This window comes from Mustelus asterias, chromosome 10 (assembly GCF_964213995.1).
Source record: "Mustelus asterias chromosome 10, sMusAst1.hap1.1, whole genome shotgun sequence".
Lineage (NCBI taxonomy): Eukaryota > Metazoa > Chordata > Chondrichthyes > Carcharhiniformes > Triakidae > Mustelus > Mustelus asterias.
Window position 1 is genome coordinate 73,704,302 of NC_135810.1, and position 243,542 is coordinate 73,947,843.

At 42.1% G+C, this 243,542-nt stretch overlaps 3 protein-coding genes across 3 annotated transcripts; 2 read left to right on the forward strand and 1 right to left on the reverse strand.

Annotated features, from left to right (window-relative positions):
• Positions 1–11,209: 11,209 nt before the first annotated feature.
• On the forward strand, positions 11,210–114,777 carry LOC144499675 (neuronal PAS domain-containing protein 2-like). Its single transcript, XM_078221943.1, is given in 23 exon segments — positions 11,210–11,610; positions 47,658–47,711; positions 51,488–51,636; positions 56,090–56,181; positions 58,982–59,071; positions 61,727–61,757; positions 61,760–61,828; positions 61,831–61,845; positions 66,122–66,235; positions 74,636–74,754; positions 78,294–78,376; positions 79,868–79,974; positions 83,935–84,082; positions 85,059–85,143; positions 85,341–85,470; positions 91,099–91,205; positions 92,949–93,041; positions 95,003–95,149; positions 99,263–99,388; positions 101,776–101,957; positions 104,708–104,800; positions 109,028–109,211; positions 113,211–114,777. Coding segments are annotated over 23 exon segments (2,526 nt in total). The 5' UTR covers positions 11,210–11,446; the 3' UTR covers positions 113,355–114,777.
• A 5,408-nt stretch (positions 114,778–120,185) lies between these two features.
• rpl31 (ribosomal protein L31) lies at positions 120,186–132,874 on the forward strand. Its single transcript, XM_078221942.1, has 5 exons — positions 120,186–120,261; positions 120,732–120,838; positions 124,427–124,552; positions 127,765–127,877; positions 132,805–132,874. The coding sequence occupies exons 2-5, from the start codon at positions 120,732–120,734 to the stop codon at positions 132,834–132,836; spliced, it is 378 nt and encodes a 125-aa protein (XP_078078068.1). The 5' UTR covers positions 120,186–120,261; the 3' UTR covers positions 132,837–132,874.
• A 42-nt stretch (positions 132,875–132,916) lies between these two features.
• LOC144499672 (TBC1 domain family member 8-like) lies at positions 132,917–219,667 on the reverse strand. The gene is made up of 20 exons (XM_078221939.1): positions 219,360–219,667; positions 188,995–189,105; positions 187,647–187,765; positions 185,996–186,224; positions 179,777–180,017; positions 173,272–173,479; positions 172,246–172,440; positions 163,852–164,022; positions 161,886–162,036; positions 154,054–154,268; positions 153,326–153,443; positions 151,375–151,660; positions 151,124–151,250; positions 147,895–147,993; positions 143,924–143,992; positions 142,976–143,216; positions 142,719–142,784; positions 137,549–137,636; positions 136,682–136,775; positions 132,917–133,479 (listed from the first exon to the last, which is right to left on the reverse strand). The coding sequence occupies exons 1-20, from the start codon at positions 219,484–219,486 to the stop codon at positions 133,063–133,065; spliced, it is 3,372 nt and encodes a 1,123-aa protein (XP_078078065.1). The 5' UTR covers positions 219,487–219,667; the 3' UTR covers positions 132,917–133,062.
• Positions 219,668–243,542: the final 23,875 nt, after the last annotated feature.

The following is a 243,542-nucleotide window of genomic DNA, read 5'->3' on the forward strand; positions in this document are numbered from 1 at the left end:
CTCCACCAGAGATGGCAATTAGTTTCTGTATGCTTTAGTAGTATCCTTGTCTGGAAACAGGGTGTGGTTCCATTGTCTCTCTGAGTCTCACCCACCTGCAATTCAGTCAGTGACAGAACTTACATCTTCAGCTATCTTTGGCTTGTATGTCCATTTCTAAAAAAACTCACAGGTCTTATTTAATATTCAATACTTCCAGATGTAATTTTTCCTTCATTATAATGACAGTAGGGATACAGTGGCAGACGTTTAAAGAGATATTTTAAATACTCAAAAAAGATACATTCCACTGAGAAAGAAACACACCAAAGGAAGAATCCACCATATGTAGCTAATTAAATAAGTTATAAATAGTACCAAATTGAAATCAAGGTGTAAAATTCTGGAGGATAAGTGGCATGTCAAAAGCTTGGACAGAATATAAGGAACAGCAAAGAATGACTAAAACATTAATAAGGAGGGAGAAATGAGAGTCATATTATAGGACATACTCTCTTCCGTCGGGAAAAAAATACAAACGTCTGAGATCACGTACCAAACGACTCAAAAACAGCTTCTTCCCTGCTGCCATCAGACTTTTGAATGGACCTATCTCGCATTAAGTTGATCTTTCTCCACACCCTAGCTATGACTGTAACATTCTGCACTCTCTCCTTTCCTTCTCTATGTACAGTATGCTTTGTCTACATAGTGCACAAGAAACAATACTTTTCACTGTATACTAATACATGTGACAATAAATCAAATCAAATCAAATCAATAGAGTACAAGAATAATCCAGCAAAAAATGTATAAACAAATGGTAATAGTTTCTACAGGTATTTTAAAAAGAGAAGAGTAAGTAAAGTGAGCATTGATCCTCTAGAGAGTGAGAATTTGGAATTCATTGTGGAAAATAAGGAAATGATGGGTGAATTGAACAGATATTTGAGAGAATACAAATTACATCCCAGAAATAATTTTGAATCAGGAGGTGAAATAGAGGGAGGAATTTAAATCAATTACTAAGAAAATTATTAGAACTAAAAGCTGACAAGTCCGCAGACACTGATTGACTTCATCCTCGGTCTTACACTAAGTGTTTGCTGATAAGAGAGTAGTTTATTGGTTTTAATTTTTCAAAGTTCCTGAGATTCTGGAAATGTTCCATCAGATTGGAAGATAGGGAGTGTGACGCCCCTATTCAAGAAAGGAGGGAGAAAACAGAAAACTACAGGCCAGTTAACTGAACATCTGTCATAAGAAAATTGCCAGAATCTATTATTAAGAAAGTTATTGCAGGGATTTTAGAAAATTGCAATGGAAGCAGGCAGAGTCGACATGGTTTTGTGAAAAGGACATCATGTTTGACTAATTATTGGAGTTATTTGAGGAAGTAACAAGCAATGTAGATAAAGGGGAACCTGTGGATGTGCTATATTTAGATTTCTAGAAGGCATTTGACAAAGTGCCATGTCAAAAATCACTATGCAAAACAAGAGCTCATGGTGTAGATGTTAGCAATTTTAGCATGGACAGAGGATTGGTTAATTAAAAGAGAGTAAGCATAAATGGGTCATTTTTGAGGTGGCAAGATGGTACTAGTGGAGTGCCATAAATATCAATGCAGGGGCCTCAACTGTTTACAATTTATATTGACAAATTGAATGAAAGGACTGAATGTATGGTTGTTAAATTTGGTGACACAAAGGTCAGAAACTAAGTTATGAATACAACGTAATGAGTCTGCAAAGGAACATAAGATTAAGCGAGTGAGCAAAAATATGGCAGGTGGGGCATAAGGTCCTTGTCCACTTTGGAAGGAAGAATTGAAAAGCAGTACATTATTTAAATTGAAAGAGACTGAAGAACTCCATAATACAGAAGGATCTAAGTGTCCTGATGCATAAGTCAGGAAATGTTAGTATGCAGGTATAGCAAGGATTAAAAAGAAAAATGGAACATTGTCATTAATTGCAGAAAAGGGAATAAAATATAAAAGTAGGGATAATTTGCTGCAGTTTTACAGGACATTGGTGAGATCACATCAATAGCATTATGTACAGCCTTGATCTCCTTATTTAAGAAAGGATATAAATGCAGATGAGCAGGTAAGAGGAGGATCACTTGATAGCTAGAATAGGGGTGTAATCTTACGAGGAAAGGTTGGACATGCTGAACCTGAACTCAAGTTTAGAAAATTAAGGGGTGATCTTACTCAAATATATAAGATCCTGAGCAGACTTGACAGGATGGATGTTGAACAGATGTTTCCCCATATGGGAGGGACAAGAACTAGGGAACACAGTGTAAAAATCAGGGATCTCCCTGAGATAAGAAAATTATTTTTCTCTCAGAGGGTTATGAACCTTTGGAGTTCTCGTCCTCAGTAAGCAGGAGAGGCATGATGTTTGAATATTTTAAAGGCAGAGGTAGATAGATTCTTGACTAACAAGGAAGTCAAAGGTTATTGGAGTAGGCAAAATGTGGAATTGAGATCACAATCTGATCAGCCATGATCTTATTGAATGGTGGAGAAGACTAATGGCCTAATTCAGTTCCTAATTCATATGTTCATATGTAATTAATTTTCAGTCTGGTGATGCATTAAACTGCTGGTTGAAGCTTTATTTTTTGTGTTATATAAGTATGTCATTCTAAATTGTTAGTGTTGTTTGAAGTACTTTCATCACTTCCCCATTGCAAAGAAGGCACCAGAACAAAAGGGAGCAGTACTTTTACCAGACAGCAATCTTTCTAAAAGCGCTAAACCTCAATGATAGCACGTATGTGACCATCAGTTACCATGGCAATGACCTCATGGCATATATAAAAAGGAAAAGGTTCTCATTTCATTATTGCATTGATAGAATTGGAATAAGGAAGCAGAATAATGCAAGTTAATGTGCAATTGCCTGGCAGCAACCACAATAACAACATCAACAATTTACATTTATGTAGCACTGTTAATGCAAAAGAATGTCCCAAGGCACTTCAATGGGCCACTTTAAAGCAAAATTAAATACTGAGCTTGGTCAAAGTCTTTGAATATGTTATCCCCTCCCAAATCCATGCCCACCTTGCCCTGAACTGTTTGAATCTCTCTTATTTGGTACTGCCACTGCCACTGTACTGAAACAGCTGTTATCAACGTCACAGCGACATATGTGTCTGTGAGAAAGGTAGACTTTCCCTCCTCATTCGTATCAACCATCCGCATCCTCTGACATGGTTGACCACACCATCCTCTGCACTGTCCTCCAGCTGGGAGGGGCAGCTCTCATCTGGTTCCATTCTTATCTATCTAATTGAATTCAGAGTATCATTTGCAATGGCTCCTCTCCTGGTCCTGCACCTTTCCCTCTGGTATTCCCCAAGGATCTTGGCCTCCCTCCTACTTCTCATCTGTACATTGTCCCACAGCCACATCATTCAAAAGCAAAGCATACGCTGACCCACAATTTTACCTCAGTGCTATTGCTAAATTATCAGACTGCTCATCCAACATTCAGTAATGGACAGGCAGGAACTTCCGCCAATTAAAAATTGGGAAGACTGAAGTCACTGTTTTCCCTTGTTACCAATTCCATCCCTATCACTGGTATAACAGTCTTGACGGGGGAACCGTAAACAAAAATATCCAAATTTATTGAATGACCCTCAAATGAAATTATCAACAAGATTACACTTTTTGCAGATTTTGATTTAACATGAATCAAAACCAATGCAAATTAAACATGAATCAAGTGGACTGTTTTGTTTTGGATGGTCTTATTGGTGCCGCACTCATCCAGGCAAGTGGGAGTATTGCATCATAGTCCTGACTAGTGCCTTATAGATAATTGAAAGGTTAGGAGCTGCATTACTCAGATAGATTTCCCAATCTCAGAGCTGCTCTTGTAGGCACAGCATTTATATGGCTAGTATAGCATGCTGGTAGTTGAATTTTCATTACATTTCCTGCCCCGATTAACTCATTAAACCACTTCTAGCAGTCCTCCTGCTCACCAACTCCATGTATTTTTGTTCTCAGTGGCAGGCTCCTTCCTCCCATCGACAGGGGAATGTATCTCCCTGCATGCTCTTACAGTCAGCAACATCAGAGGGAGGCATCCATGAAGTGAGTCACAGTCTTGCCATGTGGGATTCCATAATGCCAGTTCATAGAAACCCTACAGTACAGAAAGAGGCCATTCGGCCCATCGAGTCTGCACCGACCACAATCCCACCAGGCCCTACCCCCATATCCCTACATATCTTACCCACTAGTCCCTCTAACCTACGCATCTCAGGACACTAAGGGGCAATTTTTTTTTTGCATAGCCAATCAACCTAACTCGCACATCTTTGGACTGTGGGAGGAAACCGGAGCATCCGGATAAAACCCACGCAGACACAAGGAGAATGTGCAAACTTCACACAGACAGTGACCCAAGCCGGGAATCGAACCCAGGTCTCTGGAGCTGTGAAGCAGCAGTGCTAATCACTGTGCTACCGTGCCGCCAGTTGCTTCCTCTTTTTCTCCAGATCGAACTGTCATCCTTGCAGTGATTCTTGAAACAATTCAGTTAAAATTGACTCAAGCGAATCATCGTCACATTCGCTCTTTCAAATTGGTCAGAAAACCAAGAGTTCAGTATGAATGCAGTTTTTGGCTTAAAACTGCCATTGGCAGGCATGTTGCACTCTCTTCTGCGGCTCATTGTGTACTCCTGGGCACCCACCCCCCACAGTGTTGTCATAGTAAAATTTGCCCCAGCATGTGAAGTTGGTCCATTGTTAATTCAAATCTTATTCTAAATAACAATTAATGAGGAAGTTTGAGTTTTCCATAGCTTCCCACCCCACACATGCTGTGTTGTAATCATGTTCATTTCAAATGGATGTTAGATTCTAAGTTGGGAACAGATCCCTTTAAAACAACACTGTTTATCTGTTTTTGCTGCCAAGCGCTTGCAAGAAATGATCCCCTCTCACTACAGTTGACAAAAAAGACAAATAAAGAGATGTCTAGGATATCTGCAGGTTCCATTTAAGCAGATGCGCTATTTGTTGCCTAATTTCATTTCCAACCTGTATTATTATACTTCTGATTCCTTTCAAGTTAACAGTCAATAGCTGCCTGAATGAGTAAAAAGTAAAATTTATTTATTAGTCACAAGTAAGGCTTACATTAACATTGCAATGAAGTTACTGTGAAATGCCCCTAGTTGCCACACTCCGGCACCTGTTTGGGTCAATCCACCTAACCAGCACGTCTTTCAGACTGTGGGAGGAAACCGGAGCACCTGGAGAAAACCCACGCAGACACGGGGAGAACGTGCAAGCTCCACACAGACAGTGAGCCAAGCCGGGAATCGAACCTGGGTCCCTGGAACTGTGATGCAGCAGTGCTAACTACTGTGCCACTGCGTGCCGCCCAAACAGACTAATGTATTGTCCAGCAGGGTCAGGATAAGCATAAATAGGGCTGGACTATCCCTTCATTCTTTCATTGGATGTGGCATTGCTGGTATTTGCTGCACATCCTGCATGGCCATTTCAGAGTCAGCCACATTGCTGTGTGTCTGGAGTCACATGTAGGCCAGACCAGGTAAGGATGGCAGATTTCCTTCCCTAATGTGGTACTGGTGAAGCAGATATGTTTTCACAACAACCCATGATTGTTGTCATGTCACCATTACTGAGACTAGCTTCATATTCCAGATTTATTAGTTGAATTTAAATTCCACCAACTGCTGAGGTGTGATTTGAATCCATGTCCCCAGAGCTTTAGCCTGGGCTTCGGGATTATTAGCAACATTACCACTACATCACTGTCTCTTTTAGTGTGTCTTCAAATACAAAGTATTGGGCCATGAAATTGTGCTTACAGATCCAGATTGTTCATGAACTCCATTAGTGTGCAGCTTATTGGTGACCACCAACATTGTATCACCATTCATCATCTCCAGCACTGCAATTTCTGACCATAAAATTCCTACAGTGCAGAAGGCCATTCAGCCCATCAAGACTGCATCAACTCTCTGAAAGAGCATCTTACCAATGCCCACACACCCACCCTTGCTGTCCTATCCCTGTAACTCTGCGTATTTACCATGGGTTATCCACAAAACCTACACATCTTGAAACACTATGGGGCAATTTAGCTCAGCCAGTTCACCTATCCTGCACATCTTTGGACCTGTGGAAGGAAACCGGAGCATCTGGAGGAAACCCTCACAGACACGGGGAGAACGTGCAAACTCCACACAGTCACTCAAGGCCGAAATCGAACCTAGCTCCCTGGTGCTGTGAGGCAGCAGTACTAACCACTGTGCCCCCATGCCAACGACAGAAGGAAAATCCAACCTTTGACCTCCTTCATTGGTAGAAGGAATTTCATGCACAGTAGTTTGATACACTAAAGCATGGGAAAGCAAATCCCATTTTACAGATCTCACTTCAGCTTTTCTCTTCATTCTTGTCATCACAGAAAGAATTCTGGGGTCAAATTATGCTGTGGATGTTTGTTTTAAAACAAGATAAATTTGCAAATATTTAAAAAGAATACAGACTGCTGGCATTGAAGGACATGTACTAAAGCCATGATAATAACCGGGGGGAAAAAAATTAATCTCAAGTTAAATATTCACACTCACTGTGGTGAGGAAGTCTCTGTTCGTTTGAATGCATCCTCGGGTTTCGGTGGGGCTGTTTGTCAACATTGGACCTTAAATCACGTTCAGTGAGAGTTCTTCGGAATCTGATCTCAACAATCACCAAAAAGACTGGCCGAGCGCTTCAATTTTTATTATTACCAATTCTGACAGGCGAGTTGGTAAAGGCTTTGAGGACAGTGCCCCCTCTGCTTGTTTGGGAAGAATTAACAGAGCTAAAGGGTGGGCAGTTGGGTTTTGAATGGAAGGCATGACCCTGGCCTGGAGCTGAAGGTTGCTGGGTTTTTCTTTATTTATTCGTGGGACATAGGCATCGCTGACTGGCCAGCATTTATCGCCCATTCCTAGTCAACCAGATTGCTGTGGCTCTGGAGTCACATGTAGGCCAGACCAGGTATGGATGGTAGATTTCCTTCCTAAGAGACATCAATGAACCAGATGGGTTTTTCCAACAATCGACAATGGCTTCATAGTCATCAGTAGATTCTTAATTCCAGATTTTTTTATTGAATTCAAATTCCGCCATCTGTCATGGCAGGATTCAAACCTGGGTCCCCAGAACATTTCACAAAATGCTGGTAAACCTCAGCAGGTCTGACAGCATCCGTGGAGAGAGAATGGAGCCAATGTTTTGAATCTGGATGACCCTTCGCCAGGGCTAGATCATCCAGACTCGAAACATTGGCTCTATTCTCTCTCCACAGATGCTGTCAGAACTGCTGAGATTTTTGTTTCAGATTCCAGCATCCGCAGTATTTTGCTTTATCCCCAGAACATTAGCTGAGTTTTTGGATTACAGGGTAGTTGTCATGGGGGACTTTAACTTTCCAAATATTGATTGGAACCTTTGTAGGTCAAATAGTTTGGATGGGGCAGTTTTTGTGCAGTGTGTGCGGGAGGGTTTCCTGACACAATATGTGGATGGGCCGACTAGAGGTGAGGCCACATTGGATTTGGTACTGGGAAATGAACCGGGCCAAGTGTTAGATTTGGTTGTGGGAGAGCAATTTGGAGATAGTGACCACAATTCGGTGTCTTTTGTTATTGCAATGGAGAGGGATAGGGCCGTACGGCAGGGCAAGGTTTACAATTGGGGGAGGGGTAATTATGATGCGATTAGGCAAGAATTAGGGGGCATAAGTTGGGAACAGAAACTGTCAGAGAAAGGAACTAATGAAAAGTGGAATTTTTTCAAGGAACAAATGCTGGATGTCCTTGATAGGTATGTTCCTGTCAGGCAGGGAGGAAATGGCCGAGTGAGGGAACCATGGTTCACAAAAGAGGTGGAATGTCTTGTGAAAAGGAAGAGGGAAGCTTATGTGGGGATGAGGAAACAAGGTTCAGATGGCTCGATTGAGGGTTACAAGTTAGCAAGGAATGAGCTGAAAAAGGGGCTTAGGAGAGCTAGGAGGGGACATGAGAAGTCCTTGGCGGGTCGGATCAAGGAAAACCCCAAGGCTTTTTACTCTTATGTGAGGAATAAAAGAATGACCAGGGTGAGGTTAGGGCCGGTCAAGGACAGTAGTGGGAACTTGTGTATGGAGTCAGTACAGATAGGCGAGGTGATGAATGAATACTTTTCTTCAGTGTTCACCAAGGAGAGGGGCCATGTTTTTGAGGAAGAGAAGGTGTTACAGGCTAATAGGCTGGAGGAAATAGATGTTCGGAGGGAGGATGTCTTGGCAGTTTTGAATAAACTGAAGGTCGATAAGTCCCCTGGGCCTGATGAAATGTATCCTAGGATTCTTTGGGAGGCAAGGGATGAGATTGCAGAGCCTTTGGCTTTGATCTTTGGGTCCTCGCTGTCCACGGGGATGGTGCCAGAGGACTGGAGAATGGCGAATGTTGTTCCTCTGTTTAAGAAAGGGAATAGAAATGACCCTGGTAATTATAGACCGGTTAGTCTTACTTCGGTGGTTGGTAAATTGATGGAAAGGGTCCTTAGGGATGGGATTTACGACCATTTAGAAAGATGCGGATTAATCCGAGATAGTCAGCACGGATTCGTGAAGGGCAAGTCGTGCCTCACAAATTTGATAGAATTTTTTGAGGAGGTAACTAAGTGTGTTGATGAAGGTAGGGCAGTTGATGTCATATACATGGATTTTAGTAAGGCGTTTGATAAGGTCCCCCATGGTCGGCTTATGATGAAAGTGAGGAGGTGTGGGATAGAGGGAAAGTTGGCCGATTGGATAGGTAACTGGCTGTCTGACCGAAGACAGAGGGTGGTGGTCGATGGAAAATTTTCGGATTGGAGGCAGGTTGCTAGCGGTGTGCCGCAGGGATCAGTGCTTGGTCCTCTGCTCTTTGTGATTTTTATTAATGACTTAGAGGAGGGGGCTGAAGGGTGGATCAGTAAATTTGCTGATGACACCAAGATTGGTGGAGTAGTGGATGAGGTGGAGGGCTGTTGTAGGCTGCAAAGAGACATAGATAGGATGCAAAGCTGGGCTGAAAAATGGCAAATGGAGTTTAACCCTGATAAATGTGAGGTGATTCATTTTGGTAGGACAAATTTAAATGTGGATTACAGGGTCAAAGGTAGGGTTCTGAAGACTGTGGAGGAACAGAGAGATCTTGGGGTCCATATCCACAGATCTCTAAAGGTTGCCAGTCAAGTGGATAGAGCTGTGAAGAAGGCCTATAGTGTGTTAGCTTTTATTAACAGGGGGTTGGAGTTTAAGAGCCGTGGGGTTATGCTGCAACTGTACAGGACCTTGGTGAGACCACATTTGGAATATTGTGTGCAGTTCTGGTCACCTCACTATAGGAAGGATGTGGAAGCGCTGGAAGGAGTGCAGAGGAGATTTACCAGGATGCTGCCTGGTTTGGAGGGTAGGTCATATGAGGAAAGGTTGAGGGAGCTAGGGCTGTTCTCTCTGGAGCGGAGGAGGCTGAGGGGAGACTTAATAGAGGTGTATAAAATGATGAAGGGGATAGATAGAGTGAACGTTCAAAGACTATTTCCTCGGGTGGATGGAGCTATTACAAGGGGGCATAACTATAGGGTTCGTGGTGGGAGATACAGGACGGATATCAGAGGTAGGTTCTTTACGCAGAGAGTGGTTGGGGTGTGGAATGGACTGCCTGCAGTGATAGTGGAGTCAGACACTTTAGAAACATTTAAGCGGTTATTGGATAGGCACATGGAGCACACCAGGATGATAGGGAGTGGGATAGCTTGATCTTGGTTTCAGATAAAGCTCGGCACAACATCGTGGGCCGAAGGGCCTGTTCTGTGCTGTACTGTTCTATGTTCTATATGTTCTAATCTGCCAATAATACCACTGGGCCATCACCTCCCTTTAGTTTTGTAATTAAAAGAAAGGCAATGCCAAACATTACTGATCAGCCTGGGAGAGGGCTCGATAGAATGTTATGTTTTTCCCATGGTTTTAACAAGATAGGAAGTGGAATGTCTGTCCATTAGCTATGAAATAAATCAGGTTCACGATTTCTCAGAACTCCGAAAGATCCCCGAACTGAAACAATAACCAATGTTTCCACAGATGTTGTTTGTCAACATTTGACCTTAAACCATTGATCAGATCACATTCAGTGAGAGTTCTTCAGAATCGGATCCCAAACATCACCAAAAAGACTGGCTGAAAGCTTCATTTTTTATTATTAACAATTCAATTCCAGCCTCAAGTCTCTCTCCCCCTGGCTAATAGCAAAAGAGGATGGGGCAAAGCTTGCGGCTTGTGCTGCCAAATAAACCTGTTGGACTTTAACCTGGTGTTGTGAGACTTTTTACTGTAATGGCAAAAGCACCGCTATACAGGAGCCATTCAAATGTGTTGGATAGTGTTGACTCAGTGTAACTGTTTCTGACTTTTTCCCCCACTGCAGAGTTCTAAAAGTCTCTCTCTCTGCGGTTTAACTGCTTTTCAAGCGCAGCCCATCTCAAAACAAAACCTCAATGTCAGAAACACTGGAGATGTGAGCTTGAATATTAGCCGATCCACGACCGTATTTTGAAACGTCGCAACATCTTACATAAGGAGTGGCTAATTTGGGCGCAGTGACGGAAGGAGATTGAACATTGAAGTTACTGACCTACTTTCCAAAATAAAAAAAAATCCCCGCACTTCCATCGTGCAAGCCAGCGTCAATACGCTGTCATCTCGGAGTGAACCAAGAGCGGGGTGCGCCCCTTTGTGCCCGGAATCTGGCCCTGACTCCGGGCACTTTTTCTCAATGAGGTTCCGCCGCCAGCCCCCCCAGTTCAGCAATGAAGCTCTCTCCACGGTGAGTCCGCCGCTGCCTCCCTGCGGGGCAAAGCGTGCCCAGAATGGGCAAATGGATCTCCCACCCTCCCCTCCATCCTCAGCCACAGGAAGCACACCTCCCTGCCGCACATTTCTCTTGGCTCACGTTCCCTTGGACCCGCGCCTGTCTCCTCCCCCAGGAGGCAGAAAAAGGTCACAGATGTTTGGAAAAATATTTAGGTCAGTGGATCATTTCCTCCTGTTCCAGTCAGAGAGGGGACTGCATCCAGCCCCACCGGGGGAGGGGAGGGGGAGCAAACACATTTTTTACAATCCGGAGAGAGAGGGAGGAGAGAGAAAAAAAACAAAACCTCTGACCTACTTAATGTTTATTTATCCCAATCTTTGTGTCAGTTTGCCTTCATCATCACTTAATGCGAAGAGTGACAGAATTGGATTGATTATATAATCAGTTTTTTTAAAAAAACTAAATGCGTTTCTGCCATTTACTAGTTTCTATGGTGATTGGGAAGTCTGCGGATTTCACTCTTTCCCCTGCCCCAGGTTCAGTCGCCCGCCTTGAGATGCGTTTGCAACATGAGATACACCGAGAAGGCAGCATGTAGGAGGCCGGCTTCGCTGGTGAGCCGCAGCCACCCGGCGCTGCCCACTGACCGCGCACCCATCGCTCCAGCTGACAGCAGCAGCAGCGGCGGCTCGGCCGTGTGGAGACACCCGGCAGGTGTCAGCAGCGGCAGAAGGTAAACCTCAGCCACTCACTCACTCACTCACTATCAACCCCCCCCCCCCCCTCCTGTATAAACAGGCTCGGCTTCCCAAATACCCAGGAGGAGCTGGGGAGGGGAAAACAACTTTCAGACCCACCGTGTAGATTTCAGCGGAACTTTGAAAACTCCTAAGCTTTAATGTGATGTCTCTGCTCTTATGCGCTGCTTTCGTGTGTCAAACCTTTTCATTAATTTCACAACAGCGTGGGCGGTGTGGAGAACATTCATTATTGGTTTTCTTTGATTATTGAATGTCTCTTTGAATGTTGATCGTGGTTATAAAATCACAGAACTTTTCCTTTTGGTTTTCGTGTTCTTTTCTTTAAAAAAAACGCAAAACTTACTATATTTGGTACAGTTGAGATTGCCTGCCCCTTTTTTTAAATTCATGTTTGCATAAATGCATGAATGGATGCGTATCTGAAGCCTGTAGTCAATAGTAAATCTGGCTGTCAAGATACGTGCTGTGTAATGACAGCTACGTTCCATTTTTAAAATGGCTTTTTTAAGCTTGTCTCAAAAAAATCGTACTTGTGACCATATAACTTCAAAGCCAATTGAGCCTCCTTTACAAGTCTATGCATAAATATCAAATGCATATATCATTGAACTGCCTTCTTATTCTTTCATTTTAATTGTCATTTATTTCATTATAAAATTGAATCTGTTTAAATTTGAAAATATCTAAGTTTTATTTTGAACCTCACAGTTTTATTATCATCTCTGATTATGATTTATCCTGTTCACTACAAACTGATTGCCCTAACTGTTGAGAACCGGCTGTTAAGTCTCAAAAATGAATGTCTGGCTCCCTCACTGGCTAGTAGGCAGAGGTACTGTGTCTTGTCTCCCTAAGGCATAGAGAAAAAGATGCTCCCAGTCTCTATTTCATGCTTGCTGAAGACCAGCTCATCTCAGCTAGGCAACATCGGATTGCAACAATTAGTTTCAGTACCAGTAAGCTAGAGAAGAGGAAAATGAGCCAAGATTCCCATGACATGCTATTTAATGACATGTATTAGAAAGTGAGTTAAGATGTTGGATGAGGACATGATCATGCTGAATTGTAATGATGTTCATAGTCAAGTAGCCGAAAATACCAGTCAAGGTTCACCTAAGAACCTGGGCAAGGCACTGTGGGATTCAGGGGAAGAGGAAATAAGGAGAGGACGAGCCCTATAAAGTAAATATTTTGCTGATATTTGCAGAATTTCACCTTTAGTTTTTGGAAGCTGAGAGATAATGGGGTAGATATTGATTGAGCAGGTGTCACTGATGGAGCAGGTTGCCTCTTCTGGAGCCTGAATGCTTTTCATTTGCATTGTCTGCAAGTTTAATTTTGTCTTGAATTTCGCTATAATGAGTTAACATGCCACATAAATTTTTTGGCCTCCCTCCTCCACCTTGTGAATTGTTTATTAAGTTATGTCCTTAGTTCTGGCAGTTCCATATACCATTCCGTGATAGAGGAGGCATTCAGGCAACTCGCATAAAGATATACTGTTTTTAGTTCAGATTTCCATTATCTGCTTTTTTTTGGTTTTGGACACATGTGTATGCTTCCTCACTTGTTTCTAATCTAGTGCTTAGCAGCAACATGTGGAAAATGGACTTTATTACACTATGTGTAGTTTTAAATCACAATGCCTCATGTACAGATAAAGTCACATTAAAGAGGATTCAAGACCTAAATCTAGCCATTATATATTTGGGTTTTACTGCATTGTTTTTCTCCAGAATGCACTGAAGGTGTATTCCCAAGGACATACACTGCAAAGTAACAGGGTGGCCAGATCATTGCTAAATTGTTTAACAGATTCTTAATCTTGTGCATAGAGATTTGTGTTAAGTGCAAACTAGATATCTGTGGCAGGTTTTCCAGCCACGCTCGCCCTAAGACCGGAAAATCCCACCCAACGTCAACGGACCTTTGCATGGTAATTCCTCCCCCCCCCCCCCCCCCCTCCCTATGATTCCGTGGTGAGCAGGATGGGAAAATTCCGCCCATCAAATCTGTTCAGCATTGTGTCTGTTCTGACTCTCTGAGAGCTGCCCAATTAGTCCCATTCTCCTGCCCTTCTCCACACCCCTGCAAATTTTCCCCTTTCAAATAGATATTCAAATTCTCTTTGTAAGTTATTATTGAATCTGCTTCCAGCACTCTTTCAGGAAATGCACTCCAGCTCACTGTGTAAAAAAAACAAACTCCTCTCTCACCTCTGCCTCCTCAACTCGGAAGTTATTTCACTTATCAAAACTGATCGTAATTTTGAACACCTCTATTAAATCTCTCTTTACCCTTCCCTGCTCGGAGGAGAACAATTCCAGCTTCTCTAGTGTGTCTGTATAATTGAAGTTTCATGTCTCTGATATCATTCTTGTAAGTCTCCTTTGTACCTATCTGAAGGCTTGACATCCTTCATAACGTGCGGTGCCCAGAATTGCTCACAATACTCCAGCTGGGGCCTAACCAGTGATTTAGATGTAAATATACTTTATAAATTGTGGTCCTTGTGCTTCCAAATGATTTTCGGTATAAGATTGTTTACCAGTTAGAACAACATTGTGTGTAGTTTCCTCAAATCAGTTAATTTAAATTTGAAGACTCTAGAATAGGTTGTAAATACAATGTAGCTCACTTAAAAAACAGCATTTACAAATTCAAACTGCCAGCAATTTGGTCCCAGAAAATATGTTTTGTTTTAACACTTTAACCATAAATGGATAATACTACACTTGATTTCATCTGATTATTGATTTTCCTGTTCCTCCTCCTCCTGACAGCTGCTGCTGCTAAGCAGTTGTGATTATTAACACTTAATCTTCTCAACCCAGTTTCTAGTGGGTGTGGGAACCAACACAAATTTGCCCTTAATTTGACACCAAATTAACTGCCTCGCTCACGATGTATCTATCAAACAGTTCCGTTATCAGCAGTAGCATTGATTTTTGACAATATTTGTTAACATAACTGAGATATGATTAGTGTGTGGGGTGCAGAGACCCAAATGAAAAGATATGCAGCTTCAGTTCACACTCCCAGAGGCACGAGAGCCAGAGCAGCTCGGTAAAATGTGACCAAGCAATGGGATTACCATCCATCAGTTTTTCTGTCCGGGACAGGCTGTTGTCCGTCCAACCCATCAAGATCTATGAAGGCCAGAGATGCAGTTTGTTAATCACTGGTGAGTGCAACCTTTTCCCAACCAACAGGGAAATATTCAGCACTAGAAAAAAATGGCGTATTCACTATTGTCTTATGTCATTGGTGCTGCGGCATTCCAGCATTCCTCCAATGGCCCAAATGATTTGTGGTAACTAAGCCATGTAGCCATATAAACGAGAAAGCTCCCATGTGTGATTCACTCACCTTGCTGATCCAGGCCTGAGCAATGGTAAGGATGCTCCATCGGGAAGTGGTTCTGTAATAGAGAGTGAACGTTCAAATGTAATAAGAATGTGTGACATTGGAACTATTTCCAGCCATACACTGATGAGGGTTTTTTTTTAATGAGAATATTGTTAACAGTTTTTGCAGCTGAGGGAACTTTGCTTTTTTTTTGTTCTGGCCTTGCTATCCCTGAAGTGTGGGTGATCGATTCTGATGTTGCCAAACAGAAGTGTTCCAGGTGCAGCCCCGCTATCCCTTTCATCAATGATCACTCAAAAATAGGAGAGGGGTACTCTTTGCTGAAGAACACCTTAGAACATAGAACATAGAACATTACAGCGCAGAACAGGCCCTTCGGCCCACGATGTTGCACCGACCAGTTAAAAAAAAACTGGAAAAGAAACCTTTTCATGTTTCCTTTTTTAAAGAAATCTTCCTCATATATTTTTATTATGCATCATGACTGGATAGGGTGAAAAGGGCTGCATCGCACAAAATTCACCCTTACATTTGAAAATTATTGTCACATGGCCTGTCAACTGTTTTTAACTGTTGATCTGTGCTTTCTGAACTTTTGCTTAAAACATTCAAACTTCATGTAAAACATTGAATCAGCAACAACTTGTATTTGTATTACACCTGGTCTTCATAAGAGAATATTCAGCTAAAAATTGCCAAATTCACTTAAAAAAAATAATATTCCAATACGAATATAGAATTTGCTGCAGTGAAAATAAACATTTTTACACAGTCCTAGATAAGGATATCTTTATTTGAATCCTGACTACCAAGTTCTCTAGCAGGCTGCGGAAGCTTAAGTCCAATTTAATTCAATAAACTGTAGTTTTGGTGTATGATGGCACCAACAGATTTCCCATCCAGAATGCAGTCTAATTGACTGGCTTGACCACAAGTTGAGTGGGAAGCAATCCAGAGCCAGGTGGTTCTGCATCACAGGTGGGGGCTGTGGATCCTTCGGAGGAAGTGACTGGGATCCTGGAGAGGAGTGGCGAGAATTGATTGGAGGCCTGGTGGAAGATTGGAGGCTTTGGAAGAAGGCAAAAGCCTGAGGTGGTCAGAGGTCTTGGGTTGGAAGGACTGGAGGCCTCCAGGTGTGGATGGGGAAGCTGAGAAGTGCAAAGGATTGTGCGATTAGGTTGTCATGGTCGGGTGTTTTTTCTAAGCAAACATGCTGAATCCAGCAGGAGTGGAAAGGCACTTACTTTCAGGATCCAATAGCACTCTCCTGGGTTTAATTTCTGGGGGATGGTATTTAATGGTGGAGACAGGAGTCTTGCCTGCTGGCTGGAGAACCGGTGAGAGCTCTATGTTACCCAGTTTAGGAAATTCCCATCACATTAAGTGTCTCTCAGGCATTTAACTGGACAGTGACTGGCTTTCCCTGGGATCAAGGATCTGGGGGTGAAAGTCCCTCCTGCCCAAGTTGCAGGCCAATTGAAGGCAGACAGATCTAATGAGTGATAGCACCCCCAGGGAAGTGGTGGCTGCTGCCAGTTTGACACCCACCTGAGGCTTAGTATTGTAATTGGAGCCCAGACAAAAGATGAGTGATAGCAGGGATCAGGGTGTGGGATAGTGGTCATTGGGAAGGGTTGGCAGCAAGGGCAATGGGGGTGGCTCTCAGTAGTCCAGCCCTTGCTGATCCCAGATGCTATCAGGCACTTAAACCACCACCCCATGGAGCCCACGGGCAAACCCAAAAGGCTTGCTTGTTGAGCTACTTGCATGGGGTGGCAAAGTGGCACAATGGTTAGCACTGCTGCCTCACTGTGCCAGGGACCCAGGTTCGATTCCAACCTTGGGTGGCTGTGTAGAGTTTGCACATTTTCCCCGTGTCTGCGTGAGAGTCCTCTGGGTGCTGTGGGTTTCCTGTGCAGGTTAGGTGGATTGGCCATGCTAAATTGCCCCTTAGTGTCAGGGGGATTAGCAGGGTAAATATGTGGGGTTATGGGGATAGGGCCTGGGTGGGATTGTTGTCAGTGCAGGCTCGATGGGCTGCATGCCCCCCCCCGACACTTACCCACCCATCACAGGGTTGATATCAGTGGTGGAGCAATGAGGTCCTCATTTGCCCACTTCAAGTCCTCAATTGGCAGTGGCATGGGAAGGATGTCCATGGGCTTTCCAGCAAGGACTTAATCAGATTGGCGGTGAGAAGGCAGCGTGGACCCCACCCACCATTCTCCTGCCTGATTAAATGCCCCTTGCCACCAAACTCACCAAAGAGAAGAGTAGTAAATTCTGCTGCGGATTTCCTGATGATCGGGAAACTCAAACACTCAAGAGTTAAATTCAAACAATGCATAAGCTCGCAGCCTCAAAGTGCCAACCTGTGATTTGGCTGCCTATATCCTGCCCTGCTGCCATTAAAACCATAGGAAGGTGGGATGAGTTCGGGATTGAGATTTTTTAATATTTTAACCTGCCACTCAACCTAAATCCACCTGTCCTTTGGGTGAAAACTCCCTTTCATAGTGTTCTTACAGTGCTTCAATGAAGTAGGAACTTAGTTTCCTAATAAATAAAGTGATACATCCTTTTTGACATTGCTTTAGCTTTGAACTGTATATTTGAAATTCATATCAGTGTAGGCACCCATTGCACAGGCTTAAGTGCTGTTATGAATTCAAAGATCCTGAAATGGAAACAAGATGTGAATCACAAGTTGACTTCTATATTATTATATGTAATGGGTGTAATCTATTTTCAGAACTTTCAGCAAATTTGGAGGTTAGTTTTAAAACTCTGTCTTCCTCTCTGATCTGCCTCTTCTCAGCTGTCCAGATACAAATGCTATAATTGCCTTCATTTGGGAAGGGAAGGGAAATTCATCCAAAGTTCCCAAGCTGGACCTGTATCCAGTGACTTCTAGTAGGAGATTGATGTGTGTGAACATCAGGTCAGGGCAGGTTTAGGATTTACAATGATCCATCTGGTGTTAAGTAACTTGCGAATATAATAGTCACGCATGAATTGAAAAACAATCAGTTCCCATGGAATCATACAGCAGCATTGAGCTAACTTCACAAGAGAACTCAGAAGCAAAGAAAATTGGTAAGAAAATTGCTACATAAAAGTTACCAATACTGAGGGCTAAATACAGTAAAGAGTTAGGATGAAATTATAGAGAAGTTTAAGCAGTTTATGAACAGTGTTAGAACTGAATACTTAACTAACTTTGAGATACTTATTGCTAAAAATATATTTCCTCCAAAATATGCCATCATACACTGAGACTGCTAAGTATAGTTGTGATGTTAAGGTAGTTTGACATGTGGCAAAAGTTACTTAATGTTTTACTTCAAGAAATACCACTATGTTATGGATACTAAAGGATCTTTAATAATGAACATGAAATTACTAATCACTGATGTTATTCAGGGGAGGAAATCTGCCACCTTACCTGGTCTGGCCACGTGTAACTCTAGGCCCACAGCAATGTGGTTGACTCTGATGAACCCTTTGAAATCATCAAACATACCACTCAGTCGCATCAAACTAAAACAAAAAATTTGAATAAGGATAAAACTAGATAGACCACCTGTCATCAATCTAAGTAAGCACCGGAAACAATGAAGACACGCCCTGCCTAGCCAACCCAGCAAAGTCCTCCTTACTAACATCTGGGGACAATGGTAAAATTGGGAAAGTTATCCCTGAGAACCTGACATTCTCATACACACTGAAACATACTTTACAGTCAATGGGTCGATGCCTCCATTATCAGCCCTGGGTATGTTCTGTCCAACCTAGCAGAGGCAGTGGCACAGTAGTGTACAGTCGGGTGTGAGTGTCACGGGAGTTTTCAACATTGCTTTCATACCCCATGATGTTACATGGCATCAGGTCAAACATGGGTAAGGAAATCTGCTGATTATTACCATCGCCCTCCTCAGCTGATGAATCAGTGGTACCTACATGTTGAATACCAATTAAAGAAGCATTGAGGGTGACAAGGGCACAGAATGTACTCAGCGTGGGCGACCTCCATGTCCCCTACTCAGCCAGCTTGGCTGAGTCCTGAAGGACATATCTGCCAGATTGGGCATATAGTTGTTGCTGAGAGAACCATTAAGCGAAAAACTTCCTTGTTCTCACCCTTACCAATTTATCTGTCACAGTTGAATCTGTCCATGACGGTATTCATAGGTGTGGCCAATGCAGAATTCATAGAAGCATAGAATCCCTACAGTGCAAAAGGAAGCCATTCGGCCCATCAAGTCTGCACCGACAACAATCCCATCCAGGCCCTATTACCGTAACCCCACATATTTATCCTGCCAATCCCCCTGACACTAAGGGGCAACTTAGCATGGACAGTCAACCTAACCCGCACATCTTTGGTCTGTGGGAGGAAACCGGTGCACCTGGAGAAAACCCACTCAGACACAGGGAGAATGTGCAAACTCCACACAGTCACCCAAGGCCAGAATCGAATCTGGATCCCTGGCGCTGTGAGGCAACAGTGCTAACCACTGTGCCACCATGCCGCCCTAGCACTGCTGTCTCACAGTGCCAGGGACTTGGTTCAATTCCTGGCTTGGGTCACTGTCGGTACGGAGTCTGCACGTTCTCCCTGTGTCTGCGTGGGTTTCCTCTGGGTTCTTCAGTTTCCTCCCACAGTCCGAAAGATGTGCTGGTTAGGTGCATTGGCCATGCTAAATTCTCCCTCAGTGTACCCAAACAGGCACCGGAGTGTGGCGACTAGGGGATTTTGACAGTAACTTCATTGCAGTGTTAATGTAAGTCTATTTGTGACAAAAAATAAATAAATTATAAACTTTAATCACTGTGCCACCATGCCATCCTCATGTGGAGACAAAGTTCCATCTTCAAAATGAGGATATCTTCCATTGTGTTGTGTAGCACTACCGCCATGCTATAAGAGATAGACTCAGAACAGATCTCATTTAGCAGGTCAGAGGCTGAGAATTCTCTGGCAAATAACTCATATCCTGACTTCCTAAAGCCTGTCCACCATCTACAAGGCACAAGTCAGGAATGTGATAGAATACTCTCCGCTTGACTGGATGAGTGCAGTTCCACAATATTCAAATTTGACACGTTCCAGGAAAAAGCAGCCCACTTGATTGGCACCCCATCCACCACCGTAAATATCCACTCCCTCCACCACTAATGCACAGTGGCAGCGGTGTATACCACCTACAAGATGCAGTGCAATTTGCTAAGGATCCTTCCACATTATCTTCCAAACCCATGATCTCTACCACCTCGAAGGACAAGGTCAGCAGACACATGGGAACACACATCATTCTGACTTGGAACTATATCATCATTACTTCACTGTCGATGGGAAAACAATACTTGAACTCCCCCTGCAATATCACTGAGGTGATGTGATCAATGCAAAACAGATATTTAAATTCATAAAATAATCATCAAATAAATGGATGAATATCTGAATTGTTGAAAGTAGTGATTAGCTAGCCACACAAACCAGGACACCAGAGGTTTGATTAGCAGTGTTTGCTGAGTTAACTGATCTTAACTGGAATATTAGAACGACCCACTGGTGGGTGGGAAAGAAGATCAGATGATCTTGGGTGGCACGGTGGTCAGCACTGTTACCTCACAGCACCAGGGACCCGGGTTCAATTCCTGGCTTGGGTCACTGTCTTTGTGGAGTCTGCACGTTTTCCCTGTGTTGTGTGGGTTTCCTCCGGGCGCTCCAGTTTCCTTCCACAGTCCAAAGGTATGCAGATTAGGCGGATTGGCCACGCTAAATTTCCACTTGGTGTCCGGGGGACTAGCTAGGGTAAATGCATGGGGTTATGGCGATAGGGCCTGGGTGGGATTGTGGTTGGTGCAGACTTGATGGGCCAAATGGCCAACAGTGCTAACCACCGTGCCACCCAAGATCATCTGATCTTCTTTCCCACCCACCAGTGGGTCGTTCTAATATTCCAGTTAAGATCAGTTAACGCAGCAAACACTGCTAATCAAACCTCTGGTGTCCTGGTTTGTGTGGATGATTATATGTATCTATGATTCCCTGGCTCCCTGCCCAACTGTATCGAGGCAGGGAGGATGTTATGGGAGGATCTTGCATTTGAAGAGGAGAGGCGGGGCAGAGAATTGTTTTCTTCTGAAAAGAATCTCACTACTTCTGGAAAATGTTATACATGCTGAAAAAGCATTATAATCCAGTCAATAATTACATATACTGAGTGTATATTATATAGCACCTGCACTGGTTTTACGCCAGACATTAGCGAGAGACATCTCCAAGGAAAGACTGAAGTCCCAAAAGCATAAAGATTTTGCAGTCTTAATATGAAATTTGATATATAGCAGGTTTTTGTCTGCTAACTTTCACAACCCCATCCATATCCACGTTTGAAAGCATAGGACCTAATTTCTAATACTTACGTGTAATTTGATTACTGCACAATAATTGAAAATCATTTGATATTAATTTAACTTGATTTGAAGTGATGCCTTTTGCTGTTCTCTATAATTTAGGATTTGTATATCTGTATCCTTCCCAGGTAACCTCACAATCTTCCTGCACTCAAATCAACATTACATGAAATTAAATGACGGTTAAATTACAGACATTAAGGAATAACAGAGACTTAAGGAAGACATTTTGAGCAGTGAGGTAATGGAGATAGTTGGTAAGTTAGTGATGAAGCCTGGGCAATTATTTTCTGTTTTTTACTATCATTGCAATATACATTGTAAAGCAAAATTCACATGTATTTCACAGATTAATTTTTTTATACTACAAGCATTTAATTTGTTGCATTACATGAGCTAATGAATGGCTCCTATTCTGATCAACTGTCAAAGTGTTTAATCAAACCAACAAATAGTTTATTGCTGGAAATCATCCTGAAAGAAAGGATGTTATGGATAAACTATAAAATTTAAAGATTTTGATTTGAAGTGCTTGAAAATTGATTATGTTTAATTATTTTAAAATGTTATTGATTATTCTGATGTCATCATACAATGATGTTGGATGTTTTCATTCAAAAAAATGACACAGTTTGCACTTTGGATTATACGCTAGCTATTTTTTACTGGCCACGTGTATCACACAATTAACATCGCTTGCATGACCCAGACTCTCCATTGTGTCTACTCTTCAGCTATATCCATAATGTACATGTGAATGGAGGAAATCTGTTAACATATAATGATAATATTTGGAATGATTTTGTGACCAATTATTTGTAGTGTTTTATTAATCACAATCTGTGAGTTGTCATAGTAGTAAGAATGACTAACAGACTTGGCCAATAACTTCACTTCATTAAAGACAAGCACACGGAGAACTGGCAACAGTTGGTGAAAATGCAAGATTGCAAATATTTGATATCAGTACATCTTGACTTTAAATATTAAGGTTACCAGAGTAATTTTGTATTTCCCATTTGAAACAGATCTGATCCAACCCTGGAATGAGAATCCATTTATATGTGTGAATGTGTTGCAATTAAGTGATTACAAAATTACAGTCATAAAAGCTGCATGGAAGACAGTTCCCTTCAGTATATCATTATTTTGTTGCAGCCACCAGGAATTTGCAATAAACTTACATACATTTGATATGAAGTTATGACGACTATAAAAACAAACATAATGGGAATTATATTGGAGAGTCCCCGAAAATAGGCATGGGATTGCAATGTGCAATCAATTCCCTCCTATTTATTGAAATGCAAGCAGCATGCCAACTTCATCCAACCTGATCATTAGGATGATTGATGCGTGCAGCCAGCACTACCACCATTGTTCACTGACTACACGCATCAACACATGTTCCAATATAGTCACATCCAGTTCAAGCTAGCCTCTGCCTCTTAAAAAGAAAGGGCACTGTGGCTGGAGTAGGTGTTGGCAGTCAATTTTTGAAATTCATTCTTGGTTGTGAGCATTACTGGCAAGGCCAACATTTATTGCCTATCTCTTATTGTCCTTAAGAAGGTGGTGGTGAGTACCCTCTTGAACTGCTGCCACTCATGTGGTGTAGGTACACACACAATGCTATTAGGAAGGGAGTTCCAAATTTTGACCCAGTAACAGGGAAGGATAGGCAATATAATTCCAAGTCAGGCTGCTGTGTGACTCAGGGGAATTTGTATGTAGTGATGTTCCCATGCATCTGATGCCTTTGTTATTCTAGGTGGTAGAAGTCGTGTGTTTGGGAGATACTGTCAAAGGAGCCTTGGCGAGTTGCTGATGGGCCACACTGTTGCCACTGTGTGGTAGTGGTAGAGGGAATTAATATTTAAGATGGTGAGTGGGTGTTAGTCAAGGAGTCTGGATGGTGTCAGCATCCTTGACTGTCTTTGGAGCCAGATTCAAAGTTAAAGTTAATTTATTAGTCACAAGTAAGGCTTACATTAAGACTGCAATTAAGTTACTGTGAAATTCCTCTTGTCGCCACAGTCCGGTACTTATTCGGGTCAATGCACGTAACCAGCACGTCTTTCAGAATGTGGGAGGAAACCGAAGCACCCGGAGGAAACCCACGCAGACACGGGGAGAACGTGCAAACTCCACACAGACAGTGACCCAAGCCGGGAATTGAACTGGGTCCCTAGCGCTGTGAAGCAACAGTGCTAACCACTGTGCCTCCGTGCCACCCCTTCATTCATCTCAGCAAGTGAGCAGTATTCCATCATATTCCTAATTTACATCTTGTAGATGGTGGACAGGTTTTGAGGAGTTGTGATGAATTACCTGTCACAGATTTGTTAGCCTCTGTTCTAGCCTTGGAGCCACAGTATCTATATGGCTGGGTCAATTATGTTTCTGGTCAACAGTGACCTGTAGGATGGTGATGGTGGAGGATTCAGTGATGGTAATGTCATTCAATGTCAAGGGGAGTCATGCAAGATGTGAATCTGATCTGGGAAACAGGGAAGAGTAGAACAACAAAGCAGAGTACAGGCTCCAAGATTTTGATATGTGGCTCTGAGTCCTTGATGGGCGATGTGGAAAGTAAAAGAGTTCTCCTGTATCTACAGAGGACAAGAAGCTCTTCAGATAAACACTCAAAAAGCATGTTCAGCAAATAGTCATATTGAGATTCATTCTAGGAGCTCCAAGCTCAAAGATCTCACGAGTGCTCATATGAGTACACTTTCAAGTGCCATATCCTCCCAACTAAACCATTAGACACTCCTCAATTCACCACAAGCCCATCACCCACCTATCAATAATCTCTATCAGTCAAGGCTCCTATTTAACACAGGTATGCTCCAGACATAGCACTGCCTCACGTCCACATCTCACAGTTTGTATAGGTAGCTAACTGTTTAACCATGACATCCAGGCCACCAAACAGATTGTACACATCCCTCTGTTTTGCAAGGGAAAGTGGTACAGAACCAAATACAGCAGGAAATTACTGTAGGGGAACAGATGGACCAGCACCCCAACCACTCTCTGAGTAAAGAACCTACCTCGGACACCCCTCCTATATTTCCCACCATGAACCTTATAGTTATGCCCCCTAGTAACAGCTACATCCACCCAAGGAAATAGTCTCTGAACGTCCACTCTATCTATCCCACTCATCATCTTATAAACCTCTATTAAGTCGCCTCTCATCCTCCTCCGCTCTAAAGAGAAAAGCCCTAGCTCCCTCAACCTTTCCTCATAAGACCTACCCTCCAAACCAGGTAGCATCCCGGTAAACCTCCTCTGCACTCTCTCCAATGCTTCCACATCCTTCTTATAGTGAGGTGACCAGAACTGCACACAATATTCTAAATGTCATCTCACCAAGGTCCTGTACAGTTGCAGCATAACCCCACGGCTCTTAAACTCAAACCCCCTGTTAATAAACGCTAACACACTATAGGCCTTCTTCACAGCTCTATCCACTTGAGTGGCAACCTTTAGAGATCTGTGGATATGAATCCCAAGATCTCTCTGTTCCTCCACATTCCTCAGAACCCTGCCGTTGACCTTGTACTCCGCATTCAAATTTGTCCTACCAAAATGAATCATCTCGCACTTATCAGGGTCAAACTCCATCTGCCATTTTTCGGCCCAGCTCTGCATCCTATCAATGTCTCTTTGCAGTCTACAACAGCCCTCCACCTCATCCACGACTCCACCAAAATGGAATTAATGGAACAGTTGAATACAAACAAAAGAACATATGAATGCTTGGAAGGAAACTATAAGACAGATGTTGAAGAAAACACTGTTGACTTTCTTTCCTGTTGTTGGTTCAGTACAGATTGCTCTCTTTGTGACCAAGCCTCATTATGTATACATTATTTAATATCGCTAAGTAACAGACTATGACTGGAATCTTCCCAGAAATTCACAGAGTGTTGGCTCAGGCATATAAACCTGTATGAAGCTTGCAGGCTGTACAGCCATTTTTTTTCTCACCGCATTGTACAGCACTCTGTCTCAAAGAGGAAGTGAGAGTCACACAGTCAGCTTGAGGGCCGGGCCTAAATGAACCAGCAATGATGGGAATCGAGGCATCAAGACCCTTCCAAGGATAAGGGGAACCCCCCCTCCCCCCCACACATGCAAACAGGCAACCACCGCCCCCCCCCCCCCCCCCCCCACTCCCGTGGATAAGGGGAACCCCTGCAATGGAGCTCCCCAGATGGCACCTTGGCAGTGCCCTTTGGGCGTCACTGCCAGGGATACTTCCAGAATGGCAAGGGGCAATGCCTGGGCTGTCCCTCACCAGGTGGGGGCAATACACATCTGTGGGTCTCCAGCGTGGTCACTTTGATTGGTTTTCATTTTTGAAAACTAGTAGCGATTCGCACTGGCTTGACATCATGCCAGTTGGATGGGTAGTTAGGATGAGGTTGGAAGTAATGCTAATGTAATGTTAATTTATGCAAATCAGGCTCACGCCCTTCCTGGGCATGAACTTGACCACATCATCAGAGGAGGCTGGGAAGATTACAAACCGAAATCTCACCAGCACAAATCCAGAGATTCTCATGGCTGGCCCTCAACGTGGACTTAATGAGCAAAACTATGACCATAAAAAAAACTATAACTCTTATTAGACAAAAGCTTGTGAATTGGCGGTTTTCCATCCCTACTTGGGAAGTGTGGCTTTTTAAAAATGACTGTGTCAGAATGGTATTGTTTGAACTTCTAAAAATAACCACTAGTTTACATGTAACATAATTCATGTACAGTTTATGGTCATTTATTCCTCCTAATGCTAAATGTTGTAAATCATAAGAATCCATTAAGATAAGGTAACACATAGAACAAGGCTTAAATGGTTAATTGACACCAACTGTATCTCAATGTCTGCTGTTGTCTTAAAATGCACATTAGTCCATAATTTGTGATAGCAAGAGCAGTGTCTCCTTAGAAACTGACAGCAAGTCCTGGAGTCCCAATATGTGCAGTTAAACATGAAACCCAGTGATTCTATGCTTCTTCATGGGGTGCACTGTTGAAGTCCTTGCAGGCTACATTGAACTAGAAATCACTGACCTGTTGAGAACCTCACGTTTTACACTTTAATATTGCTCTTAAAACTCCTTAAGAATTAAATTATGGCAAGCAGCATCGCTTCTACTGACTGCAAAATCCAGTCATTGTTTCTCTGCAAAAATGCTTACTGTTTTATGATTGTTCTGTGGTCAGGTAGCAAGTTCTGAGTTTTCAGGCTGTCACTACACAATTCATATGGCATTGATTCAGATTTATTTTACTGGTAATAAACTATTAATACCCAGATTTGGGGTGGCACAGTGGTTAGCACTGCTGCCTCACAGCTCCAGGGACCTGAGTTCGATTCCTGGCTTGGGTCACTGTGTAGAGTTTGCACATTCTCCGTGTCTGCATGGGTTTCCTACGGGTGCTCTGGTTTCCTCCCACAGTCCAAAGATGTGCAAGTTAGGTTGATTGGCCATGCTGAATTGCCCCTTAGTGTCCTTGGATGTGTAGGTTAGAGGGATTAGCGGGGTAAATATGTGGGATTATGGGGATAGGGCCTGGGTGGGATTGTTGTCAGTGCAGACTCAATGGGCTGAATAGCCTCCTTCTGCACTGTAGGGTTTCTATGATTTTTGTGATTGTAGTGTTGTAGTCTCTACCTGCTAGAGATTTTCATTTTGTGCACTGAGATTTATTTTGTTCATCATTTTGGGTAATGGGAGAGATTGTTTCTTTCTTGTACATTTTTGATGTACCTACAATCAGTGAGAGAAATGATACAGGATACGTTTTCTGTGGCAGATGATGACATTTACATAGCACCTTGTGATGCAACAAAATTGAACCATGGTGCCCTGCAGAGGGGTAAGAAAAAAAGACGGTAAAATGTAATTTAAGAGTCAAGCCGGACATGTATATGTTAGGAAGAATGATTTTTTTAAAAGGATAAGTCTTAAGGATGGTTTTAAAGGGGCTGGGGGTTGAAGTGGTTAATGAAGAAGGAATTTCAGAGAATGCAATCGAGACAGGTGAAAACATGCCAGCTGATTGTGGAGCAATATGGTGGTGCTGGGGGAGTGGGGGGGAGCTGGGGGAAGGTGGGTATTGTGGATGGTGGGATGGTTACATGCGCAAAGGTCAGGGTCAGTGAAATGGAGAGTATGGGGAAGTTGTGGGACCATAGGATGTTATGAAGTTGGGAAAGACAAGGCCAAGGATGAGAATTTTAAATTTAATATGTTAGGGTATAGTGGAAATAAGAAACAGAGTCAGGATAAATGGGTCATCTTTAGGATGGCAAATTAAAACTATTGTAGTTCTGTGTGTTTTGTCTTTATTTGTTCACGGGATGTGGGCATTGCTAGCTAAGCCAGTATTTGTTGCCCATCCTTAATGGTTCTCGAGATCGTGGTGGTGAGCTGCCTTCTTGAACCGCGGCAATCTGTATGATGTAGGTATGCCCATTGTGCTGTAAGGGAGGGAGTTCTAGGATTTGACCCAGCAGCATTGTAGGAATAGTGATATATTTCCAAGTCAGGATAGTGAGTGTCTTGGAGGGGAACTTCCAGGTGGCAGTGTTCCCACGTGTCTGCTGTCATAGCCCTTCTAGATGGTAGTGGTCTTGTGTTTGGAAGTTGCTGTGTAAGAAGCCTTGGTAAATTTCTGTAGTGCATCTTGTAGCCACAGTTTTATATGGCTAATCCAGTTCAGTTTCTGGTCAGTGGTAACCCCTAGAATGTTGATAGTGGGGAATGCAATGATGGTAATGCCACTGACTGTTAAGAGGTGATGGTTAGATTCTCTTTGTTGGAGATGTTCATTGCCTGGCACTTGTGTAGCATGAATGTTACCTGCCACTTATCAGCCCCAAGACTGGATATTGTCCAGGTCTTGCTGCATTTGAACATGGAGTGCTTCGGTATCTGAGTTGTAAATGATGCTAAACATTGTGCAAACATCCCCACTTCATACCTTATGATAGAAGGAAGTAGCTGAAGATGTTTGGGCCTAGGACACGACTCTGAGGTATTCCTGCAGTGATGTCCTGGAACTGAGGTGATTGTCCTTCAACAACCATAACTATCTTCCTTTGTGCTAGGTATGACTCCAATGCATGTGGTGGGGCCTCAACTATCCATGATCTATATTAATGTCTAGGATGAAGAGCTCATCTCCATTGTAGCCTAATTTACTGACAATATGACGATAGGTAGGAAAGCAAGTTTTGAAGGGGATACATGGAATAATTAAGAAGGCAAATGGAATGTTGACCTTAATTCCCCCACTATTAACATCCTGGGGATTACCATTGACCAGAAACTGAACTGGACTAACCATATAAATGCTCTGGCTACAGGAGCAGGTCAGAGACAAGGAACCCTGTGGAAAGTAACTCACGTCCTGACTCCCCAAAGCCTGTTCACCATCTACAAAGCAGAAGTCAGGAATGTGATAGAAAACGCACCACATGCCTAGATGAGTATGGCTCCAACAACACTCAAGAAGCTTGACACCATCCAAGACAAAACATTCTGCTTGATTGGCACCCCATCCACAAACAGTCTAAACACTATTATCACAAAGGTATATACACAGTAACACTTTTAAAATGTTTTTGTGAAATTTGGACAGTTTTAAATGTGCTCAATCTCTGGGATTGGGAGAGAATTTCTAAGCTTGAGTCAACATGTATTTCCAGGAAAAAGTTAATATTTTGGAATATGTCTTAGGCGATGATATATGTGGTTGTGGAGAGGGAAGAAATGGAACAAACAGGTGAAACCAAATATTTGAGCCTAAAATACTTTTATGAATCAATTTATTACAGTCTTCAGAATGTCACCAATTTGTTCAAAGAATCGGGTTTATCAGCCTAGCAGTAAACATTCTTAACATTTCTTGCGTGACTAGCAGAAGTTCAATGAGCCAAGTTTCATAAGAGTACACTACAGACATATTTGATAACAATACAAATACTTTGTGCTTCCTGGAATAAAGCTTTTTAAAATGCATTGAGGATTAAAATGTTGGATGATATAGGATACAGAGTTCACAAACACAAAGCAATTAGAACAATTATAGGTAATGGTAATACAGGTTCTACTAAATCAATTATTCAACAAAAATGAACTCTGAACCTGAATCATCAGTAAGTACAATGTAAATAGGATTTAGGTAAAGTGAATGTTCTGTAATGCGAAACGCTTCATTTTGTCATATTGTTGTAACTACGGGCTGAATTTTCCTGCAGGCTTTGGGATCCCGACAGGACCAAATGGGGAGTCCAGTGCCTGCATTGGCTGGGAGCGATTCACCCAATCTTCCTGAAGACGGTCTCCGAAATAACTGACAATATGCTCGGTATCCCAGTAAGGACGATAGGTGGGCTTCCCAATGCTGTCAGTCTAGAGGATCAGCAGCTCCAGTAGGAGAGTTGGACGCTGCTGAGGCGGGTTGTGACTGTGAAGCATAAATTTCATTGAGAAAGCCAAAGGGGTAAAGCTAGTAAGCCCTCCTGAGCAGACAGGAAATCCATAAAGTTGACAGCCTATTCACAGGGCAGGCGTGGGGTTAGAGTTGTGGGGGCGCAGACGGTGCTGCAAGATCACCCCTAATTGGTGCCTTAAGTCTGTAAATTGGCTGCTCACCACTGTGCAGAGCAGACAACCGATCCGCTTCCTGAGCCATCCTAGGAAATGTCCGTGGCAATGGGGTTGGGTGGTTAGATAATCCCGGCGTGTCTTCACCCTATTTCCCTGGCAGCCCAACAACTTTTTCCCCCTCCACAACCCAGTCCAAGCCCACCACCACAAGGCCCAAAAAAAGTCTTCTAATGAGTGTGACTTGTACTGATTACAGCTGTAAGCATACAACAGCAATAATAGAAATGGGTGGAGTGATTAATGATATAAATTTATTAAACCAGGTTTATCTAGATCTTCAAACCTCCTCCACAGAAGCACGGATAGCACTCTCAAATGAATAAGATTACAGAGAATACTACATTCCAGCTTTCAGAGGGCAGAATACAGGCCACACTCAACTTGTCATCCTGTTAATTGTGGGCACCCAGATTTGGGGGAGGGGCATTACTTATCCATCTACCATCCTGTTAATGGTAAAAGCTGCAGTAATAAGTAGATGCAAGTTTTATTTTAACTTCCTCTCCTGTCTACTGGTCACCCAAGGCCCTTCAGACTCATTTTTTGTACTGGCCTCAAAATGGATGGCCAATTCTCAGGAAAGAGCCTTATGAAAATATTTAGACAGGAGTCCTGTGCCAATTGTAGAACCCTAATGCAATCTTCATGCATCAATGGTTGGAATATATGTTTTGTCCATTCATACCTAGAAGGAAAAAACAGTTCAAACCAGTATTCTTATTTCCTTGTTTTATTGTTTTTTCCTTCTGGGCAGAGAGAGTGGCCTAACTACCAGCTGTTAAAGGAACCACTGAAGGCCATTCTCAAATGCACAAAAAAAAATTACCAATGTTCTACCTGAATCTTCCCATCAGCTGTCGACCATTTTATGGGATTGCCTTGCTTACTATTCTTTAAATATTTACCCTAACCTGATTAGCAACCTACGTGTGAATCCAAGTTCAAATATTATCCTAAGTAGTTTCCTGGGGTTTCAGGCATCCACAGCTGATACTGTAATAGCTACAGTGTAATATACATTGGGTGAAGTGGATTAAATTCACAAAATTTCAGCGGAAGAAATGGAGGCACAAGCAAATGGAAGGTAATGCAGCCGGACAATTTGTGAAATTGCACCATCTCTCAATTCTTAGAACACACAATCAGGATTTATTTTTGAAAGCAAAGTCCAAATGTGCACAATTGCCTGCATTGGGCTTATGTCAGAATCTTCATGTTTACTTCTAGTCAACTGTTTTCTCAGATAAATTACTTAAAAATACACTGTATTGATCAGCACAATGAAAGGAAGATTTCATCAGAAAATGATACGTTGACTGCAGAAAAGTAAGAGAAAACAAATAAGGTGAAGGCACAACAGAGAATTATTATTGAACACAAGGCACCCAGAAATGACCCCATGCTTACAAATCTGTGTGGAAAACTTTGTCTAAAATGTTAAAATCTGGGCAAATTTCACAAAAGTGTACTAGAACTTTCAGTCAAGGATGTCATGGCCAAATGAACTGTAGAACTTCAAAGCATTATCAGTGGCAGAGCATTAGTCCTGGATCTCTTTCTTTCAGACATTTTGCACAGCAAGAGAGCTAGAAAAAAAACAGTACTTCCAGAGATTCAGGCAAGTTTATATTCTTAACTGAACATTTGACATTTGGGTGTTGGATTTTCCCATTCTGACCCAGGGCCAAATTTGATCGGGTGGGATTTATGAATGTTGGGTGAGACCAGATTCTGAGATGCATTAGTCTGGATAAAGGGATGGGTTGCAAGCCTACACCCAGCTAACACAACGCTGCTAGTTCCATTCTAGTGAGTGTGGAACGACAGACATTTGTACGCAGAAACCCATTCTATGCAAACAAAAGAACTATGTTCAAGCCTTGAACCTAGTTTGGAATACCCAGGAGCTTGGGGCGCCTATTATTCCCTGTTACTTTCTCCATGGCAACACCTGGCCAATCAGTCAACCCGCCAACCAATAAGCCACCCTTTCCTCCTGTAGTATAAATTGTGATCATTTGAAATTTGGCATTCTTATATTTGTCCTGATGAGTGCAAGATGAGAAGCAAAATTTGGTTTCTCTTTACAGCAATATTCAAAAATAATTGCATATCACTGCAAGTTTCCTGCTAATGATAAACATTGTAAACAGAGCGTTAAATCGCATTGTCATCCTGTAACACACACTTTTTAAACTGACCTACTTTTCATATTTGCCAGCAGCAGGATAATCGTGTTTAGAACTACCAGAGGGGGATGGGAACACCAAGTGGTTTTGGAAATGTTCAGATAACAATCTTGACTGATGAATGTTGTCGCAGTCTGCTGGTCTGTGAAAGATGTTTGCTTTAATAAGACAGTCGTTGTTCAAAATTTGATGATCTAATCAGTAAAATATTATTTGGATATGGATTTTATTTTCAATGGAAATACCAAATACAGCACTAGAAGATAAGTATTCTAGTAACCATAGCAACCTAATCTATCCATGCTGCTTTTAGCATTTTTCAATTGTGTTTCTTTGTAATTGTGCATTAGATCCAACAGCGAGTTTGTAAAAAAATAATACTAGAAGTGGTATTCTATAATTCTACAGTACTAAAGGAAAAGAGAAGCTCTATTCTCATATTGGTGCCTGGATAATCAATGTTTTTGTATGCTTATTGTACATTCCCCTTATGATATCAATTAGAATTTTATGAAGAAGCTCTCCTGATTACCCTGAGTGAATTAGGTCTGGAATTTTCTGGATTGTCGTAAATCTGCGATACGCACAACTATATGTCAAAATGAATGCTAATTCAGCTGACTGTTATTTTTGTAAAATTTCCTCCCAATCTCATTGACCTACGCTGAAACACACATCCACCAAATTAATGGAAGTCAGCGTAAACAATTTTGTTCCGAGGAAAGCACAAAATGTATCCTACATTCCTCCTTTAGTTCTTTCTCTACAAGGATTGAAATGCTGAAGGAACAGCCTGATATTTGCACATCAACCACAGCAAATTTAAGAAAATGCAATGGTGGAAGCACCTCAATTATTGTGTAACACCCTTTGAAGTCATGAAATAACATTCAAGGATATAGGGCAGGATTTTCGTGCTGTTCCTTCAGGTGGGATCTTCCGGTCCTGCCGGAGTCGACCCCCATCACAAGGGTTCCTGATAGCAGGATGGGTGAGCAACTTGCCATTGACTCTGGCAAGACAGGAAAAGCAGCCAATGGTGAACCATCTCCATCGCAGAAAAATCTGCCGCAGTCGGACTGGAAAATTCTGGCCATATAAAATATTCATAGAAATCATAGAATTACTATCGTGCAGAAGCAGGCCATTCGGCCCATCAAGTCTGCACTGACTACAATCCCATCCAGGCCCTATTCCCGTAACCCCACATATTTCTCCTGCTATTCCCCCTGACACCAAGGTCAATTTAGCATGGCCAATCAACCTAACCCGCATCATCCTTTGGATTGTGGGAGGAAAGTGGAGCACCCGGAGGAAACCTACGCAGACACAGGGAGAATATGCAAGCTCCACACAGACAGTGACCTGTGGCCGGAATTGAACCGGGGTGCCTGGTGCTGTGAGGCAGCAGTGTTAACCACTGTGCCACCATACTGTGCAGGTCTTAGTAAGAATTCCTTTTAAGAACTCAAAATATTCTTTTAAACTCCAAAAATTGTGACTTTGGTTCCTCCTGTTCCTAAATGTTGCAGCTTAAGTCTACATCCGCAGGTAGAGGAAATTTGCATGAGGTGCTTATTTGCACAGGATTGGGCTATGCTAAAGAATGGCAGAGGACTTTGGCTTAGGTTTCATAGAATCATTGCAGAAAATTGAGGGAACCCAAACATGTGCCGGGACTTTCTGCTCTCATCCGAGCCAGATGTAATGGTGGGCAGGAGGGGAAAATATCGCTGGAGCCTAACAGTCAGTTGCCCATTGGCGAGAAGACAAGTTACGGTCATCTTCTCCAGCCTTCAATGGTAGGTCCCATTTCCCACTAAGTTATGTTGGGAAGGCTATTTGAATATATTAGAATATTGTGAATGTTCATTATTAAGGCAAATTGCCGGAACCATACTCTGACTCTGGATCAAAAGGCCGCATTGGAGTCTAATTAGATTGACGTGCTTCATGATCAGGTATAAGCGACATGCACCTGGCGAACTGCACTTCACTCATGACTTTGAGGTAAGTTTGTCTACCTTGTATTGTGCTGCACTCACACCTCTGCAAGCTCTGTGTCAGGCTTCAGCACATCAATTTCAGGGGGCTATCTTGAGCAACGTTTTACATACCAGACCAGCAGGAAGACTCAATTTTAGTGTAACACCCTCTGAAGCCATGAAACGACATTCAAAGACATAGGGCAGGATTTTCTGGCTGTTCTGGGTGGGTGGATTCTAATGTGCTATGGGTTAAAGGTTTGACTAGTTGGGGGGAGAGGGAACAGTGACAAGGGAAAGGGCTAGAGGGCAGGTTATCCAACAGAGAGGACAATATGATGAAAATGGAGGCTGCATTTAATGTTGCATGCATCATCGCAAGGCAGATAGGAGTGTGCATGACCTCTGAGCATGGCCTTTTAGATTGCAGAGCCTCAAGGACAACAGACAGTACATGAAGATAAAGAGGTTACCCTTCTCCATGCACATCTAATCTCACATTATACACTATATCTTCATCTTCCTATAATTTGGTTATCATGGGGACAGAGGGCACAGCAGCACAGTGGATAGCACTGCTGCCTCACAGCGCCAGAGACCCAGGTTCGATTCCCAGCTTGGGTGACTGCGTGGAGTCTGCACGTTCTCCCCGTGTCTGCATGGTTTCCTCCGGCTGCTCCGGTTTCCTCCCACAATCCAAAAGAAATGCTGATTAGGTGCATTGGCCTGCTAAATTCTCCCTCAGTGGACCGGAGTGTGGTGACAAGAGGATTTTCACAGTAACTTCATTGCAGTGTTAACGTAAACCTACCTGTGACACTAATAATAAATAAACTTTAAATAATAAGCAAGGTCAAAACCCATAGAAACTCTAGTGCCAATCTTTACACCTTTAGACAAAAGAGGGGTAGCTGGTCTTGTTGGACACAGACTCTCATTCTCAGTCAGACAGGGAGTCTTAGAAAGGAAGACCAAAAACAGCCACTTGCCACGATGCCAAGCAGGTTTGCGTGTTAATCACAAAAAGAATGTTGCTGAGAATGGATTTCCTGTTTGAAGAGATGGAACTTGTATAGATTTAAAGAACCGGAACCAGAGGGTGCCCTGCTACTTGAAGTCAATTTATTTGTATTCAGGAGCTTCAGTGAATGGATTTTCATGGAACTTGCCTTGGTGGAACGGGGAGAGGATAGCCTATTGGATCACCAGGACAAATTTAGGACTTTGACTCCAAGGCTGCATACCTTGCTGAGAATCTTAGAGAACATATAAACATTGGGTTTTTGGCTATGTTAATTAGTTAATGGGGAAGTGTATTTTCTGTAGTTTAGTGTAGTAGTTGCCTATTAGATAATATTTTGTCAATGTTGACTCCAATTTGTTACAGTAAAAACCTCAAACTGAAATCATGTTGCATGTTTTTTTTCTTGTCCGTTGTTGGAAAATTCAGAACTCTTTTAGAAGTTATCAATCATTACTGGGATTGTAAAACGTTAAGAGGCAACTTTTCCAAAGAGGACCATTGAGTATGCATTGTAGCCCAATGCCTGCAGGGCTACAGTAGCAGTGTGAAAATTCCAGAGAGATGCTATTATGGGCTATGCTGATGATGGCTCTGGAAGTGCAATTATTCCAAAACTCCCTGCATGCCATTGATACTTGAATGAATTCTCCATAATGTGGCTTGTGGAACCATCCACACTTCCCACCAGTTGTTGAAAGCTGCCAAGCGCATCCTTCAATGACTCCAACAATCTCCCATCTCAGACAGCATTGTAATGTTAAAAGCTGTACCTCAAAGATCATGTCCTCACCAGCTGTAGAAGGCGATGACATCAGTCTCAAGAGAAGTGCTTCTTGTTTTCCTCCACCTTCTCCTGGACATTTGTCTGCGAATTATGTCCACTGAAATCATCTTGAAACATGCAGAGTGAATATTCATCCTAATGGATCACATGTAGCCAAGGAGAAATGTAGCATAGGTCTGCTTTGGAGAAACACAACTTTCCTTCACAGCCAGGTTACATCTACAAGATGTGTTGTGAATATGGTTTGAGTGTAAAATAACTGGGAGCGTAATTAGATAAATGCAAAGGCCAAATAAATAAAATTAGGGAAAATCTACTGCTGTTCAACACATTACAGAAAATGGCAACACCATGATTAGTATAGTACTCTAATCATTTCCTGCATAATTACACTAAGAAAGCATAATTAGAGACTAATAAAATAAAGGGTAAAGAGAAAATATTGGCAGGGGACTTACTGGCATTTGGAGTTCCATTATAAAGATCTATGTAATGGCAAATAAGACATTTAGTATCTCCTTTAACTGAATTTGTGTCATTTTGTATTATTTTCCTTTTAAGCCATTAATCTATTAACCCACAGATGTGCAGCGAGAAGAACAAGCTCTTTGTAGTTCAGGTACAGGTACAAATGGGTTGCTTAGAAGGGAAGCCAACCAATTTACTATGCTCCCAGAATCAACAGAGCGGCTTGGTGCCAGCAGTTCACTGGTGGCGTACTCATGAAACCTGGGCCTGAAAATGAGTTGGCCCTCTTGCCATAATAAACAGGCAAGCATGGCTGCTGCACTGATTTTGTGTCCAGTTTGGGCACACTTGAAACCCACTTTCCAGCAAACAGGTGAGCGTGGCAAGAAAATTGATGTGGAGATGCCGGCGTTGGACTGGGGTAAACACAGTAAGAGTTTTAACAACACCAGGTTGAAGTCCAACAGGTTTATTTGGTAGCAAATGCCATTAGCTTTCGGAGCGCCGCTCCTTCGTCAGATGGAGTTGAAATCTGCTCTCAAACAGGGCACACAAGCTGTGCACAGCTTGCCTCCTGGACTTGCAGAATCTCACTGGCTGTCCTGTCTGGAGACAATACACATCTCTTTAACCTATGCTTATTGCTCCCTCCACTCACATTGTCTGTGTCTTTAAGACCTGGTTGGCTGTAGAGATTAGCATTTTAATCAGTATTCTGTAGCTTGGTTTTGTGTCTCTGTGCCCTGTTTGAGAGCAGATTTCCACTCCATCTGACGAAGGAGCAGCGCTCCGAAAGCTAATGGCATTTGCTACCAAATAAACCTGTTGGACTTCAACCTGGTGTTAAGAAAATTGATATCAGAGCCAAGTTCGCTGCAGAGTGAATTTCTATCTATGCCACCCAAACAATTAATGTTCTCAGCTGAACAAAATGTATCCTACTGCAAATGTGTAACATTTCCTTTTCCCATTGTCATTGGGTAGTTTTTTCTTGATCATTTTTTTACCAGAAGGATTTATTAAAAGAGATTTATATTTAAATGTTGCATTTTAAAAGCAAAGTATTCAAACTTTTCATATTGAACCAGCACCAATACAATTAATTATTTTAAATGGAAATAAGCCAGCCATTAAAGTTTCTCTTTGCTCAAAGACTATAAACAATTAATTAGCCCGTCCCAATAACAGATAGCACTTAATTCTGTTGAGAGATTCCTGTTCCAGGGCATTCAACAGGGGTTGTTTGGTCCTGAACATAGCCTTGGGTTGTATCCCAGGGAGATAAGGAACAGGAACAAAAACACTTACTGTTAGGATAAAAGCAACTTACTGCGGATGCTGGAATCCGAAACCAAAAGAGAAAATGCTGGAAAATCTCAGCAGGTCTGGTAGCATCTGTAAGCAGCGAAAAGAGCTGACGTTTCAAGTCCAGATGACCCTTTGTCAAAGCTGACTTACTGTTAAGATTGTTCTTAAGCTAAATGCTGCAAGCTCAGGTTTGCACCATATTTAAAGTCAGAATGCAGGAAAGTAATTAACAGTTATTTTGTTTAAGTCAAGTGAAGGAACGCACTGATGTGGGAAGCGCTGTGTTTTTATTTTGTATTATTATGTAAAGACAAATAGTGCTGATTGAGTTACACAACTTGAATTAGAACTATCGCTCTGTATGTTCCCATGCTCAGGGAACTAAAGTTGTTTAATGATTGGTCCCTAGCTACATCTTCTCTATATACCTTGCGAGAAAATGGAGCAAAGTACATGAGGACCTGTGTAAAAGACACACATTTCCACATCATTTCTCCAAAGCTATTATTGTTGCTGAGCGGTATGGGCACACCCCTAATCACAAGCTGCTTAAGTCATTTATGGGAGTGACCAGCATCACCATAACCAAACAAAATGTCCAAATACAAGTCACAAATTTGTAAAACTCGCAGAAGTCACATATGCATCTTTTTGATTTTTGCTCTGTGTTAAATTATGGGCAGTCTTGTGCTTTGAAACTCTATGCATAAGAGTGGTTGCTCTATTTTGGGCTCTACCTGAATCTCAGCTTCCATAGAAACAAAGAGGCCTTGGGAGGTGATATGCTATTCTACCACAGAATGAAACTACCCTAACTTCTTTCATTTAAGCCTCAGAGAAAATAAACATTATTCCAGCTTTCATTCAGCTTGGAGTTCGTTTAAATTATAGGTCCCAGAGATGAACAGCATAATTTTAGCTTAGCAAAACTACCGAAAACTTGCAGTAGACCAAGACTTAGCAGAAAAGCCATTGTGCCATCTTAATTTCCTTTTCACTGTTGGTTGAGGAATGCCTTTGGTCATGGTTGTGGCTACTGACCATCCATGTACAGTTTATTGAAAATTAACACCTTGCAAAAGAAAATTTGCAAAATGGATTATGATCAGGATGAGAGCCAAAGGAATCCAATCTCTTAATTTTGTGTTGTTGTTGTTTCGCTCAGCAGAGAGGAAATGAAAGTGTCAGTACATTATAGTTATGGATCATATAAAGCACCATTTAGCTTTCTGCATGAATCTATGTATTTATATTTGTTTAATGTTTTTGTAAGAAGTTGGCTGCAGTTTACCCTAGTTTTAGTCGTAAGTGTGAGATGATTTTCTTTTGTCTGTTGTTCAGGCTGACTGCAAGGGAAGTTTGGTTTGTGGTAAATCTAGTTTTGTTCATCCCTCTAACGAACATAAATAAGTAAAAGCCTCAAAGAAAACCTTTGAAAATGAAACTCAAATGTAGTGCCACAAAAAATGATAAAATATCAGTTGTCCAAAATACAGGTAAGCTTGCTGTGACTTCTCTCAGCTTGCCTCAATTGCACACAATAACGACAAATATAAGATGCTAATACATGAGTTTCCTTTAGTTGCTGCAAATTATAATATGGATAGTTGTGATGACTTCCAAATACGATACACCTGAGTGCAATGCCATGTGTGATTGACTTCACACACCTGAAAAAGAAGTTATTATAGACAGAAACATTGAGGGGTAAAACTACACTGCTACAGTGTGCTAATATGGAGTTCAATGTGCAGTAGCAACACTGTCAATCATGATGTATATTCTCTTTCTACTGGCTATTCAGGGATTGATTGTGCTGGCAAGTATCTCCTTGAGAACAACATACCCACTTTTAAGAGAACAGCACCTTTGTCACAGGAGTGAAAAGAAACACAAAATCTGTAATTTGTTTAGATTACACTTTGGCAATCAGTGATGTAGATGCAATAAAAAAGGTGCCTTGTGGCACAAATTGTGACATTGCACATCTTTCTTTTGTTTCCGAAATATTTTCGAGTGGTGGCAGTATGCCTTTAAGATGTCCCTCTCTTGTTGCAAAGTCAAATCCTTATTGACATGATAGCAGACCACTTGTTTATATTGAGAATAGAGACTGGTAATCTGCCAAAGTCTTAAAATAAGTAACCATTTTAATCACCAATCAGGGTCTGCAAGCAGTGAAAAAATAGCCCTCAAAGTATGTCTAATGAATGTCCATTGGAATTCACCAGCTCGAAAACTTCAACAGTCCAGTGCTGTGGGCTGAATTACAGGAGGCAAATCCCAGCCCCCAAAGCCCCTGGCTAAAAAGTTGGAAGTAAGAACAGCTGCCCCCTAGCCATTCAGCCCCACTAGTGGGGGCCAATACCTGAGAGGCCATGGGGGTGGGCGGGGCTGTGAAAAAGCTGAGGAAGTAACATCTTGGAGATGGCCCAGGGGTCCAGTTAATGTAGTCCCCACCCCTCTCCCACCACCAGCCTGCCCAGGGCAAGTTGCTGGGCTGGCCACAGTGTGTGAGCCTCCTCTGCTGCCGGTTTAATCCTGGCAGCGGTGAATTGTGGTCCTACAGTAGGCATTGCCCACTTTAAGGCTTTAATTGGCCAATGGAAAAGGTGGGACAGAGGTGGGGACAGAGGTGTAGGCACTGGGCAGGCTGGATGTTGGATTTAACTTGCTCCCCTTGTCTTCAAACCCACCGGGGGGAGGGGGGAGAGAGTTAAATCTAGCCCCATAAATCAATGGATCAAACTAAATGTAATAGTGCTCTGTTTTTATAATGCAGAAACTGTAACCACCCTCACCAGGGCTAAAAAAACTTAATGGCCTGAATGGTGTGGTCAATGGAGAAATGAAGGTGCTTGCCACTGACATTAATGAACACTGCCCACAAAGATTGCAATCTTTTTGTTGTGGTTTTCCCATTTCCTGACAACAGTTTAAATGTGCCGCCAACACAAGGGGATGTCTTGGTCTGCAGCAGCAGTGACACCAGCAAGGAGATAAGGAACCAATTGCATTGAAGTAGTTTCACACAGCAAACCAAGAAATTAAAAGCACTTAACATCAATTCCTTTTCATTTTAATTTTCAGATAGTGAAATAAATTATGATGATTGGATTAAGATAGAAATTAATATAATCAAATTTTAAAAGAAGAAAAACAAATATATGGATTTATTTATCATTATGGGCAATTTTAATATTCTACAAACATAAAATTAGTTTTTTAGGGCCATTCAGGGTGTTGAGCAGTAATTATGAAGTGATTATACCATCAAAAGCCCAGTTACACCTCATTCAACAGTGAAGTGAACAGCATCAGAATGGAAGGTCAAATTCCAAAGGATCAATTAAATTGATTTCCATTGAATGTAGTGGGTGGGAAGGCTGTGTCTTAACAGCACACCTTCGGGAGAAACATGGGTGGGATTTACCACACAACACTCTGTGTTTCGCGGTGGCAGGATGTGGCTTGCCACTAGCTGGCGGTGGGATTTTCTGATCCTGTCATTGTCAACTGGATTTCCCATTGAATGCACAATGCACCCCTCTCCGCCGTGAAACCCATGACAGGTGGGACCGTAAGATCCCGCCAGCGTGAATGGTTGGAACGTTCCGGCCATAGGGTGGGATTTTCTGCCACCCCAACAGCGTGTTTTGTGGTGATGGAGGTGGTCTGCCATTGGCCAGCAGCAGGATCTCCTGGTCCCAGCGCAACAACGATGTTTTTCCGCTGTTCATGCCCTTTGCCACTGGGAAACCTGCGGCGGCGGGGAGGGGGGGGGGGGGGGGATTGTCGCTGTTGGCTGGATCGGAAGATCGTGCTGATGGTAGCAGCGGAAAATTTCAGCCATAGAATGACTGACAGCAACCTCAGGATTTCAGCATTATTCGATGCGGCATGTGCATCGTGGACTTCTGAAGTTACTGTCAGTTTCAGCGGAATAATGATGGCTAATGCTGACTAAAATCCAGGCCAATCTCACTGCTTAAATGTTCCATTTACAGCTACTTTCGTCTTAGATTACAGTTGTTTCAGATTTTTAAAAAATTCATTTGCAGGATGTGGGCATCCTTGACTCGGCCAGCATTTATTGTCCTTCCCTAATTGCCCTTGAGAAGGTGGTGGTGAGCTGCCTTCTTGAACAGCTGTAACCTGTGGTGTAGGTATACCCACAATGCTATTAGGGAGCAAGTTCCAGGATTTGGATCAAGCGACAATGAAGGAACAACAATATATTTCCAAGTCAGGACGGTGAGTGACTTGGAGAACTTCAGATGGTGCTCCCATGCATCTGCTGCCCTTGTCCTTTAATCTAGATGGTAGTAGACATGGGTTTAGAAGGTGCTGTCTAAGGAGCCTTGGTGAGTTTCTGCAGTTCTTCTTGTAGAAGGTACACACTGCTGCCACTGTGAATTGGTGGTAGAGGAAGTGAAGTTTGGCACCAAGTGGCTTTGTCCTGGATGTCCTTGCATGTTATTGGAGCTGCACTCATTCAGGCAAGTGGAGAGTATTCCATTACACTCTTGACTTGTGCCTTGTCAATGGTAGACAGGCTTTGCGGAACCTGAAGGTGAGTCACTCACTGTAGGATTCCTAACCTCTGACCTGCTCTGTGGCCGTAATATTTATATGGCTCATCCAGTTAAGTTTCTGGTAAATGGTAACCCTCAGAATGTTGATAGTGGGGGATTCAGCGATGGTAATGGCATTAAATATCCAGGGGCGATGGATATTGTCCAGGCCTTATTGCATTCGGACACGGGCTGCTTCAGTATGAGGAGTCACGAATGATGCGGAACATTGTGCAATCATCAGCGAACATCCCTGCTTCTGACCTTAGGATGGTCATTGATGAAGCAGCTTAAATATACATTGATGCAACCTACATTTTTCAACATAGAACGCTAGGTTAATGTTAGAAGCTTTTTGTTCAAGCGTATACAGTTCTGGAAATCCTTGCAATTCTGAACTTTTTCAGGCCCAAGTGCAGTAGGTAATTGAAAAATTGTGGGTCTTTTTCATTTGATTTTGTCTCCATTGACATTAATGGAGGGAAAGTCATGGGCAAAACACATTGGCTGGAATTCTCCGGCCATTCACCGTTAGTTACTCAACCAAATCTCCGTACACTGCAGTTGGACCAGAGAAACCCATTGGCATGAACAGCCGGAGAATCCTGCCCCATATTTTTCTGATAAATGATGTGCAGTGTGCAAGGGCTTGTCGATGATTCAGGGTCTTGGACATTTATACTACCTGTGCTGAATGCAAACTGAGTTCTTGCAAGGAAATCTTGATAAGATATACTTTGAAATCTTTGACCTTGGTTGTTGGAAATTCTGTTTTTTTTCTGTTAAACATTTTCATGCTTAATTTTCTGCTCATTATTCAGTGTTTTGTAACTTCTTTCTATTAAGCGATGAAACCAAACATGAAAGAGGCATTTTTGTTTTAATGAGTATTAGGTAGCGAAGTTTTGGAAATGGTTGTTTGCTAATCCTGAAGCCTTTATTCTCCTTTATTATACTCACTTATTCCAAATTAAGAAAAATATCCAGTCACTAATGTTCATTTTTCTAAGGTGCCAAATCATTTACTTTGCATTTTTGTTATATAATTTGGTAGGTTTTAAATTTTCTGTTGGTTCCAAGAATATAGTTGCAAAGTAGATGATTTTCCTCTGCATATCGCTTGCATATTTGTTAGTGGTTGTCCTTATCATGAGAGCTGCACCTTGTTTGCATTTGGTATATATTTCTTAGAGTTAACTAGGTGGAGCTACAGATTCACCACCCGACAGAGCAAGATCATTGAAATATCATTCATTAGATGCCAGAGTAACACCAGGGTGGCAGAGTGGTTAGCACTGCTGCCTCACAGAGCCAGGGACCCGGGTTCAATTCCGGCCTTGAGTGACTGTCTGTGTGGAGTTTGCACGTTCTACCCATGTCTGCGTGGGTTTCCTCCAGATCTATGGTATCCTCCCACAGTCCAAAGATGTGCAGGTGAAGTTGATTGGCCATGCTACATCACACCTTGGGGCACTAAGGGGCATAGGTGGGGCAATTAATGGGGTAAATATGTGGGGTTACGGGATAGGGTCTGGGTGGGATGCTGTGTCAGAGAGTCGGTGCAGACTCGATGGGCCAAATAGCCTCCATCTGCACTGTAGGGATTCTATGATAATATCCTCTGCATCATTTTCCAGAAATTCTGCTGAGTACAATCAAGCTGAAGTTGCCCTTGCCCCACTATGCACTTGCCCCATTAGATTGGAGGATCTATAAAAGGACAACAACTTCTTCCAAACTTGAAGAAGTACGTTTGCAAATATTCTTCAGTGCAGTAAGAATGCAGTGTCGGGACACACAGCAACAAAACAACTGAATTTTGCATTTCTGCAGCCTTACGAGTTCCGGCAGCACACATCTCCTTCCCCTGATTTGCAGCAAGCAAGGCAGGTAGTCCTGCCAGGTACTCACCCAATAAGTACTAATTACCGAAACCTGTCAACTCAACTGGCCAATTGCCAAATCTAATCTAGGGGTGAGGAGTGGAGGAAGATCCACTGTAAATTGTGGTGCCAGGAGTGATGTACGGTTGCAATATTTGCAATTTAATGACAGTCTGCAAGGTTATTGCTGATTTTTGATCCTGAGAATGTACACAGTGAAAAGCTATCAGTACATGAATCTACTCCTTTCACAGACCGCAAACAATTCACACCTAATGGATTCTATTTATGATGCTAAGAAAAGTTTGTTTAATTTGTATAATTTATGCTCTAGTCCAAAGATACTTGAATAAAATTCCAAAATATCTATCCATTTTGGTTTGAAAGTGGAATAATCCTTCTGCTGTCCTGCCAAGGCTGCCAAATATGAGCTCGCTGAGAGAACTGTGCATTCCATCCACTTGTAATCTGGGCGTTTTGAGAAACACAGGATATCAAACCAGTGCAGTAAATATCATTGTTTCTAATCTTTAACTTACCTACAATGGTAAAACCAACTCATTTGATCTCCCCGTAAACTTTAAAATGAAAATAATGTGTTCAAAGAGAATTAGACTAACAAATACTAAGGGCCAGGAATTGGGCTCATTGGTGACTGTTTTTGGAGCTCTACGAGTGCCCTTGGAGGTCCAAAATGGTGCACGCTGTGTACACGTTCACTTTTGGGACGAATCACTGAACATTATATTGTTGAGAACATTATTGTGTACAAGTGCAAAAAACAAGCAGTCGAAGTACATAGAGCTGATAGACCATGATCTCAATCTGGGTGCAATGCTGATTTAATGCCAGCAGCACCATTTTGGAGATCAATGTTCCAGCTAATGCCCGTTCTGAACATGACACAGCTGAACCTGCTTTAGGCAGCAGGAAGGATCCACATAGTGCTGTTTAAAGTGAACATCAATGACTTAGGAAACATACGAACAGGAGTAGGCCATTCAATCATCAAGCTTATTTCATCATTCAGTTAGATCACGGCTGATCACCTAACCCTGCACCACTTTCCTGCACTATCCCCATATCTCTTGTTATTTTTGGTAACCAGAAATCTATCGATTTCTATCTTGAACATGTTCAATGATTGAGCTTTCATAGCTCTTTGGAGTAGAGAATTCCAAAACTTCACCACCCTCTAAGTGAAGAAATCCCTCCTCATTTCAGTCTTTAAAGGCATGCCCCTTATTCTGGGTTTGAATCCCTTGGTTTTAGATTCACCAGCCAAGGAAAACATCTCATCCATATCTACCCTGTCACGCCCCGTGAGAATTTCCTGAGGTTCAATGAGATCACCTCTCGTTCTACTAAACTCGGGAGAATACAGGGGGTTCAGTTTCCTCAATTTCTCCACAGACAACAATCCCACCATCCTAGGGATTAATCTGGTGAACCTCTGTTGCACTCCCTCTATGAAAAATATATCCTTCCTTAGATAGGGAGACCAATACTATACACAATAGTCAGATATGATCTCACCAGCTCTGGAGGAAGAGGAGAAGAAGTAGGAGGCAGCTGAGATGGCCCCTTTCCTGCCCATGAAGAATTCATTTGAATGTGATAGCAGTAACCACAACCTTAATTCCCTATTCACCAACAGTCCCGGCTTGGGTCACTGTCTGTGCGGTGTTTGCATGTTCTCCCTGTGTCTGCATGGGTTTCCTCCAGGTGCTCCGGTTTCATCCTACAATCCGAAAGACGTGCTGCTTAGGTGCATTGGCTATGCTAAATTCTCCCTCAATGACCCGAACAGGCGACTGAGTGTGGTGACTGGGGGATTTTCATAGTAACTTCATTGCAGTGTAAATTTAAGCTTATTTGTGACACTAATAAATAAATTTAACAGTCCCACATCCCTTACCTTTTCTCTGTCACTGACCACATCACAGCATCCATTTGTCCACAATGCAAAAATAAGTCATGTTTGTGCTACAATGGAATCCGTGTCATTGGCCATCAGACGCTGCATTGAGATTGGATCCATGAGCGTGCAAATTAATTTGGTCACCGCTTTCATACTGGAGAGGATGGGCTCCAAATTTGCACAAGGACCTGTGCCAAGTTGATCCTAGACTCCTCCTGATTCCTGACATTGAACACAGCCTTTCTGACAGGTTTTCTACTGCTGCAGAACTCCAGTGCAAGCTCACCTTCCAGCCAGCAAACTGGCATCGGTGTTATCCTTTCCCTTTGCTCTGGCCGTAGCTGCTTCCAATTGTTTCCATCTTTTCCAGTAAGAGGGAGGAAAATGGGTTAATGAGTGTAGTGTGTTTAGCAACAGTGTGCTGTTGGGATATAGATGTGAGGCTTGAAGCAGTAGTAATTGTCAGAGGATGAGGTAAAGCAAATAACTCTCTGGCTGATAGAGACAGTTAGTAAGCGAGGCATGAGAGTCTGGTGAATTGAGCAGTCCCGAATGCTAATAGTGCAATAGGTAGGTTATAGTATTTGAAGACGCACTAACTGACCTTGACCACTCGTGTGAGGCTATTGAACTTCTTAGCTCATTGATCCAGGTCCTTGATGTTTAATTTGTGGCATCAAGCTCCATGATTCTGAGTTCCTCCTGCCTTTTGACCATCTGTTTGGAGGGCCTCCTAGCCCCTGAGGATATAGGACATCTTCTCTCCATCTCCTCCACCAGTATAGCTTGGAGCTTGCTCAGTCTGAGGTTTTCCAGGTCAGATTCACTTCTGACACTTCTGCCAGCACCTGTTCATGGACCATGCATCCCTCTCCCTACTCCTTTAAGCAATGCAAGTTAACTTTAAGTGATGCTAGCCATTCACATTTTGCTCTCCTCCAGACAATCAGAGGTGGCTATCGCTGACTAGACTTTGATATAATTCAGATGAGCAGACTGTATAAAGCTGCCACGCTTACCTGCATTGCAGGCCTGAGATCATTCCACATTGCAATCCCTGCATTCATTTTTGGTAGCTATCCAAGATAGCACCCCTTTTTTCATTGTTTAACATGAGCAAAGAACAATCAGCACACAAAATATTTGATAAATTACTTTCTAGACTAAACTTTACATTATTGGTGAGCGTGTGCGAACGATAAAAAAAACTATAGGTAGGAGATGACCAAGTTCTTGTTTTGGTCAATGTGTTGGCAGAATCATTGGAGCCAACAGTTTTGGAAAGCAGTTAATGAACTCAAGTGGTAACAGTGTTAAAATAAATAGTTTGAGTAGAAATTTGGTGATGTGATTTTGCATTGATGGAAAACTATATTAAAGATTATTTTCATTTTATAGACACCATTTTGTAGAAGAACTAATGGATGAAGATGACAAGGACAAGGCAAAGAGGTGAGAATTTGCATGGCCTTGAAAAGAATGTAGTGAAAATAAACATTGCATTCCAAACTGTTTTGCTTCAGATTTGAATTGTGGCGTGTTTTGTGTGAACGTTTTTCTTTTCTCCTGTTTTTCCTGGTCAAGTGAAGTTATTTTAGAAAATCTATTTGAATAGGTGACTAAGTGAGAGAATTATCAGGAAAGGATCATGACCATTTATTAATTATTGCAGCCTTTCCAAACAAGAATATTATTTAGTAATAAATAGTAAAAGAAATTAACGACTTATATTTACTTAGTTCCTTTCATGGCTTCAGGATGTTCCAACACACTTTACAGCTGCTGAAGAACTTTTGATGCGTCTTCACTGTTGTAACATAGGAAACACAGCAATCATCCCATAAACGGTTATGTCATAAAGACCAGATAAGCTATTTTGTTGATGTTTATTGAGAGATAAATATTGATGAGGACATTAGGGTTAAGTTCCATGCTCTGTCAGAATACTGCCAAGGGATAGAATTTTTTACATCTATCTCGAGAGAGTTCTGGTTTAACCATCATCTGAAAGATGATGGCTGGAATTCTCCCGAGCTTGCCCACAGCTGGGATTATTCAGACCCTCTGCTGAGCGTCAAATTCTCCGTTCTCGCTTCAAGCAGTAGCCAGGCATGAAAGACCAGAGAATTTTGGCCGACATCTCCGACAGGGCAGTCTGTGCGCCATCCTAGATTGTTATGTTCAAGTCTCTGTAGTAGGACTTGAACCCACAATATTCTGACCCAAGAACAAGAGTGCTATAAGCTAACCAGGGCTGGTATATAACCTGGCCTGCTATCTTCAACATTGAAAGCTCCAAGCCTTGAAAGACAAATTTCTTGAAAGAGATGATTGATTTTGTGCTATTATACAGTAGTGAAAGATCAAGAAAATCTGATTTAAGTAAATGGCTCAGATGTGAAGCATGCACAAGTGCAGGCACAATGAGTCAAATGTTTCTATGATTCTTTGTTCCTCACCTACTTCTACTATATAAGAATATCACATTCTCTTCAGGTAAGAAGCTGCCTTCAGTGTACATCATTTCAACTTCTTCATTTGATGATGCTCTATAGGGAAAGCAGCTCATGAAGATAGACAATAAACTGAAGTCTTCGGCAACTTGTTATTGCTGGCAAATAAAAGTATTTTGCAAAGTACATATCTGTCCAGTGATAAAATATTGCAACTGTGCTTGATAAGTTACTAAGACAATCTAAGTTCTGCTGAGCGTCTTATCTCTTTCTAAAATGCAGGGAAGTTTACAATATCTTGAAAAGGACAACATCACAATATAATGCATGTTCTTAAGCTACACTTCCATGGTTATGTCAGGAACGCAGCTGCACCTTTGCACTGAGAACGCACAAATGAATGCCAGAAGTGAAGCTTAACGTTCACTTTTCCAGTAAATGGAACTTCCTCCATGTCAATGCTATTCCTTGTAGGCAAAGGCACTTGTGTCCCCTGATTAGTGAACAAAATTTGTCAAAGTTTACCTGAAGAGAAGTCACTAACTTGCCAGTTTGCAGAGTAGAAGCTTCAAAACCTTATCTTACACATGTTATAGATACATTTAGCAAAGTAAGGTGCAAGAAGAACCACAAAGTAGGCCTCGTAACTTAAACATTGGGGAACTCTATTATAGGTGTACATTGTCCCATAGTCAGAGCCTAGATTGCTAAACGGGATCCCACATTGGGAGGAGCCAGCTCCCTCAGGGGTCACATGACCCACACTCTTAAAGGGACAGTATGGTCCCCAAACCCCCAACATACATATATCACAACACACAACCACCTGAGTGAAATTAGTGAGACATTTGCCCTAATTGAAATCATCAAGTCTGCACTGACCACAATCCCATCCCGACCCTATCACCATAACTCCATGTCCTCCTGACACTAAGGGGCAATTTAGCATGGCCAATCCACCTATCCGTACATATTTGGAATGTGGGAGGAAACCAGAACACTCGAAGGAAACCCACGCAGACACGGGGAGAATGTGCAAACTCCACACAGACAGTGACCCAGGCTGGGAATCGAACCCGGGTTCCTGATGCTGTGAGGCACCAGTGCTAACCATTGTGCCACCGTCTTCTCTCTGTTATGCTGTCCAATAACAAAAAATAGTTTTGTCATAAGTAGCTGCTTGCCCATTTACCATTAGGTCGCACTGTTCAGAACCAGGAGCTGAGCAGTTCATAAGTATGTACAGGACACTTTGAATGTTAGGCTTTGCAAGTTTACCGATTTCTCAGCCACACATGCAACATTGTACAAATGTGCGGTGTGTCAGGAATGTAGGTAAAGCCTCTATAAATGTTCAGAATCATTCATATTTTCCTTTGGAAACAAATGTTGGAAAGTAAATTTGGTGTTTGCACTCAGTCAGTGGGTACCTGCACTCAGTGGAAGAATGCAGGTCAAAGATAGGGCTACATCACTGGAGCATTGTCCCTCCAGCCCAAACTGCTGTGAGCACAGCTTTCCGATGGCAGCGTGCAAAAAGTAAATTTACCTGAAATAGTTTGATCACCTTTGAATAGCAAATTTTATATAAATTTATATCTAAGATCTTTGACATTAATGGGAGAAAGTAATGATATTCCCATAACTAGGTATTACCACTGTAGAATATTGTCTATATATATTTTTTGTACTGAAGTGTCATTTTAGCAGGCTCAGCATGCCATCTACGCTAATACAGTATTGCTTGTTAGTTGAAAAATTACTTAAGTATTCCAATAAGATTGTTACATTGATGGTGTAATTTCAGTAATACACCAGAACAAACAAAAGAGGACCACAGTTCTTTAGGCATGTTTACACAGCTCATTTAGAGGGGCAGCTTCTTGCACTCAAACAACATTGGAAACACAAGGCTATTTCAATCTTGATGCTGTTCAGGCATCCCTGAAGGCCACATAAAATAGGCATCAGATACATTCAAGTATGTCAATAAGGGGCCTAACTCTTTGTTTTAGAATTCAAGCTGAAAATTGATCAATCTTGAACACAGTATATGTGGGCTGTTGTTTACAGGACAAACACACCTACATGCGGCATGACTAGTCGTTATTAAATTAGTGCATTTTGGGAATCTGTTTCCAAAATGGATGGTGTAATAGATCAAGGGTGACTTGATGTGGCTTGAATCAACAAATGCTTTATTGCCAACAATAAAAATAATATATACAACAAGGTCAGACTGAATTACAAAGTGACTTGGTCTTTGGCTCCAACTATGAGACCTTCCTTGACCCGTGCATGGTATGCATCCTCCTTCCAATTGCTTCAGATTGCCACCATGACAATCCATAGGATCCGGCCCGATCATGTGGCCATCGGGAAACATCCCGCCCCCGCCTCCCTCTTAAATAGCCATGCTACTACAGATCAGGTGTTCACCTCCTTTGTAAGGAGCACATTTCTGATTTTGCCACAGTTAGCACACAAAATATGTCATTCTCTATGGAGGAAGCAATGCATGATCATTGTACTGATGGTACACGAGGCTGAAGAATTGACAGTTCCTTTGTTCAGGGTTCAAGCTGAACCCTGAAAACTATTGTAAGCAATTTAATTGACATTCTATCATACACTGGAAGATATCCTTCAGTCAAGGGTGACACCAACATTTTAAAGTACTTCTGAAAGCAGAAGCTCTTTACATATTTACCTTTTTCTTCATTTGTCCTGTGTTCTGGTTGAAGTCAGATTGTATTTTGTTATATTTTAATTTAGGGCTTCACGTAACAAGTCTGAGAAAAAGAGACGTGATCAGTTCAATGTCCTCATCAAAGAACTCAGTGTCATGCTTCCAGGCAGTATCCGGAAGCTGGATAAGTCTACCGTGTTGCAGAAGACAATTGACTTTTTACAAAAACACAATGGTAAGATAAAACTGATGTTAGGTCACCCCCTCCTCCCATCTTTTCTTTGTTAATTGGGTTAAAGCAGCATGTGCAAGATACACAATTATGCAGCCTAGAAGTGATGGAATTTTGATTCCTGTTCTGAACTGAATTAACTGATCTCAACAATACACGAGCTTGTGCAGCCAAAGCTAGCTTTCATCATCATCTAGAAAGGAAGAAATCAGCATAATGCTGTCGATTATATCTTGTTTGGACTTAGCATGCTGCGGTAATTTATTGGTACAAGGATTTTGAAGCTATAGGATGAAAGTTCATAGCTACAATTTCTCACGCCAACCGTTGTGGTCAGCCCAAAAAGATGAAACTTCTGAACAAAGTGAAACCCAACAGGGATTGAATATCTACTTTCAATCCTGTGATTGCTGTGTATTGTCAATGAAAAACCATTTGTAAAGACTGTGCAGCAGGTTCTTTGAGACTGGGCATCGTGAAGCCTAATGAGGAAAGCCTAAACCAAAAGGAAAAAATATAATTTTAAAATGCAATTGAAGGAAAGGAAAATATTGTGCTGGAGTTTCTGTTCAACTGTTGCTTTTTTTTTGGTGCAATTCCCCTGATGCTGGCAAAGCCAGCACAGAAAATTGCAGAATTTCTAAGCGCAACTTGCGCTCTGCACAAATTGAGTTTCTGCAATTTTCTGGGCTGATCTCAAAACACCTTAAGATGAATGAATCACCATTGGGAATTTCTGCTGGGTTGAAGGCACAAGGGACATTAAAGTTTTAAGTTTATTTATTAGTGTCACAAGTAGGCTTACATTAACACTGCAATGAAGTTACTGTGAAAATCCCCAAGTCACCACACTCCAGTGCCTGTTTGGGTGCACTGAGGGAGAATTTAGCATGGCCAATGCACTTAACCAGCATGTCTTTTGGACTGTGGGAGGAAACCAGAGCACCCGGAGGAAACCCATGCAGACACGGGGAGATTGTGCAAACTCCACACAGACAGTGACCCAAGCCGGAATTGAACCCGGGTCCCCGGCGCTGTGAGGCAGTAGTGCTAACCACTGTGCAACCTTATTAATAGGTACATTTTAAAGGTTTTGAATGTTTTTAATTAAGAAACTGACTACCAAAGAACAAAGAGAACAAAGAACAATACAGCACTGGAACAGGCCCTTCGGCCCTCCAAGCCCATGCCGCTCCCTGGTCCAAACTAGACCATTCTTTTGTATCCCTCCATTCCCACTCCGTTCATATGGCTGTCTAGATAAATCTTAAACGTTCCCAGTGTGTCCGCCTCCACCACCTTGCCTGGCAGCGCATTCCAGGCCCCCACCACCCTCTGTGTAAAATATGTCCTTCTGATATCTGTGTTAAACCTCCCCCCCTTCACCTTGAATCTATGACCCCTTGTGAACGTCACCAATGACCTGGGGAAAAGCTTCCCACCGTTCACCCAATCTATGCCTTTCATAATTTTATACAGCTCTATTAAATCTCCCCTCATCCTCCATCTTTCCAGGGAGAACAACCCCAGTTTACCCAATCTCTCCTCATAACTAAGCCCCTCCATACCAGGCAACATCCTGGTAAACCTCCTCTGTACTCTCTCCAAAGCCGCCACGTCCTTCTGGTAGTGTGGCGACCAGAACTGGACGCAGTATTCCAAATGCGGTCGAACCAACGTTCTATACATTTGCAACATCAGACCCCAACTTTTATACTTTATGCCCCGTCCTATAAAGGCAAGCATGCATATGCCTTCTTCACCACCTTCTCCACCTGTGACGTCACCTTCAAGGATCTGTGTACTTGCACACCCAGGTCCCTCTGCGTATCTACACCCTTTATGGTTCTGCCATTTATCGTATAGCTCCTCCCTACATTATTTCTACCAAAATGCATCACTTTGCATTTATCAGGATTGAACTCCATCTGCCATTTCTTTGCCCAAATTTCCAGCCTATCTATATCCTTCTGTAGCTTCTGACAATGCTCCTCACTATCTGCAAGTCCTGCCAATTTTGAAGCTATAGGATCACCTACTTACTGATCACCCCAGTTACACCTTCTTCCAGATCGTTTATATAAATCACAAACAGCAGAGGTCCCAATACAGAGCCCTGCGGAACACCACTAGTCACAGGCCTCCAGCCGGAAAAAGACCCTTCCACTATCACCCTCTGTCTTCTGTGACCAAGCCAGTTCTCCACCCATCTAGCCACCTCCCCCTTTATCCCATGAGATCCAACCTTTTTCACCAGCCTACCATGAGGGACTTTGTCAAACGCTTTACTAAAGTCCATATAGATGCCATCCACGGCCCTTCCCTCGTCAACCATTCTGGTCACTTCTTCAAAAAACTCCACCAGGTTAGTGAGGCATGACCTCCCTCTCACAAAACCATGCTGACTATCGTTAATGAGTTTATTCCTTTCTAATGCGCATACATCCTATCTCTAAGAATCTTCTCCCACAACTTCCCCACCACGGACGTCAAGCTCACCGGCCTATAATTACCCGGGTTATCCTTCCTACCCTTCTTAAATAACGGGACCACATTAGCTATCCTCCAATCCTCTGGGACCTCACCTGCGTCCAGTGACGAGACAAAGATTTGCGTCAGAGGCCCAGCGATTTCATCTCTCGTCTCCCTGAGTAGCCTTGGATAGATTCCATCAGGCCCTGGGGATTTGTCAGTCTTTATATTCTCTAACAAACCTAACACTTCCTCCCTTGTAATGGAGATTTTCTCCAACGGTTCAACACTCCCCTCCGAGACACTCCCAGTCAACACATCCCTCTCCTTTGTGAATACCGACGCAAAGTATTCATTTAGGATCTCCCCTACTTCTTTGGGCTCCAAGCATAATTCCCCACTTTTGTCCCTGAGAGGTCTGATTTTTTTCCCTGACAACCCTTTTGTTCCTAACATATGAATAAAATGCCTTGGGATTCTCCTTAACCCTGTCTGCCAAGGACATTTCGTGACCCCTTTTGCCCTTCTAATTCCCCGTTTGAGTTCTTTCCTACTTTCTTTGTACTCCTCCAGAGCTCCCTCTGTTTTTAGCTGCCTGGACCTAACATACGCCTCTCTTTTCTTTTTGACCAGTCCCTCAATTTCCCTGGTTATCCACGGTTCTCGAATCCTACCCTTCCTATCCTTTTTTACAGGCACATGCCTGTCCTGTAGCCCTAACAACTGTTCCTTAAAAGACTCCCACATGCCAGATGTGGATTTACCCTCAAACAGCCTCTCCCAATCAAGAGCTGCCAATTTCTGCCTAATCCCACTAAAGTTAGCCTTCCCCCAATCCAACACCTTACCCTTGGGACACCACTCATCCTTTTCCATCGCCCAATCTAACATTAAAATGGTTATATTTCAAAGGTTTTTTTAATAATGTAAAATCAGGTTACCCCCTGGGAGTGGATTGTGATTTTAAATGCTGATTTTTGTTGATTAATGCAGTTAAAATTGGATTTATCACCATGTGTACAAATTCCCCACTTTTAAATATATCAAGGAATATTATAAAGCATTTTTAAAAATTACTTTTTAAGGCTCTGCCCAATTTCACTAGCTCATGGTGCATTTTGCGAATGAGTTGGGGAATAATAACTTTTCAAAATGGCAACAATGTGTACCAGGATTGCTGACTAGCCCATTGTGGAAACTCTGCCACATTGTGTTTATCAATATAAATATAGTCATTCTGCTTTTACAATCATTTAAAAATATTCACAAACTGCTTCTGCATCTAAATTGAGCAGGTTGGTTAACTCTTAAAATTACTATGATTTTTATGAATGCAAGTTTAGATGGGAAGGGCATCATGAGACATTCTTAGATTTCAATTATAACTGGTGAGCGTACTGCACACAAATATCATTCATACTGTGACTTATAGACCAACAAGAAATGGTCAACTGGTAACTAACTGAATGTGAAGAACCATGAACTAGTAGCACTTTACTCCTGTGTAGGAACAATTATCTAAAGAAACTTCATATTATTGTTGACATGCATATCAGACTTTTGATCTCTGAGGGAATTGGGGATCATGGGGTGAAGGTGGGAAAGTGGAATTGAAGCCCAAGATCAACAGTGATCATATTGAATGGCGGAGCAGGCTCAACAAGCCATATGGTCGTCCCCAGCTCCTGTTTCTTATGTTTTGTGTGGGGCAATAATAAAGTAGATGTTTGCTTTCTAAAAAAGGGAGAGTCTAGAGAGATATTTAAATAAATGTTTGTTCTCTTGTTATATCTCATTGACTTTTAACGCTTGAGTTCATGCTTATTAAGAGGATATGGTGCAATTTTTTAAAAATCCATATTGTGTATGCTATATGATACCTTATTATAATATGTTTAAAATTTTAATATGCAAAGAATACAATGGAACTGTATTAGTGTAACTGTCACAGTAAAATACTAAAGCTGAACATATTACTTTTTAGAAACTTCAGCACAGAAGGAGACAAGTATAATCCAGCATAATTGGAAGCCTTCATTCCTGAGTAATGAGGAATTTACACAGCTGATGTTAGAGGTGAATAATGAAAATGTACTGCAAGAATATTATCCTGATGGCGTGCTCCGTGCGTTTTAATTGAACATTTGATTGAAGTATTTTAACGATGCATTTAATTACAAATATATCATTGGTGTGAAAGCTTCTCAGTTTTGCATGGATGCACAGTGTAAGTAAGGTGACTAGACCACAGCTGATTCCTAAGATTCCCCATCTGCTTTGTTCTGGTGTCAGGTCAGGCCCAACACTGGACTGAAGCTACATTCACATGATAACTACAATATTCCCCTACTCAATGAAACATATATAAAAACATATAGAAACTAGAAGCAGGAGTAGGCCAATCTGCCCTTCCAATCTGCTCCGCCATTCATTTTGATCATGGCTGATCATCAAAATCAACATCCTGATCTTGCCTTCCCCCCCCATACCCCTTGATTCCTTTAACCCCAAGAGCTATATCTAATTTCTTCTTGAAATCAGACAATGTTTTGTCCTCAACTACTTTCTGTGGCAGTGAATTCCACACATTCACCAGTCTCTGGGTGAAGAAATTTCTCCTCACCTCAGTCCTAAAAGGTTTACCCCATATCCTCAAACTATGATCCTAGTTCTGGACTCCCCTACCATTGGGAACATTCATTCTGAATCTACCCTGTCTAATCCTGTTAGAATTTTATGAGTTTCTATGAGATATCAATGAGTTGACTCATGTTTGTTTTACAATGTACTGTGCCATCATAAAAGATAATCTGTCAAAAATAGAATCCATTGTGCATTTGATTTGGAGTAAGGCAATCAGTTTACAACATCTCAAATTGTACAACAATGTATAATATAAATTATAAATGCAATATCATTGTGGTGAATGTGCATTGTTTGAAAGGGTGTTGTCTAATAAGCAATTTATTCATCATTTATAAACTCTCTAATGTCACTGTAGTTCTCAAATTATTTAGAGCTGGATTTTTTGGGGGGCTTTGGGACCCCTGATGCCAGGACCAAAAAAGGATCCTGACCCCACAATTGCCAGCAGCGTGCCTACCAGTGCAATCGTCCCAGACACAGCCGCCTAATTGACTACCTCCACATTTGCTGTCCTATTAAGGATGGTGAGTTGGATTTCCATGACGCAGGCCCAATTAGAGGAGCAGCTCTGGAACCTTGGCAACCTCACTGGGAGGAGTGGACACTCCTGAGGCAAATCGGGCCCGCAAGGGTGCCTCATCATGGAGGTGCCCTTGGAGGCATTCATGAAATTCAAAACTGGTGAGGGCCAAAGTCGGTGGGCTCACTGAAGCCAAGGGGAAACCCCTCTAGATTAATCATTTGGGCCGCGTGTGCACCTGCCTTTCCTGGTCGTGACTCTGTAATTGACACATGTTGTCAAGGTTAAGTCTAATCAAGGAATCAAAGGTTATAGAACATAGAACATAGAACATAGAACAGTACAGCACAGAACAGGCCCTTCGGCCCACGATGTTGTGCCGAGCTTTATCTGAAACCAAGATCAAGCTATCCCACTCCCTATCATCCTGGTGTGCTCCATGTGCCTATCCAATAACCGCTTAAATGTTCCTAAAGTGTCTGACTCCACTATCACTGCAGGCAGTCCATTCCACACCCCAACCAGTTGCGAGGTTTTCTTTTCCCAAAAATCGAGAAGGCCCAACAGGAATTGGGAATGTGTGCATTATTGGGGGTAGATGGAAATATGGAACTCGAAACACAAACAGATCAACCATTATCTTATTGGATGACAGAGCATGCCCGATCCCCCCCCCCCCCCCCCCCCCCCCCCCCCCCCACCCCACCAGGAGTGCTTCCCACCAGTGGGATTTACAACTGCTCTCCACTAAGGGAGGGGGTGATTGGGGCTGGTCATCAGGGAGGGGGTCGGTGCTGGCCATCGGGAGGCAGGGGTGGATCGGGGCTGGCCTGGAGGGGGTGGATGGGGGGTGGGGGCTGTCGGCAGGCCAGCAATTGGGAGGAGGAGGCCGGCAAATGGGGAGAGGGCTGAAAACGTTGAGGAGGCCAGCAATTGGGAGGCCGGCAATGGAGGGGGGGGGGGGGGGGGGGGGGGGGGAGGTCAGTGCACATGGGCCGTTCTCTCCACTGGCAGATCACTACATGCGCAGTGGCCTGCTCAGCACTATGGTGCAGGCCACACTTTTCAGCATGAATCCCTCTATGGCACTCTGTATTGCACAGAGTGTCGGAGATTTGTTCAGGTAAGTACGCCCAAAAAATGGGTGGGAAATATTCTTGTTTTCCCGCCCATGGGCACTTAGTTTTGTTTTGGGAGTATCCCGGCCCATATGTTCGAATGAGTCTCTGGCTCTGATACTCCTCTTCATCTGCCACCGGGATGCTGCCTTGATTAAGCTGCTGCACCTTGTACAATGTAATAAAATCCTGGCAACAAAGCAAAACAATGCCTCGTTACAGCCTTAATCACTTTAAATGGCTTCCCTAGGGAGGGGGTAGCCAGTCCAACTCCCTGTCCGCTCCTGGCAAAGTTCCCCTGACAGGGGAGATGCATCAGGGAGCTGTCCCAACACGGTTTCTGTCTATTTTCCCAGCTCCGCATCTGCCTTTGGCTCTTCCCTATTTTCACAGTGCCCAACCACCCACCAACAACACCCCGCATCCACCGCCCCAACCAGCTCCAATTCCACTTCCGCAGGGCCACATACCCTCCCCGACAACAGCCATAACCCTATTTTCACAGGGCTATAAAATCCAGCCTTAGGTTTCTACTCAATGTGATTTGTTGGAAAACACTGACTGCTAATGTTTTTTTTTTCACTCTGTGCAGGCATTAGATGGCTTCATCATAGCTGTAACAACGGATGGAAATATAATTTATGTTTCCGATAGTATCACGCCTCTACTTGGGCATTTACCTGTGAGTAAAGCATTATAAAGTTATCATTTTCTCTTGAACATAAGCAAGTTTGTTACTTATCTTGGTGATCTTATTGAGCATAAGATTTTGAGGGGTCTTGACAGGGTAGATGTTGAGGGGACATTTCCCCTCCTGGGGGAATCTAGAACTGGGGGCAGAGCTTCAAAATAAAAAGTTTCCCATTTAAAATAGAGATGAAAAGGAATTACTTCATCTGGGGGATCATTAGAGTTTGGAATTCTCATCTCCAGCGTGCTTGGAGGCTTGGCCATCAAGTATATTAAAGACTGTTAGACAGATTTTTGATTGACAAGGAAGGATATCAAGGGTTATTTATTTATTAGTATCACAAATAGGCTCACATTAACCCTGCAATAAAGTTACTGTGGAAATTCCCAAGTCACCACACTCCGGCGCCTGTTCGGGTACACTGAGGGAGAATTTAACATAGCCAATGCACCTAACCAGCACGTCTTTCAGACTGTGGGAGGAAACCGGAGCACCTGGAGGAAACCCACGCAGACACGGGGAGAACGTGCAGACTCTGCACAGACAGTGATCCAATCTGGGAATCGAACCCAGGTCCGTGGCGCTGTGAGGAAGTAGTGCTAACCATTTTGCCACCATACCGTCCATGGAAGCCATTTTGGGGTGGTGTTGGGCAGGAAAGTGGAATTAAGACCAAAATTAGATCTACCACGACTTATTGAATGGTGGAGCAGGCTCGAGAGGCCGAATAGCCTACTCCAGCTCCTATTTTTTATGTTCTAATGTGACTACTGAAAGTGTCTCTGCCACTAATGCAAAACTCAAAAGAATAGTTTAATAGTTGTGGTGTTCCTTTTTGAAAATACACCAGATTGACAGTGTCAGGGAAGAAAGCTGAGAATATCTCATTTTTACTTTGATTTCAAATGCAGAAATATACACAGCAAAATGTGTTTTTCAGTTTATCAAGAGTACCTGCTCAGGGTTCAGAACATGCAAATCCTATCACTTAGCATTTAACAATATGATTGTTGGCAAGTATCACAAAATCAACCAAATTCCCAGTGTTCTTAACAAATTCACATTCACAATGTGCCTTTTTAGAAAAGACTTAGGCCAGAAATGCTGCTATTTTCCTTTTGCTTCTGTAAATTAAATTCGAATTTGTGTGCTGCTTTTACAATTGAACATATCCGTGACTGTTGCTTATCAAATTCCACACACAGGAACACAGGAACATATGTAACAGGAGCAGACCATTCATCTCCTTGAGTCTGCGCCATCATTCAGTGAGACAATGGCTAATCTGCAACTCAACTCCATTTACACACCTTTGCTACATATCACTCAACACCCTTATTTAACACAAATCTACCATACTCCACTAAAAGCTCAAATTATTCTAGCATTCACAGGGCAGGATTTTGTGGTTCTTTTCACCGGCGAGATCTTCAGGTCCCACCAAAGGCAAGCCCCGCCCACCCGCCACCTTGGCAGGTTCCTCGGTGGTGCAGCCAGCAGCTAGTGAGCAACACAAATGGCCATTGACTTCAGTGGGCAGGAAGATCCTGCCAGGGTCCTCCACCATTGGAATGCCTGCTGCGGGAGAAGGAGAAGGGGATTGGATGGAAAATGTTGGCCACAGGACGGGATTTTCCAGCCGCGCGCTCGCCCCAAGACTGGAAAATCCGCTCGAGGTCAACGTGTCCGTGTCCCACCCGCTACGATTCCCGTGTTGGACAGGACAGGAAAATTCTGCCCACAGTCTTTTTGAGATAGAATTCCAGAATTCTATTATTTTTTGTGTGAGAAAGAACTTCTGAATTTCGCTCCTGAATGGCCTAGCTCTAGTTTTAATATTGTGTGCCCTCATTCTTGATTTCCTACTAGAGGAAATAGCTTCTCTCCATCTACCCTGTCAAATGTTTTTAACATTTTAAATGCTTCTATTAGGTGGTGCCCCAAAGCAAGACAGGTTGCATAGTTTGCAACCTCATAGTTTGACTCTCTAACCCCTGAATCTGCACTCCAGCCCCTCCAAGACCAATGTATCCTTCCTGAGGTGCAGTATCTGAAAATGATTGCAGCACTCCACATTTCAATACAACTGAGGCTTCCTCGTTTTGTATTCCAACATCCTCCAACACAGTGCTGGAAAATGGGATTTGCGTGACTTTAGTGGTAATTATTGTCGGTGCAGACTCGATGGGCCAAAGGGTCTTTCCTGCGTTGTACAACTTAGGACTCTGTGACATTGTACCCGCCTATTGATTTTTCAATTTCTCACAATAGAATTTTAACATTCTGATCCAAAGACAACCGTAATATATGTCAATGTAGTCTCGCCGTTTATTTTGTCAAAACAATTGTATAACTTATCAAAACTATTCAATGTTCCCTTTGATCACTGAACACTTACAAGGTTGTCATTGTTTTTTCCTTTATAGCTTTGCTGTCAATTGCTTGACTAATAAAGTTATATAATTATAAAATATTTTAAAATTTCACTTGTCCTTGATTCAGCTTTTTAAAACATTGATATTTATTGCTATATCACATTCAATAAAAAAGGTCAAGCAACCATCATAGTGTTTTCAGAGTGATTTTCAACTAGTAGTATTATTGTAACAAAATTGACTGTGTCTTTTCTTCTCTTTTTTTTTCTAGTCTGATGTTATTGATCAGAATTTATTAAACTTCCTCCAGAACAGGAGCACGGAGAAATATTTAAATTGCTGTCCTCTCATACGTTAGTGACAGACTCTGTTTTGCAGACTATTTAAACTGTGAGTTTCCTTTTGCATAAAAGATTATGTAACCTATTATTCTAGTATTTAATCTATTCAACAATGGCTTAAATTTGTAAAGCATTCCCTGAATTAAACCCAAGCTGAAGACGAGTGCAGCAAGTAGAACAAGGAGTTGAGAGGGAGAATAAAGAAAGACCCTGTTGTAAAGATGAGTAATTAGGTGGCTTAGAAAGCATAAAAGGTGACATGGATTTTTTTTGGTGGGGCGGGAGAGGTTGGGGCAAATTCCAGAAAGCACTGGAGTGGTGACTGAATAACTAAAAGATCATCCAGATAGTCAAGTGGGAAAAAAACAAAATGAATAATAATGCAGAGACAGAGGCGTGAAAGGTAAAGATTGGGACATTCATCTGAAGGATGTCACTGAAATAGATGAGGAAGATGTGACTAGATTTGAAGATGAGGATATTGAAATCCATTTATTGTGGCAAAGGAATCTCATGCAGTTTGCTCAAGATTAGGGTGGAAGACTTTGCAATAGAGGACAGCGTCATTCCAGATTATATGGGGGTTTATAAAAACTGCAAGTGAGAATAGCCTCTTTATGGTACAAAGATATCAAATAAGATTACAACCACAGAGGAGGAGCAAGGGGAATTTAAGGAAATAGAATCATAGAAACCCTACAGTGCAGAAGGAGGCCATTCGGCCCATCGAGTCTGCACCGACCACAATCCCACAAATTTACCCACTAATCCCTCTAACCTACGCATCTCAGGACTCTAAGGGGCAATTTTTAACCTGGCCAATCAACCTAACCCGCACATCTTTGGACTGTGGGAGGAAACCGGAGCACCCGGAGGAAACCCACGCAGACACGAGGAGAATGTGCAAACTCCACACAGACAGTGACCCGAGCCAGGAATCAAACCCGGGACCCTGGAGCTGTGAAGCAGCAGTGCTAACCACTGTGCTACCGTGCCGCCCATATAGTGTCGAGGAGAGGAAAGAAAATGTTTTGACAATAACTGAGTGAGAAATAAAATTCTCAGCTCAGGGTCAAACAAGGTGCCAAAGTGGCATTCCATTCATTCACAGTGAGCTGATAGCAAAATACATTCAGGGGGAGGACGGGGGGCGGGGGGGGGGGGGTGCGATGGAATTGGGGATAGGGTCATACTGCAGATGTGAGGAGTCAAAGTTTATGGATAAAGGTTTTCCTAAAAATAGGCAGAGTGGTGCAGCGGGCAGGAAAAAAAGCGAGGAAGCCACCAACCCCAAAGGTATCTATTTCTGCAATATCGTTCAGCTCGTAGTTGAAAGAAATGAAGCGGTGGGTCCCACGATGTCACGCTGGCAGGGCTCTGATTGAGGCTGCTTTGCCAGCAACTTCAGTTTTAAAAGACTGAGGTGCATAGAAACTCCGTCGAACATAACGCTCCCATGGAACAACCCTCAAAGAATAACACCCCCCAGAGACATACCAATGCCATGGGCAGTGGCCGGGCATGACCCTCTCCCCCCTGAGCGAAGCTCTCACCTGAACTCCTTCTGTGGGCTCTGCTCGCCAGGTGCATGCCCTGGGAGACCTGTTGTGATTCATGTCGTCATGCCCTCATGCCAACGTGAATGGACAATCTAATTGGGGGGGGGAGGGAAGACAATGACATTTAATTGTATTCAAATGGGAATCCTAATGTTTAATGTCAGGATTTCCATTATGTCATTGGTGGAGGGCGGAGACAATCACAAAGGAAAATTCTGCCAGCATAAACCATGTTTTTGGACTCCCATGGGAATTCCTGCTCCTACCTTCGATCCTGGCTCCCGAAAGCGGGAGCGGAAAATTACCCCCAATGGTTTCGGCTTTATTGACGTTGAACTGGAGGAAATTTCAATTCAGCCAGTGCCTGATTTTTTTTTACTGGATCAATTAGCAATAGCATTGGAGTTGATGGTGACCACAAAGAGGTAGAATTGAGAGTGACAGGTGAACATGTGGAAAATAATCTGTGTGCTTGTCAATTAGGACATCAGCAGATAAGGCATATATGAAGATGAGGGTTAAACTATGTTAAGGGAGCACTGAAGGTGACTAAGGACATAGGATGAGATGCAGAAGACCTTAGGGCCTGACATTCCTCGTCCTGGTGTCCAGGGAACACTCATCTCCCATCGGTTGGATAGAGGAAAACTGAAGCCCATTATCTTCATCCCCATGGATTTCAGGAGCTGCCACCAAGAAGTAAACTTGGTCTGTAGCTAAAATAATATCAAGACAGGATGGGGCCTTCAGCCTCAATTCATGGTGCTTCAATACCCAGGGCTTCCTGTCTATAATGGCACCCAGAGAAGCTGGCAGTGGCACTCACTCCTGGATCCTCCTCAGGAGGCAACTGTTGAAGGGGATAGGCAGCAAGGCAAAGAAGGACACACCAGATGAGTAACCAAGCGTTTCTTAACAAACCCGTTTGATTTTCAGGCTGGGAGGTCTGCTGATTGATGTTCCTCGATATTTGATTTACCAACTTAATAGCAGCACCTTCATCACTGCGTCAGAGACTACGGGTTCAAGTTCCACTCCAGAAACTTGAATCGAGGTTAACATTTCAGTGTGATACGAAAGGAGTGCTGCCAAGCCAATGCTTGATGATAGATTTGCAGTATACTCTCATCCTGTGTTTTTCAAATATCCTCCTTCCCTGCAGAATCATAGAATGGTTACAACACAGAATGAGGCTATTCAGCCCATCAGGTCTGTGCTGGCTATCTGAAGAAGCAATTCCCCTCGTGCCACACCCGAGTCTTCTCCATATAGCTCTGCACATTCTTCCTTTTCAGATATAATCTAATTCCTTCGTGAGTGCCTAGATTGAGTCTGTCTCCACCACACTCACAAGCAGTGTATTCCAGATCCCAACCACTTGCTGGTTTTTCCTTGAATGTTTTTGCTCGCTATTGCTTCTTTTCCTAATGACCTTAAATCTTTGCCCTCTGGTACTTGATCCTTCCATCAAAGGAAATATTTTCTCCCTTTCTACTCTGTCCAGACCATCATGATTTTGAATACCTCTTTCAGATCCCTCAATCCTCTCCTCCAGAGAGAACAGTCCCAACTTCTCCCATCTATTATGTAAGTAAAGTCCCTCATTCCTGGAACCATTCTTACAAATCTGCACCCTTTCTAATGTCTTTACAACCTTCCTAAAATGCGGTGCCCAGTACTAGACACAAATGGCAGCATGTTATTTCCGGTGAGAAATCTGCCATGTTTCTCTCCAGCGAAACAGGTCAGTTTTGTCTCCAGATCATACAAACTCTGTCAAAAAAAAAATCAAGGGGGTGTGTTTCATGCCATCATACAGGGAAGCAGGGTCTAAACACGCCGGCAAAACCAGACCGCACAGAGATCAGGGAGCCATCTTTAAAGAGCACCCCAATCATAACTTTATAAACCATCACCCAAAGCCCACCATGGAGGTGTCAGGGGTTCCCCTCCCCACCCCTAATTGGAGTCAGCCCTTTCTATTCCCCCCCCGCTCCACCAACCCCCCCCCCTCCCCCTCCACCCCAGCCAGCCCCCACCAACATCACATCAGCACGGTGTAAATATACGACGGGGGGGGGGGTCAATATCTAGCGGAGGGGCAAGTTAATAATATTTAAATATATTCAAATAAATGTAAAGCAGGTTCACACCCATAACGCCGGCAAGAACTGTGACTTCCAGATCTTGAGGCCCTACCAGCATTGGCACGGACAGTGAATGCAGGCTCAAGATCGCCCCTAAATATTCCATTTGAGGCTAAACCGGTGTTTTACACAGATTTAGCTAGGCTTTTAGAAATTTCCTAACATTTTACGTCCATGTCTCCAAGTTTTCTAATGTGGCACTAAAATTAGTTTTTCAACAAATCGTGAATGGAAGCTGATATTCTGGCTGTTAAATGTGTTTCCTGAAATGCTAGTTTGCCATTGTGTGGCACATCCCCAAGTGGCACAAGCTTATCTTGTCAGCTACAGCGACTGCATAATACCACTGAGAGTGAGACGCCAAGGTGCGTTAGTGGAGGTCATGGACCCTGACTAAAATCATGAGGAAGGATTTATTTGAGGATGGAAACCTGGTGAATCCACACTCTGTCAAAGCGTGCAGCCCTCCACCACCCCCATGGTTGACCTGCCCAACAATATTGTGCCCTGGCTTGTCAACAGTAATTTCAGGACCTGTGTATGTATACATATATGGAAAGAAAGTACATGCACTTGTGTAACTTTGATTTAATCAAGAATATAACATTTTTGTTTAAAGCCGAGAACTCCTTTGTGTTTTCTTGTCATCTGCTGCGAGGGACATTGGACCCCAAGGAGCCTCCTACCTATGAATATCTAAAATTTGTGGGAAATTTCCAGTCTTGTGATGGTGGTGAGTGTTGGGATTTAGTTACGATCCATTATATGAGAATAAAAACATTTAAAGACTAATTTGCGAAACACGCATTGTACTTTGCATAAGAACACAAACAAGTCAAAAAGTAAATGGTTTAAAAGGTGGGGCTGAAGAGGAAAGGAATAACTAAAGCACTAAGCAAATTTATTTATTTTACAAATGCCTCCATTCAAGGAATTATTGGAATGAGCATAATTAACTTTAACTCAAAGGCAAAGCCAAAGTCTGAAATCAAAATAGAAAATGCTGGAAACATCCAAAAGGTGAAGAATCATCTGTAGAGAGAGAGAAACGGAGTTAATGGCCCCAACTTTAAATTCACTCAAAGCCCATTCACTTACACAGAGTTCAAACTGAGCCCAATCTTTTAAGTCAATGGACCTTTTGTCAGAATTGGATCAAGTTAGAGATGTAATAGGATTTGAGCACATACACAGGTCAGGAAAGAGGAAAGGCAGAAGAACAAAAGGGAAGATCACTAATCGGGGGAAGGAAGGAGAGACTAAAGGACAAAACAGTTGATGGTGAAAGACAAAAGATGATGATAATGGGGCAAGTAAAGAAACAAAAGGTGGGTCGAGATGAGAGGTAAATAGCAAAAGCAGATCAGCACCAACTGGTGTCTGAACAAGTGGAGACAGAGATTGTTGAATTCAGTGTTGGGTTTTTTAAAAATTTGATTTGATTTATTATTGTCATGAGTATTGGGATACAATGAAATGTATTATTTCTTGCGTGCTATACACACAAAATATATTATTCATAAAATACATAGGGGAGAAGGAAAGGAGAGGGTGCAGAATACAGTGTTACAGTCACAGATAGAGTGTAGAGAAAAATCAGCTTAATATATGGTAGGTCCATTCCAAAGTCTGATGGCAGCAGGAAAGAAGCTGTTCTTGAGTCGGTTGGTATGTGACCTCAGACTTTTATATCTTTTTCCTGATGGAAGAAGGTGGAAGAGAGTATGTCCAGAGTGTGAGGAGTCATTGATTATAGAACATAGAACATTACAGCGCAGTACAGGCCCTTCGGCCCTCGATGTTGCGCTGACCAGTGAAACCAATCTAAAGCCCATCTAACCTACACTATTCCAATATCATCCATATGTTTATCCAATAACCATTTGAATGCTCTTAATGTTGACGAGTCTACTACTGCTGCTGGCTGCTTTTCTGAGATGGTGGGAAGTGTAGACAGAATCAATGAATGAGAGGCTGGTTTGCGTGATGGACTGGGCTACGTTCACAACCCTTTGTAGTTTCTTGCGGTCTTGGTCAGAGCAGGAGTCATACCAAGCTGTGACACATCCGGAAAGAATGTTTTCTGTGGTGCATCTGTAAACATTGGTGAGAGTCATGGATATGCCAAATTTCCTTAGCCTCCTGAGAAAGTAGAGGCATCATTGAGCTTTCTTAACCATAGCGTCAGTATGGAGGGACCAGGACAGGTTGTTGGTGATCTGGACACCTAGAAACTTGAAGCTCTTGAACATTTCCACTTCGTCACCATTGATACTGACAGGGGCATATCCTCCACTCTGCTCCCTGAAGTCGATGGCTATCTCCTTCGTTTTACTGACACTGAGGGAGAGATTATTGTTGTCGCACCATTTCACCAGATTTCACCAGGTCGCGAAATCTTTGAGATGACAAATTGAAAGAAAAGGTGGTGTTCCTTGAGCTTATGTTGGTTTAATTGAAATAGTATAAGAGGCTGAAGACAAATAGGTCAGAGGCAGGGAATGGGATAGAGAATGAATACAGTATGTCAAATAACTGGAAGCTCAAGGTCACACTCGGACTGACTGGAAAATACAAAGCAATCGCCTCAAAGCAGAGAAGGTGATATCATGAGTGGCAAGTATAATATATTTAAAATTTTTTAAAAAACACATAAATCACGTTTCACTTGGAAGAAATGTTTGGGGTCTTGGATGGTTAGAAGGGAAGAGGTAAAAGAACAGATATTATATCTCCAGCACTTGCACAGGAAGTTGCCAAGGGACAGGGAGGGGGTGTTGGATGAGGACCAGGGGAACACTATTATGTTTCTGGGAGGGGAAGGAGTGAGAACAGAGCAGCAGGAAATAGAACCGGCATGGCCAAGGGTGCTGTCAACACACTGTAGGGGAATCTTTGGTTGAGCAAAAGGGAATATTTGAAACACTTACGTGGAAGGTGGCATCGTCAATATGGATGAGGCTGAGCTGGAAAAATTGGGAGAATGGAATGTAGTCCTTATAGGAAACATTGGCGATTCTCCCAAAAGTGCTGAATTGGCGGGAAAACTGTTCTAAATCCCGATTGTTATGTCAGTTCAGCTTCTCACCTGACTCTCCGCACTCTGTGCACTGCAGAGGTCCCAGTCGTGGATATCATTAAAAATCCAGGGGGCGGGGCCTATTCATTCTGGAACTCTGCACATGCGCAGTGGTCCCAATCTGTCAGACTCCCCATTTGCTGGCCAGCTCGATTGCTGGCCAACCCGGGACCACCACAGTGCTGCCCCTCCAGCCCACCCACAACGGCCCGATTGCGGCCCCCACAGCAATTCCCGGGCCAACCCTGCCCCCCCACTCCCGGAGCGCTCCGATGCACAGCCCACATCCCCAGCAGTGGCGATCCCCCCATCCCCTCACCCCGGCAGACCCCCCCCCCCTCCCCCCCCTCCCCCCGGGACACAGGCCCGCCCCAATCGCTGCCCTCCCTCCGTCCCATACTGATCCCCATGCAGAGTGGCAGCGGGACCCCCCACTCCCACCGATTGCCCCAGGCTCTGCCCACAATGGGCCCCGCCCCCTTAGCACTGCCTGATGGGCAGTGCCAAGGTGCCCCTGGGCATGAGCATGTTTCCCCTTGGGCAGTGCTGAGGTAGAGGCTGGCACTGCCAGGGTGCCCATGCCCAGGGAGCACCACCCCCCCCCCCACCGTCTGACCCCCTGGGGGGCCCCGATTGTCCCCCCCTTCATTCCAGCGGGGTCTCCTGCTAGTTCCCTGAACGTGGGGAGCTAGTCTGAATCCCGCCGGAATGAAGTACTCCTGATGGGGTGGGAGATTCGATCAGGACCTGAGAGTTCACGATAATAACCTGCTAAACATATTTAAAATACATTTTAAAAAGATTCAATTGACTTGCCTGCCTTCCCGCCGGTTTCCAGTGTAGTCTGGCCGGCGACTGTTCGCCGGCTCTGGGAGGTGCGCATGCGTTCCCGGCACATGCGCAAATCCCGGTACAAGGCCGGTGACGCGCATCTCCCACCTCGACCCGACAGAAAAGTTACGGGTCGCGATGGGAGAATTGCGGCCATTGTGTGAGTCGGTGGTTGTGGGAGTCGGTGGGCTTGTAATGGACATTGATAAATTGCCAACCTGCAGCAATAAAGACAAAGAACTTGAGGATGGGATGGGAAGACTGGAAATTGACCATTTGAAGGCAAGGGAAGGGTCGAAATAGAAAGCAAAGTTGATGAAATTATGCAGTTTGAGGCAATAGTGGGTAATGTCACTCATGCAGTCATCAATGTACAGAGGGAGAAGGTGAGGGAGGGAATATGAGAAGGATTATAGTAAAGAAATTCCACAGATCCCACGAAAAGAAAGCATAGCTAGGACTCATTTGGATTCCCATAGCAACACCAGTTATTTGGAGGAAGTGAGTAGGCTGAAGGAAGAAGTTGTTCAGTGTGAAAACAAGTTCAGGCAGGCATTGTGTAGCAGTAGATAGTAACTGGCCTTTCGAGGCTCTTGAGCCATTCTCCATGGGGATGGAAGTATGGAGGATTGACCTGATTCCACTACAAACACATCCTCCTCTTCCTGTCCCCTTTGTTCATTTATCTCTCTGCCACTTTGTATGTGCTTGAAACCTATTACATCTCTAACTTTTTCCAGCTCTGATGAAGTGTAATCAACCTGAAATGTTAACCTGTCGCTCCACAGTTGCTGCCTTGACCAGCATTTCCATCATTTTCTGTTCATATTTGCATCTTTTAGACAAAATCTGTGACAAAACTAGTGTTTTATTCTAAGCACATTCTTTTGGTATCAAGTCATGACTTTGTGCCTCCTTCCATTCAGTCCACTCTCCACATATGAATGATTTAAATGGCTTGTTCGTCAGAATGTCTGTGTGCTGGAGTTGGCTTGTTCTTGTTCATCCTTAGAAGTGAAGATGGCCATGTTCATCATCTGTGGTTTTTGTTTAGGTTCCAGTGCATATGTAGGTGATTGCCGAGGCTGATCTGTGCCCAGATGTTCTGCTGCAAAAATAACAGGATATCACAGCTGTGACTGTTTTGCAGCATGCTAATGCAAAGAGTGTGTGCTCTTTCCTATTTTCACTGGTTTATTCCTCTTGCTTCTTCCACTCACAATCACTTTCTTGGTTGGAGAGGGAGCAAAACTTCTTTCGGCTGCTCTGTTTCCATGTTCTTTGGTACCACTTCCAGTTTGAATCCTAACATATAAGAAAACCTTTTTTGCCTCGTACCCATAGATTTGCACCAACTGCTGTTACATGTGTGTAACTCCGAAACACATGCTATGACAGCATGACATTCGGACCATAAACAGCAATTTTCAGTCAAAAGCAAATTACTGTACTTGCTGGAAATCTGAAATACAAACTGGAAATGTTGGATTACGTCAGCAGGTCTGGCAGCATGTTTTGAGAGAGAAACACTGTTAATGTTTCAAGTCCATATGACCCTTCTGCAGAGCTTTAATTGTAGGACAAACGCAGGCAAATGGGGCTAGTTCAGTTGAGGAAACCTGGTCGGTATGGACCAGTTGGGCCTAGGGACCAGTTTCCATGCTGTATATCTCTATGACTCTATGAGCAGGATTTTCCGGCCGCGCTCGCCCTAAGACCAGAAAATACCACCCGAGGCCAACGGATCTTTGCATGGTCCAGTCCCACACGCTATGATTCCCGTGGAGGATGGGACAGGACATTTCCGCCCTATGACTCAATGAGTTCAATTTTGCTAGGGGTCCTTGTTGTCACACATAGTCTAATGCTGCCTTGATGCCGAGGACAGTCACTCTCACTTCATCTCTTGAGTTCGGCTCTTTTCTCCATGTTTGACCCAAGGCTGTAATGAGGTCAAGAGCTGAGTGGCCCTGGCAGAACCCAAATTGAGCATCAGTGAGCAGGTTATTGCTGAGTAAGTGCCACTGGATAGCGCTATCAACGACACCGTTCATCACTTCAGTGATGATCAAGAGTAGACTGATAGGGCAGTAATTGACTGGATTGGATTTGTCCTGACCTTTTGAGGACAAGGCATGCCTGGGCAATCTTCCACATTGTTGGGTAGATGCCAGTGTTGTAGCTGTACTGGAACAGCTTGGCTAGGGCCGTGGCTAGTTCTGGAGCACAAGCCTTCAGTACTACTACTGAGGTATTGTCAGGGCCCCCAGCCTTTGCAGTATCCAGTGCCTTCAGTCACTTCTTGATACCACTGGAGTGAATGAAATTGGCATCTTTGATCTTGGGGACTTCAGGTGGCTGAGGTGGATCATCCACTCAGCATTTCTGGCTGAAGATTCTTGCAAATGCTTCTGCCTTATATTTTGCACTGTTGTGCTGGGCCACTCCATCATTTGAAGATGGGAATATTTGGGAGCCTCCTCCTCTGGTTAGTTGTTTAATTGTCCACCAACATTCACAGCTGGATCTAACAGGAGAGCAGAGCTTAGATCTGACCCGTTGATTGTTAAATCGTATGTTGTAGTTTCACAGGATTGACATCTGGTCTTTGGGGTTGCCTGATGTTGCCTCTGGCATGCCTTTCTCCACTCTTCATTGAATCAGGTTTGATCTCCTGGCCCGGTAGAGTGGGGGATATGTCTGGCCATGAAGTTACAGATTATGATTGAGTACAGTTCTGCTGCTGCTAATAGCCCATTGTGCCTTTACAGCTGCTCAGTTTTAAGATGTTAGAAATGTTTCAAATCTATCTCATTTAGCACTGTGGTAATGTTACACAACACAATGGAAGCATTTTCCGATCAGGGCCAGTGTGATCTCCTGGACTCGTTTCGATTGCCTCAGGGGGTCGGAGAGGAATTTCCCAGATTTTTTTTTCCCCATATTGGCCCTGGGGTTTTCACTCTGGGTTTTCGCCTCTCCCTGGAGATCACATGGTCTGGAATGGGCGGGTAGGGGTGAGTTAATAGGTTGTGATGAACAAAGCATCATAGCTGTGAGGGACAGCTCGGGGATAGGATATTAGTATGTAGATAGGCTGGAAAATTGGGCGGGGATCCTGGATTCAGGATTCAATCCTGGACCGGGGAGCGGCGCGGGCTTGGAGGGCCGAAGGGCCTGTTCCTGTGCTGTATTGTTCTTTGTTGTTCTATATCCTCTGTGTGAAAATAGGACTTCATCTCCAGAAGGACTTTGCAGTGATTATTTCTACCAATGCTTTTATGGACAGACACATCTGCTACAGGTGGATTGATGAGGGAGAGATCAAGTAAGATTTTTCCTTCTTGTTGGTTCCCTCACCCTCTACAGCAGACCCAGTTTAGCAGATATGTCATTCACGACTTGGCCAGCACGGTCAGTATTGGTACTACCAAGTCAAGCTTGGTGTTGACCATTGAAGTCCCCCAAAAAGACTACATTCTGTGCCCTTGCTACCCTCATGTGTTTCTTCCAAATGAAGTTCAGCATGGAGGAATACCCATTCCTCAGCTGGGCTGGAAATCATTAGAAGATTTCCCTGTCCCTGTCTCATCTGATGCCATGAGATTTCAGGGGCTACAAAGTCAATGTTGAAGGCTCCTAGGGCATGTCCCACCAAACTGTATACAACTGTGCCGCTACCTCTGTTGAGTCTGGTCTGCCAGTGGGGTAGGACATACCCAGGTGTAGAGATGGAGATATCTGATGTTATTTGGTGAGCATGACAATGTCACCTGTTACTTGACTTATCTGTGGAACAGCTCACCCCACCTTGGCACAACCCCCCAGATGTAAGGAGGTCTTTGTAGAATCAATAGGCCATCATGTGCTATAGCTGTTTCCAGTGCCTCGACCATGCTAGGTCTGTCCAGCTTTATTCCTTTTTGATTTTTCTGTAAAATTGGTGTGCATGTGAGTAATATGAAATTATGACTGATTGCAACATGTCTAATATTAATACTTACCTACAAGTGACTTTTGACATAGAAATATGCAATGTCGATGTACTTTGAGTAAATAATTGTTTATGTAGATAGACTTCATTAGGAAAATTTATTAACTTGATCTGGTGAAAGCAAGTTTGGCAATGCAGTGTTGTGCCAAATTTGTTTTACTGGACTGTACAGAAAACTGTTTGTCATAGATGATTGCTGAGAACAGATTTTCCAAAACATTTGGCCATGTTCCAAGTAGGTCAGCATCAGTGGCAGAGTTTTGAAATATTGTTTTGAAATCTAAGCACACAGAGGGAATACTGGCATTAGAAGTATTTTTTTTAAAGAGTGAATTAATTCTTCAGGCTAGCTTTTTCTTCCACATTTCCTTTAAAGTATACAAATGCATCTTTATTGCTTCAGGAAGAACTGTGGCTAGAATTCTCCGACCTTGCCCATGGCTGGGATTCTCCAGTCCCGCTGCTGTGAATGGAGATTTGGCTGAGCGCCAAATTCTCCATTCTCGCAGGCAGCGGCAGTGAGGCGTACGAGACCAGAGAATTTATTTGATCACATTAGCTTAGATACATATAAATCACAATGTGATTTCTTTCAACTTGTATAAGCTGAAGTACATATTATTAATTAAAGAGGATGTGCCAGTGAATACTATAATGCAGAAAAACTTTGCATGTGAATATAATAGGATATGTGAACACTCGTTCTGATCATTTTTGTGTAGTAAAAATCATACAACCTCAAAATAAAAATAAATTCTGCTTTACAGAATTCACACATTTAAAGAGATTTTAAAAATCTAAGTGGTATAAAGAAGGAGATTAAATAACAAAATCCATTTGGTATTAGGGAGGTAATGACCAATGCTTTGCAAAGCACTTTTAATTAAGGATCATTGCTGATATATATTCTGGATAACATGGTCAGGTGCAAGTCAGACTGATGTGGCTTGAATTATCGTGTGTGCATGCGCATGTGCATGCCTCTATTGTTACTTAACAATTAACTGCTCAGTTATTTTTACCCCATTTGTAAGCTTCATTGGCCACTTTTAAAATATCGGAATCCCAAACTCCCCAGTCTGAGTGCTGCAGGGTTGCATATATTTAGATCTACATAAACCATTTACTGATTCAGAGTTGAGCCCTGAATAGGTTATGTTAATAAACTATTTATTACATGCTGATGTAAACATAGTTGGAAATGTTATTTATCTTCTTTCTAATTTTAGTGCCTAGCTCCTCTTGTAATGGTTTTGAAGGTTCTGTTCAAAGGACATTTCAAACAACAGTAGACGAACAGATGTGTTTTGTAGCAACCGTCCGTCTAGCAACACCTCAGTTCATAAAGGTTAGTACATATGGGCAATGAAAATAGATAACACCAGATTCCCAGAGATTAGTCCCTGAACTGCAATTGATAGGTCAGAGACACTTTAGATATTAGCTTTTGGGTCTGATTTAAATTACACTGGCGAGTTGTGGATGCCTGCTACACATCCTTGGGCAGCTCACTGGCAAAGTGGATTTATATTTCGGGAAAAGAATATAGGCAATTGAGGATGGCAATGGTCTTAAGGACTGTCCTGGTCACCAGTGCTTCAACCTTTACCAGTATGACAGCTGGTCACAGTGGACATTTAGGTGCCTGTTTTACCAGCGGTGTCAATAAATTTCGAGGAGAAGATGTTTGAATTTGTATATTGATTAAATTTAATACCAGTACTTTTGTCAGTATTCTCTATTTTTATTGTTTTTGATGTTTTTTTGCTGAACTTGTGACGTGTCAGTACGGGGAACAAGTTCTGAATTTGAGCCTGAACCGTGAACCAAATAATGGCCAATAGGAATTATTGGTGCTTATTAATATCAATTAATGAGGAGGTGGTGGTGTTGTGGACTAGCAATCTAGAGACCCAGGTTAATGCTGTGGGGACTGGGGTTTGAATACCACCATAGCAGATGGTGAAATTTGAGTTTCATTAAAATCTGAAATTAAAGGTCATTGATGACGATGAAATCATTGTCGATTGTCGTAAAAAGAGCCATCTTGTTCACTAATGCCCTTTAGGGAAGGAAATCCGCCATCCTTCGCTGGCCTACATTTGGTTCCAGATCCACAGCAATGAAATGACCAAGCAAGCCACTTGGTTCAATGGAAGACCTTCAAAAATATGACTGGGTTCAGAATAGGCCCCTTCCCATGACAAGGAAAAGAAAATCATCCAATGCTGGAGCTCCCTAGCTGACCAAAGATAGAGAGGTTAAAATGAGATTGGAAAAGGAGGAATATGACAATTGGAAGGTTTCTTAACAATAGAAATAATAGGGAGAGAGAGTGTGAGAATAGATTAGTGGGTGACATAAAAGTAAAATCAAAAGTATTTACTGAACATATAAATAGTAAAATGGAAGTCAAAGGAAGATTGATCCCATTTAGAAACCTTCTTGTGGAGACAGAGGGCATGTCTGAGATACTAAATGAGTACTTTGTGTCTGTCTTCACTGTTGGAAAAGAGGATCTTTCTGATGTAGAAGTAAGGGAGGTGGCAGTAGTGATTTTGGATAGTATAAAAATAGTTGACAGGTTGGCAGTCCCCACAGATAAGGCACCCTGTTCAGCTGGCATTCATCCTAGATTACTGAGGGAAGGATGGAAATTGCAGAGGCTTTGGACATCATCTTCTAATCCTGGCGGATTTGAGGATTTGAGTACTGGCAGAATGATTTGTTTAAAAAGGAGGAAAGAGGAAAACTAACATTGGTGGTCGGAAGATTTTCTAGTCCCACCAGTGGAACCTCTCTCCAGATATTCCCGTCATGCCCACGACGATGGTCCCCACTGGCACACTGGAAAATGCCACTGTAAGGGAGGATTCCTAATAGGTTAGTAAATATTTTTAAATCATTAGACATCAAGGCACTAACAGAACTGCCAGCATTGAGTTAATGACTTTAAAATAGATTTATAAGCTAACAAGAAAGCACTATGAGACATATGAAATGCAGTAAGAGATTTAAACAAGTGGTTATGATTTAAAAACACATATGCTGATATTTTGAATGTATTAATGTATTTTTGAGAATCATTGTTTACTTTAGCCAAACACAAATTACTGCAAAGTATAATGGTAAAGGGCATTAGGACAGGGCCATGTTCTAAGAGAATATTAAAGCCTTGAGAATATGCAAGGTTTTATCAACAGAGTTTCAATGGTTAGAACATTTAGAACACTTGATCAGACTTCATGAATAGGGTTTATTCACCATCCAGATAAGACGGATGCATGTCCAGACGTGCAGTCATGTGTTAATCTGGTTTGGCAGTAACCTTTCAGGGAACTCATAGGAACGTTCATTTGAACTTTGGGTTAGCGTCTCTGGTTGCTAAGGGATATAGGAAGTGGGGTCAGCCAGGATAGGAGTTAGCTTCCGGATTCTACGGACTAATAAAATGTCATTATGCCAGAGTGTAAGATGCGATTAGCTGAGATATATGACCGGTTTTATTGTTAATTTATGTATATTGAAGATGATTGACTTAAAGCTAATGAAAGGCAGGAGTAATTGATAAGAAATCTATAATTGATCTGTTTTGAAATGTATACGGCCAAGCTCATTGGAGAGGTCTAGCTGCTCCATCTCAGGAGTTGCCCTGACCCTTTGGTCTAAATAAAAGTCATATCTTTAAACTGAGACACTGGCTTGTATTGTCTGAACTTTTGGCAGTACCGGCCATTTCGGAAACCCCACCAACAACTGCCAAGAGTAAACAATCAGGACGATATTAACAAACTTCAGGAGGACATAGACAGACTGGTAAAATGGGCAGAGACATGGCAAATAAAATTTAATGCAGTGAAGTGTGGAATGATGCATTGTGGCAGCGAAAATAAGGTGAGGCTATATGAACCTAATGTTACAATTTGAAAGGAATTACAGGAACAGAGAGATCTGGGGGCATCTATCTGCACACAATTTTTTGAAGGTGCTGACAAGTTGAGAAGGCTGGTGAAAAAGCAAATGGGATCTTTCACTTCATTAATAGAGGAATAGAGTATAAAAGCAAAGGAGTTTCACTAAACTCTACTGGTTAGGCCTCAGCTAGATATTATGTTCAGTTCTGGGCACCACACTTTAGGGTGATGTCAAGAGCTTGAAGAGGGTACAGAGATGATTTATTAGAGTAATACCATGGACAAGGGACTTCAGTTTTGTGGCAAAACTGGAGTTGTTCTCCTTAGAGCAGTGTTACAGTTTGATAGAAACACTGAAATCATGAATGATTTTGAAGAATAAATAAGGAGATACTGTTTTCAGTGGCAGGAAAGTCAGTAACTAGAAGACATATATTTAAAGTGATTTATGAAAGAACCAAAGGTGACTTGAGGAAACATTTTTTAGACAGTGAGTTGTTGTGATCTAGAATACATTACCTGAAAGGCTGGTAGAAACAAATTCAGTAGTAATTTCAAAATTAATTGAATGAGGAATTGAAGGGAAAGAACCTATAGGGAGGGGTATGAGCAATGAGCAGGGGAGTGAGTTTAATTGAATATATCTACTAGGGACCCAGCACAAGCATGATGGGTCAAATGGCCTCCTTTTATGCTGATTTATGCTATGATTCTACATAAAGAAACCCTAAAGAGTGACTTTTAGCTCTGAATGTCCTGGTGAGAATCTGCCATTATTCAATAATGAAAGCATTATAGTTACATCTCTTAAGCGAGAACAATACATACTATTCATGAATTATTGACTTTCTAGATTTGTTTTGAAAATTTTAAAATGGATAGATTGAATATAGATGAAATACAGAATTAAAATCTGTTCTATATAAAATTCTGCTACTTTTAACTATGTTTACAACACTTTATTTCAACACAGGAAATGTGCATCATTGAGGAGCCTTTGGAAGAATTTACTTCCAGACATAGCTTGGAGTGGAAGTTTTTATTTCTAGATCACAGGTTAGTGAGAATTTTTTTGGTGTTGTTTGTAGAATTTACCAGTTTCATAATTACCACCTGGTACAGGCACAAGAAGTAGTTCTGGAAGTAATTTGTGTTGTATTTCTGGAAGGTAAAGCAACACTGTAAATTTCCTTTCACAACATGTTTTATTTCCATCTCAAGTTTACATTTTGCTGAATACCTACACCAAATATTCATTTCAATATTGTTAAAATGTTGTACAATTTTAAAGGGGATGCAGGAACTTGAGGGTTTAAATACATAAATATCTGAAGGTAATAGGGCAAATTGACGAGACTATTTAAAAAGCACACACATTCCATGCATTTATAAATAGAAACATAGAGTACAAAATGAAGAAGGATATGCTAAATCTTTATAAATCAACGGAAAGGCATCAGTAGATGTATTATTTCCAGTGCTGGCTACCACACTTCAGGAAGCAAGTCAAGGCTTTAGAAAGGATGCAAGGAAATTTAAAATCTTACCATAGCTGAAGGACTTCAGTTATTGTGTAAAAATGGGGAAAGCTGCAATTTTTTTTTAAGCAAAGAAGGTTAAGGGGAGATTTAATGCAGGTGTTCAAATTGTGAGGGATTTTAATAGAGTAAATAGGGAGAAACTGTTTCCACTGGTAGGAGAGATTTATTCAGAAGAAAGAGGAGTTTCACTGAGCTAATATGTTTAGGACTGATCTTCGATCACGCGCTGCTGGCAGCAAATCTCACCCATTAGCGGCACATATTAGAAAGCATGGTTAGAGCAATGTATATGTTGGCAGACAAGATGGAACTCTTGTGGGAATAAAGCTGCAATGTTAAGGCTTTCTGTGCCAATTTTAAAAGTCTACATCAATCCTAGTAGTAGAATGTAACCACCAATTCGGCATATGAAATATTGTCCGGTCAATAGGCTTTTGGCTGGGCCGTCGAGTCTCTCCTACCACAGTGGGGCCGGAAAATCCCAGCCAATGTTGACTTCAAGTGCCCTGTTCAGTGCACACAGCACCATACACAAAAAGCTATAAGATGTATTTATTTCATTCATTGTGATCCAAGTACATTTTCTTCAAGTTTTTATGTACCTTCAAAAACCATCAACATTAAATTCAGAAAAATTATTGCAGATAATTCCAGCCACATGTCATGTAATATAGAAAAATGGCAATTTCAGTTGAATGTCTTGAGTAGATGGAGACTTGAATAACCTCTTTGTGTACTGTGCACAGTTTGTCAAACACTTTTAACGTTAGCTAGTCTACCTATATGCAATTCTCATTCAAATTCCTAATGGTTGTCCTGATGTAATGGGATTTCCTACAATGTCTCTAGTTCAATTTGTTAAATGATTAGATGCATCGTGTACAAGTCTAATAAAGAAATGACGTTTGTTTGTTTCATTTTTAGGCACTTCTGTTTTCTGTGCATACAGTTTGGTAGTTGCAAGAGCTGCTTACATTTTCTAATCAAACACTCTTTCTAACCACAGGGCTCCACCAATCATAGGTTATTTGCCTTTTGAAGTCCTCGGTACATCGGGTTATGATTATTATCACGTAGATGATCTGGAGCAGTTAGCAAAGTGCCATCAACAATGTATGTACCATACAGGGAAAAAAATGATAAGAATTTTCTGAAATGTTTGGGATTAATCTGCTGGTGCTGGACTTAGAATCTGGAGCAGAAAATAATGTGGTTCTTTCACATCTGAAAAAAGATCAAGAGAATTTTAAGAAGGTTACAAAAATGCTTCACATATAGATCCTTATCTGAGGAAGGATGTCCTTGCTATGGAGGAAGTACAGCGAAGGTTTACCAGGCTGATTCCTGGGATGGCAGGTCTGTCATATGAGGAGAGATTAAGTCCGTTAAGATTATATTCACTGAAGTTTAGAAGAGTGAGAGGGGATCTTATTAATACTTATAAAATTCTAACAGGGTTAGACAGGGTAGATTCAGAAAGAATGTCCCCAATGGCGGGGGAGTCCAGAACTAGGGGTCATAGTTTGAGGAAAAGGGGTAAACCTTTTGGAACTGAGGTGAGGAGAAATTTCTTCACCCAGAGGGTGGGGAATATGTGGAATTCACTACCACAGAATGTAGTTGAGATCAAAACACTGTGATTTCAAGAAGAAATTAGATATAGCTCTTGGGGCTAAAGGGACCAAGGGGGAAGGGGGGATCAGGATATTGAATTCGATAATCAGCCATGATCAAATGAATGGCGGAGTAGGCTGGAAGGGCCGAATGTCCTACTCCTGATTCGAGTTTCTATGTTTCTAGGTTAAAGTAAAATAAATAGAACAATTTAATTTTTCCTGAGTCAGAATGTATCATGTACTCTTAATTGCAAATAATCAATGTAGCTTGAACTCCAGTCAAAGCTGCCTACAATTACAATTGCCCCAATGAGTAAGCAGCATTGGTGATATTTCTCTGCTGCGTTTATTGTAAACAATATTTGAGCAAGTTAAGCCCTACAATGTGAAAGCATTCCACTCTGACTTTATCTCTGGAAGAGTTAATTGTAATGTGGAGATGCCGGCGTTGGACTGGGGTAAGCACAGTAAGAAGTCTCACAACACCAGGTTAAAGTCCAACAGGTTTATTTGGTAGCAAATACCATAAGCTTTCGGAGCGTGCTGCTCCTTCGTCAGATGGAGTGGTTATCTGTTCTCCAACAGTGCACAGACACAGAAATCAAGTTACAGAATACTAATTAGAATGCAAATCTCAACAGCCAGCCAGGTCTTAAAAGGTACAGATAATGTGGTTGGAGGGAACATTAAACACAGGTTAAAGAGATGTGTATTGTCTCCAGACAGAACAGCTGGTGAGATTATGCAAGACCAGGGGCAAGCTGTGGGGGTTACTGATAATGTGACATAAATCCAACATCCAAAATCCAACATGAGGACGGCCTAAACCGGGATGATTAGCATTATGTACATCAAACATCATCTTAGTTAAAAGAAAATTGTGGGAAAAACACTTCCAGGATCTCTATTGAAATAAAATATGGGCAATAAATAGAAATGCTTTAACTGGCAATTTTTTTTCACCGCAACAAGAAAGTTGGGTCTCCTTTGCTGCTGTGTTACTCATCAGTTGCCTCAGTTGAAAACAATAATGGCCCCACTTTAGAACATAGAACATAGAATATTACAGCGCAGTACAGGTCCTTCGGCCCTCGATGTTGCGCCGACCTGTGAAACCAATCTAAAGCCCATCTAACCTACACTATTCCATATCATCCATATGTTTATCCAATGACCATTTAAATGCCCTTAATGTTGGCGAGTCCACTAGTGTTGCAGGCAGGGCATTCCACACCCTTACTACTCTCTGAGTAAAGAACATATCTCTGACATCTGTCCTACATCTATCACCCCTCAGTTTAAAGTTATGTCCCCTCGTGCTAGCCATCACCATCCGAGGAAAAAGGCTCTCACTGTCCACCCTATCTAATCCTCTGATCATCTTATATGCCTCTATTAAGTCACCTCTTAACCTTCTCTCTAACGAAAACAGCCTCAAGTCCCTCAGCCTTTCCTCATAAGACCTTCCCACCATACCAGGCAACATCCTGGTAAATCTCCTCTGCACCCTTTCCAATGCTTCCACATCCTTCCTATAATGCAGCGACCAGAACTGTACGCAATACTCCAAGTGCGGCCGCACCAGAGTTTTGTACAGCTGCAACATGACCTCATGGCTCCGAAACTCAATCCCTTTACCAATAAAAGCTAACACACCGTACACCTTCTTAACAACCCTATCAACCTGGGTGCCAACTTTCAGAGATCTATGCACATGGACACCGAGATCTCTCTGCTCATCCACACTACCAAGCATCTTACCATTAGCCCAGTACTCTGTATTCCTGTTACTCCTTCCAAGGTTACTTCTTTAAGTAGCTCAAGAGTCAATGCAGAGCTAATATACACTGGTTTCTGAGAAAGTAAACCACTCACTGGCAATGCAGAATACTTTCTTGCTGCAATGTTTTCACAGTTGGGAACTACTTAGCTACTCCAAAATTATAGCTTCTGTTACCTTTAGTGATTCAATTCTGAATCATTCCTGTTTTAATGGTACAGTAGCATACTAACAATGCTACTGGAGTAAGAATTTAACAACAAATCCCAAATTATCAGTTTCAGAACTGAATTCAGTTAAAAGCTTACTAGAAATAAAGAACTGGTACAATGTTAAAAAGTGACAGTGTAATTTCTGGATTACTATAAAATCTAACTGGTTTACCAATATCCTTTGGTAAATGAAACTTACAATCATAAAAAAAGTTTTATTGAGAGAGGCCCAAATTGTGCAGGTGAGAAGTTAATTTGCCCAGGCGTTGGGCACTGAGGTCAAGATCCATCCCCATTCAGATGGAAGTGGATAAAGCACAACATTTGTCAATCCACCTCAGGATGTTTTCAGCACAAGTTCCTACACCTCCAGCACTGGTTTCCTCTTCTGAAAGCTGGTCTTCTGAAAGCTGGACCAGCTTGGTCCACAGCAGGACCTATCAGCAATGTGGTACAAGCATAGAAATCATTGAAACCCTACAGTACAGAAAGAGGCCATTCGGCCCATCGAGTCTGCACCGACCACAATCCCACCCAGGCCCTACTCCCATATATTTTCCCCACTAATCCCTCTAATCTATGCATCCCAGGACACTAAGGGGCAATTTTAGCACAGCCAATCAACCTAACCCACACATCTTTGGATTGTGGGAGGAAACCGGAGCTCCCGGAGGAAACCCACGCAGACACGAGGAGAATGTGCAAACTCCACACAGACAGTGACCCAACCTGGGAATCGAACCCAGGTCCCTGGAGCTGTGAAGCAGCAGTGCTACCCACTGTGCTACCGTGTCGCCCAAGCAGTCTGCTTTTTCTTAAAGCAGATGTCTCTTCAAAGGAAGGCAGAAAAAAGAGATTGCTGCAATGGATATTCTGACAATTGAACACCAAGGCACACTGAAGAATCAAAATTGCCAGATATGGCACAGGGTGCTTTGGTGATACAGGTGGGCAGAAGGAGAGATACCAAGGCTTGACAAGGGCCTGAGGCCCTCTAAGACCATCCTCAGAAGGCATGGGAGCAGGTGACTAGGAAGGTCAATTCCTGCAGTCTGGACCCAAGGACTTGGCGACAGTGCCACATGAAGTCTAATGATCCCATGCAGTGATCAGGGTCAGTGATTGTATCTTCACTTGACATCTGCTAACGACAGCACCAATCGCCCATGCTGCTCAGCGTGCCACACCCACATCATTCATCCAGCAGCATTCCCTGACAGTCAGTATTCGAACCTAATACTCCTCAGTCTTACCCTCTCACACCTACAAATGCTGCCACACTCGCACTCACCTCTCACTGTCATCACATATCTCCAGCTATTCAGCCATGGCTGGCACATCACCCAACACATTAGCAATTCCAGTTAAATTGTAAAAACACATCTTTTCTAAAGGAAAGCTGATTTTGCTCCAAAAAATAATATGGTTGGAAATAATTTACAGACATTCTCTTTGTTTTCTACAGTGATGCAGTTTGGTAAAGGAAAATCTTGCTGTTATCGGTTCCTAACTAAAGGACAGCAATGGATCTGGCTCCAAACCCGGTACTACATTACCTATCATCAGTGGAACTCCAAACCGGAGTTTATTGTATGCACGCACACATTAGTGAGGTAGGAACAAAATAATTGATTGGAAGGTGTAATAACAAGTAGGAAGATTTCCTCTGGCTGTTATGTCTTAGAAATGTTATAAACAAAGTGGACATTTTTACAGATTAGATATTTCCAGTGAAATCACAAAGAAATTATTGTAGAATACTTTTTTGAATTTGTTAGAAATACTGAACGCAGGAAATCTTCTCATTATGCTCACAATATCACTAACACAGAGTCCAAAACAAATTCCCAAACCTAGTGAATCATTATAAACTAACTAATATTGAAATTATGAATAAGATGGGGTCAAAATATCCAAAAGTCTGTATTTACAGTTGAAATAAGCAACATTGTATACTAGGAGAGTCTTTGTAAAGTGTGTAACAACAAAACTATTCTGTCATTTGCAATACAGCAAATATCTGTACACAAAGGTACATAACATAGTTATTTGCACAACAGTATGCGTCTTGTCCTTTAGTGTTCAAGGACACCCAATTAATGGCACATTGTTTCTTCAAGGTTGCCTATCAGTAAAAGTGGCCTGGAGAAATTGGTCAAACTAGCCAGAGTACCAGAAGAAATTAGTCATGTTAAATTCATTTTAGTAACTTGTTAATTAGAATATTTTCTGAATTTTTTTCTTCTTTTCTCACACACTACGTGCAAGGTGCAGAGAGTAGCATGGTCTTCCCCGTGGAATGCAGTTCACATGGAGTTAACGGACTTCATTAAAAATAAAGATGTGTTCGTTCCACTTTACCTTCCACATCTTGCCTGCTCATGAACTGCTGGCCATTGTCCAAATGAGACAATCAGTGATAGGTAACCCTCGGAAAAAAACACACTAACAATGAATACTGAAGTTGATCGAATATGTTTGACGTTCAGTTACAAATTTTATGGTGTATTTATATTTCAGGTACGTTCTGTTTTATTTTCATTGTGTTTCTTTTTCCTACTGATTTCTTTCCTTCTAAAATCACTCCAGCTATGCAGAGGTTCGAGCACAGCGTCGAAGTAACATCACTTTGGAAGATAGTTCTACAGAAGTGGTTGGTGCTTCAATGCTTAAGGTAATCACAATTCTGGTCATCTGTATTTAAATACTTGTTATTGCGAAAGAATCTGAAGATATTTATTAGTGCTAATAATGCCTTAATATTAGTTGTGAATTTGTTGAAAACAATTGCTGCTAAGATTGCAGGCAACATAATGGAAACAATGATTTGCTCACACCTACTGTATATTTTCCTGTTGTTGTTCTGTACAGGGGCGTGACTCAAGACTTGACACTCAGCAGCACATTAAAACAATTGAAGTGCTCAATGGCAGCCCATCGCCTTCTTCTTCATCTCGGAGTTCACACAAATCATCTCATACCTCAGTGTCAGAATCTGCATGTAGGTGTCTTTTTCCCACTGTTATTTTGGGAAATTTATGGGGTAATTTTTTTCAATTTGCTACTTTCTACTCCTGTAGAAATCTAGATAGTAAAATTTGCAAAAGGCTTCAAATAGGTGATTATAATATTTTTCTGATATTGATTTTTCCATTAATTATTTAATGGCCCAGATCTTCCAGTCTTTGAATCGTCAGACATCACACATATGACCCAGGATGCACATCTGGACCCTGTAAATTTTCTGGCATGCATACCTCTGTACAAATCGGAAGTTTCAACTTCTAATGGGCAATTCCCCTGTTCCTCTGGACCCCCTCCCCTCAAAGGCATCTGACTCTGAGTTAGAGTCAGTTCTGTGGAACTTAACCTGGTTAGTTATACAAGAAATCTTAGGCAGAAAAATCCTAGTCAAACTCCAGGGTAACTACAAAACTGCGCTCCCCACCTCCCCCCCAACTGCCACCACCCTAACCAACCATTACATCCTGACCATCCTAAGATCCCGGACTACCATCACCACCCTCCCAACTACCCCCAACCCCCTGATGCCCCTTCCCAACCTGAGTTGACCAGCGACCATCTCACCCACCTACTGCCTCACCCACCTGCCAGATTCACCACGTGCCACCCTACCCACCTGCCGTGACACCCTACCCATACGCTCATTCATCCACTCACCCATCCATTAATATTCACACTGGACATTTAAGCTTATCGTATGACAGCTGGTGCTCTAAAAAGGGGACGTGTCTTGTCTTCCCCCAATGCTACAGCACTGCGATGGAGTTCTCCAAGGGACGCTGTGCTCCGCATTTCTGGAAAAGCTGGGCTTGGAAGACCTGGCAAGAAATGTAGAGCAGCGTCGAGGCATGAAAATGTTCGAGCAGAGCGGAAATCCAACCATGATTGCCGCTCTGCTGAAGATCGGGGTCAATACACGAGTGGAATTGAACATAAAAGTAAGGATGTTATGCTTCAGTTATACAGTGTCTTGATGAAACCATATCTCAAAGAACGTGTGCAGTTTTGGTCTCTTTATTTAAAGAAGGATGTAAATACATTTGAGGCCGTTCAGAGGAGGTTTACTAGATTGATACCTGGAATGAACAGGTTGTCTTCTGAGGATAGGTTGGAAAGGCTGGCAGAGACAGACTCACTCTGTGACCTCCTCAGCCCAGGCCTGGGGGTCGAGTCACCCCTGCTGAAGCTACTCCCCTTGACAACCTAAGATCACAGGCGTGCTAAAGGTTCAGTGGCTGCTGCTGCTGGCCTGGCCTCTGCTCCCACCCTCGCCAGTCCAGTTGCCGCCCAGCTCTCTCACTCTCAGCCCTGGCCTTTGGTCGAGTCACCCCGCGGCTCCCCGAAAACCTCTCCGGCATCTGCTTGGCTCTGACACCTCCCAGTCACAACAGCTCACCTCTCCAGGAGATCCATCAAAGATGTCAAATACAATACTGGACCAAGCTAGGACCAAGCTAGAATCCCAGGCTAGCCACACGGAATCCCGCCGACTATGGCAAGGTCTGCAAGACATAATAGGCTCCAAGATGAAGGCAGGTAAAATCGCCAGCTCCAATGCACCTCTCTCTGATGAACTCAATGCATTCTATGCCTGTTTTGAGCAAGAGGTCAGCAAAAGCACGCCCTCCATCCCGGAAGCCTCAGACGAACCTGTATCTGAGGTCACCATTGCAGACATCAGAGCAGCCTTCTCAAAAGCCAACCCACGGAAAGCAACTGGCCCAGATGGGTACCTGGATGAGCAGTCAGGTCCTGCATGGACCAGCTGGCGGGGGTATTCGCAGACATCTTCAAACTCTCTTTATGCCAATCTGAGGTCCCTACCTGCTTCAAGAAGACAACCATCATCTCAGTACCAAAGAAAAGCCAAGTAGCATGCTGCCTTAATGACTATCATCCGGTGGCTCTGACATCCATCATTATGAAGTACTTCGAAAGGTTCGTCATGGCACAAATCAATTCCTGCCTCCCGGACTGCCTGGATCCACTAGATTTCGCCTATTGCCGCAACAGGTCCACAGCAGATGCCATCTCCCTGGCCCTGCACTCAACCTTCGTACTCCTAGATAACAAAGACACCTATGTCAGACTCCTATTCATAGACTACTCTGCCTTCAACACTATTATTCCTACAGGATTTATCTCCAAACCCCATGGCCTGGGGCTCAGCTCCTCCCTCTGCAAATGGATCCTAGCCTTCCTAACCCACAGACCGCAGTAAGTAAGGATAGGCAACAAAATAAATAAACACTTCCTCCACGATCATCCTCAACACTGGTGCTCCGTATGGCTGTGTTTTCAGCCCCTTATTATACTCCTTATATACCTCTGACTGTGTGGCCAAATTCTCCTCCAACTTGATTTTCAAGTTTGCTGATGACATCACTGTTGTGGGTCGGATCTCAAACAATGACGAGTCCAAGTACAAGAAAGAGATAGAAAACCCGAATTTACCATCGTGTTGTGCCCATTTTCGGGCGCAAAAACTTGGTAAAGTTGGGCATGAGACGAGTAGTGCGATCCGCGCCCGCCTCCGCACCGGTTCCCCCTTTACCAAGGCCCACAAATGGTCCGAAACAGGCACGACAATCATTTAAATGCATTTGCGTGCATTTAAATTGACTTAATGGGCTGCACGCCCAACTTTACTGACACTTCCCCCTTTACTACCGTGTTCGCCCATCCAGAATCGGCCTGAAACAGACATGCTCCATAGAAGTCCAATTTGGGCGCTCCAGTTAGTGAGGAGGTAGGTGCCTAGCGTCCAACAGCTCTCTGCTTGAGATCGGTGGGGGGTGGGGGGAGATGTGTCCACTGTCAATCTGCTTGAGATCAGTGGAGGTAAAGGGGGGTCCACTGCCTCTCTGCCTGAGATCAATGGAGGGAAAGGGGGGGTCCGCTGCCACTCTGCCTGAGATCGTTGGGGAGGGGAAGGGGGGGAGGGGCCCGCGATCAGTCTGGGTGGCGGGAGGGTGAGGGGGATAATGGGGTCAATAATGTTGTGGAGGTGGGGCAATGGCTGTGGGGGCCAGGGGGAGGCATTATCCGGCCTGAGGGGGATGTGACAGGGAAGGGCATTCTATCATTTTGTTCTGCTCATGCGCAGTTGGAAGGGCCGATCGGAGCTGCAGGGTTTTGGGCAGGTTAAGCCCCGCCCACAGGCTTCTGCAGCACGATTCTGAATCACTGATATTTTTGTAGGTAGAGTGCGTATGGGGGCGCCTGAGAACGGGCTTGAAATTTGGATCTGAAACACTCCCAGTTTCAAGTCTGCCCAGCTCTTAGAATCAAAATGGTAAAATAGGGCCCAGAGAATCTGGTGAACTGGTGCGATGATAATAGTCTCTCCCCCAATGTCAACAAAACAAAGGAGATTGTCATCGACTTCAAGAAGCATAGTGGAGAACATGCCCCTGTCTACATCAATGGGAACGAAGTAGAAATGGTCGTGAGCTTCAAATTTTTAGATGTCCAGATCACCAACAACCTGTCCTGGTCCCCCCATGCCGACACTATAGTTAAGAAAGCCCACCAATGCCTCTACTTTCTCAGGAGACTAAGGAAATTTGGTGTGTCAACTACGACTCTCACCAACTTCATTAGATGCACCATAGAAAGTATTCTTTCAGGTTGTATCACAGCTTGGTATGGCTCCTGCTCTGCCTAAGACCACAAGAAACTACAAAGGGTTGTGAATGAAGCCTAGTCCATCACGCAAACCAGCCTCCCATCCATTGACTCTGTCTACACTTCCCACTGCCTCGGCAAAGCAGCCAGCATAATTAAGGACCCCATGCACACCGGACATTCTCTCTTCCACCTTCTTCCATCAGGAAAAAGATACAAAACTCTGAGATCACGCACCAATCGACTCAAAAAACAGCTTCTTCCCTGCTGCCGTCATACTTTTGAATGGACCTACTTTGCATTAAGTTGATCTTTCTCTACACCCTAGCTATGACTGTAACACAGCATTCTCCATTCTCACCTTTCCTTCTCTATGTACGTCATGCTTTGTCTGTATAGCGTGCAAGAAACAATACTTTTCACTGTATACTAACACATTTGACAATAAATCAAATCAAAATCTCGCCCGGTCCTCGAGTCTCAAATAGCGTGTGTGCTCCTGGCTGGCTGTCTGGCTGCTGCTGACTCTGGCGTTATCTTGCCTTTCTGGCCTCCGTTCTTTCACTGGTTGCCCATCCGCCCTCCTCAGCACTGGAGGTCGAGAGTCGCTCCACTGCTCCCCACAATGGCTGTTGGCCAGCGCCTCCTCCTCCTCAGTCCTCGCTGAAAGCCTCACTGGTCCACACTCCGATCATGTGGAAACATCATTTCCACATCCACCTTGTCAAGCTCATTCAGGATCTTATACACTTCAATTAAATCCCTTCTTACTCTTCTAAACTTCAGTAGCCTCACTGTTACCTTAGGCTGCCTGCCTGAATGTTGGAAAAAAGTTGAGCAACTTCAGACCAGACAATCGAGGTCCATCTGAACTGCTCTCGAGTCGTCACCACCTCTCAACTGGGACAGACAGAGTTTTCCCACTCTGTAAGCAGACTCCACCAATCAGATCCTGGTGTTGTTTCTCCATTGCCTGCTGATAGGCTCACCAATCAGCAAATTCAGAGCTACCAGGTTCTGATTGGAGCTCCCACAGCCGTCTCTCAGTTTGCCCCCCTTGACTGGGGCCCCGCGCTGCAGCGCTGTGCGTTTCATTGTAATTCCACCTCTGCAGGCTGGGCTTGTTCCCACTGGAATTTAGTCCACTGGAACAAAAACAGAAAAATGCTGGAAAATCTCAGCAGGTCTCTGTGGAGAGAGTATAGAGTCAATGTTTCAAGTCTAGATGACCCTTCATCAGAACCCGTGTGCACTGGAGTTAAGAAGAGTAAGAAGAGATTTAATTGAAGTGTGTAAGATCCTGAATGATCTTGACAAGGTGGATGTGGAAATGCTGTTTCCTGTTGTGGGTGAGTCCTGAACTAGGGAGCAATGTTTTATTAGCGGTCGCCCTTTTAGGATAGAGATGAGGAAAAAACAAATTCTCTCAGGGGGTTGTCTGACTTTGGAACTCTGCCTCAGAAGGTGATGGAGGTGGGGCCATTGAATATTTTTAAGGCAAAGGTAGATAGGTTCTTGTCAGACAAGGGAATCAAAGGATATCGGGGTTAGATGGGAATGTGGAATTTGAAACACAAACCGATCAGCCATGATCTTACACATATATAGCAGGTTCAAGGGTCCAATGGCCTACTTCTGCTCTTTTTTCATATCTTCATATGTATGATCAACATATTATTCTGGATAAAAGCGAAGTATTGTGGATACTAGAAATCTGAAGTAAAATAGAAAATACTGGATAAACTCAGCAGATCTGGCAGTATCTGTAGAGAAAGAAACACAGTTAATGTTTTGAGTTCTGTAGAAGGATCATGTGGACTCGAAACATTGTGTTTCTCTCTCCACAGATGCTACCAGACTTGCTGGGTTTATCCAGCATTTTCTGTTTTATTAATCTGGTTATACTTATTTCGAAATTCGAGGTGTGTTTTGTGACCATAATCTGTAATTTAAACCTGTTGTCTAATTTCTTCCACAGCAACACAAAGTAAACGACTCTCAGAGACTAATGCTCCATCCTTGCAGACAAAATCAACAATACAACAAGATGCTGGAACACAACAACACCCGCCCGCCAGCAACCAGGTGGGGATTTTCCATAGGTTAGCCACAGGAGAAGCTAACGAATTGCTATTAGAAAATCTTTTTGCTGAATTTGTGGCCAAAATAGTGTGGGTGCTATCAAAGACCCATAATACTTGTATTGAACATTAGAGAGTTGCCTAAACTGCCATGAATTTTAGGGGACTTTGGATTAAACATTTTTCAGTCTGGTCTAACTTTATCCTGATGCGCCTTTGTAGATTATAGCCTGCTAAGAAACTCTCTCTCTCTCTCACTCTTTCTGTTTCCCCCACATCTTCATCCCCCTCTGTCTGTCTCTCTTGCTGCCTCTCTGTCCGTCTTGCTCCTTTTCCACCATGCCGCCACCCCCTCTGTCTGCCTGTCTGTCTCTGTCTCTATCCTTCTCTCTTTCTATCTCCCTCTCTCCCCCTCTCTTCCCCTCTCCCCCTCTCTTTCTCTCTCTCTCTCTGCACCTTTTTCCACCACGCCTCCACCCCTCTCTTTATGTTTCTCCCTCACCAATGAGCACAATAGTACAGGTGCATGTTTAAGAACATAGATTGTGACTTACAGATCCATAGAGCTCTGCAGCCTGATTGCTAACTCCATTCCATGGCTATCTGCCATGTTCGTTTCTTATTTGACAACAAGCAGCATTTCGAATCATGTTGGAGTAGATTTTCATCTTCACTGCCTGGGCAGTGATCTAGTGGAACAGATTGCTCACCTTTTATAGAAACCACCTCGTTTTCATTCCACGATGTCAGTTTGCCACCCAGGCAGTGAAAATGAAAATCCCATATCTTCTTTAATGCAAGGGGGTTAGTTCAGTTGACTAGATGCCTAGCAGGTGGATCAGATTAATGCCAACATCACAGGACTTGAACCCTGTTCCAGCTGACATGAGGAGGAAAGTGCAAGGGACCCAGGTTCAATTTTGGCCATGGGTGACTGTGTGGAGTTTGCACGTTCTCCCTGTGTCTCCCTGTGCATGGGTTTCCTCTGAGTGCTCTGGATTCCTCCCACAGTCGAAAGAGTTGCAGGTTCGGTGGATTGCCCATGGTAAATGCGTAGGGTTATGGGAATAGAGGGGAGGGGAGGGCCTGGGCAGCGGAAAGTTGGTGCAGACTCAATGGACTGAATGGCCTCTTTCTGCACTGTAAAGATTCTATGCTTCTAAAAATTCACATTTTTCCTCAGTAATTGGACCTGAGTTGTGAAGGTTTTGTTTCCTGATTTCACACTCCTGCTTTTATGACTGTTGACATTTACATGATCAATGGCACCATGATGTGAAATAAAAACGGTAGCAGTTTCAGAGTAATGAGATTATAAATTGAAACAGTTAATTGTTTGAAAACTATTAATCTTTTATTGCCTATACTTTATTCACCTCCATAAAGGAAATCTTATATTTATTTGTCAATTCACGAATAATTACTTCAGATTCACTACCTGCCAATTTACATTTCCCCATACCTCCTCTAAACTACTCACTGCCCTTGACACAAATTACCCCCACTGGAAATCTTTTCCCGTATTGGATGAATTAGGGAGATTCAAGAAGTGGTTCAAGAAGATGGCTTATCATCACTTTCTTGAGGATGATTAGAGATGGGCAGTAGATGCTGGCCTATAGCCAGCAATGTCTAAATTAAAATCAAATGTTGTTGGAGTGGTTCGCTCTGGGCCCTTTCAGTCATTTCTTGGTTAATAGTGAAGACAAAATTATTTTACAGCCTTGGCTGTTCTCTTTCCTTGTAGTCTTCTTTAATATCGGAGCCACCTATTGATCTGCTTTCGCAGGAGCTGTTACCTCAAGCTGCCATGGTCAGTCAGCCTGCACCAATGACACAGGTTAGAAAATAAATACTTTTTATTTTAAATTGCATGAATATATTCTCTTCAGTTTCCATAAAATGTTGTTTATAATCTTCAATTTGTGACTCTGGAGGCCCTGTACCTATGCCCAGCTGTGCAGGGCTGTGTCTGTCCTCCAACTTCCAGTGAAAACTGTTCTCACCTGCTTCTGCCTCTCTTAACTGCTCATGTTGTCACCACCTAGTGCCAGCCATCCTATCTATCTTCATGCGGGTACCCTCCAAGATGACCATATCTGAGCTGGGACAGGGCTCACTTGTAGCTTATGACAGTGCTTGGTCTGCGGATTCTTCTGGCAGCACTTGCCCCAGTTCAAACACAGAAACTTGTCATTCCCCCTCCCATGTCAGAACCTGTAGGAGACTCGAGAAGAAATCACGAGAACTAGCCTTGGAAAATAGGGGATTTTCACAGTAACTTCATTGCAGTGTGAATGTAAGCCTACTTGTGATTAATAAATAAACTTTACTTTTAAAAGCCTCTACAGTTCAGAGGCCTACCAAAGCAGCTGAGTCTTTGGCATGTTGTCAGACAGGGTGGAATGAACTGGACCCCCTTTCATCTGTGCATTGCATTATCTCTTCACCAGGGATGCCTATCTCATCTTCTCCGAATGGCTGGTGGTTAGCTACTCTGGCAATCGCCATGACACAAAGTGTAGGTTGAGCACTTCTGCTCAGGCCTTTGTCCTTTCTCAAGCATTATGTGTCTCTTTCTCCTGAAAAGGCAAAAGAAAAGAGTTAAGGTGTTGCTGATCTCCATGACAAACGCTATTAGCTCATTGACACAAGAAGCTGCATGTTTCACTGCTGACCGGTCCTCAACAGCACTATGGCCTGAGCATTGCTGAAGGATCAGTAAGTAGACTGGACACACACTCCTGCCATGTTCAGGAGCAACATTCAGCCTCAGGCTCCTCAGCTGGTGTGTCTTCTGGAGGTTGAATACCGAGAGGCCTGTCATGAGTGTCTTGCACTGCAGTCACTTTGTCTGAGGGAAGAAGATCATTGAACCTTTTCCTGCACTGGCCGCAATTTATCGTTTCCATTGCTGTGCATGTTCTAAAGATATAAAGGCACCAGTCATTCAAGGGATTGGGTAAACACGTTGTGGATTTGTTTATTTAGACCAGGCAGATGGAAATATTTATACAGAGGTTATAAAGCTTGAAGACGCATCAGCAGCAGAATTGTGCCTGTGAGTTTCTATTCAAAAGCAAAAGTGAAACTAAAACTGGGTAGTGTGACACATTTCCTTTCTAGTGATGTCATGCTGCAATCCCGTGAAAACATATTACAACAACTATATTTCATCTGCTCACCTTCTCAGAAAACTCCATTCATGTCTGTTTGGTTTGGGAGGGTGGCCTTCTCCTCTGAAAAAAGGACTTCCTTCCTCTCCCTTACTGTGTCTGCAAAGCACAGCTATGAATGCCAGCCATCTACCTCTCTTCTAGAATCTCTGGTGCCCTTGTGCTTGTGTCTTTGGAATTAAATGGCAGTCAGATAATGACATAAATGGGACCTGCATTTGCTCAGTCCAACCTCCATTCCCAGCTTCATAGCTACTCACTGGCCACCCAAACCAACTTCTAACCAACAGTCACCTCTGTCAAATCAGGGACTGTGATTATATCCCGCCTCCACCGCACCTCCTGAAGTGTCAGATCAGGACTCAGAAATGGCCCTGAAGTTGGTTTCTTGACTCTGAAAGGAAAGTCCAGCCCCATTTCTTGTTGTTGTCTTTAAATAACTCTCCAGTGGTAGAAAATGGTAGTTAAGTATGAATATTTCCAAACCAAAGTTCTGGTTTAAATAGACGGCCGACCCATTACTATATTTAGATTGAGAATTACACTTAGACATGACTGTCCACATGAAATGTATCTAATTTAAAGTTGAACATCTTTAAAAAATTGATATTTTTCTACATACCAGTTCCCAGCACAGTTGGACATGATTCAATCTCTCAAGGACCAGCTTGAGCAACGCACACGCATTCTTCAAGCAAACATCACATGGCAGCAAGAAGAACTACACAAAATCCAGGAGCAACTGTGCATGGTGGATGACTCAAATTTACAGGTGAGAAGGTACAACGAGTGCCTGCAACATATTGGCAAATGAAGATGGGATGGATCAGTGTTTAATTTTATGTCCCAAAATATATTCGGCCCATTCCTACTTCAAGATCCATTTTGTGTCCACATCTGGAAAACAAAGTAAACTAATATTAACAGCTACTTGAACAACAGAACAGAATTGTTTCCCTACAAAGTGTGTAGGAACTTTCCCAGGTGCCTCGCCATCCTGTTTCTGTTGAAAATATAGAAGACTGAAAAAACTACTGACAAGAACTCCAAACAAAATATCGGAATGTATTTCCCTGAATTTCTGAGAGTTGGTCCTTGAAACATCTTACTGCAGGAATACAGGTTTATTGCTGTGACCTCAGATAAACAGGTGTTGTTGTAAAGATCAGACACCATAAAATGTGGTGTATTGAAAGCAATCCAGAAGTCACACTCAGGCTTTTACAATAAATCACCAGCAAACACCAGCCAGGCCTTACGTTTTAAGGATTATAAAACCATGTTTGAAGGTGAAAACTGTGATGTACTGTTCCTGGGAACAAAATTGGCAAGTCATTGACCGATCAGATGAGATAACTGTAACTCATCTTGTCACGGTGTAGGAAAAATTAGACAGTAAGGTTGAAACACACTCAAAACATTTATACCATTGGGATTGCTACCTTTGAGGCCAATAAGTTTTAGACCTGGTTCAGTGTTGGCTCTCCTGCCTCTGATAAAGAAAGTGTTAGGTTCAAGCCCCACCTCAGGACTTGAGCACATGATCAAGGTTGTGTCATAATCATCTCATTCATGGTTCATACCAATATTTTAGAGGTAATTTTTAATTTTGGGAAGGTTAAATTTGTAATGGTAAGGTAATTAAAATGCCGGATTTTAGAAAATGCCAGAACAGCTCGAATAATGGCAGTTTAAATGGTACCGTGTGTACTTATGAGGTCAGAGGGTATGCAGGTGGCCTTCTTTTAATGGGGGGATTGCAGTTTGTGAAGAGTTGTGCGGACTTTATTAGGAATTTAAATTATTCATGCAGACTTCAGGGTCAAAAGTTTTGATTTTGAAGCTACATGTTAATTAATCTAAAAATCTATTGGAATCTCAACTAACTTTTGCTGCCATACAGATAATTAAGGGTGGAGACTTGGTTGGAAGATTTTGCAAAGGGTATTTGGGATTGGAGCTAAAAACACCCACATTGGTGTGAACCCTGAGTTCAATGTGCAGAGAAAGAAAGAGCTTGCTAAGGGCTGAAAAACAACTGGAGATCATAAGCAAAAAGGCTTCTCAGAAATCGCAAGTAGGCAATAGTATAAACTGTGCTACTTAATGTGTATAAGCTTGTCTCCGAAGCATATTAATTAACCTTTTGGACTCTAGACAAAAAAACAGCATTGAACATTTGTAGAACTTTCTAGGGCTAAAGAACTTCTGTTTGATCAATAGTTTTGATCAATGAAATTAAAGGAGACGTCTGGAAATGTGAAGAAAATAATAGTATTGGAAGAGCTTAAAAACGGTATTCAAATAGCTATTACGTTACACCTGGATGACCATGTGATTTCTAAAATAAGGGAAGCTGTTGTTTTGCTGATGGGTGTGATATATCACACAGGCACCTAGATGGCAGTAGATCATCTTTTTCAAATCCACACAAGGTTGGAGAAATAAAGATAAACTGAATGGTGGTCAGCTAAACCCTAATCATAGTAGAGAAGATAGTGATAATTAAAAGGCAGATGCTCCTCAAAGTAGCCATAAAAACAGTGTAGAGGATAAGGATGAGTTGAAAAGACCAACATGTCTTCATTGTCATAAAATTGGGCAGTAGAAAGCCAACTGTTGGAAGTTTAAAACTAAACCAGTGGGTACCAACAGCATAGATTGCACAAGTGAAGAGGTTGTGCTCAAAGAATCTTAGCCAGCCAGCAACAGTGATGCACGAGGCACCAAATCAAGCCTTACCAGCACAAGGAGATGGCAAGTGAGGCAGGAGGCTACCTTGAAGACCCCAGGTAAGTGAAGTTAGTGAGAATGTGAGGGAACTGCGAGGGGGTGGGAGGTGAGGGGAAGAGTATGAGGGTGCGGGGAGGCTGGGGGGAGGGGACTGTGCGAAGGGGTTTAGCCAGGGTTGCAGACTTGCAGGGAGGGAGAGTGTGTAAGGTCCGGGTTGCATTTTGGAGGGAAGGAGAGTTCATGAGTTTGTGAGGGGGGAATGGGCAGGAGAAGAGTAGAGTCAGTGTTGTTTGAAATTCAGAATCACAGCTTTATAGTTAAAAGACGAATCCAATTTTTGCACAGCTTGAATTAATGTGGGATTGACTGCGCAAATGCCTGCTCATTAAGAAAATTCATTAAAATCAAGATCAGTTTCTTTAGCAATATGAAGCAAAACTATCAATGTGACTGTTAAGAATGCAGAAAATTGAAGGCAAAGCAAGAGGATGAAACTACGCAAAAAGACAGTTTGTCATTTTGCATTAAAAAGTTTAAAGTATTGAACAATGCACAAACTGCACATTCATCCTCATCCACCAAAAGTGTGAGTGAATTATCTGATGACTTAGACTTGCTGATTCCTGGAGATCCACATTGCCTGAAAAAGCTGAACAAGAAGTGGCAATGGAACTACAAGATATTGCTGATCCTTCTGTGGAAGTGAAGGAAGAAACCTATCCTGAAGATATTGCCTTATGGCCAAAATCTGTTCCACTGCGAATGCTAGAATATTTTGTACTAAGTAAACCAGAAAATATAGTAATGTGGAAAATCTGAGAAAAGAGTTTGATGTTGGAGGCTGAAAGCAGGTTAGAAGTTTTTGTAAATCCCATTTTCTGAGGGTAAAGAGAAATGGGATGATGGAAATTAGAAATTGGTTGATTTTGTTCGGAAACCTCTGAGGCAGACTACTGTTATGTTTGCAAATTATTCCCTGACCCTAGTAAAGGGAACCAAGTATTCGTGGATGGATACTCTAATGGAGGGGCATAAATGAAGGTGAGCGTGAGACCCCACAAAGTGTAAATACACCTCTGTTGCCTATCCCTATTGCCCTTGAGAGGGTGGTGGTGAGCTGCCTGCTTAAACCTCTGCAGTCCATATGGTGTAGGTACACCCTCAATGCTGTTAGGGAGGGTATTCCAATATTTTAATTCAGTGGCTGTGAAGGAATGGCGATGTGGTCCCAAATCAAGATGGTGTGGAGGGGAACTTGGTGGTGGTGTTCCTATGCATCTGCTGCCCTTATCCTAGGTGGTAGAGGACGCAGATTTGGAAGATGCTGTCAAAGGAGCCTTAGTGAATTGCTAAAACAAAAGCAAAATACTGCGGATGTTGGAATCTGAAACAAACACAGAAAATGCTGGAAAATCTCAGCAGGTCTGATAGCTTCTCTGGGGAAAGAATAGAGCCAATGTTTCGAGTCTAGATGACCTTTCGTTAGAGCTGTGACGAAGCTGAGCTCTGACAAAAGGTCGTCTAGATTTGAAACATTGGCTTTATTCTCTCCCTACAAATGCTGTCGGACCTGCTGAGATTTTCCAGCATTTTCTCTTAGTGAATTGCTGCAGTGCATCTTGCAGATGCTGCACACTTCTGCTACTGTGTCGGTGGTGGAGGGAATGAATGTTTAAGGTGATGGATGGGGTGCCAATCAAGCGGGCTGCTTTGTCCCAAATGGTGTTGAGTTTCTGGAGTGTTGTTGGAACTGCACTCGTGCAAGTGGAGAGTATTCCATCATACCCCTTACTTTGTCAAGTGATAATATTAGATTCATGTAATATATGGTGCTTTTCACCGGGTGGCACTGTGTCTAATTTAATGTTATGTTACTGCAGTTCCTGATTCTAATCATTAGATGGTAGCACACACGAACCCAGCAGGTTTCATTTGCCGAGTGAGGGGATTTCTCTGTTCACTGTTTTATGAAATTATAAACCAGTTTGAAAATAAAACAGGTTTCTAATTCTGTTACACATGGTACAACAAGGGAGAAATGTTCAACTCGAGAGGCTAGAATTTTATCCAACAAACAGAATTGAATTGAAAGATTTAAATGTCACCAACATGATTGAAAATCTTTTTTAAAGCTTGCTTTTCTCCCTTTCAGTTATTGCTGCAACAGCCAACGCCTATCAGCCTGAGTCCATTACAGTATCAGGAATCACAACAGCAAAAGCAGCAACAAATGGACCTTGTGGTGCAAGACCAGGATCTTCCCAGTAAACAGTTCCAGGTACCAACAGGAGCAACATAATAGAACCAAGTATATTCACTAAATCATTGGCTTTTTAACACAAAAACTTAACATGCTGGAAATACAAAGCAGATGCATCATCGTGGAAGACTCTTCCTTAGGAATGGGAAAGTGGAAGTGATAAATTAAGGCTGAACAGTAAACTAAAACTGTAAACCCCAAATGCATTTATGATTGTAATACATATGGGCCATGTCATATAGGGACTTCATATGAGGAGAAAAGCTAAAGGCAAAGATGTTTGGAACGATGACTATGTGTATTATAAGATATCATTGGGTGGAATTTAAGGAGGGTGGCAGGGGGCCTGATGTCCCCCAACAAAATCTCCAGGCAGTCCACAGGAATGAAGTTTCTTGCCACTAGTGTTCCCAGCTCCATGGGGGACATTTAAATCCAGGGCTTCCCTGAGAAGCCCTACCCCTGACACAGTGACAATGAAGGAACGGCAATATCGTTCCAAGTCAGGACTGTGTGTGGCCTGGAAGGGAACTTGCAGGTGGGGTTCCCATGCATCTGCTGCACTTGTCTTACCAGATAGTAGAGGCTGCAGGTTTGGAATGTGCTGTTGAAGAAGACTTGGTGAGTTGCTGCACTGTAGCTTGTATATGGTACACACTGCTGCTATTGTGCGTCGGTGGTGGAGTAAGTAAATGTTTAAGTGGTAGATGGGCTGTTGATCAGCACATTGCTTTGTCCAGGATGGGGTAAATCTGTTCTCAGAGAGGGGACACTGATGAGATGTGGCAGAGGGTGTGGAGAAAAAGGCTGGAATGCGCTGCCTGGGAGCATGGTAGAGGCGGGTTGCCTCACATTCTTTAAAAAGCATCTGGATGAGCACTTGGCATTCAGGCCTATGGGCCAAATGCTGGCAGATGGGATTAGGTGGGAGTTCAGATGTTTCTAATGTGCAGACTCGATGGGCCGAAGGACCTTTTCTGCACTGTATAATTCTATGTTTCTTAGCGGACCTGCTCCTCTTCTTGATACTGGGTCCCTCGATCAGGTACTGAGTGCCTTTGAACGGGTGAATCACCCTCTTCCCCACTAGGCTACCAGCAATCAGGTTTGCTTGTCTGTCTCCCTGCATGGCGAGTCCCCCCTCCCGCAACAGCGAGATGAGACCCTTCAGTGGACGTGAATTTCTTCAAGCCTTCCCACTCCAGAATTTATCAGGGAAGAAGCGGCAGGTGCCCCACCCAGCACCCTCATGCCCGATCAAACAGCACCCCCGCTTCCAAAATCATCCACAGGGGATGCCCTTGGCCTCCCTTTAAACAGAATATATCATGAAGGGTTCATTGTACAGCTTCTAAGTTTTCCACATGCTCAGGCAAAGGGTAACCCGCATAAGAAAAAAGGAGAGTATTCAGTGTGTTACCCTATCTGTGCTGGTCAGGTCATTGAACTTCCTGTGGCGGTGATTCATAGTTATGGGGATGAAAGAGTTGCGATTCGGAGCTCTTGCCTCCTCTCTCCATGTGGAATGATTGAGTCATCCTCCCAATGCAGACCCAGAGATCTCTCTCCTCTGGTTGATTAACTCGAGGAGAGTTTGACAGTCTCGTTGAAATTTACTCCTCCTTGGAGTGCCCTTAACCCTTTTGTTTCTGTAGTCTATGCCAAACCTTTCATTGGAAAACATTCTTAAAAAGTTGGGCAAGATGTCAGGAGCCATCCTGTGGAGTTAGCTTATAGTGAATTTCTCAATTGACCTGTTTGTCACTCAGCTAGCCTGCTGCTGCAATCTCTGGCCAGACTCTGCCTTTTAACTTTTCACACCCACTGAACGTTACTACCAAATTATGTGGGGCTTGAGCAGGAGTTCCTCCAGTGGAATTTGCTGCCACATGGGCTGGTTGAGGTGAATAGCATTGATGGATTTATGGGAAGGCTAGATAAGTGCATGAGGGAGAAACAAACAGAGTGATGTACAAATGAAGAAAGCTGAGAGGAGATTTGCCTGGAATATGAACACTAGACTTGCTGGGCCAAATAGCCTGTTTCTATGCTATAAGATAAGATGTTGGGTGGGATTCTTTGGCAGCACTCACCCCAAAACCAGAGAATCCTGCCCAAGGTCAATGGATCTTTGCACGGTTCATCCCCCATCATGGGTGGGATGGGAGAATCCCCCCCTGTTATTCTATATAATGCAAACACAATCTTCTGGTAGATTCAGTTTTCTTGGCATTTCCAGGTGCAAACATGGCACAATGCACCTGATGGAATTTTGAGAGATGCATGTTTAAGTCCACAGTAGTGATATATTTCCCATTAAACACAAGAGTTTTATGTGCTAAACAGAATATTTGACTTTGGTTTTCTTGCTCAGCAAGACTGTTATTTTTTTAATGTTTTTATAGAATGCTAAAATGATACGTGCTGGACAGGTTGTACAGACTTCCCTGCCCAATCTATCCTCTGGAGGCCTGGCACTACATTTCAGCAGTCCGATGATGTTCTCCCAAGCCCCAACCATGACCCTCCAGAGTGATGGCACCATCGGTCATTCAGGTTCTAACTTCAGTCATGACAGGCAACTAAGGTAATAGTAACATTATTTCATAAATTGCAATCGATGCATGTAGTTAATAATAAACTTTTGGAAGTGACTTATTATGCATATGTGTCACCTATCAGAAAATCATTCTTTTAATGAGTGTCTTTCTGGGATTTGGATGACAGCGAATTGGCACACTTCCCTCTTATTTCTGGAACTAAAGTTCCAATCATAAACCTCTCTGGTTTCAAATTGATTTCCAGTGGTCAAGGTTTTTGTGCACAAAACAGACCAAAATTCCAGAGCAAGTTGCCAAGCTCAGTGAATATAAGGCCGACTTTGAAAATAAAAAAAACTTTCACTCATGCATCAGAAGTGAATTTTTTGATAGCATGGTGCTAGGGGAGAGAAGAGGGTGTTTTACTTTGTATCTAGTTGCTCTATATCTCATCTGGTAATTTTTTTTGTTTATTTATTAGTGTCACAAGTAGGCCTGCATTAACACTGCAATGAAGTTACTGTGAAAGTCCCCTAGTCGCCACACTCCAGTGCCTGCTCAGGTACACTGAGGGCGAATTTAGCATGGCCAATATACCTAACATGCACATCTTTTAGACTGTGGGAGGAAACCAGAGCACCCGGAGGAAACCCATGCAGACCCGGGGAGAATGTGCAGACTCCGCACAGACAGTGACCCAAGCCGGGAATCGAACCACTGTGTCACCATGCCGCCCTAAAATGAAAATGTCAGGAGTGGGATGATTGATGCTGATATGTTTGCTGGCTAAAAATAAAGAACCATATATTCCCTTGTATTTTAACAATTATCACATACTTAAAAAGGGAAAATTTGAATTGAGTTTAATATTTGGGAATAAAAGAGCAGTGGGACAGGACTTCTGTTCACCCCCCGACCACCATTGAAACCTGGTGGTTTCCAGGCATGATCTCTGTAGCCCAAAAGGGAGCCCACCAGTGAAAGGGAGAGAAATCCCTTACATCAAGGGTTCTGCCACAGCTTCCAGTTGAAGGAACTTAAACAGGAAGAAGAACCCTAAAGAAGGAAGCTGCTTCAACCATTGCAAGTCTTGGCACAAAGACCCCTTGTGTCCAACAGAAGAAATCAAGGCATTTATCACCACTACCCTGTGTCTGGCGAGGTTTTCTTGAAACAGTTCTTGGGGGAACAATGATAACAGAGGTAGAGAGTAGGTCTTTTGCTTACATGCTTTTGCTGGCATACATGGAGAGGGCAAGGAAGGGGCAATCAGTCCTAGCACTGGCAAGAAACCTGCACTATTGCCCTGGGTGCAAGATATAGACTGTAGACATGCGATCATCAAGGCTCCCACAGGCCAGCTGGTGGCCTTCATTAACTGGAAAGGATTCCATTCCATCAAAATGTGTCCACTGACAGCGGATCCAGCAAGTGCGTGTTCATTATCCTTGGGTCAGCCACACCACCTACATATTCAGAAACTCCTAGTTAATTCCAAAAATGATTGAAGGTAGTTAGCTCAAATTTTATTCTGCAATCCTTGGTACAGGTTAACTTCTTTATTGCAGGTTCAGTTTTCAGCATGCACATTTATCTGTTTTAAAGAAAAAGTTTTAAGGAGAATTCTCATTAAGGAAAAACTACAAGAAAAATCCCAGGGAGCAGCTTATTGTCATTTGAATGCCACGATAAGATTTTTGTTGTAATATCTACCACCTGTCCATTATCGCTATGAAATATGGAACAAGTTATTTTTAGCAATGGAAATTAAATCTGATTTGTTGCCATATGCTGTGGTGTACAGGAGATGTTACTGTTTTCAGTGGCAGTTGTCATAGCAGAATTCAGCAGGCCACTTCTCTTGCAGGGTGATCATTAGTTCTGCTGATTTTCATCAATGAAAGCATTGACTGCAGCTAACAATGCTGAACTCAAACATGTTCACAATGCATAAATCTTTTATCTTAACCTCTTGACTCAAAGGCAAAAGTGCTACCGCTGAAGCTAGTTTCCACAAGTATAGAGAGATTCAGAGATTCCTATCGAAACATTCACTGCCCCAATTAGCAGATTGGTAGCAGTAAAATTGGAAAGCTAAAACACCTGCCACAAGCACCCTTCACTAGAAAAAAGCATGCAAAAATAAGCTGAAAGCAAGATTTGGAAAGCTGCCATTACAGTTGCAAGCTAAATGCGTTCATAATCAAAAGCTAGGCCCTGGATGCCTACGTTATGTGAACAGTTACAAATCAGGCTATTTCTGGATTAAAATCCAAGAACAAGAACCTACATTGTTCTGTTGTTACCTCAGCTGCATTAATATATTGATATGAAAGACCCTAAGAGCTTTTTGATCAAGATTTGCAAATGTCGGGAGATGTAGATTGTGTATGCAATTTCCATCCATACACCTGGTAGGTATTTTATGGGGCATAACCAATGTGAAAATCCCCGCTATGGCCTACAGTACTGCAACATAGTGCTTTATGATCCTTAAAAATGTAACTGCTGTCCAAATGGGTCTTAACTCCAGCCTCGGACATATCACAGTTAGCTTCGGTAGGCCAATCTCATAAAACGAATCAACAGATGTCTCTATACCCAAAGGAAATACCTTACAATAGGATGCATTGATGGATGGGTACTCAGGACATATTGTAAGGTTTTTAATCACCACTCAACTGATCCAATGGAATTGAGATAGGCACCTTATTCAAACTAGAAAGAAAGCACATTCTTAGAAAGTACATTGTGCAAATGTAAGATATTTACTCATTATTTTCACTTTCCTTTTAAGGATGCTACTTAGTCAACCCATTCAACCAATGATGCCTATTACATGCCATGCTAGACAACCCACAGAATTCGGTGCTATTGGACAACAAGCTAAGTATGTCAAAACTACATAAATGATTCAAATGCCGTAGCTCTCATCATTGTAAAATTGTCTGCATTATAGCTCTCAACGTTCATATGTGACTATGTGATTTGGATTCAAGATCATTTTCTAACCCATAAAGCATAGCAGGGGTGAACTCTGATTTTTATAGCAATTTCTAATTTCATTTTGAATGAAAACATACAACATTTTAAATATGAGCAGAAGTAGACTGTTCAGCCCCTCGAGCCTACTCTGCCATTCAATAAGATCGTGGCTGATCTGTTTGAGTTTCAAGTTCCACATTCCCATCTACCCCCAATAACATTTGATTCTCTTGCCTAATAAGAATCTATCTACCCATTCCTTAAAAATATTCAATGACCCCGTTTCCATCACCTTCCTGAGGCAGAGAGTTGCAAAGCTGTGCAACCCTCAGGGAAAAAAATTCTCCTCATCTCTGTCCTAAAAGGACAACCCCTAATGGTGCCCTCTAGTTTTGAACTTGCCCACAAGAGGAAGCATCTTTTCCAAGTCCACCTTGTCAACACCATTCAGAATCTTATATACTTCAATCAGGTCACCCCTCACTCTTCTAAACTCCAGTGGAAACAAACCCAGCCCTAACAACCCACTCATTTCAGGTATCAATCTAATAAACCTCTTCTGAACCACCTCCAACACATTTACATCCTTCCTTAAATAAGGAGACCAAAACTGCACGATGTATTCGAGATGTGGTCTCAACAATGCACTGTATAAGCGAAGCATTGTATCCTTACTTTTATGTTCAATTCCTCTCATAATAAAGGATAGCATTCCATTAGTCTTCTAATATATTTGCAGTTCATGCATGCTAACTTTTTGTGACACACGCATTCTGCTTTTGTTCCCTGTTTAAGTAATACGCTTTTTATTCTTCCTGCCAAAGTGAACAATTTCACATTTTCCCACATTATACTCCATATGCCAGATTTTTGCCCACTCATTCTATCTATATCCATCTGCAAACTCTTCATGTCTTTTTCATAACATACTTTCCTATATATCTTTGTGTCATCTGCAAATTTAGCTACCATTCTCCTCTCATCTAAGCTATTGATGTAAATTGTGAAAAGTTGTGGCCCAAGCAGTCAAAGACTCATTTATGCATACTCTGTTTTCTGCCAGCCTGCCAATCTTTTAACCATGCTAATATGTTACCCCCTACACCTTGATCTTTAATTTTCCACAATATCGATGTGGTATCTTATCAAATGCCTTCTGGAAATTCAAGTACAGGATATCTACAGGCTCCCCCGAACGGTGGCACAGTGGTTAGCACTGTTGTCTCACAGCGTCAGGGACTTGGGTTCGATTCCCAGCTTGGGTCACTGTCTGTGTGGAGTCTGCACATCCTCTAGGTTTCCTCCAGGTGCTCTGGTTTCCTCCCACAGTCCGAAATACGTGCTGGTTAAGTGCATTGGCCATGCTAAATTCTCCCTCTAAACAAGTGCTGGTGTGTGGCGACTTGGGGATTTTCACAGTATCTTCATTGCAGTATCAATGTAAGCCTACTTGTGACATTAATAAATAAACGTTTTTTTAAACTTTATCCACAGCACATGTTACTCCCTCAAAGAACTTTTATAAATTAATTAAACATGATTTCCCCTTCATAAATCCATATGGATTCTTCCCAATTGCCTTACATTTTTCTGAGTGTCCAGCTATAACCTCTTTAATGATCAATTCTAACACTTTCTCTATGACAGACATCAAGCTAACTGGTATATAGTTTCCTGTTTTTTGCTTCCCTTTTTGGACAGAGAAGTTATATTTGCTACTTTTCAGTCATAGGATCATAGAATCCCTACAGTGCAGAAGGAGGCCATTCAGCCCATTGAGCCTGCGCCAACAACAATCCCACCCAGGCCCTATCCTAGTAACCCTACGTATTTAGCTTGCTAATCCCCCTAACACTAAGGGCCAATTTAGCATGGCCAATCCACCTACCCTGCACATGTTTGGACTGTGGGAAGAAACCAGAGCACCCAGGGGAAACCCACGCAGACAAGGGGGGAATGTGCAAACTCCTCACAGTCGCCTGAAGCCAGAATTGAACCTGGGTGCTTGACACTGTGAGGCAGCAGTGCTAACCACTGTGCCGCCCTTCTAGCCATCTTCTTCTCATACTTTAATCTCTTGCTGCTGATTAACCTTGTAGTCATTCTTTGCCCTTCTTTATACTCTGACTAATCATCTGACCTGCCACTCATCTTTGCACAGTCATATGTTTTTCTTTTATAAGTTTGATTAAGGCAGGGCGGCACGGTGACACAGTGGTTAGTTATACAATAGCAGGACCTGCAGGTGTAACTGAATATCGTGATTCTTGCATAGCCTCTCAAGTACACTTCTCTAGCCTTCTCAAAGTCAGACTGACTAAAGCTTACATGAAATTGGGGTAGATACAAATTATTGAATTACTTTGTTTAACAATTAGCATGATGTGGAGATGCCGGCGTTGGACTGGGGTAAACACAGTAAGAAGTTTAACAACACCAGGTTAAAGTCCAACAGGTTTATTTGGTAGCAAAAGCCACACAAGCTTTCGAGGCTCTAAGCCCCTTCTTCAGGTGAGTGGGAATTCTGTTCACAAACAGAACTTATAAAGTCACAGACTCAATTTACATGAATAATGGTTGGAATGCGAATACTTACAACTAATCCAGTCTTTAAGAAACAAAACAATGGGAGTGGAGAGAGCATCAAGACAGGCTATCTGTAACCCCCACAGTTGCGTGGACCTGCAGAGTTTCACTGGCTGTCTTGTCTGGAGACAATACACATCTTTTTAGCCTGTCTTGATGCTCTCTCCACTCCCATTGTTTTGTTTCTTAAAGACTGGATTAGTTGTAAGTATTCGCATTCCAACCATTATTCATGTAAATTGAGTCTGTGTCTTTATAAGTTCTGTTTGTGAACAGAATTCCCACTCACCTGAAGAAGGGGCTTAGAGCCTCGAAAGCTTGTGTGGCTTTTGCTACCAAATAAACCTGTTGGACTTTAACCTGGTGTTGTTAAACTTCTTACTAACAATTAGCAAGCAGACATGCAAGGTATCCACCTGGAAAATATGTCCTTTTTAAAAGGCATAATTTCCATCTATCCTTACAACAGCAAAAAACTGTATGACTGGGCTAACTCACATAAAATGTACTGCAGATACTGTAAATCTGAAATAGGAAGAGAAAATACTGCAATTACTCAACAAATCAGGTAGCGTGAGGAGAGAAACAGTTAACATTGAAAAAGCTTTGACAAAGGACCATCTGGACTTGAAACGTCAGGTCTTTCCTCTCCTTATAGATGCTGCCAGACCTGCTGAGATTTTCCAGCATTTTCTCTTTTGGTTTCAGATTCCAGGATCCGCTGTAATTTGCTTTTATCCAGTTAATATTGAAGGTGTGTGACCTTTTGTGAGAACTGGAAATTGTTATAGAGGCAGGAAAAGAGGGGAAGGGGAGGAGAAAAGAACAAATTGGAAGGTGTGTGATAGAATGGAAAACAGGAGTGATTTAAATGACAAAAGGGATGAGAGTGCAAGAACAAAAGGGATTGATAATGGGACAAGAGGCAAAAGATGAGTCGAGAGGAGCTGTAAATGATAATAGAATAATTACCAAAATCAGTTGACTGAAAACCCAGAGGCAGTGGGTGTTATCTCATGGCTAAGTAACACTATTGTTTGGTCGAGCTGTTCATTGATCTTGAAACTAAGTTTAGATTGTGGTCAGCAACTTTTGCCTTGAGAGTAAGACTGACCTGGACCTCTGACTGCCTTTGTTGGCAGATCTGACTAACTTTGGACATAGGTTTCTGCTTGCTTTTATTCTGCAGTTAGACAGGAAATTGGAAAGTTGAATTCTGACCCTGTGGCTGACCAGTAGAGTTGTCTATTACCTTGCTTGTTCCCCCTCCCCCATTCCCAGCCAAGATAGCCAATTGTAGAAATTAACTCCTGCTGTTTTCTAAATTAATAAAGCTACACTAACACGATAGTGTATATTTAACTTTGATCTCCACTGCAAAGCTAGTGACAGTAAATTAACCATCTACTTTAAACCCTTTCCTTTGAAATTGAATGGCATTTAGTTATGTAGTTATTAACTGCTAACAAATATGTTTAAAGTGGGTTATTTGGGCAATTTTGATGATATTGACACAATATTTAATTGCATAAATGTTTCTCAACAGGTACTTACAAGGACAACAACTGTCCCAAAATTTGGCACCAGAGCCAGTTAGAAATAGCGTACCAATGTTATCCAATGCAGTGCTTATGGGTCAAATAATAACAACGCCAGGATTTCCTATATCGCATCCATCTCTGTCCCAGCAAACTATGCAACTTCAGCAGCAGCCACAACACTACTTGCAGGTAACTTCTTACTGATGGACATAGCAGTTATAACCAACCAAAATGTGTTGGTGTTTAAATGGCTGATGACTATTTGGTGTGATTTTATCATATTGTCGTCTTGCTTGTGGTAAGTGTGCATGGCTCTTTTTGCTGGACACATATTATTGCTCAAATCAGAAAACAATGAATTCATGTCTCATTCCAGGATTTCAGCATTCAGCTTAGGTTGTTGCTTCAGTGCGCTGCTGTGTCGGAGCCATCTTTCAGATAAGATGTCAAACAAGGCTCCATTCTCCCGTTCAGATAGCTGTAAAAAAAATCTTATGTTACACCCTGGATGATTTTCCTTTCCATTGACTAGAACATAATTGGTTTTCATTCTCTTCCCTATACTTTTGTAAAGATTATTAAGTTGTGATTTGGTATTGTTTTATGAAGTGATTGCGTGTGGGGGTTTTAAAGTGTGGTCAGGGTAAAGTGTGGTTAAGGGGAGCAGGAGTAGGCTATCGCCCCTTGAGTCTGTTCCACCGTTCAGTGATCATCAGCTTCAACTTCATTTTCCCACCATATTCCTTGTTTGTTATCTTCACACTTTTTTTTCCTTTGGAAATTGTTATTCCGCTTTCTTCTTTCATCTGATGTGGGCATCTCTGGCAGAACCTGCACTTGTTGCCCATCCCTAATTTCCGTTGAGCTGAGTGGCTTGCTGGGACATTTTAGAAGGCAGTTCAGAGTCAACCATGTCGCTGTTGCTATGTAGCCTGACGGGGCAAGGACAGTTTCCTTCCCTATAGAAACATTAATGATCCAAGATGGGTGTTTCCAATAATCTGTACCAGGTGGGTGTTTACAATAATCAATGACAGTAGGATTTGAACCCATGTCCCCAGAGAATTAGCCTGGGCCTCTGGATTACTAGTCCAGTGACATGACCACTGTACTACCATCTCCTCCTCCTCCACCCCACATGCTGCCCACCTCTCCAGTGGGTGTAGTGAGTAAATTGGAAGGATTAGCAGGATGATTATCGATTATTGGCCTGTTGTGTTGACCACATCTGGAACGCAGATTGAGGTAGAGCCCCCAGGTGGTGTGGGACATGACCAGGGCACTGCCCCATGGCACTCTGGCATGGCATCATGGCAACCTGGCAATGCCAAGGGTGGGCCCCCTGGAGAGCCCATTGGTGGGGGGGAGGGGGGTCCCCTTGGGTTCCCCTTATGTGTCGGGGTGGGGGGAGGTGGGGCTGATGTTTCATTGAATATAATCCCAACATTGCTGAAGGAGGCCATTCAACCTATTGAGTCTGCACCGACTCTCCGATAGAGCATCTTACCTAGGCCCACCCCATCCCTGTAACTCCATGCATTTACCCTGCTAATTCCCCTAATTTACACATCTTGGGGAACTAAAGGGCAATTTACCGTGGCTAATCCACCTAACCTGCACATCTTTGGACTGTGAAAAGAAACCGGTGCACCCGGAGGAAATCCATGCAGACATGGGGAGAATGTGCAAACTCCACACAGACAATCACCCAAGGCCAAAATCAAACCCGGGTCTCAGGCGCTGTGACGCAGCAGTGGTAACCACTGTGCCACCATGCCATCCTTTGTTAGTGGTGATGGAGGGTTGCACCAGCACAATGGTGAGGGGGACCTGGAGCCTGTGGAGGGAAGTTGGGCCAGAGTCAGTGATGGGGAAGGGGCAGCAGTGCCAGTGATGGGAAGGGGGCAGCAGTGCTAATGATGAAGAGGGGGGATGGTGTCAGTGATGAGGAGGGGGTTGGTGCCAGTGATGGGGGGAATGTTGCCAGTGATTAGCTGGGGGGGGGTGCATGTTTAGGCTCTGCTCCTCCAGCCGGCTGTGTGATCCTCGCCAGAATTTTGAAATTGCGCAGAATGCTGTTAAATCGGGCATGAAAAGGCATCTGTGAAGTCTCACACAGATTTTCTCACCTGATCCAGCACTCTGTACAATTTTGGGAAACGGTATCACCCGGTAGCCCACCGTGAGAGGAAGGCAGGCAGGTGAACACAAGGGCACCCCAAAATGGAGGCACTCCTGGCCACATTCTAAAAATCAAATCCGGGCCAAGGTGAGGGAAACCCTCCACATGGTGGCTTGTGGCCATGGCTATGGCCTTCCCATCCCAATAGCTCCATACCGGGATACTTCAAGGGAAGTACCAGTCGTTACCTGAACTGTCACCAGGAGGCTGCCTCCATTTACCTGCTGAGCTCCAGCCCCATCGACAGGCCTGTGCATCATCAGGAGATGTGACAGAGGTGAAGATAGGTAGTCTTAGTGTTGGAGCCATTACATGGTCAAAACCTCACCTTGGTCATATCTGACACCATGTAGACAATCGGTTTCAGCCTCAGCTTTGCCAGGGAGAGGAATAGACTCAATAACTGCAAAATAGAGTTTGTTGGTAGAACTGAAGACAATGGGCAGAATTTCATAGTTGAAGCATTGGAACGATCCACGGCGTGGCCATTTTCATTAATGAACTTAGTCTATGGCCAGGATTTTCCCCAATATTGGCAAAGGCTGATGTCGGGCAGGAGGCGCCACTGACAGCAATGGCGGTGCTTTCCACCAGATAGTGCAGCACTTTGGAAAAAAATACTTCGTCATGGGTTCCACAACATATCACGGGCGGGGTGGCCTCTGATTTGCCTGGGCAGTACCCGGGCATGACTCATTCCTCCCGAACTCCCCTGGGAAATCTGCTGACCAGCTGCATGCCTTCGGAGACCAGTCATGATTCACACCGTTCTGCCATCACGCTGTTATGGATAGTTTTTCTGACGGGGGTGGGTGCGGGCATGCTTTTAGTGTAGGGGCCTGATAATCATATGTTAATTTATTATACTGATGTTCCTGATGCTGAACATTGGGGAAGGCACCCTGCCACTGAGAGGGAAAGGGGTCAATGAAGTAATGCGTTTACGTCAATATAAAACATAACTTTACAGTTCTCATTATATTTTCTGCTCCCGCCACCGAACCCACCTGACAAGAATGAGAACAGAAAATCCTGCCTGGAGTTTTTAGTCTTTGAACTAATTAACTCCTGCAGTTTGTTATAGGTAGACTAAATTTAATATTTACCTCGGCCTTTTGGCTAAGATCAAGTGTAGTATGGATAGGATGCTGCGCTTGGTTGAGGTCATTAGGTTACATTTAAGCTTCATTTGAAGCAATTTTTAAAAGCGGCATCTCGGCCTTTTGGCTAAGATGCAAATGAGATCAAGCCTTGGAGGAGGAGGACCTGCACCTACTCCAATCAGCTTGGCTCATGTAGATCAGGCCCAAGACAGAAGTGGAGGCCCTGTCTTGTCAGCTTGGATCGGAAATGTCTCAACTTGTTGAGACTCCGAATTGGACTTGATTTGATTGAATTGGAATTTAAAAAAATTTTTTTTAAATAAATAAAAAATTTACCTGTAACACCAGTTTAAGTTTATTTATTAGTATCACAAGTAGGCTTACATTAACACTGCAATGAAGTTACTGTGAAAATCCCCTAGTTGCCACACTCTGGCGCCTGTTCAGTTACATTGAGGGAGAATTTATCACAGTCAATGCACCTAACCAGCACGTCTTTCAGACTGAGAGGGGAAACCGGAGCACCCGGAGGAAACCCACGCAATCATGGGGAGAACGTGCAGACTCTGCACAGACAGTGATCCAAGCAGGGAATTGAACCCAGGTCCCTGGCGCTGTGAGGCTGCAGTGCCACCATGCCGCTCCACACATATTGAAGACAAAAGTATTATCTTGTTCCCTTTCTGCACCAAATTTCCACTCTCACCAAATTCCCTACATTTATACTTTGTGATGCACTGAATTTATGAGTAAGAATCCCAGTCCAACGCCGGCATCTCCACATCCTGAATTTATGACCCAGTGATTTTATACTGATCACAAGACTTTTGTATATAGTTATAAAATGTGTCAACTCCATATTCAGTAAATGCAATCAGTTCAAGAATGTTTTCATTTTTCCAGCAGGCACAAGCATCTAGTTCTTTGCAAGCTGAACAACCAGAGCTGCTCCTCCTCCCTCCTTCGTATCCACAGCAACAGGACATTCTGGGATACCACCAACAATCTCAGCAGAGATCACATGTACAGCGCCTCTCTGAATCATAAATGTTTACCTCACCCGGTAGCCTTTCAGTGATGAAGAAAGATAGACTATAAAACCTTTTGTAAAAGCAATATTCACCATTTTGGTTTAATGATTGGCAATTAATGTGCTACACTTTTACTATTTCCGTAGCATGGTACGAATGAGATGTATTAAAATATAAAGCTTCACAAAATTTATTGTAAAATATTTTAATTATATGTATGTTTATTGGAAATGGAAAAAGAATAGCACATTGAAAGCTTCAATTTGGCATTATGAACATAATGGTTTTTTGACTATTCTCATCTCATTTTTAAATTTTGATTTTGAATATGAGAAGGCCACATCTACTGCTACTTATTTGATTGAAACAGCAGCAACATTATGAATGTTTTAAAATGATTTATTGAGTTTGTTATCTAACTCATTAGCATGATCTGAGTATAAATAGTTCAAAGGTTTTTTTTCATACATAATGGCAGTAATTTTCTAACATTATACAGCTGGAGATTTGCCCGTCAGCACCATATTTCTACAATTCTGGTACCCTTTATGTGATTTTCCAGCCATTAATTAAAATGGTCGGAAAGCCATGGGCATTGTGTTGCAGGACTTTGTGTGTGCACTTTTCCCCATCAAAAGTATAAAGTCAGGAAATTGCCCCTTATATGTACAGATATAACTAGCTGGCCTCTGATTCCTTTTACCCTTTCTGAATTTGCTGTTATCAATCTACAGCAGGCAAATAAACTTGCATGACTACAGAAATAGGGACTGACTGAATTGCTCTACTGGGAGACGACATGAGCTCAATGGGATGAATGGCCTCCTACTGTGCCGTTACGACTCTATAAGACAGCATAAGAGGATTCAAGCCTGATGAGTAACTCAGAAAGATGCACTTGGCTTTTTGCACAAACATCCCTTTAATGTTTGCAATGTAACCTTGTTCCTATTCAGTACTCAACATATCTTTTACGATTCCCTGTGCTAAATTGCAAAATTGGCACATTTCTGACAACCTAACAGCTGGTGTGCTATTAGGCCCCTTCAAGGACACACACTTTCACCAAATGTTTCCAGCCCCTTTGAAAGTTCTTCATTTCACCTTTAATAGAACAATCATTAATGGAAAAGGATCAGTTCTGCAACACTGGACATTTAAAAGAAATCTGTTTACTTTGTTGTATGATTTTCAGAGACATGCACTTTTTCTGATTTGTACGTTTTATTAAGGTTGCATTTATTACATAAAAATCTCAAAATAAAAAGAGAGGGAGGAACTGTCTATCATACAGATACTGTAATATATGAGTTATTTCTGTATAAATAATTCTTTGCAACAAAAGTGGATTTTAGTCTAATTTTGTATAAAATGCATCAATCCATTTCATATTTGTTTTTTGTCAGTGACCATTTTGTAATAAATAGTAGAAATCATTGAAATACATCCAACAGTGTAAGTTGTATACCTTCATGCTTCTGTTTTTCACAGCGTCCTGCAATTTCCAGCGTGTTTGGGCTCAAGGTTCACAGGCAGTCGGGGCTCAAAGCAGAAATGCAGCCCAAACTATTGTGGAATTCTGGGAGTGAGTTATGCATACAATTACAATGGCCCTGAATTTGTGGTTGTAACAATGACGGAAATGTCATTGTTCACCATCATTACCGTATAAAACTGATTGCAACTTAAGTGTTCTGATGTGCATGGTTAAACGTGCAAATCCTGAAGTTGCTGTCAGTGATATCTTGTTTCAATTCCAGTCTCTTTAGGTGCAATCAGCACACGAGTGTCTTTTGATGTGAACTGCAGCATTCTTGCTGTAAAAACCATTAAGAATTAAGCCTTGTTGACTGAGAGAGGTGTAACTGAGTTTTTAATGGTGTTACTAAATCATAATTACTATTGAACAACCACTGGGTCTGAAAAGCTAATTTTATAAGTCTGGAGTGGCATTTCCCTATTTCGTAATAAAAATTACACAGATGTTAAAATAATAAAAACGTTATTTTATGTTTTAAAGGTCTGTTTATGAGATTTCAGCTATCATGCAAACTCGTGTATGTCCTGATCTTTAATTTGCTTTTTGTAAAATCATTGAAAGCAAATGATAATCAGTGCTTTTTACTTCCTGGTTTGCAGTCTGTGAGAATTTCTCAATCTGATTGATTACCCAGGCTGCTTGAAGACTTCATTGTACCTGACACCACAGATCCCCTATACTATAGGGCCTATAGGTCTTATTAAAATTAAATCCATGTAAATAGAGCAAAATTACAGTACCGAGTCTGCTTGTGGGCTTTGAGGTCAATCTTCAGAATTGCATAATCTGGGCCACAGGATCAAATATCATCTTTTAAAGAGCATCTGTCATTCCCTACCATTGTTCATTTATGCCCGTTCCTGATCTTTGAAAGAGCTTTCCAGCAAATCTTTCCTTTTGAAGTATTTACCCAATTCTTCTTTGAAAGTTATTATTGAGCCTTAGCCAATCAGAGTTGATGTGCTGACCAATCAACACCCTTTTGTCCTCCAGTATAAATTGTTGTGATGGTCTGAAATTTGGCATTCCTGCATTTGTCCTGGTGAGTTCAAGAAAAAAAAGTTCAGCAACATGTCTCTCTTTTCAGCAATATTCAAGGTGAGAAATAAGCCCAAACTATAAATCTAAAGCTGAAGCTTGATACTGAAGCACAGAGTAACATCATCCCACTTAGATTACACCAGAAGATATTTCCTGAAGATTTGAAAGAAAATTATAATCCAAAGAAAGATGCTCTGAAACCAAGCAACACAATGCTGACAGCATATGCTGGAACTGAGATTCAACAGCTAAGGATGATCTAAATCAGAGGCATATATAGAGGAAAAGACTTTAACTGCATATTCTATGATATCACGTCTGCACTGGCAGAGGAAACATTTTAAGCAAGCTTGATGCAAAAGTGTTTATTGGAAAGTGTCTACTGGCACATGACAAGGAATTTTCACTGTTGACAACATTCAAAACACTCTGGATGGAATAAATTCCTTCTCCTATCTTTTGGCCTTAATGAACCAGTATGTGTTGCAGCAGGAAGTAAATGAGACATAAAGGCACTGTTGGCATAGCTAATGATATTCAGATCCACAATGTAGATGAAAAAGATCGTGACTATTATCTATTTGAAGCTATGACGAGAACCAGGAAGGCTGGGACAAGCTATACACAAATGCATTGGGAGAATGATAGAATGCCAGTTGTTCGAATGGTGTACACACCAGATGGAGCCAAGTTGAGTCCTAAAGAATACACAGCTATCTCTGAGAGAGAGGTGAATTTTATCGTCCTGCCCGCCACAGGAATTGGAGCAGGTGGGGGGCGGACCATGGAAAGGTCCATGGACCTCAAGTGGGATTTTCCAGTTTCGGGGTAAGCGAGGCTAGAAAGTATCACCCAATATCTCCAAGACACTAAAAGGGCTAAGAGGTTTACTTGGCTTGATCCATTGTATTAGTTCTTTAATAACTCACATGTCAGAACACACAGAAAATCAACGAGAACTGATGAGAAAGGACATTGAGTATTTGTGGTCAGAGTCAAATGAGAGGAGTTTCAGCAAACTTAAAGGAGTAGTATGCAAGGAGAAATGTCATACTGCAACAGAAAGAAACCTGTCACTAAGCAAGTAGATACTTCTACAAAATGTCTGGGAGTTACCCTGGTACAACACGGAAAGGTGATCACAGAAATATCTAGTGCCTTAACATCAGCTGAGACCTCATATGTCAATGTAGAGAGTGTTTTTGGCATTTGTATATGGATGTGAGGAATTCCATACGTTCATAGTGGAGAGGGATCATCATCCATTAGAGACCTAGAAGAGAAAACTGCGTAAAGAACCAGCAAGACTGCAGACATTACTCTTGAGACTTCAGAGTTAATATTTCATTCCATAATATGAAGCAAGAGAAATGGTGCTAGAATCATGGAATCCCTACAGTGCAGAAAGAGGCCACTTGGCCCATCGAGCCTGCACTGACAACAATCCCACCCACGCCTCATCCCTGCAACCCCACGTATTTACTGTGCTAATCCCCCTAACTCTAATTAGCATGGCCAATCCACCTAACCTGCACATCTTTGGACTGTGGGAGGAAACAGGAGGAAACCCACGCAGACATGGGGAGAAGGTGCAAACTCCACATAGACAGTCACCTGAGGCTGGAATTGAACCCAGGTCCCTGGCGCTGTGAAGCAGCAGTGATAACCATTGTGCCACCGTGCTACACCAAAAAAATGCCTCATCTTGTTTGTGAGTGGGTGAGGAAGAGGACGAGAGTGGGCTTGGGTGAGGGAGTGTGTATGAGTAGGTGCTCCCATTAAAAATTACAAAAAGCTAAGATTTGGAATTATTTGTTGAATAACAGAACTCTATTATAATAAATGCACATATACAAGACATCTTTTAAGTTTGTTTTTGTATGTACCTATTGCAAAAAATAATCATTTTTTGTGGTTCAATTCTTCAATATAATAAGAATGTTTCTCAGGGGTTGCTTCAGTTTTCTTGGGAGGTCAAAAGGGTTCTGTGGCTGGAAATGTTTGGGAAACCATGTCTTAAATCATGTTTTTGAAAACAAGCCATCAAGGACTCTCAAGGTGTTCAGTTTAATTATAAAAGTCAATTGTTCTTCTTTAGTTATGATATAAAAAGTTAATGGGTGGTACAGTGGCAGAGTGGTTAACACTGCTGCCTCACAGTGCCAGGGACCCAGGTTTAATCCTGGCGTTGAGTGACTGTGTTGAGCTTGCACATTATCCCCATGTCTGCATGGGTTTCTTCCAGGTGCTCTGGTTTCCTTCCATACTCCAAAGATGTGCGGATCAGGTTGATTGCCCATGGTAAAATTGCCCCTTAATGTCAGGGGGGGTTAGAAGGGTAAATACATGGGGTTACAGGGCCTGGGTGGGATTGTTGTTGGAGAGGCTCGATGGGCCTCCTTCTGCACTGCAGGGATTCTAGGATTGGTATGTAGAGGCATTTTAAAAAAAAATTATTCCAAAAGAGTTAGGCTGTATGTTGTTATATACCTTGTTATATAGAGGCGGGTACAATTTTATATTTTAAAAAGCATTTAGATAGTTACATGGGTACGATGGGTATAGAGGGATATGGGCTAAATGTGGGCAATTGGGATTAGCTTAGGGGTTTTTTAAAAAAATGGGCGGCATAGACAAGTTGGGCCGAGGGGCCTGTTTCCATGCTGTAAACCTTTATGACTCTATGACCTGTGTCGGTATCCAGGATGCTGTATCACTTGATACTGCAGTAGATTGAATTAACAATGTATTATCTGCAACACTTGATGAGATTTTGGAAACATTTTCGATGTCAGCTCCTGTATCTGTGTCAGATAACATGTTGATCTGAATTTCTGGGAAGAGAACAGGACAGTCTCAGTTACTACTAGATGTCAGTAAGCCAGTCCAGACTGAGAGTTCCTGCTGGGTGTCAATAAGCCAGGCCAGGTTAGGAACACTACACTACATTCTAAATGTAACACTACATTCTAAACTCTCTCATTTCCTCCTCTATGAACGGTATGCTCTAACTGTGGGTGGCATGGTGGCACAGTGGTTAGCACTACTGCCTCACAGTGCCAGGGTCCCGGGTTCGATTTCTGGCTTGGGTCACTGTGTGGAGTTTGCACATTCTCCCTGTGTCTGCGTGGGTTTCCTCTGGGTGCTCCGGTTTCCTCCCACATTCTGAAAGATGTGCTGGTTAGGCGTATTGCCTCGAACAGGTGCCAGAGTGTGGCGACTAGGGGATTTTCACAGTATCTTCATTGCAGTGTGAATGTAAGCCTACTTGTGACTAATAAATAAACTTTAATAAACTGTATAGCACGCAAGAAACAATACTTTCCACTGTATGCTAATACATGTGACAATAATAATTCAAATCAAAAGTCCCTACTGGATGTCAGTAAGCCAGTCCAGGCTGTTTGTTCCTACTGGGTGTCAGTAAGCCAGGCCAGGCTGGGAGTCCCTGCTGAGTGTCAGTAATGATGTGGAGATGCTGGCATTGGACTGGGTTAAGCACAGTAAGAAGTCTCGCAACACCAGGTTAGAGTCCAACAGGTTTAACCTCTTGTGGCTTGTGCTACCAAATAAACCTGTTGGACTTTAACCTGGTGTTGTGAGTGTCAGTAAGCCAGGCCACACCAGCCTGGGAGGCCCTGCTGGATGTCAGTGGCCAGTAAGAGTTTTAACAACACCAGGTTAAAATCCAACAGGTTTATTTGGTAGCAAATGCCATTAGCTTTCAGAGCCCTGCTCCTTCGTCAGATGGAGTGGATATCTGCTCACAAACAAGGCAGTAAGAAGTCTAACAACACCAGGTTAAAGTCCAACAGGTTTATTTGGTAGCAAAAGCCACGAGCTTTTGGAACAGGCTGTCCCTTCGTCAGATGGGTGGGAGTTCTCACCCCACCCACCTGACGAAGGGATAGCCTGTTCCGAAAGCTTGTGGCTTTTGCTACCAAATAAATCTGTTGGACTTTAACCTGGTGTTGTTAGACTTCTTACTGTGTTTACCCCAGTCCAACGCCGGCATCTCCACATCACAAACAAGGCACACAGAGACACAAAATGTTTGACAGCAGATTTCCACTCCATCTGACGAAGGAGCAAGGCTTCGAAAGCTAATGGTATTTGCTACCAAATAAACCTGTTGGACTTTAACCTGGTGTTGTTAAAACTGTTACTGTATTTACCCCAGTCCAACGCCGGCATCTCCACATCATGTCAGTGGCCTGGCCAGGCCAGGCTGAGAGTTCCGACCGGGAAAGGAGCTGCTGCTCCGGAAGTGCTATCTCGACCCCAGCCCTTAGCAACCGCCCACAATGCATCGCTCCTTCCTTTCCGACATTTTCCCGGTGAGGTGAGTAGCTGCCTGAAATCAGTCAAAGTAACCCGAGTCCATCCTATTGTGTTATAGCTCTCAGCCAGGGGAAATGTGAGGGAAGTGCATCCGTACAGAGAGAGCAACTTTCTCCCCGGACCATTTCTTGTCCCTGACCCGGCTGTCGGGAGGATTTAATTCGGATTTAGAGTTGGAGGGTAGGCTTGAGGCCCTGGGCCTAAATGTCCGCCTCGTTGGCGCCGGTGTGGGCACCGCTTGACCTGGCTGATTTCCCTGGGCAGCGGATAGAGAGCAGCCATCGGCTTGGATTGTTTGGAAGGCTGTCCGGCCGTTTCTGCGGTGACAGGAGTCTGGGGTCAGCGTCGAGCAAAGGCCTGTCGAGCTGGGCTGACTGGTACACTCAGTGGAGTTGAAGCTGCTCCTGCTGTTTGCGAACTTGATCATTTTCACCAGATCTAACAGCGTCCGAATTGTTTACATCTTCACAGATGGCTCCCGCTAAGAAAGGTGGAGAGAAAAAGAAGGGCCGTTCTGCCATTAACGAGGTGGTTACGAGGGAATACACAATAAATGTGCACAAGCGCATCCATGGCGTGTAAGTAAAGATAATTTTTGTTTTGAAAACGTATCTTTTGCTCCTGCGAATTTCTGTAAGCACATCTTATTTCAAAGAAGTTTGCAATGTCCAGGCTTTCATGTTACCCAAGATAAAAATGAAACATTACGGATGCTGGAGATCTGAAATAGAAGCAGAAAAGAGCATGAAGTTCGAGTCATATTGGACTCAAAATGTTAGCCCTATTTCTCCACAGATGCTGCCAGACCTGCTGAATTTTCCCAGCACTTTCTGTTTTTATTTGTGTTCGAAGTAGTTTTGTACAGATGAAGTGGGATTTCTGTAGAATCATTGAGTGAATACAACACAAAGGAGAGCAAACATACACAGGTCTGGTAGCATATCTCCAGTGATTCTGCCAGATGTGTGTTATTTTCAGCATTCTTAATGTTTATTTAAGATTTCCAACATTCAAACTACTTTGCTTTTGTAAAGAAAGCTATTTGGCCTGTCATGTCTGTGCCAGCTCTCTGCAGAGCAATTTTCCAGAGTTGCGACATGGATGACATGGTGGCATAGTGCTTAGCACTGCTGCCTCACAGCATAAGGGACCTGCGTTCAATTTTGGCTTTGAGTAATTGTCAGTGTAGAGTTTGCACATTCTCCCTGTGTCTGCTTGGGTTTCCTTCAGGTGCTCTGGTTTTGTCCCAAAGATGTGCAGATTAGGTGGATTGGTCATACTAAATTGCCCCTTAGTGTCCCAAGAGATGTTGGTTAAGTGGATTAGCCAGGTAAAAGTGTGGGTTAATGGGGATTGGGTATCAGAGAGGGTCTGGGTACGATATTCTGTCAGAGAGTCGGTGCAGACCTGATGGGCAGAATGGCCCCATTCTGCACTTCAGTGATTCTGTGATAATCTCTGCTAGCCTCACTTCCCTGCCCTTTCCCATATCTGTAAAATCTTTTCTCTTTAAGTGCTTTTCCAATTTCATTTTGAAAGCCTCTGCCACACAGGTAGTGCATTCTAGATCCTAACCACTTGAATATTTTTTTTCTTCATGTTGCCATTGCTTCTTTTGCCAGTAATCTTAACTCAGTGTCCCCTGGTTATATAAGTGATCTAGTCACACAAAATATTGTCTTGCTAGCTTTTGTTTGGTTTTCAGTTATGCCCAAAGCTGCAACCTGTCTGAAATGTTTGGCCACACTATCCTCCCTACCCATCTCCGCTGTCACCCAGCTGGGTGCAATTGCAAAATTCCATCCTTACCTATCTATTTTTGCTGGAAAATTAACTGCACTGGCTTCTCTTCCTACTCCTGCACCATTACCTCTGGTGTTCCCCCACTCCCATCCTTGACTCATATTTTTCATCTATGTAACATTCCTCAGCAAGAGCATTTAAAAACCCAGCAGTTTCCATATATACACTAATGCCCAATTCTATATTAAGACTCCTTGTTTGACATCCATCACTGGATGAGCAGAATTTTCCTCCAATATTGGAAAGAACAAGGTCACTGGTCACTAACTCCATCCTTCTCTCTGGCGAGTAACTGAAGCTGACCTGGACTGTTTTCACCCTTGGTGTCATATTTGACCCTGTGGTGAGCTTCCAACTACACATCCCATGGCATCACAAAGACATGATGTGGAGATGCCAGCGTTGGACTGGGGTGAACACAGTAAGAAGTCTCACAACACCAGGTTAAAGTCCAACAGGTTTATTTGGTAGCAAATACCATAAGCCTTCGGAGCGCTGCTCCTTCGTCAGATGGAGTGGAAATGTGCTCTCAAACAGTGCACAGAGACACAAAATCAAGTTACAGAATACTATTAGTATACTATTAGTATTCTGTAACTTGATTTTGTGTCTCTGTGCACTGTTTGAGAGCACATTTCCACTCCATCTGACGAAGGAGCAGCACTCCGAAAGCTTATGGTATTTGCTACCAAATAAACCTGTTGGACTTTAACCTGGTGTTGTGAGACTTATCACAAAGACATACAGACAACCTTAGTGACATCATTTCACACTGTCCTTGCCTCTGCTTGTCTGTTGAAATGCTTATCCGTGTCTGTTATCTCTAGACTATACCCACATATTCCCACATTCTACCCTCTGTAAACTTCATCCAAAAGTTTGCTGCTCAGATCCTAATTCACTGCAACCCAGCACCCGAGCTCACTGACCTATGTTGGTGCTTGGTTGAGAAATGCCTCTCATTTTTTGGGCATTCTATTTCTTGTTATCAAATCCCTCCATGGCCTTGCCCTTGCTTTCCCTGCCATCTCTTCCAGACCTCCTAACCATCTTCACTGTTATCCGCACCGTTCTAATCTGGCCCCTTGAGCGGCCCTGATTTTAATCACTCCACGATTGGTGGCCATGCCATCTGAAATATTCTCAAGGTGGTTGTAGAAGATCAAGGTTATGAACAAGCTAGCTCAGCCTGCGACCATGTCAAGGGAACCCAGTTCATAGCAGCTGATGAAGAAGGTGGCTTCAGTTGTCCTAATGTTCAATCGGTGTTTTTCCTTCTGCTACTATAAACAGCAGCAGAACATATTGTAACTGAGCTGGGATTGTTTGCATCTTGATACCAGGGGGTAATTATGCCCCACTAGTTCTCTGCTGAGATCAGCTATCTTAACAGTATTAATAATTGAACCCAGAATTGACTAGTCTCACCTGAACAGTCTTGATTACAAAAAAAAGTAGTTTTATTTCAGCTTTTGCATATGAGTTAGTAGTGTATTTGTTGCAAAAACAGAAAATATTGGAAAATCTCAGCAGGTCTGACAGCATCTGTGGAGAGAGAATAGAGCCAATGTTTTGAGCCTGGATGACCCTTTGTCAGAGCGAAGAGCAAAGAAAATCAGCTGAGAGGGTGGGGGGGATGCTATAATAGGAAAAATGGAATGTAAAAGGATGAAGAAGGCTGAGAGAGGTGCTAAATGTGTCCGTTAAGTGATCAGAAAGTGTGAATGGCGGAACAGAGGTACAGATGGTTAAGGCAGTTAGCCTGAAAGGTGGGTGGGGGGCAAGAAGGAGAGTGGAATGGAAAAGTGTAAAAATGGAAGTGAGAAAGAAGGATGATAAAAATGGATGAATGAGATGAAAAGGAAAAACAGAATGAAATAAAATAAATGGAAATGGGGTGGAGGCGAGAGTTCATGCTCTGAAGTTGTTGAACTCAATGTTCAGTCCGGAAGGCTGTAAAGTGCTTAATCGGAAGATGAGGTGCTGTTCCTCCAGTTTGCATTGGGGTTCACTAGAACATTGCAAAAGGCCAAGGACAGACATGTGGACAGGAGAGCAGGGTGGTGTGTTGAAGTAGCAAGTGACAAGAAGATCTGGGTCCTGCTTGTGGATGGACCAGTGTATTTGCTAATCTTGTGTTGTCATTGTGTTTAATTCACAATGGTTGTCTCAGAAGTACTTAATAAAAGAGCATGGGCAACACAGGTTTCCCTGAATAAGTTGTTTTAAAGTGCAAAAAAATAGTTCTGGGGTAACCTTTTGCGATCCTAACTTGATATGATTGCAATGTATATGTTAGGCATTAACGTGTCAGCATTGTAAACACTAATTGACAATGTAGTAACTTGGAATTCTTTTCAAAGGGGTTTTAAGAGACGCGCTGCCCGTGCCATTAAGGAGATCCGTAAATTTGCGGTGAAGGAGATGGGTACTCCAGATGTCCGCATTGATACTCGTTTGAACAAGGCTGTTTGGACAAAAGGCATAAGGTAGGTAAATGACAGTAAATTCAATTGTCCTTTAGTAAGCTCTCAAGGTATGCTCTAAACCAATTATTTGCACTTCCAAACATTTCCGATGTCTTCGTGAAAAAAACAGTTTGGTGATGTCGTGGTCTTGCTGTGCAGTCAAATGATGTTCATGAAAGATTGATTTTTATCATGTGAAAAAAAATTCATCTCTTGCATCGCTGATTGCTTGTCTTGATGCTTCTATCAAAGATAAAAATCAGGCCAAATATTTTAAGGCATATGAAACTGATTGTGCTTGTTAGACCAACTGTTACTCCCTGCACCTCTTTCTCGTTCTGTGCAGAGGCTTACATTGGACCGTGGAAATCTCTGTCCATTGGGACCTCAGTATAGAATCTAATTATTGTCTCAAACCAGGGTCAAATTCATGAAATCTTGGACCTTGTTGCAGTTGGCTGGTGCTCATCTGATATCAAGAGCTTTTTTTGCAGACATGTAATACCATTAGGGTATTCGAGTGTAAAAGTTGCTGTAAATTCTTAGCTTTTAGTTACCTTTGGTAAAAGTTTGGTGTAAATGGTCACACCCTTAGTCAGATCTGTTTTCACTTTTTATCAGACATAAGCATGCAATCTTAAGTTTGGTCGAATGTTTGGCTTTGAATTACACTGATCAAAATGTTGAATGGAATTTACACTGGGAAAAGTTTGTAATTTCTCTCAAAGCTAGCTTGGCAATATTGCAGTACAATAACCCTTGGTTAAAATAAATGATTCCAGTGTTCACTAGATCACTGACCTGTGCGCATAATGCTACAGAGATTGCTTAGATAAGGTTGCAAGCCCCTGGTGGTGATTTCTTATTTAATTCCAATTACCACTTCTGCTTTTCGCAGGCATTATTTGGACCCATGTGTATTCACCTCTGGTTGGTTATTCATTTAATATATGGACAGACTGTACTTTTGGTGTAGACTCTTAAATTGAATCAATCTGGTACCATAGGTATTCTGCAGTCACACTGGTTCTACATTGACCATGACATCTAACGCTTTTTATTGGGAAAAGCCTTTGTCTTCCATTTATGTAGTTGTCACAACATTGTGTCTGTGCCATCTTTGGAGAAGCACGGTAGCGCAGTGGTTAGCACTGCTGCTTCACAGCTCCAGGGTCCCGGGTTCGATTCCCGGCTCGGGTCACTGTCTGTGTGGAGTTTGCACATTCTCCTCGTGTCTGCGTGGGTTTCCTCCGGGTGCTCCGGTTTCCTCCCACAGTCCAAAGATGTGCGGGTTAGGTTGATTGGCCAGGTTAAAAATTGCCCCTTAGAATCCTAAAATGTGTAGGTTAGAGGGATTAGTGGGTAAATATGTGGGGCTAGGGCCTGGGTGGGATTGTGGTCGGTGCAGACTCGATGGGCCGAATGGCCTCCTTCTGCACTGTAGGGTTTCTATGATTCTAATCACATACCCCCATAACTCAACAAACCTTTCCCATCTGGTATTTATCCAATTCAATTTTGAACTTACAAGTGGCAGGTAGCCAATTAAGGCTGAAGGCACCAGAGAGATGCTAACTGGAATTTTACAGTTGACAGTTGGGCCTCCTCCATTCACAGCTGAATCCCAGCCAGTGTATGGGACCTCTTGGTGTCAAATGGCATATGGCTCTCTAATCCAAGGGGCCAGCACTCCCAGCTACTTTCCCTTCCAGATGTGAGAGATAGCCTCTCAAAAAACGTAGTCTTAAATCTTTGTAGGATATCTCTATCTTTGGTTCCTACCTCTGCTATTAAGACAGCCAATCTTTCAGGGCTGGAAGGACTCTTAATTGACCCTCAGGAGTGCCCATCTCAGCCACTTGTTGGCCAGCAATTCAAAAATTCTAGCACCAATGCAATGTGAGGTCAGGACATATGGCTCTCTAATCCACAAGAAGCCAGTACTCCCAGCTACTTTTAATTTTATCTTTTGTTGGGAGTCGACGAATGACTCACCTTTGTAGATCTGTTTTGCACCCCCTCTCCTTCTACATTTATTTAAGAAGATGGTAACCAGAATGATGTGCAATTGTGATCTAACCATGGCTCGATACAGATCAAGCATAACGTCCCTACTTTTCAATTCTATCCCTCTAGAAATAAACTTTCCATGGCCTTGTTAACCTATGTCACTTTGTGTATTTGTGCTCCTGGCAGAGGCCAGGTGAAAGGAGTAGTTTTCAGATTGGCAGCAGATGGAAACTAATGTTCCATGAGGATCAGTGCTGGGACTAGAGATCGGCACAATTTATATCAACGATCCGGACTAAAGAATTGCAAACGCCATTCCTAAGTTTGCACATAAATAGGTGCAGGGATAGTCAATACGAAGCAACAAATTGATATGGAGTTGGCATATAATTGCCAGATGAATGAGAGTATGATTGGCAAGAAAAATAAGGTTGCTTAGAAAGTAAGAATCAAAATGGGTGCAGGTATCAATTTTGGATTCCCTGCCTTCTTGCTTGAAGCCTCCTGTCATCCTTTTGAGATTAGGGGTTGTGAACCTGTGGCAAACATATAGACATGTATATCAAACCAGAAATGGAGTTTCCATTATGTTGTACAGCTCTTAATGCAGTATAGTTCATCAAATGTTGTCTCAGTGGTGGATAATTGTAATAGTTCTGGCTCTGATCCACAATTGGATGTCTTTGAATTCTGTAGTATGTATGGTTTTTGACAACATGCCACTTTTGCAGATTCCTCCAGTTCAAATGTACTTCCTGTAAAGGTGCAATTTAGAAATGGGTTTATGAAGCTTGTTAGAGCATTTTCATTTCAAAGCAGTTGCTGATTTCCACATTTATAGGAGGGATTAACTTCAGCACTGGATAATTTTATATATGACCCTGGCATTAGCATTTCACTCAGCTCTGATTTGAATATGGACTACAACACAGTGGTCCTCAGACTAGACATCATCTGGTCTATAAATCCTTTTTTGACTTTCAATATTGAAAACAAACAAAATCTAGTCACACTTACCTGGTATGTTGCTGAGAATCTAAAATTGATACTTGTTTGGAGCTCTTGCATTAGTTATAGGCTTTAAAAAATCTATTTTCAAATTTCTACTTGCCCCTTCCGAAGTCTGATTTGAACTATACATTTAAAGATCTTAAGTGTGCCAGTATACAGGTTGAATACAAGTTTCCATTATATATTTATACAAATACTTATTTTACCCCAAGGAATGTTCCATATCGCATTCGTGTGCGTTTATCCAGAAAACGCAATGAGGATGAGGACTCTCCTAACAAACTCTACACGTTGGTAACTTACGTTCCTGTCACATCATACAAAGGTGAGCTGGCACGAGGTTTAAAAGAACAAAGAAAAGTTCAGCACAGGAACAGGCCCTTTGGCCCTCCAAACCTGTGCCAATCATGATGCCCTAACTAAATTTTTTTTGAAAAGACCTTCTACCCATACCTGGTCTGTATCCCTCTATTCCCTCCCTATTCATGTACCCATCCAGGTGTCTCTTAAACATTGCTAATGAGCCTGCTTCCACCACTTCTGGCAGCTTGTTCCAGACACCCAACACTCTCCTAGACCTATTGTATGCTTCCTTTTTTCTGAGCTTACAACTTCCCTTGTCATCCATGGTTCCCAAAATCCTGATGTGGAGATGCCGGCGTTGGACTGGGGTAAGCACAGTAAGAAGTCTCACAACACCAGGTTAAAGTCCAACAGGTTTATTTGGTAGCAAATACCATAAGCTTTCGGAGTGCTGCCCCTTCGTCAGATGGAGTGGATATCTGTTCTCCAACAGTGCACAAACACAGAAATCAAGTTACAGAATACTAATTAGAATGCAAATCTCTACAGCCAGCCAGGTCTTAAAGGTACCGACAATGTGGGTAGAGGGAACATTCAACACAGGTTAAAGAGATGTGTATTGTCTCCAGACAGAACAGCTAGTGAGATTCTGCAAGATCAGGGGGAAAGCTGTGGGGGTTACTGATAGTGTGACATAAATCCAACATCCCGGTTTAGGCTGTCCTCGTGTGCGGAACTTGGCTATCAGTTTCTGCTCAGCAACTCTGCGCTGTCGTGTGTCGTGAAGGCCGCCTTGGAGAACGCTTACCTAAAGATCCAAGGCTGAATGCCCGTGACTGCTGAAGTGCTCCCTCACAGGAAGAGAACAGTCTTGCCTGGTGATTGTCAAGCGGTGTTCATTCATTCGTTGTCGCAGCGTCTGCATGGTTTCCCCAATGTACCATGCCAACTACCCAGCCTTCAGGAGAGCAGTGACCACGACACCACACGGCCCTGCCACAGCAACCTCTGCAAGACGTGTCGGATCATCGACACGGATGCCGTCATCTCACGTGAGAACACCATCTACCAGGTACACGGTACCTACTCTTGCAACTCGGCCAACGTTGTCTACCTGATACGCTGCAGGAAAGGATGTCCCAAGGCATGGTACATTGGGGAAACCGTGCAGACGCTGCGACAACGGATGAATGAACACCGCTCGACAATCACCAGGCAAGACTGTTCTCTTCCTGTGGGGGAGCACTTCAGCAGTCACGGGCATTCTGCCTTGGATCTTCAGGTAAGCATTCTCCAAGGCGGCCTTCACGATAGCGCAGAGTCGCTGAGCAGAAACTGATAGCCAAGTTCCGCACACATGAGGACGGCCTAAACCGGGATGTTGGATTTATGTCACATCAGTAACCCCCACAGCTTTCCCCCTGATCTTGCAGAATCTCACCAGCTGTTCTGTCTGGAGACAATACATATCTCTTTAACCTGTGTTGAATGCTCCCTCCACCCACATTGTCGGTACCTTTAAGACCTGGCTGGCTGTAGAGATTTGCATTCTAATTAGTATTCTGTAACTTGATTTCTGTGTCTGTGCACTGTTGGAGAACTCCATCTGACGAAGGGGCAGCGCTCCGAAAGCTTATGGTATTTGCTACCAAATAAACCTGTTGGACTTTAACCTGGTGTTGTGAGACTTCTTACTGTCCCAAAATCCTGCCATTTCTATTCATAGTAGAGTTGACAAGGTGTAGCTAGTCGATGTGGTACATTTGGACTTTCAGAAAGCGTTTGACAAAATCCCACATAAAGATTATCGTGCAAGGTTGAAACGCATGGGATTGGAAGAAGTGTATTGAAATGGATAGAGGTTGGCAGAGAGGAAACAAAGGGTAGGAATTAATGGGTCCTTTTCAAATTGGCAGGCAGTTACTAGTGGGGTGCCACAGGGATCGATGTTAGAACCCCAGCTATTCACAATATAGATTAATGGTTTGGATGAGGGAACAAAATGTAACATCTGAAAATTTGCAGATGATAGCAAGTTGGTTGGGAGGGTGAACTGTGATGAAGATGCAGAGATCTTTCTGCATAATCTGGACAGGTTGGGCAAATCAATGGCAGATGCAGTATAATTTGGATAAATATGAGATTATTGGAAGCAAAAACAAGAAGGCAGATTACTACCTGAATGGTGTAAATTGGGAGAGGGGAGCGTACAGCGGGACCTGGGTGTCCTTGTGCACCAGTCGCTGAAGATAAGCATGCAGGTGCAGCAGGCAGTAAAGAAGGCAAATGGTATGTTGGCCTTCATAGTGAGAGGTTTCGAGTACAGGGATGTATTGTTGCAATTGTTCAGGGCCTTGGTGAGGCCACACCTAGAACATTGTGTGCAGTTTTGGTCTCTTTTTCTGAGGAAGGATGTTCTTGCAGGAGTGCAGCAAAGGTTTACCAGGCTGATGGTGGGACTGATGTATGAGGAGAGATTGACTAGGTTAGGATTGTTTTTGCTGGAGTTCAGACGAATGAGGGGACTTATAAAATTCTAACAGGACTAGACGGGGTAGATGTAGGGAGGATCTTCCCGATGATTGGGGAGTCCAGAACCATGGGTCACAGTCTGAGGATTCAGGGTAGACCATTTAGGATGGAGATGAGGAAAGAAACATTTCTTCACCCAGAGTGTACACAGGAAGTAGTTGATGCCAAAACATTGAATGTATTCAAGAGGTGGCTAGATATAGCACTTGGGGTGAATGGGATCAAAGGTTATGGGGAGAAAGCAGGATTAGGCTATTGAGTTGGACAATCAGCCATGATCAATCGCGGAGCAGGCTCGAAGGGCCAAATGGCCTCCTGCTATCTTCTGTTTCATTTTTGCAGGGACATGCCTGTCCTGCACTTCAATCAATTGGCCTTTAAAAGCCTCCTACATGCCAGACGTGAATTTGCCCTCAAATAGCTGCTGCCGATCCACATTCCCCAGCACCTATCTCATTTGAATGTAATTGGCTCTTGTCCAATTAAGCACCCTCATCCAACGGCTACCTTTGTCTTTATCCATGACTGCCCAAAATGCTCCCCCACAAACACCAATCACCTGGCCTGGCTCATTTCACAATACCAAGTCTAGTTTTCTCCCCCCCCCCCCTCCTCCTGCTGGTTGAATTGGCAAGATACTATATCATAAAGCTCTCCTGGACACATCTAACAAATTGCTCTCCATTCAAGCCCCTGGCATTAGTCAACATGGGGGATGTTAAAAGTCGTCCACCACAACTCTACCCTGCTTTATTCGCACCTTTTCAATGTCTGACTACACAACTGCTCCCCTGTCTCCTGCAGGCTGTTGGGGGTCTATAGTACACTTCTAATATTGTGTGATTTCACCCTTCCTACACGATCCCTCCGATGTGTCCTCCCTAATCAGCAATACAACCCCCCACCCCTTTTGTTCCCCCTCTGTCCCATCTAAAACAACGATATCCTGGAATGTTAAGCTGCCAGTCCTGTCCGTCCTTTAACCATGTCTCCGTCATTGCAATATCATAATTCCGTGCGGTAATCCAGGCTCTCAATTCACAAAATTTGCACAGAAGAGGAAAGGGTAAAAGTGTTTGTTTATGGCTCAAATTGAGGTGTGGGAGAGCTTGTGTGCTAATCCTGTTCTTCCGATTATGGTGCAGACTGGGTTATTTCATGGGTCATTTGTAGATCTTTGTCTGCAGCTTTGATTTGGGTTACTTTATCAAGGGACTATGTGCCATCAGATAATTTCAGAGCATAATATCAAAATGGTAATCAGTAAAGCTTGTGATCATATTCATCTGACATTTTATGCTGCAAGGACCCCAAGCTTCAAAGTATTTAATATTGGTTTGTACCATTCAAATTGCAGACAAATCTACTGTATTGACTAATGAATTGTGTTGCATGTACATAGAAATAACTTGTCTAGGTTAATCAGTCTGACTTCCTATAAGTGAATTATTTGTCTTAGTCAGGAGAAAACTGTTCTCTCCAGTCAAATGGAACAGCCTAACAAAACTCCACGTTGAACAGGATACTGCAGTTTACTTGTGTTCTTTTGACTAGCAAGACAGTTTAGAAAAAAATCGATTTTTTTTTTTGACTTCAGCAATTTTTCCCATAATTCTGTTATCTGGTTAGAACATGGTGCTATCTCCATCAGTCACCTCATGGCAAGTGACCTGTCAATCATGCTGGCCCCAGAAACTAATCCCTGCTGATCTTGAAGCCATCCTGGTAATATGGTTTCAGATAATCACTAGTGTTAAACAGAATCTTGTTTGCAAGCAATTTAGATTAGAAAGAAGTTTGACATGCATTTTAAGCCCAGATCATCCCAGTCTTGCGGTTGTGTGGATTTAAGACTGAGCTAAGTTTAACATAGATCCTGCAGCAGAAGAATGTTCCAAGTTGTAGCAATGTGCATGTTGCGAATGTTACAAATATCAAGAGTGGTGGCACCTCATATTGCAAATCTTTATCTAGACCCCCATTGCACCACTTCAAGCATGCACCACAACCACCCAAAAATTCTTACAAAATCTCAACTCAACTGCAGGAAACTTAAACAACCCCGTAAAGTTCCACCCATTTTAATGACTTCTGTAAATTAATGTCAAACTCTGTAGAAGGTAGTTAGTAAGAATAACCAGATGATTCTGGCCATAATCAAGGCTGATTCAATTTCAAAAACGTTGGATAAATATCTGAAGGGAAAAAGTGAGACAAGTTATCACAGAGCTGCATGGGCTTAATGGCTTCCTGTGCTCTAATGATTCTGATTGGCCGATACTTGATGGAATCAGAGCCAGGCTTACTGGGCAACAAATTCCCAAGGAAGACTCTATTAGAATAATTCCACAATAATTTAATCTTGATTTAAATGTTGATCTGGATGTCTATCTAACGATATCTCTTTTGTTTTACAGGTCTGCAGACAGTTAATGTTGATGAAAACTAAATTGTAAATGTTATGTTTAATAAACTCCAAAAAGTGATTGCCTAGGTTTTTTTTTGAGATTTCACAGATTCCACTGTGCACAGAGTACACAAAAATGAATTTATTCAAAACTGCACATACAATCTGTAAACTTGACATTGTACCCAAACACATTTTTAGGACAGGCTTTTTATTTACATTAGAACTTAAAGGTTTCAACTGCCAGCGCTGAAACACATTCAAATGGCTAGTGGATTCTCTGTTGATACTGATTTGCTGTGGCATGGAGAAGTTTATTTTTTATAGCTACTGATCTTTCAAAAAAGTTCACCAAGCATTGCTCAGTAAGCAGCGAAGCCAAAATTTGCTCAAAAGACACACTCCAGTTGTCCTCTCCTGTCTGTGATGGTGGATAATTATTCTTTGGGCCTATATCCACTTCTTCAAACACCGCATTATCTGTAGGTGTCAATACATCAGTTTCTTTAGAACTTGTACTAGGAGGCAGTTCAGACATGCTTCCCGAGTTACGTATTCTTTGTCCTGCTTCTCCAATCTGAAGTAGAAGAGTAGTGACTGTAGCAATAGCTTGGTAAAGATGGTTCTCTTCAGGATCTTCTCGAAACATACTGTATAATGTCTTGCAAAACTGAATGAACTGTCTCTGCAGGAGATTAGATTAAGAAGTAGACTTCAAAATATAAACAAATCTGTACAACAGATCTCAAGTGCATAATCCCATATTCACATTTATTGATTAGAGTAGTCTTTTAATCTCAAAAACCTAAACTGCAATTTCTGATAGAAGTTAATATACAGTTTATATCAAATGTTTAACAGTAACCACCAGGTTTTGGTGAGGCTGGGGGTAAGAAAAAGTTATATTGAACTTTCACAAGTGTTTGCTTCTGTAGATAGCACTATTCATTTACTAACCATGTTACCTGAAGCCCAGCTTGACAATTTTACAGTGAATATACCTGATCAAACAATTGCAGTTAAATGTTTTTCCAGTAATCTTGAATCTAATTTATAATCTCTAATGTTAATGTAACCAAAGAACAATACAGCACAGGAACAGGCCCTTCGGCCCTCCAAGCCCATGCCGCTCCCTGGTCCAAACTAGACCATTCTTTTGTATCCCTCCATTCCCACTCTGTTCATATGGCTATTTAGATATGTCTTAAACCTTTGGTGAGGCTGGGGGTAAGAATTGGGCGCCTCCACCACCTTGCCTGGCAGCGCATTCCAGGCCCCCACCACCCTGTGTGTAAAATATGTCCTTCTGATATCTGTGTTAAACCTCCCCCCCTTCACCTTGAACCTATGACCCCTCGTGAACGTCACCACCGACCTGGGGAAAAGCTTCCCACCGTTCACCCTATCTATGCCTTTCATAATTTTATACACCTCTATTAAGTCTCCCCTCATCCTCCATCTTTCCAGGGAGAACAACCCCAGTTTACCCAATCTCTCCTCATAACTAAGCCCCTCCATACCAGGCAACATCCTGGTAAACCTCCTCTGTACTCTCTCCAAAGCCGCCACGTCCTTCTGGTAGTGTGGCGACCAGAACTGGACGCAGTATTCCAAATGCGGCCGAACCAACGTTCTATACATCTGCAACATCAGACCCCAACTTTTATACTCTATGCCCCGTCCTATAAAGGCAAGCATGCCATATGCCTTCTTCACCACCTTCTCCACCTGTGACGTCACCTTCAAGGATCTGTGGACTTGCACACCTAGGTCCCTCTGCGTATCTACACCCTTTATGGTTCTGCCATTTATCGTATAGCTCCTCCCTACATTATTTCTACCAAAATGCATCACTTCGCATTCATCAGGATTGAACTCCATCTGCCATTTCTTTGCCCAAATTTCCAGCCTATCTATATCCTTCTGTAGCTTCTGACAATGCTCCTCACTATCTGCAAGTCCTGCCAATTTTGTGTCGTCCACAAACTTACTGATCACCCCAGTTACACCTTCTTCCAGATCGTTTATATAAATCACAAACAGCAGAGGTCCCAATACAGAGCCCTGCGGAACACCACTAGTCACAGGCCTCCAGCCGGAAAAAGACCCTTCCACTACCACCCTCTGTCTTGTGTGACCAAGCCAGTTCTCCACCCATCTAGCCAGCTCCCTCTTTATCTCATGAAATCCAGCCTACCGTGAGGGACTTTGTCAAACGCTTTACTAAAGTCCATATAGACAACATCCACGGCCCTTCCCTCGTCAACCATTCTGGTCACTTCTTCAAAAAACTCCACCAGGTTAGTGAGGCATGACCTCCCTCTCACAAAACCATGCTGACTATCGTTAATGAGTTTATTCCTTTCTAAATGTGCATACATCCTATCTCTAAGAATCTTCTCCAACAACTTCCCCATCACGGACGTCAAGCTCACCGGCCTATAATTACCCGGGTTATCCTTCCTACCCTTCTTCACTAACGGGACCACATTAGCTATCATCCAATCCTCTGGGACCTCACCTGCGTCCAGTGATGCGACAAAGATTTGCGTCAGAGGCCCAGCGATTTCATCTCTCATCTCCCTGAGCAGCCTTGGATAGATTCCATCAGGCCCTGGGGATTTGTCAGTCTTTATATTCTCTAACAAACCTAACACTTCCTCCCTTGTAATGGAGATTTTCTCCAACGGTTCAACACTCCCCTCCGTGACACTCCCAGTCAACACATCCCTCTCCTTTGTGAATACCGACGCAAAGTATTCATTTAGGATCTCCCCTACTTCTTTGGGCTCCAAGCATAATTCCCCACTTTTGTGATGCAGTTGTTCCTGTTTACATCTGTAAACAGTAGATCTTGGTGGGCGGCACGGTGGCACAGTGGTTAGCACTCCTGCCTCATAGCACCAGAGACCCGGATTCGATTCCCGGCTCGGGTCACTGTCTGTATGGGCTTTGCGTTTCCTCCCATAGTCTGAAATACATGTTGGTTAGGTGCATTGCGCATACTACATTCTCCCTCAGTGTACCTGGAGTGTGGCAACTAGGGGATTTTCATAGTAACTTCATGTAAGCCTACCTGTGACACTAATAATTAAACTTTATCTCCTCAAAGCAGCAACTAAATATTGGATGCCAGTTTCCTGTAAGCACAGTAGTGTAGGCAGGAGCAGAAAATTGCAAAGGAGCATTGGTGGAACTGGCAGATTGACAATTTATTATCTATCTTCCTACGGTCAAAGTCGTATAAAGCTCTGACTAGGATACATAAGTACTGAAACTTGGAAAATATGTAATCCATGAAATGGGTGCAGTAGAGATACAACTGCATAATATTGAGATTAAATAAGGAATAGTTGCATAACATTACTTTAATCCTACAGTGCAGAAGGAGGCCATTTGGCCCATCAAGTCTGCACCAACCACAATCCCACCCAGGCCCTATCCCCATAACCCTAGCAAGTCTCCCTGACATTGAGGGGCAATTTAGCATAGCCAATTCACCTAATTTGCACATGTTTGCACTGTGGGAGGAAACCCACGCAGACACAAAGAGAATGTGCAAACTCCATACGCAGTGACCCAAGCCAGGAATTGAACCCAGGTTATGAGGCAGCAGTGCTAATCATTGTGCCACTGTGCATTTCTTTGAGACTTTTCTATTTGCAGCATATTTGAACTGTCAATGGCTTTCCATTTTTCCCGACCCAATAGGCAACTTGGATGGCTACTTATAGCTCCCCTCCCCAGAAGTAATTTTTCTAAATACGACTTAAATTCAGAAGTTTACAACCGAACCGAGCCTGTGAAAATAGTTAATTTCATTAATTTCCCGAGGTATTAGGAGATGACGTTTTTGAAAAAAATTAAACAAGTCATGAAAGACACACCTGATTCATCAGTGAAAGATCTTTTGTGGCTTCCTTTTTTCTTTTAACCAAATCTTCAAGCATTTTTTTCAATTGGTGTTGGTAATCAGTTGCTCTGCCTTTTGAGAATAAAGCTTGTTCAATTAGTCAGCATGTAGTTAAGATTAATGAACAAATTGATTTGCAATGTTGGGATCTTCTCTAATTTATTTAACAGCCCTCACCACTTTCATATTCAAGCTTGTCTTAAAACCAAGACATAAAATATTAGACCTGATTATTCGCATAATAAAGTTATTGTGGGAAACACCCAGTCACAAGTTAGCAATGAAGATCTTCACAAGCAAACATTAATCTGATTTTAGGTTTAATGTGCAAACATGCAACTTCAACAACACATTGCTGTCTGGAATTCCCCTCCAGTCCTGACCTCAAAGAACCTCGTTAAATTTTTCAGCCCTGGAGTTCTCCCAAGTTTCAGTGTGAAAGCAGTTCAGACCATTTCATGCTGGAGAACATGCATTGAAATTTCATGAGTAGTTCAGCCCTTAAAAATTTCACTTGTTGGCTTTATTTTTGCTTTTCCCAACACCTCTAAAATACCTTGGGATATTTTCTATGTTAAAGGATCATGAATGCAAGTTATACTCTTTTTGAACTACCTCTCTTCCTGCTTTCTAAAGTGATTTTGAATATGCTTTCTTAAACCATTTTTCATGCCTGTTTGTGTCTCGAGACTTTATATACATGATGAGTGGTACATAAATAAAAGTAATCGTTTTGAATAAGAATCAGAAAAATCAGTTAGAAAGCAATATTTTGATTTGGTAGCTTTGCAACTTTGTATGACTGTTCAGATGAAAGAAACAAAATAGGGAATAACTATACTTGCAATTTGATTTGAAGTAATCAGGTTGCATATTGGAGACAAATGTAGTCCGCAGAGGAGATAGATCTGTGTCATCATTACTGTAGGCTAGAAAAACAAGAGTAAATTTTACCGATTAAACAACTCCCAATACTCATCAAATATAACAATGAACATCTCAGCAAATGACAAACAAATTTGTGAAAGGCTTCATAAAATTCAAATTTGGTTCAATAGCAGTCTTTAGGCTACATTCCCATCAGGACAGAATTGGGCTCAGCTCAATTTCTGTGGTCCAAAACCCTCCTGCTACCTTTGGATCATACCCAGCATGTATCACTGCTTTCAAGAAGAGAGGAGGTATTATTGAGAGGATCATAACCAATCCCAAAGGCATAACTCAAATTATTTCCAGCGAACAAATTCCAACCCCCAATATGCATCATGGAGAATAACTGAAGTAACAGAAGAAAAATACAAATTAAGAGTAGGCCACTCAGCCCCTTGAAACTGCTTTGCCATTCAATAGGATTGTGGTTGATATGATTATAACTGCAGTTCCACATCCCACAAACCCACAATAACCTTTCACCTTGTACTGATCAAGACATTTTTGGCTCTGCCTTAAAAATATTCAAACACTGCTTCCTTTTGAAGAGCATTCTACAGACTCACGGCACTTGGCAGGTGGGGTGGGGGGGGGGGGAGAGAATCTATTCTCGGTCTTAAACTGGAAACCCCAGTGACCCCTAATTCTAGAAATATAGATGGTGCTATTCCCTAAAATCTCTAGATAATCTAGACACGTTACCAACAGTTTCCACCCAGTGAATATGCCAAAGTAGCCAAGGTGTTATTTGGCACCCTTTCATCACCATCTCAGCTTAAGGAATCGTAGTGGAGGGCATGCCCTTATCTACATCAAATGTGATGAAGTGGAAATGGTCGAGAACTTCAAGTTTCTAGATGTCCAGATCACCAACAACTTGCCCTGGTCCCTCCACAAACGCTATAGATAAGAAAGCCCACCAATACCTCTACTTTCTCAGGAGGTTAAAAGAAATTCAGCATGTATGCTACAACTCTCACCAATTTTTACAGATGCACCATAGAAAGCATCCTTTCCAGATGCATCACAGCTTGGTATGGCTCCTGCTCTGACCAAGACTGCAAGAAACTAGAGGGTTGTGAATGTAGCCTAGTCCATCACGTAATAGTCCATCACGTAAACCAGCCTCCCATCCATTGAGTCTGTTTACACTTCCTGCAACACCACACAACCCTGCCACAGCAACCTCTGCAAGACGTGCCGGATCATTGACACGGATGCCATCATCTCACGTGAGAACACCATCTACCAGGTACACGGTACCTACTCTTGCAACTCGGCCAACGTTGTCTACCTGATACGCTGCAGGAAAGGATGTCCCGAGGCATGGTACATTGGGGAAACCATGCAGATGCTACGACAACGGATGAATGAACACCGCTCGACAATCACCAGGCAAGACTGTTCTCTTCCTGTGGGGGAGCACTTCAGCGGTCACGGGCATTCGGCTTCTGATCTTCGGGTAAGCGTTCTCCAAGGCAGCCTTCACGACACACGACAGCGCAAAGTCGCTGAGCAGAAACTGATAGCCAAGTTCCGCACACATGAGGACGGCCTAAACCGAGATGCTGGCTTTATGTTGCACTATCAGTAACCCCCACAGCTTGCCTCCTGTCCCGTCTGGAGACAATACACATCTCTAACCTGTGCTTAATGCTCCCTCCTCCACTCACATTGTCTGTATCTTTAAGAACTGGTTGGCTGTAGAGATTTGCGTTCTAATCAGTATTCTGTAACTTGATTTTGTGTCTCTGTGCCCTGTTTGAGAGCAGGTTTCCACTCCATCTGACGAAGGAGCAGCGCTCCGAAAGCTAATGGTATTTGCTACTAAATAAACCTGTTGGACTTTAACCTGGTGTTGTTAAAACTGTTACTGTGTTTACCCCAGTCCAACGCCGGCATCTCCACATCATTACACTTCCTGCTGCCATGGAAAAGCAGGCAGCATCATCAAGAACCCTACACACCCCCGACATACTCTCTTCCACCTTCCATTGGGAAAAAGGTAATAAAAGTCTGAGAACATGTACCAGACGCCAGAACAGCTTCTTCCCTGCTGCCATCACTTCTGCCACAGCTTTTTCCCTGTTGCTATATATATTAAGCTGATCTTTCTCTCCACCCTAGCTGTGACTAACACTATATTCTGCACCCTCTCCTTTTCTCCACATGTACTCTATGAATGGTATATTTTATCTGTATAGCAAGCAAGAAACAATACTTTTCAAAGTACCCCAATACATGTGACAATAAATCAAAATCAGATAAGATCACCCGTAGCGCAAATCAGAAGGGCGAGGGAGGAAGGCAATCACTTATAATTGCTGTCCTACAAATCTGCACCAGTCTTTTTCTGTCCTGCAAATCTGCACCAGTCTTTCTGTTCTGCAAGTTATGTGCACATGCAACTAGATAGATATATATTTAATATAATTGCACCTCCTTCCCCAGATGTAAATAAATTTAACAACAAAGCATATGCTTATCAATGATTGATACTGTCTGATTATTGCTTCTGCAAAAGTAATTCGGAATCTTTCATATTAAACAAAACAGTAAAAGTTTTTAAAGCCTGTCTTTCCATGAGCTTTTTTATTGTTGGCTGACAATAAATATTACTTGTATTTACAATGTGCATTTAGATGAAGCAAAATATCCCAAAGCGTTTCAAAGCTGATATATAAAAGAAAATTGATGTCAAGCTAAAGAGTGAAATCCAAACTCTGCTTAATAAAAGAGTTAAAAGTAATGGGGAGGGAATTCCAGAGCATGGGTTTAAGTGGCAGAAAGCATCACTGACAATGAGTGGGCTAGGCATTCACAAGAGACTAGAATCAAAAGAGGCATTTGGGGTGACCATTATATGACTAAATGAAAATAGGGAGGCAGATAAGGATGTGGTGAGCTGGCAAAATAGTTTAAGCATGCTAATTTGAGACAGCGAACTAATTCAACATAGACCATCTACTTGACAAAGTGGAAAATTGCCCAGCTGTATCCTCTCGACAAAAAGCAAAATGAATCCAGTGTGGTCAACTACTGCCCCATCAGTCCTTGCGTTCATCAACAAAGTAATGGAAGTTATTGAAAATACATTCAAGCAGCATTTCTCACCAATAACCTGGTCATCAATTCTCAAGTTCATGTTCTGCTGGGAAAACATGGCTCCAGATTTCATTACAGGTTTGGTCAAAACAATTCAAAAGAGCTGAGTTTCAGAGATGAGGTGAGAATGATAGCCCTTTACATAAAGGCAGCATTTGACAATGGAAGGCCATAAATTTGGGGAAAGAATGGCAACTCTACTGACTGGAGAGCTGATAAAAAGGGAGATGGTTGTAGTTGTTGGTGGTCAAATATCTCAGCTCCGCGATACTGCTCCAGGTGTTCCTCAGGCAGAATCTTAGGCCCAACTATCTTAACTGCATCATCAATGATGTTCCCTGCATCACAATGTCATAAGTGGGAACATTTACTGATGACTGTAGTGCTGCGTTTCATTCTCAACACCTCAAACATTGAATCAATGCGTGGCCACATTTGGCAAGACCCGTACAACTGTCACGCCTGGGTTGATCAGTTGCAAACAACATTTTTGCCACACAAGCGTCCAGGAAATGGCCATCTCCAACAATAGGAAGTCTAGCTCCCTTTGACGTTCAATGGTCATCACTGAATCCAACACCACCTTGGGGGCAATTGCCTCACCTCCCAACCACCAAAGCCTTTCCACCAACTGCAGGGCACAAGTCTGCTGGAATACTATCTAAGACAAAGCAAAAACAGCTGCCATCTTAAGCATTCACTTCCTCCACCACCAGCACACAGCAGTACCATGTGTGCTATGTAAAACATGTACTGCAGCAACTCGCCAAAGCGTCTTTAACAGCAGCTTACAAACTGGCAGCCTCTACAAGAACAAGGGGTGGAGGAACATGCAATCACTGCCTTCAAGTTCTCTAAATCACACACCATATTGATTTGGAAATATATTGTCGTTCCTCTAAAGTCACTGAGCCAAAATCTTGGAATTCCGAACCTAATGGCTTATGGGAGTACCTTCATTACACAGACAGCAACAGTTCAAGAAAGGGAAAGAAGAAAGACTTGCATTTATAAAACGCCTTTCAGAATCATCAGATGTCTCAAAGCACTTTACAGTGAACTAAGGACTTTTGCAGTGTAGTCACTGTTGTAGTGTAGGGAACGCGTACAGAAGTCAGTTTGCACACAGCAAGTTTCCATGAGGTGAACAACAATGTAATAATATCTGCTTTTTGTAATGATAATTGAGGGATAAATGTTGACTAAGACAACAGGAATAACACCCATGCTCTTCTTTGAAATAGTGCCATGGGATCTTTTACATTCACCTGAGGGAGCAGACAGGATCTTGCTTTAACAAAAAAAAGAAAATGCTGGAAAATCTCAGCAGGTCTGGCAACATCTGTGAGGAGAGAAAAGAGCCGACGGTGAGTCCAGACAACCTTTTTTCAAAGCTTTGACAAAGGGTTGTCTGGACTCAAAACGTCAGCTCTTTTCTCTCCTTACAGATGCTGCCAGACCTGCTGAAACTTCCCAGCATTTTCTCTTTTGGTGTCAGATTCCAGCATCTGCAGTAATTTGCTTTTAACTTGCTTTAACATCTCATCTGAAAGATAGGATGAAAAAAAATGGTCTGCTCACTACACTTTCTCAAAAGCATTTAGGATTGGGCAGTAATTTCTGGCTGTGCTAACAATGCCTACCTCCCATGAATGCATAAAATAAAGCCAAGACAAGGATGATTGGCGAGTGGAATGGTGCAGGATAAGATACAGGCAGAAATGTTTTGGATGAGCTTACATTTACAAGCTGAACAATGGTTACAATCAGCTATTGTTAAGTATTCACAAACTAATACAAAATTGCAAGCATAAATAAGATAAACGGCCAGGTTTTGTTAGTGCAAATACAATATAAAATCAATGTAAAATTTGAAACCTAAACAGGAATCTGCTACGCTAACTGGACTGATGCAGATTTAACACCTTTAACAGAATATGCTTCTTTTTGTAACTTTTATTTAAGGATTGTTTTACCTGGTGGAATGTGCAGTCTGTACAACAGTCTGAGTTTTTCACTGATGTCCCCATAGTACATTGTATCTATGATATAAAAATTCAACTATTATTCAACCAAGGCCGAATTTTTTGTACTCTCCATACTGCCAATGTAAAGCAAGGTTTTTTGCAGCTTGAATATTTTGTAAATTGCACAAATTACTCCACAATTTTTAGTAAACAGTGCGTATATATCTACATGAATTCTGTATGGGAGAGATGAAAAAGTATATTACCTAAACAACTGACCAATTCTTTGAAGTCAATTAGAGAGTCTTCATTTTCATCTAACATACGGAATGTCCTCTGGGCTAGAAGATCTGTATGTGCACCCCATGTCCAAGGGCTCAGAAGACAGAAGAGGTTGCTGAACTGGAAACTATTTATTCTGTATTGTTCCAAATATGGGAGGCTGGGATCATGATGCAGTTCCGCTGAACCGTTTCCACCCCAGTAACAACTTAAAAGATGTTCTCGCTAGTTGTTTAAAACAAAGGGTAAATATTAATCTTAGGAGTGCATTTACTCTATTTAAAAAGTGTTTTTAAAAAAAACAGAATAAGAGATGCATTGTTACAAACTATTCAACTCTAACTTAAATTTTGGAATGTAATTTCTTTCTGTTGCCAGTTCCCATTCCGACAGTTCCACACTCACTGCCTACCCTCATAAATGGATATTTTCCAAGTGGAACTCACCATAAGCACTGATAAGCTCATTGCAGTCAAATAACATCAAATAATTCCAATGCATACCAATCAAGCATCCACACATGTTGTCACTTACAACAGCAGCCGGTGAAGTACAATGTCCCCCATTACACTCAACCAAATTCCTGGTGACAACTTTCAATTGCATCATTACATTAATTCCACTCTCTCATTAGATTTCTCCCATTATGCTATAACATAAAGGCCAAATGCAGGAAAGGGCAGGAGGGGTATCTTGATATTAAATATTTTCCAATTGTTAACTAAATATCACTGGCAAAGGGCCTAGCAGCAGGGATTCCACCTACCCACTTAAAAGGTTAGTATGTATGTGGAGAAAATGTCACCAATTTTTATTTTAACGGTGCAAATACAGGGTTCTAACCACTCGGGTTGGGGAAATGACTCATTAACATTCAGAATTGAAAGACTATGGTTGAGTCACTTGAAATTGCCAAGTCTCGCAAAACTTACCTTAAATAGGTCATAGAGGTCTCCAAGACCTTCACTACTAAATGAAACATCTGGTGCCACAACTCTGAGCTGCAAAATTATATTTTAAAAGAAAGTTAAATTAGTTCCATGACTTCCCTTTAGCTGAGAAGCTAAGCAATTTACAAATCAATGACTTTGAATGTTTACAAAACTCTGCTTTAGACCCTTCAACTGTTTTGTTCCATTACTTTTATTCTTTATTTTGTTCAGCCCCATTAATCACCAATTTGTATATCCTTGTTATTAAGCTTTTCTTTGTGTGTTCTGATATTATCAGCATTTGTTTACATCATCCAGGGAGACTAGATTTATCTGGGATAGAACAAAGTGATTAATCAGGATTGTTTGTCATATTAAAGTGCCCATTTGTGAACTGCAAAATCTGCTTGACTACATTATTGAAAAAAAGTCTTTTAAAATATATTTTTAAAAACTGGTTTGATTAATGAACGTGAGCCTTTTCCAGATCCATTCATTTCCGCTGCGCCAAATTTCTACTATGAATAATTCATTTTGATTATAAACACATTAGCAGCTTCACTGCATCCCATCAATAAAGATGCTTTCTTTTTACCTGATAGCTTGACTATTACACATTCTCATAATTAGAATCTTTAAATATGCTTCACATGCATGTATAATGATTGTTACAGAAATGACAGGGTACTGGTTAGTGGCTATTTTCTCCAGAATCAGCAACACTGTTAGAAAGGGTAAATCAAAACAAATGATCAGCCCATTATTAAAGTTGCAATGTGCCACAAATATTTAGAAGGACTATATTTAGGACACTGATCAACATTAATAATTCTGTGGTCACAATCTGCTTTTGGCATTTTGTTTAGATAGATACCCTACAGTGCAGAAAGAGGCCCTTCGGCCCATCGAGTCTGCACCGACCACAATCCCACCCAGGCCCTATCCCCATATCCCACCCACTAATCCCTCTAACCTAGACATCTCAGGACTCGAAGGGGCAATTTTAGCATGGCCAATCAACCTAACCTGCACATCTTTGGACGGTGGGAGGAAACCGGAGCACCCGGAGGAAACCCACGGAGACACGAGGAGAATGTGTAAACTCCACACAGACAGTGACCCAAGCCAGGAATCGAACCCAGGTCCCTGGAGCTGTGAAGCAGCAGTGCTAACCACTGTGCTACCGTGCCGTTTAAAGTCCAATACCAGTTATTGAACCATACAACTATGCATTTTACCAATAGTATTGACTGGCACGGTGGCAGAATGGTTAGCACTGCTGCATCACAGCACCGGGGACCCGGTTTCAATTACAGCCTCGGGTGACTGTGTGGAGTTTGCATGTTCTCCCCATGTGTGCATGGATTTCCTCCGGGTACTCCGGTTTCCTCCCACAGTCCAAAGATGATGCGGCTTAGGTTGATTGGCCATGCTAAATTGCCCTTTAGTGTCACAGAGATTAGCAGGGCAAATACATTGGGTTACAGGTATAGGGCCTGGATGGGATAGTTGTCGGTGCAGGCTTGATGGGCCAAATGGCCTCTTTCTGCACTGTAGGGATTCTATGATTCTACGTTAAACAGATTTTTCCTTGGTGGTATAATTGGTGGCCATGTGTATTTAAGCACACATGAATCTAGGCAGAAAAGATTACGTCATTAATACATATTGTTAATTACAATATTCATTACACAATTTCATAATTGGGTAGAGTTTGCATCACAGAATGCAATATGAAACTTTTAAATCTAAAAGTTAATTTCTGGGCTCTGTAGGTTTTAGCATACAAGAATAAAAGTGACAGATCTTTCTTCAACAGCACACATTGAACTGCAATTAGTTCTTCAACTCTGTCCAAGGTACAATGATGCAATTTAAATTCAAAGTGAATTAGACAGTTTCTTCCATCCAGAAGTAAAATTATGTTGGCTGAAAAATAAACCTGTTAAAATTGTCAAGTTAAATTTTTGTTACTATCTTTAATGATTTCTTTAAGATGACAAAACATTTGATGAAAAAGTATTTTAATCTGGAATATATGGGTGAACTCTCAATTTAAGCATTTTCCTTTAGGCGTTTTTTGAAATTAGTTGTAATTTCATTACCACTGTGGCACAGTGGTTAGCACTGCTGCCTCACAGCAGTAGGGTCCCAGGTTCAATTCCAGCCTTGTCTGTGCATCACTGTCTGTGTGGAGTTTGCACATTCTCCCTGTGTCTGCGTGGGTTTCCAGTTTCTTAGAATATATGGAGAAGGCCTATGTTTTCATGGTCAGTGCAGGCTTGGAGAACCAAAGGGCCTGTTCCTGTGCTGTAATTTTCTTTGTTCATCAAATAATTCCATGTACTAAAATATGGGCATCGTTGACCAGGCCAGCATTTTACTGGTTATTCCTAATTGCCCTTGAGAAGGTGGTGGTGAGCTATCTTCTTGAACTGCTGTGGTCCATTTGTAATATATACACCCTCAGTGCCAAGGCGGTGGCAATTCCAGGATTTTGACTCAGTAACAGTTAAGGAACAGTGATTTACACCCAAACTGGAGTGATATGCAGATTGGAGGGGAACTTGTAGGTGGTGATGTTCCCATGCACCTGCTGCCCTTGTCCCTCGAAATGGTGTAGGTCATGGGTTTCGAAGGTACTGTTGAAGGAGTCTTGGCAAGTTGCTGCAGTGCATCTTGTATATTGTACACACTCCTGCCACTGTACATCAGTTCTGGAGGGAGTGAATGTTTAAAGTGATGGTTGGAGTGCTAATCAAACAGGCTGCTTTGTCCTGCATGGTATCAGGTTTCTTGAGTGTTGTTAGAATTGCACTGATCCAGGTAAGTAGACCGTATTCTCTAACCCTGCTGACTTATAACATGATGGTGGACAGGCTTTGGGAAATCAGGAGGCGAGTTACCCACTGCAGAATTCCCAGCCTCTGATCTGTTCTTGAAGCCACAGTATTTATATGGCCGGTCCAGTTAAGTATCTGGTCAGTGGTAATCCCCAGGATGTTGATAGTGGGGGAATTCCCCAATGGTAATGCCACGGAATGTCAAAGGGTGATGGTTAGATTGTATCTTGTTGGAGATAGTGTGGCACGGTGGCTAGCACTGAGGCCTCACAGCACCAGGGACCCGGATTCAATTCCAGCCTCGGTTCACTGTCTGTGTGGAGTTTGCATATTCTCCCTGTGTCTGTGTGGGTTTCCTCTGGGAGCTCCAGTTTTCTCCCATAGTCCAAAAATGTGCGGGTTAGATTGATTGGCCATGCTAAATTGACCCTTCATATCGGGGGATTAGCAGGGTAAATATGTGTGGTCAGGGATAGGGCCTGGGTGGGATTGCTGTAGGAGCAGGCTTGATGGGCTGAATGACCTCCATCTGCACTGTAGTAATTCTATGATTCTATGGTCATTTCCTGGCACTTGAGTGGTGCCAAAATTACTTGCCACTTATCAGCCCAAGCCTGAATTTTGTCCAGATCTTGCTGCATATGGACACAGATTACTTCAGTATCTGAGGAGTTGTGAATGGTGCTGAACATTGTGCAATCAGAGAGCATTCCCACTTCTGTCTGACCTTATGATAGAAGGAAAGGCATAGACGAAGCAGCTGAAGATTGTAAGGCCCAGGAACACCTGCAATGATGTCCTACGGCTAACATGATTGATCTCCAACAACCAAACCATCTTCCTTTGTGCCAGAGACTCCAACCGTGACCCAATTCCCATTGACTTCCATTTTTCTAGGGCTCCTTGGTGCCACATTCCCATCAAATGTTACGTCGGTTGCACTGTCAACAACACACTTTCCATTAATTTGTTGATGATTGCGTGATGGGGCTGGATTGGATTTGCCCTGCTTTTTGTAATGACTTGCACGATTACTGTATTAAATAGCTATTGTCACCGGTGTAAACAAATAAAAACCGTTTAGTCCTTTTTCTCATTAAATCACACTAATTAGTCATGTAAACTTACCACATTTTGTTTAGTGGTATCCTCCAAGTTCTGCAGCACTCGTATTCTGTGTCTGCAACGCATTTGCTCGATTTGTCCCACGTGAAGATCTCCAAATTTCTGAATGTGCAATAAAAACAGAATCAAAAGAACTCAACATGCAATATGATGTAGGAGATTGTTCATAATCAGGACAAATGAACAGAGGGGGAGATAAAAAGGAAGATTAACTGCCGAGGTCAGATATACTTTCTAAATGCTGCTGGAACCAAAGTTTCTAGGCCCACAGTTCCCTGCCATCAACTGTGCTACCCCTTTCAATGTGATCAACAAAAACTAACAGTCAAATTCAAATACATGGTTGGTGCTCTTTTAGTGCTAAGTGGAAGTTTTAGATACCCACAATTTTTAATGTAGTTTCTGGAGATTCATTAATAAAGTCATGCAGTTAAAGTGCAGTGCAGAATAAAAAATTAATGTTAAAATTTATTATAAAAATTCTCCAAAGAGCCAACATAATAAGACATTGTCCCAAAGTTGCGGAAAGGGTAAACATACCATTAACTAATCTGAAAGTGTTGTTAACACTAGTCATGGAATACTATGTAATCATAAACATTTCACCAAGAAGTGGTTACCTAATAGGCATGAACCTCTACAGAAAATAAAGAGTGGAAAGAGAAAAAAATTGAATAAATACATCATTCACCAATGTTACATTCCATATTATCCTAGATGCACCCAGGATTCAAAATCATTCTCCAATCAAAATTTGATCTCCGCTTTGATATTTGCATAATAATGCATCACACAAAATATTAAATCGATAGTCATTAATAAAGAATACATATGACAAGTTATCCAGGATTAAACCAACTTGTGATCTAATGACAGTATCACATTGAATTTGTCCTAACAGCCTGCTGTAATAGGTTCCATTTATAAAAAGTGTCAGCACATATTGGCTAGTATTGCTTATATTATTCTTCCATTAACCCTCTGGTAAAATGCAATATTTTCATGCTCTAAATAGAGCTGTACAGGTACACAAATGGAATGCAGAATCAACATATCTGGAATTAGATTCTGCAGTGGGTTAGAGTAGACAGGCCTTTCACCTCTGAAGTTTGAATTCAGATTGGACAGAAGTCTGAAAGTTGATGTATCAGTTCATTGTGAAAAGGAGTTTGGACAATTGAATCCACCTCTCAGTTTCCATTAATTGTCAATCTCACTCAGGATGGCTAAGGTGGGAGTGTTCTTTCGAGGTTGGACCTGCGGCAAGTTGTTGGGGCTGAATATAGGAACATTAATTTGCATTTGGATGCATTATCCCTGACCATTGCTAATGCTAAGTGTTGACACTAGGTATCTAAAGAGGAAGGCCCACATTCTTCAGCATTAATATCTTCACCTTGATGAGCACAACATTTTATAACAAACTTATTACTTAGATAAGCAGATAGGTGATTGGTTGCTGCATTTTAAGTTCTCTCTAAACTGGAGCAGTAGTTAAAACAGCTATAGAGGAGATACAAATATTTTTATTTATAGCGTAACGAGTTAAACCAGTGACGACAGTGAATTACTACAAATATAACTACTGAGAATAGCTGAGTGATGTGTCTAAATGTGAAACCTAATTAGCTAAATAAAACACAATAAAGAAAGCAGGATAGGTGATGTGTTGCAGCTGTAATATACATAAGGCTGTGTTGCCTGACTGGTGTCAGGGCTGTGGGCATCTTCTGCAGACTGCAAAGGAACAAGTGGGGGAGCAAGGATCCAGGTGCCATGGTCCACATGAGTACCAATAACATAGGCAGAACTAAGAAAGAAGTTCTACTGAGGGACAGAGTAGCTAGGCGCAAAATCACAAAGGTAACAATCTCTGGGTTACTACCTGAGCCATGAGAAAATTGGCATAGTATAAATAAAATCAGAGTTGAATTCCTGCCTCATGATTGGTGTGGGAGAAATGGGTTTTGATCCGTGGGATACTGGCAGCACTACTGGGCAAAAAGGAAACTGCATCATTGGAATGGCCTTCACCCATACCGTGCAGGGACTAGTATCCTAGTGAATCATATAACTGGGGCTTTGGAAGGGTTTTATACTAAAGAGCGCTGGGGTGAGGGTTCACATGAAGGGAGATCTGGAAAGTTAAAGACAAAGAGCAAGGCAATAGTGCAGAGTAACAATACAGGTAAAGATAACGTGTGACAGGAAGGAAGAATGCGTTAACATAAGAGTACACGAGCAAAAAGGTCAGAGCAGAGAAAAATGGTTCAAAGACACAAGTAAAGGATCTTTATCTGAACACATGTAGCAAGATGGATGAATGGTCAGCAAAATATATAAATTTATGATATAAATAAAGAGCATGATATGACAGCCATTACAGAGACATGGTTGCAAGGTGACAAAGGCTGGGACCTGAATATTCAAGGATGTTTGACATTTCAGAAAGACAGGAAGCTAGGAAGAGGTGGGTAATTCTACTAATAAGGGATGAAATCAATACATAGTGAGAAGTGCCAAATTTGCTGATGATACAAAGATAGGTCGGAACGTTTTATTAATTAGGATACAAACAGTCTGTGAAGTGATATAGAGAGGTAAAGTGATTGGCAGAAATTGGTACTTGGAGCATAATGTGGGAATATGAGAGGTTGTCAACCTTGGTAGGAAGAATAAAAAAGCACATCATCATTTAAATGGGGAGAGACTACAGAATACTGCTGTACAGAGGGATGTAGGTGTCCTCGTACATTAATCCTAAAATATTAGCATGCATGTACTGTACCACAAGCAATTAGAAAGGCATCTGGAATGTTGGCCTTTATTGAAAGGGGGTACAGTATAAATGTTGGGAAGGCTTGCAGAGGAGAAAGTGGAGTTAAGGCCACAATCAGATGATGTTATTGGATGGTGAAGCAGGCTCAAGAGGCCAAATGGTCAATCTTGCTCCTATTTCTTACAACCTTATGAATGTGTATTTACTAATAATGTCTTCTCAGGTGTGAATATTTCATGCATGTCTAGCATACACTACCCGTTGTCTTATACCATCCCATGTCATTCTCCACATTAATCCTTTTAGGGGCAGGAAAGCTGCACTTGGAAGGACATACTTGGCTAACTGGTCTCAACAGCTCTGCCATCATTCCCTTAAATATCATCTCAGTGGTTTATTAAATATTGTAGGTTTCCTACATATCACATTATTAAAAAAATACAAACAGTTCACCTCATATGAGTCTCTTATTAGATCAGATATTTCCACTTGCTGAACAGGCTCTTTATCATCACTAAAAACATGTTGCTGAGCAATTTGAAGCAAAGGACTCTCTGTGTTTGTGATATGATCAAGAAACCTGCAAGAAGAGATTAGTTTTACTTTATGAATTAATTTGTCCTCTAGCGTTGTATGATTTTTTTTTCTTTTTCAAAATTAAACCAAAAACAATGTACAGTTAATCAAGAACAAATTCACTACACCTGCTAAGGATTATCAAGGCTTGTCCATCGTCTGTGCAGCTACACAACTCTTGTGTGTTGGCATCTAGAATAGCCAAGCCCACCTGGAAGATCACCTTTATTCCATCATAGAAGAAACAGTCAACAATATTTAGTGCACTCTCAAGGGGCATAATACTAAGGAACAGAGTCAGGAACCAGGAGAGGGAAGTGGATGCTAAACAAGACAAGTCTGTCACATGTTCAGCCAGCTCTGGTAAATGCTCTTTTATAAGTTCTTCAAACACAGCTTGATCTACCTGTGCACCTGGAAAACATGGGATATGGCAAGGTGAATGGCACAATAGGAAAGCACAACTGGATTGAAAACCTAGAAGTACAAAGTGTCAACAGTAGGAATCTTAGTGACAAAAACCATGATGGGCACTTAAAGTCACGTTCCTTACATTTTTGTTTTAAGTAACAGCAAGCCAACAGTCCAGTCTATCATTTAGGTCTATTAACAAAACATGATACCCATCATGATGCACATTAATAGTAAGATTTCCAGAACTATCCATCTACTATGTTTTTTAAGATGTCAGATGGAAGGGGAAGATTGATGCTGCTGTGACTAGTGAGCAAAAGAAACAAAGTGGGTTAAACTCATCTATCTGCTATCTTCGCCCACTAGCCAGTCAATAAGCAATTAAAACTATCCACCGTATGCAAATTAGTGACTGGCACATTTGGATACATGTCTTTTTGGCTCAGAAGTTTGTGTTTCTACTGTTTACAGACACTAGATTATAATATCTGGAATTTTAATGATGTGCATGCACTTTGGATTGTAATGGAAGGTGGTTTACGAATAGCAATAATACTGGCAAACCACAACCTTGAAAGCTTTGATGAAATTACAATCTTTCCAACACTAATTATTTCCTCAAAGATGGTGCTGCTTATTGAACTTGGACAAAATGCAATGCTAATTGAAGAATTCTATATTTAAATATAACATACAGACTAGTTGCTAGAATAGGGGGACAAGTGTTAAGATACAAGAGAAAAGAATGTTGATGGGGCAATGGCATTATGTACACATGTTGAAAACATGATAGGAAATTGATTCGTATTTTTGACGGTGAAGTGGGGTTAGAGGGCCGAAGATAGAGTCTGCAGTCCTAACCTAGTGCCCATTTTAAGGACATTTGGTCCCTAGTTTTGATGTTATGTTATAATACAATCCAATAGCAAAAGTTGCAGCATTTTGAAATGCTATAGGGTACTTTGGAGCACAAGTGTTTCTTTACAATAGAGACCAAAGAGCTGGGAAGATACAAATGGATAGGAACTACTGGCAGGGAAGTATCATTACAGCAGAAGCATACACTGGCAGTTTCTTTTATGAGTGTAGACACAGGAATTTATAAATGGGAAATGTGAACAGGATTTTTTGTGGATGGAATGTTTTGTTATAGATTATACATATTTAACTAGAGCTGAATGTCATTCTACATCAATAGGCTAACACAGGTTCTCTTTTAAACAGGGCAGCTACAGAAGACAGCTTTTTAAATTTATTTTGCTAAATGAAGTAGAATATTGTTTATTTTCTTTACCAAGATAAAGTTTGCACCAAGACTTTTAAGCCATTGAGATTTCTTTTATTTCTTTGATTAAATTCATCAAACATATGAAATTAGAATTCTAACAAGACAACCAGATACTGGTTGCCAAGAGTAAATCTAACCAGCCACATTGTATATGTTGCAAGTGGAAAATTCCCAAAGTCCTGCTGCGAACTACTTCAAATAAAATGATACTCCCAACATTTTCCTGCACCCCAATTAAAGAGTGATTTTAGCCAGACTAAATTCATGGGGAAAATGCAGCTATGGTTTGCAGGAGCAGAGATGTACAGAAGACAACAGATCAAGCATTTGAATTGTTAAAACTTTAAAAAGTTGATTGTTGTGAAACAAACATTTACCAATAACTCTGCGGTTGAAGTAATCTGGGAGCATTTTCTCACAGACAGCAACGAGTAGCCAAAAGGCTTCTTCCTCCTTTGCATACAGCAATAACACAGAGGTCAGAATATTCATAGACTGTGGGTATAGAGGAAAAATAACATGTAATTTAGAGGGACAATAGTGATCTGATCATATAAGAACTAAAGTGGCATTTTAATGAAGTATTATTGTTGACATTAAGTGGAATTAAACTGCACTGTCAAGCCAAGACAAACATATCTGCCAAATGCTCAGCATCTGTCCGTATGACAGTCAGTTATGGACCCTTACATGGGTCTGATATATGGAAATTCTAAAACCACTCCACAGACATAAGCAGATAGTAAAATGAGCCGAATGATTTGATGGCTTATTAATTTACAAAGAAAAGTAAATTACAAACTGTAAAATGAGTTTCATACATTACAAATTGTTCCGACTAAAAGATAACACTATCCCCATATTATCATCACAGCTCTCTCAAATACCAAGCTTGAAATCATTTGTTGATGAAATTCAACGTAAATGATTTTTCAAATCTGCCCCCCCCCCCCCCACGCCAAAGTTATTTTTTAAAGCAATTGGTTGAAATCTATTTTTGTGCAGGTTTAGTTCATTTCCACATATTCCAATCATCTTGCCAAGCTAGTAAATGGGTTTTTGTGTTCATATTTAATTCAATCAAATAATTGAGAGTAGTTTTTACCTGGCAATAGCCTATTTTAGGGTTTCTGTATGCATATGCTGTCAGTACTCTTCTTAATGCTGCAATACCAGTGTCACTTTGAAATGCTGGGTGTTCAGGCAGGGAACGATGCAGATCACGTTCAATTTCCTCAGTTGCCATGCAACATCTGCCCATAGATTCGTCCACTAGATTAGCATAGTAATCAGGATGTGCAGCTAAATCAGTCACAGCATCTGTACATAGACGTTTGACATTATGTTTATATACATGAAAAATGTTTCATTTTCAGTTTTTTAAAATATTTGTCCATGCATAGTGTAATTTTATTTACCTTTAGAACTGGCTGGAATAAACCTAGCTCTTCATAACATCAGGACAAATTTGTGACATTTGCAGATTTTACAAATTCCAAGCTTCTTCCTATACGTGTTAACAATTGTGCTAAAATGTTGGTTGATTACTTGCTGGTAACACTCAGACATTGAGTCATCCAGAACTGTTCAGTCACAGGAGATGCAGGAGGAGGAAAGAGTGTAACAGTTGATTGTGGCCTCAATTCCAATGATTAATGGCCTCCTGAGTAAGGAAATTCCTCTTCATCTCCGTCTTAAATGGGAGACCATTTATTCCAAAACTGTTCCCACTTCATTCCAGGAATCAACATAGTTTCCAAGACAAGTACATCCTTCTTTAAATAAGGAGACCAAAACCATAACCTCCCACAATAAAAACTAACATTCCATTTGTCTTCAAAATTACTCGCTTTACCTAACTTTTGTGATTCATGTACAAGGGCACCCAGATCCTTTCTGTACCAGTGTTCTGTAGTCTCTTTGCATTTAAATAAAAAATGGCTTTTCTATTCTTTCTACCAAATAGATTACCTCACATTTTCCCACATTATACTCCAACTGCCAAATTTGTTCCTACTCACTTAACCTTGTATCTTTTTGCAGACTCTATGTTCCATTCATAACTTGTTTTGCCACCTACCTCTCTATCGTCAGCTAGTTGGCGACAATAACTCTGTCCTTTCATCCAAATCATTCAAACAGATTGTAAACAGTTGAGGATGTGACTGAATCTGAGGATTTGGTGGTGGCAGATTTAATCATGGCATCTAAATGGGAATTTGATCATTATCTGAAAAGGAAAAATTTGCAGGGCTACGGCAAAAAGGTGGTGTGGCATTAGGTAAATTGTTCATTGCTTTTGGAGAGAACTAGCACAGACATGATGGGCAAATGGACTCAAACTGTAATGTAACCATTCTACATTCTATGATTCCAAGTCATTAATATAAATTGCAAATAGCTGAGGCCCAAGGCTGGAGGCACCTCATTAGTTACAACTTGCCAAGCTGAAAAATTGCCTATTTCTCTCGGTTTCCTGTTAGTCTATCTATACTAATATACTAGTCTCAACACTATGAGCATTTATGTGGCACTTAGAGTGTCTTTTGGAATTCCAAATTCACAACATTTACTGGTTCCCTTTTATAAATCCTGCTTGCCATATCTTCAAAGTAGTTTAATACATTTGTGAAATACTTCCTTAATAATGGATTCCAGCCATTTCGCAATGACAGGTATCATGCTAACAAGTCAACTGTTCCTGGTTTCTGTCGTCCTCATTCCTGCAACTGCTAATTGCTGGCACCTTTCCAGAAATTAGGGAATTTTGGAAGATTACAACAAATGCATCCACTATCTCTATAGCCACGTACTTTAAGACTCTAGGATGCAAGTTATCAGGACCAGGGAACTTGTCAACCCTTCATCCCATTAATTTTCCTGGTTCACTTTCACTATTGGCAGGTGTAGGGGCTGAATGGTCTACTTCTACTCCTATTTTGTATGTTTGTGTGAAAGCAACCCCAGGCTATCCAATCTTTCTTCACAGTTGCAATTTTCAAGACATGGCAGCACTCTTGCAAATCTGCTTTGTACTCCCTCCAGAGCAATTATGTCCTTCCTATAATGTGGTGACCAGAACGGTACTCAAAATTCCAGTTGTACCCCTACCTAGCACTTTATATAGTTCCAGCAATACATCTCTGCTTTTGTATTCAATACCTCACCAAATAAATAAAAGTATTCCATATGCTTTCTTGACCACCTTATTCACCTGTCCTTCCCTCTTCAAGGACCTGTGGACTTGCACTATAAAATCTCTCACTTCCTCTATCTATCTCAAGATCCTCCTGTTTACTGAGTATTCCCTTGCTTTGCTTGCTCTCCCCAAATGCATTACCTCACTTTTCCGGATCAAGTTCCATTTGCCACTTTTCTGCCCACTCAACCAAGCCATTGATATCATTCTGGAGACAATAGTTGTCCTCTTCATTATCAACTGCATGGCCAATTTTTATGTCATCTGCAAATTATCCAATCGTGACTCCCACATCTAAGTCCAAATTATTGCCCTAACACTGAGCCCTGGAAACTGCTTCCCATTCACATCCATCAACCATTGTTTCATGTCGCTGAACCAATTTTGATGCAACTTGTCACCTTCCCCGAAATCCCATGAAATCTCACTTTTCTGACCAGTCTTGCCATGTAGGACCTTGCCTTACTAAAATCCATGTAGACAACATCCACTGTACTACACTCATCAAACCTCCTTGTTCCTTCCTCAAAAAAAATTGATTAAGTTTGTAAGACACAATCTTCCCCTACAAAACCATGCTAAATATCCCTGACCAATCTGTGCCTTTCTGTCTCAGAATTATTTCTAATATCTTGTCCACCAGTGATGTCAGACCGACAGGCCTAGAATTTTCTGGCCTATCCCTCGCCCCCTTTTTAAATAATGGTGGAACATATGCAGACCTCCAATCCTCTGGCAACTCACCTGCATCTCGTGAAGATTGGAAAATGATCCCAGAACAGCTGCTATTTCCTCCTTGGCTTCCTTCAACAGCCTGGGATAAAATCCATCTGGCTCTTGTAATTTATTCACCTTCAAGAATGCCAGTCCCACCAGAACTACTTCTCTTATTATGCTTACTGTATCTAATATTTAACATTCCTCTTTAACAAGAACGTCTGTACCATCCCTCTTCTTAGTGAAGATAAAGTATTCATTGAGAGGTCTTAACCACATCTCCTATTCTGCATCAACCCACAAATTACCATGCACGTCTTCGATTGGCCCTACCCTTTCTTTCATTAGTCCCTTGCTCTTAATATACTGGTATAACATCTTTGGTTCTCCATGATTTTACCTGCCGTTATTTTTTCATGTCCTCTTTGTTTTCCTAATGTTTTTACTTCATGATGTTCCTCTAGGCTTTCTACAGTATTAAATTGTTTGTGACTGTAATAACCTTTTCTTTTTCAGTTTTACCTTGCCATATAGAAAACCAGGGGCTCCAGATTTGGCAGTACCACCCTTTTTCTTTGTGGTGACATGTCTACAAATCTTCCCACTGACACTATTTTCTCTTCTAATAGCTGTTTCCAGTCCACTTTTGCTAGTTCACCTCAGCTTTATAAAATTTGTTCCCCCAATTTAGAACTTTTTACTCCTATTCTATCTTTGTCCTTTCCCATTATGATGCTAACTCTAATCGCGTTATGATCACGACCCCAAAACAGTCCACCACTGTTACTTCATGCACTTACCCAGCATCACTTCCTAAGACTAAATCTAGACTAGCACCCCCTCTCGTTGGACTTGTTGCGTGCTGGCTAAGGCAGTTCAAGAATTCTGTATCCTCTTGTGCCTTTCACACTGTTCATATCCCAGCCAATATTAGGGCAGTTGAAGCTCCAACTATTATTGCCCTACTCTTTTCCACTCAGAAATTTTCCCAAATATTTGCTCTTCTAACTCTGTTTCACTATTTCAGAGTCTACAGTACACTCCTCAAAGTGTGGCTGCTCCATTATTTCTGAGCTCATTTTATGCTGCATTTGGTACATCATCCCTCCTCAGAGCTGTCATTGATTTATTAATAATGGTACACCCCCACCTTTTTATCTCCCTCTATATTCTTGACTTAGTAAACTCTATATCCATGGATGTTGAGCTGCCATTTCTGCCCCTCTTTAAGCCAAGTTTCTGTTATAGCAATAAAGGGCGGCACGGTAGCACAGTGGTTAGCACTGCTGCTTCACAGCTCCAGGGTCCTGGGTTCGATTCCCGGCTCGGGTCACTGTCTGTGTGGAGTTTGCACATTCTCCTCGTGTCTGCGTGGGTTTCCTCCGGGTGCTCCGGTTTCCTCCCACAGTCCAAAGATGTGCGGGTTAGGTTGATTGGCCAGGTTAAAAAAAAAAATTGCCCCTTAGAGTCCTGGGACGCTTAGGTTAGAGGGATTAGCGGGTAAATTAGCAGGTAAAAAAAAAAGGGATTAGCGGGTAGGGCCTGGGTGGGATTGTGGTCGGTGCAGACTCGATGGGCCGAATGGCCTCCTTCTGCACTGTAGGGTTTCTATGATTCTATGAATATCAAGCTGCCATGTGTCTGTGTCGTCAACTCATTACCTTTATTTGCTGTACTTCTTGCACTTACAGATATACCTTTGAACACTGCCAAATCTGTGCGCTGTACACCTTTTAACCTTTGCTTCTTCTGTCTTTCAGAGTCACTTGCTAATTTTCCATTTCCTGTTCCCTGCTTTAAATTTGCCCTTCTGCGTATGAGGATATTCATCCCAGTCATGTTCAGGTGTCAACAGTCTGGTTTGTACAGGTCCCACCTTTCCCAGAACTGGTGGCAATGCCTCAAAAATCTGATGTCCTCCCTCCTACACCAGCTTTCCAGCCACATGCTTAGTCACTCCATTCTCCTATTTCACTTGTATTTTGGACTGCGAGTAATGCTGAGATTACTGCTATAGGGGACCTGTTTTTTGATCTCTTTCCTAGCTCCCTAAAATCTACTTTTAAGACCTCATTCCCATTTCCAACTCAAGTCATTGGTACCAATGTGGACCACAACCTCTGGCTGATCAACCTTCCCAGAAGAATATCCTGCAGCTCTGCAACATCCTTGACCCTGGCACCAGGGAGGCAATATCTCATCCTGGAGTCACATCCACGGCCACAGAAACACTTGTCCATTCCTCTAAATAATGAGTCTCCTGTCACTACTTCTCTTCCTTTCTTCCTTCTCCCCTCTTGTACAGCACAGCGGCCTGTGACTGCTGTCCTCTAAGGAACCAATGTCTTCACCAGTATTGAAAATGGAAATGGGGCCCCAGGGAACTCCTTTACGAGCTGCTCAGTTCTCTTGGACTGCCTGTTTCCACCCATTCCCTTTCTTCCTCAAGGTCCCCAAGCTGTGGTGTGACCACCTCTCTGAACATGCTAAGTAGCTCTCGGCTCTGTGGACGTGTCACGGTAGATCTAGCCACTGCTTGAATGCTGGAACCTGGAGTTTAAGTCTCTGCAGTTAGTGACACTTCCTGCATATGGTCTTCTCATTCCTTATACCCACATCTCTGAAATAGCTATCACATCATAGTCATTTCCTATGCCTCAATTCATCTATCTTGTTACAAATGCTGCATGCATGCAGATAAAGAACTTTTAATTCTGTCTATTCACCGTTTTTCCCTACTCTGAATATATTTGCTGCTGTACTCTTATGTTTGTACATTCTTTCCCTTTCCGTCTGGTCATCATTACCAGTATTATTACACTGCATAATTGCCTTGTCCTTTCCGGTTAGCTTTTTAAACTTCCCCTCCCCGAACACCCACCCATCATCCCTTTTACTATTTTGTTTTAGATCCGTGCTATAGCCCCAGTTATTTGATTCACCAGGACCCTGGTCCGAGGAGTAAAAGAATGCAGGGCTAAGGAAAGAGCAGAGGGAATGGGATTAATTGGATTGCACTTTTTAAGAGCCAGCCCAGGCATGATGGGCTGAGTGGCCCCATTCTGTGTTGTATGTTTCCAAATTTAAGTGAAGCCCATTCCAACGGAGCTTCATCTTTCCCCAGTATTGGTGCACGTGCCCCATGAATCAAAGCCCATTATTCTCACACCAATCTTTGATCCACACATCCAACTATCTGATCTTATTTCCCCGTGCCAATTTGCTCATGCCTCACGTACTAATCCACAGACCATTATCTTTGTGTTTCTGCTTTTAAATTTAGCCCCAAGTTGCTCCCAGATCATGTATAACATCTTTCTTAGTTCAATGTCATTCCTAGCCACATAAACCATGACAACCAAATCCTTTCTCTCTCATTCAAACTTTCTCACCAGCCTGGAGAAAATAATCCATGACATCAGACAGGCAATCAAGCCTTCTGGACTCTCACTCCCAGTTGCAGAGAATGGTACATATCCCTCTAACTATACTTCAACTATGTCCCCCACTTCAGCTATGATGTTTCATTTTTACAATCCCCCTCACCCCCCCAGTCCAACATGAGTAGCACCCTGTACCATGGTGCTGTGGTCAGTTTGCTTATTCTGTTTGCAGTTCCCACTCTCACCTACACAGGCTGCAAGAAGCTCATACCTGTTGGAAGTTCTTCTGGTGCTCCCTTCCAGTTTCTCATACCTACATAATTCATAGTCATTTCCTTATATCTCTGATCACAAATCAAATACTGAACCTAATCTGTTGTAGCCTTTGAGCAGACAGTGAAGATGCAGCAACACTTCCCTGTCACATCCAGACACACACCACAACACTTCCAAAAACATTCCAGTTTAGTTCCAGAGATTTTGCAACAGGAGAACTTCTTCAAAATCACCTTACCTTCAAATTGGGTGCCTGGCCCTTTGAATGATACTCGTGTGGAACACAACTTGCAGCTGAATGCTTGCCCTTTTGAGAGTGGCATGTAAATTCGCTGAATGGATCTACATGATCCAAAATTGGAAAATGGGCATCACATCAGCTGGTTGGCATGTGATGGCAAGATAAAATCAGTTCAGTTGCTCCCATGCAAACACCATAGTGAAGGTGGTGCAATAGGGAGGTGGTGGCCTAGTGGTATTGTCACTGGACTAGTAATCCAGAGACCCCAGGGCAAGATCTGGGAACCCGGGTTCGAATCCCACCACAGCAGATGGTGGAATTTAAATTCAGTAAAAAAGAAATCTGGAATTAAGAATCGACGGATGACCACGAAACCATTGTCGATTGTCGGAAAAACCCATCTGGTTCACAAATGTCCTTTGGGGAAGGAAATCTGCTGTCCTCACCTGGTCTGGCCTATATGTGACTCCAGAGCCACAGCAAAATGGTTGACTCTCAAATCCCCTCTGAAATGGAGGGCAGTTAGGGATGGGCAATAAATGCTGGCCCAGCCAGTGACGCCCTTGTCACACGAATGAAATAAATGCATGCTTTGGAAGCAACTGATGGCACAGTGTGCACCTCTAGGAGGGCAACGGCTTCCAAAGTGCCATCACCAATGGTGCTATGGATCAGAATTTCATGGCCATTACCTTTTTTTCCAAAAATGAAGAGGGAGTAACCAGGTAACTATGTAGTAACTTTTAAAAAAAATGTAATCACTTTTTTTTTTCAGAAAACATGGCTGCCAATATTCATGGAGCTGGATCACACAGTAATAAGATGAGTGTCCAGTTAATCTGTTTTGATATTGGTTAATGGATGAAAGCTTGCTACAACATAGAACTCCCTGCTCGGCTTTGTACGTGTCACAGAACCTTTTTCCATCCACTTGAATAAACTGATGGCGCCTTGGTTTAATATTTCACCCGAAATGTCGCGCCAGCAACAAACTGCAGCACTCCCGTACTGCTCAATTCCTAGAGTGGGATTTTCAACCTTCTGATTCAACCACTGAACCAAGCACTTAACTGGACTCACCTATAACAGAGTTAAATTGTCACAACTTTCTGAATACACACCTGAAAAGAGAAGCCAGAGCTCTCCTCGAAGACATTCTGGAATTCCCATTGCAACCAGTTTTCTTATCTTCTCAGTCCGAAATATACTGACGGTGCGGCCATATTCCACAAAATGATCGTACCACAATTGATTTTTCACATCTTCCTTTCCCTAAAGATACAATCCACCATTACTTAGAAGTAATTTAAGTAGTAGACTTTGTCTAACTGCCCTTTTATAGAGATTGCAAAGCTCATATAATCAATGGAAATATTATTGGGAATGCAGACATTTTGAGGTAATTTATCACAATGTTACATAAAAATGTTAAAGAGTTACAATCTTTAGATCACAGTTTAAAAATGTAGTTTTTCCCTCTTCTGATAAGAGCAATGTCTCACCACGGCTTATAAAATGGAGTTCAATTACATTGATGCCTCCAATTGTTCAGCGATTTTATTTCTGCCTTGAAAGGAAAAGAATAATCACCTTTGGGCAAATTTATAGTGGAAGAGTGCATTGACACCATACTTCAACAGAAGTTGGTTTCACCTTAGCATTTACTGAAACCTGCTTATTCTTTCCACCATCTGTCCACTCAAACAAACACCTTGGCAGTAACAAATGGGACCCTCGCAAGGTTTCCTGACATCCATTCCCCTTTACGCTGTGGTACAAGGAGGTGCTGTTGCCTCTGAAGTTAGATGTCATGTTGGCAACCCTACAATTCTCTTCTGTACCTAAGAATGTTGGAAAGATCAGAGCCTCTAGACTTCCATAAGTTGGCAAGCTCAATATCTTTTCCAATTTGAATTTCACAATTTTCCCGTGTAATTACATCGGAACACAGAAACAAGAGAAGGCCATTCAGCCTAATGAGCATGTTCTGCTAATCTATTCAATCATGACCAATCAGTACCTCAGTTCCATTCACCCACTGTATCTCCATACCCCTTATTACCTTCACCCAAGAGAATTAAAACATTGCATCATTTTCTCTCATCCACCTTGTGTGAAAATAGAGGAAAGTAAAATTTTTAGTGTCATTAATTCTTCATTCTCCACAAGAGGATTTCCTTTTTCTTCTCCAAGAAACCTCATACTTATTGTAACTATATGAGCCATTTAATGACTGAATGAGTTACAGCAAAACTATCTTCCTTAATCATAAATCTGTCTCCGACTGTCAGTGGAGTGCTCAAAGTTTAGATTTAGATCCATAAAACTATAGAATGCCTACAGTGCAAAGAGGGGCCATTCTGCCCATCGGGTCTGTACTAACTCTCCGAAAGAGCATCTAACCCAGGCCCTCCCCTCCACCCTATCCCTGTAACCGTGCACATTTACCATGGCTAATCCACCTAACCTACACATCTTGGGACACTAAGGGGCAATTTAGCATGGCCAATCCAACTAACCTGCGCATCATTGGATTGTGGGAGGAGACTAGAGCACCCAGAGGAAAACCATGCAGACACAGGGACAACATGCATACTCCACACAGACTATGAACATTTATATATGAACAAATGAGCTATTTTACAATGTATTAAAGGACAACATTGGTCTGTGGCGCTAAACCACAAATCATAGAAATTACAGTAACTGATGAGTCACTGGATTTTTGCTGAGGTGACAGTGGGACATGCAACTGGGTCCAACATCCGGTATACAGTGCATCCACACTATAACTCAAGTATGAAAGATAACCTATTGTCTCTGGATTTACAGGTTCAATTTAAAGAGGGAAGGCAGTTCCATTACGATTCATCAATTGTATCAAGAGTCCTAGCAACAATGTATTAATAAAGCGTGCATGAATGGATAGGTTCATTATCAAAATAAACGTGAAATTAACACCATCTAGTCTCAGGCGGAGTTTGCAGTAACAGCATTATAAATTACAAAATGCTACAGCCAGGATGAGAAAGTACATAAAGAATAAAATTTAAAAGAAACATGAACTGAATCTTTTTGTCTACTTACCATTGTGGAATTTGCACTTCCAGGTTCAGTCATGTGAAAGAGTGCCATTAAAGCCTCGGAGTTCAATGAATGCCGAGGCTCTTTTTTGATACTCGAGTTATTCACGAGTGAATCTAGTGCTGCGTTAGTTGTACAGATTTCTTCAGGACATCCTGAAGATTCTGAGGAGACCTAAAACACATTGGATTTAATTATTATGCTTTTAAACAGCTATTCATTCATTTCACATAATTCGCATCTTAAAAGAATTTTCCAACTGTCTTTTGTGTTCTATTTGTAGGAAACTTGGATTCTGTTGTAGAAGTAATGTTGAGACCACTGGCGTTCACCATTATTAAAGTAAAAGTCAGCCAAAATTCCTGCAACCACACATTCGCAATTAAATGCTGAAATCAACAAGTTGCTGAGTTGTCTTCCACCTCCCAAAGCCATGCTCACCTGGTTCCTCACCAATTCACTCAATATTGGAAAAATTTACAGCTTGTTCATCCTATTTTGTTTTTTTTTAAATCTGCTATTTTCTCTTAACTTGATATTTTTTCCCCTATATTTTGCTTTCTTTCTTGTGATAAAACCCATGCTTTATACTGAAATGACTACTTATTGACTGGGCTGAAACCATCAAATTAGTAAAAAGGTCGAACAGCATTTTTAAATGGATTTAAAAGAGCATTTTGTAGATGTGCAAACCTTTGCATAGTTGTACCCTACAAATTCCAAAGCCATTAATATGGAAGGCTGTCTACAAGTAAGCCACCGGAGATAATCAACTCAGATGGGTTTGAATGACTCATCTCCTGAAACATTCACAAAACAATCATATCACCTGTGTAATCAGCCATTAGCAATCCCTTTAGACAATGGACATTGGCTGAGAAGGAAATTCCTCCAGTCATTATCTAATCATTTCTAAACAATGGGCCTGGAATCAACTTGCTATGACCATGTTTAGGTAATTGGTCAGTTTGTAAGAGGAGATTACGTGATGAGCAACACAACCCTCTGTTTTAAGAAACTGCTTTTCTCCAGGCCAGTTAGAGATAGTTGGAGTGCAGGGTCAGAAAGACCCAGAAATGGCACTCTCTCTCTCCAGCCATCCTGTAAGCTTATACCCTGGCTGTTAAACCAGTCACATGCTGCAGGGGACATTTTAAAAATCAACTCAACAGCTGCTGATGATAGGAATCTGTAAACCATTTCAATCATCTCAACTTAGAATGTGGAATAACCATCAAGCCCAGTCCCAAACTATCCAAATGATCAACCCACAGGATCCACATACAATTGACTTTTTTTGGACTCTTAAACCAGTTACCTACATTCCTACTTTAATAAGATCATCATTGATCTGATAGTGGCCTTAACTCCACGTGTCTGCCTGACTCCATAACCCTGGAGTCAGTTGTCAATCGCAAATCTGCCAATCAAAATCTCAGCATTGAATGCATTCAATGACCCAACCGTCACTGCTCACTGGGCAAGGAAATTTCAAACAATCAACAACCTTCAACAGATGAAATTCTTCATGCCAGTCTTAAATGGGAAAGGCCTTATTTTTAAACTGACCCAATTCTAGATTCCGTTAATAGAGGAAACATCCTCTCAGTATCTACTCTGCCAAGCCCCCACAGAATCTTACAAGTTTCAATAAGAATGTGGAACCTAGTACAGCAGGGAGTGGTTGTAGTGAGTAGCACTGATGTATTTAAGGGGAAGCCAGAGAAGTACATGAGAAGAAATGGAAAGGTATGCTGATAGAAGTCAAGTGGGGCTTGATGAATTGGATCATCACCAGCAGAAATCAATCATGCCTAATGACCTGTCTTTATGCTGTAAACGCTATGCACATATCTCAGCCAGAGTATGGTAAATTGGCATTTCACAAACCACACCCTCGAGAGCTTTCATGTTTCTTGGTGATTTTTGTAAGTTTTACCTTGACTAAAAGAGCTCTCTTTCAAAATGCATGGCTCAAAGGACTCTCTAGATTTCAAAAACACCAATTAAAGGAGATATGAACACTTGAAGCTTCTGGCTGGTTTCCAGCACTAAGCATAGCAAGAGTTTGACTATTTGATTAAGGTTTATTTATTGGCCACCTCCAACAATGACAGAGACTTGTGCTACAACTGCACCGACCAAGTTGGGTGCTTAGTTTTAAGTGCATTAAAACCAAACTTGAAAATACAGCTACTTTGCTTTTTAAAACCTCTCAAGAAAAATGGCACTTTGCCCTGGAGTAAGGATTTCCTGGTTCAAGTTTGTACATAGAACATCTCGGGGTCTCCGTCACAGAATTCCCAAGTGCCTATGGAAACTCCCGACAGTCTGGGTTATGTGTAATTGTTGCAAATTGTCTCCACTCAGGAGTTTAAGGACAGCCACAAATGGAGACAGGAAAGCCAGTATCCTGGGAAGACCTGAGCCAACAATAATTTTAGCATATCTATAAACAGAGTTCCTGCTAAGGGTACTACATGACATGAAATGCTCATTTCAGAAGCTAGGTGCGAGTTAATAGCAATAAATGTACATCTTCAATGCTTTCTCCTCTTCACAATTCTCTCAGTAATGCTCGCCCTCACTATCAGTAGCTATTTTGGATACAATTGGAATGAGTCCACATTGCAAATTACTGACAAACAGAGCTGAAGGCCATTTAGCCCTTCGAGCCTGCTCCATCATTAAACAAGTCCATGACTGATCTGTGTGTGCTTTGAATTTTAAATTCCTATTTACCTTTGACTCTCTTGCAAAATGTTGGCTGGTGGTGAAATGGGTAACACATTTGATTGACCATGAAATCAGAATTTTTTGATTTGATTTATTATTGTCACATGTATTAGTATACAGTGAAAAGTATTGTTTCTTGTGCGCTATGCAGATAGAAGACTCCAAGATTCAACTCCTGCTTTGATGTGAGCATTTTAAAAATAGTTGATAAGTTCCAGGAAAAAAATTTTTTTTATGGGCAGCAAGATGACACGGGGGCTGCACTGCTGCCTCAGAGTGCCAGGGACTCGGGTTCAATTCCAACCTTAGGTGACTGTGTGGAGTTTGCACAGGTTTCCTCTGGGTGTTATAGTTTCCTCCCACAGTCGAAAGATGCAAGGCGTGGGGTTACAGGGATAGGGCAGAGCCTAGGTGGGATGTTCTTTCGGACAGTCAGTGCAGACTCAATGGATCAGATGGCCTCTTTCTGCACTGTAGGGATTACATGGTTCTAAGGATCTATCAACCTCCACCTTAAAAATATTCAGTAACCCAGCCACCACCACCTTCTGAGGCAGCGTTCTGAAGTTATACAACCCTCAAATGCATTCTCATCTGTCCTAAAAGGGTGACCCTTAATTTTATAACAGTGTCTGCTTGTTTTGAACTCAGCCACAAGAGGAAATATCCTTTCCACATCCACCTTGTCAAGACTGTTCAGGAACTTGTATATTTCAATCAAGCCATCTCTCTCTTCAGTGGAAAAAAACACCAGTCTATCCAACCTTTCCTCATAAGACAACCCGCTCATTCCTCTGAACTGCCTCCAACTCATTTACATCCTTCCTTAAATAAGGAGACCAAAACTGCACACAGTATTCAAGATGTGGTCTCACCAATGCGCTGTATAAAGGATAGCATTCCATTAGCCTTCTTAATTACTTGTGGTACCTGTGTACTAGCATTTGTGACTCATACACCAGGATACCCAAATCCCTCTACCACTTGGAATTCTGCAGCTGTTCTCTGCCCTTTTATTCTTCTTACCGAAGTGATTCTCTTGCCAAATGTTGGCTGGTGGTGCAATGAATGACATGTTTGACTACGGATTAGAAGACTCGAGATTCAACTCCTGCTTCACATCTTCCCATATTATACTCCAACTGTAGATTTTTGCCCATCCTATCTATATCCATCTCCAAATGCTGTCTTCACTACATACATTCCCACCGGTCTGCACCAACTTAAAATTTAGCTACTATTCCGTCGCTTCCCTAATCAAAGTCATTCATATGAATTGTAAAGTGTTGAGGCCCCAGCACAGAACCCTATGGGACTCCACTTGTCACATTTTGCCAATAAAAAAAAGACCCATTTATGCATACTCTATTTTCTGCCAGCCTGCCAATTGTCTATCCATGCTTGTATGTTACCCCCTGCACCACTTGCACACAAGACCCATCACTTTCTCAGAAAATTCCAAACCACATTACAGCTAAAGTGTATCCACTGCATACACAGAAACAGGATAGTCAATTTGTTCATTGCAAAGGTCCTGCAATTAAGATAGTTTGCCAGTTAATTTTTTCTAGTGTTGTTGAATGATGGATACACATCAGGCAGGACATCAGAATTCTCTGCTTTTCTTGAATATTACCAATGGATCTATATGTGCATTTGAGCAGACAAACCACCAGGACTGTCAATATCTCTGCCTAAAGACAGCACCCACAACAATGAAGCGTTCCTTCACTACTGAACTGACTGTCAACCTGGTCTACACACAATTCCAAATACCTTGCTCAGCAGCAAATATTGCAATATTGAAGACCGATTGTACTGGCATGGAATTTGAGTTACTACTTCTGAACTTCCCACATGGAAGTTGGGAATTCAAAACTCAGCATGACTATTTGAACTTGGAGTTCAAACAGACTCCATTTTTGTCACAGCAAGAGCCTTAACCCATAAATTGGAGTTATGAATCTTTAGAGAAGTTATAAATGGTCATGATGAAAAGACAAGGACTGCAGAACTGTCAAGTTATTTAAATGGCCAACCCTTTAAACATGAACACCTGTCTATGATAGTGCTGGGAAAAAAAAAAATCTGTTCTAGCAATTTCAATAGCTGTTTGTGGTCACAACCCTCAATACTATCATTGTCGCATTAGCAATGCTTGACTGTTTTCCACAACAATTAACACAATGGGGTGCTGCAAGTTCACAGTTTGATTGACAAATGAAATAGGTTATTAGAAGTTCAGTTATCTTTGCTGAGGGGATGTATGTGATTAAGTATGGACAGAATTTAAATGTATTGATTGGACTGTAATGAACAATTGCGTATTTTTATATAGTGAAGTAAAAATTATTTAAAATATTATAATATTTCATCTCAACATGACTCCTGAGGTCTGTCTGTGATGGACAATGGGCAAATTGGCATGGAGGGTGCAAGTGAAAATAGTGGGGGCATGGATTGGATCCAAGCTGGAATAGGGCTACAGAGTGATGACTGGGCATTGGCATGGAGGATGAGAGGCCATTGAGGATAAGTCAGGATGAGAGGAGAGAACTAGAGGGTCTAATGTTTAGTAAAACAACTTGGGAGAAGTCTGAGAGAACCAAGGCAGGCCTTTCAAACAAGCCCCAGCATAGTAATGATCTGGAAGTGATCAGCCATTCCTCAGACAGCAAGATTCCAAAAACAACAAAAAAGGTGAAGGAAGAATGCTGACCGAGACAAATGAGATGTATTAATATCTAGCTAAATTCTTAGAACAGGCAGATGGGACATCAGTTTCACATCTCAGCCATGGAAAGGTACCTCTGACAATACAGCACTTTTAGTATTACGGGGGAGGGGGAGGGAGCATCTAGATTATGTGCTCGACATCAGGAGAGGTGACACCTTCGGACAGAGGTGAGGGTGCTACCACTTGGATCAAGCTGACATTGGAATGCAGCAACTTTACTTAAGCAGTGTCAAGATTTTATTCAAACACAGGCTTGTGCCAATGGAATTAATAATAGCACTTGGACAATGAATAGGGAATATTAATCAGTTACACAGATAATATTAAACAAAAGATCAACAAGCAAAAGGAAAGCACTTTGGAACCTGGACACATACAATACAAATCTTTCCGAGCAAAGACTAATTTCAGAGTATGGTTATTTGAAATTCACCTGATAATACTTTGTTCTATTTGTATACAGGACTGCCAGTGTGGTGGGATCTGGCTTAGTTATACACTGCAGATTCCACAAAAGTCACCAGTGACCGGTTCCCTCTCCACAACCTCTTCCACCAAGCATCCCCATCTCCCCCTTCTTTATATTCATCAACTAAGGAAGTTGAGTAGTTTTAGTTTTTAAAACATTTTTGGTAACTCAGATATTGTGCAATTAGTTTTAACTTGAACGGTCAGAATGCAAAGCACACGAAATATTTAGACAAAATTAGTCTGCCACCTTATGAGATGCAAAATGCTATCACAGCATTGTCAAACAAACACAGTAAAATATATATGAACCTATTTTAATACCATCTGTCCAAATGCCCATTTCCATGTGATAGCTGTCAATGGCCATCAAATCACACCATTCATTTATTTTAAGCACAATGGATAAATGGTGATCTATTCTATCCCCTTGATGTCAGAGTGAAAATAAAGCTATCAAGCCAGTAAAAATAAATTTCACCAAGTGTTTTATTTCAAAATCTGCATTGATCATTACACAGCATTACTTGGACACATTCTTGGAATATCATTGCAAACTGTACATTTGTCCTGTTTATACAAAATAACTTGGGAGGACTCACACTGATCTCATATGGCGGCCTGAAAGATCATCAGCACTTGCATTGGATGATGGCCTCTCAGCCAGAGATTTAAGAGCACAATATGAAGCTCCATCACCAGCATCCTATATCTACAAGAAGCAGACTAATTGATGAACTGAAAAGCCAACCCGTCCTGCCAACTAGGTGCAGGCAATCCCATCATGCATCCACACAAGGATTGCAGTATAATGCTTGGATATCCAGCGACTGCATTCTTCCCCCCCACAATTTGGGAGTTTTGGGGGGGGGGGGGGGGGGGGGGGGGAGGGGTTGGAAGAGAAAACAATCTGCTCATTGGGTGGCGATCCCTTTTTTACTCAATTTTGTTCATGGCCCTGAAGAAGATCCTGTCCAAGATGTCAAGACGTGTCTGGTGAATAGGATTTATTTCTCCACTTATTTTTCTGCCCAAAAAACAAGTGTCATTGGCATGAACCTGTGGAAAGAGGGAAAAATAATTTGAATCTTGATTAAATATTCCATAAGACAAGAAAATCTTAATTTCAACTACAACAAATGACTAGGCATGAATTTGCTAGTTTTACAAGATCTTTACTAACTTCAAATTGTAGAAGAACTTACAAATATTGTCATGGGTATATTAAAAAACTTCACTTACCGGAATTAGTTGTGTCGGAGTAGATGTTGGCCATCTGTGTACAGGACCATAATCTTTAGTAATCTTTTCTCTGACCACATGACTGTGCATTCCTCCACCACTTACTAGGATATCAAATACATTTTCCAGTCCTCTGCATATGAAAAAATGATTTTTCACTACAATTACAGGCTTTTCGCCCCCTCTCTGCCGTTAGCATCAATTTACTGCCAAGAAATGAATCTTTTAGTTAAAATACACTCACGTTAACATAATTCATAAACCAGAAAAACACAACTCAAACCAAAAAATAGGCATAAGCTGCCATGGACCCTATAGTCAAACACTTCACTCCTACGTTGCCAGGGTGCACTACATTTGTCAACCAACATTTCTGCTGGTTGAGCAATAGATTTCATTTTTGAATACTGTATTGGGTAATTTTTGAAAATGATAGTTTAAATGATCATACAGAATAAGTTAGTGTCCTGGATCAAATTACTCTCAGCTAAATATTCAGTAACAAAGCACTTAAGATCCACAGTTCTAAAAGTGAATCACTTTTCCCCTTCAACTGCACCTCATGCGCGGACATCAATGTAATGACTTAGTGAACCTCCAATACCTCACAAATGGTTAATTTTCATCTGGTGCCAAGATAAATCTCTGATTTGGGCGACAGGGAGCAGGAAGAAAAAGGGTTTAGAGTGTATAGGAGTGAGCAACAGAATCCGAGTTGGAGACACAACAAGGACTAGAAGTCAGAGTCAAACCTGATCCAGTACACACAGCCACCAATCCTATACTTTCCACTGGCGGAGGCTCAACAAATGGTTTTGTCCCTTCTTAGCCCTGGGAGCAGTGTTTCTGCTGCTCTTCTAATGGAGATTAATCGATAGGATTTTGCTAATCTCCCTGGCTGGGTACTACGCCACATGGAGCACTTATCCACTAAATGACAGCTTAGGAAATGGAGTTTCTGGTTACTTTAAAAAAAACAGAATTTAAATAGGAACAGAAACTGCTGGGAATACTCAAGTGACCTGAAACGTCAACTTGGTTTCTTTCTCCACAGATGCTGCCAGACCTGCTGAGTATTTTCAGCACTTCAGTTTTTATTAGATAACTTTGAGATAAAGTATTTTTTTTGGCTAAACTGTAACTTGTACTTCAGAATAGTTCTCAATTCAGTGTTACACGCAACCATTAACATTAAATGCAAAAAGTAACAGTACCTTCTCTCCAGCTCTAGGTTCCTCGTGGCAGCTAGGCTTTCCACCTTTTAAAAACTGAAGCCGATTGCTTAGTTGCTGCACGAGGTGGTCCCTATTTTTAATTTCTGTAAATTGAAATACCCGCTTGCTTTTAACGCCAACAAGAATTGGATTGGGGAGGAGAGTAGTGTCCTCCATCTTCTCCACAGTAACCACCTGTCAATGTAAGACAAACATCATTTATTGAGGAATTGTGCTGTCTTGCTGGGAATCTGCTGCCAAGAAAAGAAAATTCAAAAGGAACTGACCAAAAGTGAAATCTCATTCCAACATTCAACTGCCTCAAATATTCTCCAAGTGTTTCCACCAAACACGCCCTCCTTCACCAGTAAGTTTGAGGGTATGGTTGAGGAGGAAGCAAAGCAACAATTTTGGCTCACATTGCAACTCCGTCATAAAGCAACTTCAAATGGAGGTCAGTAAAAAAAATAATGCTTTCTGTTGTTCATTAATCATAAAGCAACAGGTGTTCTTCAAACAAGGTCAGAAGGAAATAATTTTCTTTGTTTATTAATACACAGACCTGAAGTGGGGGCACACTCCCTGGATAGTTATGCAAATAACAAATGAAAAATAAAACCAACTCGTAACTGATACTAGCCGATTTCAGTACCAGGCAGGGCAAAACTCCAAAAACAGGTTTGCTGGACTAGAAAACTAAGCAAGGACTCTTGCCAGTGCTGGGTTGTTTGCAGAGGGTTCAGTTCAGTGGGCCACAACAGCCACTCTTGCACTCCCAAGATGGCAGTTTTAAGAACTTTTACAGAACCAGAGAAAACAATAATTCCTTTTCCAAGCAAAGTTTCTTGGCAACGGGAGGGCAAAAGCAGTTTTTGTATTGATATCTATTCAGGAATCTTAAACCGGTTTATGTAAATAATATATTTTAGATACGTGCACAAATATTTTCTGGACTATGCAACTCTAAATTCAGCCCAGAGTTGACCAAGGCAAAACATTTAGTGTCTCAATACTAGAGTCCAGTACCTCTCGAAGTGGAATGATTACATAACAGCTACATTCCTCCTTGCTGGCAAAGCAGATGTAATTGTCGGAGATATACAGTTTCCCCGCAGTGTGGCGTTGGTCATATGGCGTCCACAGGAAACAGTCCACTATCACAATCAACTTTTCTGCTCGTGGGAGCCTAAAACAAGCCCGGAAATACTCATTCTGCATTCTAGCTTCAAGATCCCTGTAGCAAAATGAACAGAAGGCACAGGTTACAAACCGTAGAATCCCTACAGTGCAGAAGGAGGCCATTTGGCCCATCAAGTTTGCACTGACCACAATTCCACTCAGGCCTAAATCCCATAACCCCACATATTTATCCTGCTAATCCTCTGACACTAGGGTCAATTTAGCATGGCCAATCAACCTAACCCGCACATCTTTGGACTGTGGGAGGAAATCAGAGCACCCGGAGGAAACCTACGCAGACAGAGAGAATGTGCAAACTCCTGACAGACAGTGACTCGAGGCTGGAATTGAACCTAGGTCCCTGGCGCTGTGAGGCAGCAGTGCTAACCACTATGCCACCGTGCTGCCCCCAACTAGTTTAATTTAACTAGAAAACTCATTTTAGATGGCAAGTTATAAACCAAGACGGTGGTCTTTCATTGAAAAAGGTCACAGATCAACGTTTCCAGGTTCTGGTATCTTTTCTAGATCAAACAATTTTTACCCCACATTAATTCGTTAGAGTCCTGACAATATTGACAGGTGATTCAACTGCCACAGACACAATTGGTAACTCTGATCTGATAATAACTGGCATACACATGCATATACCCAGCAAGTGGGCACTGCATAATCCAATGATCTCTAGGGCTGCTGGAGACAACATTCGAGACATAGGTCCCATTAGTACCAGTCATTCCTGGAGGTTGGGAAGCCTATATCAATTAACATTCCCGGCTTTTGAGCAGAAGCTCCCCACCTATGGGATAGAGGCATACAAGTATTCAACTCCAGGAAGGGAGCAGTTTCTTTGCAGCTATGGATGTCGATTAGAGACGCCCACTTTACTCACCTGTTGCCAACCTCACATTACAGCTTAAATCACTGGACACCTGTCAAACAGACCTGGCACATTGAATGATGGTAAGAAATCTCACAACACCAGGTTAAAGTCCAATAGGTTTATTTGGTAGCACAAGCTTTTGGAGCACTGCCTCTTCATCAGGTGAGTGGGAGTTGTGTTCACAAACAGGGCATATATAGACACAAACTCAATTTGCAAAATAATGGTTGGAATGCGAGTCTTTACAGGTAACTGACTCTTAAAGGTACAGACAATGAGAGTGGAGAGGGGGTTAAGATGATGATGCAACAAATCAACAAAGAGGTGCGACTGGTGACAGGATTTTTGGGGTAAGATTTAATTTAAAGTACTTTTTCGCGGGTGTTAGTTATTTATTTAATTATTTTTAAATTTTGGCGCGAAACCAGCAGTGGCCGCGGGGTTTACTGGGAAGGGTCTTTTGAGTTTTTTTTAGTGCACGGGAGGTTTAAAAGGCAGGCCCCACTATCTAACGGGCAGCGTTGGGAGCGGGCAGCGGAGTGAGAGGGAGCTGAGTGAGAACTGAGGGGCCTTGGCTCAACGGGCTTAGGCAGAAAGGGCGAGCAAGGGTGAGTTTCTTTTTTTATTTATAATTTACTTTTCTCTGTGTACCTTGGAAGAAAGGGTGAAATATGAGTGTAAAGCCAGTGTGGTGCTCGCAGTGCAGTATGTGGGAGGTCCTGGAGGCACCTGGCCTCCCGGACATCCACATCTGTGAGGGGTGTGTCGAGCTGCGGTTCCTGAGGGCCCGTGTTAGGGAGCTGGAACTGCAGCTTGACGATCTTAGGCAGGTGAGGGAGAATGAGGAGGTGAGAGACAAGAGCTATCATCAGGTGGTCACACCAGGGCCACGGGAGGAGGCCAAGTGGGTGACAGCCAGGAAGGGTAAAACACGGGTGATTGAGAGCACCCCGGTGGAAGTGCCCCTACATAACAAGTACTCCTGTCTGAGTACTGTTGGGGGGGGACAGCCCATCTGGGGGAAGCAGCAGTGGCCGTGTCTCCGGGGTGGAGTCCGGCCCTGTAACTCAGAGGGCTAAGGAAAGGAGGAGGAAGGCGGTATTAATCGGGGACTCGACAGTCAGGGGGACGGACAGGCGATTTTGCGGAGGCAGGCGGGAGTCTCGTATGGTGGTCTGCCTCCCTGGGGCTGGGATCCAGGATGTCGCTGGGCGAGTCCCAGAAATCCTGAGGTGGGAGGGAGAGGAGCCGGAGGTAGCGGTACATATTGGTACCGCTGATGTGGGTAAGAAGGGGGAAGGGAACATGAAAAAAGAGTATAGGGAATTAGGGAGACAGCTGAGGAGGAGGAAAGCAAAGGTAGTAATCTCGGGATTGCTGCTTGTGCCACGGGAAGGTGAGGAAAGGAATGGAGTGAGGTGGAGGATGAATGTGTGGCTGAGGGAATGGTGCAGGGGGCAGGGATTCAGGTTCCTGGACCATTGGGACCTCTTTAGGGGCAGGTGTGACCTGTATTCTAAAAACGGGTGGCACTTGAATCCCAGGGGGACCAATATCCTGGCAGGAAGGTTGGCTAAGGCTACTGGGGAGAGTTTAAACTAGATAGGTTGGGGGGAGGGGATCAAAGCGACGTGACAGAGTGAGGAAGGTAGCTCGCAAACAGAGAAGGGTTATAGGCAGTGCAAGAGGGCAGGTGGACTGGGAACAGGGAAGGGGAGAGGTCAGACCATAGGATTGAGAGGTGTCTACTCTAATGCCAGGAGTATAGTGAATAAACAACTAGCTAAAGGAGGAGAGGGCTTGGGAGATGTTAGTAGCGCTTCAACAAACTGGGTCCAGATAAAGGCTGGCATAAAGACACTTTGCCTGAATGCACGAAGCATTCGAAACAAAGTAAATGAGTTGATGGCACAAATACATACAAATGAATATGATCTAGTGTCCATCACAGAAACGTGGTTGCAGGGTGACCGGGACTGGGAACTGAATATACAGGGTTATCAGGCATTTAGGAAGGATAGACAAGTAGAAAAAGGAGGTGGGGTAGCTTTGTTAATAAAGGATAATATCAGGACGGTCGTGAGAGACGACACAGGCTCTAAGGAGCAAGACGTGAAATCGTTGTGGGTGGAGATAAGGAATAGTAGGGGGAGAAAGACACTGGTAGGCGTGGTCTATAGGCCCCCAAATAATAGCTTAGAGGTGGGGAGGGCTATAAACAAGCAAATAATGGATGCGAGCAAAAGTGGAACGGCAATAATCATGGGGGATTTTAACCTACATATTGATTGGTCGACTCAAATTGGACGTGGAGGGCTTGAGGAAGAGTTCTTGGAATGCTGTCGGGATTGTTTCATTGAACAGTATGTTACAGAACCTACGAGAGAGCGAGCTATCTTGGATCTGGTTCTGTGCAATGAGACAGGTAGGATTAAGGATCTTCTTGTGAAGGATCCTCTTGGGATGAGTGATCATAATATGGTGGAATTTCTGATACAGATGGAGGGTGAGAAAGTAGGGTCCCAAACCAGTGTCCTCTGCTTGAACAGAGGGGAGTACGATAGGATGAGGGTGGAATTGGCTAATGTAGACTGGGCGAGCAGACTGGTAGGTAGGACAGCTGAGGAACAGTGGAGGATTTTTAAGGAGATTTTTTAAAGTACTCAGCAAAAATATATTCCGATGATAAAGAAGGACTGTAAGAAAAAGGATAACCGGACGTGGATAACGAAGGAAATAAAGGAGAGTATTACAATAAAATCAGATGCGTACAGAGTGGCCAAAAATAGTGGAGAATTAGTGGATTGGGAAAGCTTTAAAGAAAAACTAAGAAAGCGATTAAGAAAGGAAAGATAGATTATGAAACTAAACTAGCTCAAAATATAAAAAAATGATAGTCAAAGTTTTTACAAGTATATAAAAAGGAATAGAGTGGCTAGAGTGAATGTTGGACCCTTGGAAGATGAGAGGGGGGATTTAATAGTGGAAAACGAGGAAATGGCTGAGACTTTAAATAAGTTCCTTGTGTCGGTCTTCACGGTGGAAGACACAAATGGTTTGCCGAATATTAGAGATCGAGAGTTGGTGGGAGGGGAGGTCCTTCATACAATTACTGTTACTAAGGAGGTGGTGCTTGGTAGACTAATAGGACTGAAGGTTGACAAGTCCCCGGGCCCAGATGGAATGCATCCCAGGGTACTGAAAGAAATGGCTGAGGTAATAGCAGATGCGTTAGTAGTAATTTATCAAAATTCGCTGGACTCTGGGGTAGTGCCGGCTGACTGGAAAACAGCTACCGTTACACCGCTGTTTAAAAAAGGAGGGTAACTACAGGCCGGTTAGCTTAACGTCCGTAGTTGGGAAGATGCTAGAGTCCATTATTAAAGAGGAAATAACAGAGCACCTGAAGAAGAATGGTTCGATCAAGCAGACGCAGCATGGATTCATGAAGGGAAAGTCGTGTTTGACGAATCTACTGGACTTTTATGAAGATGTCACTAGTGCGGTTGACAGAGAGGAACCGGTGGATGTGGTGTTTTTAGATTTCCAGAAGGCGTTCGATAAGGTGCCTCACAAAAGGTTGCTGCAGAAGATTGGGGTACACGGAGTTAGGGGTAAGGTGCTGGCGTGGATTGGGGATTGGCTATCTAACAGGAAGCAGAGAGTTGGGATAAATGGGTGCTTTTCTGGTTGGCAGTTGGTGACCAGTGGCGTGCCGCAGGGATCGGTGCTGGGGCCTCAATTGTTTACCATTTACATAGATGATCTGGAGGAGGGGACTGAATCTAGGGTATTCAAGTTTGCTGATGACACGAAGGTGAGTGGGAAAGCGAATTGCGTGGAGGACGCGGAAAGTCTGCAGAGAGATTTGGATAGGCTGAGCAAGTGGGTGAGGATCTGGCAGATGGAATATAACGTTAGCAAATGTGAGGTTATCCACTTTGGAAGAAATAATAGTAAATTGGAATATTATTTAAATGGAGAAAAATTACATCGTGCGACTGTGCAGAGGGACCTGGGGGGCCTTGTGCACGAATCGCAAAAACTCAGTCTGCAGGTGCAGCAGGTGATCAAGAAGGCGAATGGAATGTTGGCCTTTATCGCGAGGGGGACAGAATATAAAAGCAGGGAGGTCTTGCTGCAACTGTACAAGGCACTGGTGAGGCCGCAACTGGAGTAGTGTGTGCAGTTTTGGTCCCCTTATTTGCGAAAGGATATATTGGCCTTGGAGGGAGTGCAGAGAAGGTTCACCAGGTTGATACCGGAGATGAGGGGTGTAGCTTATGAGGAGAGATTAAACAGATTGGGTCTGTACTCGTTGGAGTTTAGAAGGATGAGGGGTGATCTTATAGAGACATATAAGATAATGAAGGGGCTGGATAGGGTAGAGGTGGAGAGATTCTTTCCACTTAGAAGGGAAACCAGAACTAGAGGGCACAGCCTCAAAATAAAGGGGGGGCGGTTCAGAACAGAGTTGAGGGGGAACTTCTTCTCTCAGAGGGTAGTGAATCTCTGGAATTCTCTGCCCATTGAAGTGGTGGAGGCTTCCTCGTTGAATATGTTTAAATCACGGGTAGATAGTTTTCTGATCGATAAGGGAATTAGGGGATATGGGGAGCAGGCGGGTAAGTGGAACTGATTCGCTTCAGATCAGCCATGATCTTGTTGAATGGCGGGGCAGGCTCGAAGGGCCAGATGGCCTACTCCTGCTCCTATTTCTTATGTTCTTATGAAGGGGCAGTGTTCCGAAAGCTTGTGCTATCAAATAAACCGGTTGGATTTTAACCTGGTGTTGAGACTTCTTACTGTGCTTACCCCAGTCCAACACTGGCATCTCCACAACATTGAATGATGTCCTAGCTTGCAATTTGCAAGACGCAGCTTGTATCTGTCACAAGCTATTTGAGACTGTTAACCATTCGTACAGATTTAATTTTATATCCCAACTGTTTCAATTATCACGTGTTAGCAAGTGCTAGCAGAGGGACAACGAAAGGCAAGGTACCATGAAGCACTTTCCACCAACCTGCACAACGAGATACCAGGAAGTGGGCGGTATCATTAAGATCAAGGGTTGGAAATACCATTTACACTGTATAGATAAATAACATTTAAACTCCAAGAAATCAGTATAGTTAATTTTATACCAGGTTAAGCTCAAATACAGATTAATTCAGTATTTAAAGCATCTTGCGAGAATGTCCCATCATTGCCTCACTTGCACAACAGGAGACATTATACTGGAATAAAGTTCTCAGCTCAATGCTTCAGAAAGTATGCAAACTAATTCAGGAATGATGCAAAATGATCCAAATTTAAGTTTTAAATAATAAATCAGACAAGGAGGCAGAGAAAATGGTTATACATTAAGCAATTGAAACAGAATACAGTTAAGACTATTTTGAGAAGTAGTGTCTACATTTTCCAAAGTTGAGCATAGGATATATAGAATAAATAGAATTTTCTTACTTCTTTGTAATTTGAGTAGGTTTTTGTAGAGATGGATCCAATTCAAATGCCTCATTGTCCAGCAACCTTCGAACAGTCACATCTGCCAAAAGTTCCATAAGCCTGAATGTTTCATCAATGTTAAGGAACATGGAGAAGTCGCGTTCTTTGCTTTGTGTGGTCACACGAACTATTTCTGTGATAAGAGTATTCGAAGTCCTTTCTAGTCTTTTCACATCAGCCCAGGGGATAATGAGTTTCACTAAATAAGAGAATGTAATATTCAGTAATGCAGATCCCATCTTTAAGCACAAAAGTATGTCACAATGGCAAATTAAAAATGACTGGTGTATTTTGCAGATGTTTTCCCAATAACACTTCATTACTTGAAGCCTCAATCTTTCCCTTCTGATTAGGAAAGAGTTAGGGTTATTTCCCTCAAAAAAGGATATATCTCATCCGGTTTGGAACTAGCACTAGAATCCGTAGTACACCTTCTTCTCAAGAGTACCATATCATTAAGCCTTCAAATATAATTTATCTACCCAATACCAACGCAAAGTTTAAAAGCTTCACTACATGGTGGAAATGCAAGTACAAACTTCTATCCAGCCATTGTGCTATTTATTGCAGCTCTCCTAATCAGCCTTCTATTCATCACTCATCATAAATTTTAGCTCACCTAAAACACTGTAGTGCGAGACCTATCCCACCAACATCACCATTCTTCATTAATCAATAATGACCATAGAAGTTTGCAACATAGGAAGTGGCCATTTGGCCCATTGTACCTATGCTGGCTCTTTGAAAAAGTTTAATCCCTTTTTTTCCTGCTGCTTTATATATCCTTCATCCTCATGTATTTGCCCAACTCACTTTTAAAATTCAAAAACATAATACTGCGGATGCCAGAATCTAGAAATAGAAACAGAAATGCTGGAATCACTCAGCAAGTCCGGCAATATCTGTGAAGTCAAAAACAGTGTCAACGGTTCAGATCACCCTGATGCAAGGTCATGACCTCAAATATGGGGCAGACTCCTGCAGTCGCCCAGTGGTGGGTTTGCAGGTAGGAGGGGGTGCCTGTAAAATTGTGGACCAAAAGCTCCAAGTTAGAAATCTCAACCTTATTCAATCCTTCCACGTACTCTCCACTTTCGCGTTATACAATCTCCTCCAGTATTAAACCATCCCAAGCCAGAGCATTCCTATTTCTCCGATTGCAGCCTCTTGTGCATCAACTCAATTGTCAACATGCCTTCAGTTACCCAGGTTCCATTCTGAATGAACTTCCCCTAAACCCCTCACACTTCTTCCTACAAGGTCTTCCCACCACTTAATGGTCAGAGGAAGTGGAGGTGGCTTTTAAGAGGGAGTGCTACACCAGTGTGGCAAAGAATGTAACCTATAGCTCTCTAGCTCACAAGCACCAGGGTTATTAACTGAACCAAAATGGCACTCAGGCAGAACTACAGTAGGGTTTGCCAGAGGCTTATTGAATGAAAAAGGAGTTAATTAACGCCAAAACAAAATTCAACATCTTGCCATTTGGTTATCCTACCTGTCCACTGCATGTACTTTGTAATGACAAGCTGTAAACAAAATATTTGTGTTGTTGTATAAAAGAGGGATAGATAGATAGATAGCAGACACAATCTAAAAGGTTTTGCAAAAGTGCTAAAGTAGTCAATACAGGGAAATCGCAATTTATTCCAAAAAGGGATGGAGGAAGAGATGTTGCTTTTAACAAGGAAAAACACGCCACCCCACTGAGTGGGTAAATACCTTCCACTCACCATTTTGGGAATGGATCGATAGCCCATTTTGATAAATGGGCTATCAAGGGGAGAGGTAATTATGATGCGATTAGGCAAGAATTAGGGGGCATAAGTTGGGAATAGAAACTGTCAGAGAAAGGAACTAATGAAAAGTGGAACTTTTTCAAGGAACAAATACTGGGTGTCCTTGATAGGTATGTCCCTGTCAGGCAGGGAGGAAATGGCCGAGTTTTGAGGTGGAGGTAGGTTGAGGTGGAGGTAGGTTCCTTGTGAAAAGGAAGAGGGAAGCTTATGTAGGGATGAGGAAACAAGGTTCCGATGGCTCGATTGAGGGTTACAAGTTAGCAAGGAATGAACTGAAAAAGGGGCTCAGGAGAGCTAGGAGGGGACATGAGAAGTCCTTGGCGGGTCGGATCAAGGAAAACCCCAAGGCTTTTTACTCTTATGTGAGGAATAAAAGAATGACCAGGGTGAGGTTAGGGCCGGTCAAGGACAGTAGTGGGAACTTGTGTATGGAGTCAGTACAGATAGGCGAGGTGATGAATGAATACTTTTCTTCAGTGTTCACCAAGGAGAGGGGCCATGTTTTTGAGGAAGAGAAGGTGTTACAGGCTAATAGGCTGGAGGAAATAGATGTTCGGAGGGAGGATGTACTGGCAGTTTTGAATAAACTGAAGGTCGATAAGTCCCCTGGGCCTGATGAAATATATCCTAGGATTCTTTGGGAGGCAAGGGATGAGATTGCAGAGCCTTTGGCTTTGATCTTTGGGTCCTCACTGTCCACGGGGATAGTGCCAGAGGAATGGAGAATGGCGAATGTTGTTCCTCTGTTTAAGAAAGGGAATAGAAATGACCCTGGTAATTATAGGCCGGTTAGTCTTACTTCGGTGGTTGGTAAATTGATGGAAAAGGTCCTTAGGGATGGGATTTACGACCATTTAGAAAGATGCGGATTAATCCGGGATAGTCAGCACGGATTCGTGAAGGGCAAGTCGTGCCTCACAAATTTGATAGAATTTTTTGAGGAGGTAACTAAGTGTCTTGATGAAGGTAGGGCAGTTGATGTCATATACATGGATTTTAGTAAGGCGTTTGATAAGGTCCCCCATGGTCGGCTTATGATGAAAGTGAGGAGGTGTGGGATAGAGGGAAAGTTGGCCGATTGGATAGGTAACTGGCTGTCTGATCGAAGACAGAGGATAGTGGTGGATGGAAAATTTTCGGATTGGAGGTAGGTTGCTAGCGGAGTGCCGCAGGGATCAGTGCTTGGTCCTCTGCTCTTTGTGATTTTTATTAATGACTTAGAGGAGGGGGCTGAAGGGTAGATCAGTAAATTTGCTGATGACACCAAGATTGGTGGAGTAGTGGATGAGGTGGAGGGCTGTTGTAGGCTGCAAAGAGACATAGATAGGATGCAAAGCTGGGCTGAAAAATGGCAAATGGAGTTTAACCCTGATAAATGCGAGGTGATTCATTTTGGTAGGACTAATTTAAATGTGGATTACAGGGTCAAAGGTAGAGTTCTGAAGACTGTGGAGGAACAGAGAGATCTTGGGGTCCATATCCACAGATCTCCAAAGGTTGCCACTCAAGTAGATAGAGCTGTGAAGAAGGCCTATAGTGCGTTAGCTTTTGCTACCAAATAAACCTGTTGGACTTTAACCTGGTGTTGTGAGACTTCTTACTGTGCTTACCCCAGTCCAACGCCGGCATCTCCACATCATTAGCTTTTATTAACAGGGGGTTGGAGTTTAAGAGCCGTGGGGTTATGCTGCAACTGTACAGGACCTTGGTGAGACCACATTTGGAATATTGTGTGCAGTTCTGGTCACCTCACTATAAGAAGGATGTGGAAGCGCTGGAAAGAGTGCAGAGGAGATTTACCAGGATGCTGCCTGGTTTGGAGGGTAGGTCTTATGAGGAAAGGTTGAGGGAGCAAGGGCTGTTCTCTGGAGCGGAGGAGGCTGAGGGGAGACTTAATAGAGGTTTATAAAATGATGAAGGGGATAGATAGAGTGAACGTTCAAAGACTATTTCCTCGGGTGGATGGAGCTATTACAAGGGGGCATAACTATAGGGTTCGTGGTGGGAGATATAGGAAGGATATCACAGGTAGGTTCTTTACGCAGAGAGTGGTTGGGGTGTGGAATGGACTGCCTGCAGTGATAGTGGAGTCAGACACTTTAGGAACATTTAAGCGGTTATTGGATAGGCACATGGAGCACACCAGGATGATAGGGAGTGGGATAGCTTGATCTTGGTTTCAGATAAAGCCCGGCACAACATCGTGGGCCGAAGGGCCTGTTCTATGTAACTCTATGTAGAACGATGATTGTAATGTTAAACAACTATGCCTCAAAGGCAAACACCATTACTGATATCTGAGAAATTTCCAGAGATTTGAAAAAAGAGCGAGAAAGGCGGTTGAGGACTGAGGATGGCAAGATCACAAAGAAGAAAATATCCACTGCACACAAATTTGCAGTTAATATTGCAGGATTACGTGCATTTAGGATCTTGCATACTTCTACTGTTCCCTGAAATTGAAAGGATATTCCAGCCAATGTTTCTACAATACTAGGAAATTAAGTACAAAGTAAATATAAACTAGAAAGAGGAAATGTCCATTTTTTTCCTCCTATGTGCAGAATTCAAATTGTCAAAGATGTTTACAGCACAGTTAAACACGTTCCTCAAATGGAAACAAATTGTCCTGGCTCTTGACCAGTATTCCAGAGTCATGTTACACATAGTAGTGTCTCTGTGTCAGTCTCTCCATAGGCCATTATTCAAAGCTATTTCCTGTCAGGTTAACAATGGGCGTTAAATAACTTCACACAATGCAAGTATACCCTACATGGAGGACAGTTAGAGGGAATGAACACTATGTATAACTTTTCCATGTTATAAAACTTTCCACATAGAAAATTAAACCACAGTTGACAACTAAGTTTATTCCCTCCTCTCCCTCATCTGTTGAGGACAGAGGGACAACGACTAGGGAGGTGCCGAGATGCGTGTGTGGAGTAGTGAGAAAAGACAAAAATCAGGAACCATCAAGGGGGTCAATGAAGATTGTGGGAGCGTCAAAGAAAGCAGCAGAGACTGAAATGGTGTAGTCATCTGTTGCAGAGAAAGGAAATGCGGTTGGGTGAAAAATGGAGGTGGGCCTACCAGAGAGGTAGAAGAGAAAGAAGGCCCAGATCAAATGGAAAGACTTGGTGATGAAAAACAAGCTCACATGTAGCGAGATTGGAAGAGGACTGGGTTTCCGACAAGATGGAGATGGCTGATGAACCAGCATCGGGCAACACTAAATAAAAATGAGAGATGCAGAAAGTAGTAGTGGAGAAAATGTTTTCAATTATGGAATAATTTAAAAGTTGGGGCCACAGATATGAGAGAGTTATTAATACATTCAATAAGAAACAAGTGTGGTTAGAATGTGAACTTCAAGTGCTTGTACCATATAGTTTAAGATGCTTTCCAAAGGAAACTCTCTGAACAGGGGAGGAAAAGGAGCTGAAAAATATGTTGAAAATTGGTGTGAAGCGTAACAGCACAGACCTGTTGGACCAAATCGCTTATTTCTGTGTAACTCTACTATATTAATCCAATTTTTTTTTCTAATTTCCCTTTGAGAATATCCAAAACCATTTTCCACTTAATGCATCTAAATATATATGGGTGAAACAGTCTGAGAACAACTTCTCCTTGAACTTGATCACAAGAAATAAAAATTTTAAATCATCTCAATTAGATTAAACATGTGGCCAGCACGAGATTGACATTTGGCAATATTTAACTGCTGCTGGATAATCTCCTTTTAAAAAGGGAAGTTTTTTTGAGAAGCTCTACTGCAGCCACTTCACATGCTACTTTTCATAATCTACAATTGTATAAAGACATTGGATACACTTAAATTTGAATATCATGAATACCTTTCAACATACAACATTATAATATTCAAAAGTACAAGGACATTGGAGGTGCAATCATTGTAGAATTCAGACAGTTAGATCAAAATGACTGGATCAGTTATAACCCAAGCTTCCTGGCCAAAATGAAATTAAAAATCAGCAGTTCATTTTTTGATTGAAATGGTCAACACGCCAGGGAAAAAACTGCTTACATAACTTTCATAAAAAGATCACAATCTCACTTTCCCTACTGTTAAAGATTACATTAATGCACACATAAAAACTGCTTTGAGATATATGCAATATGTGCAGTACCTGCTCCCTCATCCAATGTAGGTCAAGATACAATATAAACACAAGATAGCGGCATACTACTAATGCTACCTCAGTTCTTGAGGTAGATAATTGGATGTTGAAATAATAATTCAAGTTTGCTACCAGTGTAACTTTATCAGCTGATGTATTGGAAGTTAAAATACTAAAAACAGTTCTAAATTTTCTACAATTGACTTTAAAAAAAAAAATCCTTCATCTATTCTCACCTTCCTTGCCCAACAGGAAAGAATAGAAGCAGAGATGGTTAATGCTGAGGTAAATCCAGCCTTGACGGGGAACTCGCCCCTTCCAGCAACAACACGAATAATACGTCACCAGCTTTTCCAAGTCTGGGAAATTAAATCTGGTCTCAAATTTTACTAGAGCCTCCCGAAACTTCTCCGGATCTTCTTCCTGTTCTGCCAATTTGCTCCTGGTTTCTTCAGCAATAAGCCCCTAGTTAAAATAGGTTTAAAAACTTGAAAAGAGATGGCTAAAAGCACAAAGAAAAAAAGGTTACATTTTTCATTTTGTTCTTATTTTGGCACCTGTACTTTTTAAGTACCGAATAATCTGTTTTTCTGATTTAAAATAAACAAACTATATTTATAGAATGGTTTAATAGGCTTTAGACTATTAAACAGTTGAAATTCTCAAGCACTGCACATTTTGATCAAGTCCGTATATAATACATACTGATGATGAGTACATCACATGTTTACATCATGGTCCCAGGATTTCACAATTGCTTAATTCAAGGAAAATCATGGGACACAAAAACAAAAAGGATTTTGGGTCCGAATTATATAATAAAATTTGAAGCAGTTGCAATTATTTGTTCTAAATCAGCACATGAAAGTTCCCACTAAGGGTGTAACTGGATAAAAAAGGTGCAAAGAAGTCAGTAGATACAACAGTGCTGGCTTTCCTGAGGTGACATCTTGAAGTTTCCATCCGTATTCAATTGATTCACAACTGGAACAGAGCACCACAAAGAGGAGCTGATGGAGACTGCGTGGGTGAATCAATCTTTGAAATCAACTTTAAAAGATTGTGGATACTCAAACGTAAAGTAATTATGGGTGAAATTTGTTCCTACCCAGATTATGCAGATTTCAGAGTGGAAATCATATAGAAAGTCCAAGTCTTTGCTGTTTCAGTTGCAAATCTTGAGCAAAAGCAGCGAAAAAAATGTTTATTTCTGAACCATACAGACAGCAACTTGGCAACCTGTTTCATCTTCCTCTGTACTGACTCACAATTTAATATTCTTAATAACCCTATGATTCACTTATAATTGTGACAGCATTTGACAGCAGAAAGATATCGTGACTATGAACCTTCACTTGCCTGCAGGCATCGATTCAAGATAGCCATTAGTTTCTTTCAAAAAGGTAGTGTATAGAATACATTGTTGTGCATTATAAGCATCTTGCTTTGCTCCCAAGAGTGATCTAAACAAGGGTGCACATATTTCAACACCGATTTCTAGGTCAGTCACTGGTGAATTGAGGATACCACCACATGGTGGGAGAACCAACTGTTTCACTGCATCCAAAAATGACACTAATGTGAAAATGCTAATTATCCAAAAGTTATTCATTGCTCGTCTATTAAATGCATTTTATTTCTTCCAACTTTATACTGAATAAAATGTACCTTTTGTTTTATGCTGGGAAAAGGCATGGATTTCTGTATCCTTATTCCAATAGGGTATCAAATGGAGTTTTACCAGATCACATTTACTTCGTGGAAGTGCAAAATGCCAAAAACTATAGTTGACATTATATAGCACTTTGCAGTGTCCCAGAAAGCAGGTCAATGCTTTATCTTAACGAGCTCAGTTGTTCACAGCAATCTTTTCTGTATCGCACTTACCTTTACTTTGCCGTGAACAAAGCTAATAACATCGTCTTTATTATCAAATACTGAAAGGGTGTGCAGAAGATTCTGTTCTAACCACTCCCAGTGCTGATGGATTTCCTCCACAGTGGCACCTTTTAGAGAATGGTTTGCAAAAAACAAAGATTTGTTGATTTTTGCAATTTGTGACTAGTTCATTTTCACTTAACACTTCAAATCCAGCAAAATTTTAAACTTACAACTAATGAAGTGGATTTGTGGAAATAGCAATGTCAAAAGAGAATGGACTAAAAATATTAGCATTAAAAAACTGTGCGCGCAAACTGTGCAAAAGAGCTTCCTGTGGGCGCTCTCACAAATACCTCCATTCTAGTGCCATAAGTTATTGGCTCATCAGACTGCGAATTGCTGCCAACCAGCATTTAGATGGGGATCCCAAAGAGAAAAAGCTTATCAGTCATTGGTGGTTGTACTCTTAGATCCTTCAAGGGAGCTGCTCCCCAACATACATGCAATGACACTAGATCTGCACCATTGGCAATAAAATTTACATTTGCCCGATAAGACACATTTTTGTTTTGACGAGTTATATTATAACTTTTCTCTTGCAACTAAATAACACTTTGTACCTTTGTTTATGTAACCAAAGTAAATTGGTACTTTTGATCGAAAATGAAATTGAAACAGTCAAATACTTTCCAGCGAAGGTGGCTGATATTATACAGATGCACAGTTTTCTATAGTTAACCTGTAAAACATGGCACTGAGATAACTGGAAACTTCAGTGGAAGTATTTGCATAGCACGGACAGGGTTGGGGCCAGCTTGAGTCAGCGAATGTACACCTTGGAAGACAATAAAGACTATTTTTTCTACTTCAGAAATAATTTTCAGCAAATAAATTTCAGATTTTTCATTTGAACCTTTACTACTCTCAAACTACAGAACCAATGAAAAAAAGTTTTAATCAACTACTTAGAATTAGGTTTATAATTTTAATTTCCTTTAAACACCTGGACAAGTTTTGGATATATTATACCATGCTACCATTTTCTCTCTCAAATGCCAAATCCAAAAATTTGAACCAATTTCACACAGGCTGTTCACATATGTAGAAAATTCTAAATGTGACTCCACTAATTGTTCAGTGTTTATTAATGCAAACCAAGCACCTTGCTTAAAAAAAATAAATTTGGGTTCTAGGTAAAACAAAAATTATAGGATATCAGCAACCAAATAAAATTATTATTTATTATAGAAATGGTGATCTCTTATACAGTTAAGAAAATGTCTTATTCTATGGTATACTTTCAAATGTAATCACATTGTTTTTCGAAAAACAGGATTACACTGGTTTTACATACCACAAGCCAAGACCCAATACACCTGGGATCCTGGCATCTGATACAAAATTCGGAAAGGTGCAACACGGGCATTGGAGTCCAGCACCGCATCTAAAGCTCCCACCAGCAGACCTGTAGAAAGCAGAATGTAAAAATGTGACAAATAAGCAATGGCTGAACTACTTCTCAAATCAAGTCAAGAAGAATCTCATTTTTGTTCTGCTTCTGGCAGCTAGGAAAACATTGTTAAAACTGGTCTCTGAATAATCTTGACCAACTCATCTTACCCCAAGAGCCTTTGGCAAGAATACTAGACAACATATGGTGGCATTGTTTACATTGTCCACGCCGAAGAATGTATTTGCTGCAAGCCAACACTTGATTTTATTACAATCTAGCACAAACTCTAGTTGCTTTGCAAAGAAGTGGATGCAGAGCACAATTCTATGCTCAAATATACAAGATGGGTGCCTACATTGCTTATGTGCCCGGTTACAGAGCTCTTTTGAATAAAATTTACTCAAAATCAAAACACTGCAGATACTGGAAATCTGGAAAAACTCAGCAGGTCTGGCAGCATCCATGGAGAAAGAAACAGTTGATGTTTCAAGTCCGTAGGACCCTTCTTCATCGCTTGAAAGAGTCATATGAACTTGAAACAGTTTCTCTCCACAGATGTTGCCAGACTCGCTGTGTTTTTCCAGCATTTCCAGTTATCTTTCCACTGTTTCTAATGCCCCACGCAATGCAACAGTCTGTATACAATAACTAGCTCAATTGGGGAGGGGGGGTGGCTGTGCTAAACGCCAAATGCAAAATACCAAGCAATTAGAGAGAGTAGGGAAAAAAAAGTTATGATTGGAGGAGTTTCAAGTGTGACAGAGTGGAATCTGATTGGAGAAGAAGCAAGAGTGTGGAAAAGCGTAGTTTTGATTGGTCAAGTATTAAGGGCAAACTGGAAGGGGGAGTGGATGTGTCCTGAAGGGAGAAGGCTGGAAGAAAGAAAGGCCAAAGAAGGTTTCAGAACCCCTACACAAGATAGTTTCAGGAGACATGAGCACACCTTATTCACTAGTCAGAGATATGGCATTGGGGATAGAAAATACCCTAATTAGTTGACCAGCCTGTGAAGAGGGAGGAGGGTAGGCCCAAATGAAAGTGATGGGACTCATGATTTGGGAGTGCTCAGATCAGCCTAATCCAGTTTCTATACAACCTCAAATGGTGACTTTGGTTGTCTTTCCTCCTCCTAACCCTCGGCATATAGAACAAAGAACAATACAGCACAGGAACAGGCCCTTCGGCCCTCCAAGCCCGCGCCGCTCCCTGGTCCAAACTAGACCATTCTTTTGTATCCCTCCATTTCCACTCCGTTCATATGGCTGTCCAGATAAGTCTTAAACGTTCCCAGTGTGTCCGCCTCCACCACCTTGCCTGGCAGCGCATTCCAGGCCCCCACCACCCTTTGTGTAAAATATGTCCTTCTGATATCTGTGTTAAACCTCCCCCCCTCACCTTAAACCTATGACCCCTCGTGAACGTCACCACCGACCTGGGGAAAAGCTTCCCACCGTTCACCCTATCTATGCCTTTCATAATTTTATACACCTCTATTAAGTCTCCCCTCATCCTCCATCTTTCCAGGGAGAACAACCCCAGTTTACCCAATCTCTCCTCATAACTAAGCCCCTCCATACCAGGCAACATCCTGGTAAACCTCCTCTGTACTCTCTCCAAAGCCTCCACGTCCTTCTGGTAGTGTGCATATAGTTGCATTGCCCAGCCAACTGCAGTGTCTGAGATCAGATAACTCAGCTCAGACTGGTGACAACACTGGAGCTTTGCTCGTCAGCCTTTGTTGTGCAACCTGAACAGTGGAGCAGTTTTTTTGCAAAAGCAAATGGCTTTATCTGAGAAGAGTAATAACTTCAAACTCTGTGCAATTAACCCAGCAGAAACAATAAAATCCAGAAGATGCATTCATGTTTACCCATATATTGTTCCAGCTCTCAGGCATTGCAGTACAGACAAAATGGCTACCAGAAAAAAACCCTATGTATTTATATGTTACTTCTTATGCCTGACAACCACAGAGGTTTAAGCTTCATCAAGTAAGAGTTGTCAAACTGAATGAGACATCAGATGAAAGGTGATGGACCTGAAAGGTTAACTTTGTTTCTCAACACACAGATGCTGCCCGACCAAGCTTTCCAGCGTTTTGTTTTTATTCAAGACATTTTTCTCTTCCGATTGGGCTTCTGTTTGGTTTTGATGGAGGCTGGGAGGTGCATGCGGTAAACGTGAACTAATTGTGATTATAGGCATCCTTCTCCACCATTGCAGGTAGTCAAGAATCTTGAACAATTAATCTCGACAACAACTGACAACCCCTCAAAAAGAAACAGTGTTACACTCTATGCCAGATGAAGAACTATGAACATGTTGTTCTGCATGACTGGTTTTCCCACAAGGTGATTCACTACACTGGGACCTACAAAAACCCCGACTACTAGCATTCCTCTGCAGAAGGGACTGTCCATTGGCATTAGAGAAGGTACAGAAACAATTGAGAGTAAATCTCTGGGATAAGGCATTTCAGTGACATGGACAAATTGGAGAAGTTAGGGACTGTTCTCTGGAGAAAAAAAAAACAACTTAAGAGGAAATTTGATAGAGGTGTTCAAAATGAGGGGTCTGGACAGAGGAAAAGAGAGAATCTATTCCCATTGGCAGAAGGGTTGAGAACCAGAGGACACCAATTTGTGGTTGGCAAGAGAACCAATGGCAAAATGACATCCCGACCACGTAAAAGGCACTTCCTCAGTGGTGCGTAGGTGCAGGGTGTTTAATTCACGAGTGATTCAATTCAAAAACACTGCAGTCAGATAAGGTGGTTTATTACAAAACTACTGCATCAAATTACTTGTGATAAAAGTTATTCACTAAAATATAGATAAAGATTAAAATGCAGACAAAGCAAAAAAGATTCTTAAAGATGAGATTTTAAATCAGTGTCCAGGTTATTACAGGCCCATGAATTCCTTCTTTCCAAGTGAAGGGGTCAAAACGGAGGTTCAGTTTAGAAGTTCTGATAGCTTGTGAAGTCAGAGTTGGAGTTTACCTTTGTAGGCAAAGTGGACAGGTTGAGCAGATGCTGGGAGACAGTACAGGCTCCTTTCCTGACTGAAGACAGCAGGTAGCAACACTTGGAAGATCGTCTGTTTCCTTCTCAGAAGTGATGTGGAGATGCCGGTGTTGGACTGGGGTAAACACAGTAAGAAGTTTAACACCACCAGGCTAAAGTCCAACAGGTTTATTTGGTAGCAAAAGCCACACAAGCTTTCGGAGCTCCAAGCCCCTTCTTCAGGCGAGTGGGAATTCTGTTCACAAACCGGGCATATAAAGGCACAAACTCAATTTACATGAATAATGGTTGGAATGCACTCTGCCTGGACCTGCAGAGTTTCACTGGCTGTCTTGTCTGGAGACAATACACATATTTTTAGCCTGTCTTATGCTCTCTCCATTCACGTTGTTTGTATCTTAAATACTTGATTAGCTGTAAGTATTTGCATTCCAATCATTATTCATGTAAATTGAGTCTGTGTCTTTATATGCCCTGTTTGTGAACAGAATTCCCACTCACCTGAAGAAGAAGGGGCTTGGAGCTCTGAAAGCTTGTGGCTTTTGCTACCAAATAAACCTGTTGGACTTTAGCCTGGTGGTGTTAAACTTCTTACTGTCCTTCTCAGAAGACCAGAGATGATTTACTGGATGTGTTACCCCAAAACTCCCAGTGACAGAGGGAAAAACAGTTCTCTCATTTTCTTCAGTTAGTGCCAATTCCACACCTTCTCTCCATAGCCCTGCACTTTCTAATTCCCTCTCGAGTGCTTAGGCTGAACCTCCCTCAGTGCATTCCAGACTCGAACCACTCGCTGCATGAATACATGTTCTTCCTCATGTCGCTACTGCTTCCTTGGTCAATTGGAGCATTTTACTCTATCCAGATACCTGATGGCTTTGAATACCTCTGCAAAATCTCAACGGAAAATAATCTCAACCTCTCCATCTACATAACTGGTCCCGGGATGAGGATCATCATTCTCATGAATCTTTATTGAAGTTGCTCCAAGCAAAGTTTGTGTCAGAAAGAAATGCCAGACCCAGGTCCGAGGCACATAAATCCATTTCAGTAATTATAGTGGCTCAGCAGGAATCATTTGAATTGACTTATGTTCTCTGTTACGGTGCTGCAAGTTAAAGGGACACCATAATCTGGAGGAGCTCAAAGGGCTGTCAAATCCACCAATATAAATTTAAGCAGATAAAAAAGCAACTAGAAGCTGAAACAGATAGAGGTAACTATTTCCCCCTTGTAATGCGCTTTGAGACAACTCATTTACAAAAAAAAATTGCAGATTTCCACTGAAACCGAAGTACAAATTCATTTTACAAATGCCAGCAAGGCCAACGGATTTGACAATGAGATTATATTGTGATGAGACAAAGTTGGGATGAGAGCACACTGGGTTTAGGGTTGCCAACCCTCCAAGAATCAAAGGTTATTTTGCGCATCCCTGAAGAAATATCACAGACATTAAAAATGATTGAACATTTCTTTTCTGGATACAAAATACTGAAAATGGAAAACATTTTCTGACTGTCAAATATCATCCAACTGTATTTTTGCTTTCCAGTTGGCATTGGAATGCAAATGCATCAGAAGGATGGATGTGTTCGCTGACTAATAGCTGGAATGTGGGACAAGCCAGGTGAAATCTCCAGGAAAAATTTAATTTCAGCTTGCAACCCTAACTTGGTTGAAGGATACCTTTTAGGTTATGTAAACAAAACATTGAGGAAAGGCCTCATCTGCCAAATAAACAGATTTCTAGTCCAGTTAGGTCTCTTTACAATCAACACTTATGGTATGCATTGTAATCACAACAAAAGTGCTGATGACTACCCCAACAGGAGCATAGTTACTGCCCAAATATCACTCAAGCTCAAGTCACAGATGGTTGATGGAGGTGACTGTCCCAAGATTAATAAAGGCCTTGACTTTTCAGGCCAACATGGTACACTGGTCATTGGTTTATAAAGATTAGGCCCAAGAGAGAGCTCCTTGCCAGAATTAAATTCTTGTTCTGACCTACAGCTGGGAGGTGCATTTCATATCGACATGGTCTCTGGAAACTAATCTACTTTGGACTTCTTTCCAAGATCATGGGAAGTTACCATGGTGATTCAGCGAAAACCTATAAAAGAGAGTCCGTGGTATGCAATGTTGAGTGGCATATCAATGTCAGTAATGAAGATCCAGCACGCAGGATCCCCATTGTGCACTCTGCCAACCAGAGCAAAGTAAAACAGTGATTAATAAAAGAAAGAAATATTGAAAATCCTTTTTGATGGAAAGAGAGAGCAGCAAGCACACAGCTGCAAAGGCCAAAAAGGAGGAAACATAAAAAACGTTGCTTACAATGTTTTAAACAGAGGAATGGAGCGCAGCAACTGAATACCAACATGACAACGTTTTTGCTCAGTGTTTCCCACCATAGAATAAATAATGACTCTTGAAATAAAGTATTAGAATTTAGGGGAGGCAGCTGTATTGTTGCTGGACTAGTAATCCAGATACCCAGGATAATGCTCTGGGGACGGTTCAAATCCCACCACGGCAGATGGTGAAATTTGAATGCAATAAAAATCTAGAATCAAATGTCTAATGATAACCATGAAAACCATTGTTAATGGTTGTAATAACCCTCAATAACATCCTTTAGGGAAGGAAATACGCTGTCCTTACCTGGTCTGGCCTACATGTGACTCACATCCACAGCAATGTGGTTGACTCTCAAATGCCCTCCGAAATGGCCTAGCAAACCACTCAGTTCAAGGTCAATTCGGGATTGCCAACAAATGCTGGCCCAGTCAGTGCTGCCCACATTCCCTGAATGAATTAAAAACACAGCAGGCTGGTAGGTGTAAAGTGATAAAAGAGAGTTGCGACATGTCACAAGTGCTTAATTAGCAGACCTGTCTGGTTCCACATATTCCAATTTTTGAAGTTCCCCCCCACATTTATTAAAGAACAAACTTTCCAGTTCATAAAATGTTACAGAAACAGGCCTATTGTCCCATCCAAGACTGCAACAGTGTTTTTCTCAATCAGCCACCTAACATGATCCTACTCTCCCTCATACTCCCAATTACCTTTACTTTCCCTGATTAACCAGAAATAATTTTCATTAGTTCACGTCTCAACTCTGGGTGGGGGGGAACCCCATAAACTGCAACCCCTTCATCCTGGCCGGCATCCAAAATGAATCAATGTTGCATTTTTACAATTTCCTTCCCATAAGGGTAAGAGGAATTTAAAATCAAGCAGGTGGTAGATGGGAAACCTGCTGCCATCCTGCTACCCTAATGCTCACTTCAGGGTCCCATCCACCATTGGCATTCAGGAATCAATCAATAGTATCGCCAGTCACAGCGAACAAACCAAAAGGGCAATCAGTGATGGAACGATAATCCAAAGACAGTAGAGGGGAAAGAATAAAAATTGGATGAGAAAAGCACTGACTGGTTTAGCAGCACTGACTGGTTCAGCAGATCAGTCGTTTGGTTTCCTTGACTGCCAGTTCAGAAATCATTAAATAGAGGAGCCAGTCATCACAAGAGAGAGTCTGCTTATAAGCAAACCAATTGAGTTTTGCAGGCAGATGTGGCCTGGATAGCTTCTTCCGTACAATTGTTTAATGCACATTGAACAAACAGCTGAATTATGTTCCTACAGGCAGCCATGGCAAATATCTTTGTATTATCCCAGTAAACAATACAGGCAGCAACAGTTTCACAAAAGGTCATTATTGATTTCCATCGTCAGAACATTACTTAGAGCATTCCTGACTGCATCAGATACTTTGGACATAGGCAGTTGTTTGTCAAGATATGAAATATTTAATCCAGCATTTGGCACATTCATGTTCATTAAATAAGTGAAATGTTTCTAAACAAATTATTCATGGTTCCTAATGTTAATTTAGTGACAGTAACCAAAAGGAGACAGGGACATTGGTGGCAACAAATTAGATCTGGACTGAATCATAGAAACCCCACAGTGCAGAAAGAGGCCATTTGGCCCATCGAGTCTGCACCGACCACGATCCCACCCAGGCCCTACATATTTACCTGCTAATCCCTCTAACCTACGCATCTCAGGACACTAAGGGGTAATTTTAGCATGGCCAATCAACCTAACCCGCACATCTTTAGACTGTGGGAGGAAACCAGAGCAACCAGAGGAAACCCACGCAGACACGAGGAGAATGTGCAAACTCCACACAGACAGTGACCCAAGCCGTGAATCAAACCCAGGTCCCTGGAGCTGTGAAGCAGCAGTGCTAACCACTGTGCTACCGTGCCGCCCGATTCAGTCTAGTATTCAAGAGCACCAGCAGAAAGACTTTAAAAAATACCCACATTCAGCCCATTGTGTCTGCGCCGACTCTCCAAAGATCTAAGATATTACAAAGCTTTGATGTTTAAATGTTTTGAGGATCATGAAAAGAGCTGGTTATGCATTTTTATTTGCAAACTCAATTTATTGGAGTCCCTGTGGAGAGAACTATTTTGTTCAAGTGGAACACAAACACGCTGTGATGTGCCCATCTTGAATAAAACTTTATTTGCTTCACTCCAGAAGGAGATGGTTACAAATTTTTGGGGATCTTTTGAGTCAGTATCCAATGCTTGATAGAACCCTGCTGAAGTTTTCAATTACTAGAATTGGTGGTAAAGAAATGCTAGTTGAATGTGGAGTTGTAGACTGATCATTGGTTGTGACATTTCCAGTCTCAAAATTAGTGCATACTATCCAATGGGCAAAGAAACATTAGAGATGGAGGGAAGACAGTGAAGAACATGTCTGCTTTGAACTATAATCTGAAGAGCAGATAATCCAATAAAGGACTAGATAAATTGGTTAAATGAGGAGCCAAGAACAGAAGCATGTGGTTTGATTACTTCAGTACATAGGCCTGAAATTTAGTCTGGAGGCAAGGTCCATGCAGAGGTACTGTTTGAGGTTCACAAAGCCCAGAAAACTGGGCAAACTCAATAACCGCAGGTCATTGAAAAAATACTGGCTTATGGTGGTTAGTGAGGTGGTCCTGTGGTGCACAGCGAGTAGTGCCCCTGCCACCAAGCCAGAGGTTTGGAGTTCGATTCCCGCCAGAGGACTTGGTGGCCAAGGAAGGTGCATTTGTAGCACTGCCAAACAGGTTGCAAATCAACTTAAAAATCCTTCCAATGCATGCCAGTAGCAGGAGATAAATGTGGGGGAGTTTACTGGGTACTTATGTTATGTAAAGAATGTTGGAGTCTCTACCAGTCTCCATAGCTCCACTCTACAACATGCCTGTTGGGTAGCTTGTTGAGCCGTGAGGAAACATTCCTGTTCTTCCTAGCCCACAAGCAGTACTGGAAAAAAAAGGGAACTTATCGATTTCGTCTTTCATACCTCCTAGGTTTCCCAAGACTTGGGAAACGTAGTCAAAAGTGAATTTAAAATAGGCTCGCTGTTATAAAGGCAGGTAGCCTTATGTTTAAATAGTGAAACAGTTAAAACTGGAAACAAGTAGATTTGTGGCATGTTGGGTTTGTTTGATTTTTTGCATATTATCATCTGGCATGACTTCAAACCATGTCTACAGGGTGACATTGGCTGCTCCTACACCGGAGGGCATTGAGACATGCCTGTAGCACTGGTCCACCCAGCTTGCCACCAGGTGCCCACATCCAAGCACCTAAACTAGTCCCTGTTGTCTGTGGGAACCTGGAGGCTGATTCAGCCTCCCCTTCAAATTGGCCTTGATGAGCACGATTAGGTGGCAGGAACTAAAAATTCACCCCAAGAGTGAACCCATAACATCCAATTGTCAACATCTCGGTATGGTTTTCCTCACATCAAATAATGTCCAAGCTCTCAAGTTAATCATCCAGAAAAAATTCCACATCAGTTAAATTTCAACAGCTTTCCACAAAACCCTTCAGTACTCAAGATGCGCAAATTAGGGTATTTAAAGTACTTCCTTGTTCTTACTAAGATAGACTAACAAGTGGAATGAAAAAAGGGGAAGAGAAAACAAGTTTCCTTCAGCGACCCACTGAAGACGCGACATGAAATGTTGCATTTGTTCATTTAGTTAGCAATGCGATGAATTAGTTGAATTTAGAGAGAAAAAACAAACAGCACAGAAAGGGTTAGCTTACGGTGAAACCCTCAAGAACGATAGAATTATCCAAGGAAAGATGTGTATTAAAAATCCTGCACTTATATAGGCTTCATTAAAAAAGAGAAACTAGACAAGCAAGTCTTGCTGCAGAAACAGGGGGTGAGAGAATTAGTTTCCGTTTATTGTCTTTTCTCACTCTCCATTCCGATAGATCTGATCATCAATTTTTGTACTGAAGGTTGAATCTTTTCTGGAAGACATTTTGTTTGTTCTAACCATTTACATACCAAGTTATTTTTAAACCATACTTAGCAGAATGGTTTCCAGGAGAAAAAAGGGAGGGGTAGGTCATGTTATAATTTACTGGAAAGCCAGAGTAGGACATTGAAACTTTAGATGTACAGTGAAAGTTTAAAAAATCCATTCTCCCATGTCACAAAAGTATGTCAGAGGGAAAGCAGAAAAATATGACCAAGTATTCATGTAGCACTCTCACCTCCAAGTCAGAAAGTTGAGAGTTCGAGCCCAACCCTGACAAAATCTAGGCTAACATGTCAGTGCAGTCATGGGAGCAGTGTACTGTTGGAAGTCCCATCCATCAGATGAGATTTTAAACAAAGATCCAACCTGCCCTCCGAGGTGCACATGAAAGATTCCATGGTATTAGTTTGAAGGGAGCTCTTTGTCTAAAGAGTGGTGAGAATGGCAAACTTGCTATTTCAGCAAGAGGTTGAAATGAATAATAAAGATGCATTTAAGAGGAATGCTAGGCACGCTTTTGGAAAGGGAATAGTTGGTGGCAATGTTAGATAGACATAGATAAGAAATGGGAGGAGCTTGGAGTGGATTGACCAGATTGACTGGGCTGAACATCCTATGCAAAGAGCAATCAATATCAAAAACAAGTTATCTGGCTATCATCATATTGTTCTTTGAGACAGTTTGCTGCACCTCAAGTTGGGACATCCTGGGGTCACAAAGGGGCTGTACAAATACAATTTTTCTTTTTTTTTTGAGCAACACACACACATTTTGTTTGTGAAAATCCATTTTAAGATAGATCCATGACTGGGAAAAAAAGAATTGTCTCCATGGTACACAGCGTCCAAATAATTATAACAATGTATTCCCGATTCTCAAAATTCCCAAGGGGAACAGAAACTTATCCTTAGATTAGAACCCTTACCGTGCAGAAGGAGCCCATTTAGCCCATCGAGTCTGCACCAACTCTCCAACAGAGCATCTTACACAGGCCCAACCCCCCCTACCCCATCTCAGTAACCCCACATATTTACCCCACTAATCCTCCTAACCTACACATTTTGGGACACCAAGGGATAATTTGGCATAGCCAATCCACCTAACCTGATTTAGCCTGAGCCACCACTCAGATCGTTGCTGATCTGTGGCTCAACTTATTGTACTTCACTCCATAACCCTTAACTGTTGTTCAATATCTTTGGTTAGCGGATATATCAGATTTAAAATGAATCAGTGACCCAACATCAGATGCTATCTGCGAGAGACAGTTTCAAAGTTCTAACACCTTTTGCATGTTGAAGAGCATTCCAACTTCATCTCACAATTACAATTTTCACCCTTAGTTTAAAATTGTTCTCGGACCTCATCCCTCCTGATGTCATCTCCTCCAGCCCCACAACCCTCGGCTGCATTCCTCCATTGTACATCTTCAATTTTAAATCGCTCTATCATCAAGTGCCCTACCTTCAGCTGCAAAGGCTCCAAGCTCTGGAATTCCCTTCATAAAGCTCTCCATCTCATGACTGCTCCTGCATCCTTCAAGACCCTCCTTAAAATCTACTTCTTGGGATCAAGCTTATGGCCATCTGCCCTAATATCCCCTCAAGTGGCTCAGTGTCAAATTATGTCTTGGTAGAATTGACGTTATATAAAAAAGGACATTACTATTGAAGAAAGAACTCACCTCTAATCTTTAGACCATGCCCATTAGTGTTGGACTCCCCAGACATTGGAGATAGAGCAAAGCAGATGAGAGAAACTGAACTCCCCAAATTCCAATCAAATCACTCTTTAACCTTCCAAATGCCCAGAGAACACAACACTAATTTGTGATCGTTCCTCACAATTAACCCTTGGAATCCAGGTTGTGTGTCCTACAGTCCCTCCAATATCAGTAGGTTATTTCTAAGGTCTGGTGCTTAGCATGGAGCAGGGTGCTCCAGGTGTAGTCTTAGCGTAATTTCTACTCCCTTTTACCCTAATCCCCTATATCAGATGTGAAATTCTATGCATGCCTGTGTTTAAATATAAAGCCCAGTATTCTATTTTCCTGAGTATTTTCGACACCTGTTTGTGACGTTTTAATTACCCAATGACAGAGCCCTCAGTCTTTTTGGACCTCCATCATTTGACTTTTCACCATTTAGAAACTTGCTCCGATTTATTTTTCTGAGATCCAAAGTGCACGGTCTCCTACTTGCCCGACTGAAATCATTTCCCAGTTTTGCCCATTCACTTAATCTATTAATGTTTTTCCTAATGTATGCTTCCATCCACATTATGTACAATATGTTTTGTACACCAGAGCACAATCAAGGTGTTTCAAAAAGTTTGACTACAATGATTTAATTTGTCCAGATAAAGCTTAAATGAAAAATATAGCCAACATTGTGACAACCAATTGAGGCAAGTACAGTACAGCACAGCATATATTTCCATCTTTCACACCATTTTCAGTGAGCAGATGCAGAAAGGTCTCTTGGAACCAACTCACATTCGCCAGAAGCTTTTCTGTCTAGTTTGATCATCTTCCATCCAAACCTCATCTAAACCTTGTTGTGAAATGTCTTACTTAGTTTTAGTCAGACAAAGACATCAGTTGAGGCAGAAAGGTATCAGAGCCCTATAATAAAAACAGAAAATACTGGGAAAAATATAGCAAGGCTGGCAGCATCTGAGAGAGAAACATAGTTAATGTTTTGAGTCAATGTGACTCTCCTATAGAGTTAAAGAAAGGGAGAAACGTGATAGATTTGATACTGTTAGGATGTGGGGCAAAGTAGAAGGTGTGCAGGTGTGAGCTAGGAGGGAGTGGACAAGAGACAAGGAAAATGTTAATGGCAGTGTTAGGGACTACAGAAGGTGTTCATGGCATCATGAAGATGAGATAGCAGAATGTGCTTGGCATCAGATCTACAGCAATGCTATAAAAATATTGGGCAATTACTGGAATTAATATAACTCTCCTTCAGGGGTTTACCTTTCCAATAGAAACATTGTTGCATTGCTTCTCCAGATCTAACGTGCAAACAAACATGCAGAAAAGTCAATAAATATTCAGTCATAAAAGTATCTATCTGTACATTAGTGTAACAATGTAATGGCTTAAAATAATAAATTCGAATTAAGACCCTAAAAACAAAAAACAAATGCTTCAAAGATCAAAATCATTTCAATTAAATAACATTGTTCTGAAAAAAAACAGCAAGAGGTTTGCAGGACTAGCATAGTTAAAATAGTTTTTTTTATAGAAATTTGGTTAAAATATGTTCTCATACACAAAGTTTATTTATTAGTCACAAGTAGGCTTACATTCACACTGCAATTAAGTGAGTGAAAATCCCCTAGTTGCCACCTGTTTGGGTACACTGGAGGGAGAATTTAGCATGGCCAATGCACCTAACCCGCACATCTTTGGACAGTGGGAGGAAACCCACACGGACACAGGGAGAACATGCAGACTCCACAAAGACAGTGACCCAAGCCGGGAATTGAACCCGGGTCCCTCGTGCTGTGAGGCAGCAGTGCTAATCACTGTGCCATCGTGATGGAGTATATAAATTGCACCGTAATAAGCATTTGAATGCAATCAATTTTATGAAGAGCACAGAACCAATTGAGATTATTATTCAGGAGTCTCAATTCAAAGCAGCAACTTGTTTGACTCACCATCATATGTCTTCAGAGCCCCAAATCCCACATCCCCCTGCTCCTTATCCAAAGGTGTCACACTAGAATTTTAACATCTTTCAGCTCATCCATGCCTGCCACATGAATTTGTTTTTATATTGAAATCACCTATGGGATTCAAGCCAGGGACCCGCAGAGCAATGCTCTAGGTTTGTTGTTTATTAGTTCAGTCACCTCGACCACCAAGCCACAGGAGGAAGCCAAAAATAATCAGGTGAGCCTCTCCTGTCACAGGAGATTTATTTCAAGGTTCAAATTCAAACATTCACCATGGTGAGACTTGAACCAGGAACCCCAGAGCATTGCTCTTGGTTTGTGGCTTACTGGTTCAGTGACCCTCCTAGACCACTAGGCCATGGGAACAGCAATCCAGACTTTTCCTCTTTGCTTGATTAAAACCCAAATTAAATAACCTCTACCAATCACTCAATCTCCTGCAAGAGATGTATTCAGGTTATTTACATTCCAACCACAAGATGGTTCTCAGGAAAGTAATCAGTGGCTGAATGCTCTTTTTGAAAAAAAGCCCTGTAAATTACTCAATACAAGGTCATTTCAGGTTCAGAGTTTAATTTGGCTCATTGCCACACGGAAAAAAGAACCAAGTTCCGTATAGTGCTTGATTTTATTATAAATAACCTCTGCAAGGAGTGTTCCAGTCCACCAGGGTAGGAATTAAATCTTTCATCTCTGTACAACACAGGCACGCATAGAATTTCATATCTGACTATCACCGTACAAGATTAGAGGGGAAAACTGTCGTTTTATCAGGCATCATTTCATTGTGTTAACTGGCTGTTGTGATTCTTATTGTCCACAAGGATAAGTTTCCTTCAAAGAGTTCACCGAAACTGCACGTCGGCAAAAGTCGAGATAATAATGGAAATGCTGCAAGAAAGATTCGAATCTTGTGCAGGTGTGGGGTTACAATGCACACACGCTTTTCATAAGTAAAATAGACTCAAAAGCACTTTACAGCCAATGAAATAAGTGCAGTCATTGTAGTGCAAGAAATGCAGCAGCTAATTTGTACACAGACAGGTTGTATAAATAGTAATGTGATCGTGACCAGATTCTGCATGGAGGGATGAATATTGCCAGGATGTTGGGAGAGCTTCTCTGCTCTTCTCCAAATAGGATCTACTGTGTCCACCTGAGAGAGCAGAAAGGTCCTCCGTTTGACCACACATCTGAAAGATACCACACCCTTCGTTAATGTACTAGAGTATCAGCCAAGGGTTTATGCTTAAACCCCTGAACTCAAACCAATGACCTTTTGATTTTAGAAGCGAGTCTGCTACCATTGAGGAATGCCCGACACCTAGGAAATAAAAAGTTTGCTTTTGTATCAAGTTCTAGTTTGGAATCGGGCTGATCGAGGCACTGAGCTTGCCCCACGCTCCAAATATAGACTAATAGCATGTTACGTGGGTGGCACAGTGGTTAGCACTGCTGCCTCACAGCGCCAAGGATCCAGGTTCAATTCCAGCCTTGGGTGACTGTCTATGCGGAATCTGTACGTTCTCCCAGTGTCTGCGTGGGTTTCCTCTCACACTCCAAAGATGTGCAGGTTAGGGCGATTGGCCATGCTAAATTTCCCCTTAGTGTCAGGGGAACTAGCAGGGTAAATATGGGGTTACGGGGATAGGGCCTGGATGGGACTGTTGTTTCTGCAGGCTTGATGGGCTAAATAGCCTCCTTCTGCACAGTAGGGAAGCTATCCAATCCTGTATTGACTCGCTAAGGGAATTCATCACTCAGCCACATTCTCCTGTCCTTTCCCCATTTAATCTAGAATTTTTTTTTAAAATCTTGGTGTGTTAGGAATTTGCAAAGTTAAAATATGCGCAGTTATTTGCTCATGGGTACTTGTCTTGCTGTAATTACATCCTTACTGGAGATGCAGGAATGGTTTAGTGCGTAAATATAGAGAAATTCTTTCCAATGTCTGAACAGTCAATAAGAGAGGGAACAATTAAAAACAGTGATTGGCAAATTAAACAGATGGCATAAGAAAATAAGTCGGTTAACTCAGTTGGCTGGACAGCTGGTTAGTAATGCAGAGCAAGGCTTAGTGTGGGTTCAATTCCTGTACTGGTTGAGGTTATTCATGAAAGACCATTATAAAATGGACATCTGGGACTGTGATGACTTTACTTTTACAACTAGGAAATGCCTTTATAGCTCCCAGCTTTTGGGATGGAAAGAGATGACAGAGTACGCACAATAATACTCAGACTCAGATTGGGTGATTTGAACCAGTGTCCATGCCAGTTTTCTGCACCTAACTATAGAATACCCGATCACGTTTGCTTTTCCATTCTTCCTCCTGTATAGCAAAGTTGGAACTGAACACCAATAGGAGAGTTACATAGTGCAGTGGTCCCCTGAAATCACTGGCCTGGTTACCCATTCTCTTTCAGCCTGTGTACCTCGGAGTTATGTGTGTAGCTCTCTGCTTTGTGGATGCACCATGCTAACACCACCTGCAGCTTTATCACCTCCAGCTGATGTCACTTTCTGCACATGGTCACCTAGGACATGAGAAGAACCCTGAAACCCCCACGTGGAGCAGGATGTGCATGAGGCTGGGGCTTACTTTTGCGTTTTATACTAAGGAACTAATTTAGCCGGTTTTATAGATTGACTAACTGAAATCGCTCACCAAAAGACAGACCATATTAGATCATGCAATGTCAGACCACAGTAACAGAGGGGCTTTAGGAAACTATCTGGACTCTCCATTTTGAACTGGATATTGACAAACTGGCAATTTCCTAGTTATGGGGTGGAGGAGGGGGTTTCCTCCAAGTGCTCCAGTTTCTTCCCACAGTCTAAAGATTAGGTGGATTGGCCATGCTAAATGCATGGGGTTACGACAAAAGGATGGGAGGGGGATGGGGGTGGTGTGGGCCTGGTTAGGATGTTCTTTGGAGCGCCAGTGCAGACTTGATGGGCTGAATGGCCACCTTCTGTACTGTAGCAATTCTATGACAACACCATAATAACAAGGGGAGCTAGAAGAGGCAGAGTATGTCGCTGAGAATTTACAGAGTACAGTGCGGCCCCGTTATAATGCGATGGTTGGGGTCCATAAAAGCGGGGTCGCACTAAATTTGCCAATTATTAGCGGAAAAAAAAGAGGGTCCAATGACACCATCGCGTTATATCAGAATTCGCGCTAAATCGGGGCTCCACTGTGTTTAGAACAACTTTACCAAGCAAGGGGCAAATAAGATTTAGCACTGAAAAAAATTCCAGATTTTAAAAAGTACATTTTAAAATTGGGCCATAAGCAATTAGTCAGGGGAAATTTTGCTGAAAAAAAATTCACTGATAAGTTACAAGCAGAAGAAATCACACTTCCATGTTTTCACTCCTCACTGAGGACTGCAGGCAAGCTGCCCCTGACACAGCTCAAGAACTCGGCCGATTTCCTAAAAGCTGGAATACCTGAAATTTCAGTGGCCAAGTTCTACACTTCAGAGTTGAGCAGCAGCAACTCAAAGTCAACCAGCAGGAACATCCATTGGAGAAAAAGAGTAGCTAAAGCATCACTCCAAACACTTGCATACTAGTTTAAATTTCAACATTAACTTCTGTTCTGCAGACATGACTTTTTAAAGAGCCCTGGGAGTGTTTAAACAGACCAGCTTCTTCTACAATGTTTCCAGGTGACTACTTGTGAATCAAGTCAGGAAATGAAATATATCACAAAGTTTTCATATTAATCATGCTCCCCGTGCCCCTCCCTACTATTCAACCTGAAGACTCTACTTAGTCACCACAGGAGATTCACTCAAATATTAAATCATATAGGCCAAGATCAGGATAGTAAAACACTGACACAAATGTGAAAAGCAAAATTTATCACGGATCTAAAATTAATTTTTTTTAAAGTCAGGAAGGGTTGTGAAGATACAAACCACAGGAGTTGTTCAAAGTACCATTGGCCTAGTCTTTTTCACATCCTTGCTGTTCTCCTGTGTTCTTTGTTTTATCTGTTCAGGTGACTGGGTAGAGAAACCTTGTTACACAAAATAACTCATTCTGGATATTTTAATTGACCATTTTCTGTTTTAAATGTTTGAAGAGAATAAAGATCAATATTTTTGGTCATCCTTTGGAAACTGCAATACAAGCAGAGCCCTTTATAGGGCGGAACAAAATGAGCGGTGGCAGGGAGAAAAGAGAAAGAATAGGTCATTCAAGTATGCTGATTCCAGTAATGAAATTGATTTTCTCATGTTTCATCAGTTCCTGCTGCACAACTGAAATCTCTTAATTGCAAATGCTTCAGCTCATTTCCTGTGCAGCCGATGTGCTTCTGCTCGCCTCTCTACTACTGCCTGTGGTCGCTGCAGCAAAGGAAGAATGCCCAAGAGGAAACTGGGAACACCTCTTTGCTTGTGCTACCTTGAATTTTCCCTCACAGGCACTAGCCCAAAGACACTGGCTGTGGGAAGGGAGTGAAGGAGAGGGACAAAGGGAGTACTCTATGAGGCTGAGGAAAAAAGGTGCTCACTAAGCACAACCAGCCAGGAAAAGCCAAAAAAAAGACTATGAGGCATTCGTTACATGCTGAGAGGGAAAAAAAAAAATCAGGATAACCAGTTTCTGAACAAAAGAAGTGGAGACCATTAAGCAGATGTTCAGATCCTAGAACATGATGCAACTGGGGGGGGTCAGTTGGAGAAGTTCACTTGCTGCATCTGTAATACCTGTGTGGATTATTCTGGAATTAGGTTTAAAATTATTTAGCATGCAGCAAAGTACAACAATCGAAAATACCCGACTGGAGTACCCGCCATAACCTCCCCCCCGTCCCCTCAAATCTACCGAAGCACCCAAATTGACATCCTGGTGACACCATCAGTCCTGGAGGACCGAACAGGAGTGAACTCTATTAATTGATACTGTTCTCAGATGGGTCTCAATGCCAATGAGTGTGCAGTCAATTGTACTTGGTGGTATCCCTAACATGTGAAAATTGACTATTTTCTTGCGGATATGCCAAGTTCACAGGAAAATTACAAACTAGGCAACTTGTGTAAACACCACACTTGGACAGCTGATATACATTTCCCCCGATGGGATTGGGAAGGAGCCAGAGACAAAGAAGTTTGAAGACCATTACAAATTTGTACTGCTAATGTTATCCAGTCAGACAGTGCCAATAGGTGGTACATGCTATTGGCTCACTTTGAGTGTATTAAAGATTAGCATTGAGAGACTGCTGCTGTCTGTAAATGGAGGAGAGAGTTCTTATGGACAGATGCCAGCTGGCCTGCTATAGCGCCTGGTGAACCACCATGTGAATATCTTTGTTTATTCTGATCTTCTCTTCAAAGAGAAATATTTTTGTCCTGGACCTAAAGCCAAGAACAGTTTGGACCATTACAGCACAAGGGGCAATGGTGCACTAAAGTCCAGCTGGAAAAATCATAAAACAAGTGATCATAAAGTGGGAGTTGAGTATCTTCACAAAGAGGCTTGTAAATCCATTTCTAACAGTTAAGCATTTAGGGCAATGGCTGTTAAATGGCATAGGTTTCAGAGATGAAATTCACTGTAGAACATCAAGAAACATTTTTCAAATGATGGATCGTATTTTCCACAGGTGCTGCCCGAGTTTGAAGGAGAATTTGAACAGGTCTTTATAAACAGAGATTTGGCATAATGCCCCAAAATGTGGCAGTAAGTATGAGCGAAATCGAGTCTCATAACTTGTGATATGATAATGCTGTTCAAATAACATTTGGCTCAAGTTAAAAATTGATATAACACATTGCTTTGTGAATAAATATCACTTGGGTACTTTTACCTTGGGTGTACAGAGAAGACTACATCACTGAGTCTGCATTTACAAATCTCCAGAGTCATGGCTCACTTTTTCATAGATCTCAACCTGCTGCCAGAAACATGACCTTCCCTGATGGCACCCAAGTGCAATGAGTTTGGTTCATACAGCTTGAGCATGCAAATTAAATCTAGCTTCTAATATTGTGCAGGCTGGCACAGAATCAGAGTGCTGCCATTAGTTACCCTGAAAAATAGTAATAACATGTAAAAGCTACTTTACGAGATCAAATATAATGCATTACAGCTCATAATGTAATGAAAGCAAAGATATCAAGTTTATCATAATTATAGCTCATCTATATGGACTTTCAGAAGGCATTCAATAAGGCTCAATACAAGGGATTACTGGCCAAACTGAAAGCACATGTACTGAAAACAAAGTTCTGGAAAAGCTCAGCAGGGCGATCAGCACCCGTGGAGAGAGAAACAGGAGTTAACATGGAGTCTAATATGACTCTTTCTGAAAAGAGAAATGATGGACTCTATGTTGAAGACAAAAGACCTGGGGGGGAGGAGGAGGAGGTTAGAGTAAAAGATGACAGATAGGTTAAAGGGTGGGGCAGGTTAAGTTGCAAGGATGTAATGGAACAAAGAAAAGGCAAAAGGAAGGTGAGAACTATAGTGGCAAATGAACAAACATCAGAGTGGATGCTATTGGCAGAGCAAGACGTACATGGAACTAAAAGTTACCTTGTGACATGGGTGAGGGAAGTGCCAAATGAAAGTTGTACATCCAAATTTGCTTTTCAAATGATACAAAGTTAGAAAACATTGCAACTTCCTGCTCCCACATCGACAGCTTACTAAGAGATACTGACATACAAATCAAGTGGTCAAAACCGTGGCAGATGAGAGTTTGTCGGCAAGTGAAAGATTATCTACTTTGAATGGAGAGAGACTGGAAGGTGAGGACGACCAAGGAGAGCAGACATTTTGTTATTAAATTGTGGAATAGCCTTAAATGGCTGAATTAGCTGTTCCTGTTGCTCTGTTCAAGTAGCAAACAGTTAAATCTGAAGGAAAATGCGAAGACTGCTCCAAATATCACATTTCCTTATTGTAATAATGCAGCCTCAAGATCATTTTTGCTCAATGTTCATCTCTTTAAAAAAAAGAGGATCTTGCACAGATCCTATTTTGTCATTTTTCCATATACGCCACTCCCCCAAGCTAGAAGCTGTAACTGTAGATATAATATTTGGTTTCATTTCTGGAAAACACTTCACATGCTTATTTACATAAACTGCAGAACAAAGTGGCCACTGTGAGATTGCACATCAGATCAATCAATCCTGCTTTTAGCTGGTACACTGTTTAATCAGATTTTTTTTCTTCCAGCTAATAATGGAATAATATAAAACACATCTAAAATCAATTTGAAATCTGTCTTGAACACTTTTTTCAGACCAGTTTTAAGTGAAATAATCTTTCAAGTCTTCATTCTGAATGTTGTGCCTCTTGAATAAGATGTTAATCGAGGCAACGTCTGCTCTCTCATGGCACAACTTCTGCAAAAACGTGCCAGGGAGTAATCCATGCTGTCTGGTCCAATATCTACCCCTTAAATCACATTTAAAAACAGATGATATGGACGTCAACACATTATTTAGTAACACAATGGCGGATCTCCACATCTATTTTCTACCCTTTAGTTGGTGTCGCTTGATGCCCTTAGCTAATAAATCAACCCAGGTCTTTGTATTTTTTAAAAATTCTCTCTTCCTAGCAATGTTGTGAAGCTGAACCAGGCTGTTCAGTGCCTTGGTGTCATATTCTCATCCACAGCATCACTAAGACCATCAGTTTCCACCTCTTAACCTCACTCAGCTCTTGCCTCTGCTCACCTGCTGCTGAGACCCTCATCCATGCCTATTGCACTCCCGGTTGGTTTCCCATGTTTTACCCTCTTAAAAACCTAGAGCTTTGGATGACCTGCAGCCTCTGTGCCAACTTGAACGAAGTTTCCATTTAGCCATAACTCCTGTGCTCACTAACCTACATTGGCTCCTGCTCAAGCAGCACCTCAATTTGAAAATTCTCACCTAGGCTTTGAAATCCTCCTATAGCCTCACTGCTCCTCATCTCTTTAATCTGTTCCAGCCCCACAGTGCTCCAGGAGATATTTATCTGTGCCTCTCTAATTCTGGCGTCTTGAGCATCCTCGATTATCATTGTTGCAATATGTCCATGCCTTCAGCTGACAAAGCCCCAAGCTCTGAAATTTCCCTCCTTTAAAAAAGGTGCTTCTTAAAACCTACCTCTTTGACCAAGCTTTTGTTCATCTACTCTCATATTTTTGTGTACCTTGATGTCAAGTTTTGTTCTCTAGTGCATTACAAAGCACAGTAGAAGTTGTATTATGTTAAAGGAGTTGTATAAATACAAGTTAATGTATAAAAAACAGTTCTATAGAAGGAACATTAACACTGTTCCTCTCTACACAGATGCTGAGTTTATCCAGCATTTTCTCTTTTATTTCAGATTTCCAGCATTTGTGTTATTTTGCATTTACAATCCCCTTTAACCCTGGAATCACACTGATTAAACAGCACGATCCCCCTTCCAAGAGCAAATACATTGGCTTGGATTTTCTGATGGCAACAGGGACAAATGTTCAGATATACGCAGTAGAAGCCCAGAAATTTCAAACATCCGATGGGCAGAATTACACTGCCTGGACGCTGACTCGACTGTTGAAGACTTTGATTTGATTTATTATTGTCACATGTATTAACATACAATGAAAAGTATTGTTTCTTGCCTGCTATATAGACAAAGCAAGGCCTTCATAGAGAAGGAAATGAGAGAGTGCAGAACGTAGTTTTACAGTCATAGCTAGGGTGTAGAGAAAGATCAACTTAATGAGAGGTCCATTCAAAAGTCTGACGACAGCAGGGAAGAAGCTGTTCTCGAGTCGGTTGGGTACGTGACCTCAGACTTCTGTATCTTTTTCCCCCCCCCAAAAGGAAGATGGAAGAGAGAATGTCCGGGGTGCGTGGGATCCTTAATTATGGCGGCTGCTTTGCCGAGGCAGTGGGAAGTGTAGACTTGGGCTAGAGACCTGGAACTTACTCAGAAATTTTCCCAGGATATTGCACTGTCCATCACAGGCATACGATCATATGTTGAATGTGATAAACAGTGGAAGCCATAAAATGTATTTAAAAAATAAACCTGTTGAACAATTCCTCCACCCCAATTCCAAAATCTAAATCTGTGAATGCAGTTTTCCAGACAGGCTCATCAAAGTTCACACAATTGCAACGTTTTTCCCCCCCTCACTTACGCATTCCAATGCCCCGAGATGAAGGCCAACAATCCATTAACCTTTTTGATTGAGTGTTGTAATGTGCACTAGAATATTCAATACTGGTTAAGCACACAGCAATACCAACTGGAACAATTTTCCAATCTTGCATAGTGCTCAGTTAACACTGCTAAATTACTTTTCAAAAAGCATTCATCCTAATATACAAATACATGCCATGATATTTTACAAGGTAAAATAGTCATTTACAATAATGAGCTTGAAACCGTGCGCCAATTAACTTTCATTACTTTCTGCACTAAAAAACAAGACACTTAATTTAATTTTAAACTTCTGATAACTGCCAAGTCTCTCACAAAATTATATGCTTGTGATTTGTACCAGCTCCTGCATGGCATTAATATAGGTGTTCCGGTCCTGCCACAACAGGTTCTTTGGCATTGGGATGAGCCAGTCAACTGTCCATCAATTTTGGCAGGACCAAAAATCCCGTGGCAGAAGTGCCAGAAAATTCAGACCCATTTTTTGAGGGTGAAAAGGGGGATAATTAAAAAGACATTTGGAATGGGGGTGAAACTTTCAGGAGGCTTTCACAGGCTGAGAAATAGATAGCAGACAGCAGTCCGAGGAGAGAATGCCAGAGGACAGTGCAGAATAGCTGAACAACTGATGGTACAGACAGGGAGAGACAATGTACGAAAGAAATTTCATGGAGAACTTATGATTGGCAGATTATGTCTGACTAATCAAGTTGAATTTGTACAGTTGTCTCTTCAAACTTCCAGAAGGTGATAATAAAGTTCTGCACAACAGATCATTGGCAAAATGAAAGTACACAGAATTACAGGTAACTCTGTGACATGGATTTTGTAACTGATGAGAGACCGTAGGGAAAAAAGGAACATTCTATGAACAAGATGCTTCAGCATCTGTAGTGAGGCTACGGCTTTTCACCAGATACATTAATGTGGATGGAGGAAGTGAGAGAAGTATTTTCAAACTTGCAGGTGACAGGTGGCACAGTAAGTGGTGAACAGGAAATTACTAAGGGACATAGACCAAGTCAGTGGTCAAAAACCGTGGCAGATAGAACTGAACAAATGGGAGGTTATCTACTTTGAATTGTAGAAAAGCTTAACTGGAATATTGGCGCAAGACCAAGAGCTGTGGAGGACTGAGGGGTTTGGAAATCCATTTAAACAAATCACTAAAAACTACTATATCGATTCAGAAAGGCTAATGGATGTTGGTCTTTATCTCAGAGGTTTGCAATACAAAAAGGAGGAATTAATGCTGTGGTTGTAGAGTCTTGGCATTCAATTTCAGAAAGAGACATTGGCCTTGAAAGGGGCACTGTGCAGATTCCAGTTTGTAAAGGGTTAAACATTGTGCTGGCAGGTTGCATATGCTTGGCTTGAATTCCTTGGAGTTCAAGGTGATCAAATTCAGTGTTTTGACTTGATAATGGGAATGAATAGTTTATCTATGTGTCCTGCTTTCCCCATAAAGAGGAAGTAGAACAGAGTATAATGAAAGCTAGTCAATGGAGGATCAAAATCAGGGACCATTTTGTCCATATAAAAGAATAGTGAAATTCTGGAACTCGCTCCTTCAGAAGGCTGGAGTACAAGGTCAAGACGGAGTTGATCAACAGAGCTTTTGCAATAGAAGGCAACGGTAACAAGGGACATGGCGCAAAGGCAGGAAAATAAAGTTTGAACTACAGATCAGTCATGACTTAACTGAAGAGAGGATCTGGCTCATGGGGTTTCAGTTCCTATGTTACCATGCTCCAATGGAATAGAAATGAAAAAGTGACTCAAAGCATGACTTTCACAGGCAAGTCCAGCCCCATGACCATTACCATCAAGTACAAAACAACCATGTTTTACGAGAACACTATTAACTCCAAGTATTTCCATATTTAGCACAGTTGCATCACTGTCACCCAGTCAAAATCTTAGAAATTTCCCATCCCTAACATCATGAGGCCACCACAGAGGTTGAAGGCAACAGATCACCACTACTTTCTTGGCAGTTATGGGAAAGAACCGCAGCTATCAGTACCACCCATATTTAGAGAGTTATTATTTTCCATTTTAAGTCAGTATTACACAGAAATGACAATTTAGTAACAGGCCATTACACATAACTAGCCCATGGAGGAAGATGACCAACCTCATGAGCAGTAGCATTAATCACATGTTAATGGTTGGATTTCCATGCACCTTTATTGTTTTATCCTTCAACATTTATCTCACCCATTTTTAAAATGTTGACTTCCCAGAATTGGTTTATCTCCATGGTTGCAGGATAATTTGGCCTAGATGGTACAAAAAGGTGACCAAAATAGGGGAGTCAGACAGGATAGGCACTTTTTTAAAAAGGGTCTTATTAAAAACTGGATAGTACAATGTTTACATCTGGCTTTGAACCTGAACCAATGGGATAGAAGTCTCTATAAACCTGCGATGAACAGTTTAAGTTTCAAAACGCATCCTGGTTTGCAGTGGACTCAAGGTTGTCCGTAATTGATATTTTCAAATCAAGGGTGAGGCACATGTTGGAAATATAGAAATAATCTTGTTTCCATCATTTCCCCTATTCTTTGATACTTGGTTAAAGCAAACCAATCACTTTTGAAGTCAGTTCCATAGGGTTTATGCCAAGATATTAAATTGCCTTTTCTTTGCACACATTGACAGTGAGGTTGAGTGTCAGATGAGTGGTAGATGGAATTTAACTTGAAAAGTGCAAGGTGGTGGATGGAGTAATTTGACAAGGAAGTATTCTGTGAACGGCATGACACTGGGAAGTTCTGAGGAACAAAGAGACCTTTGTGCATTTGCACATAAATCTCTGAAGGCAGAAGGGCATTCTAGTGAGGTGGTGAAAAAGGCATATGGGTCATCACTCAAGGCATAGATTACAAAAGCAGGGAGGTCATATTGGAGTTGTGTAGAACTTTGGTGAGGCCACAGCTGAGCACTGTGTGCAATTCTGGTTGCCATGTTACAGGAAGTATGTGATTGCACTGGGGGGTGCAGAGATTCACCAGGATGATACCTGTGATGGAACATCTAAATGATGAAGAAAGGTTGGATACATTTGGGTTGCTTTCATTGGAGCAGAGAAGATTGAGGGCTGACCTGATCGAGGTGTACAAGATTATGAGGAGCATGGGCAAGGAGCAGCTGAAGGATCAGTCACAAAGAAACAAATTCAAAGGCAAGGAGCAGGAGGTTTTGGGCGGGGAGGGGGGAGAGAAGAGGATGCGAGGGAAAAAAAACTTATTTTTAAACCCAGAGGGTGGCGATGGTCTGGAATGCGCTGCCTGGGAGGGTGGTGGAAACGGGTTGCCTCAAATCCTTGAAAGATTACCTGGATAAGCACTTGGCACCTCATAACATTCAAGACCAAGTGCTGGTAAATGGGACAAGATAGATTAGGTGGTTCCCACATGTCAGCGCAGACTCGATGGGCTCAATCATGCACTACACGATTCTGTGATTGATGGGCTCATTGTGTAACTCCAGCAAATTTCACTTCTAAACTCAACATTTGCATTTTGCAACCATTAGACGCCAACCATTTCCTGGTTCATTCCCCAGGGAATGTCCTGCCTGGTTTGAATTTAAACAAAGCTTGGCAATTAACACTTAGGTGAATTTTCTATGGCACACTTCTACCAGAGTCCACTTGCCAACCAATCTGCACTCCATGCTCCCATGCAGTACAAATTCTTGTTTCCTTTACAGTCTGGTATTCTGGCGAGTTGTACTGATGAGTGCAAGACAGAAAGCTTTGACAACATGTCGATTTTTCAGTAATGCTAAAACATGTTTGTTCAATTTTTAATAAATTGAAAATGACTGACTGGACTTTACAGTATTTAGTAGATTATATATTTAGATCTTACATCATTGAACACCAGATTTATGCAACTTAAATAACATACATGATTAGAAAACTTCACTCTGAATGTAACGGTGGAGTGTATGGTACTCAGCTAGATTTGCCAGACAAAGCAAGTTCCCAATCTCAGGGGGGGAGGCACCAGATACAAGTGAGAAAGTTTCCTCACAAGAAGCTTCGATCCCTTAAAAATAGAATTGATATTAATAAAGTTTCGTTATCAATTGGATGAAGAACGCTTTACATACTTCACCCCTTTACATAATACCCAATGGTAATTTTCACTCTCAAAGTAAAGATTGTATTTCGCAATAATACATTTAACAAACCATGATGGGAACAGCAATATGGGTATTTTGGAAAGTTCTGCGTCTCAGATGAGTTTACCAGAAAAAATATATCAACAGACTAGCAGGGCAACACATGGCCCACATATGCACAGAGACACCAACAGGTAATTGTATTCCACTTAGACATTGTACATCAACAGAAGTAGGATTTTTTTTTTTTTAATTTACTTTTACGACAGATAACTCCCCTCCACTTAGTTACAAACAGCAAACATATACACTATCTCTGTAAACAGGTAGCTGGACAGATAAAGGTAATTGGGATGCGTTTCCTACATTCGGATTGATTTATGTTTTATAACTACTGAGCAATTAAGAAACCCAGTGTAAAATGTAATTTAGTTGCAGTCATATTCACAAGCTTGTTTAATGAGCTATTTCAAAGAAATTAAGTTCAATGCTTCAGGAAAAAGTACATTCTTATACATCAGATCGCTAATCACCTTGCTAGCAATACATTCAGGGATTAACAAGTGCACCATGTAAAATCATGCAATCCTGTTTGCAGTGGCATGCCAAGGAATTAAGTAGTGTCTTCTTGAAAATGGAGATTGATTCTCGTTACACTATTTAAAAGTTAAGCCATTTAATGGAGTTGCTGACTTTTTAAACTATGTTACTTTATTTCTAAAGCTAGCCTGTATGTAGTGATCTAATCGAATAATCATAAGTCATAGTTAACAGTCAATCTTGAGAAATGACAACTCCTTCTCAACAAGGGAATACTCAACATGGGCTTCTAAAAAAAAGTCTGGAACATAAGTGCACTAATAATCTCCAACTGTAAAATATTGTTTTCCCACCCTAGAACAGTGAGGAGGTTTGTTAGAGATTGTAGCAAATGGAACATGCTGCATATATTCCTGTTCCTTTTCTGGACACACTGCTGCATAACACCAGAAGGCCTGACTGACACTGCCAACGCCCAGCAGGGATCTGGCTACAAACTTGCTGTCATAAGGACAAGGAACGTCAATTGCTCATTGGCCTTGCATCCAGTAACAGAAAGAGGGTGACAACATTCAACAACAACTTTATATAGCACTTTTAACACTGAAAAAATGTCCCAAGGTGCAGCACATAAGCATAATTGAACAAAACTGAGCATTAGGTCGAGAAAAATTAGGAAAGGTGATCAAAAGCTTCGCCATAGAGGCAGATTTTAATGAGGGAGATGTAGAGGCACAAAGGTTTAGGGGAGAACTTGCACAACAAGCATTAGTGGAATAGAAGTGAGGAATAGACACAAAGCTAGGCTTGCAGGAACAGAGCCCAGAATTGTACCACAGATTTAAACACAAGAATTAAATCCTTAAAATTGAGGCACTTCTGGACCAAGGAGCCAATATTGGTCAACAAGAAACAGGGTGATGAATAAACACGATATGTCAGGACTCAGGATAAGAGCAGCAAAGTTTTAGAGGGTTGGGAGGCTAGTTGTCTCAGCACTTGAATAATTGAGTCCGGAGAGAAGAAAAAAAGCCTTGATGAAGTTTTTAAGCAGCTGAAGGGTTAAAGCAAGAACTTAAAAGGTGCATTAACATGGAGGTAGTGGTCAGTCTTTGCAACGGAGAGGCATCTCCGCTCAGGGGCAAAAGGAAATGCTGAAGTTGCAAGCCGTCTGCTGCAGCCAGAGTAGAATCTGTGATTAGGAAGTGGAGTTTGTGGGAGGAAATGGCATCCAGAGCAAGATACCAGACAGGCAGTTTGATTGAGAAAGGAGGTTGTGTGGCAGAGCTAAGGGTCATCAGTATACCCTGTTGAATTTTAGAATGATGTCAAAGTGCAGCAGAATAATAAGACTTGGACAAGGATAAATCCGGAGTGAATCCCAGACCGAATGGTACAGGGATGGGAAGGGAAGCCAATGGAGGACATTATCTGGTCTAGTGACTCTAGGCAAGGACATTCACACTCAGCTGGATGACAGCGGAGAAGCATTGGAAGAGATAATCATGTCAAATCAAAGACTGCAGACAGGTGGAGAAGGATGAGAAAGTATGGTATTAATGGTTAAAGGCAAACAGGATTGATTTGGGCAATTTCAGTGCTGTGAAGGGGTGGCTATGCAATGAGATTAAATTTTATAGTTACAAGAAAGGTGGGCAGAGATTTGAGAGGTGGCACTACATTCAAGGGCATTATTGAAAAAAATGAAGTTGGAGATGGGGTAATAGCTTGCAAGGGCAGAATCAATAATTCCCATCCCCTTCTCAACCCTAAGATAGGAAGGTCATTATGCAACATATGGCAATCTCAGCACACAAGCGCTCTGACTTCACTTGGAGGTAGGTAATTAATAAAATTTGCTGGAATCCTCCCTATTGGCACATAGAAAAGGGGACCAAAACTGTTCAAAGGAAAGATATACTGGCTTTGGAGGCAGTCCAGAGAAGGTTCACTAGGTTGACCCCAGGCATGGAGGGATTTTCTTAGAGAGTTTGAGGGGTATACAGCACAGAAAAGGCCCTTGAGTCTGCATCAAAGACAAACCAACTATTCCAATCCCATTTTCCAGCGCTTGGTCCATAGCCTTGTATGCCTTGGCATCACAAGTACACATCTAAACATTTCTTAAGTGTCACAAAGGTCTCTGCCTCTACCACCCTTTCAGGCAGTGAGATCCATACACCCACCACCCTTCAGGTGAAAACATTTAATGGGAAAATGGAGTTGAGCATTATCATTTCAGATCAGTCACGATTTCATTGAATAGCAGAGCAGACTTGACAGGCCGAATGGTCTACTTCTGCTCCATCTCATGGTCTATGGTCACATTCCACTCAACCCCTTTGATTCACAATTAAACCAGATATGTATTCAATTTAAAATCCAAGTAACACCTCAGTATCATTTTGTATTATATTACCCAAAATATAGCCACTTGCAGTGCCAGAAAGCCAACTCCATCAATGCATCCCTGCCTACTCAGTGGTCCTGTCAAAGAGCATCTTTAAACTACCAATATGTAGCCTTACCCAACGGAACTAAAACAGCAATGCATTTAGCTCACAAAACAAGGCAATGTTACAATTTAGTATAAATATTTCTAAATCCATTACATATCATGCAATCACTGTAGCATGAATTTCACAGTAACCCAATAACGCCCTGCAACAGGGAACAAAAATCAAGGCAATTATTTTCAGTTCATATCACAACATTCGAGGGTTTTTTAAAAAAGACTCAATTTCAGGAGCCTCCACACACCCCGCGGGGATTGGATATACTCTGGGAACATAGACACACACGCATATATACACAAATAAAACAGCGTTCACTGATAAGCTAAATGTAGATTGGTATAAAACGAGCAGCCACTAACGCAGTGCTGTCTGTGGAAGGGTGGGTAATCACAATCTTGTTTTACAGAGTGAATTTAAACCCTGACTGTCCTTCCCAGAGGATAAAACACGGGACAAGAAGCTGGGAGCAGCCAGGTGAGGTACGGACAGGGTTAAACTCAGCACTCTTTTACTAGTTGTTCTTTCCACACACCAGCCCAAGCAACAAATGCAGCTCAGCGGGCAACACTTTTTTTAAAAAAACATTATAATTTGATTCAATTAATGAAAGGACAAACATGAAACTAAATGTGCTTTCAAAAAAAAAGTAACAATTAGCTCAGATAAGTCACCGGTAAAGTTCAACAAATCTATAATTGTAACCAAACAAAGCACAATAGGGCTCACTGCCAACCATTTACCTCATATTCCTAACCCAGATATGAAACATCTCCACACATACACCGCAATCAGCTTTAGGAGAAGATTACCCTCCCTTTCCCCAGTCTCTCACCGGACAGTTTTCCCCCGCTGTCTCCTTGTCTCCTCCTGCGCTGTAAAATGAAGTAAGAATTGGATTTCTCGGTCACCCAGAGCTTGAGAGCATTTTTCAGCAGCACTTCTTCAGGCTTTAGCCACATGATGAAAACCCTTCACGCGTACATTAGAAATTGATAGAGACAATTTTTCACCCTTTTCTTGGTCAAATGCTAAGCACTGCAATGGAGTTGTCTTCTACAAATGCTCTTTCTTTCCACCTGTACTGAGCCTAACAGTGCACCTTCCCGCGACTCACACTGTCTTACGCTAATATTCACCTCCAATTTCCGGATTTCACTCGGTTTTGAGTCTTCCGGTTCTAACAGAGGAAGTCCCACCCCAAATTTGCAACCATTCAGAACTCTTAGATACTTATTTTCTGTCTTCACTAAACTGGTAATTTATTCCAATGGGAAAATGAATATATACTTGTGAACTAATCCCCTGAACCACAGGGTGAGTCATTAAATAGTCGGGCTTGATTGACACTGCTACTGTATTCCAGCAGTTCTTGCTTATAAAAGGAAACGATGTAAAATGCAGTGGATTTTATTTTCTGGTTATATCAGGGAAACATTGCTGTGGCCCTTGTCATGTGATGAGATATGCCTGTGGTCTTATGTTTACATCTTAAACTGGTGTGCTACTGCTTGGTCGTGTTGTCATTAGACACTGTAGTACTGGAGTCTGATCCTTGACACTAAGCCTAGAATGTACAAAATGTGTAATGAATGTTTATGTACTAGCCTTGAAACATAACTACATTCAAACTAATTGTTGTTCTATAATACTGGTGACGATGAATTCAAAGAATCATTTCAGCATGCCATCAGCACCAATGAGATCTCCCCCATCCCATGCATTTTCTGTGCAGTATTTATGATGTTTTTCACCAAGCTTTTGGTTGTCAGTTTGCCTCCATTGGCAGTCCACTGGGCTCTGTGTCAGATGCTGTGAATTCAAACCCCATTACATAATCTGGAAGGAGGTCTTCTGATGCAGTGAATAGCCTTCCTGTCTCTGAGCGAGAAGCTCCAGGTTCAATTCCACTCCAGGAATTGATGGCCAAGGAAGGTGTGTTCCTAAGATAGCCAAACACGGTTGCGTATCAACCTGCAAACCCTTCCAACACACACCAATGGCAGGCGGTAAGAGTGGAAGAAATTCCTGGTCTGCCAAATGTTTTGAAAAAAGATTGGAACCTCTACCATCATGATCCATAGCTCCGGATACATATTGCACAGCAACTCAGACTCCCACTACCACATCATCCAGGCTACATTCGGAAGTACTAAGTAAATACTTCAGCTGCAATGTAAAATCAAACTCCATCTGCTGGTTCAAAGGGATATTGAAGTTTCTACAAAAGAAACAAAAGTCTCTGCAAAAGAGATTGCTAGGTAAAATTGAGGCGCATTGAATTGGAAACAGTCATGTAACATCAATAAAAAAATTGTTTGGAGGTAAGAAGCGGGAGAATGATGATAAAAAGGACATTATCTGAATGGTTGTATGTGACAGACAGCCGATGCTCCCCTAGAGATTAGCTTTCTGTCCCTAAGCAAGTCATTTGGTGCGTTCAGACATAAACAATATTTAAGGTTGCTAGGCAGTGGAAATTAAACATACAACATTCTCTTAATCATTATTATTTTTATTCTTATTATTCCTGCTGACTTTAGTGATAACCATGGAATTTTTTCCATTGACATCTTTGGAAGAAGAGGACAACCAACTGCCATCAGGTTAAAGTGTGGAAGTGGTTCTTACTCACACTAATTGCTCTGCTACAAGTGCAGACAGAAGTGCAGGGTGCCTTAAACTGGCATACAGCTTGTGCCCGCAGAGTCTCCTATTCCCAAAGGGCAGCAGAACCAACAGCACTAATCATATATGTAAAAACCCACCTAACCACAATGTTGGATCTTTTCTCCGATTCACCCAACTCATTATATCAAAGTAAAATTAGTGAGCATGGGTTAACCAAGGACAGACAACATAGATTTATTAAAGGTAAACTATGTTTGATGAATTTAATTTTTTTTTTGAAGAAGTAGCTAAGATGGATAAAGAGGATACAGTAGATGATGAGGAGGTATAGAGTGTAAGGGAGTGAAGATATCTGAGAGAAACTTGGCTTCGTGTTTGGATGGGTGGTAGAGAATGAGGTTTGAAAGAGGAGAGACGAGTGGAACAAGATGATTTGCTCAAAGGAAGAAAAGGTGTCGTCAGTTGAGTAGGGGGATAGACCAGGTGTGACTTCATCATGTGGCCACACTACTACTGGGTAGGTCTGAGTGGGGCAAGTGGTGGAAGAGATGGCCATGTGGGGAGGCATCATTAAAGAAGAAGACATCATTTTAAAAATTCATTCTTGCGATATGAACATTGTGTTAAGACTGCGTTTATTGTCTCTCCTAATTGCCCTTGAGGAGGCGGTAATGAGCTGCATTCCTGATCCACTGTATTCTATGTGCTGTAGGTATATCCATAGTATTTTTTTCTGTATTGGTTTGATATAACAGAGTGCCTTGCTAGGCCATTGTAGAGAGCAATTAAAAGTTAACCACCACATCATTGTGGATCTGGAGTCACATATAAGGCAGACCGAGTAAAGATGGCAGATTTCAATCACTGAAAGACATTAGTGAACCAGAATGGGTTTTTTTTTTACCAGTATCCTGTAGTTTTATTATCATTATTAATGAAGCTAGCATCTTATTCCAGATTAATTAATTAATTGAATTTAAATTTCCCCTGTTGCCATGGTGGGATTTGAGCTCCTATCTCCAGAGCATTAGTCTGAGTTCTGGATTGCTAATTTACTAACCTTACCACTATAGAATGGTCCCCGTCAGCCAAGTCTGTCCACTGACGTGGATACAATCATCCACAATTAGCTTTGTGAATCTTGCTCACAACTGAACAGACATTCTGGAAGGAGATGTGTTAAGGGATGATGATAGTTAATGCAATTCAGATAAGCAAGATTACTCACATTAACCAAGTAAATCAGCAAGAGAGCAGCAAGTGGAAATTGCGGTTGCTGCTTCGAAGGAAGTAATGATAAGGGCCTTGATAAGCTTTTGAATGATGTCAAAAGAGGCACAGATAGAAGATGTAAACTTAATGAAGAGTAGAGAAGTGGAAAACTAGCCCCTTGATATTGAAAGTTGCTAAGTTTCATCCATGTAGCCTTTGACATTGTACTCTGAGCTTTCTTATGTTTTCATATTTTTCTAGAAGTTACTCGGTAGGTTAAAAGCACAAAAACAAACTTCTGCAGATATTGGAAATTTGGAATGAAAACAGAAAATGCTGGAAATACCTAGCAGGCCAGGCTGGATTTGTGGAGAGAGAAGCAGAATCCTTCCACCAATGGTATTTTGTTTAACCCCTTAATTTTCTTCCTTGAACCTTATTGGTCCAGTCTCTGCATGGTCATGTTCTGGAGACACCCTGAAAGATGCACTGGCGGATCTCCCGGAGGTCTCAATGATAGGACTCAGTGGGAATTTCCCAGTAAGTTTTAACTTCCAGTAGGAATACCCCTACATTTAGAACACTCCATGTTCACATTTCTGAGGAGGCCTGATTCAGAACTCCAGGCATGAAATGTGGAACTCTAGTACACAGTAAATTAATAGGAGCAGAGTAATAATCCAACACTGATTGCCATTCCTCAGTAGATTCAGACCATTAATGTGATAGGAGTCCACATGGTTAGTGCTTCAATTTCCAGATAAGATATTGATTTTGATTTGATTTATTATTATCACATGTATTAGTGTACAGTAAAAATTATTGTTTCTTGCATGCTATACAGACAAAGCATACCGCACATAGAGATGGTGATGGCCTAGTGGTATCGCTAGACTATTAATCCAGAAACTCAGTTAATGTTCCAAGGACCCGGGTTCAAATCCTGCCACTGCAGAAGGTGGAATTTGAATTCAATAAAAAAATCTGGAATCAAGAATCTACTGATGACCAAGAAACCATTGTCGAAAAAACCCATCTGGTTTACTAATGTCCTTTAGGAAAGGTAATCTGCTGTCTTTACCTGGTCTGGCCTACATATGACTCCAGAGCCACAGCAATGTGGTTGACTCTCAACTGCCCTCAGGCAACTAGGGGTGGGCAATAAAAATGCTGGCCAGCCAGCGACACCCATGTCCCATGAATGAATTTAAAAAAAGAGAGGAGAGACTGCAGAATGTAGTGTTACATTCATAAAGGTTTAGAAGCATAGAACGAGAGTAAAGGATGGATATTGGGTTGTACCACAGGGTCTGAAGGAGGAATGGCTGCTGGACAGGAAGATGACAGGCTTCGGGAGAATTGGTGGCAAATGGGAATGCTGTTGGAGAGAATGAGGCTGGGATGAGATCAATGGAGGTCAGGAGAGAGGCAGGAAATCTCAGAACCAGTGCTAATTATGAGAAGTACTCCTGTTTTTACATACATTGGTGTGTTTCGCGATGGCAATGGTGGCCCGCCATTGGCCAGTGGCAGGATCTTCCGGTTTCCTGTTGTTCCACCCTCTGCTGCTGGGTAACCCATAGTAGGTGCCACTATCAGCGAGACTGGCCAGAAAATCCAACCCATTGCGTTTCCAGTAAATTTTCCCGGAGTCAATCCACACTGCCACTGTCTATCTTAACATAAAATAAAAGTAGCAGGTTTTAGGTTCCTCGTTTACATATGCAAATTCCCTAACAGCTGCTTCAGATGTGTTTACAGAACACTTCTTTGCCCTTTACCAAAGTGCCGTCCTGCACACTTCCCATCTATAGTGAGCATCTAAAACTCCATTTTCAATCCTTATCTGGCAAAATAGCACCTAAAAACTGGGTTCTACACTGCCCACTTTAGCTCTCTGTGTTTCCTCCATGTGAGTCCATTGCTTTCTTTACTCCTTCATAATGTTAGACTTCACCTGATTACAGAACATCCTGGGCAATTTTCCACTTTGCTGGGTAGATGCCAGTGTTGTAGCAGTACTGGAACAACATGGCTGAGTATACAATTCTGATGTAGCCTTAAGAAAGAACACATGGATCCTTTGAGAATGAGCTAAAATGATAGCTAGGCCACATTTGCACATTGGAGTTCCAGCAAGTTCAGCTTAGCACTAAAGAACAACCAAAGCTACAGCACTGATTGGCCAGTGCATGGCCTGAAGGCTAGAATGGTCCAAGGACCTCTGGTTAGAGATACAAATTAATGTTATATTGTTGTATGGAAGTGAGGAGCTTTCTTCCAATTGGTCAAGAGTTTCAATCTTGGGTTAGAAGTTGTTAGTTATGTTGACCCAGAAACACTCACTTGGGCTAAACATTGTAAAGTTATCTGCAAAAAGCGTACAAAAATAGGGATGCATCACTCTTTGCACTTGCCAAGACTTAGCATTTGTCACAGGACATTTGCTGGGGGGGTTGGGGGGGGGGGGGCGCGGGGGTGTGTGAGAGGGGCCTTTATCGGGGGAGAGAGTTAGGAGTAGGGCACTTGCTAGAAAATTAGCATTCGCACAAGACATTGCCAGTCGATGGGTATTTGTCACAGGCTGAAGGGTTGATATGGCTTAGTTAGTGACTAGAGTAACTGCTGCAGGGCTGGGGATTGCTGTAAGAATCCAGCATTAGAGACCGTTCCATTATAAACAGGATTGCCAGTGCTGAAGTAATTGCCTTAAGAGAATGTGAATAGAAAACATATAACCACTTGGCTACCGAGGAATCATTCAGTCAATTAAAATCTAGCTTAGAAGAAGCAGTAGTAAAGTAGTCTTGATAATTTTGGGAAAGCCACAGTCTTTGTTTCCACCAGAAAGAGAAAGAGAAATTGAGATAGAGGCAGAACATTCAGCAGGCCACTGTGAAGCGCGTAGCTACAGCAGTTAAGGTAACTGGAAGCTCTCGGCAGTTAAGGTAGACTGGGAGTTGTAAGTTGGAAAGGATTTCATTAGAGTTGAAGTCTTAAAACTCCAAAGGGATTTGCATGTGTGTTAGAGTTAAGTTGGCTAAGTTAAATTCTTGTAGGACGTTGTGAGTCAAGAGACCAGATTCAAGCAACCAAGGAGAGAAGGCCCAAGAGGTCCTGAAATTCACTGGAAAGACAGACCAACACGCACTGAACTTGTATATCGTGCCATGCCTCAACTAATAAAATGTTAAGTGCTCAGTGTAAGGGGCAGTATGTGAAAAACCAGTGCCTGAAATAAGGAAAAGTTACGGCATATATGGTAAGGAAATACAAGTAATTCAAAATAGAATAGAGTTAACTAAAGATAAGTTAAGACATGGCAGGGCAGCTCAGTCAAGTGGAATGCATGTCCTGCAATATGTGTGAAGTCATGGACATTACTGGTGTCCTAGACAACCATATGTGCAGGAAGTGCTGCCAGCTGCAGAAACTTGAACTCCAGGTTTTAGTGCTCAAGCGACGGCTGGGTGTGCATCCACGAGGCTGAGAGATACATGGTGGTCACATCACAACTTGAGGGCCTGGAGGCAGAGAGTTAATGGACTATACCACCAGGTAGTTCAAGAGAACTAGGCAGGTAGTGCAGGAATCCACTGGGGTCCCACTCAGAAATCAGTTTTCCATTTAGGATGCTAGTGAGGTTGCTGGTTCCTCGGAGAAATGTACTGAGAACCAGGTTTGTGGCACCACAAGTGGTTCACCTGAACAGGAGGGGAGGAAGAAGAAGGGCAGAGCAATAATGATAGGGGATTTGTTAGTTATGGAACAGATAGGTGTTTCTGTGACTATAGATGTGACGCCAGGGTGGTGAGTTGTCTTCCTGGCGCCAAGGTCAAGGATGTCATAGAAGATGTTGTAGGACATCCTTCTGAGGGAAGGATTTGGTCCACATTGGTACCAATGACTTACGTAGGAAGGGGGATGGAGTTCTGCAATCAGAATTTAGGGAGCTAGTTAGAAAATTAGCAAGCAGGATTTCAAATGTACTAATCTCTAGAGTACCTCCAGGGCTATGTGAAAATGAGTACAGAAATAGGTGGATAAGGGAGAGTAATGTGAGGCTAGAAAGATGGTGCAGCAGGGAGACCTTTAGATTCCTGGGACACTGGGACAACAAGAAATGATGCATTGTTGGACCTGGTTCTTGGAAGTGCAATTGGTCAAGTTGATCAAATGACAGCAGGGGAACATTTAGGAGACAGTGATCATTGTGTTGTAAGATTTCGGATGACGATAGAAAAGAATAATAGGCAATCAAAATGAAAGTAATTAACTGGAGGAGAGCTGACTTCAGTACGGCAAGAATGGAGTTGGGTCAGTTAGACTGGAATGAAAGATTGGCAGGACAAACTATAGAACAATAGGTTACCTTCAAAACAGAAATGGTACAGAAACAGTCAAGGCATATTCCCTTAAAAGGTAAAGGGCAAACAAATCCACAGCTCCCTGGATGAAAACTGAGATCGTAATTAAAATAAGAAACAGAAAGTGTGCTTATGATAGGTGTGAGCTAGCAAATACAGTTGAGAGCCAAGAGGAATACAGATGGTTCAGAGGGGAAGTGAAAAAGCACATTAGAGAAGTGAAGAGGGATTATGAGAAAAGATTGGCAGCATCATAAAGGGGAATCACAAAGTCTTCCATATAAATATTAAAGGGTAGTAAAAGGAGGAGTAAGGCTGATTAAGGAACTAAAAGAGAAATTACACATGGAAGTTGGAGGCATGGCTGAGGTATCAAATGAACGCTTTGCATCTGCCTTTACCAAGGAGGTAGATGTTGCCCAGAACATGGTGACAGATGAAGAAACTGTCCCTAGAAGGGTTCAAAATTGATATGGAGGAAGTGTTGAATAGACTGTTGGTATTGAAAATTGACAAGACACCTGGACCAGATAAGATGCACCCAAGGATATTGAAGGAAGTGAGAATGGAAATTATAGGGGCGCTGGCCATAATCTTCTAGTCTACTCTAGACCCGGGGGAGGTGCCAGAGGACTGGAGAATGACAAATGTTGTGTCCTTGTTCAAAAATGGTTGTAAGAATAGCCCCAGCTACTACAGGCCAGTCAGTTTAACATCAGTGGTGGGCAAGCTTCCAGAAACAATCATTCAAGATAGAATTAGTAGTCACATGGAAAAATGTGGGTCGATTAGGTAGAGTCAGTATGGATTTCTAAAGGAGAAATTAAGTTTAACTTGCTGGAGTTTTTTGAGGAGGTAACAAAGGGTTAATGAGGGTAATGATGTTGATGTGGAATACATGGACTTTCAGAAGGCATTTGATACAGTGCCACACAATAGCCTTGTGAGAAAAGTTACAGCTCATGGAATAAAAGAGACAGTAGCAATGTGGTACAGAATTGGCTGAATGATAGACTATTTTATTAGGCTAGAGGAAGGTTTGCAGTGGTGTTCCTCAGGAGTCAGTATAGGACCCTTGCTTTTCCTGATTATATATTAATGATCTAGATCCTAGTGTGCAGGGGACAATTTCAATGTTTGTGGATGGCACAAAACTTGGAAATATTGTAAACTGTGAACAGGACAATGTAGAACTTCAAAACAACATAGACAAGTTGGTGGAGCGTGCAGATGGGTGGCAGATGATGTTTAATTCAGAGAAGTGTGAGGTATTTTGGTAGGAAGAACATGGAGAGACAATATAAAATAAGGGGTAAAATTCTTAACTGGGTGCAGGTGCAGAGAGAGTTGGGTGTATATGTGCATAAATCATTGAAGGTGACAGGACAGATGGGGAGAGTAGTTAATAAAACAGATAGTATGTTGGGCTTTATTAATAGGGACATAGAATATAAAAGCAAGGAGGTTATGCTGAACTTGTACAAGACAGTAGATAGGCCTCAGCTAGAAAACTGTGTACAGTTCTGGGCACCACACTATAGGAAGAATGTAAATGCATTGGAGAGAATGCAGAAGAGGTTTACAAGAATAGTTCCATGAATGATAAACTTCAGATAGGTTGAAGAGGCTGGGAATGTTGTCCTTGGAGAGAAGAAGGCTAAGAGGAGAATTGATAGAAGTGATCAAAATCATGAGGGGGTTGTTCATTATAGATAGGGAGAAACTGTTTCTCCATACAAGGATCAAGAACAAGAGGGTACAAATTTAAAGTGATTGGCAAAAGAAACAAATATGATGTGAGAAAAACTTTTTCATACATTGAGTGGTTCACATCTGGAAGTGTGGGGGAGGCAGGTTCAACCAAGACATTCAAGAGGACATTAGATGATTACTTGAATAGAAACAATTTGCAGGGGAAAGGCACTAAGTCATGATGCTTATTTGGGGAGCCGGTGCAGATACAATGGGCCAAATGGCCTCCTCCTGTGCTGTAACAATTCTGTGATATTGAATGATATCTTCACTTTTCTTACATGGTCAATCTTCCCCCTCCTCTCCTGAAGGTGATTACTTGTTTCTGGGATACAGTTCCACAGGTATTGATTACCATTCTGGTATGTCACCCATTTGTCATTATTTACCTGAGCCTTAACAGTGAGTTTTGGTTGACTTTTTATCAACAGGAAAGAGCTAAACCTAATCTTGTTCTCACTATATCTACTTGCATGCACTTCTCCCAGGGATACTGGATAATGGTTGGAGCAGAAAAGTTGATTTCTAAGGACAACTCATCATTATCTGAGTTGAGGTCAGATAACCTTGTACAGATCCATAGATCATAGGGTGGTACAGTGGCACAGTGGTTAGCACTGCTGTCTCATTGCGTCAGAGACCCAGGTTCTATTCCCGGCTTGGATCACTGTGCAAAGTCTGCACGTTTTCCCCGTGTCTGTATAGGTTTCCTCCGGGTGCTCCAGTTTCCTCCCACAGGCCAAAAGACATGCTGGTTAGGTGCATTGGTCATGCTAAATTCTCCCTCAGGGTAGCTGACCAGGCGCCATAGTGTGGTGACTATGGGATTTTCACAGTAACTTCATTGCAGTGTTAATGTAAGCCTACTTCTGACACTGATAAACAAACTTAAACTTAGTCTGTACAGTTGCAATTACTTGCTGTATCCTCCATTTTAACATAGCATTCCAATCCATCAGAGTTCCTTCCTGATGTTTCAATACTCCACGGGTCACATCTAAGAGTGTTACATTTGCCAGAGTATATCTGCTTTCAAAGAGCTTCTGCAAATTAAATTTATGATGAAACTGCTATCTCCAACTCAATTTTCAAGTTTGTTGATGACACCATCGTAGTGGGTCAGATCTCAAACAATGGGCGGCATGGTAGCACAGTGGTTAGCACTGCTGCTTCACAGCTCCAGGGACCTGGGTTCGATTCCCGGCTTGGGTCACTGTCTGTGTGGAGTTTGCACATTCTCCCCGTGTCTGCATTGGTTTCCTTTGGGTGCTCCGGTTTCCTCCCACAGTCCAAAGATGTGCGGGTTAAGTTGATTGGCCGTGCTAAAATTACCCCTTAGTGTCCTGATGCGTAGGTTAGAGGGATTAGCAGGTAAATATGTAGGGATAAGGGGGTAGGGCCTGGGTGGGATTGTGGGCGGTGCAGACTCGATGGGCCAAATGGCCTCTTTCTGCACTGTAGGGTTTCTATGATTCTATGAATGATGAGATGGAATTCAGGAAAGAGAAAGAGAATCTGGTGAACTGGTGCGACGACAATAATCTCTCCCTCAATGTCAACAAAACAAAGGAGGTAGCCATCGATCTCAAGAAGTGTAGTGGACGGCATGCCCCTGTCTACATCAAGGGGGACAAAGTAGAATTGATTGAGAGCTTCAGGTTTCTATGTGTCTAGATCACCAGCAACCTGTCCTGGTCTCTCCATTCGGACATTATAGTTAAGAAAGCCCACCAATGCCTCTACTTTCTCAGAAGTCTAGGAAATTTGGCATGTCCACTATGACTCTCACCAACTTTTACAGATGCACCATAGAAAGCATTCTTTCTGGTTGCATCACAGCTTGGTATGGCTCCTGCTCCGTCAAAGACTGCAATAAATTACAAAGGGTTGTGAATGAAGGCCAGTCCATCCCTCAAACCAGCCTCCCACCCATTGACTCCGTCTACACTTCCCATTGCCTCAGAAAACCAGTCAGCATAATTAAAGACCACACGCAGCCCAGACATACACTCTTCATCTTTCTTCCATCAGGAAAAAGATACAAAAGTCTGAGGACACATACCAGTCGACTCAAGAACAGCTTCTTCCCTGCTGCCATCAGACTTTTGAATGGACCTACCTCGCATTAGATTGCCCTTTCTCTCCACCCTAGCTATGACACTACATTCTGCACTCTCTCCGTTCCTTCGTTATGTACGGTGTGCTTTGTCTGTATTGCACCAGAAACAATACTTTTCACTGTATGTTAATACATGTGACACTGATAAATCTAGTCAAAATCAAATTTTGTTAGTAAATTAACTGATCCCAAACTTGAGTTGGGCTCAAAGGATGTACTTGTCAAAGAGTCAGTGCTACAACATTGCTTCCCATCTCTGAGTGAAATTCCCCACTGGGAATACAGGATTGGTGTACTTGGATGCACACATTATTGTGGTGTACACGAATTGATCATTGTATCATCACCAATTTTTAACCTATACAGTAGATTGAACTTAAACTTATCTCCCTGGACCTGATGGTAAAGTTGCATCACATAAGTTGCTACAGAGCTGGTAGGTTTCCCTTTTTGTTAGGTTTTATTCTTTCTGACTATGGGCTATTTTCTTGCCATTGAAAATAACTGTGTTTGTGTAATGTAGATTTGGCGTGGATTCAATCCAACAGAAACGACTTCTGAGATGAATCACTTCCATTTTATATTCAATCAGGAACTTGTTTAGTTCCCTTTTTCCGCTGGCAACAATGTTTTTTTATTTAATTATTCAAACAGCCACTTTTTTGCACACTGCTGTACGGTTAAATTAGTACTCCATTTCTCTCAGAGGTCTTTTGCCATATTAACTTCTGCAGCCTTTCTTTAATTATTGTAAGAGAGATGTTGTTGATACTTGAATCAGCAGCAATATCTCCAAGGGTAAATACTTCATATCTTTTTATCCAGTGTGCATATAAAAAATCTGTGTGTACTTGGTCACAGCTTTCTCGGTTTGTTGACCATCAAAACCGATGACTGGAAAATCAGGAGCATAGTGATTTGCGAGTACTGACCTTTGCACTTTATTATTCTATCAGGACTCCAGTTGAGTGAGATTCTTTACTGGTAGTAGAGGCTTGCCATTTTTACCCTCTATTCCTTGTTTTAATCTTTAGTAATGCAGCAGCTAGTGGATGCTGTGCATGGTGTGAGGGAGTTTAGTGGATGCTGTGCATGGTGTGAACGAGGTTAAATGCTAGGATACAATCAAGAAAAAGAAATGAGGTCAAAATCATTTCTCTCTTGCAAAAATGTTGTTTTTATGGTTGCCAAGGTCAACAATATCAGGGACTACCACTCTCCAGACCTTGGATGGAATTTTCTCATCCTGCCTTTGGCGAGTTTCATGGCGGGTGGGAGTGGAGTATCTAGCTGGGACCAAAAAATCGATTGCCACCAACGTGAAAACAATTTGAAATTCTCCCAAAGGCGGGTCAGTGGCAGATAGGGTATCCCGCTGAATAGTTAAGTGAATGCCACTTGCATTCAATACCATTCCATAAGTGATGATGTGGAGATGCTGGTGTTGGACTGCGATGGGCACTGTAAGAAGTCTCACAACACCAGGTTAAAGTCCAACAGGTTTATTTGGTATCACAAGCTTTTGGAGCACTGCTCCTTCATCAGGTGAAGGAACAGCGCTCCAAAAGTTTGTGATACCAAATAAACCTGTTGGACTTTAACCTAGTGTTGTGAGACTTCTTACACTTCCATAAGTGCTTATTAAATATGGTTTTCTCTGGAATTAGATGGCACCTTCCAACCTGTGTCATGCCAGTGGGAAATCAAGACAGTCTGAATGACGTTTGAAAAAGAGTTGATGGGCACTGGTCAGATGACATATTGCTCACAATTTCATAGACTACTTGCCAAGTTCTGCGTTGGTCTCATTATGATCCAATGGAATGCCACACTGCTGGAAGTGTAGGGTTGGTCAGCTGCCATGGCTGCCTCCATAGTCCCAAAGGACAGCACTGTGCAGCGGTACTTAGGCAGGATTGAACACTCAAACAACCAACATTTCAACCAAGGTGAGGGTGAGGATACTGGACACATGGGAGGGAGGGTGGGGTAGGTGGTGGAAAGGCAAAGAGGCAAGAGGGCATTGCAAAGGGTTTGGGATGGAGGGCGAACAATGGCAGACACAGGAGAGACCAAGAGGTGGGAAGGTGTAGCCTGACAAGGGGAACCAAAACTTTGACAAATAAGGGGGTGGATGCAAAAGCATATGTATGAATAGGTGGAGGTGCACACAGACACTGGATTAGGATAAAGGTGGGGGATGAACAGATGGTGTTAGTGTGGCACAAAAGGGATGGATCACACTAAGACTCAAAGGGCTAGGAAGGGAGACAGTGCAGTGTTCAGTCATGAGGACAATGGAGAACTCAATGAAAATCCAAGTTCTTGGTCTGGGGCCAGCAGGTTGGAGACAGAGAGTAGAGACTGTCCTTGGGCTCACAATCAGGGATGAGAGAACAGAGACAGTCCTTGGGCTTTGTGGACCTCACAGTCAAGAGTGAGAAAGTACAGACAGTCCTGGGTGCAGTGGGCCATGCTACAGGGTTATGCTTAGCATGCACGTTGTACCCCCACTATAGGGAGGGGCAAGTGCTGCGTGCTCGTTTGGGATAATGCACAGCTTGGTGTGCAGGGCATTTTCACAGTCTGTGTCTTGGCTTCTCTGGCTCTGCACTGGTCTGCAGATGGGATGGTAATGGTTAGAGGAGGCATCTGCAGCCTGTATTTGGGGAAGACATAATAAAAGGGGAGGAGGTATGCAAAACTTTCTTGTATGGTGAGATTGAGGGGAGAGGTTCATTCCATCAATGTTCAACTGGTGTGCTATCATCAGAAGCACATAATACACGTTTCTGCAAAGAACCCTGGGTGTTCCCATGACTCATAGATCCTGAGTCACTCCCAGCTGCCTCAGATATTCAAAGGGCCTGAGTGCCTACAGGGATGGCTGTTTGGGGACAAGGGGTATCCACTAAAACCCTGCCTCATGACACCTGCGCATCAACCTCAGACTGCTTCAGAGGAGAGGTACAATGTAGCTCACAGCTCCTCACTGTCCCAAATCAAGCAAACCATTGGCATTCTGAAGATGTGCTTCTGATGTTTGGACCACTCAGGTGCGGCCCTGCAGTACACTCCAGATAGAGTCTCCCACATCATTGTTGTGTGTTCCATTGCATTGAAAGGGATTTGTCCTAACCAGTCATATCGAGAGAAGGCTCAGCATTCATACTTACACCTTCTAGCCTCGTGATTGACAAAGTCACGAGTTCCAAGGTCAGCATGCGCTCGCTCTTGGAATGAAAGTCGACACACAGTAAGAATGCTGCAGCAACTTAGTTGATGCAGTCGTCACCACATAATGAGTACCTATAGCAACCAGTGAGATGAGGACATGGTTGAGGATCTCATCTGCCCGTCCTGGTTTTGTCCTTTGGCATTATCACTTAGCAGATACAACTGCCTCCAATCCTTCAAGGCTGCTGAGCTGCCCTCACACAATGGTCCGTCATCAGGAAAAAGGGTTATAAACGCATTAAGCACACACACTTCAATAAAGATTTCATCCCCTTTCCATAACATTATACAAGGGTGTGGAAATGATCTTTAGTGAGATTGACATCATATGAATGTGTCGCTCACAAAGGGACACTCACTGAGTGGGAGGATGGCTAAACGTCTAAATAAGAGGATTTATATGTAAATAAGCACAAAGACTTCAGTTGATCAAGCCATTCACATAAACATCAAACATATTTACAAAAGTGCAATATTTATACAGTAGTTGCAGACCCATAACCCGAAAGAGGTTTCAATATTTCTTAATGTTCCTAACCCTACCGCTACACCTGGGTGCAACCCCATTACCTGCAGCCTGCTGACTGCTACATCCTGTTATCTGTGATGATCTTGGCGGACATCCTCTGATAGCCTGGGGGGCCCCAGTCTTACAAGGGTCTCCTGTTCAGGGCAGATTCACCCTCGTTGGTCTGGGAGTGTCCTACCGCTTCCTTTTCACCATGGACATCCAATCCTTCCATACCTCAATCCCCCATCAGGATAGTCTGAAAGCTCATCTCATTTTCCTTGAATGGAGGTCGAATCAGTCCCAACCCACCAGCACCCTCCTCCATCTAGCTAACTAAACCTGTTTTCATATTGAACAATTTCTTCTTCAACTCCACTCACTTTCTTCAAATAAAATATATTGCTATTGGTATCTGCATAGGTCCTACTACCTATGCTTGCTTTTTTCGTAGGTAATTTGGAACATTCCTTGTTCTAATCCTACTCGAGCTCTCTCCCTCACCCCTTTTTCCCTAACAAGGCTGTCCCTCTCTCACACTGAACTTGAAAACTTAATTGACTTGGGTTTCCAATTTCTATCATTCTCACACCTTCATGTGGTCCATCTCCTACTCTTCCTTTAATTTCCTTGACTTTACCATTTCCATTTTTGGGATTAGGCTATCAATTAAAAGACCACAGACTCCCACAGCTACCTTGACTACAATTCCTCAGAACCTGCTTCCTGTAAGGACTCTATTCTCTGAGCTTCTGCATCACTTTTTGCATCTGTTTGGATGATACAACCTTTCAGACGAGTGCTTTTGAAATGGCTTCCTTTTTCCTCGATAGAGGATCTCCCCCGCAACCCCCCACCATGGTTGACAAAGCCCGCAACAATGTCCAAAGTATTTCACCCACTTCTTTTGTCACCCTTTCTCCTTCCCAGAACCATGTTAAGGTTCCCTTGTTCTCACTTTCCATCCCACCAGCCTCAGTAGTCAATAGATCATCCTCCACCATTTCTGCCAGTTCCACCAAAAACATTTTCCTTTGCCCTCTACTTCCAGAATTTTAAAGGAAATTTCCTTCTACAATACACTGGTTCACTCTTCAGTCACCCTGACACCCTTGCCTATAGCAGATTGACATGCAAGCACAAGAGATTCAACACCTGCCTATTTATCTCTTCCATCGTCACCCTCCAAGGCCCCAAACACTCCTTCCAAGTGAAGCAGCAATTTACTTGTACTTTTTTCAATTTAGTATATTGTATTTTCCACTAATGATGTGACATCCTGTGCAGTAGGGAGACCAAAAGCAGACTGGGTGACCTCTGTTCAGCTTGCAAGCGTGAATGAGAGTTTCTTGTTGCTTGTCATTTTAATCCACCACCTTACTCCCACCCTGATCTTTCTGTCCTTGATCTGCTCCTGTGTTCCAATAAAACAGCTCCTCATCTTTACAGCCTTCGGGACTCAACATAGAGTTTAATAATTTTAGATCATAACCTATGTCTCCATTTTACGTGTGTTGTTTTTAGTTTTTTCATTTTTTTTTGCTTGTTTTTAAATGCCTGTACTTTGCATTCAATCACCTGTTTTCAGCCACTCACATTTCATCTAGACGCCAATTTATTTTCTTTACTTGCCCCATTACAACTTGCTTTGGCTGTTGTACCATAAAACTTATCGTTATTCAATTTGTCCTGCTCTCCACTCCCACCCTATTTGTTCGTCATTTTCCCTGTCCCCGCTTTCACTTCTAAAAAGCCTATTACATTGCTAACTTTCAGTTCTGATGAAGGGTCACAGACCTGAACCGCTACATTTGTTTTTCTTCACTAACACTGCCTGACCAGTGTTACAGTGTGCAGTTATAATATATCTTTTAGAAAGCTGCTCGACCTTGGACTGAATTTAAAGACTGTTTTCAAAATGGCAGACAGATTTGCACATCACACTGTAGCTACCTTTCAAGAGGAGAAACGATAATCTTTAATTTAATTAAGATTCACTGTGATCTCATCCAGAAGATAATGAAATTTTCAATGCCTCACTGTAAGAATGTAAATTTTGCCTTGGCCATAGTAAAGCTAAGAACTACTGGGGATGAGAAAGACTGTTTGAAGTGTTGGTGCCGTATTTCAAAGATAACTTAGCATTTTGTTCAGATCATGTAATGCAGGAAAATTTAACCTTTTTTCCCCCAGATCCATCTTGTATCATCTTAGAGATCCATCTTGAAACAGTGTCAGTTCAGGGAGAGAGAGAGAAACAGCCACAATTTCTGCTGTAAGTAACTGAGCAGTTCAAAAGTACCACACATGCAGAACCAGAAAAATGAATGTTCTCTCCCCCCCCCCCCCCCCCTCCATAAACATGATTGCACCTACCAAGCTATCTGTGAAAGTAATCTCTTGAAAGTCAACTGTAGAAACCAACACAGCGGCTGAGACACAACTTCTAAACCTTCACTTTGGACAACACGATCACTTGATCTCAAAAAAAACAATCTGCATTGAAACAACAGAGACTGAATTTAATTCAGGTTTTACAAGTATTGAATCATAGAATCCCTACATTGCAGAAGGAGGCCATTCAGCCCATCGAGTCTGCACCAATCAGAATCCCACTTAGGCCCTATTCCCATAACCCCACATATTTACATAGAACATAGAACATTACAGCGCAGAACAGGCCCTTCGGCCCACGATGTTGCACCGACCAGTTAAAAAAAAACTGTGACCCTCCAACCTAAACCAATTTCTTTTTGTCCATGAACCTATCTACGGATCTCTTAAACGCCCCCAAACTAGGCGCATTTACAACTGATGCTGGCAGGGCATTCCAATCCCTCACCACCCTCTGGGTAAAGAACCTACCCCTGACATCCGTTCTATAACTACCCCCCCTCAATTTAAAGCCATGCCCCCTCGTGCTGGATTTCTCCATCAGAGGAAAAAGGCTATCACTATCCACCCTATCTAAACCTCTAATCATCTTATATGTTTCAATAAGATCCCCTCTTAGCCGCCGCCTTTCCAGCGAAAACAATCCCAAATCCCTCAGCCTCTCCTCATAGGATCTCCCCTCCATACCAGGCAACATCCTGGTAAACCTCCTCTGCACCCTCTCCAAAGCCTCCACATCCTTCCTGTAATGTGGGGACCAGAACTGCACACAGTACTCCAAGTGCGGCCGCACCAGAGTTGTGTACAGTTGCAACATAACGCTACGACTCCTAAATTCAATCCCCCTACCAATAAACGCCAAGACACCATATGCCTTCTTAACAACCTTATCTACTTGATTCCCAACTTTCAGGGATCTATGCACACATACACCTAGATCCCTCTGCTCCTCCACACTATTCAAAGTCCTCCCGTTAGCCCTATACTCAACACATCTGTTATTCCTACCAAAGTGAATTACCTCACACTTCTCCGCATTAAACTCCATCCGCCACCTCTCGGCCCAACTTTGCAACCTGTCTAAGTCTTCCTGCAAACTACGACACCCTTCCTCACTGTCTACCACACCACCGACTTTGGTGTCATCAGCAAATTTGCTAATCCACCCAACTATACCCTCATCCAGATCATTAATAAATATTACAAACAGCAGTGGCCCCAAAACAGATCCCTGAGGTACACCACTTGTAACCGCACTCCATGATGAATATTTACTATCAACCACCACCCTCTGTTTCCTATCCGCTAGCCAATTCCTGATCCAATTTCCTAGATCACCCCCAATCCCATACATCTGCATTTTCTGCAGAAGCCTACCATGGTGAACCTTATCAAACGCCTTACTAAAATCCATATATACCACGTCCACTGCCTTGCCCCCATCCACCTCCTTGGTCACTTTCTCAAAAAACTCAATAAGGTTAGTAAGGCACGACCTACCTGCCACAAAACCATGCTGACTATCACCTATCAATTCATTACTCTCCAAATAACTATAAATCCTATCCCTTATAATTTTTTCCAACATCTTGCCGACAACAGAAGTGAGACTCACCGGTCTATAATTCCCGGGGAAGTCTCTGTTCCCCTTCTTAAACAATGGGACAACATTCGCTAACCTCCAATCTTCTGGTACTATACCAGAGGCCAACGACGACCTGAAGATCAGAGCCAGAGGCTCTGCAATCACTTCTCTTGCCTCCCAGAGAATCCTTGGATAAATCCCATCCGGACCAGGGGATTTATCTATTTTCAGACCCTCCAGAATATCCTGCACATCCTCCTTATCAACTGTAATACTGTCTATTCTACTCCCCTGCAACCCAGTGTCCTCCTCAGCTATATTCATGTCCCCTTGCGTGAACACCGAAGAGATTTACCCGGCTAATCCCTTTGTCACTAAAGTCAATTTAGCATGGCCAATCAAGCTAACCGGCACATCTTTGGACTGTAGGAGGAAACCGGAGCACCCGGAGGAAACCCACACAGACACTGAGAACACATGCAGACTCCACACAGACAATGACCCGAGGCCGGAATTGAACCCAGATCCCTGGCGCTGTGAGGCAGCAGTGCTAACCACTGTGTCACCGTGCCATAGGTTATCTTTATCTATAATTAATCTTCCTGTGCATGTGTGTGAGTGATATCATTTCTCCTTAAGTGACTTCCAAAGTGAGTGTATGTAGAGATAAACTAAACTTTCATTTGTAATTACAAAAGGCTTTGCTGCTGAGTTATTTTAAATTTACTCCGAGGATAAGAAATACCCTCATACAAATATATTGTTCATGGGCGACTTTGACTTTTACAGTGTCCTGACATCAGTTAAGTATTTCCAGCATTTTTTGTTTTAATTAAGCTCTCTATAACCTGCTTTAACCAAGGAGTAAATGTTCATTGTCAGTACCCCAGCAAACAGCTTCGCAAACCAGGAATGTATATTCCCGGGAAAATCATAGAGGGGAGTCCATGGCCAAATTGCCACAATGCTCGAATGGCATTTGAAACTCCACAGAGTAATGTTGAAAATATAAACTACCCCAGTGAGTTTTCCAGCACGTTCTCAGAAGTGTAGCTCCTATTCTGCCATGACTACATTTCTATTTCTCTGACCGGCATCATCCTGGGCCTTTTGAGCCCAAAGCTCAAAACGCAACGCCAATTCAAGCTATTCTATGATCAAATGTTATGTGACATCCTATGAACTGGTTTGTTTAAACCCATTCCATTGAGAACCCATGCTGCTATCAGAACAAGTAGATTTTCTTGCCTCATTTTCTAGGATGAATATTGTTTCCACATTAAAATTTTTTATCAAAACATCCCTATTCTAATGGCACTAATGAAAAGTGGAACTTTTTCAAGGAACAAATACTGGATGTCCTTGATAGGTATGTCCCTGTCAGGCAGGGAGGAAATGGCCGAGTGAGGGAACCATGGTTCACAAAAGAGGTGGAATGTCTTGCAAAAAGGAAGAGGAAAGCTTATGTAGGGATGAGAAAACAAGGTTCAGATGGCTTGATTGAGGGTTACAAGTTAGCAAGGAATGAACTGAAAAAGGGGCTTAGGAGAGCTAGGAGGGGACATGAGAAGTCCTTGGCGGGTCGGATCAAGGAAAACCCCAAGGCTTTTTTACTCTTATGTGAGGAATAAAAGAATGACCAGGGTGAGGTTAGGGCCGGTCAAGGACAGTAGTGGGAACTTGTGTATGGAGTCAGTAGAGATAGGAGAGGCGATGAATGAATACTTTTCTTCAGTGTTCACCAAGGAGAGGGGCCATGTTTTTGAGGAAGAGGTGTTACAGGCTAATAGGCTGGAGGAAGTAGATGTTCGGAGGGAGGATGTACTAGCAGTTTTGAATAAACTGAAGGTCGATAAGTCCCCTGGGCCTGATGAAATATATCCTAGGATTCTTTGGGAGGCAAGGGATGAGATTGCAGAGCCTTTGGCTTTGATCTTTGGGTCCTCACTGTCCACGGGGATGGTGCCAGAGGACTGGAGAATGGCGAATGTTGTTCCTCTGTTTAAGAAAGGGAATAGAAATGACCCTGGTAATTATAGGCCGGTTAGTCTTACTTCGGTGATTGGTAAGTTGATCGAAAAGGTCCTTAGGGATGGGATTTACGACCATTTAGAAAGATGCGGATTAATCCGGGATAGTCAGCACGGATTCGTGAAGGGCAAGTCGTGCCTCACAAATTTGATATAATTTTTTGAGGAGGTAACTAAGTGTCTTGATGAAGGTAGGGCAGTTGATGTCATATACATGGATTTTAGTAAGGCGTTTGATAAGGTCCCCCATGGTCGGCTTATGATGAAAGTAAGGAGGTGTGGGATAGAGGGAAAGTTGGCCGATTGGATAGGTAACTGGCTATCTGATCGAAGACAGAGGGTGGTGGTGGATGGAAAATTTTCAGACTGGAAGCAGGTTGCTAGCGGAGTGCCACAGGGATCAGTGCTTGGTCCTCTGCTATTTGTGATTTTTATTAATGACCTAGAGGAGGGGGCTGAAGGGCGGATCAGTAAATTTGCTGATGACACCAAGATTGGTGGAGTAGTGGATGAGGTGGAGGGCTGTCGTAGACTGCAAAGAGACACAGATAGGATGCAAAGCTGGGCTGAAAAATGGCAGATGGAGTTTAACCCTGATAAATGTGAGGTGATTCATTTTGGTAGGACAAATTTAAATGTGGATTATAGGGTCAAAGGTAGGGTTCTGAAGACTGTGGAGGAACAGAGAGATCTTGGGGTCCATATCCACAGATCTCTGAAGGTTGCCACTCAAGTGGATAGAGCTGTGAAGAAGGCCTATAGTGTGTTAGCTTTTATTAACAGGGGGTTGGAGTTTAAGAGCCGTGGGGTTATGCTGCAACTGTACAGGACCTTGGTGAGACCACATTTGGAATATTGTGTGCAGTTCTGGTCACCTCACTATAAGAAGGATGTGGAAGCGCTGGAAAGAGTGCAAAGGAGATTTACCAGGATGCTGCCTGGTTTGGAGGGTAGGTCTTATGAGGAAAGGTTGAGAGAGCTAGGGCTGTTCTCTCTGGAGCGGAGGAGGTTGAGGGGAGACTTAATAGAGGTTTATAAAATAATGAAGGGGATAGATAGAGTGAACGTTCAAAGACTATTTCCTCGGGTGGATGGAGCTATTACAAGGGGGCATAACTGTAGGGTTCATGGTGGGATATATAAGAAAGATGTCTGAGGTAGGTTCTTTACTCAGAGAGTGGTTGGGGTGTGGAATGGACTGCCTGCAGTGATAGTGGAGTCAGACACTTTAAGAACATTTAAGCGGTTATTGGATAGGCACATGGAACACACCAGGATGATAGGGAGTGGAATAGCTTGATCTTGGTTTCAGATAAAGCTCGGCACAACATCGTGGGCCGAAGGGCCTGTTCTGTGCTGTACTGTTCTATGTTCTATTCTATGTCATTTCTATAATCAACCACACCATTTTCTAATTTGCCATTTTCTACAAGTGGACATTATGACGTAATATGGCTAATTAAAGGCTATAGAAGTGAGCATGTAATTCCTAACTTGAGATTTAGATTACTTGTCTGAAGGAACAAAATCTCATTGTATGTAATTTGCCATATTCTTCCTATTACTCGACACCGATCTCCTTGACAATCTGTGATTGTCTCCTTTTCCTGAGGTTGTTTTAGCCTCGAGTGTTCTTAACACCTTGGTCTTAACACCTTGATCTCTTTCACCATTCTCCTCCTTTCTCAACTTCAACTCTACCATTGGTCTGTTGGAGGCAAAAATGAGAATGAACCATCCTATGGGCGAGTGGAGAGACTGGATCATTGAATTACTCAATCCTTTTGTATGAAAATGTTCTTCAATTTAAACTCAAGAGTGTTGGCTGGAAACAGGTTTGAGTCGGCCCAAATCATAAGTAAATTTGGAATAATTAAAAGTCATTCAGCCTTTGAAGGTTATTTAGGGAGTTTATGTCTGATGATTTTCATTGTGAACTTCCCCTCTTCCTCCCTCAACATCATCACTTTTAAGTTCCTTCTCCTACAACTCATAAGAAAAGTCACTAAGTGAGCAAATTGACAGGCTGAGCCCGTTTAACATATTTCAACGACCTCAGTGGAAATATCAGGAGACTCAGGAAGAAGAGAGTCTCCTACTGCTGTGCAGTCAAAGGTTTATATTTGCCAGTGGAGTCTGACATCTAAGGTTTTGGAGCTCATGACACAAAAATAATGTAAAAGCACTTTGATTATTTCATGCATCTGAGAGTTGAGCAGACTCTCAATGATAGCATGGTGGTTTACTGTTGCCCTCTGGTGGTTCACATTTTTAAAAAATGCATTTCACTTGCTCAGTAAGCGTACCGAATTGGCAACAGTAATCTTCAATGAGGGGAGAAGGAACTTGTAACTTCGATACAAATCCAGCATTAACATTCTGGAAGAGTAAGATACAAAAGCCTTGCCTTGAGTTAAGAATCAACTACCACCCTATTCCCCACTTCCTTTTCCTCCTCATAGTTCTTGAATAAGTTGACATCTCTCAAATTTGTGCCTATATTTCCCAGAACTCCATGTCCAAATCCCTCCAATCTCTGCCATGGTAGTAAGCAAGAGATTTTGTTAAACCAAAAGCTTTGTTCAACTTTAGTTTTTAATTTTAATTTTAGTCTTTATCCTCATATTCAATGCCAATGAATTTCTAAACTGTCAGTAGATGTCTTTGATGGTATTAATCTATGGAATCAATAACATTTTTCACATGCTTAGCCCTGCGTGCTCTGAGCAGCACTATTTTGCATTATGAGATGTTGAAACTTGAAGCTAAATCAATGCCAAATAGAACCAGCATTCAATAATCTGACTGGAAATCATCTGTGATGCTTAGAGCTTTCAGATCAATCACATGCTAGATTCATTCATTGGCAAGAAAATTTGGGCTAGATCTACAGTGCAGATAGAGCACCTGAATATCATTCCAGGTGGTCAATGTCTGCATAGAATAGGGGGCGCGGTGGCATAGTGGTATCATCACTGGACTAGGGTAATGCTCCAGGAACCCAGGTTTGAATTCCACCATGGCAGATAGTGAAATTTGAATTGAATAACACAAATCTAGAATTAAAAGTCTAATAATGACCATGAAAACATTGTCGATTGTTGTAAAAACCCATCTGGTTCACCAATGTCCTTGAGGGAAGGAAATCTGCTGCCCTTACCTGGTCTGGCCTACATATGACTC

Excerpts from the sequence above, each read along its gene's own strand:
- LOC144499672 (XM_078221939.1), bottom strand. The coding sequence starts at position 219,486 with ATGTGGCTAAAGCCTGAAGAAGTGCTGCTGAAAAATGCTCTCAAGCTC. Across the intron at positions 143,993-147,894 it reads ATACCACTAAACAAAATGTG|CTCAGAGTTGTGGCACCAGA; the intron begins GTAAGTTTACAT and ends ATAATTTTGCAG. Across the intron at positions 137,637-142,718 it reads CAGACTGCACATTCCACCAG|CCTACAGTAATGATGACACA; the intron begins GTAAAACAATCC and ends TTGTTTTTCTAG.
- rpl31 (XM_078221942.1), top strand. The coding sequence starts at position 120,732 with ATGGCTCCCGCTAAGAAAGGTGGAGAGAAAAAGAAGGGCCGTTCTGCC. Across the intron at positions 120,839-124,426 it reads CACAAGCGCATCCATGGCGT|GGGTTTTAAGAGACGCGCTG; the intron begins GTAAGTAAAGAT and ends TTCTTTTCAAAG. Across the intron at positions 124,553-127,764 it reads GTTTGGACAAAAGGCATAAG|GAATGTTCCATATCGCATTC; the intron begins GTAGGTAAATGA and ends TTTTACCCCAAG.